General features: G+C 47.3%; 2 protein-coding genes, 1 long non-coding RNA gene and 1 other non-coding gene across 5 annotated transcripts; 1 reads left to right on the forward strand and 3 right to left on the reverse strand.

Annotated features, from left to right (window-relative positions):
• Positions 1-73,625: 73,625 nt before the first annotated feature.
• Positions 73,626-162,794, reverse strand: SYNE3 (spectrin repeat containing nuclear envelope family member 3). Of its 2 annotated transcripts, none has more exons than XM_063089465.1 (18): positions 162,731-162,794; positions 123,024-123,181; positions 118,553-118,725; positions 116,946-117,255; positions 109,495-109,656; positions 108,048-108,395; positions 104,999-105,135; positions 102,926-103,103; positions 98,065-98,247; positions 96,615-96,758; positions 95,407-95,541; positions 92,083-92,244; positions 91,782-91,954; positions 91,185-91,314; positions 89,544-89,705; positions 86,335-86,484; positions 85,202-85,240; positions 73,626-76,092 (listed from the first exon to the last, which is right to left on the reverse strand). In XM_063089465.1, exons 2-18 carry the CDS (start codon positions 123,165-123,167, stop codon positions 75,886-75,888), a joined length of 2,937 nt encoding a protein of 978 aa, XP_062945535.1. In that variant the 5' UTR covers positions 123,168-123,181; positions 162,731-162,794; the 3' UTR covers positions 73,626-75,885. The 2 variants fall into 2 exon arrangements, with proteins under 2 accessions (XP_062945535.1, XP_062945534.1); XM_063089464.1 differs by having other exon boundaries at positions 86,194-86,484.
• Positions 162,795-179,278: 16,484 nt separating this feature from the next.
• Positions 179,279-180,910, reverse strand: LOC134373269 (uncharacterized). The gene is made up of 3 exons (XR_010022956.1): positions 180,703-180,910; positions 180,070-180,126; positions 179,279-179,450 (listed from the first exon to the last, which is right to left on the reverse strand). It is a non-coding gene; the product is annotated as an uncharacterized LOC134373269 (long non-coding RNA).
• LOC134374401 (small Cajal body-specific RNA 13) lies at positions 179,734-180,008 on the reverse strand. The gene has a single exon (XR_010023250.1). It is a non-coding gene; the product is annotated as a small Cajal body-specific RNA 13 (non-coding RNA).
• Positions 180,911-181,203: 293 nt separating the features above from the next.
• GLRX5 (glutaredoxin 5) lies at positions 181,204-190,779 on the forward strand. Its single transcript, XM_063090911.1, has 2 exons — positions 181,204-181,572; positions 189,959-190,779. The coding sequence occupies exons 1-2, from the start codon at positions 181,275-181,277 to the stop codon at positions 190,135-190,137; spliced, it is 477 nt and encodes a 158-aa protein (XP_062946981.1). The 5' UTR covers positions 181,204-181,274; the 3' UTR covers positions 190,138-190,779.
• The last annotated feature ends 97,579 nt before the right edge of the window (positions 190,780-288,358 follow it).

Raw genomic sequence — 288,358 nt, forward strand, 5'->3', positions numbered from 1 at the left:
TAATAGCTCCTCCCATGCAGAGGCAGAGTTTAGTCCTTCCCCTCTTGATTCCAAGCTTGGCTGTGTGACTTGCTTTGGCTACTGGACATTAGCAAATGTGGCACAAGCAGAAGCTTAACAACCTTGTGCATTCAGATGTTGGTCTTCTTTTGTGGCACTTGGAATTCTGAGACCATGATGTGAAGAGCCCAAGCTAGCCTGCTGGAGAGGCCACAAGAAGGAATACTGAGGTGTCCCCAGCAGCAGTGGGCCAACTACTGCACACAGGGGGCCATCCCAGATCTTCCAGCCCGGCCAGGGCAGGTGCTGCCTGAGTCGGTGCCTTCCTCCCAAGCAGCATCAGGGAATCTTTGGTAAAGAGGATTGGCAGGCACCCCGCAGCCCAAGAGGACTGGGCCTCCACACAAATGTCCACCTTCTTCTTGCTTTCACAGCTTGCTATTTGAGTGTACCCAAGTGTGCTTGGTTGCTGAAAATGCCCACAGTCATAAAATAGCACACAAAAGTATATCACAGGAGGGGAATTTGTGATTGGGGAGGGATTCTCATATTTCCCAAAATTTTGGGGGAACCTCAGTTCTGGAAAAATCTTTAACCTCTCTTTCAGTCCATAGCTCCATACAAATGAATGGGTTCTGCTTTCTGTGGGATATCTTCGCCAGGAGGACCCCAGGCCTATGGAGTGATGAAGGTCAGCTACTTCTTTCCACATGCTGGGCCTGACCAAGGAGGAAAGGAATGCATACACCCTGAGAAAGGGTGGCCTTTACCAGCGAGGCCATGTGGCCAAACTTTGCTGACATCTCTCTGTTAAAGTTGATGTTCCTCCTAATCAGCAGTGATGGGAGGATTGTTTCTTAAATGCTACGAAATACAGTGACGAGTCCCAGATGAGAAGGCAGGGGTCATGCTAATTTTCTTCCATGATGTTCCCCAGCCAAAAAGGGTTTCTGACAGACCCTACCTGTGACAAGGGCCTGCTTCCTGAAGTTGCTTGACAAGCATCTGGAAACCAAGAATCCTCTGCACGCTGCTGGTAATTTCCCTTTGATTTTACATGTCCTCCAGCCCCCAGAACCATTATTTTTAAAGAAAAGCAAAAATTAGATCCTGATACCTCTCTAGAAGAGTGAAGGGAGGCCACATGCCAGCATCTGGTGCCTTGTTTGCCCCCAAAATAACTTCAAGTGAATTCGCATAATACCCTTTCGGAGGAAAAGCAGAACCACCTGCAGGGCCCAGAGAGCATAAAACACACCAAGGAATTCCACAGGAGGCCCACACGGAGGGATCAGTGCCCCTGGAGGACTCCAGTGAACTGCTGACTGGGAATGTGCATCAGCCCCGGAGCTGTGACCGCCCCTGTGACTTCAGAGCCGCACAGACCTGAGCTGGGTCCAGCAGTGCCCACGGCTATTGAACAATGCAGCGTTTCTGAGGCTCGGTTCCCACGCGGAAAATGGACTAGCTGTGAGAATTAAATGAGAACGAATGTCTGTACGTCCCACTCCTTTCCTCATGAAAGGAAACACCTCCTGGACTCAGACAAGCAGCCATAAACATCTAGTCCTTATCCAGTTCCAAGGGCATGACCACACAGCCAGCGTGGCAGCCACTGACATAAGGGACATTCTCAACATCATGGGACACACTATGGTCTATAACTAATAGGAACAGCAACTGTTTACCTGTGCCAGGGCTACACTCTTGCGCCGAATCTGCACTGCATTCCTGTTAGATGGGTGTCACTGTCTCCGTTTTGCAGATGAGGAAACTTAGCCTCCAGAAGGGGAAAGTGTAGGGGACATGTGTTGATTTTGCCTGGTAAACATCCATTCCCACTCTTTCTGATAGTAGTACCCTGACTTCTTTGGGTGGGGGTGATTGCCTCCTCTCCGTGATGGGCTGGCTGGTGGGATTACCAGTCAAGTTGCCCACCTCCTCCAGCCAAGGGGTAAGTTTGAGACCCAGCTCAGCCGATCAAAGAGTCTCTCTCAATCCCTGGAGTGTCTATCTTAAGCATAGAGACAAAAGCACTAAAGATGGCTGAAGCTGACTTGCCCTGGGAACAGGGTGGGGTAGTGTGCTGAGAAGACCCTCTTGTGGGTTTCTGCTGCCTGGACTCCTCCCCTGTCCCACCCCCATCCCCCGGCAGCCTTATCCTCCTTCAGACTCTGGTCCTTCACTTTCCCCTCATTTCTGAGACCTTTTGGGCCTGCCCTTTCTTGCATAAGTCAGCCAGATTGGTTTCTGTTGCTTGCATCCCCCAAACTCTGCCTGACACATGTTAAAAAGAAAAACTTTAGGCAAATTAAAGACTTTAATTGAGCAAAGAATGATTTGTGAATTGGGTAGCACCCAGAACCAGAGTAGGTTCAGAGTGACTCTAGGGCTGCCACGTGGTCAGCTAAGATTTATAGATAGAAAAGGAAAGGGCTGTACGGAGTATGGAAGTGAGGTATGGAAACAGCTGGATTGGTTACAGCGGGGCACTCCCCTTAGTGAAACACAGTTTGAACAGTTGGCTGCTGGGGATTAGCTGAGACTCCGCTACTTGCAGCAAGAGTAGGTTCCAGTCTGTTTGCACATCGAGTTAGGTTACAGTTCACTATGTCTGAAGAAACCTTTAGGCCAAACTTAATTTAATCCTCAGAAAGTGACTTCCCCAGGGTCATTCAGCTGATGAGTGACATAGTCAAGACAAGGACCCACGTCACCAGGCTCCCAGGCCAATCTCTTCCCAGCACACCATAAGACTGGCCTTGGGACAGTCCTTCCAGGGGAGAGCCTTCTGAGTCAAGGGAACGGCTCAGTAAAAGCTTGGCAATGGGACACACATGGCGTGGCCTCATGGTCACAGAGCCAGCGTGGAGGCCAGCGTGCTGGAGCAGAGCTGTGAAGGCATCCATGGGAGGCAGAATACAGAAGCCTGAAAGCCATGTGGGCCACACACCCTCTAGACGTTTTTAATGAAATATCTTTATTGTTACTGTCAGCAAACTATTTGCTATTCAAGCCCTTCATATTCAAGTGCATCATAGCAAAAGTGGAAGCCTCCCTAAAACAGGCTTCCTCTTTTTACTTAGTAATGGTGTGATATTGACTAATCCATGACCTTCTGCAAAAAATGGAAGCAGCATGGAGTTGAAAGAACACTAGCCTCATTTCGAGTCCTGCCCCTGCCCCATTCAGTGACCTTGGGCAAGTCACCCAAAGGTTCCCATCCTCGGTGTTTATTGGACTAGATGGGGGCTCTAGCAGAACAATAGGCTGCAGAGTTAGATAAATTCAGGTCTGTGTTCTCACCCTCTCAATTCACTTACCATGTGACCCAGGAAAATTTACTTCAAATGTGGGTCTCACTTTCTTAATCTGCAGAGTGATCACCACCGCCAAACCCATGGATCAGGGTGAGAATGAAATGTGCTGTGTGCAAGAACTGGACACGGGGTTGTTCGCTCCACTGGTGGGTCAGTGAGCAGCCAGGAGCCATCAGCCTGCAGCGGCTCTAGGTTATACCAGCCGGCTCTGAAGAATGATTTCTATATTAGCTTGTGGCAGACCCTGCCTACTCGGCAGCTATTTCCAGCCTCTTTTTTCCTTGCCCACTTCCCTCTAAGAGCTGAAAAATTCTAGACACTGATGCTTCTCCACTTACAATACGGTTGCGTCCTAATAACCCATTGTGAATTGAAAATATCATAAGTCAAAAATACCATTGTAGAAAATGCGTTTAATACACCTAACCTACCAAACATCGCAGCTGAGCCTAAGCTACCTTCGCCTTGCTCAGAACACTCACATTAGCCCACAGTTGGGCAAACTCATCTAACACAAAGACTTTTGTAATAAAGTGTTGGGTATCTCAGGTAATCTATTGAATACAGTACTGAAGTATGGTTTCTACTGAATGCATATTGCACCATCGCAAAGTTGGAAAATCGTGAGTCGAACTGTCATCCTAAGTCAGGAACCATCAGTACTCACCTTCCCAGACTCCTTTGCTGCTATCAGTGGCCACATGACCCAATTCTGACCAATGAGATGGAAGGGGAAGTGCTGCTTTCATCTCATTGGCTCCTTGGGAAGCTTCTGGGAAATATTTTTCTTCCTGAAAAAAAGGTAGGAGGCTGTGGTGAAAGCCCCCTTTTTCCTGCCTGTAGAGATTGTCATGTGGAGATGCTGCATGCAGAGCCAAGACCAAGGCTGGGCAGTCGAACAGGGGCCTGTGCTTGGAATTTAATGCTCTGTGATTGTCATCTTAGAATTTCCAACAATTTTATCTTTGAATTTGTGTTTTGCAAGTCCGATGGGACGATGGAGTATGCCTGAAGGCTCGGCTCATCAGTTCATGCATGGTCCCACCTACCACTGCCTTCCCACCTCCCCACATGGATCTCGGCTGCCTGCTCTCCACCTCTAGTGCTCCAGGCCCCACCCAATCTCCCCCTCACTACCCCTGCTCCATGACAGCTGTCACCATCCACCCTGGTTGGGGCCTGGAACTCATACCAAGAGCATGAAGGTTGTGTGCATCTTGGGGTGGGGCTTGGTGGCAGCCATCCCACCCTGAGCAGGCAGCACCATGGCTCATTCAGCAGGTGACTTGGGGAAGACAGGCCTCAGTACTAGCTGTGTCCTGTTGTAGAGTTTACAATTTCCTGGGTGGTGGGAGAAGAGGTTCTCTTGTCCGCTATTGGTTGGCGTAGAGCTGCAGGCCTGTAGGAAGGGAAGATTGACTTCCTGCCCCCAGCCAGGTCTCCGTGTGTCAGTCCCATGGTTGGCAGGAGGAGCTCAGCAGCCAGTGTGCCCAGTTGTAGGGCAGAAGCCCCAGGCACCTGTGTGCTGTCATGAGGAAGCATAACATTAAATAACAAATCAAAACACCGTGACAGATTCAGAAAGAAACTATGGAAGAAAGGAAAATGTTTTCTATTTTAGTACATATCATTTATGGTACTTTTTTTCTGCTTTTTAAACAAGAGGCCCTGTGTTTTCATTTCACTGGGCCCTGCAAATTATGTGGGTAATTCCAACTGAGACAATCAGGTTGGAGGTAGCAGAGACAAAAGATAGAAAGGAACTGAATTCTTGATTTGCTGAGCTATTAAACTATCCCTGAAAGAGAACCCCTTCAGACCTGCTTTTGGCTGAAATGATTATTATCTGCATTGTTTAAGCCACTGTCGATTAGACATCATATTACTTGTAGCCAAAAACATCCTAACACAAAGTAATTTTAGTTTTTACTCTCAGAATGATGCATTAAACCCCCATTGACCAGTTGATTGACGGCACAAGGACCAGCAGTATATGCGTTTCTCATTGACACTTTGAAAATAAGGGCCCCTCTCAGATCACTAAGCAACAGTTAGCTTCAGACCTTTTATTAATAATAATAATAATTTCATGACTCATTTTACAGTGTTACCTTTAGTGTATGGTTCTGATGTCAGTATTATTTCTGTCACTTTTCTGATGTGGAATCTGTGGCTCAGAGAGGCTAGGTAACTTGTTTAAGTTCACACAGCTCATAAGCATGGGAGAGAGAGATGAGATTCATGATGTTATTGAAGTTATTGAAGGAATATCTCTTTCTTTTACTATTTCCTCCCTTTGTCCTTAGTACCTGCTGCAATTCTCATATGCCCCTTGTGTCTCTCTGGGGGTCACTTTCTGGCTGTCCATCTTCCTTGAAATGCTCTCTGCAAAGTCTCTTCCAGGACGAGCCAGTGAGTGGGCTTCAGACCCCAGCAGGGCCTTTAGTGTGGCTCAGAGTCCTGCTTCCTGCCAAGATCATTTGCTTTTTCTCATGCCCAAAGTGAGGATCTTCCTCTGGCACACGGTTTACAGCTGTGCCCCTCTGGTCAGCATCTGGAGGGCAGAGGGCTGACCCCCACCTCTGCCAAGGCACAGCTGCAGCCAGTGCCAGACAGAGCCCCTGAGCCCATGGTCATTTTCCCTGCTGGTCTCTAGAGCTCACTTTCCTTTCCCCACATATTTTCCAGGACCTTACTTCCTGCTTGCCCAGACTCCCCTTTGCTTGTCTCTGGGCAAGTAATGTGTATTAAAGTTTAAGTCATGGTCAATGGAAACCCTCAGATTTCTCTTCACCCTCCCACCAGCCCCACTGTGGATGGCTCTCACACCCCATCACCAATGCGCCTCTCAGCAGTGTGGGGGAAGCCAGGCAGTCTTCAATGGTAATAGCCATAACTGCAGCCAATTTTCAGTAATTGGTGACATTTGCCAGGGAATTCCTGCCTGTCGCAGCAGCTCCTTGGTGCCGCCTTTGATCCCTACCAGTCTTTGTGAGACATAAAATACTGTTGTCATCTTTAATTACTCCAAGGGACAGAGTGGCCTTGACCTTGCCACCAGCTTTCCCCATCCCACACGAGGCAGCAGCAGCCATGGAGGAAGGCCGGGCCATGGGCAAGGGGAGTGAGTCCCCAGGCCCATTACTGGGGGCTGGGGCTTCTGGAAACCCAGCTGATATTATGTGCAAAGACAGGACTCCAGAGCTGAGGTTGGGGGAAATGTGTTAGAAAATACTAATGAGTGCAGGTTGCCAAGCTCCTCTTTTGTGCCAAGCACGTCTCTTCTCTTATCCTCTCAGCAACTCGTCTGCCAGGTTGTGTTATTATCTCCATTTTGCAGAGGAGGAAACTGAGGCTCAGAGATAGTCACACAGCAGGTAAAAGGCATGGCCCCTGTGTGCTGGGGGAAGTGTGTGGGGTGGTTGGGGGGAGGCTCAACCCTGGGTTGCCTGGCTCAGGTTCACGCTTCTTTCTGTATTGCACAGCTCCCTGGATCTGCAGGTGAGATGCAAGCTCCACCTTTCCTCCTTTCCTACCAGGCTCTGAGTTCCTGCAGGACAGAAGTTGGGTCTCCTTCAAAGCCGTCCCCTCCTGCAGTTCCTAGTTCAGGGCTGGGCACAGTGTAAATGCTCAGCCTAACGTTGTCAAGGCCCTGGGCTCAGTTCCTTGGTCCTCTTCTTTTATCTGTTATACTTAATACCTTGATGATCTCATTCAAACTCGGGGCTTTAATATGTCATCTATACACTGACAACTCCCACATTTATATCTCATGTATCCAACTGCCTCTTTTTTTTTTTTTTATATTATTATTTATTTATTTATTTATTTTTTTTTAAATTTTATTTTGTCGATATACATTGTAGCTGATTATTGCTCCCCATCACCAAAACCTCCCTCCCTTCTCCCTCCCCCCTCCCCCCCAACAATATCCTTTCTGTTTGCTTGTCGTATCAACTTCAAATAATTGTGGTTGTTATATCTTCTTCCCCCCCCCGGTTTGTGTGTGTGTGTGTGTGTGTGTGTGTGTGTGTGTGAATTTATATATTAAATTTTAGCTCCCACCAATAAGTGAGAACATGTGGTATTTCTCTTTCTGTGCCTGACTTGTTTCACTTAATATAATTCTCTCAAGGTCCATCCATGTTGTTGCAAATGGCAGTATTTCATTCGTTTTTATAGCTGAGTAGTATTCCATTGTGTAGATGTACCACATTTTCCGGATCCACTCATCTGATGATGGGCATTTGGGCTGGTTCCAACTCTTGGCTATTGTGAAGAGTGCTGCGATGAACATTGGGGAACAGGTATACCTTCGACTTGATGATTTCCATTCCTCTGGGTATATTCCCAACAGTGGGATGGCTGGGTCGTATGGTAGATCTATTTGCAATTGTTTAAGGAACCTCCATACCATTTTCCATAGAGGCTGCACCATTTTGCAGTCCCACCAACAATGTATGAGAGTTCCTTTTTCTCCGCAGCCTCGCCAGCATTTATCGTTCATAGTCTTTTGGATTTTAGCCATCCTAACTGGGGTTAGATGGTATCTCAATGTGGTTTTGATTTGCATTTCCCAGATGCTGAGTGATGTTGAGCATTTTTTCATATGTCTGTTGGCCATTTGTATATCTTCCTTAGAGAAATGCCTACTTAGCTCTTTTGCCCATTTTTTAATTGGGTTGCTTGTTTTCTTCTTGTAAAGTTGTTTGAGTTCCTTATATATTCTGGATATTAATCCTTTGTCAGATGTATATTTTGCAAATATTTTCTCCCACTCTGTTGGTTGTCTTTTGACTCTTTTAATTGTTTCTTTTGCTGTGCAGAAGCTTTTTAGTTTGATATAATCCCATTTGTTTATTTTTCCTTTGGTTGCCCGTGCTTTTGGGGTCGTATTCATGAAGTCTGTGCCCAGTCCTATTTCCTGAAGTGTTTCTCCTATGTTTTCTTTAAGAAGTTTTATTGTCTCAGGGTGTATATTTAAATCCTTAATCCATTTTGAGTTGATTTTAGTATACGGTGAGAGGTATGGATCTAGTTTCATTCTCCTGCATATCAATATACAGTTATCCCAGCACCACTTGCTGAAGAGGCAGTCCCTTCCCCAGTGAATAGGCTTGGTGCCTTTGTCAAAGATCAGATGGCAGTAAGTGTGTGGGTTGATTTCTGGATTCTCTATTCTATTCCATTGGTCAGTGTGTCTGTTTTTATGCCAGTACCATACTGTTTTGGTTATTATAGCTTTGTAGTATAGCTTAAAGTCAGGTAGTGTTATGCCTCCAGCTTTATTTTTTTTGCTGAGCATTGCTTTGGCTATTCGTGGTCTTTTATTGTTCCATATAAATATCTGAATAGTTTTTTCCATTTCTGAGAAAAATGTCTTTGGAATTTTGATGGGGATTGCGTTGAATTTGTATATCACTTTGGGTAGTATGGACATTTTCACTATGTTGATTCTTCCAATCCAAGAGCATGGAATATCTTTCCATCTTCTTGTATCCTCTCTAATTTCTCTCAGCAGTGGTTTGTAGTTCTCATTATAGAGATTTTTCACATCCTTGGTTAACTCAATTCCTAAGTATTTTATTTTTTTGGTGGCTATTGTAAATGGGCAGGCTTTCTTGATTTCTCCTTCTGCATGTTCACTATTGGAGAAAAGAAATGCTACTGATTTTTGTGTGTTGATTTTGTATCCTGCTACTGTGCTGAAATCATTTATCAATTCCAACAGTTTTTTTGTAGAGGTTTTAGGCTGTTCGATATATAGGATCATGTCATCTGCAAACAGGGACAGTTTGACTTCATCTTTTCCAATCTGGATGCCCTTTATTTCCTTCTCTTCTCTGATTGCTCTGGCTAGTACTTCCAACACTATGTTGAATAGGAGTGGTGAGAGTGGGCATCCTTGTCTAGTTCCTGTTCTTAAAGGAAAAGCTTTCAGCTTTTCCCCATTCAGGATGATATTGGCAGTGGGTTTCGCATATATGGCTTTAATTATGTTGAGATACTTTCCCTCTATACCTAACTTATAGAGGGTCTTTGTCATGAATGAGTGCTGAACTTTATCAAATGCTTTTTCAGCATCTATAGAGATGATCATATGGTCCTTGTGTTTGAGTTTATTAATATGGTGTATCACATTTATTGATTTGCGTATGTTGAACCAACCTTGCATCCCTGGGATGAATCCCACTTGATCGTGATGAATAATTTTTCGTATGTGTTGCTGTATTCTGTTTGCTAGTATTTTAGTGAGGATTTTTGCGTCTATATTCATCAAGGATATCGGCCTGTAGTTTTCTTTTTTGGTTATATCTTTACCTGGTTTTGGTATCAGGATGATGTTTGCTTCATAGAATGAGTTTGGGAGATTTGCGTCCGTTTCAATCTTTTGGAATAGTTTGTAAAGAATCGGTGTCAATTCCTCTTTGAATGTTTGGTAAAATTCTGCTGTGAATCCATCTGGTCCTGGGCTTTTCTTTGTTGGGACCAACTGCCTCTTAACATCTAACAGACATCTCAAATTCAACATGTCCCAAACTGACTTCCTTATTTTCCTTCAAAAATCAGCTCCTCCACAGTCTTCCCAATCTTAGTATCTATCCCTGCAATTACTCTGGTCAAAAAACTTGGGGTCATTCTTGTTTCCTTCACTTCTCTTATATTCCACCTTCAATCCACCAGGACATCCTGTTTAACCTAAAGAAAAAAAAAATCCATAATCCAACCATTTCTTCCCACCTTTATTGCCAGCATCGTCTCCAGCTGGGATTATTGCAGTCGCTTCCTGACTCGCCTCCCCCTGTCTGCTCCTGCTGACCTGCTGCAGTTGGCTCAGCCCAGTGGATGGATGGATCCTGTTAACAATTAAGATGATGTTGCTTTTCTACTCCAACCCTCCTGTGGCTCCTCATCTCCCCTCTGTGGAGGTTCACTGAGATCATTGACGTAGTGCCTCTCATCTGTGAGAGGGGACTGCTCTGGTCAGTGGAATGTGCATAGCCATAAAGTACAAGGCAGGGGGGTTCATTCTAATCAGGGGATAGGGAACGCTTCCAGGAAGAGGTGTATTGGTGCTAAGCTTTGAACCCTGAGTCTACATATCATGTTGTTTGGAAACATGCAGGTAGTAGTGCCTGCAATGCTGCACGCAGGCGAGGATGTCCACTGAGGGCTGATACCACCAAAGGGTCTGCCCCAGATCTGGAACATGTACACGTTCATACCACCAGACCTTTCCTGTACTCCTGTGTGCTGGCACTGGGCAGGTCCTCAGGACACAGCCTGGGACTTAGCATCCTCGTTGCCGGCCATTATGAAGCATCTGTTCCAGTGGCCTAGACAGACCAGAACAGCTATGCAAACGAGGAGGCTCCTCAGAGCAGCATGAGGATTACTACTCATATTTATTCTATAACAACAAATACCAGCATCTGCTTCTTCCTCATCCACTGGTGCAAGCTCAAAAGGTGCAGATCATTTTTAATATTGGCCTGAAGCAAGGAAAGTTCCCATCCAACTGCAGAAAGTCCAAAGTGGCTGAGTTCAGCTCCACCCCTTCTCCACTTTCTGGGCTCTGGGTCCCACACGTGTTAGGTGGATGATCTCATTTCTTCCTCACATGGTCCTGCAAGGTATGTGCTGTTGTCCCCACTTCACAGACCCAGGGAGGTGAAGCCACTTGCTCACAGTGCCACAGATAGTTAAGGGCAGAACCAAGACTAGAACTAGATCTCTCTGCCACCAAAGTTCCTGTTCTTGGACACTACACTGAGTCACCAGTCTGGGGGACTTGCAGAGCCATGGGGAGCTCACATGTGAGTTCTTTTTTAATGGGCCAATCTGTGGCCCAGCTCTTAGCTTCCAGGCTGGTGAGCACCAACCTGAATTGCTTGTGCCTGAGTGTTTTGTCCTTCCCCGCCCCCGCTGCACTGTGCTCCAGCTGAGGTGGGCTGGGCACACACCTAGAGACCTTTGCACTGCAGTTTGGAAAGTTATTAGACAAGAAACTTTTTTGCATCTTTTTTGTCCTCCTGCCAGAGACTTCTGTATGCATAACTCTGCAAACTGCCGTGCTATTTCCTTGTAGATGCCAAGGTGATTTCTATTCTCTCTTCCTTCTATGCCAGTTTCTTCTAAATATTTCTATGGCCATTTTCTCCTCCCTTTTTCTTTCTTTTTTTTTTTAATTTATTTTTTGTCTTTTTCATGACCGGTACTCACCCAGTGAGTGCACTGGCCATTCCTATATAGGATCCGAACCCGCGGCGGGAGTGTTGCCGCGCTCCCAGCGCCACACTCTCTCGAGTGCGCCATGGGCTCAGCCCTCTCCCTTTTTCTTTATAATTATAAATCTTTATAACTCTATTTATACCTATATTTATAGGTGTATGTAGGAGCTATTCTCCCTTCTTTATTTAAGCATTTCAAGAGGAGGCTGGGATCTGAAGCCACAAAGTGAGAATTGTCTGCTTATCCACTTAAGGCCTGGAAAATAACTCACAGTGAGCAGGGCAAGTTCAATGTGAACCTTCCACAAAACCAAAGCCCAGACCGAGGAGCACGTGGGGAGAATCAACGTGCTGGCCCTGAGGCTCACCAGCTCTGGGAATCTTCACCCCCCCCTCCCACCCTGTGCAGGGGGACTGCACAATGTGGTAGAAACCATGTGGGCTTTGGTGTTAGAAGGACAGGGGCTCAAATTCCAGCTCTTCCAGTTTCCTTGGGCAAGCTGCTTAACTGCCCTGGTTGCTGTTGCTTCGGTAAATAACAGTGATGGTGTTGTTTACCTGGCAAGGTCTTGGGAGGGTTGATGTCATGAAGCCCACAAAGGGCCCAGTGCAGAGGCGGACACACAGCTGGTACTTAACCCTTTTCGTGGGCTGTGGTTAGAGTCTGGGAAGGTCGTGTGTGTGGGTGGCGCTGGGCAAAAGCACAATGCCACAGAGATGGGGCTGCTGTTTCCTGCCTGGGGCATGTTCTCCTGCAGAGAGGCCCAGGAGAGGGCTCTGGAAGGGACACACTGAGAAGTGAGCTTTTATGGACACTCACTAACTCACACCCAATCACCGTCATGATGGAATGGCTTTCCCAGGAGCTGGTGTGACATCATGTGGATTTTGCAGATTTTTTGCTTCAGTTTTTTTCCTGCCGCCAACCTAACAGCTGGTCATTTTGCATTTCTGTGCCAGCCCCATCCTGGTAAGCAGGGAAAGGGCATGACTTTTGAGTCACTTTCTCCATGTACTAGAAACACTGTGGGTAGGGGTGAGGGAAGGCCACAGGTTGGTATGTTCAATTGAAAAATATTTTGGGGGTTCTAATAAGTACCCCACGCTGTGCTAAGCACCAGGGATATGGTAATGAACGAGATGAAGTCCCTGCCCTCCTGGAGCTTATATTCTCTTACAGAAGGTGGAATAAACATATAAGTAAACAGTTAATAAAATGTTAATAAAATGGGTAGCAATGAGTGCTATGAAGAAATACAGAGCAGGGTCTGTTTTAGACCTTGTTTAGCAGGGTCTGGTTAGGGAAGGGTGTCTGGAGAAGTGACATTTGAACAAAGACTTGAATGAGGTATGAACCATGTGAGTATTTGGGGGGAAAGCTTTTCTGGCAGAAGGAAATGAAAGACCCTGAGGGGATGTATTCGTCAGCTATTGCCACAATGATGCTGCCTAACAAACATCTCCAAACCGAGTGGCTTAAGACAACAATTATTTACTCTTGGTGATGCCTCTGTAGGTCAGCTGGTGGTTGGCTAATGGAGGGTGGGCTCAGCTGGGGTTGGCTCTGGGCTGCATATCTGTGCCCCTCATCCTCTTTGAATCAGCATGCTAGGGAGGGCGTGTTCTCAAATGGAGGCAGGAGAAAGATAGGACAAATAGAAAGAGGTGAGCCATTTTAGGGCCCAGCTTGGAACTGGCACACTGTGGTTCTACCCATAGTCCATTGACTGAAACACATCACATGGTCAAGCTTAACATCAATGGAGCTGAGAATCACACTCTACCTCTAGTGGCAGGAACACAGCGTTACATGGCAAAGGCATGGCTAGGAAGGGGAGTGGAGAATTGAGCTTTGTGTGTTGGAGCATCAGCTACAGAATTGAGCTTTGTGTGTTGAAGCATCGGCTACAGAATTGAGCTTTGTGTGTTGAAGCATCGGCTACAGAATTGAGCTTTGTGTGTTGAAGCATGGCTTGAGTGGAATGAATGAGGTGGAAGGAAGGGGAAGATGAGGTCAGGAGACACATTCTATGTATCCTCGACAAGAATTTGGACTTATTCTGGGCCGGCCCCATGGCTCACTCGGGAGAGTGCGGCGCTGGTAGCGCCGAGGCCGCGGGTTCGGATCCTATGTAGGGATGACCAGTGCGCTCACTGGCTGAGTGTGGTGTAGACCACACTGTGCTGAGGGTTGCGATCCCCTTACCGGTCAAAAAAAAAAAAAAAAAAAAAGAATTTGGACTTATTCTGAGTGGGATGGAAAGCCATCAGAGGCTGTTTTTGTTTCTTGTGTTCACAAACTCTAAAGGACACAAATGTTAAGTACGTAGCTCAGTGATACGTTTTTACAAAGTGAAAAGTTAGTTTTGCCTATTTTTAACTTTAAACTTTATATAAATGCAATTAAACAGTACATATTCCTTTGTGTCTGCTTTTATTTTATTTTTTTTTTAATTAACTTTATGTCTGTGAGATTCATTTATATCTTTACATGTAGCAGGTAGGGGTCTACCCACCATCGCTACATAGTATTCCATTTTATGACCATACCTCAATTTATTTATCTTTTCTATGGTTGATGGACATTTGGGTAGTTTCCAGTTTGGGGCTATTAAGAATAATCCTATTAAGAATATTTTGTTCATGTTTTGTTCATATATAAGCATTTCTGTTAGGTATATACATAGAAGTGTGTATATATATGTTCATAGGGTACATGTATGGTCAGCTTTAGGAAATAGCCAAAAAATGTCATTATTATACTATCCAATAATGCCATTTTTAAAAAAAGATGACCAGTAAGGGCATCCTAACCCTTGGCTTGGTGTTGTCAGCACCACGCTCAACCAGTGAGCCCACTGGCCATCCCTATACAGGATCCGAACCTGGGGCCTTGGTGTTATCAGCACCGCACTCTCCTGAGTGAGTCACAGGCCAGCCCTCAATAATGCCATTTTTGACCATATCCACTAAAGCTGAATGCGTGTGTGTGTATATATATATATATCTCATATATATAAATATAAATATAAATTTATATATTTGTATATATATAAAACAAGTTTTCTTGTCCCACTCTATGGCTTACTCTCTTAAAAGTATCTTTTGGTGAACAGAAGTTATTAATTTTAATGTAATTCAACTTATCAATCTTTTCATTTATGATTAGTGCCTTTTATATTTAATTAAATAAATCTTTACCTGCACAAAGATCATAAAGATATTCTCCTGTGTTTTCTTCTAGAAGCTTCATTGTTTTATTTTCAACAGTTAAGGACTTATATAAATAATATTTAATGAATTCATATAGATTAATAAGAAAAAGACATGGGGAGAAAAAAATGGGGACATGTGGGTCAAAGGGTACAAAGTTTCAGTTAGAGAGGGAGAATGACTTTATGAGGTCTACTGCAGAGCAGAGTGACAATAATCAACAATAATGTATAGCATATTTCAAAATAACTAAGAGTAAATTTCAAATGTCTTGCCGCAAAAAATGATAAGTAAGGTGATGGATTTGTTAATTAACTTGATTTAATCATTCTACATTGTTTACACATATCAAAAAATCACATTATGCCTCCTACATGTGTACAATTATTATTTGTCAATTAAAAGTACCAATAAAAACTTTTTTAAAGAAAAAGACAAGACAATTTTTTTCAAGAAGTAAAATTATTGAATAGGATCTTCACAAAAGAGGACATCGAAATGGCCAATAAGCACATGGAAAAGTGTTCAACATCATTAGTTATAGAAGAAATACAAATTCAAGTTATATGAGATCTCATTTCACATCCACCAGAATAACTACAATTAAACAAAATGCATAAAATACCAAGTGTTTATGAGGATGTGCAGAAAATACTAGTGGAAATACATATTAAGTACAACCACTTTGGAAACCTTTCTTTGGTTTCTGCTAAAGCTGAACATACACATATCCTATCAATATGCACTTCAGATGGGCCCAGGCAGAGGGTGATCCTACAGAATTGTTAAGAACATAGAAGTTAGGGAAAGAATAAGAACCCATTCCAGACTGGAGGAGACTGAAGGGAAATGACAACAAAGTGCAATTTGATGTTTCTCATAACCAGATTCTATCACGACAGTTTTGTTTATTCTTTTACAATCTTACTTTTTTCTTGTTTTATTGCTTTGGCTAGGACATCACCTGGGCATTTTAAGCAGAGCGGTGGTGTAGAGGATTCTTAAAGCAAATGTACTTCACAGGGCCTGGTTTTCCAAAGCCTTGTGGTTTCAAATATTGACCTTGTGGAGGACTGAAAATTTTCCTCAGGCTATAAAGTTTCTGGTGTAAGATAAAGATTTGTGGCACAGCAAGGTTGCTGGCTCAAGGACAGACTAGTTACTGATTAATATATAAAGATACTGGAAAATTGCTGGAGGGAGAAGGAATATTTGCTAAGATCAAGCTTTCGTTGGTGGATCACTTAATTGTTTAATGGGATGTCATCTGACTTGTTTCACGGAGAGTTACCAGCCTGTATTGTTAAACTATAATCCCACCTATGTCTCTTCCTGTAACTTCCTGGTCTGGAAAATAAATGCAGGAAGAGAACCCCAATTCAGGGTTAATTTCCCAAGGAAGGGATGCCTCTCACTTGAGGATTCCTGGGGAAGTTAACCACTTCAGGGCTTCTCACTGCTCAGAAGAGATGGGCTTTGAGTAATCCTTTGTGGCTCCATCATCCTGGGGAAGTGGGGTGACAAATCCATGAGGGCAAAGCAACTGGGTGGCATGATATGATTTGCTATTTTGAAAGATCTCTCTGGCTGCTGTGAGGAGAACAAATGGGGCAGGGTGGAGCAGCAAGGAGACCCTTGCAATCATCCAGGCAAGAGATGATAGTGACTTGGACCAGAGTGGAGCAGGGATGAGAGAAGTAGTCAGACTCCAGGCATATTTTGGAGGTATTGCCAACAGAATTTGCCAGTGTTGGTATAAGAGGGGGAAAATGGAGGCAGGAATGACAACATGATGTTGTTGTCTTGAACACTTAAATGAACAGTGCTGCCACTCCTGAGATGGGCAAAACCAGGGGGCTGAGGCAGGTTTGACTGTGGTGAGGTGAGCAGTGGAAATCAAGTTCAAAACTGGAGACATCCAAGAGGAGGATGTATTAATTGGGCAGTTGGCTTTGTGAATTTGAAGCTCAGAAGAGAGGACAGGGCTGGCGGTGAATACTTTAGAGTTGTCTGTGTAAAAATGGCATTTAATGCCTTGGGAATGGACAGGTTCTTGAAGAGAGTGATTGTAGGTAGAGGGGAGGAGCAGAGAGAAGGGGATCTGGAATGGACAGTTAGCTAGCTAAGTAGAAGGAAAACCAGAGAAGTGTGATGTCTGAGAAAATAAGTGAAGAAAGTTTCAAGATGGAGAAAATACAGTAATCAACTGTGTGAAATGCTGCCAAGAAGAAGATGACAAAAAATTGACCATTGAGTTTCACAAATTGGAAGTCTGAAGACTATTGAGTAAAATGAGATGGGATAAATGAATTCCCTTCATAAACTGCCGAGAGCAGGGCATGCATGGGGTCCCATGCAGGGCTCATGATCGCAGTTACTGTTACTGCCCTGTGAATAGGTCTCTTGCACGTCCTGAGTCACGCGAATGATAACCCCTTTGAAGAGTGAGGGAACAACCATCACTACTCAAAATACTGGCCACAATGGCCTCAGAACCTTGGGATTTGCTGGAGCAGAGGCACTTGGATGCTCGCCAAAAGATGCTTTGTTGTGAAGAACTACTGTGGATCACACACTGGCTGCTATCCACCAGTCTATATTTCCAGGCAAATGGGGTAGAAAAATTTAGATAAATTTTTCTGCAGAGAAAATCCCGCAGCTCCATTTTAGCCATCAAGGCTCTATTAAAACTGTTCAGCAGGGGAGGTAACTTAGGGCAAGATTCACTGAAGAAGATTACACTCCTTTTCCTAGCACATTGATGACTGATTGATTTTTTTTATTTGCTGATGCATTCATTCATGTACTCAAAACTCATGCATTCAGTAATCCTTGCAGAGTACAGGTGCACCAGTGCTACATAAATGCATAGCCACGATTTGAAGTCCTGTGTGTGTGTGTGTGTGTGTGTGTGTGTGTGTGTGTGTACATGTGTGTACGTGTGGGGGGGCATGACAGCAGGTGGAGGCCATGCAGTGAGTGAGATGAGTGCCAGGATAAGAGGCAGAGTACATGCTAGGGAACAACAGAATAAGAGAGGGGTCAGCATGCCAGTGTGGCCATGGCTTGACTGGGGCTAGGAGGAAGAGGTTAAGCCCTCCAGACCAGGGGTGGGATGGGAAAGCAAGGGGCAAAGGCAGGGAGGCACAAGGCATTTGTACAGCTTAGGGCATGAAATGAAGAGAAGCCTTGCAAGAGCCAAGCCTGGACAGGTGATGATAGCAATTGTAAGTAGTAATAGGAGCATTGGTTGACATTTATTTACTCATTGTGCAATAACATAGATTGAGTGCTTGCTGTGTGCTAGGCCATTTTAATGGAAAGAACATTTTACCTTGTAGTATTTAGGTGGAACTATTTTAATAACCGGTTTTATCAAGGTCCTGAGATGGTGACTCCAGTAAATAGACTTCCGCAATCTGGAGTGGATACCACGCCACCCAGATGGAACTGGTGAAGGAGGTGGCTGAAAAGTGATTTCGTGACCTTTGTCTGCATTTCGTGACCTATTCACTGCAGAACACCAAGGACAGGCCAGGAGATTGAAGGATTCCTAAATAAAGTGGTTCATGTGTCCTGTGAGGACTCCCCCCCCAACTCTCCCTCCCCACCCCTAAACCCAGCTCCAATCAGAGAGACACGGGCAATGCTTTTCTCTCTTCCAACGCTGGCAAGAGGCGCTCTGGGGAGACCTCAAAGTGTGTTCCGCACTTTCTCCAGGTCCAGAGACACAGTGGGCTGGTGTTGGACTTGCCCTTAAGAAATCTCAAGGGCTTTAAGAGGCTGTTTAAAGTGGCTTTGGAAACAGAGAAGGGAGTATGTGTGTGTGTTGGGGGTGATGGATGAGTGTTTAGTGATCGCATCCTATAAGCCCTGCTCATCTCATGCAGCAGTTACTGACCTTCCAGCAATTCTGTAAGGATGGTCCTATTAGTATTCCTATTTACAGATGAGGAAGCTGAGACACACGAGTGTTGAGAGGTCTTCAGCAGCTCCAGAAATTCCATATAAGACAGGCTGATGGGTCTCCCTGCGAGTGGAGGAGGCTGTAAGAGACTTGTATTAAAGCTGTTCCCATAACAAGCTGTTTTCCACTACCTGTATTTGTCTAGCTGTGTCACCCTGGGAAACATCACTCCAGCTTTTCAGATATTTACACAGGTTTGGAGAGGAAATCAAAGGCCAATTCCTAAAACCTCCCCACCTGCCAAGGGCTGCTTTGGGCTCCTCTACAACAGAAGGGGGCACACCCCCCCCCCACACCATGCCTTTTTGGCCTTGACTCCAGGAAATGACCTATAAGTTTTAAGAGACAGCTCTTATTTGTTTAACATTTTACTGGCCTCACCTACCTCCAGGGATATTTATGACGATCAATCATATGGCAAAAAAGCCCCAGCTAAGTCTTCAGCACCCACAACAAATTTGCACATCAGTCTTCATGGCTAGTGGGGAACAACTAAATCCTGTACAGCCCAATGGAGTCCTAGCTGTGCCTATGAGCTGGGCCCTTAGGCAAGTCACTACTTCCATCTTATGAACAGTTTTCCCTTCTGTAAAATGGGCATGTGATTCTTACCCGGTGGTCTCAGAAGGTATCTGTGAAGATCTAATGAGATGAGAGACAGGGCTTTATAAGCAGTAAAGTGCATGCACAGGTAAAGTCAGGGATATAATTCTAAGCCTACAAATAGCTCCCTCTCCTCCTAATATCTTACGGTGCTTCTCAGGTTGATGTGAACAGATTCTGCACTGTGTGTGGGTATGGACACAGAGCAGGAGCAAGGAGGGGTTCTCAGGACCCTCATGGCTGGCTAGCTCTCCTGTCAATGTTGCTCCCTGATCCCCAGAGTCCAGGTAGGAGATGGTGGTGGGGTGAACGTAAGCCACCCTCAGGGCAGGTCTGACTGGCAGAGTTCCATGGAGCACCTGCTGTGTGCCAGGCACCGGGACCTGTGTTCTCTCCTGTAATCCTCAAACACCCTGAGGGGTGGATGCTGTATGTGCAATGCCTTGTCCAGACTTTTGCAGCTAGTAAGTGGCAGAGCTAGGATTTAAAACCTGCTAACCTCTAGAGCCCAGGCTCCTTCCTCCACCTCACACTCTCCCGGCATCAACAGCACCTCCACTCCTGAGTCACTGTGTAAAGGACACCACTGCAGGTGGAGCACATAACAGTAGAGGACCAGAAGTATCCTGTTTAAACATCCATCAAGAGTCAGCTCCCACAGTTGTGTATTTCTCAGATAACTGACACTGCTTTTAAAAGTTACCACCTTTAATGTATTTTTGTTTTTAAAAACTTTCTAAATTGTATCTACATGGTCCTATTGCCTCAACGGAATACAGATAACCTTCAAGTTTATAATAAACTTGATTTCCAATGCAAAGATACTGCATTGAAATAATGTCAACCAAATCTGATTGCTCCATAGAAACAATGTCATAATGAGGCTGTATCCCTCACCAACAATCCAAGGACCAATTTTTAATAAGAATGAACATTAATGATCAATTTAATTAACTTTTAATTAATGTAATTAGTTTTATATCCCAAATACCTAGCACAGTGCCTGACACCTAGTAGATGTTAAACAAACTTTTGTTGAATTGAGGAAGGTATAAAGATATACTAGACAGCTTAAAGCTATAAAATAAAATCAAATCATATAAACTATAGCAATCACTAATAACATTTATTTACTAGATCCCCTAGGAGAGGGGCAGGGAGCCTGGGAACCCTGTAGTATAAAACATGCAGGGTCTAGAGAAGTTCTGTGAAACCTGGAGCTGTAGGGAAAGGTAGCCGTGGAAAAAGCATGACTAAATAATTTCAGTTTTCTATTTCTTCTTGAGTCAGTTTTAATAGGTTGCACTTTTGAAGTAATTTGTCTATTTCACCTAAATTGTTAAATTTATTGCATAAAGTTATTCATTACTATACATTAATGTTTGCAGCATCTGTAGCAACACTCCCTCTTTCATTTCTGGCATTGGTAAATTATGGTGTTGTTTTCTCTCCCTCTTTTCTTTATCAATCTAGCTGGGGATTTGTATGTTTTGTTACTCTTTTCAAAGAAACAACTTTTGACCATGTTGTTTTTGCTATTGTTTGTTATGTTTTCTTTTTGAATGAGTTGACCCCTTTAACATTAGGAAATGTTTCTCTTTTTCTCTGGCAACACATCTTGTCTTAACTCTACTTTGATATTCTTATATTCACACTAGCTTTCTTATGCTTAGTGTTTTCATGTTTCATACTTTTTCTGTCATTTTGATTTCAGATCTGTTTTCTTCAATATATTGAAAGTTCTCTCTTGTTAACAGCATAGTTAGGTCTTGCTTTAATTTTTTACTTTGTAATCCAGTCTGACAACTGCTGTCTTTTGCGTGTTTATTTTATATTTAAAGTGTGATTATTGATACAGTGATACAGTTGGAGATAAGCCTCCATTTTGTAAATATTTTCTTTTTCCCTTTTCTTCTTTGGCTCTTTATTCTTTTCCGGCCTTCTTTTGAGTTGATCAAGTACTGTTTAGTGCTCCAATTTCTCTCTCTATTGGCATTTTAGCTATATCCAGGTTTTTTTTAGTGGCAATAGGAATACTTTAGATGTTACAGTATGCAACCTTAACTTATTTCAATTTATCTTGAATTAATATTATAACATGTTATGTAAAGTGCAAGAACTACAGTGGCCCAAATCCATTCAGTCTTTTGTCCTTTGTGCTTTTCTGGTCATATATTTTATTTCTACATAAGTGGTAAGCCCTACACTATGTTATAAATTTCTTTTTGCTTTAAATGCTTAATTACCTTTTAAAGAAATTAAGAAAAAAATGGTGGTTTATAGTTAAATACGTATTTAACATTCCCTGTACTTTTCTTCCCTTCTTTAGATCTTTATTTCCATGTATGTCATTTCTCTTTAGCCTGAAGAATTTCTTTTAATGTTTCTTGTGTGAATCTGCTAAATTCTCTTAGTGTTTATTTGTCTAAAAATGTCTTTATTTCCCTGTGTTTTTGAAGAAAATTTTTACTGGACATAGAATTTTGGATTGATGGTTATTTTCTTTTGGTAAGTCTAAGGATGTAATTCCATTGTCTTCTGTCCTCTTATGTCATTCTTATTGTTTCCCTGTATTTAATGTACCTTTCTTTATTCTGGGTGCTTTAAATTTTTCTCTTTATCTTTGCTTTTCAGGCATTTGGTTATGATGTAATTTCTTCATATTTTTCCTCTTTGGAGTTTGTTTTAGTTTTGGAGGCCTGTAGTTTGTTGGAAATGTGAAAAAAATGTGGCCATTTTTTCTTCCTATATTTTTTCTGTCCCCTTATCTCCCTCTTCTTCTTATGGGAACATGGTGGAACATGTGTTAACTTGCTGGATATTGTCCCACTAATTACTGAAGCTCCTTTTATTGCTTTTGTTTTTTTAAATATTATTTTCTCTGTTTGGATACTTCCTATTGTGTTTTCCTTACATTCACTGATCATTTCTTCTGCCATGTCTGATGTGCTTTAAGCCCACCAAAAAAACGTTTACAGCTTTATAGATGTAAAATTGACATACAATACATCACACATTTAAAGTATAAACTTAGGGGAATTTTGACATATGGGGGGATACTTCAAAAAGTTCATAGAAAATATGGAATTAAAAGTAGTACAAATCTTTCCATGAACTTTCTGAAGACCCCTCATCTTCATAAAAACATCACCACAATTAAGATAATGGATTTCTCCATCAACCCAAACGTTTCCTTGTGCTGCTTTGAAATCCACTTCTCTTTCTCACCTTCCATCCCCAGGTAGCCATTGATCTGCTTTCTGTCACTATAGATTAGTCTGCATTTTTTAGCATTTTATATGATTGGGACCGTACAGTTTGTACTCTTCTTCTGGCTCCTTTCTCAGAGAGTGATAATTATGCACTTTATGTACGTTGCTGCAGGTTTCAACAGTGTGTTCCTTTTCTTTTTACTGCTGAATAGTATTCCATTACATAAATGTACCACTGTTTGTTTATCCATTCAGCTGTTGACGGACACTTGGGTTGTTTACAATTTTGGCTATTACAAATAAAACTGTTGTATTGGTCTTTGTGTGGAAATATGCTTGAATTTCTTTTGTGGAAATATGCGGGAGTGGAATGGCTGGATCATATGTAGATATGTGTTTAGCTTTTTAAGAAACCTCCAAATTGTTTTCCAAAGTGGTTTTTTACATGCCCACCACTAGTGCATGAACATTCTAGTTGTTTTATACCCTTGGCAATACTTGGGATGGTCAGTCTTTTCGAAGGAATGCAGAGCACCAGAAGTGAAAAATAAGTGGGTAAATATATTTTTTCTTTTAATAAATCCCTTTATAAGATAATTGACTGTTTAAAGTAAAAATACTAACAATATATTTGGAGGATTATAACATATACAGAAGTAAAAACATATGACAAATTAGCACAAAGGCCAGGAGAGGGGGATGAAAGTCTAGTGTTGTAAAGTTCTGCACAGTAGGTGAAGCGTGACAACGTCACTTGAAGGTGGACTGTGATAAGTTAAAATATGTACTAGAACCCTATGGCAACCACTAAAAGAAAACAGAGAGGTACAGCTAAGAAGTCAACAGGAGATAAAATAGAATCACTGAAAATACTCAATCCAAAGGCGGGACAAAAGGAGGAAAAAAGAGAACAAAGAACAAATGGGACACTATCAGCCAGCGTGACTTAGTTGACATTTGTTGAACACCTCACCCAAGGACAGCAGAATACATGACTTCTTTCCAGTGCACACAGAATATGCAGCAAGGTAGACCATATTCTGGGCAATAGCACAAGTCTCAGTAAATGTAAAAGTATTCCAATTAGACGAAGGATTTTCTGTGCTCACAATGAAGTTAAATTAGAAACCAACACCCAAAAGATACCTGGAAAACCCCACAATATTAGAAACAAAATAACACTCTTCTCAGTAATGCAGAGACCAAAGAAGAAATCAAAAGGGAAATTAGAAAGTAATTTCAAGTGAATGATGATAAAAACATGACATATCAACATTTGTAAGATGAAGCTGAAGTGGTGCTCAGAGGAAACTTTATAACACTAATTGCTATTTAAAAAGAGGAAAGTTCTCAAAGCAGTGACCTGAGCCCTCTCGTTAAGAAACAAGAAAAAGAAGAGCAAACTAAAACCCAAAGTGAGAAGAAAGAAAATAATAAAACAGAATTAGAAGTTAATGAAATTGAAAGCAAAGGGGTGTGGAGAGAGAGAATGAAACTAAGACTTTTTTTTGAGATGTTATGTTTTTTTAAAAGATACTATGTTTTGAGAAGAAATTATGTTTCCCTTTTTCCAAGGGTTGTATCACTACCAGTTTAGAGTTGCTTTCCAGTGCCTTGAAATAGTTTTTTTAAAAAAATGTTGCCCAGAGTTTTTAATTGTTAGGGTCAGGACAGTCTGATTCAAGCCACCCCACCATTGGCTGTAACCGGACGCCTGTCTTCCATAGCCATCTGTGTGCTATCTTCTGCAGCTTTCAATCCTACTTTTTATTTGCTCTTTCTGATTGTGAACCAGGAGATTAGATGACCACACTTGTGAGAATTGTGTAAAAGCTGGAGTGAATATCTCCGGCAGACTCTGATGAACATCGTCTGTGAGTTTTCATTCAAAAGCATCTGTCGTGTGCTCTGGGAGGCGTGTGATGTAAGGAAATTGAGGCAGGCCACAGAGTCTGACCTGACCTGGGTTGGAATCCTAAATCCGCTGCTTTGGAGTGTTCTGACCTTGGACAATGTACGTCACCTCTCTGGACTCAGTTTCCTCACCTGTAAAATGAGTTTGATATGAATCTCCAGATTGTTGTAGGGATTAAGGGACATAATGTATTAAAAGTGCCTAGCACAGCCCTGGCACATAACAGGTGCTCAGCACACATAACCTTCCCTCCTTTTACCCTTTCCCTCCTGTTCCAAAAAGCAGTTGTTGACCGGTACATTACCTCCACATAATTAAATTAGGATGTTTCCGGGTACTAATATAATGCTTGGGCCAATTTGCTTTTTAATTTTTCTTTAATTGTGTGTATTCTAACAAGTTATAAAGACATCAAAGATTCTATCCAGTATTGCAAATGCTCTTCCAGTACTTGTATTATATACCTGGGATCTGATGCCCGAGAGACCAAAAATAGAAGCAGTGGGATTTCGTTCAGGGGTTGGTGAAGTATGACTATTTACTCTCAGCCAGACCATGGAAGAGGTGAGGCAAAGTTGTCTGATGTCCTTTATGCACAGCTTTTGGGCAGATGTGTACATGACTCACTTGTGTGTGGTGAGGTGTTGCCTCCAATGGACCCAGCATCATCCAGCTGCTTTCTGCTGAACAGCTGTTGACTCAGCAAAGAAAACACCGACCTCCCAGCTTCCAGCCTCAGAGTCGGCCTGGGCTCACATCTGCCTCCTTCACCACCACTTCCCTGAAAATTTAAAATCAAGCAGGGCTAGGGAGTCACTGCTCCAGGGGTGTTTTCAGGAATTACCACAGACTCTGTTCAAAGTGTATAATGTTCTTAAACTGACAGGATTAGAGGATTAAAATTCTTCTATACATTCTAGAATCCAGGCTCGGAAACTCTCTTGAGAAGAAAACCGCCTGTCTGGGTGGATGAGTTAAAATGCTGTTTTATTTGGCAGGTATCTTCTAAGGCTGGCATGCCACCCAGGCACTGTCCAATCATTTGCTCATTCACTGATTCATTCATTTATTCATGCACATTTTTTCATTCAATTGTTTGTCCACTCATCAAACAAATATTTCTTGAACTCCTGTTGTGCCAGACACCAAACCAGGTACTAAGGTTGCTAAGGCAAATGTGGTTGCCCAGCTTTGCCTGTTCAGTACCCATTCTTCTGGCATTGGGAATCTACCTGATTTTGTTGTGGGGACAGCCCCATCCAGAAAATACAGCCCTGGTGGAACTGTCATCCAAGTGGCTCTGCGCATCTGTGGCCCAAGGTAGGCCAATCAAATGTTTTCTCCCCAGAATTTAAATACCAAGCAGAGTCATGAAGATGACAAAGGATTGCTGCTCATTTGTGGCCCTGGCACCTGCACAGACCTGGCACCTGCATAGACTCCATATGCCCCAGCCACTGGACTCCTAGGGCTCCCTCACCCCTTTCTGAATCCAGTCTTTGATTTTCATTCTAATTCTTTGAGCTCTCCCAAATCCTCCCAATAAATTTTGTTTTGCCTAAGTAAGCCCATGTTTGTTTCTGTTGCTAACAACCTCAGAATCCTAACATATTCTCTATCCCCCAGGAACTAACAGGTTGGCACTAGAGACAAGTAAATGCATAATTTGGTTTCAGGTGTTCTGGTTGTGATCATGTTGGGGGCTCTGGGAACCCAGAAGAGGGGCCTTGATTTCTTATCCTCAGTTCTTTTTAATCAATGAAGCCTGAAAACTACCCCAGGCATTCCTGTTATCCATTGCTGTATAACAAACCATCCTACAGCTTTGTGGCTTAAAATATCGATGCATTATTATTTCTTGTGGTTCTGTGATTTGACTAAGCTCAGCTGGTTAGTTCTTGCTTAGGGTCTTTCACACTGTTTACAGTCAGAATTCAGCTGTGGTTGGAATGGTTTGAAGGCTGGACATGCAGGATATCCAAGATGGCTCTCACAGCATGGTGACACACTGGCTGTTATCTGGGAGTGCGGATAGGGCTGTCAGTTGGAGCATTCCTACATGGCCTCTCCATGCAGGGACTTCTTATATAGCACAGTGGCTGGGTTTTGAAAGACCATTCCAAGATCAACCCAAGAAACCCAGTGGATGCTGCAAGGCTTCTTACGACTTAGCTCGAGAAGCCCAAGAATATCACTAATGCTACATTCTATTGGCCAAGCAAGTCAATAAGACCAGCCCACGTCCCAGGGAGGGAAATTAGACTCCGCGTCCTGTTGGGAGAGTGGAAGGTCATGCAACAGAAGAGCATGTGGGATGAGAGATACTGTTAATACAACGTCTCACCGCACATTCCTCCTAGGACATTTCTTGGGCTACAACATGCCAAAAATAGATGTCAGATGGTTGGTGTTTGATCCTGAGTCTCTCCTAGATGTCAGATGTGACCAATTACTTTGGAAATACCAGTCCTCAGGGTCTCCCGGCATCATCCTGAAGCTTTGTCAACAGGGTCAGGCCAAATCTCAACCCTTTAGTTTCAAGCTCTGGGTTTCCATCTTATTTCTAAACCTGAGTTGCTGTGTGACCTTGCTAAGTTGCTTCATCTCTCTGAGCCCCAATTTCCTTTTCTGTAAAGTGATTATTAGATACACCTGCCCTGCTGAGCTCCTGGGATTATTGAGAAAATCAAATGAAATACTGCAAATGAAGAAGCTTTGTAAACTGTAAAGACAAGGGCACACGCAACAGATTATGATAATGACAGCTCCATTTATAAAGGCCTAACAGGTGCCAGGCACTTTCTATACCTTACTGTCCCGATATTGCTGTAAGGGAGGTAGCATTACAAGTGAGGAAACAAGCTCAGATAAATTTCCTTTTTAAGTCACTTGCTGTACGATTTGAATCCAGGTCCGCGGGCCCCAATGCCTGAGTTGGCTTCCCTGGGAGATGCTTTTTCGTTGCTATGGAAACTGGAAGGACTTGGGGATGGGTAAGACTCCAAGAATTCTGGCTTAGGGAAGTGCTCCTTAAATGTTGGTTGAATGAAAGAACGATAAATGAACGAATGGAGAAATGAGTGAACCGCCTGGCATTTTGCGCAGGATGCTTTCTGGACTTTTCAAAACTCAGTCGCAACTCTCATTATTTGTACATTACTCGGTTTCCTTCAGTTTAAAAACGCACAGTCCAGGTAGGTGACATCGAGGTTTCCTTCAGGTTCAGATTGCCAGAAGTGGCAGACCTCCCCTCTGTCCCTACAGCACCTGTCCACACTAGGACACCCACCTCCCTTCTCCCCTGTCTCCCTCTCGCCACCTTCCTTCCTCCGTCGAGGAGATAACCAGGGACCCCTCCTGCCCAGGCCCTGCGCCCGCACTGAGAACACGCGGCGGCCCCGCTTCTCGAACGCGTCATCGCACCTGTTCACGTGTCTGTGACTCCTCGGGCCAGACCTCGCCTCTACTCCCCGGGATCCCCAGTGCCTCCAAGTGGAGCTGTGCCTGGCCCGTAGGACAGTGGCCCGTGTTTATTAGACGAATAAACAAATGCACAAATGTTCCGAGTGAACGATTTTGGAAACCACACGGAGTCCTTCCGGTTCAGTGAAAGTGAACATCTGGCTTCAGCTGGGGGTTCATTCCGCCGTGGGGTCCCGGGTCAGTTCAGTTCAGGGCCCTGTTGAGGAATGTTTGGTTTTGCCGGAGCTGGGCTGAGAGCAGCGGTGGGTGCCTTTGTCAGCGGCAGAGAGGTGCCTGGAAGCTTTTCTTGAGAAGTCCCCATGACCCTGGCGCTGGGACAAATGCACGGTGTCGCCGGGGCTGCGTCCGAGGCAGCCCGGCGTGTGGGGCGCGCTCCGCTCCCCGGGCGTGACTTTGATCGCGGGACCCCGGGCCCTGCTGGCCTCGGACCCGTGCACAGTGCGCGGTGCCCCTGGCGCGGCCACAGGCGCTGCACGCAGGCAGCCGGGGTCGGTGGCGGCGCTGGAGGTGGGTGGCGCGCGGGGACGGAGGCCCCTGAGGCCTCTTTGTTCCGGGGCTCACGCGGGGGAGGTGGCTTAGCCGCCCACACAAGTATGCAAAGCCTCCCGAGCCCCGGCCATGGAGGAAACCTGCCCGGCCACCCCCAGCCAGCGCAGAATCGCGGCTACAGCGCACCGAGGGCGGGGAGAGGGGACAGACCCGGGCTAGTCCTCTGCGGGGGGAGGGACCGCGCCCGTGTGAGCACCCCCGAGGTGTCACTCCGTACCAGCAGCCCTCTCCACACAGGCCTTGCAGCCTCTATTTCCAGGTGGGGAAATCGAGGCTCAGAGAGGCCAGAGCGCTCGTGCCGGCCTGGAGGACCCGAGCGCCGTGAAGGAACCCAGGAAATTTCATCTGAAGATATGACGTCCTGATACGAGGAGTATTTTAAAGACCCTTAGAGAACAGCAGACACTGGAAGAGGCTTTTCCCTTATCTGCGTAGAGCCTGGGCCCGGGAACGAAGGCGTCCGTCACGTCCCTGATACTACCTGTCACAGGAAGGTAGCCACACCCGGACGGACCTTTTTGCGAGTTAATATCTGTCTCTCTGGCTCACTTAAATTCCCAAGAAAACCATTCCCAGGTTGGTTCTGTCTGTCACCTCCCCCACTCACTCTCCCTTCCAACCACTTGTTGCCCCTCAAAAAAGAGTGACCTGCACTCAGCAACTCCCCCTCCCCTATGAAGAAAAGCCACGTATGCTCTGCGCCTCCCTGGGGGGCTGGGGAGTCACTCTCCTGTGATTCCCTCCACCCCCAGCACATCAGATAAAATTCGTTATCCCCTTTCTCCTATTAATCTGTCTTATTAGTTGATTTTTCAGCAAAGCTTCAGAGGCCAGAAAGGGAAGTTTTTCCCTGTGGCCCCTACACTGGAAAGCCTGAAATTCACAGGAGCACCACGATATGACCATCGAAGTGATGGAGATGGGCAGCATGGAAGATACCTCCATTTGTTTTGAAAAGTCAGGTTGCACATGCTTTTGAAGGAAGCTCTACAGGAAATAAAAAGGGTCAGGAAATAAAAAGAGTGGGCGCTTGGGATTCCAACAGTCCTGGCAGAAATCCTGGCTCCGTTTGCTATGGCTGTGTGACCTTGGGCAGGTTGTCTGACCTCTCTGTGCTTTGGTATATAGTAGTACTGACCTCACAAGCCCAGCCTGTGTACAGAGCCAGGCCCACCGGCATCTCTCAGCAGATGGTAGCTACTGATTTTGTAACTGTCACTCTGGGACTCAGGCAGAGACTGTGACATATATGGGCTTCAACCTAGCCAGGTCAGGCATCTCCCACTCTGGGCCTCAGCGTCCCTATCTGTAAAATGTCAGGAAGCAGAGGGGTTGGCCCAGAGCAGCCTTCTTACCCTCAGCACAGTTGACATTTTGGGCCAGGAAACTCTTTGTTGTGGCAGCTGCCCTGTAAATTATAGGATGTTTAGCAGCATCCTTGACCTCTACCCACTAGATGCCAGTAGCACCTCCCCTCCCAATTGTGTCAATCAAAAATGCATCCAGACCATGCCAAATATGTCCTTGAGCAGGTGAGGAGAAAGCAGCACCTACCGTATGCCTGGTGCCCTACTTGGTGCTATGGGCAGCAGGTCCCTGCACATGAGGACCTCATATTCAGATTGGAATTGTTCAATCACATGAGAAACAATCCGAATCTGCACGTATTCACCGAGCACCTTCTCCATGCCAGATCCTAGTGGGTCTGGGATATATAGCACCCCAGCTCTAATGCTCATTTGCTACATGGCTTCTTGCCTATCATATCTGTAAAATGGGAATAATTATACCTAACCCAGAAGGTTCCCGTGGAGTTTTGGTAAGGTCACACAGTTAAAGCCTCTGACACATTGTAGGTGCTCAGCTATCATCCCTCAGGATGCAGGAAGTCACCCAGGCTCTGCCAGATGGGCCTGGCCTGGACAGCCTGTAAACAGCCGGGCTCCCTGAGCCTGTGACAGGTCTGGAGACCAGCCTCCACTCCTGGGGGAGCACTTGGGGCAGGAGCCACTGGAGGAGCAGTAGGTGTTTGGGCTCTGCCACTGCAGAGGTGACAGTGCCCCCTACTGGACAGTCTGCAGAGTCCAGGGGGCCTGTCCATCTTGGCTGCACTGAGCTGCTCCAGCCTTGCTAGTTGGATAGATCGTTCCGGCCAAGGAGTCACTCACAAAGACCATCCCCGAGCTGGCCCGTTTCCCGGGTGAATCCTTTTGTGTTGGCTGGAGGAGCCATGCTCCCCACATCCTGTCAAAGACTGCCTTTCTTGGTTCAGTCGAGTTCATTCTTCCGTTTCTTTAACTTAACTTGAGCATCTTTCCTCTGGGGAACAGAAGTAGAGAGCTCTGCACAAATCAGCTGAGTTACTATTTGCAACATGCCTGCGGACTTTCTGGCTCTGGGGGAGAAGAAGGGAGCTCTGCACAGCAGGCAGAGCAACGGCCCCAAGGTTCCTGCTTCCTGGGGGTGCCAGGGCACTCAGAAGGGGTCTGTGCATGTGGACACGCTTCTCATTGGAGTCCTTCTGTCACAGAAAGGTGGAGGGTTCATCTTGCTGGAAATTGCCAACACCTTCCTTTCTGCCAATATTTAATAAGCTTGCCATGGAGCAGATATGAGCCTGGGCATCTGGAATGCAGAGAAACCTGGAGAAGGTCAAGATCTCAGATAGACTCCACTGAGGTCCCGTAGGTGGAATTTCCACTAGAACTGATGAGCCTCTGTAGTCCCTGGTGTTTCTGCAGAAGGCAGGCGTGGTGATGGGCCTGCTTATCTGCTTGCTCTGATGTGGCGATGGCCAGTTGGGAAGCGGCCTTGAATCCTCTCATGCTGTTTAATGCAACAAGCAAATGTAGTCCTTGCTCTGGGAGCTGGACTTTATCACCCAAGCAGAGCGAAAATGCTTAGATGGGCTTTTCTGACCCAAGCGGTGACCTGTGTGTGATCTCTGGTTTTCCAGGTGCAAGGGGCTGATCCACAAGACACCATCTTCTATCTGCAATTAAGCAGTGGGTTGCTAAGTTGGAAGACGGGGGAATAGAAGACATGGGATCCAGTGGTCTCAGAGGACCTCATGCCAGGTCTATAGCATCTCCCATTGGGGCCCCATTACTGACAGCAGATGATTTCCCTTGCTAGTGTCCCTCAGCACCCTTCGGCCATGCCTGTCTGTGCATAAATGACTAGGAGAGCTATCTGATAGAGCCGTGTGCAGTGCAGAGGCTAAGTGAGGCTGTCTGGATTAAAGCCTGCTTTGTCTCTCTTCAGTAACATTCACTAGTTGCACCTCTTTGTCCTCTTCTTGGTGACAGACTGGATTCTAAGCATGATCACCTGACACTTTCCTCTTGTCTCCTGCCCCAGGGAAGGGAGCGTGGGATTCCAAGCAAGAGAGAGGACTCAGTAGCATGGATGGTACATGGCAGTGGCAAATTCATGAAGATGGTCTAGGATGGCCAGCTTTGGGAGCAGTGAGAGGGTGAGGCCTGTGCTCATTCAGCTTTGGCCTCAGTTTCCTCATGTGAGAAGGGAAATAGAGATCCCTTCCCTGTCTAAGCAGGTTGGAGTAAAAATCAAGCAGCATGGGGCAGGCAAAAGTGCTGGTCCCTTGTCCCCCACACACCTGCAAGGTGCTTTTGCCCTTGGGATGACCTTCTCTGCATGATCTCAAGAGCATAAGTAACAATAAAATGTAGTGAAATAATTAAGAAGTGAAGAGTTTTGAGTAGTTATCGCCATATTTTAATATAATTTACTTAATTATAAACTTATAAATTTAATATTTATTGTGTTTAACAATCTCAAAATCCTGAACATTTAACAATGGGCTCTCATGCAATCCCTATATATCAAAAAACACCCCTATAAGAGAAAAAGGGGTCTTGGGTTTTGTTTTTGTTTTTGTTTTTTTTGTGTTTGCAGATGAATTTAACAAATTCACAAGCAGTGAATTTAAATGAAGGGACTGGGTAAAGATCTATAAACAGAGTTAGTTGGATCATGGAAACTGTTTGCTTTCCACCTGATCAGATTCTAGGATGTCAACCCAGGTCTTCACCTGCTGGGCAGCTTGCCCAGGTGACATGGCTGGGTGGATCATGTCCCACCACTGCACCCCTGAGCCAGTGGGACTCACTCCTTCATGACCTGGGGACTGGGGATTGGGGAGAAAAATAGAGTCCTGCCCTAGCCTGGGAGTCAGGAGACCTGGGGTCCAGCCCTGACCTTGTGTGGGCCCTGTCTCTGTCTGGGACTCTGCCCTCAAGGGAGGGGGTCTGTCTTGCACAGATGTAGGCAGGTAGCATGCCCTTATGATAAACAGCTGATCCTAACATCATAAGGGATAAATGGCTCAGGGCCAAAATGCGGGGTGCATGCCCTGCCTACAAGCATTCAAGTTCAAATGTTTAGATATTCTCAAGAGCTGCTGACCAGCCAGACTTGGCCAGCAAACTGCTAGTTTGAGACACTCAACTAGAGTGTTCCTGGGGCCCAATCTGCATTGACACACCCTCCTTTCATGCACAGGCTTAGACCTCAGCCTTCCCCTGCATGCCCTCCCTCACATGCATGCCCAGGACCAGGTGAAGGAAGGTTCCAGGAAGTGTTTGCTTCACTGAACAGGATGCAGAGATCAATGCCACTGCACATGTTAGCCTTGGAAGACCCAGTATCTAGGAGTATACAAGCTCAGACCATTTTCAGAGGGGAAAAAAGTCTTTGTGTTAAATGTTCAGTTCCTTTGGAGTCCAGAAGGTACAGATCAAGCTCTTCCTAGCCCCTCCAAACAGATTTCTGTCTGTGGGAAGCCCCAAATGAAGGAGCTGGCTGAAATTTTGGAGTGATAAGGTAGAAGAAAATGTGTCTTTAAACCCAGGAGGAGCCCGGATAGCCAGTGCTCCCATTGGCGGGGGTGGGGTTGGTGGATGGGGGGCACTCTGGAGCTGAGACGGTGGAGGGAGCGTAGATTCAAGTCTCCCAACCTGAACTCACAAGGGGCCTCTTCTCACTGGGTGGAAGAGCAGGAGATAAAACCACACCATTTACAGACCTTACTTCTCCTATGCAAGTGTCTGTAGATGAATTTGCAAGTTAAATGCATTTAGGTTACAACCATACAAGGCAAATGATTTTTCTCTTCCAAAGAGTGACTAATCACCTGTTAGGAGAACTTTTGAGGACTATCATACCAGCATTTTATATATGTGTGTGTAAGGAGTCTCCAGTAATCTCAGCAGTCATGTGACACTCTACATGTGGACATTCATGAACACAAAGGGTTGCCAGATGAAATACAGGACATTCAACATTTAAATTTCAGATTAACAATGGATACTTTTTAGCATAAGTATGTCTCATGCAATATTTGTGAATACTCACATTAAAAAGCTATTTATTTTTTGTCTAGATTCAAATTTGGGCATCCTATATGTTTATTTGCTAAATCTGGCAACCCCTATGTACATTCAAATACACAGCTTTGTGCATGTGCCTACACACACGCACACAAATATATGCACAGGTACACTTATGGCTGGTATGTGCAGTGCCCATAGATTCAGAAGTGCAGGTAGCCATGCACGAGTGCACACATGCATGCATGCATGTGCTAACACACATGCACACACACGACATTTTAGCTTCCTCTGTCTCTGAGCACTGTTGCGTCCCCAAGGTGCTCTCAGAGTCGAGTTTACAACCACAGGGTCTGCAATTGCTTCCTGAGGCTGAGTTCCTCCCAGATTTCTTTAAGAATCTGCAGTTGCTGGGCGGTCATTACTCTTTCCTGAAGTTCCCGTGGATTTAACAACCCTGGGCCTGGTTTTGGAGTAGGGGCTGGGGGTGCAGGGCGGCAGGCTGGCTTCCCCTCCCCGTCCAGCCGGGTCCCTCTCCCTGATGGCGGCTCTGTTACTTTCTGGCCTGTGGGCAGGCTGGTTGGTGGGCTTTCTCAGGAGCAGGCCTCTTCCCTCCAGCTCCCCAGCTGCTCATATCCTGGTTTATGGCCCCAGGGCAGTGCCTACAGGGCCTGCAGGCTGGATGTTCTGAGATTTTTATTGGCATCTCCATCAAGATGAGGGCCGTGAGGGTCCTTGAGGCCTTCCGGAGCCGCTTTATTGGAGCCGACCTTCCAGACGTGGTGGGAGCAGCGCTTTCCAGGGGAATCTGGTTTCTCTACTGGACTCGCACCCTGTTTCCTCTGTGTTTGGCTTGGCAGCTTCTTAGCCTGGCCTGTTTTGATCCTCACCTCGTGTTCGGGCTTTTGTGGCCTGTCGGTGGATGAGGTGGCGCAGGGTAGCCATTCACCACAGCCACAGGGACACAAACAGAGCTTTGTGTCAGGCAGGGCGGCAGGTGGAATGGAAAGAGTTCAGGCCCCTCCAGTGCTCAGGGGAAATGCTCTGGAGGTTGAAGACATTAAAATGCAAATAAAAGCCACTTCAAATCGTCTACACCTTGGGAACCCAAGCTTGCTCTGAGAAGACTGAATGGCTGGGTCTCAATTACTGCCAACTCCTTTGGGATCTAGAATAGGAAAGAGGCGGGCAACAGTAATAGTCTGCAAGGAGATTTAAATTTTAGAACCCCAGTGGGAGTTAAGTTCACAGTCAGCTCTGAGCAACAGATGGCCGGAATGTCCTTGATGCTGGCGGCGAGGAAGGAAATGCTTGGGGACAAAGGTCCTGTCCTGGAGGGTCCCCTCCTGTCCACAGATGGGTGTGTGTAGGTCCTTCTACATTCGGTTGGTCTTCAAATCAAATGAATAACCAGCCTATTTTTTTTTCCCTCTCTCTCTCTTTTTTTTTTTAGCATCTGGCCAGTATAGGGATCAAACCTTTGATCTTGATCTTATCAGCACCACACTCTAACCAAGTGAGCTAACCAGCCAGTACCCGGCTATTTTTAATAAAAAGATTCAAGGTTAGTGTCATGGGCTGAATTGTGTTCCCCCCAAATTCACAAGTTAACGTTCTAATGACTGGTGCTTAGAATGTGACTGTATTTGAAAATAGGGCCTTTAAAGAAATAAAGTTAAAATGAGGTCACATTGGTGGGTCCTAATTTAGTAGGACTGGTATCTGTATAAGAAGAAGAAATTTGGACACAGACATGCCCAGTGGAAGACCCTGTGAAGACACAGGGAGAGGACAGCTGTCTAACAGCCAGAAGAGAGGCCTGGGGGAAACCAGCCCTGCTGACATCTTGCTGTTGGACTTCCAGTCTCCAGAACTGTCGGAGAATAAATTTCTGTTGTTTAAGCTGCCCAGTCTGGGGTACTTTTTATGGCAGCCCTGGGAAACTAATGCAGTCAGCAACAAGAAGGAAATTATCAGGTAGAGTTTTATTTTTTATGCTTGATGGATTTGAGGGGGTGGCCTTATAATAACCTGTGGTAGTGGAGACCCGGGGACATCCAGGGCTCAGGGCTGATCACGTTACCCCTGATCAGTCCCGCACAGCTCTGTGGCGCGACCCAGCTCTCTTCACTTCTGCCTTTTATTTGCTCAGAGCTCGGGTTACCCCAAGGCTTGGGTGTAAGTTGCTTACTTGGGAGGTGGTTCCAGGAAGCACTTGAGGGAACAGGGATGGAAGGAAAACCAAAAATAGGGGAATTCATGAGGGGGTGATTTTTGTGGGCCTCAGGGGCTCAATCCGACTGGGGACCCTCTGAGAGGCCATTTAGAGCACCTCTCAGAATTGTCCCACCAAGGGCAGGAAGCTCGGGTATTTACGTATTTACATTTACCCATTTACTATGAAGAATATTACAAAAGATACAGAAGAAGAGCCTGGTGGAAGAGACGCACAGGGTGAGGTCTCCTCCATGCCCTCTCCGGGAGCACCACCCTCCAGGAGCACCACCCTCCAGGAGCACCACCCTCCAGGAGCACCACCCTCCAGGAGCCTCAGGTGTTCAGCTCCCTGGAAGCCCTTCTGAACCCTGTCCCTTTGGGTTTTTATGACGGCTTCGTTACCTGGGCATAATTGGTTAAATCATTGGCTGTTGGTAATCAACTCCTCTCTTCCCTCTCCAGAGGTTGGGAGTTGGGGCTGAAAGTCCCAACCCTCTAATCCTGCTTTGGTCTTTTCTGCTGATCAGCCCCCATATGAGGCTATCTAGGGGCTGCCAGCCACCAGTCAACTCATTAGCGTACAAAAGTCACTCATCCCTCTGGAGATTCCAAGGATTTTAGGAGCTATATGCCAGGAACCAGGGGTAGAGACCAGATATATATTTCTTATATCATGATATCATATACACTTAATCCTCGGATCTGTTGGCAAATTATTTCTCCAGCATCCCCCCTGTGCTCTCCCCCTTGGATAGGAGTCCCCTATCAGGCTGGGGACCTTCCCACTTCTGGACACACCTCCCCATCCCTCACCAGGTCTCCCCTGAGGGTGTGAAGATGTCACTTGTTTTAAGAGCACATTAACGGTGTTTTTTTTTTTTTTAAGCAGAAAGTTTTAACTTAACGAAATCCAGTTAATCACCTTTTTTCTACGTGTTTAGTACTTTCTGTATTCTGCCTAAGAAATTTTTTCCTATCTCAAGGTCACAAAGATTTTTCTTTGCCTATGTTTTCTTCTGAAAGTTTTCTTGTTTTAGCTCTTACATTTAAGTCTTTGAGTTGATGTTTGCATGTGATGACCAGTATTATTTCTGGGTCTTTTCAGTAGACAGAGCTAGGATATCTATAATATGCAAAAAACGCCTTATAAGTTCACACTGATGTTTCTAATTCAAATCGGGGCTACAGGTTTCTTGTTTCTTGTTTAACTTAACCTCTTTGTTACATCTGTATCTACCCTCTTTCACACTGAGCATCCTTATTTCCAAGGACACAAGGGATATTAGAATGAAAATATCTCATAATTCCTCATTTGTATTATCTTATTTACATACACAACAAACTCATTAATATTACTGTGACCAATTATATTCACTGGAAACTGCTAAAACATTTTTTTACATATGCTTCGCTCTTTTCCTCTTTTGTTGATGTTGCTGTTGTTGTACAATATCTCCATTGTCAGAGCATGTGGCAGTTACATCTCTCTTTATTAAGCTCTTTCGTCCTTAGTTCTGTAAGTAGGTGTGGGGCTATGGCTAATGTCTGAATCCTGCTCACAGCGCCAATGTGGAGCCACAGCTAAGCTACGGCAAGGCTAATGTCTGGAATCCTGTCTACATTGCCAATTGTCTACCTCTTAATCCTGTTCGTGACGCCAATTGTAAAGCTAGGCGACCACGCCAGTTGTTGGGCTCTTTTACCTGCCAGTAATCCTGCACCGACTGGGCTGATTGTTTGAGCTGGGGCTGGGTCTGGAGCCCACAGACCCCTCAAGCCCATTCACAGACTGGGTCACAAACCTTTCGCATACCAGGCTGGGTCACCAGATCCCTTCACGCAGGTCTGTGAGCTAGGCAACTGGCCAAGAAGTCCTTGGAGCCATAGGTTGGAAAGCATGGCCATGCAGGGCAGACGCCTGAGGCAGATGCCAGCCCACTTGCTTCACTGAAACTGTTCTCTCTACTACTCTCTCTCTCTCTCTCTCTGAAGAACACAAGAATAGCAACAAAACTAAAAAGATACATTGGCGTGCATGCACACTAACTCCACACACAAACACACACACACACACACACACACACACACACAATTTGCTTACAATGGATGTGCTACACCACACCCAACGGGACCTCGTTGCTTTGCGTTGCTTTGCCACCCATGGATTTGTCACCCCACGTCCCCTGGGTGACGGAGACGCAAAGGATTACTCAAAGCCCATCTCTTCTGAGTAGTGAGAGCCCCCAAAGCAGTTAAGTTCCCTGGAACCCTCCAGCAAGAGGGATCCCTTCCTTGGGAAATTAACCCCGAATTGGGGTTCTCTCCCTGCATTTATTTTCCAGACCAGGAAGTTACAGGAAGAGAAAAAAGGTGGGGTTATAGTTTAACAATATAGGCTGGTAACTTTCAGTGAAACAAGCCAGATGACATTCCAGTAGACAATTAAGTGATCTTATCAACACAAGCTTGATCTTAACAAACATTCCTTCTTAAAGCAATCTCTCAGTATCTTTACATAACAATCAGTAACTAGTCTGTCCTTGAGCCAGCAACCTGCTGTGCCACAAATCTTTATCTCACACCAGAGACTTATGGCCTGAGGAAAATTTCCTGTCCTTGCAACGTCAATATTTGAAACTGCAAGACTTTGGAAAACCAGGCCCTGTGAAGTACATATGCTTTATAGTATATTCCACAGGACCCGAGGTGAGGGCCCTGACCAAACTATTCTATTTTCCCAACAGCAGGTGTATATTTAATGTTAACCACAGTTCATCTGTTGATGTTGGTCCTCTGCAGCTCATCTTCTGGTAGAAGGAACCATGAGAACAATATTTTCTGATTCCTCTGTGTTGATGACAGTTTGAGTTATCTTTATACTTTTTTTCTCTTCCAGTTGATAGTAATTTCTTTACTCAGTGTATTAGTCAGCGTTCTTCAGAGAGACAGGACCAATAGGATATGTATGTAAATATATGAGAGGAGATTTATCAGGGGAATTTACTTACATGATTATGATGGCTGAGGAGTCCCATGATAGACTGTCGGCAAACCGAGGGCTGGTAGTGTGGCTCAGTCCAAGTCTGGAAGCCTCAGAACCAGGGAAACCAGTGGTGTGATTCTCAGTCTGAGGTCAAAGGCCTGAGAGCTGGGGGTGCCTCTGGTGAGAGTCCTGGAACCCAAACACTGACAAGTTTCAAGTTTGGACATGTATGGACAGGAGGGGACAGCATATTCCAGTTGCAGTGGAAATAGAGTGAGAGGTTCCTATACAGTCTGTTGGGAAAATAGAATAGTTTGGTCAGGGCCCTTGCCTCAGGTCCTGTTGGGTGTGGTTTAGCACATCCATTATAAGTAAATTGTGTGTGTGTGTGGGTGTGTGTGTAGTTAGTGCGCATGCACGCCAATGTATCTTTCTAGTTTTGTTGCTATTCTTGTGTAATTCAGAGAGAGAGATAGAGAGAGAGAGAAAAGAGGTTTAGTGAAGCAGGAAGACAGGTGTCTTCTGCCTCGGGCATCCACTTGGCACAGCCATGCTTTCCAACCTATGGCTCCAAGGACCTTTTGGCTGGTTACCTAGCTCATAGACCTGCGTGAAGGGGTCTGGTGAGCCAGCCTGGTGTGTGAGGGGTTTGGGGACCCAGCCTGCCATGTGAAGGGTTTGTGACCCAGTCTGTGAATGGGCTTGAGGGGTCTGTGGGCTCCAGACCCAGCCTTAGCTCGACAATTAGCCCAGTCAGCAGGATTACTGGCAGGTAAAAGAGCCCAACAACTAGTGTGGCCCAGTAGCTTTACAGTTGATGTCACGAATAGGATTAAGAGCTAGACAATTGGTTCTGTGAAGATTCCAGGCCTTAGCCTAGCCAGACACAGTCTATTCTTTTTTTTTTTTTTTTTTCTTTTTGGACAAGTAAGGAGCTCTTTGTTCCTAAGCTTCCAAAAGTATTTTCCCTTAAACTCTGTAATTTTAATAGACTGTGTTTTGGTGTTGTTTGTTCTTGGTTAATATTCTTAGGTAGACAGTGTGCTCTTTTAATATGTACTTTCAAATCTTTCCTTTTCTTTCAGAAATGTGTTCTTGAATTATAGTGTTTAGTATTTTTTACTTCCTTGCTTTCATTTTGTTTTTCAGGGTCTCCATTATCCATATATTGGATCTTCTTTACCTGTTTTCAATATTTGTTACATCCTCTGAAATCTTTGTCTCTTTCTTTGATTTCTATTTTTTATTTAAAAAAATTTACCTGCTTCTTATCTTCTATTTCTCTTATGGCATTTTCAATTGTGTTTTTTGCTATTGTGTTTCATCTAGTTTTTTCTTCCTTCCTTCCTTCCTTCCTTTCTTCCTTTCTTTTCTTTTCTTTCTTTTTTCTTTCTTTTTTTTTTTTTTGGTGACTGGCCAGTTTGGGGATCCATACCTGTGACCTTGGTGTTATAAGGCTGTGCTCTAACCAACTGACCTAACCAGCCAGCCCTTATCTTCATTTCTAAAATATTTTTTTGTTTGTTTCTAATTCTTGAGTTCTGTCTCATTTGTTTTTGAAATTATGCTTTCTATTTTTCTTTTGTTTCTTGTATCATATCATTGATAACTTTTAGCTTTTTTAAATAGTAGGTTTCAGTTTGATCTATTTTGTGAGCATGTCTTTCTGGTGTGCTTTCACTGTCTGAAGGGAAAATATCCTTTTTCTTATTCTCTTTTTTATTATAATAACTTAGTATAATGTTTTCCCTGATAATTTCCTATGGCTCATTTTTATGCTAATTTAATTTTCTTGAACTTTTAGGAGAAGGCTTGTTCAGATAACTCTTCTAAGTTCACAAAGCTCTTCTGTTGTTTTTTTTTTAATGTAATATTAAAAAATATGGTGTCCAGCTGTCTGAGTTTCCTGACTCTGTTCTTCTTACTCTTATCTGGTCTTTCTCTTCATAACCTTGATTGCTCCATTATTACCCAGCTTTGATTCCCTTCCAGCAGTTTCTTCTCAGTGTGGGGTCTAGTCCTGTGCTCTTTCTAACACACTGCACTAGACAGCTGGAGATGCATAGAGCTCTGGCTTTGGATTCTTCCTAGGAATTTCATAGAATCATTTCTGCAGGTGAGATACCTGCATGTGACTGACAAAGAATAAATTGAAGGCAGCTGCTTCACTGTGTGAGAAGACAACTAATCCACAATAGGGAGATAAGTTCAGCTTAGATACGGGGCTGCCCAGATTTTGACTTGGGACCTGGTAGGAAATAGATGTGTCCAAGTTTTTCCTTTGGATGTGTGTCTGTTCTGAAGTCTGGCCATATCAGACTTGAACTCCTTGGGGTTTTCCATTGACTTAGAGGTATGCTATGGTCTGAATGTTTGTATCCATCCCTGACCCCCTAAATTCACATGTTAAAATCCTTACTCCTAAGGTAATAGTATTAGAAATAGAGCCTTTGGGAGGTGATGAGGTCATGGGAACAGAGCCCTAATGAATGAGATTAGTGCCCTTATTAAAGTGGCCTGAGAGAGACCCTTTACCCCTTCTGGCATATGAGGTTACAGTGAGAAGACAGCTGTCTACAAGACATCAATCTGCTCATGCCTTGATCTTGGACTTCCAGACTCCAGAACTGTGGGAAATAAATTTCTATTGCTTATAAGCCATCCAGTGCATAGTATTTTGTTATAGTAGCCTCAACTGACTGAGACAGGGTGAAAGTTCATTGTGACTCCAAAACGTTTGCCAAGCTGATTATGATGTTTATGATTATGTTTGAGGTTATGGCTTAATTTGCTGATTAGGCAAGCATTGGTGAGCATCTGCTGTGAGCCAGACCTTGTGCTAGGGGCTGAGGATACAGTGGTGAACAAGAGAGAGTTTCTGCTTATGGAAATTTCACTTTTCTTCTTCTGTTCATAAAACTGAAACTTTATGCTCATCAGTAAGATATTTCAATATTTGTCACAAAATTTGCTGTTGGGAACAATGGCTCAGTGAGAAGCTTAACCTTGTTTAGAGTAGAATCCTAACAGGAAGACATTTGCATTTCTTCTCTCTTTTAAAATGCTCCCACACATGCAAAAAACTCAAACCAAACAAAATATGGTATTCGTGTCTCAGTTTTTGGTTTTAATTTTCTCCTTTGGGGCCCAAATCAGATTTGAGTTTCAAAGGAAGTTTATAGTGGTGGAAATGGAGTTGGGATTTTCTATTGCATGGAACTGTCCTGTTTGAAGCCCTTGTCTTGAATGGGTATTATCTTCTGCTTTCAGCCAGATGTTTTTATGATCTCTAGACTGGCCCATCACTGAGGCCTGACTTTATCAGGAAAAGTGATAAGTGAAGCCAAAGGGTCACCTTTATTGTTCAGAAGAATGCTAAAACTTCACAAGAAAAATATTTATTATCTGTTAAGTGGTTGGCAGGATTTACAGCCACTGGGGAAGATGAGAGGGTCATCAAAGTTTAGCATCACAGTTTCCCTACAATTAGGAAATCAGAAGACTCCCAAACAGGATTAGCTTATCACCTTATGTTCTCTGGGTGGTTTATGTCCCTGGAGACAGTTGGAGTCACCCAGCATTTGTTCATCTCTGTCTCTGTGCCAGGCACCAAGCTGCCTTCTATTGAGCTAAGACAGTCCCCACTTTTAAAATCAAGCTGGGGCCAGAGGTGTGGGGAGGGTGGAGAGTGAGAGGAAACTAACATGTATAGGTCTCTTTCTATGAGCCTGGCATGGGACTAGATGCTTTCACAGACAGGGCTTCCTGGGTCCTCATAGTGACCCCAGGGGGTAACAGGGGAGAGTGATTGGCTGAGGTCAAAGGTGGTGAAGACAGGACTCAACCCAGGTCTGGCTGAGTCTGTGGCTCCTCCCTAGAAAAGATCTGGGCAGGGGAAGCAGAAGCCTCATCTTAACTCTCAGCTGTCTGTACAGTGTTGGAGCAAAGGGAGTCGGAACTGTCCAGTAGTTTTCATGTGATTAAAATAAGTGTGTACACACAGCACACACACACAGCCTCTGGTGAGCCCCTGGGACTGTGGAGTTGGTCAGAAACAGTGAGGCCACCAGCAATCATGACTGCTCTCAGTTCTTCTCTCTGTTATAGAACCCAAAAGGCACGTTAACATGTGGCAAGGTAATGAATGCATAAAAGTTTTCTTTGGTCAAGATGCCAGTCATCCAGTGGGTTCAGCTCAGGCATCACCTCCTCCGAGAAGCTGCCCTGACCTCTTACTCCCCAGCACAGGGTGCCCACAGCCCAGCAACTCTGTCACAGCCCCAGCATCCTATTTGTTGGTCCCAGCCCTCATGGATCCAACATTCTTTGGTGTGAGACAGAAGGGCAAATGAAAGAATGGACCTGAGAGAGCTTTGGGAGGGTGAGATGCAACGCGATTGTCAGTTGTCATGCAAGAGAGAGGGTAGAGGGTGGTGTGAAGGGGCAAAGAGCTGGGCACGGTCTGTGGAGGGAGGGCCCCTGAGGGTGACTTTGGGGGAGACCCTGGTCTTGGGAATCTTCCAGGATTGGAGACTCTGGGGGCCACAGTGTGAACCCCATCCAAGGTCAGGATGCTCAGATGTCTCCAGGGCTATCATTTTTTCCTGCAAGAGCAATCACCCTGCAGCACATGCTCTTGGAAACTCAGGGGTGGGCCCGAGTGGAGGCGGGTTCAGGGTGAACTCAATTGATTCAGTTTCCACTATGAGTCTGGCTGCATCCAGAATAGTCTTCGCCCTTCCTCAGTTTCCTGCAGAGCTGAGGCTGTCCTGTCCAGTATGCACAAGAAGGAGTCTTTGGGAGAGAATCCTGTGTCAGGTAGAGCCAACCTGGGTGGTATGTTACCCTGCATGCTCCAATGCAGACCTGCTGGGGAAACTGAGACCTGGGAACTCACCTGCAGATACAGGGAAAAGCAGAGGGAGTCTTCTCCCTTCCCAAGGTTTTCAAAAATATTCAGGCACCTGCCTTTTTAAAAACATTTGACCAGGCATAATAGGCTGCTTCCTGAGTCTGTGGCCACTCCTCAGGCCTTGTCCTGTTTTACTCTGTGACACTCACTCATGAAAACCTTGGCTTCCAGAAGCCTTACTCCCCTGCTTGTCCTCCCAGCTCCTTAAAGGCCTTCCTCATCCTGCTCGCTCATAATAAACCTATAGGGCAGATGCTCTTGATGTCACCTCCATGGTGCAGATGGATGGGATTCCCAGGCAGGGCAAGGTTAAGTACCTCAGACCCAGTCTCACATCATGTGAGCCTGGGGCTATGATTCGATTCCAGGCAGTCTGGCTCCATGCTCTTAACCGCTGCATGTACTGTGCGCAAGTCGAGTATCTGCAACATGAGCGTAATTACACCGAAGGTGGGGGAGGCGCAGCACAGAATCATTACCTGGCACTCAGCGTGGCTTCTTTGTAGCAAAAGGCAGAGAGAGACCCTGCTGCTTTTAAAGTATCCAGGAGTTGGACTCAGTTTCCCTCCTTGTGAAAAACCGCTTCTCCCTCTACCCGCTCCTGGCCCCTTTTGTGGGCTTTTCAGAGTAGGGCTCCCTGTCCCTGCCCTGCCCCTTTCACAGCTTCTTTGGCTTCACCTCAGCCCCCATCCACTCGTGCCTGGCCCTCCTCCCACAGCAGGATGGAGTGAGACATGCTGTCTGCTCCCTCCTCCTGCCCCTGGCAATCTGCTAATGGCTCAGGCCCAGAGTTGGAATAAAACCCCAACCTAGCCATGGCCCTCCAGCCTTATCCAGAGCAAATCCTGGAGGCCTGCTGTGTGCCAGGCACTGTGCCAGGCTCTGGGCACTCACCAGTGAGCAAAACAAAGGCCTTGCCCTCCCAGGGCTTGCAATCTAGTGGGAAGACACAGAGTAACAGCAGGCAGATCTGCAGGCGAAGGGACGACATGAGCAGTGAAGAAAAACCCAGCAGATGGGGAGATCAGCTGGCTGACGGCCAGAGTTATTTGAAAAGGGGTGGTCAGGAAGGCCTCTGGACAAAGGGACGGCAGGCAGAGACCTGAGCAAGGGGAGGGTGTGAGCGTGGTGAGCTGGGGACAGAGGGCCCAGGCAGTGGCCTTTCTGCTCCCATCCCCCGGGGCTTATCCCCCGGGGCTTTGGTGTGGCTATTCACCCTCTGGGCAACACCCAAGAGCTCCATGAGGCTTGTTCCACTGTGTTAGGTAGGTTTTAGCTGAATTGACACCTCAAAGGGGCTTTCCCCGTCCTCCTTCCCACATCTCACTTTGCAAATAGAAAACCTGAGACTCCAAAGAGTGAAAAGACCAGTCTGAAGTCAGCCGGCTGCTGGGCAGTCCAGCCAGGATTTGGAATGGGCCCCAACTGAGCTCTGTGGCCCCTGGCATCCAGCAGTCACTTCCTTCCCAAGCTTGCCATTCTCCAGAGGGCTTCAGGGAGAACATGCATGACCCCAGAGCATGCTCCTGGAGGCCCACTCCCCACTTTGGCCACCCGCTCTCCCGCAAGTCCGAGACTACCATCACACAGGAGATCGCGGTACCCTTCCCTGACCACAGCCTCCCGCCTGTCTGCACGGTGGCTCTCTGGATCCCTTTGCCATGGAGTCTCCCAGGACCATGTCCCCTGCCGCTCTGGCCCTCGCCCTCTGTGCACTTGGCCTTTGCCCTCTTTCAGCACCTCTTCTGCAAACACTCAACCCTGGGTCCACCAGCCCTCTCCCCTCCTCGCTTCCTCCCTGGCTTCTGAGGGCCATTGTCGTGTGACTGATGCCACCGCACACCTGTGGTCTCCATCCCATCTGGGCCCTCTGATCCTGGGTCAGTCCCTGCCGCTCATCTTTCATCAGCGTGTTCAAGCCTCCATTGAACCACAGGTGTCTCCTTCCCTCCCAGCCTCTCCACTCTCAGGAGCAGACTTGACATCTAATTCAAGAAAAGAAATGTGGGGAGCTCCTGTGCGTGTCCCTCACATGTGGCCCCTGCAGACTTGCAGCCTATGTCCAGCAGTTGCTCCTTCCTCCCACCTGTCATAGCAGAAAAGGCATCCCTCCTCTATGCTGGGACCAATCCCTCCCTCTGTGCTCTGAATCTTTCCCCTCCTGCTCCCTTGGAAGGTCTCTCCATGGATTCCTGGCCACCCTTCCTAAAGAAGACGGTGGCACCATTATGTCTTAGTCACAAGGAGCATAATCCCTGTGTCTTGAACACTTCCTTCTCAGTTGGTCCAGGTCTGGGCGGCTTCCTCTGTGTGTATGTTTTGGCTTCCCGGCATCTGTTCCTCTTCCTTTGGGAAACTCAGCTCTCCCCAACCCTGGGCTTTATTGCTCAGATATAAGTCCATGTACCTCCCGTCCCACAATAGAAGCCTAAGGGCACTCAAGAGCACCTTAGGCCAGAGCCTCACCCTCACCACCAGGCACAGGCGATGGGTCGGTGCATGGTCTAAGGTAGACCAGTTGGACCCACTCTGCTGGGTCTCTGAGTCTTTGGCAGCATGTGTGCCCTAAGATTGGGAATCTGGCTGCAATTCATCTATTCCACCCAGTACCCAGGGAGATTACTGAGCAGCTCATGCTCCCCAAACCCTCTGAGCAGCCAGCACTGTCTATTCCAAGCCAGAAAGTTCAGCTGCCCAGGCCTTCCAATAAATTCCCTCTTGCTTAAGTCAGGCAGAGCTGGTTTCTGACTGGGGCAGGTGAAGGTGTTGCCATTAGGTCTCAGCTGCAAGGAGCACAAACCCCATTCAAGGAACTCAAGTAAAAGAGAGGATATTGAAGGACACAAGGGAAATCTTCCAGAAAGGAGGTGCGGGAAGGCCGGCTGGGCCTCATGGGAGCTGAAGAGACATCAAGGGGCGTTTTCTCAGAGGCCACATGCAGGCTCAACTGCTTCTCCCTGGTGGCTCCACCCCCTCTGCAGGCTGCTCACGGTGGCTGCTCATGGTTTCTGCCCCCTGCCGGGGCTCTGGCTGGTCCAGGGGCTGACTCGGATACACTCTACATGTCGAAAGTCTCTGCGTCACTTGGTTGAGATCCTCAAGAGACAGAAAGAATCCAAACAGCTCTGACAGGTGGTGGGTCACTTGGCCCCTTTTGGGGCTTGTGGAAGAAGATTCCATATGGAAACTTCCAGGGCAGCTGAGTCACGAGGCAAGCCATTAACTACAATGGCAAGTGGGCAGAAGTCCAGCCTGGGGCGAAGGTGACCGTTCTGGGCAGGAGGCATAAAAGGTGGGTTTGAGGCCGCCTTAACTGATGACCAGGCAAGCACTTCTGAAAAGACTCCCAGCCCGGGAGCTCCTCCGAACACATGCAGACAAGACTGTCACTGTGCCTGTCCTCGGGCAGAGAATGATTCTTTGGCCCTCTCTAGGCACCCTGGGGCTGCTCCCAGAGAGGCCTCATGATCCCTCCTCATGTCTACAACCCTCCTGGATTGAGCAGGTCTTTCTCATTTGTGGGTGATAGATTCTCAGCTCAAACTGATTAAAATAAAAAAGAGAATTTATTGGCTCATGTAAATGGACTGGGAAGCCCATGCGTGGAGCTGGCCTAGGGACTAAAATAATGTCATCGGGCCCCTCTGTCTCTCTCTGTCTGTCTCTGTGTCCCCTCTGCTTCTCTCTTTGGGAGGGCCCAGTTATTGAATTCCTCTCTGCAGCAAGGGGAGGAAGGGTCCCAGCTGCAGACACCTCCCAGTGTGTGGCGTCCCAGCTTAGGCAGCTGGGAGGTAAGAGAGGTCTTCTTCCTCCAGCCTCCACAGGTTGAATCCCAGCTTGGGCTGGTCAAATGGTTCGGCTGTGTTTCCCATGTTATCACCATTACTGAGGCCACAGAGATGGGAGGCTCTGGCTGTCCAGGCCTGATTCATGTGCTCACCCCTGTGACCAAGGGCTGAGGGGCAGCTGCACTAGAGTCACACATGCACAGAGGACAGGGAAGTTCAAGGAAGGAGAATCCTATTTCAAGAAGTTGTGGGAAGGGTGTTGGACAAATAAAAGCAGCAGATGACCTCTGCACCTCTTATCTGGGGGTGCAGGTTGGTGGGACTCCTGGGTTGTTCAGAGATGTTTAGCCCACTGCCTCACATTTCTAGTCTGTCTGTACTTCTCTGGCTCGTTCTTTTTCCATCTTATCGTCTGGCTAGTGTTCTAGTATGTTGTCTGCCTTCATGAAAGGTGGCAGAGCACAAAGTCATGTGGAAACACAAAAGCAGATGTCGCCGATTGGATTTCTCACCCAGGGCCCACGTTGCTTCCCTCTAGGTGAGGCTGGGAGTGCACATAGCTCCACACCTCTGTAGTCCTTTTTCTGATGGTGATTGAGTTTTAGATTCCATTGTACTAATTCAGCACCTACTAGGTGTCAGACGCATTCACATCTATTATCTCTCTTAGTCCCTGGATTACAGCTGAGGAACCCTAGGCTGAGAGAGGCAATCACCTGTTGTCTGAATTTCTTAGGGCTGCTGTGACAAATTACTACAAACTGGGTGGCTTAAAACAACAGAAATTTATTCTCGTACAGTTCAGGAGCCTGGAAATCCAAAATCAAGGTGTCAGCAGGGCTGGTTGCTGCTGAGGGCCTTGAAGGAGCATCTGTTCCATTCCTCCCTCCAAGCTTCTGGTGGTTTTCGGCAGTCGCTGGCACCTCTTGGCATGTGGATGCGAGACTCCAACCTCTGCTCCCATTGTCATGTGGCCATCTTCTCAGGTCCTCACTTTGTCTTCTTATAAGAACGCCAGGCATATTGGACTAAGAGCCCAGCTCATTGTAACTAATTACATCTGCAATGACCCTGTATCCAATAAGGTTACTTCTGAGGTACCAGGGGTTAGGACTCCAATCTATCTTTTTTGGAGGACACAATTCAACCCCTAAAATCGATTAAGCAGTGAACCCCGGCCTCCACCCTAGGCCTGACTGCAGAGTACGTGCCCTTCCTGCCTGAAGCTGGGGACAATGGCAGCCAGCAACTTCAGGGTGCTGCAGTGTACAGGCAATTCCTTAAATTCTTGACATTTTAAGATTTCAACAGCCCTACAGGGTATGCTTTGGGTCCACTTTATAGGTGAGAAAATTAAGGCATAGGGAGGTTAATTGCTCAAGATCAACAACTACTTAGGAGCAGAGTAGGATTTGACCTGGTTTGCCTGACTCCTTGTCCTGTTTGCTCCTGGACCCACCCTGCCAAGCCAAGGGGCCCAATATGATGTTGATTAAGTACTATGGGAATGATGGGTGGACAGAGACCACTGTCACCTGCCATGGTTGAGAAAGGGCTGGCAGAGAGAAAAAAATCTGGAAATCCTTCCTGGAGGAAGTGGCATTTTAGTTGGGCCTAGAAGGATGGGTCAGGTTTAGGGGTGCAGAGAGAGGAGGAAAGGATTTTTCAGAAAAGGCAAAGATTAAGAAGCAAGACCTAAAGCTGAGAAAGTATTCGGGGGAACAAAAGAGGTAGCTGTGTCTGGCTAATCCACAGCCCAGATTCTCACATGGATGAAAAAGGAAAGAGGCTTGCTTTAACTGGGGACTCAAATGAAGTGTCTGTGTTTACTTACCTCGGGGTCCCCCCGTTCTAGTGGAAGTCCACTTCTAGAGCTGCACTGCACTCAAGAGAGGGGCCATCCCAAGAAGGCAGTGGAAGCTCAAACACATGAGAGCAGCTGAGTGGGCTCTTTGCCTCTCTCCTTCCCACATATCCACAGCCAACCCCAGCCCAGCCCAGAAACCCGAGAGCTGAGCTGAGAAACCCTCCCTCTCCTGAAGGCCCAGTCTAGATCCCATTTAATCCATTCAAATGAAAAGGTTTCCAATACATTTATCGGTTGCCATGGGTTTGCTTTTGCATGAGGCACTCAGTCTGTCAGACATGACAATTGAATAATATTTTTATTTTTAGGCATGGGTCACAGAGTTTTTTCCTGTCTACTGCCAGGTTCGCCCCCGCATTGGAACTCCAGGGAATTGGGCCTCTGGATGCCTGGGAAATAAACTGAATGGCTTCAGCAGGAAGCTGGTGGGTGGTGTTCTGTCTGGGCTGGACACTGTGTCCTGGAGTGAGGACCTTGCTGTGGTGGGGAGTTGTTTTGTGTCTTGGCAGAGCATGGCGGCTGCAGTTGGTCTTGGCCAAGACCTGAGTGCAGTTGTGCCCATGTGGCAAGTTTGCACTTTGTGGAAGGGCAGGTGGGTGGGCTGGGCCTGCTACAGGTAGTGGGAGGATGTCCAGATGGTTGGTGACATGTGGCAATGGTGACAGGGAGCAGGTGGCTAACCAGGCAAATTGTCGGGATCAACAGAGAGCCACAGGGTGCCCAAAGGCGGTTACTGGCATTTGGTGGAGGAAGAAATGAGCTTTCAGGGTTCTAGTCCAAAGGGGAATTCAGAAATAGGACCTTCATATTAGGTGCCAGATACAAGTTGGGCAAGAACAAAGCTGGACCCCAGGCTTAGATCAGGGCTCCTCAACCTTGGCATTGCTGGCTTTTAGGGCTAAACAGTTCTTTGTCATGGGAGACCATCCTGTGCATTGTAGGACATTTAGCAGCATTCGTGGCCTCCACCCACTAGATTCCATTTACACCCCCATTCCACTTGTGATGACTAAAAATGTCTCCAGACATTGCCAAATGACCCCAGCACAAGGAAGAGAAATTGTCCCTGTTGAGGCTTAGAGGGATCTGGAGTTCTGAATGGTTTGGGATTTGGGAAGCAGTCTCAGGTGTTAGAGAGTAAACAAAGATGCATGAGTGGGACAAACGGTGACTCCGTGGGCCGGCCATGGCTCACCTGGGAGAGTGCGATGCTGATAACACCAAGGCCACAGGTTCAGATCCCTATATAGGGATGACCAGTTAGCTCTCTTGGGAGAGCGTGATGCTGACAACACCAAGTCAAGGGTTAAGATCCCCTTTCCATTCATCTTTAAAACAAACAAACAAACAAACAAACAAACAAAAATGGTGACTCCTGTGCTTGCCCGTGCTGGGTAGGGCCTTGGGCAGTAAGTGCAGAAGTCAGCTGTGGCCAATATTCCTATGGTGGTTTGAATGTTTCCCTAGAGTTCATGTGCTGGAGACTTATGTCCAATGCAACAGGGTTGAGAGGTGGGCCCTCAGGAGGTGATGAGGTCATGAGGACTCGGCCTTCATGAATGTGTTATAGGAGTGGGTTCCTGATAAAGGTTGAATTCAGCCCCCTTCCCTGGCTTTCTCACCATGTGACGTCTTCTGCCACATGATGATGCAGCAAGAAGGCCATCACCTTGATCTTGGACTTCCCAGCCCCTACGACCATGAGCCAATACATTCCTGTTATTATAAATGACCCAGTCTCCGCTATTCTGTTATAGCAGCACAAAACGGACTAAGACAATTCCCCAAAAGGAATGTATAAGAAGGAAGGATACAGTAGAGGTAGGGGGACATTGCTCAAAAACAGCAAGAGGCTGGAAGATCTGGCTTAGAAACAGCAGGAACCAAGGCAGCCTCAGTTTCTTCATCTTTATAATAGGAATCACAGTGCCTGCCTCATAGAGGCACTGCGGGGATTGAGTTAATATGCCATATGCATATGTTGTATGTACCTCGCATATGGTAAGCAGAAAGTAAGAATTAGCTGTTACAACCACGACTGTTGTTTTATTTTCATTACTTCCCCATTCGTGATCTGGCTATTGTCCTTTCTGCTTTCATATCTTGTCACTCCTTCCCTTGTCCCCAGACTCCAGCCACCCCAGGCAACTACAGGCCTCTCAAATTCTGAGCCATTTCACATTTCCACCCAGCTGAAGAAACTTCCATGGAATTTGTTTCAAGGTTCTGTGGATGTTGTCTTTAAAGTGTTTGGATGGAGAATGAACCTGTCACCTGGAAGGAGCAGGTTCCCAGCAATATTTCTCAAGAGGAGGCGATGAAGTGTTAGATGCTGGAGGGCTTTCCCTAGAAGTGATTGCTGCCACTGACCATTTGATGGGCAAGAGGACAGCTCAGAGGAAGGGGACAGGCTGGATCCCAGGTCAGAGAAGAGCACCCCAGGGTGGGCAGAATGCAGCCTTGACACACCACACAGGGACAGTCGTGATGCAGGATGGCTGCATCTCCTCTGCTTTGAGCTCAGAAGCAGGGAACCTCTAGGCCAAGGGGTGTAAGTAATGGACAGAACCGTCAAAAGAATTCCCTGAATCTTGCTGCTTTGGGAACGTGATACGGTGAAAATATGTATTTGGTCTTTGCCCCCTTCTCCTGACATGCAGCTCCTGAAATCCTTAGTGTCTCTGCATTGCTGTCTTTTCGCATGCTAATGAGCTGGCTGGTGGCTGGCAGCCCCTAGGTATCTTCAGGACTTCTGGATGGGGCTGGTCACAGAAAGACCAAGGGGGGACTTTCGGTCTCACCCCCCAACCTCCATGGAGGGGATAGGGGCTGGAGGTTAAGTGGGTCACCAGTGGCCGATGATTTAGTCACTCATGCCTATGTAATAAAGCCTCCACAAAAACCCAAGAGGCCTGGGTTCAGAGAGCTTGTGGAGAGCTGAACATGTGGAGCTTCCTGGAGGGGGGCACACCCGGGGTGGGCATGGCAGCTCTGCGCCCCATCCCCATACCTCACCCTGTGCATCTCTCCATCTGTGTCCTTGTAATATGCTCTCTAATAAACCAGTACACGTAAGTATGTGTTTCCCTGAGTTCTGTGAGCCACTCAATCAAACTAACCAAACCAAAGGAGGGGGTTATGGGAACCCCGATTTATAGCTGGTTGGTCAGAAGGTCCAGAGGCCTGGGCTTGTGACTGGCATCTGAAGTGGGGGCGGTCTTGGGGACTGAGCCCTCACCCTGTGTGAGCTGGCGCTATCTCCAGGTGGACAGTGTTAGAGCTGAATTGACTGAGAGGACACCGAGCTGGTGTCCACTGCAGAACTGCTGGCTCGCTTGCCAGTGGGGAGAAGTCCCCACACATTTGGACTTCAAGGTGGTCTTCTGTGTTGCTTGTTGCTGTGCTCTGAGAATAGAAAAACGCAGTTTGTTTGTGTTTTTCCCACTCACACGGGCAGCGATGAGGAGCAGCCAATGTGCAGGGAACAGGGGCCACCGTCACCTCTCTGCCCAGACAGAGGACTGTGCTCGGAGGGCTTTTAACAGCAGAAAGGGTAGTGGCATGGGAAAGCTGCGGACAGCTACCTGGCACTTTCCCTCACCTGAAAGCATCACAGGGAGGACAAAGTAAAAGGCTTCTTTTCAGGGCAGACTGTGGGAAGGCCGCCTTGGGGCAAGTGAGCACTAACAGCTGACTTTAGTCCAGAAGGTACAGGAACCAGGTGTCATGTTTATGTTAAGCTTGCTTCATATTGAATCTGGACTGGAGATTGTTATGCAAAGACTAGTCACTGTGGGTAATCAAATATTTATGCTCTTATTTAACAACAATTTCCATTTTAGTAAAAAAAGCAAACTTCAATCCCCTGCCACTTCTCACCTCTGCCTGGAGCAGCCCCAGCTTCAGGTGAGCCCAGAACAACACTTACCATGGGTCCCCAGGAACAGCCCCTAGACTGTCAGGAAATGTGTGGAGCCAGCCCTTGACCACAGCTGGTGCATCTGGTGACTGGCTGAGGGCTTGAGCTTTCACTACCACAATGTTAGTGTTCAGGTTCCAGCTCCACTTTGAGCTAGAGAACTTAATTTCTCTGAGCCTTAATTTCTTTGTCTCTAAAATGGCCATGAGGATCTCTGCCTTGAGGGGATGCTATGGAACTGAAATGAGATAATACGTGTGAACTGTTCCCAGTCATACGGTGCACAAGAATCAAGGGAGAGATAGTTACAATGCAGGTTCTCAGGTTCCTCCTCAGGCTTTCTGATTGAGTAAAAGTTGGGGCTCTGGGATATTCTTATAAACTTCTAGGCAATTCTCACCCAGGTATGTCAGTAAGAAACACTGATGTCTAAAAAGGGTTTAGTGTCAAGCCCATCACATAATAAATCTTCAGTACACATGATTGGTAGTTGTTGTAATTATTATTCTAATTATTATAACAATAATGGTACGTGACAAGCTATCTCAAAATTCAGTGGCTTAAAACAATAAGCATTTTATTTAGCCCATGAATATGTAGGTCAGTTGTTTAGGCTGGGCTCAGCTAGGCGGTTCTTTTGGTCTTGGCTGGGCTTATTTACAGGTCCAACATTAGCCAGCTCTCAACTGGAACAAGGCTGGCGATGGGGCCACATGTCTCATCCTCCAGCTGGTAGTTGAGGCGTGTTCTTATGGAGGGAGCAGAGGTACAGGTGCTTTCAGCCCTCTGCTTACCATCACCCTTGTTAGCATTCCATTGGTCAAAACAAGTCACATGGCTGAGTCTGGAGCCAAGGCATGGAGAATGCCTCACCCAGAGTGGTGGCTCCTGATAAAGTACATGCCAAAGGGAGGGGACAGAGGGAGGAGTGGAGATTTGGGACTATTAACACAATCAATCCATCAGTCACAAGTATCCTTTTAAGAAATAACAGAATCACACTTTCTTTGTCTACCAAATTTGCTTCAATAAGCATTCATTACATTTGTAATCAGAATAAATTTAGCTATTGCCATTTTGAAACAAAACTCGTGCTTAAAAAGCAAGAGAGAATGACTGCGAGGATTAAACAAGATTTACGTATGTCCACGCATGAAGATACGCGAACTGCCCGGAAGCCTGGTTGCATGGCGCCCAAGAACCAGGCCCCCAGCAGTCATAAGCCACCCTTCTCTAGCAGGCCTGCAATCTGCTCTGAGTCTGGCTAAGATGCTCAGACGTCACCCTGACATTAGGAGGGGATGTTGATGAAGCCCCTCTCCTTCTGTAACCTGGTGCTCACAAGGACCCCGAGTCTCAGTTCTTGCATGGTGCGTGAATCTTGCGGCAGAGCCACAGCCCTATGCATTCCCAGGGCTTCTTTCTCCCTTCCCCTTTATCCAGGCCCTGCAAGTTATGCACATGCTCTTGCCTCCCACCAGAATGATGGCTCTCTAGAGCATGGGGGCCACATTCCCCTAGCCCATCGTAAGAGTGGTCACAAAAATAAGAGCAACTGCTGTTTTCTCAGCACTTACTATATGCCAGGCACTGAGCTAAATGCTTTTTTAATGCTCACAGTGACTCTATGAGATTGTGTATTCATTTCCTGTTGATGCTATAACAAACTACCACACACTGGGGGCCTAAAATAACACAAATTTATTATCTTGCAGATGTGGAGGTCAGAAGTCCATTGATGGGGCTAAAATCAAGGTCTCAGAAGGGCTGTGTTCCCTCTGGAGGCTGGAGGTGGGAATCTGCTCCTTGCCTTTTCTTGTTTCTAGAGGCTGCATGCACCCCCTGGCTTGTGGGCCACTTCCAGCAATAGGGATAAAAGAATAATAGGTGGATGGATGAATGGACACCCACAAAGTCCCTGCCTCCTCTAGGTTCTCATCTCCAAGCATGGCTGAGACCATTGTAAAGCGTCTCTCCTTCCTAGCCCTAGAGCTGTCATTTTTTTCTACCTCCATCAGTATCAAGATGCTGTTCTCTTTCTAAACCTCTTGCAGAACCAGTCAGTCCACTCCAGTTATGAGAAAATAAGTATGTCATTTAATCACCAGTGATATCAGTCTCTTCAACAAAGAGATCAGTTCTGCTTTTACTTGTTGGTGCAATGGAGAGCATGAAATACTTAACAGCACCATAATGGGGAACAGATGGGAAAGACACTGGCTTTCAGGGCCTCTCTGTCTCTCCCACCTTCCACCAACAGCCAAAACCAGGCGGCCCTTTAGGACAATTTAAGGGCTGGATGGCCGCCAAGGGACTGCTCACCCAGGGGCTGCAGGTACCGGCCCAGCCCCATATCGCCTGCTGGGTTATTCATTGAAGAGGATCAAGTTACAATCCTCAGGAACACTGGAAATGCCACGGTGGATCTAGATGTGATATTGGGGTCAAGTCCTTGCAAGCTTTATGCATTTATCATTGTGTTTCCATGAGTGCTAATTATGTCATGGAACTTCCACCCACAAAACCCCAAAGCTTGAAACATTCACCAGGAGTAAATTTTGATTTAGTTATGTGCTCTGCAACCCTGGGCAAGTTAATAATCTCTCTGAGCCTGTGTCTTCAGCTGCCAAAAAAAAAAAAGGGAGACAAGGCAGCTGGAAGATTGTGAAGCATGAGGGGATGATGTATATAAAAGCCAATAGGCGCAGAGCGGGTGCTAACCAGTCTCAGGGCAAGGGGTTGAGTGACCAAGCTGAGAACTGTGGGTCCACTGAGAAACACTTCAAGTGCACATGGCCTGAGGATCTGCATCGCACACAGAATTTTAGAATTTTTGAACTGAAAGGAATCTTGGGGATTATTTAGACCAGTACTTGCAAAGCAATGGCCTGTGGGCCACATCCAGCCTGAAGACACACACACACACACACACACACACACACACACACACACACACTTTGCACAGGTGTTTTAAGTATTCAAATTAGTTGCCACTTTAAAATGTCTTTTTTTAAACATTAAAATCTGAAATATTGAATGACTGAGAAACTGTCAACTCAGTAACCCACATGGCAATGATTGGACAGAGCCCCAATGGTATTTTTCTTCATGGTATTTTTTATGCTTGGTCCAGTCTGCTCATATGCGTTTCCTGTCTGGGTTCTGCACACATGTGAGTTTATGGACCCAGACTGACGGTGATTCTCTTACTGTTATAGATAAAGTAACTAAGGCTAGTAACTCCCACCCCTGCCACAGGAGACATCGCCCAGAGATCATGCCGCTCTTCCCTTGATCACCACCTTGGAATCCTTCTTAACACAGTGCTCTTAGCAGCACCCAATATCAGGTCTGCACCTAATCGTCTTGGAGTTACAGATTAAAGAGACACAAAGAGTGGGATTGCTTTGTTGCTGTGTTGCAGGGTCTTGGTCTCGTAAGAGATCACAGGAGAGCAGGGTTAGAGGGCTATCAGGCCATTTTCTGGCTGTGATGTTGGGGTAGCCTTTCCACTTCTCTCAGCCTTGTTTGCCTCTTCAGTAAAATAGACACAATCAAATCTTCGACATCTATGATAAGAATCCAATGAACTTGGGCAGAAGTACCCAGCAAACTGCAAATGGTGCCTTATCACTTTATTAAGCCTGGTTTTCATTACCCATAAAGTAAAGAGCTCCCTCCCTGACTTTCCCCAACTCCAGGACAAATTCAGATTTAGACACATGTTAAAACGTAGCTTGTGGGGGAGATTCTGGCAACCACAGACTACACATTTTGTGTTTGGCCTCCTGGGCCTTTGGTCAGGGTCAATCATGCCTTTCAGCAAAAACATGATTGTAAGAAGATGTTTCTTTAATTAAATGCAATCTTTTTCTTTATAGCCCCCACATCACCAATCCCCTGCATGACCCCTAAAAGCAGGGCCTGTTGCATGCTCGAAGCTGGCCCTGGTGCTCCAAACGCCTCCTTCTCCTGACCTTGCCCATCAAATCCTCGTTAGCCTGCACAACAGTGTTTTCCTTTTCAAACCCAGTTTTAAAAAAAGAAAAGAGTCCATTCTCTTTTCCTTGCCCAGAGTAATCCTCAAATTATGTACAATATCCGGAACAGAGAAATGGCCCCAAATTTAATTTTCCGGTTTCTGAAGAGCTGACTTAATCAGACCGTGAGTCGAAGAGGGATTCCCCAGGGATGTGCCCCCAGAGGTCTGGTGGGGCTCTCAATCCAATGACCCATGGAACACAGTCACACGGCTCTACTGAGAGAGCTGTGTGTGTGTGTGGATGTGGGTCTCTGTGTGTCTGTGGCTGTGGTTTGCATGCATGGTCTTTCTGTGTGGTAAATGTCTGTATGTGTCTCTGTGTTGTCTATTTGTTGTGTGTGATGTGTAGTGTGTATGGGTGGTGTATGTGTGCATGCAGGGGGGTATGTGCATGCATACGTGCTGGTGCGTGTGATGTACCTGTGCAAGCATATGCATGTGTCTATGATGTGTGTCTGTATGTGTCTCTGGGTGTGTGTTTGATGGGTAATTATGTCTGTGTGTGTGGTTTTGTGAGTGTGCCTCTGTGTGTGGTGCATTTCATGTGTGTGTGGCATACGTGTGTATGTACACAGGCGTGTGCAATGTACGTGTGCAAGTGTGTGCATGTGTCTTTGGTGTATGTCTGTGTCTCTGTGTGTGGTGCATGTTTGATGTATGTGTGCATGCATGCAGGTGTTGATGTATGTGCGTGTGTGTCTACGGTGTATAGTACGTGTTCTGTGTCAGCGTGTGCATGTGCCTGCATAGCTCATCATCCATGCCCTGGCATCCACTAATCCTGGCTCAATCCTTGGGTTTCTGGGAACAGCCTGGTGTCTTGTTCTCTCCAAGGTCTCCTTGCTCATGGTTATGTTGGACAATGGTTTGAGGAGGGATGACACTGCTGTGTGAGAGCTCCAAGATGATTCACGTCCAAACTCCCTGTTTGACAGAGAGGGATCTGAGGAGCAGAGAAGGGATGTGACTTACCAAAAGTCACACAGCAAGTTGGTGACCAACGCTGGAACTGGAACTGATTTCTTCTGACTCCCAATCCAATGTACTTTCCCCCTGGTCCCCTTCAAGGAGGTCAGGCCAGCCTGCTGAGGAGCTGGTCATGTGGATGGACCTTGCTGTTATTCAGGGGTGAACAGCTTGTTTACATGGAGTAAGCAGGTGGGAAGTCGTGCAAGGAATGCCCTCGAGCAGGGGCTGACAAACGTTTCTGCGAAGGATCAAATAATAAACATTTTAGACCTTTGTAGGACAATAGACACAAATGAAGATATTTGTAGGTACTTATATAATCATTTAACATGTAACCATTTAAAAATTTAAAAATCACTCTTATTTTCTTGAGCTGTTCAAAAATGGGTAGCAGCTGGATTGGGCCTGCCTGTCTGCCCTTGTCCTGGAGGATGCGAGCATAGAAGCAAACAAGAGAAAATCATGTCAAGTGAAATAAGCCAGGCACAGAAAGACGAATAGCACGTGTCCTCACTCATAAGTGGGAGCTGAGCTAGAAAGAAAGAAAGACACAGCAATCGCAATAATTCCTTAAACTCCCAGAAGGAGAGAAGGAAACTGAGGACACCAGGGGTGGGAAGCGCGGAGGGGAGAGGGGAAGGGGAGGGGGAGGGGAAAGGGAAGGGGGTGGGGAGGGGAGGGGGAAGGGGAGGGGTAGAGGAGGGGAGAAGGGTGGGGGAGGGGGCTGGGTGAGGGGAAGGGGAAGGGGGTGGGGGGTGGGGATTAGGGAGAAATTGGCAAAGGACCACAAAAAAATGTTTACGTTGTGCAATGTAATGATAAAATAAAAAAACATATTAAAAATAATTTTTAAAAAGAAACAAACAAGCAGACGAATCTCAATTTACAGAACCCAAAACAGAAGCCAGCCCAGGAAGGTCAAAGCCGCAGAAAGAGAGCGGAACAGGAGCTAATAAAGACTGAGTAGTAGGTGTTCCATGGGAAGGGTGGAAGTGCTGTCACAAAGCAGCCTCGGGCGACATCGGAGTCTCAGGTGGGTGAAGATCCACTACAGAGTGTGGCCAGAGGGAGAGTATTCTCCCCAGGAGGTGCCAAGGTGAGTTAGTGGAGAGAAACACTTGGCAAGGCCATTGCTCATGGGGGCCCCATCCACGTCAGCTGGAGCCACGTCAGCCAGAAGGACCTCACCAGCAGCTTGTCCAGTCCTTCTTTGAGTGGGACCCCATTCCCTTCCCCCACTGTCTGATCCAATGCCATGGTCCACTTGCTGGATGAGAGCCCAGGCCTGAAATCCTTGACCACTGTCTCATTTGGTCACCCTGTTAGTGGCATGTGTAGGGGTGTCTTAGCTTGTTTGGGCTGCTATAGCAGAATACCATAGACTGGATGGCTTATAAACAACAGAAATTTATTTCTCACAGTTCTGGAGGCTGGGACATCCAAGATCAAGGTGCTGCCAGCAGATTCTATGACTGGTGAGGGCACATTTCCTCATTCATAGATGGTGCCTCCTCTCTATGTCCTCAAACAATGGAAGGGGTGAGGGGGCTAACTGGGTCTCTTTAATGAGGGTGCTAATTCCATTCCTGGGGGCTCCAGCCTCACAACCTAAACACCTCCAAAGACCCTGCTGCCTAATACCATCCATCACTTTGGGGGTTAGGATTTCAGCATATGAATTTGGTGTTGGGGTTGGGGGACACAAACATTCAGACCATAGCAGTGGTCCACACCCCCAAGTCCCCTACTTCTGCTACACAGACCCTCAGCTTCAGCCCATCCCCTATAGCTTTACCTGGAGTCCCCCATGACCAGTTGTCTTAGGAATAAAGAATTTGAGCCAAGTTTACATGTGGCCTTGCATGATAAGATGGAACCAGCCAGTAGTATAGTGCCGCAGGATATTATAGCTCCTCTGAAGGCTGGAGATGAAAGACAGTGGGGAAGGGAAGTCCCCCCAGGGGGCAGACTGTGAACTGCCCTGTGCTAGTCCATTATGCCTGGAAGGAGAAATGGCTGAGAGTACAGATCTACATGGCTTAGTGGGCAGTAGCCAGTGCTAGAAAGCTCCAGGAAGGCAGGGTTTGGGGTTTGTGTTTTGTTCACCGTTTTATTTATTCCTAACATAGTAGGAACCCAGTAATATTCTTTGCTTATGGATGGTCAAGGGCTTGGAAAGAATAAAATCGGCGATTATTAACAAGGAGGTTTGAGGGAGAAACAGGTGGGTAGCCCTTTCAGCATGGATCTTGGGTGTAAGGATATGTGTGTGTTCTTTGAACGCTCACCAACAGTCCATCTGTGTAGACAGGGCTCTTGATAATCAGGTGGACAAGACAGTCCAACCTGTGGACGTTATCAGCCTCTTTCTCCAGCTACCCAGGGCTTGATCATGAACAAAGGGGCATGGAGGCAGGGATGGTGACAGTTAACTTCATAATGTAGTTCATAGGCTTCAGGACATCAAGTTAAGATTGTGAATGAGCCAGAGGAAAATTAACAGAGTATAGAAATGAATATATTGCCTAATGAGACATTTCGCTAAACACTCGTTTGTATATGGGGCAGGTGCATTGGAGGGAGCTTCCTGTTTCTGCTGCTGTTTTTGTTTGGAAGTTTAGATATGGAAAGGGAGGTGTGCATGGATATAAAATATTCAGAAGTGTGGACTGTGGGGGATACCATGGATTTGCTCATTCTTCATCCATAAACTCTTTGCAAGATGCTTTCCCATTATGCAGAAAGAGGAAAGCAAAAATGACATTTCCCTGACTCATTTGCTGCCAAGTTCTGGATGTGACCAGGTTTTTCCAACTCAGATTCTCCTTCATGATACTCACCATGCAAGATGTATTAGTCCATTTCTGTTGCTTGTAACAAGATACCTGGAACTGGGTAATTTGTAAGAAAATGATATTTATTCCTTACAGTTTCTGAGGCTGGAAAGTCTAAACTCCAGGGAACACATCTGGTGAAGGTCTTCCTTGGTGGTGGCTTCTGTGACACAGGGTATCACACTGTAAGATGGCAGAAGCAGAGAGAGAGAGAGAGACTCCACATGCTCTCCTTTTAAAGCCCTCAGAGCCATGACCATGACCATCATTAATCCATTCATTAGGGCATGATTCTCAGAATCTAATCACCTCTTCAAGCTCCACCTTTCAATGACTATAATAGGATTTCCCACCCTCAACAATTACCATGGAGATCAAGCTTCTAATACATAAAACTTAGAGGACATAATTCAATCCATATCATTCCACCCCTGGCCCCCGAAGTTTATGTCCTTCTCATAGGTAAATACATTCATTCCATTCTCAAAATCTGAACTTGTTTCAACTGAAAAGTCCAAAGTTCAAAGTCCCATCTGTGGAGTCAAAACAAGTTATCTACTTCCACGATACAGTGGTGACCCAAGCATAGGGTACATATTCCCATTCCAAAAGAGAGAAATAGGCCAAAAGAAAGGGGTAAGAAGTCCTAAACAAGGGCCGAGCCCGTGGCGCACTTGGTAGAGTGCGGCGCTGGGAGCGCTGCGACGCTCCCGCCGCGGGTTCGGATCCTATATAGAACTGGCCGGTGCACTCACTGGCTGAGTGCCGGTCATGAAAAGGACAAAAAAAAAAAAAAAAAAAAAAAAAAAAAAGAAGTCCTAAACAAGTCTGAAAACCCGCAGGGCAGGCATTAAATCTCACAGCTGGCGAGTCATGTATCTTGACTCCATGTTCGATGTCCTCGGCAGGCTGGTGCGGGGGTTGGGTCCCCAAGTCCTCAGGCAACTCCGTTTCTATGGCCTTCCTGGTTTGAGGTCATGCTTCCGCTCTCACAGGCTGGCATTGCATGCTGGTAGCTCCACAAATGTGGGGTCTCCATGATGGTCCCACTCCCTCAGCTACACTAACCCCTTGGTGGGGTTTCTCTGCTACAACTCTGCTACAACCCCACGTTGAGGAAATTGGCATTGCTCTAGCAAAGGCTCTATGCGGTGAATCCACCCCTGTGACAGGTCTCTTCCCGGGCCTCCAGACTTTTTCATACATCCTTTGAAATAAGGATGGAGGCTCCCAACTTCACAGCTCTGGCATTCTGTGAGCCTGAAGTCCTCACACCATGTGGATGTCGCCAAGGCTTCCAGCTGGTATCATCTAATGCTGCAGGTCCAGCCACACCTGGGGCCGATTAAGCCACAGCTAAAGTAGCTCAAGCAATTGGGGTGCTGGTGCTGGAAGCAGCTTTCCAAGGTGGCCATGGGCAGTGGGCCAATGGAGGGCGCCTCAGGACTGTTCCCCAAGACCATTCTGTCTCCCTAGTCCTATGGGCCTATGATGGAAGAGGAAGCCTCTGAAATGTCTTCATGGTCTTTTCCCTCTTTTCTTCATAATCCCTCTTCTATATTAATCTCCTTAGCAAACTGTTGCTGGGCTGCACCATTGCATTTTTCTCCTGAAAATGCTCTCTGTTTCTCTACCACATGGCCAGGTGGAAAGTTTTCCAGTTTTTTGCCCTCTGCTTTCTTTTGAATTATAAATTCTACCTTTGTGTTCTGCCTATAACTCAGTATAGGCTGTTGCAAGCAGCCATGTGACTTTCTGAATGCTTTGCTGCTTAGAAATTTCTTCCGCCAGATACCCTGGGTCAGTACCTTGAAGTTCCACATTCCATAAAACTTTTGGGCATAAACGGAATGCAGCCAAGTTCCTTGCAAGTTCATAGCAAGTGTGATCTTTGCCCTAGTTTCCAATAAACTCCTTATTTCTATCTGAGACCTTCTTAGAATGGTCTTTACTGTCCATATTTCTATCAGCATTCTGGTCACCACCACTTAATCAGTCTCTAAGACATTCCAAACCTTCCTCATCAGCATCTAGGATTTTCTCAGCCTGTTCCTCCAAATTCTTCCAGCCTCTCTTCAACACCCTTTCTAAAGCCACTTCCACATTTTCAAGTATTTGTTGTAAGCAACACCCCACTCTTGGTATCAATTTTCTGTATTAGTCCATTTTTGTTGCTTATAACAAAATAACTGGAACTGGGTAATTGGTAAGAAAATGAAATTTATTGCTTATAGTTTCCGAAGCCGGGAGGTCCAAAGTCCAGGGAACACATCTGATGAAAGTCTTCTTTGGTGGGGGCTTTACAGCAATGCAGGGGTCTCACATGGCAGAAAATGGCGGAGCAGAGAGAGAGAGAGAGAGACTCTTATGTGCTCTCTTTTTAAAGCCCTCAGAACCATACCCATGACCACCACTATTAATCCATTCATTAGGGCATGGTCCTCAGAATATAACTATCTCTTCAAGGCCCCACCTTTCAATTACTATAATAAGATTTCCCACCCTCAACAGTTACAGTGGAAACTAAGGCTCTAATACATAAAATTTGGGGTACACAATTTAATCCACATCAAAAGGGAAGTACATGAGGAGACAGCCTGACGTTGGGTGTACGTTTGCTGCTGGACAAGGAGACCCATTAGTCAATGGCGGCAGTGGTTTCCTATTGTGGCAGCAGCTTTCTCTGTCATGGAAAAGGTAGCATGGTCCTGGGGCTGAAGCTCTTCCTGAAATCTCAGGTCAGAGTCTACTCCTTTCACAGTGCTGTGAGCCAACTAACACTCCATGGTGAATACTTTTCTCCTTAAACTAGGTAGAGTGGATTCCGTTGTCTGCAACTGAACCCTGACTGATTCTAGAATCTCCTCTTAAGAAGTCTCCCCATTACACTTATAGGTCCACAAGGGAGACCCCACACTCCTGGCAGTAGTTCCAGGGAAGTACTTTGGGGTCAAAGTAAGCATACTAGAGAACTCCAAGCTCAGATGGTTAAGGGAAGACAGTTCTTCAGAACCTGCCTAGCACGGACAGGAAGGCAGATGGGGCTGAATAAATAGCTCCCAGTCACTGAGCATTCACTACGTGCCCAGCACTGTGCAAGCTTTTTGCACACACTGTCTCACTTAACCCTCACAACCACATCCCCTTGAGGTAACTACTCAGGAATATGGAAGAACTTTCCCAAGGTCAAATGCCTTGTGGATGAGCATTGCTCAGAGCCAAACACTAATGAGTCTGACTCCAGGCCTGTTCCTGGAACAGATTCGCCACCATTTTTAAGGGAGCAAGCTAAGAGCTAAAGAGAACCCTCATATGTTTCCAAGGCCATACAAAACCATATTTAAAAAAATAAAATTTGAATTTGAAATAATGTTAGTAAAGTTAAAAAATACAGCACAAAGTTCCCATTACTCTTCACCCAGTCTCCTCTAATGTTAACATCTTACATACCCATGAGACGTTTGTCAAAACCAAGAAATTAACACCAGTACAATAGTATTCATGAATCTACAACTTTTTTTCCTCGAGATTTTTAATAATGTCATTTTACCATTCCAGGATGCAATCCAGAATACCACATTGCATCTAGCATTATTTTTTAAAATTTTTCTTTTTGTTATTCCATCACCTCATTCCAAAGGAAAAGGGACTCTATTATTTGCACTTGCTCGAGGAGGAGAAACACATACTCGCAATTCTCAGAACTCGCAAAGTCTCAGAACAATTTAGAGCAATTTCCCTTGATCTTACTGGTAGAGAAACCCTCTGTTAGACACTGGCAGCAGAAGGCCACAGCGAAGATCAAGTTGGAGCTAAGAGCAGGCACCAGGATGCATGCCAGAGTGCCACTGCAATACGAAATTCCAGCCGTGGAAGCCTTGAGCAAGTCAGGTCGCTCCTCTGAAAGCATAATTGGGGGAAGCAGGATAGAGAAAGGTCACTGCAGGAGTGGTGGCAAGACAGTGTCAGAAGAGGCTGACAAGACCAAGTAGGTGAATAACATTTTCACCAAGGGGGTTCCACGAGACGATGATGAATTTCTCCAATTCAACTTGTCACAGTTGGGTTTGGAAGCCACAGATAAAAACAGAGGTAAGATAATTATTTCCATGGGATGCCTGGTTGTAAAAAAAATCACAGTCATAAAAATGAATGAATCATCCAGCCAGGAATATGAATGAGCTCCTTAAAGATTTAGAAACAGTGTGTATGTTTAATGTTACTTTCACAGTGGGTTGGGTTTCCAAAGAGGTGCTAAATTAAAATGAGGAAGGCTAAATCTAGTTTTCTTACTGAAACAGTATTTTAACACTTAAGTTCCTGCCCCAAGGTCTGATGCCTCTGTTGTAGAAATAAACATGTACATTACGTTTAGTTAATTTAAAGGATACACGACATATCTTTACATTAAACAGATTAAAGCGTCTTAAAATCAGCTAAACAGAGTAACACCATAATCAATTCCATATAGACCTAAAGGGCAGAGTATCCCACCCAGCAGGCGACATTCTGTATTTCTTCACAGGATATGCTTTGTTTGGGGGGCAACCAATCAGAAGGTGAGGTACCTCCTTTTTGAGGGTGGTGAGGTTCACAAGGGTTCCTGTGAGGGTATCGGGCACTGCTCGAAGACTTTAGACAAAACAGATCCAGAAATGCTGGATAAAATCACTTCTTTCAATTGCAAATTCATTGTAGCAAACATCGGTCTTGCTGCAGGCTGGCATAGAAATTGACTCTGCTGTTGGTCCAGCTCACTACGTGACTTCACCATTTCACCTGTCGTTAACCAGGCCGGCCCGGGGAAACTGAGGACCTCTCCTCCCCTCCTGATAGAACAGACTTTTCCATCTTTTGCTCTCCCTCTGCAGAACTGCTTCACTAAATCAAAACCCAAAGACTGGTTTGAATGGTGTTTCACTGCAGGGCATGCGCCACTGAACTGGATCCCGACTCTAGAAGGTTCTGGACACCACTTAGATTCACATGGAGACTAAAACTGTCTTTTCCTCTTACCAGCCTCATAAGGCGTGAGGAAGGACAGACACAAGTCTTCTCAGCTGAGGCCTTCCGTTTTCTTCCAAAGACTGAGAGGATTTATTAAGATAGCAGATATGGGAAAAACTGGGAAAAGTGTTACAGGCATTATTAAAATAATGGCAGGTTTTAAGAAAATTTTCATTTGGGGTAATAAAGGATATAAGAGGCAAACCCTTTTTATTTTAAATTCTTCTAATAGAAAATAATCTAAACTGAAGTTTAGACTTCTGTGTTTCTGTAAGCAGAAGATTCTGGACATAAATTTTCCTCTTCGGGCAAGCCAGGGCCTTCGTTAGGGGCCTTCGTTAGCATGCTGTGAGTCCTGGGTTCGCCAGCCGGCTTCCCAGACCTCTCCACAAACGTGGGGATGGCGTTTCCTACCTGTGCATCTGAGAGTCATGTCCCCTTCTTGTTTGCAGTGTCTACTGCACCATGGGCTGGGAAATCAGATTCCCAAACCTAAGAGCTGTTTGTTAAGCAGTCTGTCACTGTGGGGCTTTGATCCCTGGAGTCGGGCGTGAGTGGCTGAAAAGGCCTCGTTTCACCTTGCTGGTGCATGGGTCTATTTGGGGCTCTGTCTCTCTACACAGAGTGCATTTTCGACTTTTCAAAATCCACTCAGCCTTGCCCCTCCCCACCCCCCACCCAAGATTGTGACCCAACCTGAGGTGGTCTGGGGAGATACTGGGAATGTTTCTGAAGATGTTCCCAGGTGAGGTTGATGTTCTTATTGGATTAAGTGCTGCTATTATTGCCTTGAGTTCAACCTCTGCATAAATGAGGAACTAATTCTGCCTGGAAGTCAGAATTTAAGAATAAACTGGCCTCAACCATGTCATCTTTCTCCTTATAACCTCTTCAGACAAACCCTTTACTTCCCAGAAAAAGAATTTCCAAACCACAGAATATTTCATAGACCAAAATAGAGATTTTTATTTTCAAACATAAAGCAGATATGTTTTTAAAAACATAAAACAACAAAAATGTCATCTCCTCTTTTAGAACATTGGTACTTCCAACTTGAACAAGAGGGAGGGGATGAAAACTTCAACATAACTATAAAATATAGCACTGAGAAGAAACTAGAGGGATCCTCGTGTCCCTCCTACAAAGCCGGGAAGGTTCTCGGTTGGTTTTGGACTTGATATGAACTGAGATAACACACACATGTTCCAAGACAGTCATTTGGCTCTGATATGGCTTGCCTTCCCAGAAAGCTTAATTTATTGCAAATGCATGTTTTACAATCGCAAATAATATGATAAGAGTGGATATGGTCCCTCTGAACACTGTTTACATAACAGAACATTTTTAACAATGAAATTAGCTTGCCTTTGACACCAAAAACTATACAACGTCTGCACACACGTACACACACACACGCAGACCCACACCTCACATCATTGCCTGGTTCACACCGCAGGAACCACACCCTTCCAGCCACATGAACAACTGGTCAGTGTCAGGTAGTGTAAGCAGGTCTTCAGGGTGGACCTGGCTCAGGGTAGAGCAAGTGGGAGAATCTGGCTGATGCCTGTAGGTTGGTTTCTGACAGGAGGCGGGGCTGGGGAGGGAAGACAAATGAAACCCACAAATCCATCGGGGTGGGACGCTTTGGAGTGAGAGGCCTGGTCCTTTAGACTTGAAATGGAGGCAAAAAGCACTCATTCCGCCAAAGCTGGTATTGGAAACTTGCCATTTTTCCTAACATGCACGCACACACACACACACACACACACACACACACACACACACACAGAGAGAGAGAGAGAGAGAGAGAGAGAAAGAGCAAGGGAGGGAGAAATGGGCAAATTTGGAACCCGTAGAACTAAGCCCTCCTTCATAAACTGGCTATTGGCTCTACTGAGAAAAAAAAAGGGGCATCATTTCCAAGCCAGCCTGAGAAAATGTCCAGATGAAGATCTAAGGGGTCAATTGGGTTTCCCCCTTGTGTGGAGAATGTCAGAGAGGATAACCAATGGCTCCCGTAAGAGGCATAATATGCTGAATCTCAGGGAAATGTCCTGGGCCCAGCATGGTCCTCCTAAGTCCCCAGAGATCACTCTGGGGGGTCTCTGATGTCCTAAAGCCCGAGACAGAAAGCAAGGGCTGCCAGCTGTGCCTCTGCATGGAGATGTGTGTATAGTACACACACACACACACACACACACACACACACACACACACTCATGCACACATACAGGCCACATTTGCACACATATACACCATACTCATGTGCATACACAACTTCCTCTGTCCACTTCCTCCTGCCCAACAAAACTTTTGGAACACGCACAGCCACTGGCTCTTTGTTTCTCCCATGGAAGGAATTGGAGCTGCTCAGCGGGCAGTGACCTCACAAAGCCGCCTCTGTCCTCTGCTTGCCCCTGCAAGCGGTGGCCCGTCTCTGCTTTTCCAGCGGGCAGAGGAACAGACAGAAGCCCTGCCTCCATCCCCGGCCACTCCATCCTGGCCTTGCCAGCGCCCAAAGCTGGCAGGAGTCAATTCCCCGGCGGGAGTGAACACAGGGAGAAAATCCTTCAGTCCCTGCTCTGGAATGTCGCCCGCCAACTTACTACCCAGCTGCCTAAGTAGCAGCAGCCTGTAGCCTACCAAGGAAAGAAAAGTAGCAGGGGCCAAAGCAAAGTTACATGCAGTGGCAGAAAGACCACTGGGCTTGGAGCCAGCCATCCCTGGGTTCAAGACCCAATGTACCACTGACCAACTAGCTGATTGCTTTGAGACAGGATGCTAACCCTCCCAGGGCTATGGTTTCAGTATCTGAACAGAAGATCATGACTCCATCACGTGGCTTTTAGGAGGAGTCAGGGCCGAATTGCAGACCCTGTTTTTATGTTTCCTTCCCTCCCTTTTTCCAGAACAGGAAGAGGGGCTGCAGAGGTGCTGGGAATGGATTGGCCTGGTGTCCCTGGTTGCTGAGCTCAGCAGTAAGCATTCCAGAGAGGAAGCCCAGAATCCCTGGGGGAAACTAAGTTCCCCCCATGTGATTGCTGTCTCCTGTCTTCTGACAAGGTGGTCGAGCACCCAGCTGTGAGCAGCTATGATGTTACCATGACAACCAAAAGGCAGGTGCTGGGAGAAGCTGAGTCCTGCTGACTGTTCTTTAGGGCTCTGAATGCCCTGCTGTAAGATTTGCCTTTAGACCATGAGCTTTTGTTTTCAATGCCCTTTTAAAAACAAATTCTTCATTATTCATACTGGGACAGACAGAGGCCTTTCTCTTGTATGTTGAAGCTGAGGGAGAAATGACGGCTGGCTTTACGTCCTCTGAATCTGGCCCCCTACTGGAGGAGCCTGTAGGCCCCGTCAGCTGGGTGGTGGGGGACCCCTGAGGGGTGTCCAATCATTTTCCCTTTTGAGGTCTCAGTTGTCTGCTAGAAAATGAGGAGCTGGCCTGGAAAATCTCAGAGATCCTGTCTTTCCGGGATTTGCACCCAGGAGCTCCTCATGGTCAAGAAAAAATTAAAGTAAATGTGAATTTTGGGGGGCTGAACCAAATGAAATAAAGATGTTAAAAGGCTCAGCCCTGGGTCGGCACAGCCAGGACAGAGAGGAGGAAGGGCTGTCCCTACACTGGGTAAACAAGAGCTGCTGCGACCTTGGTATTCCTAACCTGTAAAATGGGTACAAACTTGAAACAAGATAGTCTACAAAAGCCGTCCCACATACGATGGCCTGAAGAACGCAGGTATATTCCTTCAACAGAGGATTTAACATTTTATACTCCCTTTTGCCTCGCCTAAAAATCCTGCCTCATAGCTCATTTCATTACCTACTTCCTGGGGTTAGCTTGTCTCACTTAAGTAGTAGACAAAGAAAAAGTGATTTTTGATTGGGAACATCCTAATTTTAATATAATTTTTTTTTAAAAGGAGGTCAGAATGGAGAGTTTTCTGAGGGGGCTGGTGTCAGGTATAAGATGTCAAATAGGTTTTTCTCACATGACAGATGTGATGGATGGGTAGTGGCTGTCTGGAGTGGTTTTGAGGACCGTGAGGTCTGTTCAGGCTGGAGATGGAGAGTGAGAAAACTCGGCGATCAGTCATCAATGTCTGCCATGGGTGCAGTCAGGGCGGTGGTTGCCCACACCTCTCCTCCCACACTGACCTCAACTGGTGACAATCAGACCGGGTTGAAGGGAGCTGGGAGAGCCCCTGCTGGATTAGCTGAGCTCCCATTATGAGGAGTGGGCATGATCCCAGCTGGGCCAGGGACACAAGAGACTCACTTGAGATCATTGTGCTGCCCCAGTGAGAGACACTCCGATAACAGATTTCAAAGGAAGCTTCTGGCATCTCAGGATTCACAGAGCAGACAGGGACGTTGGCTCGACAGCCACCGGCACAGCCTCCCTCGGGGTCCCTCAACTCCCCTGCTCTGGGGAGTAACCACAGGCAGGAGGTGGGAAAGGGCAAGAGATTATCCTAATTTGTGGATAAATTGATCACTGCAATGTGCACTACCAACCCAGAAAATCCCCAGGGGGGAAAAGTGAATTTCTCAATTTGGTATTTCCAACCACAAAATCTTATCCTGATTACAGACTAATCATTAGATTGTGATAGTAACGGGACCAGTGATAAACTAGGCAGTGTTTAAGGACTCACATACCCACAGCCTCAGCCCTGGGCCGCCCACCAGGCCTCCAGAGCCCTCCACCAGGCCTCCAGAGCCCTCTGAGATCTGTTTGGCTCTGAGACCCAGCACAGCCCAAGCAGCTGCCTTCCAGTCCTCCTGAGGCCTGGCCAGTCTGTTTCCTCCTCTTCTACCAGATCCAGGTCCTCTCCTTGTCCTGCCCAGTGCCCTGGCCTCCCTGACCCATCTCCTCTGCCCAACATGGTTCACAGTCACCAAGGTCACCTGAGAGGCAGCCTGTCCTGAGCTTCCCATGTCTCCTCTGTGCAGCCCTTCCAGCTTCTGGGTCTGCCACCTCTGCGAGGGCAGATGGGCAATGTCAAGGCCAGTGGTCCCAATCTGGCTCGGCATCTCCTATGTCACAAACTTTTTACCTGGTCTGTGAGCTCCCTGAGGGCAGGGACAGGCCTTTATTTACCCCGAATCTTTCAGCACAAGGCCTGGCACAGAGAGGGGACTCAGAGAATGTGTGTTGCACTGGATTAAAGTGAAAAGAGGCAGAGGGTACCTGTGCTCACTGACCCAGTGGGGGCACAAGCCACAGATGCTGGGGTGCATAAGTGGCCAGAGGGAACACAGGGCCAGTGGGCATCTGCTTCTTTCTTGAAAGGCTACCGCTGGCAGGCTCCAGCCTATCCCTGCCCAGCTGCTGCAAATGTCCACATTGTCTCCCTTCCCATTTCTCCCCCCTCTCTCCCTCTGGGCATCCTAACAAAAGATTCCTCAGGCTCTTCTCCCCTCCTGACCTTCTTTAGCAGGGTTCTCAGACTTTAGGATTCCATGTTCTTCAGTCCACTATATCGGTGCAAAACCAACAGAGAGTTGGCAACTTTTATTTTATCCAATGAGAACTCAGAAACAGAATATAAACCATGAAAGAAGACATAGCCATCTCCTACCCATCCCTCTTTTCCTAAAGGCCACTGAGCAATAAGTAGGAAGGATGTAACCTCAGACCGAAGAGCTGCTGTTTAGATGAAATAAAACCCTATGTAAAGACACACTCAAGGCATCTGTTCCTTTGGTCAGTGAAAGCTTTGCCACTGGTCCTTGTCCTTGAATGAAAGCTGGAAACTACGAAGGTACAGCCTGACATTCTCTCCCCTCTTTTTCTCTTCTTCTCTCTCAGATTGCAGTAAAATATGAATAACATAAAATTTAGCATCTTAACCATTTTTTAGTGTCAAGTTCAGTGGCATTAGGTCTGACATCATCTATTGCCTTGGACTCCCTCTGCCCCACCCCTCTGTCTGTCCTTTCCAGCGGCTCCAAGTGCAGATCTCCAGAGCCTCTGCCAGGCAGCCTGAGCCATCCCCTGCAAGGCAGGGCAAGCCAATGCCATCAGCACCCACCTGGCCAGCAGGAAACAGTCGGCACAACTGTCCACATTCAGGCCTTTATCTGACCTCTGCCTGTCATTCTTCTTGGTCCCCAGCTTCCTTCCCTACATTGTCCAGGAACAAGCATCTTTGGAGCCCCAGCACTTGCTGGGAACTTCAGCCAGCTGCCTGAGGCAAACGAGGCCCCAAAGATGGGACCGGGTCCTGTCATCCAGAACCCAGGTCCTCTGCACCCAGGACAGAGGTTGGGTGTCAGAAACACACTCACTTCTGGGTATTTCATGCAAACCACAGCCAAGTTCCCACCCTGTGCTGGGCACTGGGGATGCGGAGTGACATTCATGAGCAAAGACCTCACAGTGGGATGAAAGAGGGGCTCATCCCCCAGCTGGGTGGAAAGTCCTGCTTCCCTGAGCAGCGGGAAGGTGACCCGTGTGAATGTGCTGCTGGTGGCGACCCTTCTGGGACGCATGCGGAGGCCAGCTCTGGCCCACCCCAGCCGAGCAGAGGGCAGGGTGCTGCTGGCTCACTCCATCAATCCTCAGGCTGCGGAGCCTGCAAGTGGCAGGAGTGACCTGAAGTCCCCTCCTCCCAGCATGGGCTTCAGGGTCAGACAAACCTGGCTTCAAATTCCACCTTGGCAGGGGCGACTGTCTGTGTCTGTAAGCCGCAGTTTACTCATCTCGAACACGGGGTAAAGTAATGTCAAACCCAGGGGACAGGTTGTTCTGAACTGAGTAAAACAGGCTTGCAAAGCACCAGCCAGGGGGCCAGGCACCTGCATGCACCAGACGAGGCACATCTCCATCCCATGCTCAGGAGTCCCCCGCCCTCCCCCAGCTCCCGGCACCCTGGGATGTCCTGGCCTCGGCTGCTGTCCGTCCCTGCCCTTCCCGCCTGGCATCGATTTTACCACCGTGCTCTCCTCCTCCCTTCCCCGCCCCCACATGTACACACACATCCACACCCCTGCACGGGGCCGTGACAATCACATTTCTTACCAGCAACTCTAAGACCCCTTCACTCTGGGACAGAGGAACAATGCACACATGCAGGGGACAGAGGAACAACGGACATCACTGCGACCCTTTCTCAAATGGCACTCTTGAGGGTAGCTGTTAAGGAGGCTAGACAGTGAAGTCATAAAAATAATAATTGTCTGCCCCCACTTTAAGCGAAAGAGATTACATTTGAAAGCACCAGTAAATGGGCTGTTATATCATTACAACTGTATTTATATGAAAGTAATGAAAATATCGATTCTCTATTTAAAAAAACAATTATGCAAACAAGCGGAATTTATGGCATCATTATCAAAGTTTAAAAAATATACATAGACATTCCCACGGCAGGCCACGTACTGCAGCGTTTCCCTCCCCAACACGTGGTACATGTGACGCAGTTTTCACCATGAACAGCCTTTTCTTTTTTCTTTTTTTTTTTTTGAAGTTGCTGATATGGGGGGATCATACTGCATTGAGCAGGGCACTGACTGGCTGGGGGCCAGGGTGGCTGACTGTGCTCTGGCCTCACTGTCTCTTGCTGTGTGGCCTTGGGTAAGTCACTTCCCCTCTCTGGGCCTCAGCCTTCTCACCGGTGAAATCAGAAACGTTCAAAGTCCCCTGCCACAGCTCTGGTCTTCTAGGGCTGGACAAAACAACTCGTCGGGCACGAGGGCTTGGCTGCCTGGGCCTGAGGGCTTGGTTCACTCGGCCCCTGATTTTCCAGTAAAGCAGTCACCTGCAGAGAACAGCTCTGTGGCTTGGTTTCCACATATCTGGACAGAAGTGTGCTTTCTGAGTCAGAGCCAAGAGCTTCCCCAGCAGCACTGTTTTCCTGCTTCATGATGTCCAGCTATTCTTCGTCACTAGGGACTCGGGTCCCCGTGGTGAGAGCGGTGCTGAGGCTGGGCCTGAGGCGAGGAAGGGAGGGGTCAGGGCGTGCGAGAGAGCAGTGGTGCTGGGGGCAGGACCCTCCTAGGGTCTCAGTTTCCCCTTTGTTAAAGAGCCTTTCGGCGTCTATTACACTTTACGATTCCAAAGTCTGATATAAAGGCTGAGGAAATCCCCTCTGGGTCTCTTATTTGTGGTTGAATAGAGAAAATCATTTGTAAAGAGTGGGCGCTAAGTATTTTTTAAGAAGGGAAAATTTAGTGTTGATTTAGAGAAAACTTGGTCCAGTTGTAAAGCACTTGGGGACCATTCCAGAATTCCCTGGCAAGGAAAATCTATGTTTCTGGCTTCAGGTCCAACATGGAGTCAGCCCAGTCCCTCTCCAGGTGGTGCCTGAGAGGGCTGGTTTTGGGTGGCCTGGGTCCTAGTCCTGTGTAGGGGTGCATGTAGGACATTCTTGGCCTGGTGGACCTGCCTGCCTCTAAAGTCCTTCGGACCCTTTAGACAGGCCAGGCTCCAAGGCCAATTCTCTCACCTCTGTCTTGAACCCTCACTACCCGGCCCCTACTGTAGCAGGTGCATCCTCTCTGCCCCTCAGCTTGAGTTCCAGATGAGGAAAACTCAGTCCAAGTGCAGCAGAGGTGACACATCCCTTTTCCTGGCACTTTCAGGTGGGTGCTGCACCCAGAGCATGTTTCACCATTCTCCATGGGAATCTTAAAAATAAAGTCCCTCTCCTTCCCTTTCCTCTGAACAAACACACAGAGCACGATCCCACCACTTCCTGAAGGCTCAATGTCACTGCCATGGACATTCCTCATGGCTTTGTACTGCTGGAGGCCACCATGCGGTGGGGCCTCAGGTCTCCTGCACACTGTGCCTCCATTCTGCTGTGCTTTTTAGTTCTGGGTCTGCTCTTTGTAGCTCTTTTCCTCCCTTGTCATTGTTCTGTCACTTGTCACTTTTCACCGCTATCACTGTGCCTGTCTCTGCTCATTGTCATTTCTGCTTCTAGTCCATAGCATCCAATCTTTGTGGTTTTTCAAACTAGACAAGCATTTCCATTCTCATGGCATGTAAAGCAAGAGTCGTTGGGCTCTGAAGCGAGGGCCTGTGCTGCTCCTCTATGCTGGCAGCTCAGAAGTCTTTTCACGAATGTCTAGGTTTGGGGGTTGGCTTCTGGATGAGTGGTTGCCATAAAAGGTCCTGCTCTCCAGGGCTGACCGCAGACCAAGGCAAAAATGCCACAAAATCCCACTGGAGAAGCACACTGTCATGAATTTTCCCAACTACAAATAGACATCACATATGAAATTATACATACTGAGCATTTACATACAAAGCATATAAAAAGTCTACGCGTCATCCCCTAATCACACATAGCACGCATTTAGTATAAATAGACTAAGACAACACTGTATAAAAGGTAAGTTTGTTCTGGGAACACTGACACAGTATTTATACCGATGCAGCTCGGCGGTCTCTGGCCTGCCCTTCTTTCCAGTTCCCGGGGTGGCATCCTCAGGAGGAGCCCAGGACTGATGAGGCTGGAGAAGAAAGTCACCTGCCTGTCGCCAGTGGGCTAGGTGGGCGGGGGGCCGTTGTGGCGCAGCATGAGCGTGAAGGAGCTGGCGAGGTTGTTGGCCAGGGTGCAGCTACGCTCCTCCTCCCCAACTGGGAGCAGCAGCAGCAGCAGCAGCAGCAGCAGCAGGAGCAGCTGCAGGGGCAGCGCCACGCAGCACACCTTCCGGGACAGGGAGCGCGGTCCTCGCCACCGCCGAGTGTCCGTCTGCGGGAGCAACAGGGGACGCGTGAACGGGCGTGGGGTGTGGCAGGAGCAGCCGCAGCACAGGGCTGAGTGTGTGGCCGCGCACCCCTCAGTCTGCTCATCTGTGAAATGGGGTTGATGTGAGCTTTGCCAGACACAAAGGTGACAGCGGTTTTCTCAAACCGTGCAAGGCGTGAAAGGAAAGGAAGGGAAAGGAAGTTACAGGCGCAGCAGTTGCTCTGTAAGTGCTTGTCTGGTGGGTAAGAGGGTTGGCTGTGAACCCCGAGGTCACTCAGCCTCTCCCACCTCTACCTCCTCCTCTGTAAATAGGGGGAATGACGGTGCCTACCTGGCAGAGCTGTGATGATTAGGCGCGACAGAGCTGGCACACGGGAGGTGCCCAAGAGCTGCTGTCATTAACAGTGTGCATCAGCAATATCACCAGCATCTGAACCATCGTGCTCACCACCAGCACACCATCACGGTCGTCACCGTCACCACCGTGTTCACCATTGTCACTTTTTCCTCTTCTTGTCCTTCATCTCCTCCTCCTCTCCCTGCCCCATCCCCGTCCCTTCTCCTCTCCTGCTTCCTCTTCATCCTCATGCTCATCAGCGTCACCATCAGTGTCACCTGAAGGTCGGTCTCACAAGCTCAAACGCCTAGTGAACTTCTCTGCTACAGTGCCCATGCAAGTGGCCAAAGGACAATTCCTAAATTCCAGAGGGACTGGTGGGGGTGGTTGTGGCTTCATGGATGTTCCAGCTGCTGAGGAATGCGGGCCTGAGAGCTGGTGGCTCAGGAGCGTGGACGCCCTCACGGTGCGGGGGGGGGGGGCCCAGCTCTTAGGAACTGCATGCACTGGGTTCCAATCTAGACTTTGTCACTCACTAGCTGTGTGACCTTGTGCAAGTCAACAACCTCTCTGAGCCTGTTTCCTTCTCTGCAAAACAGGGATAAAACACCTATCCCCATTTACTGGGTTGTGGTGAGGACTAAAAGCAAAGCATATTTATACCTTAATTAAAAAATATACCAGCTCTTACTACCAGTACTATTTGTAATAACAGTACTAGCACTGTTAGTAACTATCAGTACTATTAGTTACTATAAATATTACTATAGCACTATTAGTAACTATTAGTACTATTAGTTACTAGTGCTGTGACAATAGCACTAGTACTATTATTATAGGATATATCTGCTGGCTCCCCAAAGAACAAAGGTTTACCCTTCTGGGTACTAAAAGCCACAGTCCAGTGATGGTGACAGTGACAATGACCATCACAGCAGTGATGGTGGTGATGGCAGGGATGCTTGATGGTGGTGGTGATGGTAATCATGATGCTGGCGATGGTGGTAATGATCGTGGAGATGTTAATGGTGGTGATATTGGTGGCGGTGGTGATGTTGGTGGTGACAGAGGTGGTGGTGATGAAGAAGCATTGCTAGGGCTGGCCGGTGAGCTCAATTGGTTAGAGCATGGTTCGATCCCTGGACTGGCCAGGGGCCAAAAGAAAAAAAAACAAAACCGAGAAGCAGCATCGCTAAACATAGATATTCCTGGGGCTCCTCAGCTGAGTACGTCTGTGTCTCTGCCTCTCGTATCTGAGTCATCTCACCCCCTCTCTGGCTCCAACTGTCTCCTCCAGATGATAACAGCCTCAAATGTTTTCACTTGCCAAAGTCCTCAGGCACTGATTTCGTAAAAACAGACTGCTCATAATCCACACACGGATAAGCACTCTCGGCTGCATTCATTTCAGCAGTGATTCAGGAGCGGGGCTGGGGTGTAATAATTTGTTTCCCAGTGAACGGGCGTGGGTTCACGCAGGACGAGGCTCTGCCCATAGCTGCTGGGCTGGGCCGGCCCTGCCTGCCCACTCGCCTCGTGTTGGGCTGCCCCCGCCTGTGGAGGCCTAGCTTGACTCTTGGAGGTTTCATTGTGACTTTGCCTGATTTCAAATCTCCGACCCATCCAGGGAGAGGGGATGGTAGGCCCTCCCCAGCCTGGGTTTACACCACAACTAAAACCAGTAATTAATAGCCTCCCAAATGGAGGGTCTGTTCACAAGTGTCCCTTTTCTGTCTGCTCCTCCATTCTCAGAGCAAACACTTTGCTTATTCAGGTGAGGGGCTGGGGCTGGGCCTTGGCCGTGATCTTCTGGGGAAAACGTCTTAAAGGACTGCATTGTATTTGCATTAGCAATGTTGACAAGGGGTGGTCTTCTTCAAAGGACCCTTGCTGCCTGCCCAGTGGTGCTTCACCTAGAGCTCACATCTTCACGTGAGAGCCCTGAATTCTGAAATGCTCTTTAAAATAAAAGATGCATTTTAACATGGTTCTCAAATGCTTAGAACACACACACACACACACACACACACACACACACACACACACACACACACACACACACACACACACACACAGGGGCATGAACTATCTCCCAAGCAGCCAATAAGGAAACTGACAATCTCAGCTCCTCTCAGTACCAAGAGGTTTTCTGTGCCTCAGTTTCCCCACAGAAAGTACTATCTGTGTTTTACTCAGTTAGAACTATCCAAAGATACAAGGGGCTTCCTCAGGAAGTGGTAAGCTCCCATTCTTCAGGGTATGAAGGCAGAGGGTCGATGAGCACGTGGTGGTAGGGAGGAGCAGGAGATATTGTGTGGAGCAATTAATTGCTCAGTAGAGGCTGTCATCAAGAGTCCTTTAAGGTCTCCCATGAATCTGAGACTCCAGAGTTCTGACGAATTCAGGCAAGATGAGTTTATCGCAGTAGATGTCATAAACTAATCTTCTGCCACTGATGAAATGAGATGTGGGGGGGAATAAAGATTCAGAGTCCTGGGTTCTAAGCCTGGCTCTACCACTTCCTAGATGTGTGACCTAGGACAGGTCACTTAGCCTCTCTGAGCCTCAGTTCCTTCATCTGTTGGGGTATAGGGAGAATGATGCCTGTCTGCCAAAGCTATGAAGATAAATGAGGCAAGGCATGCCATGCTTAAATAGCACAGGAAGTGCTCAGTAAAGGCTCATGTCCTTTCCCGTCGAACTGATGAGTACTGGGGCAGGTGGGCAGCTCCTATAAGCCCCACAAGCTTCTCCCTCTGCCAGGGATGCAGGGATCAGGCACCATCAACCTCCCCAGCTCCATCAGAGAGGAAATCAGTGCCCTCCTTAACTGCCATCCTTGCCTCCCCAAAGGCCCTCATGTCTTCTTGCCACAGGGCCTTTGCACAGACCATCCCTTCTGTCTGGAATACACCTCCTTTCTCTAGTCCACCTGGTGAGCTCCTGCTGATCATTCTAATCTCAGCTTAAGTCACTTCCTCGGGGAGACTTTCCTTGGCCTCTACACCAAAAAAGCCCCCATTACACATTCTGTGGCACCCGATACTTTCCCTTTGGATCATTGATTAAGGTCTGTGTTACCCTTAACTACTTGGAGACGGGGTCCACAACAGTTCTGTTCATTGCTAAAGTCTCAGCAGTGCTCAATAAATATTTGCTGAATGGATGAAATAATGAATACAAGTCTTCTTCCCTTCCTGCACTCTGGCCATCTGCTCCTTCCCTGGTACCCAGAAGCTCTCTGAGACAGACATTCCTATGTCCATTTTACACAGGTAGACACTGAGGCCACGGGAGAGTAGCCATCTCAAGGTCGCACAGAGAGGCTCAACTGTCCAGCATCACTCCAAATCCCAGGCTCTTTCCACCATCCCATGGAGCACTTCTCACAAGAAACAGCAACTAAAACCACAACACAAGTCACCCTGGGCCTCTGCTACCCTTCAGCCTGGATCTGTCGAGGCTGGTCCCACTCTGACCCGATCCCCGAGTGTGGAAGTCAGGCCACACCACCACGGAGGCTTTCGCAGGACCTGGCTGGGCCTCTTTCTCCATCACAAACATGCTTCTGGTCCAGCACCAAGAATTCAAGGTGATGGACAGGCCTGGCAGAGGCCAGATGTTTTCAGACATTGCAAGATGGGCCAGCCTCGATGTGGCTCATTAAACTCTCGCCAAGTGATGTGCTCAGTCTCTGACAGTCCCTCTCATGGCCGCTGAGCACATGCTGGCTGGCCTCCTCTCCCTGGGCTTGCTCAAGAGTCCCAGGAGGGAGCACGGTCTGGGGCCCACTGTATTTCCCCATCTGCTCCAGGAAGTCTTCGGGGTGACCATGGTTTCCCAGGTGGGCCCTGTGAAGCCTGCCTTGGATGTCTTCTTCACTAGGTTCTGGGTGCCAGAGGCACTGAATTACAGCCCGAGATGCCCTCTGCATGAGAACTGGAGGCTCTGGAAACTTCCCACCCATGGGCAGGACAGCAATGGCAGGGGTGGGGCTGGGTTCATTTTATCTCCTCACTGAGGTGGCTCTGCATGGTGTGGTCGGGCCACAGAACTGTATTTTGCCAGAACCCCAGGTAGAGAGGGGCGATGAGATAACCCGACTGGCTTTCTGGAGGTGGTTTAGCTAAGCAGTGGGAAGTACCTCTGGATGTAATAGTCAAGTGACGGGTGATTTTGTCATTACTCATGTAAGGATGGTGTCCCATTCAGGAGCAGATGTATGCGCATAAGGCTCCCTTCCCAGCCCCCATCTTTCCTTGTCTTAAATCCATCCATGACAGGCTCTGAGCCTAGGACAAGAACCAAGGTCAGTGAGGGTCTAGGATGACCCAGAGGCACCCAGTTGGGGAAAGTGGTTGGTCATGATGCTTTTCACTGATGGGTGGGGTTTGGTTGGGCATGGGAAACACACTGAGATCAGCTTCAGATATGCCACATAGGAGGGGTCTGTGGGACCCCCAAGTAGATATCTAGCAGGCAGTTGGGCATTTGGGACTGAAGCTAGAAGGGAAGAGCTGGACCAGAGATGGACGAGGGACAGTGAGTGGCCTGGAGGTGTTGGACAAAGCACACACGTGGTAGGAGCTGCCAGGGAGAGCGTGAGCCACGGAGGGCAGGAGCCCCATAGGCCCCGAGGTGCCACCAATTACGAGGCATATAAGAGGGTACTTCAAAAAGTTCACGGAAAGATTTGTATTATCTTCAATTGTATTTTTCCATGAACTTTTTGAAGTCCAGGCCTTTGGCTGTGACCAGGGAAGAGACAAATAGGGGGACCTACTCCCAGAGTGGCACGTAAATGGCTGGTGTACGAAGTCGGGCTGTGTCACCTCTTCCCCAACCCCGATCTGGCCCTGTGCCACACATGAGAGAAGGGGCCAGGAGGCCATTTCCTCCTGCTAAAAAAGGAAAAGGTGGCCGTGAGTGTGAAGGCCTGGCGTGTGGGCGTCTAGTACAGTGCTTGGTGCACAGTAGGGATTTTCTGAAAATCATAGTTGTGAGAGAAAGTTATTATCTGCCATGGAAAACCTGCTACTGCTTTCTGAGCATTGCTATTGCAGTATTTCATGGAATTGAAGACGCTGCCTATAAGGGACGCCATTACCTTACTAATCACTAAGAGAGAAAAAGACGACAGCGTAGGTGGAGGCTCTGATGGGAAAGCTCCCACGAATCTGGGGCACTGAGGGGCTGCACCTTCAGTGGAAGGAGAAAGGAGGAATAAAACTGCCTCCAGGGAAGGGAGGCAAGGAGATTCGAGGTCTTGTCTCAGCACTGCAGGAAGGGAGGGAAACAGAAACTCTTCCCTGAGAATTTGAACCACAGACCAGGGCTCCCCAACGCTGGCGGTCTAAGTTTACGCAATCAGTGTGGTCCAGAGGAAACAAAACAAAACACGACCCACAAGCAGAGTTTTGATTTAAAGAAATCTCAGGCGGGTGTTGTCCTTGGTGAGAGAGGGAAGTAAACCCAAATCCTCACTGGAAGAACTAAACTGTAATAAGACAGCCAAATTCCAGAGAAGTGAAAATGTGAGAAATTATGAGTCTTAAAACCCATGAAATATGGTCAAGTAAATAAAATGCTACTCAGGTTGCTCACCCTCTGGGTCTATATACCAAGAACCCACAATATGCAATTCATGGGAGGTATCTGCTCTCTGTTCCTGCAAACTGGCACTGCTTCCACCCAGGCAAGTGGAAGCATTTCCCAATCTGTTCCTCAACTAAAACTCTGTTTCAGATCGGGCCGCACCACTTTCCTGGGCCAGTGCAGGAACTTATTTGACTCACCACCCAACTGCAACTTGAAAAGCAATCACATTTCACGCGCCTGAGCACTGCAGGCAAGCACATCCGGGGGCACTGAGCCAGCAAGTGCGTAGGTGGCTGCAAATTTAATAAATCTTAATTATTCTGTTTATACAAACAAGCAGGCTGAAGCCATTGACGTAGCTGTAGCTTTCAATGACTTGGGGCGTGCAGAGAGAAAAAAAGTGTGGAGAAATAACTGCTCATAAATAATTAGCTTTGGGGCAGGCTTTTTTCTTCCATTGGGCTAAAAATAATATATGGAATGTTTTTAAGTTGGCAAGATTACAACTTCTGAAGACAGCACCTATTTTCTACCTGTCAGGCCTGTGTATGTGCATACGTGCACGTGTGTGCATGGCCATATATGCGCTTGTGCACACCCCCACCAGTGGAAATCACCGGGACAACCAAGCCAGAGAAGCTTTCCTTCAGAAAAGTCCCCCTGCTCTCTGTACTCTCAGAAAGAAAAGCAGGGACAGTGTCTGCAGAAGGCTTCAGGTCCTCATTTACATGGCAATTGAGAACCTATTAGTGGGCCGAGCCCGTGGCGCACTTGGTAGAGAACCTACTATGTGCCCATTATTACAACAGGACCTCTGCCTACCGTTAGCTCAGGGTGACTGTAGGACTCACCAAGGGTCACACGCACTAATGGTAGAGGCTGGATTCAAACTTAGACTGTAAAGTGCTAGTTTTTAAATTGTGGTCCCCAGACCAGCAGCATCAGCATCAGCATCACCTAGGAATGTGTTAGAAATGCAGATTCCTGGGCCCCCCTAAACCTGATGAACGAGAAGCTTGTGCTTCAACAAGCTGTCCTATAAATGAGCCAGGTGGCCTTTGTACATTGGCCCCTAAGTTACTTACTTCTTCACAGCAGGCTGAGACCCATTAGCTCGAAAGCCAGCCAGCACCAAAGTCGAATTTTTACACATCCGATTGTTTTGAACAGAGACCAAGTAAGCAGACTTTTTTAGCCACTTAGAGCCTTCCCACTTTGCATAGCCCACAAAACTGCACCCAGCACCCGCTAGCCATAGGTAAGATAAACGTCGGGGGCTACAAAGACCCCAGGCAGCTGCTGGTCTTCAGAGCCCCTGACCAGAGGCTCCCGATGTCAGCAACAATGCCAAGCAATGTCAACTAGACACGGGAGCTCTCTCTGATTCCGTTCTCTCCACCCAATCAGGAGGGACAGTCTACAAAGACAGGTCACTGCTCTTTTGTTCACTAATGTATCCCAAGTGCCCAATGCAGAGCTTGGCACAGTCAGCACTCAGTAAATATTAGTGCAATGCCTGAATGAATGAACAACAGCGAGGCAGCAAATGAACAGCACAGCTGTGAACACACCTCATTCACACGTCAGTTACAGGCTGTGGGGACCTGAGCCTGCAATGACAGGCTGGTGTCACCTACTCAAAAACACTTAGTGAGCACTTACTATGTGCTAGGCACCATGGCCAGAAACCAGGGGACCTAGACGTGACTCCCACATGTACTCTGGCCTGGGGGTTGCCTACGTGGAGGTTCCCAACCAGTGAGGGGCTTAAAATGCAGGAGCTAGAGGCAGCCTGGACACCTGGTCCTGGGCCCCACATCTACCAGCAAGAGCTTCCAAGCCAGGCTGTGTGGGCTTCCTGCCCTCTCCTAATGCACTTCTCTATTCCACGAGGAGGCTCTTGGTTATTCTAAATGAGGGGGCAAAACCAGGGCTTAAGCGATCAGATCCACTTCCACTTACAACAGTTCACATGATCTTCAAAATTAGTTCATGAAGTAAATAAAATCAGCATTAATTGTTCCATTTTACAGATGGGGAAAGTGAGCCCCAAGAGACAAAGCAACTTGCTCAAGGCCACAAAGCTGGTTGATGTTGGGCCCAGAGCACAGCCTTGATCTCGTGATTGTCCTGCCCATTCTACAGGTCACCCTCTCTCCTGCAGGTGCCAAACATGACACCAGTCAAAGAGCAGGAAGAAATCCTGGTATGTGAAGCATCTGAGAAACACAAATTCCATGGAATGAGAGAACTCAAGAAACTCAAGAGCTCTATGGACCAGAACATGCTGGAGGCTTGTCATTATGGGCCAATGCTTGGCAGGAAAACAAGCGTGTTACCTTGGAAATGGTGGCACTGGGGACGTCAACTTACATTTGGCTTTTGCAGAAGTGGGGAGGCCCTCCAGGCCCCAGGGAAGCCTTCTCCAAGGCACAGTGTGGGTAGTTAAAATGTGGGCTTGGGGGGCAGAGGCCAGAGACCCCGCAGGAGCTGCTGCCTTCAAGGAACAAGTGACATCAATCTTGCCATTTATTTTTCCTCATGCTTAAAGTTGAGATAATAATGCCTCCTGGGGGTCAGTGGGAGGGTCGGATGAGATGCCCTAACCACACAGCGGGTGGCCAATACGCAGCAGAGACAGCAGCAACCATGCTGCTATTGCTGGCGCTTTGGCCTACGGACACCACGGAAGTGGCTCTGAGTACATCCACTGGGTGCAAGAGAAACCACCAGCCTGATAGAATGCAAAAGGCACAAACGACCCCCCTCTTTTGTCCCCTACTGAGCCCTGTAAATCCCTCTACACCAGGGTGGCCACGTGGTCCAGTTTGCCTGGAACGGTCCAGGTTTCCTGGGACGGTCCTGGTTTACACGTGTTGTCACTCTGTACTTGTTAGGAGCACCCTTGTTCACTGCCCAGCATGTCCTGATTTGGTAAGATAGATTCCAGGGTCACAGCGGAGCTCTCTGCACACCTCTGGCAGCCTTCCCCCAAGCCTGGGGCTTCCTGAGAGCCAGGACCCCAGGGCCCCACACCGTGCAGCCCAAAGATTCCCCATAAATCTTCCTCACAGAACCTTCCAGAAAGCCCAGGAGTCCTGCCCCAGTGTCACAGGCCCACCAACCCTCCATGCGCCCTGCCCTCTAGCCGTGTGCAGCAGACGGCAGACACCATACCTTTTGGAATCCAGTCAGCTCCCCTGGAGAACTCTGTGTCTGTTATTTTAGAAAAGAAGAGGGAAAAAAAAAAAAAAAAAAAAAAAGAGTGAAACTTAAATCCCAATGGAGCCTGTAATGGAATATTCATTTTGTCAGGGGAGTGTTTCTTTAAAACTTCTGGTCATCTGGACAGTCTGAGCCAGCAGGTGATTCGATTTAATGAGCTTTTTAACACACTTCAGACCCAGGTGGGATTCGGTCTGGGAAGGCCTTGGCTGTGCCGTGGGCAACTGGCTGGGGCTGGGCTGACACCTAGTGGCTGACACGGCTGTTTCGGGGCCAGGAAAGCCTGCAGCGCCCCAACTCCATATCCGGGGTCTGAGGGCTGAAAGGGCCCTTGGACGCTCTCACCACCCTCCTCCTTGGACTTAGGAAACTTAATCTCTGTGCCTCAGTTTCCTCATCGGTTCACAGGGAACAACATCAGTATCTCCTTTATAGGGTTGTTATGAGGACATAGCATTTAATACAGGTTTTTACTATTATTAGTTTAGTCATTATTGTTATTATCTTGTGGGAGGAGACACGGGGGCCACAAAAGGGAAGGTCCTTGCTCAAAGTCATGCAGCAAGTTAGTACAGGAGTGGGGCCAGACCCTAGGGCTCCTGCTGCCCAACCGGGTGCTGCCCCCCATCACACCTATGACACAGGGGTGCGTGGGCATGCCGGCTCTGCCCTGACCAGCTGTGTGACCTTGGGCAAGGTTTTAGCTTCTCAGAGTCCTAGCTCCCCCTCTGGAAACGGGAGATACAATTACCCTCGCAGACGTAGCTGCAAGGACTGGATGGGGTGATGTGCGCAAATCTCTCAGCGTGACAGGTGGCCAGTTACCCTGACACATTAACTGGGAGCTCACTGCTGTTGTTACTAGGACTCCAGCCTCACCAGGTGGTAGGATGGCCAAGTGACATCACACAAGTCAAACACCCAGGACCGTGTGTCTCCCTCACCTCTCTCCAAGTGGTCACTTCTGCCTGGTGTGTGGAGGCACAGGGCAGAATGGATGTGGGCCAAGCTCTGTCTCCCCAGAGTCCGGGCCCAGCCATGATCCCTTCCCTGGGGCCTGGGGCCTGCACACCCTTAGCACCTACCAGCAGGTGACTGGAGTCCTTGAGCTTGGACTTGTACAGCATCCACCGGTAGCGCAGATCTTCCAGCTCATCCGAGGTCCCTCTTGCTGGCCTGAGACGGAGGAGGTTCTCAAAGAGATGCTGACCTTCTGGTACCCGAGCCTCCAGCTCCTGGGTGAAAAGACAGAGTCATGATGCAGCTTCCAAATGGCCCAGACAGCCCCACCTGGCTACTAGGAACGGCCCAATCAAATTTCACTTGACACAGAGGCATGCAGACAGGAGGCAGACGAAACTAATAAAGTGAGAATCCCATCTCTGCAAATTCAAGCCAAGGCCCAGCAATTGCTGTCTGGAATGTTATGGAATAGCCTCCTGCAATGAAAGAGCAGCTGGACTGCTGGCCTCCTATGGTCACTTCCAACTCTGACTTCCTAGGACCAAGTCCCCCAGAGGGCTTGACATAAAAGTTCCATAATTATAAAAGCTATCACAGTTGAACATCTTTCCACTAGCATTTTTGAGATTGGCAGAGTAGTATTGGGATCAGGCAGATTTTTCTATCAAAATATAGTACTGTGTTCCCCTAGGATGGCACCTTCCATTCTAAGGACTCCTGAGAGGTGGTGTGCCGTGGGGGTAGGAGCAGGGCTCTAAGTCCTGGAGCCTGGGTTTAAATCCTGGCTTTGAATCTTGGCCGTTCCCCATCCTGCTAGCTGTGCAATATGGGACTATTTGCTTAGCTTCTAGATGTGAGCTGTGCAAGACCAGAATGTGGGCTGCACAAGAGCAAGGGGGTTTAAGTTCAGAAACTAAAAGTCATTTCTGAGATGGCTGGAGTTGGGTGGCGGTGGCAGTGGGGAATGGGAGGAATAGCCAAATATGAGGTAGGAGAGGTAGGCAGGGAAGACTTCCTGGTAATGTTCAACTATAGTATTGGAACCAGACCTTACACTGAGGACAAAATCTTAAAAACATTTTAATGGCATCAAAGGGTTAACAAAAGAGTGAGGCATATCAGGCCAAAATTTGGGAAAGGATCAGAACTCAGACCTAAGCCCAGTGTTAAAGCCTGCTTTTGCCCTTAGGATATTTGCCAATCTGGAAGAAATAGTTGTGAAAGAAAGATCCGTGCTTTTGGCAGCCTCATAGGGGTAGAGAAATGAAGGTCAAAGTCTGGGCTCTGCAGAGGTAGAGACTCTGATAAACCACCTCCCCCCACTCCCCCATAGCTGAGACTCCTAAAGCCTTCACTCTCAGAGTAAAGGTAAACCAGAAGTAAAGTTGAACCTTGTGTGGACTTGCAGCCCAGCTCCAAGTCATCTTAGTGGTCCAGGGAACCTCAAGACTTGGACTTGGATTCAGTGCTCCCAGAATGATAAAGCCCTCACTTGCCTGGTGATAGTAAACAATCCTCCCTTGAGGAAGAGATTATCCTAAATCTCAAATGAGTCTTACACGTATTTTGTCAAACACAGTGTTCAGCACACAATCAAGGCAGCCACACACACATACAAGACACCAAGAACAAGAACAGGCAGAAATAATACACAACAGAAACATTTCTAAAATGTCTTGAGATACTGGAATTATTAGATACTCTCTGTTAAAACAGCTATGTTTACTGTGTTCAAAGAATTAAAAGACAAGCTTAAAAATTTCAGCAAGGATCTGGAAGGTATTAAAAGTGAGATAGCAGATTGTTAAAAGAGCCAAACATAATTTCTAGAATTGGATAGATACCACAACAAAAGTTAAGAACTCAATAGGCATAGGTAATAGCAAATGAGAAACAGCTAAAGAGGGAATTAGTCAACTGGAAGATGGGTTGGAAAAACTATCCAGAATGCAACATGAAGATACAAAAAGATAAAAATACACAAGAGAAGGTAAGAGGCATAAAGCACACAGTGAGGAGAAATAACATGTTTAAACAACATCACAGAAGGAGAGGAGAAAGGGAACAAGGCAGAGGCAATATTTTAAGAAATAATTGTCAGAGAATTTTCCAGAAAGACCCTAGAACACAGATTCAGGAGTTCAAATAAATCCCAAGCAGGATAAATAAAAAGAAATCCAAACCCTAACACAGTGAAATGGGAGAAAAATCGGGAAAAAGAGAGGTAGGCTGGGGCCTGGTTGAGAGAGGCCTTGTGTGATAAACTCGGGGGTTTTAACTCCATGCGGACAGGTTTTCATTAGGGGAAGGATAAGGTGATATTTGTGATTCCAAAAGGTCATTCTGGCTGTGGAATGAGCCATTACCTGGATGGGGGCCTAAAGGGCAGACAGGAGACCAGCTGGGAGGTTATTAACATAATCAAGGTCAAAAATGGTAAGTTCCTCAAAACAGTGGGAGTAAAAGGGGACAGAAACAAAAAATACTGAGGAGGCAGAATCAAGGTGGGTTTGGTGACTAATTAGATATGGGAGTGAAGAAGAGGTGCTGCAGATAGATTGCAAAAGTGGCCATGACTCCTCTGTATCTGCTTTTCCAAACGACATCCATGCCCTCTGCAATATGACTTTGCAGTCCCTCCCATCAAGGAGGGGACTGCATTTTCCTTCCCCTTGAATCTGGGCTGACCTTGTGACTTTTTGTCTAACAGAAAGCAGGGGAATTAATGTTATGACAGTTCCTACTCTGGGACTCAAAAAGCCTTGCCCACTCCCACTGGCTCTCTTAGACCTTGCCTCTGCTATAAGAAGTCCAGGCTGTCCCACAGGAGGATAAGAGAGGTGGGGTTCACGTCATTGTCACCCAGTCACTCTCATCTCCAACAGCCTGCCAACTCCCAGAAGCAGAATACCCAGCTGACCCACAACTGACAGCAGACAGATAAGGGAGCCCAGCCAAGACCAGAGACCCTGCCCAGCTGACCTCAGCCTAAATCTCCAACCTTCAGTATCATGATTTAAATAAATAGTTGTTTTAAGCTACAAACTGTTGAGGTGGTTTGTTATGCAGCAGTAGCGAACTGATAAAAGAATCAAGTGATTACTGGTGATATTTTCCAAGTGGAGAAATACAGAAATAGGCTGAATGAATGAATGCCAGGAAAAGTTCTTCTAAGATATTTGAGCCAAAAAAGTTTTAAAACTATTATTTATGCACAAGTGAGAATAACTCATGAACTACGTATATGCTCCTCTTTTCGAAGAACTCCCTGGTAGAAATACATCTTTGAGTGCAAACCCTATGGGCAAGGGACCTTTCCTTGGGAACAAACCTGCAGTTTCATTCCTCTGGTCCTCAAGTCCTCGGCTGTGCCAGTTCTCGCTGAGATGATTCTAACCAGCTTGGAATTTTCCACCTGCAACCACTGCTCAAAGTTCCTCAGGAGCTGGGAAAAATCTTCTTGGTTGCCTTCTTCTTCCTGGAGCAGATTTGCCTGCAGGAATGTGCATGATCAAAGCATCAGAGGTGAAGAGGACCCACTGGCCATGTGTCCTAGGGATTCTACCCGAGGCAGAGGGGACAAGGACAGGATCCCCAAAAGGTGAGGGGAGAGGCCTGGGGGTATGAGGAATGAATCTCTACTCAATGTGGCCCATTTACAAGAGCATTTCTCAGTCTCATCTGCCTGGTCCCCAAATGGAAGCCACCATCATCCTTTACCAGGATGTCTATACGGTGGTCCCACCCTTCCACCACTCTTGTCCCCCTCCAGCTCCATGGCCAGAGTGATCTGTCTGAAATGCAAGTCGGCTCAGCTAAGTCCTTCTCATACACTGGTGGTTTCTCACACCTCCTCGACGAGGCCTGAGAACCTCAGGCCCAGCTCCGCCTGCCTCTGCAGCTGGGCTGCCTTCCCCAGCAGACACGTCCCGGCCCCTCGGACGTGTGCCCTCTCCCCCTCTGGGTCTTTCCGTGCACCGTGCCTCTCTCCTCTCCTCTCCTCCACTCCCACTCAGCCATGAGGATTCAGCTGACGTTTCATTTCTCCCAAGAGGGCTTCCCTGCCCTGGAACTGGGTCACGACCACTCTGCCGCAGGCTCCCACGGCATCGGGCCCTCTGCCAACGTGCACCATGCTTTTCATAAACCCTTCTTTAATGGCCTGTGGGTCCCACTTCCTCGCTCCCCAAACTGCTCCGAGGCCCACAGCACGAGCACATCCTGGGAGCTTGACAGAAGGCAGAATCACGGGCCCCCCAGGCCTACGGGATCAGAACCCGCATTTTAATACAAGGCCAGCTGCATGGTACAGAAGAAAAGCTCTGTGCAGGATTCTAAGTTCTCTGAGAGTCAGAAGGGTTATTCACAGCTGTATCCCAGCTCCAAGCCCAGTCACCGGAGAATAGTAACACTTAGATGTGTTTCGGATGAGTGAATGAAGGAACAAATGGGAGAATGAATAATTTGACATATTGTTTTTGAAGAACAAGGAATAACTTATTTTTCAACATGGCTGGAGCTTTTTAAAGGCAGTAATGGGAAGTAATGGATGATATAATGTAGCTAGCTTTCTTTTTTAAAAAAGAATACAGCTACAGTGCAAAAATATACCCATCTTGTGTGATTTCAGTTTGCAATATGGGACCAGAAGGAAGTTTTCAACCCTGATACTCTCCTCCCTATTGGAGCTGCTGCTAATGGCTCAGAGAGTACCTGTGTGGCCAAGAGATGCCCACGACCTTCCCTGGTGGCATGGCTTGCAGAGTCTGGGATCTCTGGGGCCCTCTGTACCATGGGCACAAGTACTCCTCAGACCACAGCAGGAGGAGGCTCAAACAAGACAGGATTTGGCCAACTCCTTAGAGCTGTGCATGGGGCCCTGGGCAAGGAGGGGGCTATGCTGGAGACCCCCCACCCCATCACTTGACTTGGGATCTGGCCCTTTTCCTGAAGCCCCACTGGACAGACCCACCTGGAGATGATGCCTGGGAATAGGATCTGTGGCGTTGATGAGAAACCCAGACTTCGGGATGTTGTTGGTGAAAAACATTTTCTTTCCTGAATCCACTTCTGTCCTCTGCAGCTGCCAGTTTCTGATGAGGCTGAGAAGACACACTCAGCCCAGTCAGTGCAGTGATGTGGTGGGGACTCACCCGATCACAGAGAAATAATAAAACTGGGGCATCAAGGGTGCGAGTAATAAAACTGGGGCATCAAGGGTGCGAGGAAACGTATGGTTTTCACCACTGATCACAGTCAGTTCCTACCCTTCAGGTGTGTCAGAATGTTCCCGAGGCACGCTCATGTCCAGTTTCTTACTTTAAACCCACATTACCATGTCACGAGGGGCGTAGAACCATAGATGCAGATGAGGAAACTGAGGCTCAAGCCAGAATGGGCCAGAGGCTAAATAACTCCCAAGCCAGGGGTGTTTCCTGGCTCCTCCTGCCCCTGTTTGAATGGCCAACTGGGCCAAAGTGCAGAGATGCCTGGAGGCACCTGGCGCCATGCCTGTGATGGGAAGGGGGTGTCATCTGAGACAAGGCCAGGGCCAGGGAGGCCCTCTCACCTCAGCAGGCTTTCCTCCAGCAGCTTCAGGGCCCTCCAGGACTCCACCAGCTCCTGCAGCTCCTCCTGGACCACAGCTGCCCCTTCCGGAGAAGACTTCTCCATCACCAGCTGGCCGCGCGCTTCGATTAGGGGCAGGTGGGCCTCCTTGGCTGGGAATTCAGCCACCAGCCTCTGAAGGACACACACACACACACACAGTAAGGTCCCAGGGTGGGGGGACGTCTGTGCTCCCCAGTGTGGGAGCTTTGGCCTGTTGAGGATGCTTTTTGGGGATGCAGGGGAGGAGATCACCATCTTACCTCGATCTCGACCTCTCGGGACTCTGCATCCCACGGGCCCGTGTCTCCCCCAAGTGACTCCAGTTTCTGCGTGGCCATGGTGATCCACTGCCTCAGCTCCAGCAGCTGGTGGCTAAAGGTACAGTGCTCCCGCACACGCTGCTGACACCCATCCACGAGGTCCTGCAGCACAGCCCAGGGGGCCCAGGGTGTCCAGAGCTCTGATCAAGACCCCAGGAGCCATCCCAACCCTGCAGGACTCCCAGATCTACCCGAGTCCCCAGAGCTCCCCATCCAGCAGGAACACCAGAGCCTGGTCCTCCCTTCTGCATGACACAAGGAGATTATCCTGGGAAGATCAACTCTGGTTTAAAATATCTCTAAGCTTATCTTACTTTTATGGAAATACCAAGTCTAGAGAGGGTAGGGGTTGAGCTCTGGTCCACTGCTGATGTGGAGTAACCTGTCATGACCACTTGGGAAAACCACGGGTCCGTATCTACTAAAATGGAACACGGGGGCACCTTACTTTAGCCATCTCATCCTGGCTGTGTACCCAATAGAAATGTGAACTTATCTTCCCCAAAGGGCATGTGTGTGTTGTTACTAGTAATAGTCCCAAACTGGAACTACCCAAGTACCCACTGAGAGTAGAACAGACAAACAGACGGTGGTACATCCACATGACGGAAGAACTGTGAATCCTACAGACTGGCAGTGAGAGGGAGCAACCTGTAACCACATGCCATGGTGCGGATGCGTTTACAGCCACCATGTGAACAGCCAGAAGCCAGACATGAGAGAAAACATTCTGTCCAATTCTATCCAAATGACGTGTAAAATCAGGTGAACTCAATCTATGCTGCTACAAGCCTGAGGCCAGGGTTACCCTGGAGGGTCAGGACTGGTGGGTATGACCGTGGGGACAGAAGGCGCTTGGGGAGGCTAGTATTGTTCTTTGCTTTAGATGGGTACTGGTAACATGAATGCATTTAATTTAAAAATATTCACTGAGCTGTACACTTAGATGTTTACTTTTCTGTATATAATTATGTTTCAATAAAAAGTTTTTCAAAATGGTCTTGTTTTTTGCTCCCTCCCTGGGTACTGTTTTCTGGGCCAATCTGTTGCTCAGCAATGAGGCTGGGGCCTTGTTCTTCTCTGTCTTCAGAAAAGGTGGGCACTGTACCCAGAAGGGGAGCCATTCGCCATCCTCCTGGTCCCCCAGCCTGGGACCCTCTGAGCACCTCCCACCACGAGCCAGTCAGACCCCAGTGCCTGCCGTGCCCAGTCTCCATTCCCACTGTGTCCCCCAGCTCAGGTCCTCACAACACTGATGGACCCCCACAGGCCCTGCCTTCCTGCACCCCACAAACACTGGCCAAAGCCAGACCCATGCTAGAGACTGGGGACACAGAGAGGGTGTACTGCATCTGTCCACGACAGACCGCCAACAGTGGCCCAAAAAGTTCCCTAAGGCTCCTCTTCTCTGAACTCGCACCAGCACTGTCCCCTCCTGGCCCCTGGGAACCAACACCAGACCAAACACCCTCAATGGCTCCCTGTTGCCCAGAGATGTGGTCTCCCACATGGATACATGCCCCAGGGGGACATAAAGATGGTCCGGCTGTGGGGCAAGGACGCATTAGAACTCATTAGTTCTAACAAACACTGAGTACCAAAATAACAAAAGAGGGGCAATTTCTCTTTAAAGAACTATGTAAACAATAAATACACAAGTACGATAGAACTGGAATATCACCATTCTGGAACTCCTAATGATGCTCGGTTAATGCTGCTGCTTCTTATAATGATTAGCCTGGCTCATCATTTGCATGCAGGTGTTAAAGCCGACTTTTGCTGCTTCTGTTGGCTTCTGTGGGTTCCCCAAGGGTGGGGACAGTGTTTCCTATTTCTCTATTCCCCCGCCTCAACCTGACACCACTAGCTGCTAGTTTATGAAATGGAATCAAATGAACTCATCCAGACCTCATGCGTCTCTTAGACCTCTTATTGGTCTCTGTAGGTGGTGGAGCATTTCCTGGAAGCTCATGGGGACATTTTGGTTGTTGCGATAAGATGGGGTGGGGGCGATACCAGCAGATACAGTTAGAGGATGGCTGCTCCCGTCCCACCCCAGGGAGGACAGTCCGACGGTGCAGAACCTCCCCATGTCCAACAAGACCTCCTCATGTCCTACCAGCATCTACAGCAGTGAAAAGCCTGATCCACATGACCTGGGCTTAGCAAACACAAAGAGGTTTTGCAGTTTAACAGACATGCTATTTCTCCAGGAATGTGCCCACTGTATGAATTGAGGGAAGACTGCCCTGTGGCTGGATCAGAATTTTATCAAGGATTGTTCACTTTTCAGAAAACTACATCACTAGAGGCACTGCTGGCATTTGTGGCTGTTATGCAAGTTCTGACCTTCTTAAGTCTTGAGTGTGGCCATCTGGAAGTACTTATATGTTGATGGACACTGTTTTATTATAATTACTTTCCTTTTATTTCTCTTTCTATTATAAAAATTTCTATTTTAGACATTTCTAAATTGTCTGTGTGGGTAACTTATATTATCTATGAATTTTAGGACTGTAAAGAGGATGTTAGGAATATGCATTATTAAAATAGGGAGTGCAGGGTAGCATAGTATGGAGACCTGCCTTAGACTGAGTTTTCTTGAGGTGTGGCTGCCAGAGACCCAGCTATGCACTCCTCGAGGCTTGTTACAAAGTCAGACCCAGGACTCCATCTCAGTCAGCGTCAGAGGACGGCCTGGAGTCTGTGCTTCAATGTGTCCTCAGGCCAACGTGGAAGGTGCCTCCAGTCCCATTCCTGCCACGCCAAGTGGGAACCAGTCCTGGGCGAACACCAGAAAGATCTCTGGCGGCCACTAGAGGGCACTGCACACGAAGCTCTGCAGCCTCCTGGACTCTGTGCACATGGCTGAATACACGGCCTACTGTGTGCTGGGCATTTGTTAGGCCACAGCAGTCTGTTCTATTCTTTTGCCTCATGGACTTTATCACTCTATGACATTCTACATTTACTAGTTTGCTTGCTGATTAATTGTCCATCTACCCAACTAGAACCTAATCCCAGGAGAGCGGAGGCCTTGGCTGTCTTGCTCAAGTTGCCTTTATGCTTCGGGCCTGAACACTGCCTGACATACAGGAGGTGCTCAATAATTGCTGCATGAACAAGGAAGAGGAGTAAAGGAGAAAGAAAAAAAAAAGAAGTTGGAAGGAATGGAGAAAGGAAAGAGGGAGAAAGGCCCCAGGAGTGTAGGAGTCCAGGGGCCAGGACTCTGTTGCAGCACGGGCCCTCCCGCCGGCCCCTTACCTCCAGAGACCTCTGCAGGGCCTGGTGGTCGGAGGAAAGCTGGTCCATTTTGCGCTGATGGTTGGGATTCCCCTGGATGAGGGGCTTCACAGCCTCCATCTGTGCCCCCAGGTCCAACACCTCCTCTTGCAGCCCCTGCAGCAGAGAAAGGAACAGGTGGGCTGTCCTTTCTGCCTCTGCATCTGGGGAGCAGACCAGGGCAGGAGGGCTCTGAGTAGGAGAGCCTGGGGTGGGAGGACTCCCCAGGACAGTGGGGATCTCCCACACCAGCAGCCACACCATATGGCTGGTCTTATGAGCCCACTCTCAGGGCTGGTGAGATTTTAAAAATCAGACAAAAATATTCTGTGACATTGTGAAAATAAACTCTGCTAAAGACCAGACAACACCTTGGGGGACAAACTCACACATGAAATCTGACTTGATGACCACCTCGCATAAAGAATCACATCCCAATTTTTGCTTTAAAGCATAAAATGTACCATTTTTAACATCTTCTAGAAAACACTCTGAATTCATCTATAAGCTGTGCTTGCGTTTTAAAAAGATAATTCTCAGGGCCGGCCTGTGGCTCACTTGGGAGAGTGTGGTACTGATAACACCAAGGCCATGGGTTCGGATCCCTGTATAGGGATGGCTGGTTAGCTCACTCGGGAGAGCGTGGTGCTGACAGCACCAAGTGAAGGGTTAAGATTCCTTTACCGGTCATCTTTAAGAGAAAAAAAAAAGTTCTCATATCACATGCATTTTAAAAACCAGCAAGCTCCTTATCCAGCCAACTATTATCAATGATAAGCCTATTTATAGTCTACATGTGTTTTAAAACATTCATTCTCAATCCCAAAATTGATCTATCTAACTGAAGGCCCCTGGACTCATTAGGAATACTTAGCAAAGCAATTTAAAAAACAAATACCAATGTTTCACATTGGAAGGGAGGAATAAACAAAAAGATAGCTTATCATTTTGTCAGGCTCAAAAATCAGCAGTTTAGGGGGTGCTAAAGATCCTGCTGAAGCCAGGAACCATCAGATAAATACTTATAAGCAGAGATTCTATTAAGACAGAAGGTCAGATCTCAAGCAAGAATCTAAGTCTCTGGCTCTAGCCAGCTGCTGCTTTACTGGTTACTGCTGGAGGAGGAGAGCCACTTTTAGGTGCAGCTGAGCACCTGAGCAAGGGTGACTCAGGCCCCACAGACCCCCTACCTGCAACCTCAAGAGATGGGCTTGTTTTCCAGGAAGGTCCCGCTGAAGCCCATTCTCAGCTTGGACCTTGACTTGGAGGTCCAAAAGTTTCCTCTGCAGGGGTTCGAAAGCAGCTCCAAAGTCTTTGTGCTGAGCAAGGAGGCTCTGCAGAGACACAGAAGGAGCAGCATGCAACTTCAGAGCTTTTCTCACAAACACTTTGTTGTAAGATCTGACCCTTGCAACCAGGCTGCTCTTTTCCTGACCAGCTCATCCTCATGCAGGTGCCGCCCCCTCCAGGAAGACTTCCCTGAGCCCTGATGGAGTTGTGTGTCTCTCCTTACAGCCACCACAATGTCCTCACATAACACTATTCTAGAGGGCTGGCAAACTACAACCCCCCAGAACCCCTGCCAAATCCCACCAGAGGCATGTTTTTTTTTTTTTTGAGGCATGTTTTTATGAATAAAGTTTTATTGGAACACAGACATGCACATTCATTTACAGCTGCTTTCCCATTACAGTGGCCAAGTTGAGTAGCTGTAACATAAACAAACACTAAAATCTTCACTCTCTGGCCCTTCACAGAGACGGTTTGCCAACCCTCATCCTAGAAGAGCACTTTGATGTCTCCCGTAATTGCCTATGTGTTTGTATCCAGTGAGCATGGAGGGTGAGGACCTCGGCTTCCTTTCTTTGTCTCCCCAGCTCCCAGAACCCTGCCAGGGCCTGCTGATGGAGGCAGCAGGGCACAGTAGGTGGGATCGTGGACGTGCAGTCAGGCAGCATGGGCTGAGTCCTGGCTCTGCCACCTGTGGACCATGAGCCACTTACTTGACCATCCTGCCTCAGTATCCTCATCTGTAAAACTGGGAAAATAAAAGTACCTCCCTCACAGTTACTTGGGTTAGATAAGATCAAGGCTATTCTGAATCTCTTAGCAAGGGTCTGACCCATGGCGGGTGCCCCATAGATCATAGCTATCATCATCATCAGATGCTCAGCAAACATTTGTCACATAGAAGAATATGCTGTTCACACATGCCAGGCTATGTCTTTGATTGAGTGTACTCATTTATGAGTGAGTCTCTAATAATACTGGCTGCCAGCTCTATGGTGGTTTGAAGTTTACAAGCTCTTTTATCTGTGTTTTCATGTTTGGCCCTCCCCCAGCTCTCTGCGGAAGACAGTTCAGTTCGACCTCAGAGTAGAGAGACGATTTGGGACAGGGTTTGGGGTAGGAGATGCAGACAGGTGGCTGGCTAGGGGACCAGTTAAAAGGATCGTTTAAGAATCCTGCTCGGTTTATACATGAGGAGCCCGAGACTGTGGGGACAATGGGATTCACCCAGGCTACACAGTGGCAAGTGGGGGAGCTGAGATCAAGACACAGAGCCACCAGCCTCCCTGGGAGGGTGGCCCCAGCCCTGCATCCAGGCTCACGTGTGGAGCTGACGCCAGTGATACTCACCTGCAGTTTGCTTTTCCGCTGCAGAAGGCTGTTGTGCAGCAGGTCTCTGTCCCTCACAGAGCTGGCCACCTGCTCCAGGAGGGCCGTGGCTCTCTCCTGGCCAAAGATGCCAACCAGCATGTCTTTCTTCAGCTGCAGCACTGCCAGCTGCTCCTTCAGGCGGGAGCTCTCCGCCAGGGCCGCCTACGACAAGAGACAAGGCTCCCGTGACCCGCAGAGCATGCCAGGCAGGACAAAGCTCGGAAACGGAGCCAGGAGCACACCTGTCCTGGGTGCAGCTGTGCGGGAAGCTGCGCCTTTGTGCCGGTGCCCAAGTAGGCAGCAAAGACAGGTAGAAACATGAGCTGGCAGGAAGGCGTCGGGGAGGCCCTGAATTTCAGGGTCGACTTTGATTCCTCTCTCACCCCCCACATCCATCTTGTTACCAAGCCTGAGTAACAATTCTGCCTCCTACCTGTCTCGGAGTTCTGTCTCCTCTCCTTGCCACTGACTGGCACACTCCCAGCCTCGCTCACCTGGACCACACAGACCTTGACATCCTGCTGCCCCCCAGAATTGACCCTCCACCTGGCAGCCGAACCCAAATCTAACAAGCTTGATCCTCTGCTCAATCAATGGTTCCCCCATCACCCACAGCAGCGGGACTCCCCCTCAGGCAATGCTTTGGCCATTTTGACAGGGACTATGGCCCATGGGAGCACGATAAGAGGGAATTCAGGAAAGCTTCCCAGAGGAGGTGACTCCTCAGTGGAATCCTGATGTGTAGGAGCTTGCCAGGTGAAGAGGGGACCTAAAGGGGACTCAGATGCTTCATATAATGGCACTGGCTCCCACACAGCCTGAACTCTACACAGCCCAGGTCCCACCTCCTCCGGGAAACCTACACATTCCCAGCCTACACTCCCTCTTTTTGCACTAAAGCCCTGCAACTCTGAACAGGCTGTGCCAAGCCTCCGTCTCCTGCTGACTTTTATAGGTAAGCAACTCTTGCTTCTCTAACTGAGGATCTAGAGTGCTGGAAGCCAGAGGTTTTGTCTTCAACTGGCCACAGTTCTTCCACTGTATACCTGGTGATGTTACTGAGGACCCACGCTCAGATTTACGACAGTGAGCGAGGCATGCAACTGGGAGAAGAAGAAAGATCCAGCCCAGGTAGGGAACTGCGAGCCCAAAAAGGCAAAGTTTTGGGCCGAGCCCGTGGCGCACTCGGGAGAGTGCAGCGCTGGGAGTGCAGCGACGCTCCTGCCGTGGGTTCGGATCCTATATAGGAATGGCCGGTGCACTCACTGGCTGAGTGCCGGTCACGAAAAAGACAAAAATAAATAAATAAAAAATAAAAATTAAAAAAAAAAAAAAGGCAAAGTTTGACAAGGTGCTGCGGGTGTTCAGGGCAGAGGTGGAAACTCCTGGTTGGGGAAATCAGGGAGGACTCCGTGGAGGAGGCGGCATTGACCACAGTCCTTGGAGCACAGAGAATGTTCCTGGAGGAGTAGCAGTATACACATGAAGGCATTTAATTTGTGATCGGCCACACAGAGATCAAGCCTCTCACTGTAGGGGAGTCACCTTCACTCCCTTTCTACTAAGTCCAGACACAATATCACTGGAGTTAAGAATTTAGGCTGGGGAGTTGCAATCACAAGTTTGGATTATGTGCTAGCTGGGAGGCCTCAGGCAGTTCTGAGCCTCGGTTTCTCCCTTTGTAAAATAGGCATAATCACATTCCAGCTCATGGGACTATTAGAGGCTTAAATGAAACGATGCCCATATGGCATTTAACACAGGGCTTGACCCACAGTGAACACACAATAAAAGACAGCACTTCTCAGCTATTATTATTTAATCAGCTGTGATGGGTTGAATTGTGTCTCCCCAAAAAGATATGCTGAAGTCTTAACAGTCCCCATCCTGGTACATCAGAATGTGATCTTACTGTGCTGTCAACAGCAAGAAAAAAAAGTGCTCAGAATGTGATCTTATTGGAAAATAGGGTTTTTACACAGTTAATTAAGTCAAAATGAGGTCATGAGGGTGGGCCTTAATCCCGCATGACTGGCGTCCTTATAAAAAGAGGAGATTTGAACACACACATGCACAGAGGGGAAATGATGTCAAGACACACAAGAGAAGTCAGCCACGGGATGACAGAGATGGGGACTGGACGATGAATCTATAAGCCAGTGAACGCCAAGGATTGCTGGCGAACACCAGCAACTGGAAGAGGCAGTGAAGGATTCTCCCCAAGAGTTTTCAGAGGGACCGTGGGCCTGCTGACACCTTGGTTTTGGACTTCGGGCCTCCAGAACTGTGAGACAATAAACTTCTGTGGTTTTAAGCCACCCAGTTTTGGTAGTCTGTTATAGCAGCTTCAAGAACTAGAACTCTAGCCACACCCAACTTTTGGGGCTCAATACTCTAGTTCTGGAGGAATCTTGCAGATCCACAGGTCACTCTGAAGCTAAATGCAGGAGCTGAGTCAAGAAAAGACAGGGCTGGCAGTTTGAGCCCTGGCCTGTGAAATCCATCCCTCTAGTCAGGCGGGTGAAGGTGATGCAGGACATGCTCTCAAACAGCAAGGGGGATCCAAACACAAACCAACCACCGTCCCGGCCCTGCCTGTTCCAGCCGCTGCTCCCGTGCAGGGAATCCTGGGCCACACTCTAGGAACAGTACTTCTCCCTACTGCTTTGCAGAGGTCCCGGTTTGCTATCAGCCCCAGTGGGAAGAACAAGATGGAAATGCAATCGTAGTTCAGTGGGGAAAGCACCTGCTGTGGAGTCACACAAACCTGGGTCAAGGCCGGGCCCTGCCACTCAACGTCTGTGTGACCTTGAGCAAGTGGCTTCCCCTCTCTGGACTTGGTTTTCTCAACTGTCGAGTGACAGTAATAAAATCAGTTCTTCCTGCCTCACAAAGCTGTTTCCAGGACCCAGTGTGAAAACAGGAATGAGAACGTTAGACAAGAGTCTGGAGCCCACTCACTGGCCCCAGCGCTGCCTCTCTTGAGCTGCGTGACCTTGAACAAGCACCTTACTTCTCCCTGGCTCTGATCCCTCATCTGCAAAGTGAGGAGGATGATGGAAGATATGAAAACAAAAATTTGTGTACATCGATATCCAATATGTATTAATTAAGACAATGGAAAACCGGAAACAACCTAAATCTCTAATTGTAGATACATTCAATCATGGCATACTCCAGAAACGGAATATTACACAGCCATTGAAAATGGTCAATTTTATTTTGACGATTTTAAGTGATGCTGAGAAAAAGACCAAATGTGTAAAATGAAAATATCAGATATACAATTCCAAATATACAAAAATTGTAATTAATTAACTAAATCTTCTGTCTATGGGTGACCATATCTTACGGAAATGTCCAGATGGATTTCATCAGATGTAAAGACTAGATTTGGGATTTTCTGACCTAAAATTGAGGTTTGTGGCATACATTAAACTCTCTTTGGGGAGCCTTGAGGAGTACCTCCAAAAGATGGACCATGATCTTCTGGAGCATGGGAGTGGGTGAAGGGGCTCCCTGGACCCTTGGAAGGAAGGGCCATGCCCTGCAGCTTAAAATCTATGAAGAGAGAAAACAAATTCTTGTTCCAACGTGAGCCCCAAGTGGAAAACCACAAGGGTAGAGGCTCCAAAATGCAGGCCCTGGTCTATGGCAGACTCAAGGGTGAGTAGGGGCTAACCCTGGTTAAGGATTCTCCCGGGGACACCAAGCTGAACAGAAAAAGTGATAGAGAAAGTGTCCCCAACACGTTAACAGTGCTCCCATGGCTTGTGGGATGTGGGTGCTTTTTGCTTCCTTCTTCACAAATCTTTGCTTTCTCCAAGCAGGTATGTCTTTTATAGTCGGAATGAAAGTTAACATAAAACAGGGGCTTACACCTGACACTTCTGTGTCTCTTCCCACTCTATGTGTCCGAGAATCTCCAGACACAAAAATCTTTATGAGCTTCAGAGTTCAACAATACTGTAAGGCGGTATTTCTAGGCAAATCAGAGCTTCCGTGTGGACGGGCATCGTGGGGACACTGTCGGCCACCCATCCCACAGCCATTCCCCCTCCTCTGTCCCCAAACCACCAGCATTTAGTTAGGGCAGCCAAGTGCCCAGTTCCAGGGTTATAAATATGGTTGGTACAAGCCGGTGAGGGTAGTCCCATCCTCCTCAGCTGATGAATGGTCCAGGATGGTCATATGACCTTGTCCAAACAATGAGGTGTAAGGGACATGTGCCAGGCTGGAAGGATCTGCCACTCTGCTGAAAGGTGGAAGTGGCGATGGAGAGAGCCTTTTGCCCTGTGCAATTCTCTCCTGCACCAGGCGGTGCTGTTCCTGGGAGCTCACGTGTTTGCAGCAGTGGAAACCATTCTGGGGCCATGAGGGGAGACATGGCTTAGACCTAGCAAGAGCCTGGGTCCTGGATGACACTGTTGAGCTGTCAGGTCAGCCCAGGGACTGCCTGAGTGGCTCTGTTTTTTGTAGCCATAGTAAAGGTAATGGCCTGATACTCTACTTTCTCACGGAACCACTGCATTTCCACCAGAGGATTGCCTAGAGCAGGGTCCAGGTAGGGAAGGGTCAGATTGGGGCCCTGGGGTTACACCAGCAGCAGCAGGCTTCACCTTCTGCCCAAGAACTGAGGATGACCTTTGTCCCTGATAACAAGCAAGGACCAACATTTTCTGGGCACTTAAGACTCACCACACAGTGTGCAATGAGCTCTACTCAGACATCTGGAAGGCCCAGAAACAGCCTTTCCCTGGAAGAGTGGCCAAAATGTTGTGCTTGGCCCAAAGTCTCCTCCAGCCACACCAGGCAGCCCTCCTGGCAGGATCACGGTTACCTCGATCTGGGGCAGGAAGGTGTGAATGGAGGAGGGCAGGTCTGGCAGGCTGGCGGTGACATCCAGGAGCCTCTGGGCCAGGGCCCTCCATAGCTGCAGATCCTGCAGAGGCCGCTGGAAACGCTGCCACAGCACCATGCCTGTGGAATTGCGCAGCCTGGCACTCTTCCCTTTCATGCTGCAAGGACCGTGGAGGGGAGACACCGAGAGAGGAGAGAAGGTGGGCTCAGTCAGGGGGGTGAGGCCTCTGCCCGGACCCCCAGGGAGCTCAGCCTGTGCTGCTCCAAGGGTGGGCTTTTTCCTGTCCCATAGAATTCTGGGAGTGTCTATGACAACAGACAAGATGTAATGGAAGAGACGATGGTTGATATGATATGAAAAGACATCGGCCATAGGCCTCGGGTCTTTGGGCTCCCTGGGACCTGTAGGCTCTCATATAAATTAGATACATAAGCGTCCTCTGGTTCTGGAGTGGGTATAAAGAGGTGGGAGTTTGGAGTCAGACAGACCAGCTGTGTGACCTTAAGTGGCTTAACATCACTGAGCCTCAGTTTCCTCACCTGGAAAATGGGCGACACAGTGCCCCCTCCTAGAGTCTCTGTAGGTATTAGATAGGTAAAAGTCGCAGGGAGACTTTTTCCAATAATGGAAGACTAGTTAATTCAGATGAGCCCTCCCAAAGAGGACAAAAAAAAAAAAAAATGCTTGAAAATTTTAAAAAATAAAATATAACAAAAATAAAATGAAATATAATAAAATATATAATAAATATATAATATAAATTATATATTTTATAATATAAAATATAAATGCGAGTCTAATACCCAAAGCTACTTTGACCCTGAGGGCATTTGCCAATCTGGAATAAATAGCTGTAAAACTGAGCTAGGCTTTTTGGCAGCCTCTCAGAGGAAAGGTTCACCAATGGCGTCGGATTCTGACAGCCGCACCCCACGTTGGGCTGGGACCTCAAAAGTCTACCCCTTAGGGTAAAAGTGCACCACAAATAAGCCAGTCCTCAGACTGGTGACCCAGCTTCATGACCAGGGAGCCAAAGCCTCGAAGATGAATTACGGAGCCCCTAGACAGGTACTGCCTGCCCCTGGCACTGAGCAGAAGCAAGCAAAACCTTTTCTTGATTAAGATATCATCATCCTAGGCCTGAGTAATGCCTATAAATAAGTTTTCCAATGTAATGTCCAGCACCCGGTCATAGCTAACCAGCACCTGATACCTCAATACGAGAGGCTAGAGGAAAAGGAAGCCCCTTGGCCCCTCGGCCCCACTGTCTGCTTTGTGCACAGGAAAATCAATGCTCCCCTCACTCCCCACCAGCATAGCATCCCACAGGGGATCCAGGCCACTGTCCCAACTTTACTAGTGCGGGGCCTGAGCACACTGTGGGTTGAGAGACACACAGCAAGGGTGGGCGCTCCCTAAGTGCATTCTGAAGGGACCCTTGCATCAGGTAGATGTGTGAGATGGGCTATAGCTGCACGGATAGCTGTGCTACATTCAAAATACCTCTGAGGCTCACATAGGGAAAACAGGTACAAATTCCAATTTACACTTGGCTCCGTTCCACAGAGGAAGGCCATTTGGTCTGCTGCTCTTTGCTGGATTAGGAAAGCGGAGGCCCTGCTGTGCCTGAGCCCATGGGCTGGGGGGCGGGGGCAGGCAGAGGCTGGTCTGAAGATGGCTCAAATGTTTGTCTCAGCATCATTGGAAGGCAAGGGAATGTGGTTTGTCTATTGAAAAGCCTTCCTTTGGGCCATTACACCTCCCAGTAAAGTCTGCACAGAAAGACTTGATGGAAATGGGGGAATAAACCACTTGGCATGGAAGAAAGCAAAGTTCAGGCTGCTTTCTGGGAGCAAAATGCAAAATAGTCAAAAGGGAACAGTGCCCAAGTCAAGTGAGACCTGTATTGGCCAGTCATTGAGAGGGGCGAGAATTACTTAAGAGCTACCAGGCTGCAAGAGAAAGCAAGCCCACCTTCTGGAGGTGGAAAGTGAGGGGTGCAGGCACACCCCTGAGTCCCGCCCGCCTGCCCCCCTCAGCCTGCCCAGGCACCTCTGATAGTCCTGGAGGGCAGCGACAACACTGTCAGAGAGTGGCTGCAGGTCATGGGGAAAGACGAGGAGCTCCTTCAGCTGGGTCTGCAGCCGGTCCACCCGAGGCTCCTCCGAGGCCAGCACTGCCCGCGCCACCTGCAGCACATGAGGACATCCCAGGGGGAGGGTGAGGCTCCTCAATGGGATAGGGGTGTGCAGGGCTGAGTGTGACCAGTGTGGGTGGGACAGGCTAGGAGAGACTGTCACCAAGGGCCGGGACCAGGAGCCCTACCCTCAAGTTCAGCCTCTACTGTCCCACATCCAACTCTGTGACCTGGAATTTTACTGTCGTCGAGCTGCAGTTTCACTCTTTATTATCACCTACCTTAAAACATTGTTGTGATGAGGACCAGCACCTAATAATCCAACAAACTAATATTTAGGGATCACTGACACCACGCGGAGAGCTCTGGGTGTTCCATTCATTTAAGCCTTGCAACAATGCTGGAAGGTTCGTCTCCGTGTCCCCACGTTATGCACAAGGAAACTCAGTCTAAGAGTTTTCTGATGGTTGCAGAGCCGTTAAATGGCAGACCTGCTATCAGAGCCAGGTCTGTTCAGCACCAAAGGAAACAATGCATCCAGTGTTTTGTGAATCCTGTTACTGTTGTCAGCAGGCCTGGGAGACATTTGTCGTCGCTGGTCCAGAATCACTTCACTTCGCTGTGTTTACACACTTTAGACACAGCCTTTTCCTGCTCTCCTGGGAAGTTCAGTTTAACCTTGGTTGGCAGGAATCCCAGCCCCTTGCTGGGCTCATGCTCAGTGGGATGCAGAGTGGGTAGTGAAACGTGCTTGGCACTTGGCATAACACAGAGCCGGCCTGGAAACCCACCTCTACCTTCTCCTGGCTGTGCAGCTTTAGGCTGTTCCCTTACTGATAAAAGGGGGCCTCTCCCACCAACCACATAGGTCGTGTGATATTGACAAGGCACTTGGTATAGAGCAGGGGCCCAGAGATGGTCCCCCGACCCCCTCAGCTCCCTCAACTCCAGGAGATGGCCTTGTGCTGCTGCCCTTTGTGATAATGCCAACCTCTGCTCACAGGGAGCTGGCGCAGCTCCAGTTAGACTTTGTGTGGGGTGACCACAGGAGAACAGGGACCAGAGTTGTAAGCTCAAGGGAGAAAGCTCAGATAGAGGGACTTTAGGGAAGCGCTAGAGCAATAGGGACCACTGTGTCGGCAGCAGGACATAGACAGAATCTGCCCAGACAGCCTTGTCCATCCTCAAAACTATTCCTGGCAATATTCAATTAGTTAGCACATGTAATGACATCTATACAAGTTTTCATAGATGAAGGCACGATTGGTTTGTATGAACTGGCAGCTTGTAAGCCCTTTGAAGAAGCTTCGCTCATCAGTGCCCAGGACAGCTGGCTGACCTGCAGGGACTTGGCTGAGGCAGGGCAGGGGAGCAGAGACTGAGCAGAACCATGGGCTCCCTCCGGGGAGAAGCCTGTCCAGACCGTGGGTGCATGATAGGAAAACTGCTCTCTACCTTTCACCTGCTCTGCCAAGCCAAAGGTGCTTGCAGCCCAAACCAGAGTGGCTGCCTGGACAACACACCTGGCCTGGTCCCTGGGCACCCACCCGCTCCAGGAGGGCTGGGTTGGAGCAGCCCAGGTGTCTGCGCCTTTCTGTATAACATATAATAAGACACATCAGCAGTAACTACGTGAATGCTAGTTCATGAACAAAGGTCTTTAGTAATAGATTCTGAAATTCCCTTTCATTGATTCCTGCTTAGTCGTGACTTGATCATAATTGAGGTAAGATGAATGGGGGGTAAGGGGCAGATGGTGGGCAAGGAGACCCTGTGGGAAAGGTTTCCTAAAATGCAGCCAGGGACAGGAAGTGTCTGCTGTTTCCCTAAAAGTCCCTGAGATAGAAAGTGGCATGGCTCTGTAGGTCCTACCCTTTCACCCCATCCCTCATATGGAACTCATGGTAACAGCCAGTAGTTTTTGAGCACTGACTTTTTGGCAGGTGCTATTCTAAGCACTTTTCCTGTTTTCACATGTTCAAAGGGAACACGTGAGGTCCCATTATCATCTCCATTTTACATATAACTGAGGTTAAAGTAATTCTCCCAGAGCTTTCTGGTTAGTGAGGAGAGGAACCAGGACTTGTACCCAGGCAGTCTGGTCCCACGTCTCCACCCTTAACCACTGTACCACACCACCTCCAGCTCATGCTGAAGTGGACGATCCTAGAGGGGAAACCATTCCCTTTGCAAGAAGATGGTCACTGCGGTGTCATCTGTCTGCTACAGGACTGAATGAAAAGAGAGCTACCTGCGAAAATATTTTTGCATATGGCCACAGATTAGAAAGGAGAGAAAAAATAGAACAATGGTGGCACGGTGGAGGTGGGATCTGGGATGATTTTTCTTTTAGGTATTTCCTCTATGGGATCGTGATATTGAGTTAACAACCAATAAAGACAGGTGCGAGGGAGGCTCATCCATCTTCATTTAAAAACTCTCTTTGTCAACAAGTGTATGTGAAGGGGGGGGTCCTCGTGTCTGGGTCTGGAGCCCACCCTGCCCTCCCCACCGTGGGCACCCGGGCCTCCCCAGGACCCACTGCATTTATTCCTCGTCATCTCTACACTGAGAGCTTTCCCTTCTGATCCGGCGTTCTCTGCTCCACACTGAGGAAGTCCACCTCTCATCCCACCCTTGGGCAGGGAAATAGCTTCCAGGCCCAAACCTGGCTGCCCAATCCATTTCTGGCCTTATTGAATCACCGACTCACCACGTGACCCAGGGCATGGGGGGGGGGAATCTCCAGGCCTCAGTTTTCTCATCCAGAAAATGGGGATAAACACCAACTTGTCAACTACCCCCTCAGGGAACTTAGATACTGAAGATCCGGGAAAACCAGAGTGAGCGTGCTTAAGGCTTAGCATGGTTCTCCCATCACACAGAGGAGATCTGAGTGGCAACAACATCCCAAGGCACAGACAGCACCTGGACTGCTCTGTGGCTTGGCCAAACACTGCTTACCGAGTAGTGTCTCCAGTGGGCCACCAGCTCGTCCTCAGTCTCAGCCTTCGCTGCAGGCTCCAGGCCTTCCTGGGCCAGCCTCTGAAGGACCTTCCTGAACTCTCCGAGCTCAGCCTCCAGCTGCCTGATCTGCTGCTCACAGGCTCCCTTGGACTTGAGCAGCCCCCGCAGCCGCCCCTCCTCTTCCTCCCAGATGACTTGCAGCTTCTCCAGAACTTTCTGCATCTCCTCCAGTTCTCTGGTGATCTTCTCCGCACCCAAAGGAGAGGTGTTTTGAATGACGCCCACGGATTGCTCCTCCAGCCTCTTCAAAGACTCCTTACCCCTGGGAAAGTCTTTGGCTATAGCCTGAAGTGTGTGTGTGTGTATGGGGGGGGCGGGGTGAGGGAGAAAAACAAGAGGAGAAAAAGAAAACATTGCCACATTTTCGGAGCAGACCTGGGAATGTCATTCGGAACACTAATTCCTAGATTCCTGGGTTAGGGCCAGAGGGGCTTTCCCCAAGGTGGACTGTCTGCCTTAAGTCATGTTGACTCGCAACAAGAGAAACTTATTCCCTCCCCAAGTGTTTTTCAAGCCATTGATTAAGTCAAGGAGAAAGTCTCTGTTGGGTGCTTCTCTGTTTTTAACACTTTTTGACATTTGTTAATCTTTCTTTTTAATAGAGAGCTAGAGCGCGCCTCAGGCTTGGAGCCTTCAGCTGGCAACACTATGACGTCAAATAGAACCAAATGGCTCCGTTTGGTTTCATCGTGTTTATTTGTGTGCTCATCTGCGAGTTACGAATGAGTACTGGTTTTCCATTTATGACGGTGTTATGTTTACTTTCTAAATAAATGTTCATCAGTTTTTAAAAAGTGAGTCAATTTAAATACAAACCTTAAAGAAGTAGTACAGGTGCTGCCCAGTTGTGGCAAAAATTACAAAGCGGTTCTTGAATTACTGGGGATGATGTGTCTACTCATTTTACTGAGGTCATGCAGCAAGTGAGAAAGGCCAGAGAAGGCTCAGCTTCTCCTGACTGCAGGCCTGATGCCTGCCCCAGAGTTTGCCACCCTCACCACCACTGACATTTGGGCTGGATAATTCTGTGTTGTGGGGCTGTCCTGTGCATTGCAGATGTTTAGCAGCAGCCCTGGCCTCCACCCACTAGATGCCAGAAGTATCATCTACCCCCAGCGGTAACAGACAAAAATGTATCCAGATGTTGCCAAGTGCTCCCCGTTTGAGACCCACTGGTCTAGACCATGATGCTGTAGTCTCGGGTTTCCAAATGCCCCACGGGCTTGGAGAAATCCATAAAGAAGCCGAGGACGCAGCATCTTGTACTAGATTCCAGGCTTCTCCCATGGCATGCAGCACTGTCCTACTAGATGAACTGTAACACAGAACCTGCCATATGTGATCGAGCGCTCCCTCAGTGGACCTCTTGGGCAGAGGGGGTTACCTGCAGTGCAGAGAGGCGGTGCGTGGTGGGCAGCTGGCAGTCCCGCCCCAGGCAGCCATTCACTTTCTCCACCAGCGCCTTCAGCCACAGCTGGAACTCGTCTACGTCTGCCTGGTACTGCTCATGCTCCCGGGCCACCTGCTCCAGCATGTCTACCCGGTCCTGTGCGAGGGGGCAGAATCAGCAGCCATGAGGATCCCTGGCCCGGGCTGACCCTGGCCTTTGAGGCCAGAAAACCTGCAGCTGGAGTGTGTGTGTGCATGCGTGCGTGCGTGCGTGCGTGTGTGTGTGTGTGTGTGTGTGTTTTGAGGTCAGGGGATGCAACAACCTTCAGCCCTTTCACTGGACACAAAGGGACCCCAGATGCCCTGTTCTACCTTATTAGCAATATGCCAAGAAACTCTTGGCTTTAGAGACCAAAGCACGTTGGCACTGGTCCCGTCAACTATACAGCTGGTTTTCTTTTCTGCTGTGTCCTAGTGATGGCTTGGGACTGGGCGTGGTAATAGCAATAACGACACAACACTACTACTACTACATAGCACTCATTTTGAGCACTCACCGAGGTGCTGGGCACTGCTCTAAGAACTTCACATCTGTGATCTCCTTGAACTCTCCTGACCACCCCATGAGATGGTACCATTATTATCCCAGTTTGACACGAGGACACTGAGGCATAGAGAGGTGAAGTGACTTGCCCAAGGTCACCTGGCTAGGAAAGTGCCAAGATTCCAGCCTGGGAGGCAAGGCTGGGCCGACAGGCATTTCTAGCTCCATTACCCAACAGTGTCTATGGGGTATGTGAATAAACAGCAGTCTGCGCCCATGTCCCCAGGAGTATGGTGATATTCACTGCATAGGTTGGAATCAACTCTATTTTCAGCCAATTCCACCAAAGGCCAAACCACACAGGGGCAAGATGATATCCTGAGGGTGGCTGACACTTGAGGAAATGACAGTATCCCTACTTGTCAGGTCTGCTGTGCTCCTAGAGACTCACACCCTTTTCAAAACACCTTTTTCAAAACACACCCTGATCACAGTGCTGTGTCCTTAAACCCCTCTGTGGCTCCCCATTGCCCCCAGGCTCAAACCCAACCCCAAATCCTCACATTCAGGGCAGGTCCCCCCAGATGAGGTTCTGTGTTCCAGAGGGCAAGACCCTGGGCTTGGGAGCCCACTGTCTGCGGCTTGAACCCTGGCCCCACCTTGGGGCATGTAATTAACCCTGCTGTGCCCAAGGCTCCCCGTGTGATGGTGTGGTTTATCACAACACCGTCTCCTTGGAGTGCAGAGAGATGAAATGAGTCAGAGCTTGCACCACCCCCAGAACAGTACCTGGCAGCTGGAAGCCTTGTTAACTGTGCCCATTGTTGACTGTCTCCTGCTCTTCTCTGTCACACCCATCTGTGGGACCCACCTGGCAGTGCTAACCACCAGTCCTCTCCTTTTTCTGAAGCTTTGCCCACTGCCCCAGACTGAATTAACAGCTTTCCCTCCGAGTTCCCAAAACACTAGGATGCAACCCTATTACAGCACTTGTCTATGGCGTTGTCACCTCTTGGGGAACCAAGAGGTGCCTATGGGCAAAGCTGCCCTTGCTGATTTCATCTTCCAGGGTCTAGCTCAGGGCAGACTCTGTGCATAATTTCAGGGGAGTGTTCAAAAAAGCCAAGGACAGGGACAGGGGAGGCTGTCATGTAATCGACACCTGTCTGTGCCCAGAATTTGACAAGCATTACATTATCTCACACTAGCAACAGTCACAAAGCCCTCCCACTCTGCAAATGTCCAACTGGAGTTGCAAGGCCAAGGAACCCTTGTAGGTTCTTACAGATGAGATTCAAAGGACAAATGGTGAACTCCACAGTTGCTGCTCTAGCACGGGGTTGGCAGATGTTTCTGTTAAGACTTTGCCTGCTGTGTGGTTTCTGTCACAACTACTCAACCACTTCTGTGTTACTTACATTGTAGCACATAACCTGTCACAGACAATGCATAAAGAATAGCTGGGTTCCAGTAAAATTTTAATTATGGACACTGACATTTGGATTTCACATCGTTTCCACACATCAAGAAACATTCAGCTTTTCACTTTCCCCCAACCATTTAAAAATGTCAAAGCCATTCTTAGCTCACTGGTCATACAAACACAGGGCGGGGGCTGGATTTGGGGTGTGGACTGTAGTCTGCTGACCTCAGCTCTTCACCAGGGGGCAAGGCCATGTCCAGGAGGCCCTGACCATCGATGAGCTAAGTCAAAAGTTGTCCATTAGGAAGAGTGGACAGGCACGTGGATTGGAAAACTGCCCTGGCTATTACACGTGCCTTCCCCTCCTGTAAGAAGCTTCTTACTAGATCTAGAAATACTAACTCATTTAAACTTTTGCAACAACCATCACAAGTAGGGGAAAATGTCCCCACTTTACAGATGGGGAAGCCAAGGCTTAAGACCAAGCCCTTCAGTGAAGAGCTGAGAAGTTCTCTCAAAACACGGGTGGTGCTGTTTGAATCTGAAAGTGGACCCAGAGACAGGTACCATCCCCTCGGGTGTCCTACCCGTGGCCCTGAGATGGTGCTGGAGCCTCGACAAGTTCCCCGGCTGGCTCTCCTCCCATGGGCCTATTTGCATCTGTCACAATCCCCCAAGCTTCCTCCATCCTTAGGAATGGCTCATGTACAAAACAAAGCAGATCAGGAATAACAAGCAGAGACCGAGTGCCGGGCCCCCAGTTGGTGGCAACGGTGATAAATGTGGTCGGAAAGTGAACTCTCCCATGAAAGTGCCAGCGGGTGGCTTGGAGCGTGTGAACAATGAGGTGCTGGCACTGGCGAGGCCCAAGAGTCAGTAAATGTCTGTGTGGTGGGGAGCAGGTGCCCAGGGCAGCGCGGCCGGGCAGGCGGGGATCCAGACGAGGCTGGTGCCAGACATAACAGCCACAGAGCGCAGGCCAGCTGTGGCCGGGCCCGCCGCGACGGAAGGTGATGGGGTGACGAATGGATCGCGCCCAACCTCCTCGTGAGACCAACAATTAACCCACCTGTGGCCAGGTGGTGTTGCCAGGAAGGTCAAAACCCAACCAATTAACGAGGGCAGTGAGGATTTATGCCTCGGCCAAGGGCAGCACAACGACTGTGGTTCATGGCCGAGATGCCAGACAAACACACCTTCCTCAAGGGCCACCTCCACAAGCTGGAGAATGAGACGCTACCATTTTCCTGGCCCTTTGGAAAACGGAATCCGTGGATTACAAACAAGCCAGACACTCGTGACAACCAGGCTGCTCTGTCTGTGCCGTGCTTCCAATGCTTTGGGTTGACAGTGTGCTCTTGGTCACCCTAGGCTTAGTCTGTCTCCCTAATCCAGAATCTCTCTCCAGAGGGTGGTCGCAAAGGCTACAGTCCAGAGGGGACCCCACAGTCCCATCCCCATCAACACCAGAGCCCTTGCAAATTTGACATGTTAGACATCAAAAATGGGTTTTTACAGGTGAAACAGGGGCCTGTTAACCAGCTTGAGGAATGTTAGAAATGGGGTCCTGTTGGTGAAAATAGAGGCACTAATACATACTACACTGCAGAGACCCCCCCCAGCCTGAGGCTGGGCCTGGACTGGGAGACACAGGACTGAGCCTTAAAAGGCCTTTGCCCTGGTGCCGGGGTAAGCGGACTGCCTTGAAAGAGCCTTTTATGCAAGGTGAGGTCTTCACCTGGTGCACAGAGCAGGTGACCAGGAGGCATCAGGGCCAAGGATCTTCAGTTCTACTGGACATGCAGAGCTCCCACCTGCTTGGGGTGAAACCAGTCTCCCCTTTTGTCCAGGGCTGGAAGGCTGGGGTATGCCCAGGAAGCTGGTGTCTCAGAGCTGTCTCGCATTTTGCTGATAAGGACCTTGGGGTGAGGAAGTCAAGCCTCTTGCCTTGGGTAAGGCAACGGTTCGCTCCTGTCAGCAGCTTCTCAGTCTCCTGAAGGTCAAGGAATCTTATGGAAACTATGGCTCCTCACCCCAGAGAAAGGCACCCTCAAACAACATTATGAAGATAACTTCAGAGGGGCCGGAGGGGCCTTCCCCTGTGCCCCCCACCCTCCACCTCTCAGTCTTCCCCACAGCCAGCTCTGGGAGAGATGAGCAGACATCTCCACGGTGTTCCACATCCCCCACCCAGGAGCTAAATGTGCCTCCTGTGAGAAAGACAGAGTTCCCAAGCCTCTGGGGTCCAGGAAGAGAAAACCAAGGTCATGAACTTCAATCAACAGCTGAAAAGTCACACTGAATCCACTGCTCCATGCAAGATCCAGTCACACACAAACACCTGCACCCCATTTTCAAGATGGGTTCAGAACTGACCAGGTCATCTTGCAACTCTAGGGTTTCCACCAGGGGGATGTCTCCCCCCTCCATCTACTTTATAAGAAGGCTGGGGGATGAAATGAAGTCAGAGACATGAAGAGGCTTAGAAAAGACAGCACTCGATGATAGGAGTTGTGATTTCTACTTTTTTTTTTTATCATGTGAGGGGAGAGTCCCCTGGAAGGACATGTGACTCTTTGAGGTGATCATTTCTGCATCTGGGCCAGAATTGGAGGTCCCCAGGACCCCTGGCATCCACCCTCCACACATGCACACATGCACTCACATGCACACACACGCACACACTAGCCACTTTCCATTTCCTCTCCTCCGCCCCCTGCACCAGGGGCTCTCTGTTGATTGGCACGAGCACCTGTTTCCTGCAAAGTCACAACAAGGAAGGCCTGGGGCCAGGCAAGCTTCCTGTTCAGGCCCAAGTGGTAGACCTGGAAAATCGCTGCTCAGCCTGCCCTTGCCACTCAGGACTTGGCAGAGCCAGACAGGGCCATCTGACTACATTGGCAAGAGCCAAACCCTGTGCCCGCCTTGCCCAGCCATTCTGGGCCCTGTGCAGCTGCCCCGGGAACCTCCTGCTGCTCCCCTCTGGGCCCTGGGGGCAGGGCAGGGGTTGCTCACCTTCAAGCTGCAAGGGTGGAGTTCTAATTCATTCAGTAAATAGTTCCCAGCAACTGCTGCGTGTCAGACACGTGGCTGTTGCTATTTATTCTCACAGCTTACGGAGAGTAGAGGTCGTCCTCTATATTGAGGAAATGCCTGCCAGTTTCCAAGAGTTTGCACGTAACTCATTCAGCCCCCACTACCTGGTTACAGGTAGGGTGAACTCCCCTGACACCACACGGCTGGGAAGCAGCAGAGCCCGGCCTTGGACCTGGGTCCTTTCTCAAGCATTCAGGGGCCAGAGTCTTGTTCCTGATGGATTCCCTGTCTCTGCTTATGATAGAACTTATTTCCCTCAAATTGTGAGCAAGAAGAACCCAGAAGACTTCCAGTTCCAGCACTACGGTGGACAGGACAACCTGAATACCTTTCTATGACAGAGAGCCCGGAATGTTGGATAAAATATAACAAGCGTTGTTTAGATGCAGACCCACATCACACTGAGATGAAGGATGCCCCATGGGCCAGAAGTACAGATGCTGTGGAAACCAGCCTGTTAAACACACACGTGTGCCTGAAGGTCTTGGTTACTAAAACCTTCGATTTAATGCTCAGGCTGGAGTAGGGGGCAAGACTTTGAGCCCAGAGGAAGCAGAGACCACTGCAAAAAGGCAGAACCCTCAAGTGGCTGCTCCTGAACCCCACTCCCACTCCCCAGCAAAGGGTGAACTAGAAGAAAATCTTTCCACAAACACAATACAAAAGGAAGCTTATGTGTTTTAGCTTGGGTTTAAAACAAAACAAATAAAACCGGTCACCTTTCAGAATATGGAGCCAGGTGCCTGTTGCACAGTCTTGGCTTGGTGCGCATTTAGAGTTCCCACTTGATTCAGGACCCCCAAGCTAATGCACTGACTTAAAAATAGGAATCACGAAGGTAAATTCCTAGGAGAGCCTTGCTAAAGGAAACACTAGGCCACTGTACAGGCAGGTCCCACCATGGGGTTCTGCCCTGCTTAGGATGAGCTCACAGCTCAAAATTACAAAGCCCCCAAGCAAACAAGCCACCGTGTCAGAAGACACAAAAGACAGTAACATCAGACCCTGGAACTTCAGCTACTCGAACAATCTGATGGAGACTGTAAAATATGTATGCTTAGAATGATTGCAAATATAATCTGTATCTGGGAGAAATGTAAAATTTTTCAGGCAAAAAGAACAAAATTGGGGAAAAAAAGGGTAGACATAATAAAGAACCAAACAGAATTTCTTTTTTCTTTTTTTTTTTTTTTGTGACTGGTAAGGGGATCGCAACCCTTGGCTTGGTGACACCCGCACCGCGCTCAGCCAGTGAGCGCACCGGCCATCCCTATATAGGATCCGAACCCGCGGCCTTGGCGCCCCCAGCGCCGCTGCGCTCCCAGCGCCACACTCAACCGAGTGAGCCACGGGGTCGGCCCCCAAATAGAAGTTCTTAAAAAATAATTGTACTTAATAACTCAATGGCTGGCCTGCAGCTCACTTGGGAGAGTGCGGTGCTGATGACACCAAGGCCACAGGTTCGGATCCCTATGTAGGGATGGCCAGTCAAGCTCACTTGGGAGAGTGTGGTGCTGACAACACCAAGTCAAGGGTTAAGACCCCCTTACCGGTCATCTTTAAAAAACAAAACAACAACAACAAAAAACTCGATGAACTGCTTCAAACGCAAGGCACGAATGAAATGAGGGAAAGCAGACAGGAGTGGGCAAGGGGCCGGGGAGGGCAAGAGGGCAGTGGGTAGAGGCCAGAGGAGCAGGACCAAAGGCGGGAGAAGAAGGGCAGGAGGGGGAAGGGAGGGAGACAGAGAAGAGACGAGAGGAGGGAAGCCATTTGGGTGAAAACAGATGTCACAGTCTAGCAGTCAGTTGGTCAATGTGCCGATATATGTATTAAGCACTGAGCAACGCTGGGCGTATGGATGGTAGATAACAGGTGGATGGATGGGAGGGGGGAAGGGTGGGTGGATGGGCAGCTGGAAGATTGGTTGATGGGTGGTTTGGTGGTGGGTGGATGGGTGGTGATGGTAGACAGCAGATAGTGAGAAGGTAGGTGGGTAAAGGGGTAGACAGCAGGGAGATGGATGAATGAATGGGTGGGTGAGGAGGTGGGTGGGCTGATGGGCAGGGAGATGAGTGGGTAAGTGGCTGAAGAGAGGATGAGGTCGGTGGGGAGGTGGAAGGATGAGTGAGTAAACATGTGGAGAGGAGGGTAGGTGGATGGGTAGATGGTTGGGTAGGTAAGTGGACGGGGTGGTGAGTGAATGGGAGATTGGTAGTTTAGTGGGGAGGTATGTGGGTGAGGAGGCAGATGGACAGGAGGGTGGGCAGGTGGATGGATGGTGGCTGGGCGAATAGATAGTTAGTGGGCAGACCAGTGGCTGGGTGGGTAGACAGGTGAATAAACGAATGCGTAGGTGAAGATGGAGCCCACCAAGCCTCACCTGGGCTTTGGCCTTCACCGCGTCATACTGGGCCTTCATCCTCTTCTGGGCATCTTCGTCCACACTGGGGTCCCCAATCCTGTTGAAGAGGGAGGCCGCCTCCTCGAGCAGCCGGTCCAGGAGCGTGGCCTGGTTGTCCACATTGTGCAGCAGCACCTGGGCATGGCTCAGCTGCCACTGCTTCTCCTTCAGGCCCAGCTGCAGCTCCACGTGGGGCTCCAGCATGACTGTCATCTTCTGGAACCAGCGGTAGAACTCGTCGCGGGCCAGCAGGTACTCGCTCCAGTGCAGCCACACCCACTCGATGCGGCTGTGGGCACAGAGGGGGCTGTAAGGGACCCAGCTCCTGGGCAGAGAGGCCATGCACTGCCCCCTCCCCAACACTGGGGCTATGTGACAGGGGCACAGTGATGCCCTTTCTAGTCTCAGAGTCACCAGGACAGCTTGTTGACACTCCAGATTCTGGGCCCTCCCTTAGTCCTACTGGATAAGACCCTCCTGTCCTGTAAACCAGCTCCAGGGTGAGGCTAAGGATCAGGGTGGCTCAGATTCCAGGTGCACTCTGAGAACCCCCAGCCTTGGCGATGCAGCTTGGGGAGCCCTTAGCTGCCAGCACCCCAAATTCAGTCCCCGAACTCCCACTATCAACGCACAAATATCCCCAATCATGACTCTCAGGCACTGGGAGTCTGAACACAGTTGCCCCAGGCCCTTACACAAGCGTGCCCACTAATATTCAGGAGAAGGCTGTCACTGGGAAGGGGTCTGATCATCTGCAGAGGACAATTGTATCTGTGAGCTTGTTACCACTCAGTGGGGACAGAAGGCTGGGGGTCCATGTGTGGAGTGCCATGAACTCACAGCATAACCCTGCCTCTTCACCCACCTCAGTTTCCCCATCTGCAACATGCAGATGGCTCTACCTCTCCAGCCAACATCAAGCCATTTTGCTTGGACTTTCAAGTGAAAGGGTTTGAAAAGCAGAAAGCATGGTGCAAAGTCCTTCCCATCTCCACTCACATTCCTGTTCTGTAGACGTGAGAGCGTGCACAGCTCCTGTTTACTGACGGCCTACTCTGTGCCAAGCACTTGCCTAGCTTTCGGCATTTGCTATCTCCTTCCATCCTCATAATGACCTTCAGGGAGCACTTAATTGTCCAAATGAGGAGCTGGAAGCTCAGAGAGGTCAAGTAACATTCCCAGGGCCACACAGGACATGACCATCAGGGCAAGGGTCAATGCTGAGTCTGTCTGAGTCTCTGTTCCCCTCCCCTGCCCCAACCACCACCCGTCTCCCTGGCGCAGGCAGAGACTCTGGGCTAAAGTGCTAGCAGGGCTGCTGGAGGATGCAGGCATGGTACGTCTGTTAGGAATTGTTGGCCAAACACGATGGCTCCCGGTGTCTATTATCATTAGGCTCAATTATAATTAGAAAGAGACAGGCAGGGCTGGCCCAAATCCTAAGAGAACATCCTGTTCCCAGGAATCCCAGGGCTGAAGAAATGTCCCTTGGGCAGAGGTCCCAGGCCAGCATGGTGGTGGGCAAGAAGTGTCAGCAGAAGCTGCTGACAAAGGCCTGGTGATGTCCCCAGCCTTGGTCACCCTACCTGTGACAGTGAGTCATATAGGTGACTGTTTCCTCCCACTGGGCCTTGATGTCCCTCAGCCGGGCCAGGATCTCGAGCTTCTGATCCTCATGGCAGCACGCCAAGAGGGCTTCAGCAGCCCGCAGCGCCAGTTCCACCTTCAGGTGCCCCTCGGGCTCCAGCTGGCAGATTCTCTGTCATGGACACACAAGCCAGTTTCCAGGGTTAGCCAAAATGCAAACAGGCACAGCCCTGGGAGGACAGTGGTGAGGCCCAAGGAGCCAGGACATGGAGGCCAGAGAAGCTGGGGTTCAGTCATAGCCCTGCACCCCTTCCTCTGTGCCCCCGGGCAACCTGCTAAGGGTCTGAGGGTGGGAGGTGGGAGCCACAGAGATGAGCAGGACCCACCTGGTGCTGTCCAATGAGAATGAGTCCCCTCGCTTCCCCCGCTGGCCCATTTCTAGCGTGTAAACTCAGACAAACTTCATTCTCTCCTTGGACTTGGATTTCTCATTCGTAAAAAAGAGGTATGAATAGTATCTACCTTTCAGATTCTTTTTTAGGATTAAATGAGAAAATGCCTATAAGGTGCATGTCACCATGTGCACAACGTGAGAATCTGCCTCTCGGGTGGACTGCGGGGAGCCGGCCTCACCCGGGCTCCAGCTAAGGCTCTGGAAGCGTCTCTGCTCCTGCAGTTTGCACCAAGGCCTCGCTACGGCAGCTTTTCCCACCAGTGACCAGGCGCAGTAGGAACACTAAGGCAGGCCCATTCCTGGGTGACTTTAACTCAAGGACACCCACGGCCTTGCCGAACTCCCTCCTCACCACAGGGCAGCCGAGATGCTCCCCAGCCTTTCTCCCTCCTGCTCTCCTGGCCTTGGGGCAGACCTGCATCCCTCTGACCTCAGCTCTTCTGGCTCCCCACCTTCCAGGCTCCCTCCCTCCCCACCTTCTCTTGTGGGCAGTTCCCCTAATAAATGCCTGCACCTTTAATTTCATCTCGGTGCCAGCTTCTTGGAGGACCAAGACTAACACACGATGTCTAGAAAACTGTAAGTCTCCAATTAATGTTAGCTATTGTTATTATTAATTGTTATTATCCCAGTTCACTGGCAGCTAAAGCTTGGTGTCTATAATCAAATATGACTGGACACCAATTCTAGGGCCACTCCCTACTACCTGCATAACCTTTGTCACGGGACTTAAATACTCTCAGCCTATGAAATGGGGAAGAGTGGTTATGCCGCCAGGGTTAGAGTCAGCAGCGTTCAGTAACTCCGGGAGAGCTGTCGCACATGGCCCGGCCCATGCCACGTTCTCAGTCACTGATTGCCCACTCTAATTAGTATCACTTACTTACCTTCAGATCTCACAGCACCATGTGCCTGAAGCTCAAGCTCAGACCCCCAGCCCGTCTCCCTGGGGACTGGCGGTCAATTTTCTCAGACTGATGTCCCAGTGGCCTGGTTGTCTCTGACCCTTCTCTGTGGATGGGGTGGGGGAGGGGCTCCTGCCATCTCAAAAGCTACCCTACTGACAGCTGTGTGACCCCAGGCAGGTCCCTCAGCTACTCTGGTCTCCCTTTCTCATCCTAAGACAGCGATCCCTGCTTTGTCTCCCTCAGAGGCATTATCGTATTAACTTTAACAATATATTAATTAAAACATGGATATAAGTTGATGTACTTTGTAAACTGTAAAGTGATTATGTAGATCCTCTCCCCATGTGTGCAAATGGACAACGGTCCCAATCCTTTTTGTTACTCCATAGGATAAAAATCAACGATGATGACGATGACGATGGTGACAATGATGATGATGATAGTGCAGAGGGACTCCCCTCCTGCATGTGTTGTCGAAGAGTAACATTAAACAGGCTCCTTCCGCAGGCTCTTTGTGTGCACACGGGCGGGTGGGGGAGCAGGCAGAGTGAAGAGTGGGGAGATTCCCCGAGAGAGGGGTGGGGACTTTTTTGGCCAAGTAGCAGGATGTGGCAGGGCCCAGCTGCAGCAAGCACCCAGACAGGGACCCTGAGCCCTTCTCGGCAGCAAGCTGCAATGTGGAAAACTAAAGCGCCACAGTGGCTAGTGTGGGCTGAAGATCCGAGGGCCACTGTGGAATGTTCTGGACTGAGTATGACTACCCACCCCCACCTGGGATATTTCATACCACTCAGGAGCAGGGCCCCACAATGTGGCTGAGGGTGAATTTCTTGCCATCCAGGGAGAGACTTAATTTGATTAAAAATAACAATAATAATAATAATAACAACTAAGGATATGATATTTTGACTCTCAGAGTTGTGAAGGAGACTTCCTATGCCCCAAGCTAGCAAGAGGGACATTGTGGTAATTCCAGTCTTACAAACGAGGTGCTGGGACCCACAGAGACCAATCTCTCTTCGCAGAGAGATTCTCTGCAGCAGTCAGAGAAACCTCCCTCCCATCTGCTGCCCAACTTAAGCTGGGGGGGAAGCCAGCCGTATAAGTCAAGAGAGCCAACAACTATGGAGAAGAAGTGAAATTCAGTCTCTCTTTGCCACACTCAGCAGGAGCCAGCCGGGCCTGGAAAGTCCCCTTGAGGACAATGGCCCCTTCTCAAAGCCTAGCGTCCTGTCCTCACTGTGTGATCTCCCCCAGGCTCCTGGACCTTTGCCCTCCTGATTCCTCATGAGGGAGACACAGGCTGGATGGGGTGATGGAGGGATGGAGGGAGAGCAGTACATACAAACTCCAAGATCCATTGCCCTTTTCAAGGGAGTGAGTTTGAAGCTTCCCTGCTAAAGGGGGTAGAGCTGGCCTGTCCCAAAGGCAGCCAGAACACCAGGCCCCATATGACCTGAAGCAGAAACCACTGCCCAGAAATACCAACCAGTGGGATGTTTGGGTGGTCCTGGGGCTAGGAGAAGCCAGAGGCCATGGCTGAGCTGGCAAAGCCAAATTTTGAGAAGTAGGTTCCACTCTCTTTTGCTGCCCTGATGATTATGCTCTTTGGCTAGTGTGAGGTTCTTTTATAGTCCAGTGCCAGCAAGGATGCGGTCCAGGAGGCTTGGCAGGGGGTGCTCAGCCAACTGGGAAAGAGGCCTTCAGCTGCAGCCACAACATTATTCCGATTTGAAGTGGCCAGTGAGGGCAAGCGTAAGGTGGGGATTGGGTGGATGGAAAAATTTCAGAAGGGAGAAGAGTCAGGAGACCAGGAAAGCTGGAGGAATGGGGCTAATCAGGGCTTTCCTTTAATCCAGCTGAGACCAGCTGCCTGCCAGCTGAGCACTGTGCTGGGTGTTGAGTTCTGGATGAAGAAGACACAGCCCAGTGCTTCCAGGCTATGGGGGAGGGAAGGCTGCAGAGAAGAGCACAAATGACTGCAAAAAGAGACCACAAAGCATTATGGAAGTTCCAGGAGGAATCAGGAGAAATCTAAGAAGTCTTTTGGAGGAGGTGGCATTGGCAACAGGCCTCAGAGATGGTACAAACAATTGAAGGAGATTTCAGCAAAGGTAGAGAAGCAAGACATACTTAAGGATGGGTGCATTTGGATTTTGGAAGCCAAGCCCCAGGAAATTCTAGGATACCCCTGACCAGGAAGGGAGCCTGAAAGCCAGCAAGGCAGCCAGCTGGCTGAGGCCAGGATTCACGTGCAGGACCAAGGGAATCTGGAAATCAGAGAGCAAAGAGAACAAGATGGTGGGACCCAGGAAAGGAGAGAGAAGCCTCCAAGACCAGCTCCTGGATGCTTGGGGATTGGGCAGGGCCCGTCGGCATGTATCCCAGTGGTCTAAAGCCACGAGAAACAACCTCCTGTCCTTGGCCAGCTCTGCCAGCGTACCCTGCACTGTGCCAAGCACATCAAGGAGTTGTTCGCCTTCATCTTCCCTCCCTCAAGCAAGGCAGCAACTATCACCTTCCCCAGGAGCAAGCAGAAGCTCAGGGAGCTCTGGAAAACTCTCCCAAGGTGCCGTAGCCCTAGCAGGGATTGGAACCCAGGCCTGCCAGCCCTGGAATCCAGGCTCTCAACCTCTGCGATTCTTGCCTCCCAGGAGTGGCGTGCTGTCCAGTCACCCTTACAGATGGCTCTGACCACAAGCCTCCCCTGCCGGCAACACAAGGGGTGAGGGGGTCCCTTCCCTGCTTTACAGATGGGAAAATGAGGTTCCATGAGGGCATAGGGCTCGCTTCTGGCCACATGGCTGCTAAATGTCAGAAATGGATTGGAACCCATATCCCTGTCACTGCAGCAAACAGGCTGATGTGCTTAACAGCTAGTGCAGGAATCACAACAGAGACCACAGAACCTGGGAGGAAGGTCCTATGGGTAGGGGGAGATGGCACTAGCTGCTCCCTTTCACCAGAAGGCAAGAGTGAAATGCTTTCTTTCTTACTGTGAAACTGGTCTAATCCACCCCTGTCATTTAACAGACAGTAAAGCTGAGGTCTGAAGAGGAGGGACGCAGCCAAGGCGGCAGGGCCCTCCACGGCCTCGCCTCTGCGTACCTCGGTCTCCCGCAGCCTGGCCTCCAGGGCCGCGCGGGGCCCCTGGGTGTTGTCATTGACCTGCAGCCGCTCCTGCACAGCCTGCATCCACTGCAGGGCATCCTCCATGCTCCTGTCGAAGCCCTCCTGGGACTGTTGAGTCATGGCACCTGCAGGGGCTAAAGGAAGGACCACATGAAACCAGGCAGACAGGCAAGAGTGCCAGGGGCTGCAGAGGGGCCCCCAAGCAGGCTGATGGGGCCGGGGGACAGACGTCCAAGACAGGCCCATGCCCCACCACCCACACACCTCCTGCTGCTTCCAATTTGGTGACATAGCCAGAGGCGAGCATGTTTGTCAAATAGACAAGGACTGGAAATGGGCAGGGAAGGAAAACAGGTCTGGCCTCTCATGGCCACGGAGCAGGGCGAGGCCCAGGGCGCAAGGCTGGCGAAGGTTCTCCCAGCCTCTCAGCTCCCTGCTCGCCTCTCCTCCCAGCTCGGGGGATGGGCCACTCTCTTCTGTCTCTTCAGGTTGAAGGCCCCCCACAAGAGGGTCTCAAAGCACACCATCTAATGCGATGTCTGAACCCATCACGAATCTTGATGTGAACAGACCAAAGCGAACCTAAGGAACACAGTTTTGGGCATTGGCCAAGCTGATGCCAGCCCTGAGTTAGCATCTCAGGCTGGGGATGGCCGAGTCAGCTGGTACTGTCCCTGCTTCTCCACCAACTTGGGTCCACAGCAGACGCCGCTACTGTTTCCTGCTGAATCACCCCCCACCCACCTCCACTCAGCATCCCCGGCAGCCACTGCTGATCTCCTGACTTAGCACCGAGAATAAAGCCACTCGCTACTCCTGCCTGGGGCGATGCCTGTCTGCTGGCACGGGTCACTCATCCAAACCCACCCCCCTAACTAGACTGCCCATTCCTCCTCGATTTACCCTGGGCTGTAGATGCAAAGTCCCAGATTTTCTTGTGCGACTTTCATAAACTCCCATTTAGCCCAAGCAACACTCCTCTGTATTCCAGTTCTGGTTGTCTGCTTACAGCAACTATAACCTGCTTTGGATTAAAGTTATTTATATCTGCATTTTATGGGAAAGGATTGTGTCTGGCTCATCCTCCAATCTCTCACAATGTCTTGCAGAGTAAGCCCAGTGTGTCGAACTAGCCCAGAAAGGGTGCAAAGTTTAATGCACCAAAAACCTCACCACACAGCACTATTTAAAGTGGCAAAATGAAACAAAACTGAAAACAACCTAAATGTCCAATGACAGGATTAGTAAAGTAAGTTACAGTACACTTGCACTTTAGGATATTGTGCAGCCAACAAAAAGTAAGCTTGCAAGGAAGAATTTTTAGGATATAATGATAGTGCTAAAAATGAGACAAAGTTAAATGTTCAGTAGTCACAATTCTACAGCTAATAAAAACTAAACGAAACATCAATAACAAAGATCTATGCCAAGAGAGAAAAAGGTTGGGAAATCTCGCCATTAGAGGGTTCACATGACTGACAGAGCCGGTGTGTGGGCAGAGTGGTCTATGCAGCTCTTAAGCACGTCCCATGTGACCCTCTCTCTCCCTGGCATGGGGCAGAGGCACAGTAACCTTAGAGGCCACTTGGCTAAGGACGACTATCTGTAGTTGGTGACAACACCACTGGAAGGTTTTTTTCCTCTAAGGCACTTTGTGAATTTTTCAGAAAGGGCAATCATTACTTTATAATGAAAACAATAGATAAAACCTTTTCGTACCATTGGCTGAACTGTTTGTGGGCCCTTTTTTCTCAGTCATGCGTTGGTTGTTCAACAAGTGTCTACTGGGAATCTGGGCACCCTCCCTGGGCCCTGTGCTGGACAGGAGGAACCTTCAAAGGAGGACCCATAATAGACAAAGAGAACACGCGACAGGCCATCAGAAGTGTGGGGAGTGTGGGCGACTCCGGGTGGGCTGCACTCTGGGAATGGGGCCCAAGATTCAGGGCTCAGTCTCCCGATGTGTTGTTTTATTTCAGAGCTGTTTTGATTTTTTCGTAGCAGCTTAATATGTTCCCTGCAGCCACTCCCTGTCTTTGAATGCTTCGTTTGAAAAGCACATTAGAATGTGCAGGCGTTTAAATTGGTTCATTATGGCTCTAATTTCCTGTCTAGCGTGTGACTTGACTGGCTTCCAAACGCCCAGCTTTTATTTTTATAAAGCAAGGAGTGGGAGGCAGAGAAACGAGTCTCCCCCGGAGTTTCAGATGACAGGACAGTGAGGGATTGTGGCTCTCATCGCCAGAAGGTAGTGAGGTTTTGGACAACCATTCTCTTTAGAAATGCCCCTGGCCTGTGGGGCATGGTGGTTTGACACCTGGAGGGACATCAGATGGAACACAAGGGGACCAGCAGGCATATATGAGGCTCTCCTCAAACCCACCTATGCGTGGGCTGGGCGTGACTGCAGGCAGAGTTCAGGAGACCTGGGCCTGGTGGCCTATTCTGTCAAACCATTTCATTTCAACTCACTGAAGCACACAGGAATTAAGCACATGCTCCAAGCCAGGCCTATTGCTGCAACCGCAACAGCGAATAAGCAGATACCATCCCTGCTCTCAAGAAGCTCTCGGGACAATGGACGAGCTGCACACTGAACATGCATGTGGCTGCTGGAGGATGAGCCCCCAGCAGGGTGAGCCAACTCTTAACCTTTCCTGCAAACCTTTCTCAGAATACAGGCTTTAAATGCCAAGAATAAAATACACAGAACTACTCTGAAAACCTAGTTACCAGATACTAAAAATCAAATTCGTGAGATACATATACACACATGCACACATGCACACATACTTCTTTATTAACACATTAAATCATGAGCTCTAACAATGGATCAATTAACTACCGTGATTTTGAAAGTGATGAGCATAAACATTTGAAGATATTTGCAGCCACTACACCACAACCTAGAAATACACGTGACCAAATCCCAGGCAATGCAAATAACAGAGGGGCACTGCTTTGTTTTTGCCTCATGTGTACTTGAAGGACATGCTGTCAGAGGTGAGTGGTAAAAAGGACATAGTTTCTTGTCCAAGTTCATGGCCCCCTGAATTTTATCCGTAGGACCCTGTCAGTCCGCAGACTCACGTAAGAGTCCTGATGTAAGCCTTTTAACAGCCAGTGGATAGGAGAGCCTGTTCCTTTAAGCAAGTTTAAAAGTTTGAAAGATGAAAAAGCAAACAAACAGCTCAACAAAAGGTCATACACAGTTGGATAAAAGACCAGGAAGGCACTCTTCCCACGCATGCCTCCCTGAAATCTCACCAGGGAACCTCATGGACTGGTCCCTTTGTGGCCAGGGGTGGAGGCGAGGCCTCAGGGGGACAGACCGATGTGACCAGGTGAGTAGGGCAGTGCCAGACACTCTCTCAGAGGCAGGGCAGCCGGCACATCCTCTATGAATGGTGGAGCAGTGTCCTTGGAGAACCCACACGATGTTCTGGCCCTCTTCCCATGCCTGTAGGCAGCAGCCAGACAGGGCTTTCTAAAACACAAATCCAGCCGGACAGCGCCCTACTTAAGAGATCGGTTGCAGCATGGTCTTCCAACTGGCCCCCCAGCCCCCAGAACCCCTCCTCACAGCCCACCCCACCGCAGATGTGCAGTTCTCAGCGAGCAGCCTCCTCTCTGACAAAGCCAAGCTCATGATCTCTTTGGGGAGCATGTCCCTCCCCAGAGCATCGTTATCTGATGTGGAGCCCAGGGCAGCTGTGCCAACCCCGTACTTTTCTGGGTGGGCTCACTATCCCTGCACCCCACGGTTCGCGAGCCAAGGTGTCAGCCCTTCACTGAAGAGATGAGTGAGCAGCCAAAATGATAGGCAGTTCTGGGTGGGAAGGGAGCAGGGGCTTGCTAAATGCCCAGGCAGGGGAATTAGGAGAAAGCCCTGGACTTGGAGTCTGGACATTTACCCTGAGCAAGAGCCTTTGCCACTCTGGGCCTCAGTTTCCCCATCTGTACACTGTAGGTGTTGAACAGAGAGTTTCTGAGGGAACTCCATGGTTGTGGGTTGAGAGGGTCCATGTTACTGAGACCCCCTACAAGCCAGGTCAAACCTGGCCCTGAGCTGAGCCTGGGGACCAGCTTCTGCTCCCAGACTGTAGCCTTGTCTGGGCCCTTTCTCTGCCCGTGGAACCCCTCCTCAGCCAGCTTTGAGCACACCTGCAGCATGACCGTCCCCTCTAAGGAAGGCCAAGGAGAGCCACCTCCCACAGCCATAACTAAACACAGCCAGTGGTCACTTTCTGAACCACTTCCAAGGGAGAATGGTCCAGGGGACATTATACATTGGCAGGGGGCACATATTTTTTATAAAGGGCAAGGTGGTAAATATTTTTAAGTTTGTGGGCCACATACAGTCTCTGTTGCATATTCTTCCTTGATTTTACAACTCTTTAAAAATGTAAGAACCACTTTTAGATCACTGGCTCTACAACAATCAACCACAAGCCAGATTTGGCCTCCAGGCTGTAGTTTTGCCAACCCCTGTTTTAGATGGTCCAAGGCTACAACCAGCAACTGCAGGAAGCCACAGCTGCCAGAAAAGCTTGCTGGCCAAGTGACCCCACAGCTACGTGTCATACGATGGGGCACGTTTCCAGGCCAGCAGGACCTAGAACTGGTCCTGATGGTTCTGGCCCCACGATTCACTAGCTAGCTGTGTGACATCTGGCCAGTCACTTAATCTCTCTGCATGTCCATCTCCTCATTGGAAAATGCGATAACACCTAGATTTGATTAATGAAAACACCACCTACCCAGCGCCTGGAGCATACCCATACTTGGAAGTGGTTCCTTTTTGCCCAAAATGCCACATGTGCCAGTAGAGTTTTTCGTTCCTTTAGGAACCTGCATCCAAACAGCAGCTCTCAAATCATCTCAAGGCTGGTGAGGGTAGAAATGGAGGTGACTGGCTGCTTGAATAATGGAGTTTTGTATCCTAATAGCTACTGAGTGCCACGTGCTGAGGATTTGGAGACAAACTGGAGGTGGCTCTGACCCCAGAGGGCTCCTGTCCAGCGAGAAGAACGGACACACGATCAGTCACAGCACAGCCAATGTGAGCTTTGAGAGAGAGCAGCATAGGGGCCTTGGGACCACCACAGGGGGGTTGTCACCTGGATCCAGGAAGGCAGGCTGGGTGGGAGGTGCTGCATGCTGAGGACACAGGAGTCGGCTCGCAGTGCACTGGGGGATGAGGGGCTGGAGCGTGGGAACGGGGGGTGTCAATGGAGGAAGCTGGGGTGGGACGAGGACAGATCAGAAGGCCTTAGGAGCCATGTCCAAGATGCTGGACTTGACCTGAGGGCAATGGGGGGCTGGCAAGTGTTTGGGTGGGGGCAACACGATTCAGGCAGATCACCCTGGCCTGGGTGGGTGGAGAGGGGGGCTCTGGAACGGTGGAGGGCTGAGATGCGCCCCGAGATGGGCGGCTGCACATGGCCAAGGACGGGAAGCTGTGGGATGAGCACAGCTGCCCGCCTCTCTGGGAGGGGAGAATTTTCATCTTAAGGTTCGTTAAATGGAGACAGTATTTTTTTTAAAAAGGAAATATGCATTTTCCAAGCATTTCCAAACATCACGACAAAAACATGTACTGAGGGGTAAAAAATAAGCTGCTTCTGTTTCCAAGCCCCTTCTGGGGATCACCCCTGAGGTGTGGCTGCAGGCGGCAGGAGAATGGGACTCCAGGTGTGTCCCTGGGCTGTCCCTGCTGAGTCAGCAGGTCAGCTGGCCACGAGCACACTGCCCCTTTCTGGTCAGATTGGCGCTGGTCTCCTGGAGGAGCCACTTAGAAAGGAAACAGTCTGGTTTTCAGCGCCTGAGTAATTATCACAAATGACAGCCGGAAGAGAAGTGATTTTTTTTCGCTTGATGGTAGAAAACTCAGTTGGGGCAGACAATGAGGCAGCCTTGAGACAGAGCATGTTCTCAGAAGATGGAACCTGGTCAATAGCCATTGGCCCGGAGACTGGCCAGTCCGCGGAGATGGGCAAGACCTGCGTCATGGCTGGAGACACAGCCTCCCCAGGAATGAACTGTGAGGATGCACTTAGGGAGAGGGCAGGGAGCTTCCAGAATCTGAGCTCCAAGCCTGAGCCATCTCCTCAAGAAAGGAGACCTCAATCAGAGTCATAGGGACAGCTTGGAGCAAACCAAGGAAGGTGAAATGTCATAAGCAAGTACCAGGTCAACAGAAGGAGATTAGAACATATGAAATGTGATATAGATGTAAAAAAAAAAAAAGATGAGGCACAGGAAGCACCTGCCCAGTAACAGGTGCTCAGAAAACGAGAGCTGTCATCACCCTCTCCAATCACAGATAAGAACACCGAGACTGGAGTGACCAGCACAGGGCACAGAGCCTTTCATGATAGCACTAAGATTTGAACTTTGTTCTGCTAGATTCCAAGGCCCATGCTTGTTTCATTGGACAACACTGCCTTTAAAATGAAGTTCTTCCACCCAGCATCAGGGCATCTGACAGAACTGCCCCTGGGAGTTCAGAAACCTTGTCACCTGTCAGGATCCGACCAGGCAGGGTAAATGCACTCTGAGTCCAGCTATGAAGAACAAGGAATGTAACGAGGGGCAAAGGAGCTGAGAAGCCAAGAGATCAGCCACTAGGCTGAAGAGACAAAGTGGGGACAGACCCAGGTTGGGAGCAGCTAAGTAGCAGGAGTTGGAGTTCCAAAGAAGACACGACATCTGCAGGAGACCCATCTAGGGTGGAGAGGCTGTTGGAGACACTTCCAGCCTTCTCCTTGCCTCGGCCCTATGGACTTACCTCTGGCCCAGCCAGAAGCCGGCACGGGGAGCCTGGACCACAAAGCCTGCAGGGGTCAACCCTTCTGTGACCCAGGCCAGAGCAGGGGACAGGCAGGAAAACATGTGACAGTCTTCAGGCCAGGGCTGCACAGGCTGTCCATCTGAGACTGTGAAGGACACCAGCTCCCTTTGCCCTGATTCCTGGCCCAAGAGCAACTGGCCAAGCTGCAATTTGATCTCAGGGGACCAGCCTTGCAGAAGAACAGGATACTGAAATTGACAAAAACACCTAATGCTGACCGCCTGCAGGGTCAGCCCCAAGGATTGCCAACTGGGGCTCAGAGTCCTGGATCCTGGGGATTGGTTGGCTTGGACTCCTTTCCTCTTCCTTCCCCTTCCTGGGCCCTGCAAACTGAGGCTGCTGGTGGAGGCCCCTACTTGGCTCTGCAGTGCCTCTGGTGAGGGGCTGACACCCCATAACAATCAGGTTAGGACAGTCCCCTGTCTTAATTCCTCCAACACCTTAACAGCAATTTAAAAAATTCTCTGTGAATTTGTAAACACTGTAATACTGATTGCCATTCAATGATTCAGAGCTCTAAGAATTCTGCTGTGGACCTAATCAAATCCTATTAGGGAACACCCCTAAAACTTGTCACCAAACCCCTCCTGAGCAAAGAAAGGGGCAAAGTCAGGTTCACAGAGTGACTGTCATGTGGCTGGCATTATTAGTCCCATTTTATGAAGATGGAAACTAAGACTCAGAGAAGTGAATAGCCTGCCAACAAGTGGCAGATCGTGTTAACAATAACAGTAATAGCCAACATTTATCTGGCTTTCTGTATGAGCCTGACTCTATTATAAAAGGTTTATAGCTGTTAACTCATTTTTTCTACAAAGATCCAGTGAAACACATATTATTATCCCTACTTTATAGCTGAGAATACTGAGGCTCAATGATCCTAGGAAAAGTCTAAAGTCAGAGGAATGCTAAGGGGCAGAGGCAGCACTTGACCCCAGGACGGCCCCAGTCCAGAGCCTTTGCTCTTAAACCCCATGGTGCTACACAGCTTCCACGGCCCTCCCTGTAGCCCCAGAACCTCACTGAGAGCTGCCACACAGTGCAGGAAGCCTGGGGCAGCCAGCACTCTGTGGACCTTCGCCAATAAGCATCCAAGTTCCAGCAAGGTGACTCCAGGGTGGAAACCTGGGCCTCAGCTCAAGAATCTAGAGTTTAAGACAATAACCTGAGCTCCCAACTGCCAGCCAGCTGCAGTCCTACTATGTCCGGTCACTCCAGCCCTGTGCCAACCCACTGACATTTTGTTCTGGAACCCAGAAGACATTGGGATTCAGACCTGAGGAAACCCCAGCTCCTATGGCAGGCCCTATAAACAATTACAGCCTCGTGCTCCTGCTTAGGCAGCCTGGCCAGGGGCCGCCCACTGCAAAGTGACCCAGAGTCCTGGCATGGTGTGAGCTCCCCTTGCGGTGACTCGCCCTGCTCTCCCGTGACTCATTCCTGCCCTGCCACACACAGTTCCCACCCTTATTCTCTCTTTCCCACTGCTCTCTCATACGCAGATGGAATTTCAGGAACCGAGCTGCAGCTGGTTTTAATACCAACGCTTTTTCCAAGTGGATTCTGGGAACACTCTCTTTTGTTTAGTTATAGTAGATGATGTTGCAGAGAGGCCATTGTCCAGAGCACCGAGAGGACGGTCCTTGGCAACTCTCATGTGGCATTAGCAGAAGGCGATTCTAAGAGTGAGGTATGTAAAAAAGAGGGAAAGGAACTCACAGGGAGTATAAATTGGCCATTTTCACATTCTCTTATTTAATCTTGCAACAACCCTCCAAGGTAGTAGAATCTAGTTAGGAATGATTACTGGGTTTTATCCCATCGTAGAAGTAACCAAACAGAGGCTTGCATAGGTTAAGGGACCGCACCAAAGCCACACAGGCTCCAGGGTGTCACAACCACCCTCTGTCCACTGGCTATAAATGGTTATACAAGAAACCCCACTTTGTAAGGGGGCTGTGAGGTAGGTCCACAAGTATGGTCACAAAGGGGACGGGTGGTGACTGCTTTCAGTACAAGGCTCGGAAAGTGATTTTAAATGAGCTGCGCTGTAACAGATAAATGGTATTTGGCAATGAAAACTGGCTGCTCTCTGGCACACCTCCTTCCCCAGATATGCCTACTATAAAACAGCATTTGCAAACACTCTTAAATTAACTAAACCAAGCTCTCCATCAACAGGCACAGCCTGGAGGATGCCAAGATGTCTACCTGGCACTGGCCTTGGCAATGCATGGTCAAATATAAGTGTCTGATGGGAGAGAAGGCACAAGGGCAATTAGGAGAGAAACAGGAATGGGTGGGGGGCGGGGGGCAGAGTGTGTGCAAAGTAACAAGTCAGTCCCCAGCTGCGGGATGAAGACTAAGACTAGATGCTGCAGAGAAGAGAGACATCCCTGGGGCGCAGCCAGGCAGGTGGCTCAAAGGAGGATGGCTTGCTCCTCGAACCAGGTGTGATAGGCTCAGGCTCAGGGAGGGCAGTCAATCAGAGGCTGTGAAAGGGAGGGCTTGCTGGGGCCCCTTCAGGGGGTCCAGAGGGGTCTCCGGCCACAGGCAGGCTGCTGGCAGGTGGACAGAGCTGGTCAGAGGGCAGACAGGGTCAGAGACCTCTGGCCACGGTGTCAGGGGACCAGAGAGGGCATGGCTGGGACATTGAGTGCCATTGGCCACAGGTGTGATATGGGCTGGCCAGTCAGCATGGTCCAGGGCATCTGGGAAAGAGAGCTTTAGGTTGGGTGGGTCGAGAAATCAATTTAGGGGTCTTGATTAAAAGTGTTTTGTAATGAAAGAAAATAGAATAGAAAATGTCACTGTGCCTCTCGTGGACTAAGGATAAATATGGTTTGGGGAGACTTTTGCTTGTTTTGTACATGTGTTGCATATGTGTAAGTGTAGTACACATTTCTCACTGAGAGCTGTGATTTAAACAAAACCAAAACCCTTTGAGGAACGATGGGCTAGGTCCGCAGTTCTCACACTTGAGCCTGCCTTGGAGTCACCTGCAGGGCTTGCTGGGCCCCACCTTCAGTTTCTGGACTGTGGGTGGGGCCTGAGAATGTGCATTTCTAATAAGTTTCTGGGCACTGTTAATGCCGGTGGTAACAGGACTTTGAGAACAACTGGATTAGAGGACGCATAAGGCTCCAGTAGGCTAGAATTTATTATTCCAACTATGGGGGGTATGTGTACTTGGCATAATCATATGCACGGGGTGGAGGGAGGTTGGAGCCAGGTGTTATCAGGTTTGAGTCGATGTGGGCCATGATGAGAAGTCTGAAAGCAATCACAACTCATCACAAGTCCCAGAAACCCCTACCTTTCTTGCCTCAGGTGCATCTGTCACTTCTGTTTCAGGACAGCCCAGCAGGCGTCCTCCTTCTGCAGAAGGACAGACTGAGCTACTGGCTACTTGGGCTGCTGACTCCGTCCCCAAATTCCACTGGTTATTTGCTGCACACAGCTTCTCTGGAGGTGCACTTAGTGGCTGCTTTTGTTTAATTCACAGACCTGAGGGTGGGGACACACATTCCTCAGAGGCCCTGTAGGTAACCAGAGGGACTTAGCTGCTTCCCCACCCAGGCAGGGCTCCCTAAACTACAGGTGCCACCAGCTCTCCAATCTCACCTCTCCCCGTGGATGGCCACCCCTTCCCCACAGACCCCGGACCTCCCATCCTCTGCACTCACCAAGCTGTCTTCTCCCGCTCCACCCCTTGTCTGGGCCTACACTACTCCCTCTAGGATACCCAGCATCCCTGGGGGCTCAGCTCAGAGGGCTCAGAGGACACCTCTTCCAGGAAGGCTTCCCTGAATGACCAATGTAGCTGTATCCTGTGCAGATGTCAATCTTCACCTAGATCCCAATGAACGAAAAATATGTGTCCCCTCATCTCTCTTGCTCCCCACTTCAACCCTCCCCACTGAGCTCAGTGCCTGCTCTGAGTAAATATGATGCATGAAACTTCTCCCATCTCAACCCTGAGGGCCAGCAGAGTCTTGTAGGGATCAGGGGAGGGGTGGGGTGAGGACAGAGCCCGCACTCAAGGGGTGCACCATACACCCCACCACCCTCTCATTCAGCCCATCTGCACAATGCTGGGGAGAAAAGAAGAAGCAGCTCTTCCCCAGCCCCAGGCCTGGGCAGTGAAAATACCACCCACGTTCCTCAGCACCCTGTAGGTGCGATCTCATGGCCCTGGTCCTGTAGGAGGGTTCTCCATATGGCCTGAGGCCTCAAGGGCTGCTTGGCCAGCCCCTCCCAGAGAAAATCTCACACAGTGAGCTGGGGCCAGCCAGGGAGTCGGGCCCCTTGTCTCTGCACCTGCCTTCGCCTTCGCCAGTGACTCATTGCGGCATACCCACAGCATGGCACTCTCTCCAGCCCCCTCTCCCAGGTCTTATCGGCCCTCGGAGTTAGAGGTGCCAAACACAGGCCTCGCCCTCTCCCCCACCTCCTCATGCCTTCTCATCAGGCAAGAATCTTCCCCACAGAGTGAGCATCCCTCAACCCACCAGACCTGCCTGGCTGGCTAGCCCAACCTTCCTGGGCATCTCCCACCAGAACCAGCTGCCTCCTGGACTGACTGCACCACAGCCCGAGGGGCAGGTCAACCACAACCATCATGCATACCTCACCACAGTCCTCCTGTAGCCCTCACACTCAAATGACACGTGGACAGACCCTTCTAAAATAAAATTATTGCCGCACAGTAATATATTCTCAGACCCCGCTCTTATCAACATGGACTTTAGAAATGACAGCCTCCTACTAGGTGAAAATGTCTTTTAATTGAAAAGCACTGCTCCCAAAGATAGGGTTTAGATTTTTGTTTGTTTGTTTTGTTACACAAAAGTTTAAAAACTTTTCATAGAACTTGCAGTCTCCAGAGAAATCTTCTTCAGTCCCCAGTTTGAGAAACCTTGGCCTGGAGGATGAAGTGGGGCTGGGGCTCCTGCCTAACTCTACAGCCCTAACTGCTCACCAGCTGCACCACACTGCTGATGTTTCTAGAAGCCACCTCACCAGCTAGTTCTGCCTGGAAAGTCCTTCTCCAACCCCACTCCAGCCCGTCCCTGCACACCCTCTTCCAGCAGACTATTCCCTGTTCTCCTTGAAACTTCAGCTCCCAGCTGCTCAGAGGGAGAAACCTTTTCAGCCTCCTCTCCCAGCACGGAAACAACCTTTCTCTTCTTTGGGTCCCAGCCGGGTCCTGTGCACGCTGCCATTCATTGCCTGTTTGCTAAGCACTTTACGTGGGCTTTCCCATGTTCTCCTCCCAATGGCCCTAGGAGGTAGGTACTGGATTGGTCCCACTTCTCAGTGAGAAAACTGGGGCAGAGCATGGCATGGCAAGGTTACTAACGATACAGCTGGCATGGGAATCAGCAGCCCCACCGCACTGTTCATATTCTACTGTTTGTGTTTCTTGGCACAAACCACAGGAGCTCCCTGAAGGAGGGCAGGGTCAGATACACCTTACTGATTGATCGGCAGGAGATCGGGGTTGCCATTACTTTATTTTTAATAGCTTTATTGGGGATATAACTGATAAGCAAGAAACTTCACATATTTAAACTGTTATAATTTGATAAGTTTTGACACATACACCTATAAAACCATCATCTCAATTAAGATAATGAACTTACCCATCAATCCCAAAAGTTTCCTGGTCCCCTTGATAATTGCTCTCTCCTGCCCACACTGTGTCCCAGCAACCACTGATCTGCTTCCTGTCACTACGGATTCGTTTGCATTTTCTAGAGTTTTGTACATAAATGGAGTGGTATGATACAGCATATACTCTTTTTTATGTGCTCTCTTTTTTTGGTCTGGTTTCTTTCCCTCGACATACTTACTGTGAGATTCATCCGTGTGGTCGCCTGTATTAATGGCTCACTCTTTTTTATTGCTGAGTGATATTTCCATAGCATCCCTGTACAACAGACTGTTTATTCATGCACTGATGAATAGTCCTTGGCTATTACAAATAAAGCTGCTACCAACACTTGAGTAGGGACATGGGCTTTCATTCCTGTTGCATAAACACCTAGGAGTGGAATGGCCAGATCGTATGGCAGATGTATATTTATGCTTTTAAGAAACTGCCAGGTTGTTTTCCAGACGTACCACTTTACGTCCCACCTGCGGTGTGTGGGAGCTCCTGTTCCTGCACATCCTCACCAATGCCCTGCATGGTCAGTCTCTTTCACTTTAGCTCCTCTAATTAGTGTGTAAGGATATCTCATTGTGGTTTTGATTTGCAGTCCCAAATGGCGAATCACCTTGCTACTTTTTATGTTCGTAGTGAAAGGACACCCTTCCTGAGCTCCCGGACTCTGTGCTAAGTACCTCCCAGGCATCTCCTCCGTTAAGGCTCCTTGGTGTGCTTAGCACTAGGCTTGTTGACAGAAGACTAAGGGAGTGACAGCTGAGTGACTGGGAGATACACGGCCAGTGGGGACCTGCTCCAATTCCAGCGGCACTGCCAGAAGACTCCTTGAACAGGGGGCTCTCTGAGAACAAAACCAAGCAACTTGACCTAAGAGCCAAGAGTGTGTAAAAACAGAAAAACAAATGGAGTCACCCAAATGTGTGTGTGGTTCTCTGAGCTCCCAAAGAGCACTTCTGGGGGACTCTAATTCTGTCCCCCAGACCTGGATTCCTGCACAACTCATGTAGCTGCCACGGGGTCTCCTAGCATCGGGGTTGAAAATCTACAACTTTTGAGTCTCTGTGGTTTGGTTCTGGTCCAGGTCCTCTGAACTCTGAGCATGTTGTTCTCATTTAAACATAAACGGCATCTGGACCCAGCCCTTGCCTCTTTCGATCACAATACCTGGAACAGACATTGACACCTAGTACGTGCTCACGAATATTTGTGAATGAAGAAATAAATCTGGAAAATATAAATAAGAATACCTATTCCCACCTGTACTTAGTAGGTACTCAAAGTGTTCCGTTTCTTTTTTTGTTTAGTTTTTGTGTTTTGTTTTGTTAATTAAAAGAAAGAAGTGTGGGCTGGCCCGTGGCTCACTCAGGGAGAGTGCGGTGCTGATAACACCAAGGCCCCGGGTTTGGATCCCATATATGGATGGCCGGTTCGCTCACTGGCTGAGTGTGGTGCTGACAACATCAAGTCAAGGGTTAAGATCCCCTTACCGGTCATCTTTTAAAAAAAAAGAAAAGAAAAGAAAAAGAAAGAAGTGTGGAACCAGGATGAGCATCTCTCTGCCCTTATCAGTCCTTGATATACACATGCTACGGTTCAGGGAAACTGAGCAAGGCAGGGATCAGAGGCAAGAGCAGACATCAGCACAGGTTCTGTTAAGTCCAACATAAGAGCTTTGCTTCAGGCCACAGGTGGCGGTGGAACAGGTTGTGGAATGGGATTAGGGAACATGGTTCCAGTGCAGGCTCTGCCACCAACTCACTCCCAAATCCCAGCCTTCTCGTTGGTAAAACAGGAGCAGTAGTTGTCACCTGACTTCCACCTCCTCTGAGATGGGTGAGCTTTACACTGGAAGGTTGTTGTGAATGGAAGGGGCACATCCAATTCACCTGCGGACTTTTTTTTGTTTTAACAGAATCACTGTTAGTAAGGGAAATATATGCAGCTGAGAAGCCCTGCCCTATTTGAATGTGAGGGACTAGAATATCATCTTCTGTTCTGGCAACCTAATGGCTAATTGTACCATGTTACCATGTTACGATACAACAGGTAATAGCCACGGGCTATAAAAACCAATTGTGGCATAGCATGTTGGCATAAATGCTACATTGTTCCAAGCTATGATTCCAACCTGTAACAGCTGGAGACCTTACTAAGAGCTGGCTCTTTGTGCCAGGCCCTTTTTCAGTTCTTTAGAAACAAATCTCCTGTCAGGTAGATGCTATTAGCCCTACACTATAGATAAGACAACAAGGCACACAGATTTTAAATAACTTTCCCCAAAGCATGCAGAACCAAGATTGAAACTCGAGTAGTCTGGCTCCTGAGGCTTCCCTTTAAACACTACACTGTACTTGCAGACAAACGTTCAGCACCCACCTAGACAGTGTGTTTGGTTGGTTAGAGAGCCAAAGGCGTGGGTAAGGTAGTAGCTGCTGCTGGGTGGTGGATGAAAGAGCTGCAAAGAGCTCCCTGTGGTGGCCTTACTGCACATCTCAACCAGATACTATGCAGATATGGCCCAGGGCAAGTGTTCGCCATTTGGTCTGGGCGTGTGGCCCTATCAGCAAAGTTGTATGTTGCCGCTGACCCCTTACACCTGCAGCCCTTGTCATGTAGTGCCAACCAGCATGCCCCACTTGGCTTTGGATTGTTAGTTCATGGGTCCATCTCTCTATTAGACTGCCACCCTTGAGGGCAGAGACGGTGCCACCTCCACTCTGTATACTAAGGCGTGGGACACAGCAGGCACAGATGAGGAGAGCAGTGCTGCTTACTGCATGAATGAGCACAACACCGACATTCTTAGCAAAGCCCAGGCCAGGGTGGGGAGTTGCTAGAACTGCCCCCAGATTAGAGACTGGCTCTAGATCTTAGGCTGCAGAGCTAGACCTCATGGGATTACGGGATACCCGAAGGAGCCAAAGAAAGATTGTGTGGAAACCTCTCTGACTCTCAGCATATCACAACTGGACCAGTTCTTAAAAATCCTCTCATTAGTAGAGAGTAGAATAATAATTACCAGAGGCCAGGAGGGGAGGGGGGGGAGGAGAAATGGTGGACTAACAGGAACAAAACTACACTATCTACCCTAAGTGAGTCATTGTGCAGGGTATGCATGCATTGAGTCAACACTCTGTTCCACACATATGTACAAGTAAATGTTAAAATTTAAAAAAAATTTTAAAATGAATCCTCTTATCTAGATGTGCCATTTTGGGGCTGGCCAGTTAGCTCAGTTGGTTAGAGCACAGTGTTAATAACACCAAGGTCAAGGGTTTGGATCCCCGTGCCGGTCAGCCACCAAAAAAAAAAAAAAGAAAAGAAAAAAGAAAAGAATGTGCCATTTTATAGATGGGGAGACTGAGACTTAGAGAAGAAAAGAGACCAACCGAAGATCTTGGAGCAACTCAGTGGCAGAGCTACGGCCAGGACCTACCTTGGTATAGAAACAAACATCCTGTGCCTCCGAGGGGACATTCCTTCAAAATGACCCACAGACAAAGAAACAATCAGTCCTCATATTTACAGACAATTAATGTTCTTTTTTTGTTCTTGTTCAGACAATTAATTTTCAATAAGAGTAGCAAGATGATTCCATGGGAAAAAGAAAATATTTTCAACATATGGAGCTAAAACAACTGGATATCCACATGCAAAAGGATGAAGGGGAACTCCTACTTCTCACCATACACAAAAGTTAGTTCAAAATAGATCAAAGACCTCACTACAAGAGCCAAAACTATAAAACTCTTGGAAGAAATACATAGGCATAAATCTTCCTGACCTTGGATAAGGTGATGGTTTCTTAGATGTGACACCAAAAGCACAAGCAACAAAAGAAAAAATAAACTGCACATCATCGAAATTAAAATCTTTTGTGCTTCAAAAAACACCATCAAGAAAGTGAAAAGACAACTCACATAATAGGAAAAAACTTTTGCAAATCACATATCTGATACAGGACTTGTATCTAGAATATCCTAAGAACTCTTACAACTCAACAATAAAGAAATAATCCAAGTATAAAATGGGCAAAGGATTTGAATAGACCTTTTTTTTCAAATAGAATATACATATAAATGGCCAATAGGCACATTGAAAAGCACAGAAATGATGTTCAACATCATTGGACATCAGGGAAATGAAAATTAAAACCAAAATGAGATAGCAATTCACACCTACTAAAATGGCTATAATCAAAAAGACAAATGATAATAAATGTTGGTGAAGATATGGAGAAATTGGAACCCTCACATGCTGCTGGTGGGAATATAAAATGGTGCGGCCACTTTGGAAAACAGCCTGGCAGTTCCTCAAATGATTAAACATAGTTACCGTATGATCCAGCAATTCCACACCTAGGTATACACCCAAGAGAAACAAAAACATATGTCCACATAAAAACTTCTACACAAAGTTCATGATAGCCCAAAAAAAAATAATAATAAAACCAAACAGCGGAAACAACCCAAATGTCCATCAACTAATGAATGGATAAATAAAATCTGTTATATCCATACAGTGGACCATTACTCGGCAACAAACAGAAATGAAGGACTGGTAGCATGCTACAATGTGTATGTACCTCGAAAACATTGTGCTAAATGAAAGAAGCCAGTCACTGAGGCCCACCTATCATATGATTCCATTTATTCCATGAAATGTGTAGAACAGGCAAATCTATAGAGACAGAAAGCAGATTAGTGGTTGCCCAGGGCTGGGGCAGAGGTGTGACTGCCGAGGACAGCCAGGTTTCTCTCAGGGTAATAAAAATGTTCTAAAAATGACTGTGGTGATGGTTGTACAACTCTGTGGATATCCTAAAAGGTACTGAATTGCACACTTTAAATGGGTGACCGTATGTTATGTGAACTATATCTCCATAAAGCTGTTTTTATAAAAAGAAACAATAGAATCTTAAAACTAGGAGAGCTATTCAAACTGACCTAGTCTAACCACACATCTCTGCTTGAATTTCCTTAAACATATACACACCGAAAGGCTCCCAAGACTCTCGCACACCTCCAGTGACAGGTGGCTCGCTCTGTCCTCCAGGCAGCCAATCTTGATATCGCATAACTTCCTTCTAGGGAGCTAAAGCCTGTACCTTACTGATGATATGAGAACGTAAGGGAGCTGAGGGACTGCTTGAGATCTTTTCCTAAATGAAGAACAGTACCTTCTGTTTACTGAACATGTATTAGGTGCCAGTCAACACGCTCCTTCCTCTCCAGGCATTCATGACCTCACCTGATCCGTAAGGCAACTTTGAAGGTGGATAGCACTGTCCCTATCTCAGAGACAAGGAAACCGAGGTTCAGAGAGGTGAAACAACTTGACTTTAAAGTCTCAGAACTGGTCACTGTTTTATTAAAAATTATAATTGACATATAATAATTGCACATATTTACAAGGTATCGTGTGATTTTGGGTACATGTATACAATGTGTAATGATCAAATCAGGTTAGTGACATATCCATCACCTCGAACATTCACCATTTCTTTGTTTTGGGAACATTCAACATTCTCTTTTCTAGGAACTGAAGACATGCAATAAATTGTTGTTATTAATTATAGTCACCCTACAGTGCTATAGAACACTAGATCTTATTCCTAGGAGGAATAGCTGTAATTTCATGTTTGGTAACCAACCTCTCACTATCCCCCTTCCCTCTTACCCTCTCCCACCTCTGGTAACCACTGTCCCACTCTCTGCTTCTATGTGGTCACCTTCCTTTGCTTCTACAGGTGAGCGAGACCTGGTCACTGTTATTGCCCAAGAGGCAGAGCTGGGCATTGAACCTGGGTTTGAACTCCAGAGCTGTAGCTGACCCAGCTGCTTTAGCCAGACAGCTTCTGAGAGCCTGACACCATTCCAGCATCCCAACTGGGCTTACAGGCATTATACCAATGACACGAAATTTTCAAATTAAACAATGGAACAAACAGAAAGCAAACTCTGCCTCCCCAAAGAGATGCTGAATGTAGCCCGATGGGAAGGCATAGACTGCCCTGGGAACAGGAGGTGTGGCCTCCAGTGGCAGCGTCACCCTGGGAAGCTGGCTGACCCTGGGCTGACTCTGGGGAAATCAAAGCTATGTGAGGCCCTCAGAAGCCTTCAAATAGCCTTGGGCACCAGGGCTCTCAAAGCAAGGGTGCAGGATTTTGAGTTTGGAATTCCTGGGAGGAACAAACCCTCCCCTGTGAGAAGCTCCTCAATTCAGTTCAGCACTTGCTGAGTTAATAATAAAATGTTTTTATACTTGAGAGGCAGGTCTTAATGTCCATTCCCATTTTACAGATGAGGACACTGAGGCTGAGAGAAGTTTCATGGCCTGCCCAAGGTTCCCGAGCTAGTAGCCGGGAGATGAGGAGCCAAGTCTAAGACCATTTGACTTCCACATCCAGATGTGCCGGCGCTGTGCTGCTCGGACCTGCAGGTTCCTCAGCTCATGCTCTCCAGAACCCGAACTCTAAATGACAGTGTTATGGGGTCAAGTGCACAGGCACACCAGAAGCTCTTGACATCTACAGAAAGGAGCAATGACTCTGATCAAGGGATCCAGGGAGGAGCTCATAAAGAAGAAACATCCTGGTTGAGACGTGAAGGGTGAGCAGGGTCTGGATCGGACAAGAAGTGGGAAAGGGCATAATAGGCAGATAGTGCAGGACTAGCAAAAGCTGGGAGGTGGGAAAGTACAGAGCCAAGTTCAGGCTGCAGCATGGGCTTGGGAATTAACAAACGGACTGAAGGAAGCAATGCCAGAGAGGCAGGCTGGAGGGACCTGAACAGACAGGATTCTCAGAGGTGTGTGGATTTTATTCTGTGGGCCATAGGGAGCCAGTGAGAGTTCATGAGCAAGGCAGTAGCATGGCCTGGTCAGTGACAGGACCCACAGACAGTCAGGGCAGCATCTACTCAACTGTCTGGAAACAACATTGGACCAAGCGAGGTCCTGGTTACATGGCATCTGCTACGGGTTGAATGTCTCTCAAAAGTTCACGTGTTAGAAACTTGATCTCCATCATAACAGTGTTAAGAGGGTGGGAAATCCTATGGTATTTGAAAGGGGGAACCTTTAAGAAGTAATTGGGTCATGAGGTCCTTGTGAACGGACTGATCCATTCATGGAGTAATGGGTAGATGGTTTAATGGGCTATCAGGGAGTGGTTCTGACGGCTTTATAAGGAGAGCATGTGAACAGATTAACTCCCTTACTCATGCCATTCTTGCCATGTGACACCTCATGTTGCCACAGGACTCTGAACAGAGCCCCCACCAAGAAGAAGAACCTCACCAGATGCACCCCCTGGACCGTGGGCTTCCCTGCCTCCATAACTATAAGAAATAAATTTTATTTTCTAATAAATTATCCAGTTTCAGGTATTCTGTAACAAGCAACAGAAAACAGACTATAATAGCAGCCTAGGTCGTAACACTAGGACATGCCTTGTAAAGTGCTATTACCCTAAGGCATCCTTTTTTATCGTAAAACAGCTGTTCAAAAAAAGGTCCAAGAGTTCAAGTGGAAGGATTTTTTCTCAGGGACTGATTAAACTTGCAATCTGGTGAATTGAGGAGAGAGGCCTCTTTTCCTCCCAACTGCCTCTTTGCCCTCAGCCTGTCCTCACAGACCCTCTTCCAGCAAAACACCCAGCAGTGCACACTTTGGCCAATGCTGTTTAGTGGGTAACAAGCCTCCTGTCTGCTCCTACCCCGCACCCCACCACGGGCTCATCTGTGATCCTATGATTGCCCTGGATGGATGTAAAGGTTACCATGGGCCTTGACCTTTGGATGCCAAAAAAGTCTCCTGTGAGTTGGGTAAAATGTCACCAAATACCAGTCACAATGTCAAGAGTTCCCATGTGTAAGGCTACCTGCTGTGTGCCAGGCACTGTGTATCCATTACCTCACTGAAGGCCCCCATCAACCGCCAAGGCAGGGGTGACCCTGCCTTACAGGTGGGAAAACTGAGGCTTGCAGGAGCCAGCTCTCCCACCCAGCTCAGACAATGCTGAGGCACTGAGTGGGAAGCCAGCCCAGGCCTGTCTGGTTCCAGCGCCTGTGCCATGCTGCAAAATGGTCAGCAAAACAAGGAAGTGAGTCAGGGAGGCAGAGGAAGGGGGTTCCTTTTTGAGTCAGAACAGGATTTCCCAGCACACCCCTGGCCAATTGCAGAGACAGGCGGGTGGGGGTGAACCGCAGTGGCTTGGGCTGGTGAGGCACCTACCCCACGCCAGCCCCTCCTGGGTGAGTGTGCCTGATAGGGGGACACGCCCGGGAGGCACGCAAGGCTTGGTGATACAGCTGATGGGCCTGGAGACACCTCCCTGATAGGTGACCTGGGAGTACAGCTTGAAATGGATCAGGCAGTGCAGACAGAGAGACACAGAACCTGCTGCGGGGGCCCAGGGCCTGGGGTGCCATGTTTGGGTCAAGCAAATCCAAGTTTGCTGTTACCCCTACCACTGAGCTTTCATGGCACTCAGACGGGCGGGTCATCTGAGGGCGTGCCCTCAGAGGACCCCCAGACGACAGCCAGGAGTGGGCCCCTCTCACCTTCCAGCCGAGAACCACACCAGCCCCAATTTCCACCCTTTCCAAATCCTGGGAGATGCTTCATTCATTGATGACAAATCTCGTTTCGACGCTTACCCTACCCTAGATTCTGTGGTCAGTGCTGAAGCCACAGCAATGAACAAATTGACAAGATCCTGCCACCCTGACAAAGCTCACGCTCTTGGGTGACCCCCTTTCCCCTTCTGGAAAGTGGGTGTGGCCTTCAGAGTATTCTTAACACCTGTGGATTCCTTCCCCCACCCCAATCTCTACAACATGGTTTTTCTCAGCACAAGACCTTCTGGAATTCACCAGTTCACAAATGTCCTGTGGAAGACTCATTAAATTTGCTTCTCAATATGTCTCTGTGGCCCAGGTGTTTTAACCTGCCTCCTCTGACAACGTGTTGGGGCCTGTGGGTGGGCTATTGAGGGCTCCATGAACCCCCCGAAACCGTGCGCAGCATTCCCACGTGTGCGTTCTTCTGGTGAGACCGCATGCACATCTCATCAGCTTCCCGAGGCTGCTGGCTCTGGGAAGATGAAGACCGAGTGCAAGCTCGAAGACCAAGTGCAAGCTCAAAGACCCAGTGCAAGCTCGCCACCAGCAACCCGGGGGGTCAACCATCACATTCTCATTGTAAACAGCCCAGACTATTCTGCGGGTGATGTCACAAACTCTCCTTAACCATTTCCTTTCTGCTAGACAGTTGTATTCCGTTTCTGTTGCTGTTGTTTTTCTCAGCCCAACATTTGCAAATTTATCATTTATTTAACAGTTGAGCACACAGTGGACCGCTTGGGCCACAAAGCAGAGCTACTGCTGGGCTTGGCCATCTATTCTCGTATTATTGTGCCCACATGGCATCTTTCTGATCAGGAGCCATTACTTTCTTAGCCCTCCGCACTTTCTCTTTAGCATCAGCAGCCTTCTTTTCAGTGCCATTTTTAAACAAAGAAACAAAATTTCTGGTCACTTGGCTGGAGCTGCCTGGCCAACAAGGAGCATCAGAGCAGAGCCAAATCTGGGGGATGGAGGGCTGCTGCTGCACAGGGCAGGGCTCGCTCCTGGTGAGTCACTGCCCTGGCCCCTGGCCCTTCACACAGAGAATCACCAAGGCCTGGCCTTGCTGGGACCCTTCCTAGCAGTGGCTGAGAGCACAGACTCAGGAGCCAGCCTGCCTGAATTCAAACTTGACTTTGCTGCTGAAATGTTCGGTGGCCCTAGCCAAGTGGATTCAATGCCTCTAACTTTACCTTCTCATCTGTAAAATGGGGATAATAATAGTATGAGCTTCTCACTGCCAATCTGGTGATTAAGTGAGTTAACATTGGTAAAGTGTTTAGAACAGTGTGGGCACAAAGTAGGTGCTACATAAGTGCTTATTAAATAAATAATGTTAGCAAATGTGAAAGTTCTACTGAGGGGGGGGAAACAAAGATGCACTATAACAGTCCAACAAACTGGAAATGGTTAAGAAAACACAGTGACATCCACTGCATGGAATATTCGGGGCCATTTACAATGAGAAATGCAATGGTTAACACCCTGGAGGAATGCTGTGGCTGAAAAGAAAAAGTGTGCTGCAAACCTTGATGCCCCCTGCTCCAGGGGTCGGCACACTTTTTCTAGAAGGGGTCAGCTAGTAAATCTTCCAGGCTTTGAGAGCGATATGGTCTGGGTCACGACTACTCAAATCTGTCGTCGCAGCATGAAAATAGACATAGACAATATGTAAATGAATGAGCATGGCTGTGTTCCACTGGAACTTTGTTTACAAAAACAGGTGGCATTTGGCCAGTGGGCCACAGTTTGCCAATTTCTGCTGTGCAAATTATGCCAAACTATGTCAAAAAAGATGAAGATTAAAAGGAACATGAAAAAAATAAGAGTTCTCTAAGAGGAGTGGAACCATCAGCACATTTCTAAAATTTCAATTTCCTTAAGAGGGTAGTAACAGGTTTTTTAAAAAAAATTAAAGGACTTTAAAGTTACATTCAAATTACAAATTAAAATATTACAGTTCTATTAGACTTTAGAATAAGTATAAGTGAGTATAAAGCCCAGCACTCCCATTGAGCTGTACAGAAAAGTGACAGACTGTGAAGTATAAACAGTCTGGGACTAAATCTGGCTTCTCCGTCGACTAGCTCTGTGACTCAGGCAGAGTTTATAAACCTTTCTTTTCCTCAGTTTCCTCATTTTACAAATGAGGATAACAATGGCGCCTACAAGCATGTAAAGAGCCTGGCACTGAGCCCGGGCACAGCAGGTCCTCAGTACTAAGAAGCTGCCCTCAGCTGCCCACCCAGGCCAGATCCGGCCGACCCTGGGTCTACAGCAGCCCCAGGAACAGAAGAACAGGAAAGCCCAGCCTGCCTTACTTTCCAGACGAGAAAAGTACCCTCCACAGTTGTCAGGTTTGGTTTACAAAACAACACAGAACCACTCGAACCTCACTTTTAATGTAATAAATGGCACCCCCGCTGTGGGAGGAATAGCCGAGGAAAGGCAGGTTCTTTGTACATGGGGTTACTCAGAGGGAGGGAGTCTTGGGCTGTACTCACTGAATTCTTGGGAGATCCATGGCCCTGTGGGGGCCTGGACCCTCGGCCAGTCAGCAGAGCCGAACCCATGCCCAGCTTCAGAGGCTCAGGCACAAGCGTGCTTTGATTCATTTCCCAGGTAATCTGCCAGCTTTGCAGGAGGCAGGAAGACCAGAGTCTTGCAGCAGAAAGGAGCATCTAAGGGCACAGGGTCAAGGGCCTTTCTGACTCAATGCCTCCACTGCTTCACGATCCCAACTCAAGAAAGCCCAAGATGCTGTGCGGGACAGTAGAAGTCCTTCTCCATCTGTCTCTGCAGCCTCAACTCCCCCACTCCACCTCCTCTGCTTGTAGCAGGAGCTACCAGTGGCGCTGCACACACCATGAGGCTCCTCCCCTCCATGCCTTTGCTCACGCTGGTTCCTCTGCCCTTCTCCGCCTGGCTACATTCACCCGTCAGCTCTGGGATCACTGCCTCTAGGAAGCCTTCCAGGATTTTTCAGGGGGTAGAGAATGGGGAACTAACACTGCTAAGTTTCTACCAGATGTCAGGCACTGTGTTAGGTGTCTGTACACATTGGCTCGCTGAGTCCTCCCACCCCCTGTTCAGAGTGGTTAAGTAACCTGCCCAATGTCACACAGTAAATAATCCTGCCTTGTTCTCCCCAAAAGACCCTTAGCAGAGCCCAAGAAGTTTTAAATTGTCTCCATTCTGCTGGGACTGCAAGGTGATGGCCATTGAGATACACAGAAAGTCCGTCTTCTGCACTAAGTCCTGCCTTATATCTGAGACCTTCGGAGCACCCCTGAGACCCTCTCCTTAGAGCCTTCACCTCCTGGAGTCCAAGGTGGATCGTTAACAGGCTGTGCAGATTATAATTAGTACCTGCCTGTTCCTGTCAGGGCTTCAAGACGCCAGGTTTATGATGTGTCTGTGTGAAGCCAAGGGCACGCAGCCTGGGGACTGACTTTTACTCCTCTGCTCGCTGTGGGTCCCAACATGAAGGGGTTACCTGCAGAGGCGAATGTCTCCCTTGTAGACTCAGAGGTGCCTTCAAAACTCCTGGGACCTTAGCGCTAGCAGCCACCTACACCCAGGCAGCAGGGAGAAGCTGCCCTCTGGGACTCTGGGTAGCAGCCTGTTTCCTAAGCACAGGTCACTTGGGCCCCACCAGACTCAGGGGGAGGAGGCTGCCTTCATCTCTCCCGGACGGGGCCTGTGTCTGGAGCTGAGCTCCCCATCAGACCCAGAGGACAACCCCCCACTGTTGTGTGCAGCGCTTGGAAGCTGACCAAGCGCCTCTCATCCTCATTATCCCCGTGATCCGCTCCCTGACAACCCGCACACAGTGGCTGGAGGGAGTTACAATGTGTTTCCCACTGGTGGAAGCTGGGTTCTCCCCAGCAGCGCCTTAGCAGAGCCCACAGTCCCTTCCCGCTGCTGCCATGGCTCCAAGGTCACCCACGTAGCTGGAGAAGAGGGAAGGTCAGCATACGGGCCCTGGTCTTCGTTGCTGGTGGGGAGGGGAACACACACACGGGGCTTCCCACACCAGGCACAAACCCCATCTGACTTTGTAACATGTTTTCCCCCACCTCTCAAACAATGCTGGCTTTAATGGATTGCCTTGATGGTCCACATGAAGGGCAAATGCCACCGTGCCCAAGCCGACCACACTAAACAATAGAACAGTCACCACCCAAGGGACGATACATTCTTTCACTGCCTCCACTCACAGGGCACGACATGTGCTGGGCCTGAGCGACTTCTCCTCCCTGGAGCGGGTGCCTCCACCCCCAGCCTCCAACCAATTTTAGGGGCTCCAGTGACCTGCCTTCTCCTTTGTATTTTCTTCAGAGCACACCCACCTTCTGATAGGTTCTTGTTTATTTATTTGCTTGCTTGTTGAATCTAGATGATTCTAGATCCTTCTAGAATGCAAGTTCCATCAGAGCAAAGACCTGTCCGTTTCTCCTGTCCCACTGCCTAGGACAGTGCCTGGCACACAGGAGGCCCTGGGCGAGGAGCTGGTGAATGAATGAATGAATGAATGAATCTCTGCCTATGTGTTCAGCTCTGCTCACTCTTCCAAGACACCTTCGTGGGGCCTGCAGGTGTCACGTACAGCAGAGAAAACACTAAGCTGAGACCTCCCCTTGAGGAGCTACATGTAAGGGGAGAAAGATGCATAAACAAATAAGCGCGATTAGGAGTTGAGTGGGGCCACAGCAGGGTGGGAGAAACTGTTCACAGGAGAGATGGTCAAGGGAGGAGTCACAGAGCAGGTGAACTGAGCTGAAAGGACAGCGGAGGAGGTGGCCCAGGGAGGGAAGGCACGTGGGAGAGGGAACAGGACGTGCAACACAGCAGAGCATGAGTTCGCATCTGAGTTATCTGTCCCCAGCGTGGAGGAAATGAGGGTGGGGACCCTCCGGCCTCGGCCTCGTCCATTCATCAACAGCACTTACTAAACACTCTGGTTTGAGCTGGCAGGGACTGGCCCCAAGGACAATGGTGGTTTCTGCCTTCACAGACTCTTGGCGGACAGACACATGGACTATTGGGGAGCAGCAAAAGGGCTCTGGGAGTACTAGGGAGGGGCAATGAAGTCTGAGGGAGCACTAAGGCTCAGGGAGAAGAGGCCCCCCTTACACCATCCGCGGATGACCTGACTGCCCAACTCCACAGTCAGAGTGGCTTGACTCTGACCTTGGATAGCTAGTTTGTCCTGGTTTGCTGGATGCTTTTCCAGGTTTAGCCCTGAAAGTCCCGAGCCCCAGGAAACCCCTCAGTCTCAGGCAAACCTGGGACAGTTGGTCACAACTACTTCCACTTTCATGTCCCCTCTCTGACTGTCCTGACACCCTCTTGCCTCCCATGACCCCTCTCTGACTGTCCTGACACCCTCTTGCCCACCCCAACCTCTCAGCCACTCACGGTAGGGGCTGGCTTCCAGCAGCCTGTGTTCTCAGAACTGGCCCGGGTCACAAGCAGTGAGCAGCGTTTCCTCCAGGAACTGAGAGGGAGACTTGCCCACACTGCAGACAGGACAGCAGCCCAAAGCCGGGGTGCGCTCCCTTCTCTTATGAACAGTCTTCAGAGGAGTGCAGGGGCGCAGAACCCCCGGCTCAGCCCTCTCCCCTGGCTGGCTGGTTGTCACAACTGTCGCAGGCTCCCATCTATTAGCTGTTTCCCTTGTCTGAGCTTTATCTCCCGAGGCCTCCACAATCTAAGGACAGGCTTCCTCCCCAGCCTCCCCTTGTGCATTCAGAGTGAGGCCCATTGCTGCTGCCCCACAAACAAATGTGCTGAACTGAAGAAACAAGCCACAAATTATGACATTTCCAGCTTTGTTTTACAGCAGGCAAAACTCCCTAAGAACTCACCTCTAGTATTTGTTTTGTAAGATGCTGAGGATTCCATTCCTCACAAGCACTACCCCAGAATCCTACCTTTCAGAACCTTCTAGAGCCTTCCCCATGAACTTTGTAGAAGTTCTCTCTCAAGATGACTCAGAAAAACATAAAATCTTCCCCAGACTCTTTCTAGACAGGGGGTTCTAAACTAGAGCTCCATGTAGAGCAACCAGTTTTCCTCAAAGATGTTCACAGAAAACTCTCAACCTGGTGCCACCCCAAACTGCTGGAGGTCAGTGAGGTCCCCCACATGTTGCTGGTCTCCCCAAGAATTTGAGGCACAGCAAGGAGTTATAAGAGCCCAGGCTCTAACAAGAAAGATGCTAACAATTACTATTAGCTGGCCAGCACGAGGATCCGAACCCTTGACCTTGGTGTTACAAGGTGGTGCTGTAACCAAGTGGGCTAACCAGCCAGCCTAGCTAATGATTATATTAATCCCATTAGCAAGCATCTAGATAAACTAGGCTTAATCTCCCCTCAGGTCCCTGCAAGGGCATTGCCTGCAAAGACCTGGGTGTCTTGAATCACACGGTCTTCTATTGCTACCGTTTATTATTAGCCTGTGCCCATGGATGAGCTTCTTTACATCTCTAGGCCGTCTCTATAAAGTGCATCCTCTACTGTGCAGGACTATTGGATAATGGGATAAGGCATAGCCGTCTACCTTTGTAGACCCTGTTGAATTCATGATAGAGGTGACAGAGTAATAGCGAACCTTCACGGGGGCATACTATGTGCCAAGTCTTAAAAGGCTTATTTCATTCAGGCAGTGGGTCCTGCTATAATTACTCTTTACAGATGAAAGAGGCTCAGAGAGGCTAAGCCATCTGCCTAAGGTCCCAGAGCCAGTATATATATATGACACATTTCCTCTGCTCTTAACTATTAGACCATTAATACTTGCTGAATGAATGAACAGATTAATTAATACTAGGTTCTATTTTAACCATCAGACACAAGATCGAGACCTGTTTCAGATCTACACTTTCAAGAACTGAAATTATTAGTAGAGTGACTAGCTCAGTCTGCAAGGTCCTCTCTCCCCTGCAGAGAGGGCTCCCAGACAGGGGACTGCAAACCACAGCCCACTGCCTGTTTCCACACATGCTCGAGTCAAGAATGGCTTTTCACATTTTTAAATCACCAAAAAAATAAAAAATAAAGATATTTCATGACACATGAAAATTATGTGAAATTCAAATCCCAGTATCAAGAAATTAAGTTTGATTAGGACACAACTGACGTCCATTCATTTATATAGCATCTGTGACTGCTTTCTCAATAGGATGGAAAGCCAAAAATATTTACTATCTGGCCCTTTATAGAAAGCGTTTGTCAACTCCTGTTCTAAAAGCTCCAGAGGTCAGTGGTATGTATCAGTGACCTACCCCCCACGTATCAACACAGCATTCCTCCTGGTCTGGTAGCTTAGAAGATTCTATACTATTCCTTTCAGCAAACTGTTATGCAATCCCCTGACATCTTGAATGGGCTGATAAGGCAAAGCTTTCTAAACACTGAGAGTTGTGTGTTCATCAGGATTCCCTCTGGAATTTCCTCTACTTACAGTCATTGAGGGGCCCTTTGCTATTACGCTGAGGTCTCCCCCGCTGTCAGGGGTGTGCTGCTGGAACTACCTCCCCACGCCCTCCGAGACAGTCTCTGAATCATTGCTAGATCGTGAGGACTGGCTTCCACACTCCCAGGTGCACACAGTGTGAATCACTCCATCAGTCAAAAGACAACAGGAGCCTCGCACACTCACAGAAGAAAGGCTCACTGGACACATGGCAGTAAAAGCTGGCCAGGGCCAGGCAGGGTCTGTCCACATCAAGTTCTGTTCCTGTTTCCTTTCTGGAGAATTGAAGACCTGGACATGGGGTTGGGAACCACCTCCACTTGAGAAGTCCAGGCTTGGCAGGCAGCAGGGCCTATCCTGGGACTTTGTGGTTTGCCTGTGTGTCAATGAGGGAGCCGGGCTCCTGTGGACACTGAGTCCTGGAATGTTGCATTTCCTGAGTTCATGCAGCAATGTTGACTCCAGGAAAATAACGCTGAGAGCAGGACCAGTTGCTTCTCGGGCTTTGGTTACACACAGCCACCCTGGCTCTTTGCAGGATGCAAGCGGCTGGTGCCGACTGTCCTGTGTTATTGGGTGATCTCACTAGGCAGCCCGACGTGAGAGTCCCCTGGATCCGTCAGGCTCTCAGGCCTGGAAGGGCCCTCAGAGGTCACCCACTTTGGCCATGTTTATGCATCACAGTCATGATTTTGGCTATATTTGCAGACTTATCTGCATATTATTATTTTTTTTCTAACTAGTTTTCTTTCATTTGACCTATTTAAACTTCAAGTTATTTATTGATTGATTCATTCATTGGCAGCTGACCAGTACCGGGATCGAACCCTGGACCCTGGTGTTATCAGTACCATGCTCTAAACAACTGAGCTAATCAGCCAGTCTTAAATTTACTTTAAAAGGAAACTTTTTATCTTCGCCATAAATAGAAAACCAGGGTCAAGATCAATTGCCATATATAGAACATCATAAGAAATAAACGTAATGAATATAAACAGTGTTTATTTAACTCTGTCTGAATACTGTTGCTAAATTTGCACCTGAAGCCTGCTCATTATTAGAGAGAGAGGCATGTGTTCCAGTGCTGTTAAGAATAGATTAGCACCTCACTGAAATGTTCTCCTAGACAAAACCCAGTGGTTCTCAACCATCCCTGTGCATCAGAATCACCTGGGGAGTTTTTAAAAGGTACAGGTAAGCAGCTCCACTTCCAGAGCTTTCTAGTTCAATTAATCCAGGGTGGAGCCCAGGTGATTATGTGAACATCATATAATCAGGAGGATTAAAAGAAAAAGCAAAAAGTAAGTTGGAGAGGGACTGACTGTCATTCAGTGCCCTGAGCTTGTGCCACCAAATATATCCTGACAGTTACTAGTAGCCCCTGGCCCAAACTCTCAGAGATCTGACCTGGTTCAAGCCCCCGCACTGTACTGAGGATTAGCCCAAAGCTCAAGGCTGGGAATAAGACAACAGGCTGATGTTGAGTCTTTTTTTTCTATAGTCAATACTACAAAAGAAAAAGTCACATTGGCCATTTGAGGATGGCTGGTCTCCTAGGAAGGCAATGAGTGATCGAGATATGTGGTCTGTGCCCTGTGTACCTTCTGAAGGGTGATGCTGTCTTTTCACATGGGCATGAGCTTGGCTGGGTGGACTCCAGCCCATCATGTCTCTCTGACCTGCCAGGGCATGGGTCTGGGTCAAAAACACCTGCACCAAGGGCTGATTCACCAGCAGCTGTGCCCAACTCTACTTGCTGCAAGCGCTGGGGGCAGAGGTAGGTGCAAGTGCTGAGCTTCATTCCCAGTGACCCACATTATTGGCTAAGTCACCTCCCTAGCTAGGGAGCTCCCAAGGAAAAGGGGGAAAGCTTGGAGAGGCTAGAAAGAGAATAGATGGGACCCGCAAGACCACACACCTATGCGTGCTGGGGATTCCACATCTGTTATCTCATCTGATCCTCACAGCCACTCTGCAGGCAAGATGTGGCTAGCCCCATGCTACAGGCCAGTTAGCCCGGCCCATGAAGGTTCTGTGACTTGTCGAGGTCACACTGCAGGTGGGTGAACCAGGGTCCCAGCCTAGTTCTGTCTGATTCAACCTCAGGCCCAGGAGCAGAGAGAAACTCCACCAGAATAGAAAGTCTAACTGTTCTTTGCATAGGAAGACAGCTGGTACTGGTGACACCTTGCTCTGTTGGGTAAACTAACAACACCAATGACCTCTTACCTCCACGACGTTTGCAGTTCGCAATGCACACTCACTCCTACCCAGCAAAGCAAGAAGTGAGGACCAGGTGTTCCTACTTTACAGAGGAGGGAATCAAGGCCCCAAAAGACTGTGGCCTTGAGCGAAATTAAAGGGTCTTTTCTGGGACCCCCAAATCCCCACCCAGCTCCCTGAGCTTCCCTCCCTCTAAGCCACCACCTCCTAAGATGTGTCTAAAGCACCCATCTCATCCACCAGAATCCTCCCACAGGGCAGGGATGTGTCTCTGACATCTTCCCACGTGTGTCCATCTCAGGCAGTGTCAGTACATGGAAGGAACGCGGTTGCCCAGATCCCAGCCACAAACATGTGCCTCTGGCTTCCAAACCAAAGTGGGCTCCAGCTAAGAGCTGCATGACTAACCCCGCTGCTTCCTGTAGAGGACAAATACAGGAACTTACAGGGCCATCCTCTCACCTCCTCAAAGGAGCACATTAACAAGCAAAGACTGTGCTGAGGGGTGCCTGGGCCAGACCCCCTCCCTGGGCATTTCTGGGTTTTATCCAAAGGGAAGTGAGGACAAGAGATGCCTCAACACATGATTTTTTAAAAAATCTGTTTTCTAAAATTATTTCTGAGCAAAGTTGAGTTTGAAATCAGCAAACAGATAAATTGGCAAATTATGTAAGCCAGGCTCTCTCGCTGCCTGGTGCTAGATAAACACCAGTTTAGCCTGGCAACCCCATCTGGCGCGCATCCAACCTACAACCACTGGCTTGTGGTCACCAAGTTCTCAACAGCTAGAGAACAAGTCACAGATGGGGTTCCCTGGGACCAAGGGAAAAGAGGGTGTGGTCAGAAGAGACAGGGCGGGTACTCCAGGGTGGGCCCCAATTCTGGAAACCCTTTGGCATTCCTGGACCATGTGACACTGGCCACACAGAAAGGATTTCCTTTGAGAAATGGTCTGGCAATCACAGAGCCATTGGGAGTTGCGGAGAAAGAACTAGACCTGGTTAGGAGGCTGAATTCTAGGTCCAACCTGCCACTTTTAGACGCTGCACACCAGCATGGAAGGGCCAGTGTGGCCTGATGCTTGCCTGCTGGAGCTCTGAGGTCAGCTAAGATGAGTTCAATTCCCAACTCAACTGCTAACTGAGGTAGTCGAGAGCAGATTATTTAACTTCTCTGTCAAATAAGAATAATATCAGCACATTTCACCAGCTGTTGCGAGGGTGAGAGAGAAAAGTCAGGGAGCACTTGGGACAACGCTGGCATTCAGCAAGTGCTGAATAGATACTAGCGGTTATGACAAACCATGCAAAAACTTTAGATGGCACCCAGTCCACCCCATCAGTGTATCCATTCATTCATTTATTTGTTTGTTCATTCATTTATTTCATCAGTGTGTATTGAGCAGCTATGAGGCTGGGCTCTGGGGACAGACACAAATCCCTGCCCTTGTGTTTATATTCTAGAGGGAACAGATGATAAACTCAACTGCAAATAAATAACTCAGATCATTTCAGGTAGCAATAAGTGCTAGGAGACAATAAAACAGGGTGACCTGCCCTGCCTGTTCCAATTAAGAGTGTTGTGAGCATCTGCTCCCCTAAAGTTTATAAGATCCTACTTTAAAGTATAAAGCCTTTTAATTAGATAATAATAGTAATAATAACCACCTCTCTCTGGGCTGGGAGCGGGGACGTGAGGATAAATAGGAGGTCACGGTCTAGTGGAGAATCAGACTTGAAAACTGTTGTTTAAATATCAATGGCAAAGTGCAGTGGGAACAGAAAATAGAAGTGGCCAATCCCATTGGAGGTGGCTGAGGGAGGCTTCTAGGAGGAGGTGATGTCCAGCCAGGTGTTGGTGGGGAGGAGCAGGGAAAAGGACAGCTGGGCAGAGGTAAGAGCCTAAGCACAGAAAAAGAAGTGAGAAAGGTCAGGATGAGTTTGGAGCTTCATGGGACCGGGATGTAGCCCCGGATGTAGAGAGCTGGGCAGGCTGGGGCCTTGAGACTTAATCCTCAGGGCAAGGTAGATAAGGAGGGAGTCACTGCTTAAGTGATTTGCCTTCCTGGGGTGAGTGGGCAGATAGCAGAGGCAAGACTCAGGTCCCCAAACACCTATTGTGAGGCTATGGTCTTTGCATGAGAAAACATCTGGACTTAAAGGCACCGTAGAGACCTTCTCATTTTAACCTCCCATTTTAAAGAGCAGGAAACTGAGGCTCTCCCAGGTAAAGGCCAAATGCAGGCTCCTCCCATCATTAATAGGCACCCAGTGAGTCAGCCTGCTGTATTATTTCAGCAAATGTCACTTGGGAGGGGCTCAGCCCTTTTCAGATCTCAAATAAAACTCTTTGCTTAATTAGAGTCCAGCCAGAGTTGATGTCCACCTCATTCCGTGCACGCCTTAGTGATGACCGTGTGGGCCCAGCCCTGAAAACCAGCCTTCCCGTTTTCATCACGCTATACCACGAGCTGTGCTACACCACGAGCACCAGTGAAACAGACTTTTAGGGAAGGTGGATGGAAGGGAAGGGGCACTGGCCTGAGAGTCAGGATATTCTGTCTCAGCCCCGAGGTACCTGCAAGACTTGAGCCAGTCATTTCTGTTTGTGGAGACTCAGTTTCCCTATATGTACAATGATAAGCTCAGAGGAAATCATCTCTAAGGCTGGTTCTGGCATTCTCTTATTTCTTTACTGCAGCTGTCACTTCTAAATACTTCTTGAACACCCGCACACAGTCTCTCTGGGCACATACATTAAGGGTTTGTTTCCTACTCTCTGAAGGGTACCTTCCCTGTGTAAAATTCTCTCTTCTTGAGTCCTCGCATAAGCATTGCCCTACAGGAAGGTACCACTCGCCCCATTACACAGATGGGGATCAGATTCACAGTGCTGCAAATGGCCCTGAGACACAAGGGCTGTGCATCAGTAAACCACCACCTGGAGCCAGCAGTCCTGGGACACCTGTCCCTTTGCGCCCTGTTAGCAGTGACAGGCACCTCTGCAGAGGGAAGGCCGGAAGAACCCCTTTGATGTGGGCAGAGAAGGTGGCCAAGAAGCAAAGTGTGCACCAAAAGCACCAGGACCAAAAATGGGATGGATTCCCCCAACTCTCGGGGTACCACGGCCCATGAGGCAGAGAGCGCAAGCTCCCCTGTAAGGAGGGAAGCATGGCTGTTAGAGCTGTCAGCCTTTAATCCTCTCTGCCACCTGACAGCTGGAGAACACCACCCAATTATCCTCGACAAGGGCATCTCCCCATGCCTGCCCAGGCTGGGCCGGGCCACCTGGAGTTCCAGTTTCCGAGGAGTGAATAATGAGTTCACAGCAGAGCACCCCGGAAGCAAAGGTAGCTCATCTTTTCAGGTCTCCCTCTGGAGGAAAATCCTGTCCACCCCTTACCTGCCATGTGATTTAGGGCAAGGCCTTTAACCTCTCTGAACCTGTCTCCCCAACTGAAAAATGAGAATAACCATATCCACGGCACTAAATTGTTTGGGGGATGCATATGCTAAGCATGCCCTGCAAAAAGTAGGATGAGTAAGGGCAGATGTCCTAAGAGGACTTCTCGTAGGAAAGACGATTCTAAGTTATAGAGCTTATATATTTCCGTTGATGAGTTCGAGAAGTGTGAGGTCAAATTGCACGTTGTAGCTCTCCTCTGACTTTTCATAATTAAAATGAACAAATCAGTTTAATCTCAGGTATACCACCGACTGTCTCCCTTCCTGCCCTAAGGAGGAGGCTCGTGGACCAGAAGTCACGCTGGTGTCAGGTGGGTAACTCACAAGAGTCACACAGGCCTGCCAGCTCAGTGCCAACTGTCTTCCCTCTGCATGTGCCAATGTCGACATTGGCCACAGCACTTCCTTCAGTTGTAAAACCAGCAGATTGGTCCAGCAGAGGTTCCTCCCAGCTCACACATGTCAGGATTTTATGATTTGGAAGCATAAATCATTAGACCAGGACTTTAAAAAATCGTGTTGATAATCTAAGATCAGAGAATGTTAATATCATCTTCTGTTGTATGATTTAGGAAAGAAGGAGATTATGTTTTCCTAATAAAGAGAAGTCATGTGTCATACAACAGTCTTTCAGTTTGTTTCATTTCTTAAATCCACCCAGATTAACATTTGAATCCAAAGGAAGAGTCTGATTTTCTAAAAGAGCATTCTGCAAATGTTCCATATCACCTTTTAATTTTATTTGTATTACATAAGATTTCATTTATATAATGGAATATATATATATAAGTATATATGTGGGTACTTCAAAAAGTTCATGGAAAAAAAGAATTAAAAGATAACATGAATCTTTCTATGTGTGTCTTGTGTGTGCCTGTGCATACACACAGTTGGCCCTCAGTATCTGTGGATTCCACATCTGTGGATTCAACCAACCAGGGATGGAAAATATTGGGGGGGAAAAAAGGAAGGTGGAGTCTGCACTGAACATGTACAGACTTTTATTGTCATTATTCCCTAAACAATACAGTTTAACGACTATATATATAGCATCTATATTGTATTAGGTATTACGAGTAATCTAGAAATGACTTAAAGTATACAGGGGGATGTGCACAGGTTATATGCAAATACTGTGCCATTTTATATCAGGGATTTGAGCATCCAATTTTGGTACCATGGAACCAATCCTCCGTGAATACCCAGGGACAACTAAATATATATCTGTGCGTGCGTGTGTGCGTGTGTGTGTGTGTATCTCCTATTTGTAAATGACAAAAAAATATTTAAAAATCACACCATGAGCCCACCACTGAAGTGAAGAAACAACATAGTGGATCCCGCCGAGACTGAAACAGGTTTTTCCCTGATCATCTACCTCCTTCCCCCTAAGATAACCACGCAGATTTTGCATTATCATTCCCTTGCCTTTTCTTTTTTAAACCTGCTTAAAATTGTGAAACAGAATTACGTATAGAGGCATGTATAAAACATACATGTACTTAACAAATAATTACAAAGTGACTTCCTTTGTGTTGCCCCCCCATGACTCTCCCAATCTTCTCTCATCGCACCCCCCCACCCCCCATGGTGATATTTGACTTTCCTTTAAGGTAATCACCTTCTTGCTTTTGGCCATCATTTTACTTCTCAGGTGTGCATCACTAAACAACTCATTGTTCGTGTGCTTATGGTTTGAGCTTTATCATTTCCTTAGCAGCTCTCTGCTGCAACTTTCAAGGCATTTCGTAGATGCTAGGATTCTCTACATGCAACGTGCAGCCTAGAAATCCAGGCGAGAGGCCCAGGCCGCACCCTGTTGTTACGATCACAGTAGGAGGATTAGTGACAATCAAAACCACGATCCTACTTATGGTGTGCCCTGCCATGCTGGGCATTCTGCTGAGCGTTATCCCCAGTTCTCCCTTGTATATTTCCAGCCACCCCCAAAGAGAAGAAGTGTTATCACTATTTTAGAGATGACAGAATTGAGGCTCCAGTTTCCGGGACTTGTCCCCATCCTCAGGAACAACATCACTACATCTTTTTTTTTTTTTTTAGATTTCATTAGTTTTATTTCTATAACCTTTAAATCATCCCTCACAAATTAGATTTTGTCACAACTGGATTTAATAAAAGCGGAGGAATCAAGTTCACTATTTTCTGAAATAATGACACAAAAAAGGGACGGTAACAATGACTTAGAAAAGATTGTTCATAAAAGGCCATCAGAAAAATCCCCAAACAAAACCTAAATAATCAATAATTAAGTTTAATGGTAATTGGTAAAGGATTTTAATACAATGAACTGGTATTAAGTTTCATAAGGGATAAATGAATGAACTTAGCATCATTTTACAATATAGCTATGGGAATATTCCTTAGAAAAACTGAAAAGAATTCGGTAAGAAAATGACAGCAAACGCAGCAGCCAATATTCTCAGACTTCCTAATTAACAAAGTGTGTACAATTTTAGTCTAGAAAAATAAGGCAATTTTATAATATTAAGCTTTTAGATTGAAAGGCACCCCCTTTGACAGGTATAGAGATACTAAGAAATAGTCCCTAAAAATCTCACTAAATAGTTCACAAAGAGAAAAACATGCCATTAGTTTCTAAATGTGGTGGTCACAGTGGCACACCCTCAGCTGCTGGCAAGAGACTGGCATCACTAAGTCTCGAAGCAAAGATTCTTGGGGGATGGGGGTAGAGCAGGCAGACACTTTCTTACTTCTATCTGCTCCTCCTAGGTTCCTCTCTTGGTGGCCCAGTTGGGTTGTTTTTAGATAGTACAGGGACAAAAAAGGTTCAGAATCCATTTTTTTTCCCAGCAAGTGCCAATAACTTAATGATCACCGGGATCATACCTGGCCAGTACTGTTTTCCCAGCTATTAATGTACGTCATTGTTCTTGGATTGTCTAAGACAGGTTGTGTGATATAAAGAGTATCAAGTCAAAAATCCGAGTTCAAATCCTAGCTTCCCCTTGTCCGGCCACTGGACACCAGTCTCCTCGTCTGTACATGACCAGCAATGGCAGCCTTGTCTGCTGCCATGACCACAGGAGGTGAGAGACAGGAAATGCTTCCTAAGACCCAGAGACACATCCAAGTCCCTCTGCAACCTTCTCTTGAATCTCTTTCCCTCCCTGCAGTCAAGAACCAGCTTTCAGTGCCAGAAGGACCCTGAGGGAGATGTTCCAGGACTCCCATCATTTGATAGACATGGAGAAATCAGGGCTGAGAGACAAGGGGCAGAGCAAAGGGGAACCCAGGTATCCCAACCAGGCTCCTTCCCCCCAAACTGTGGCAACTGCTTGCCTGTGCTTGTCTGAAACCATACAAAATGCTGTTCATGAAATAGTTGATCTAATGCTTGTGACACCCTACACTATAGGTGCTATGGTTATCCACTTTTCATGGGGAAGGACACTGAAGATCTGAGAGGTAAAGTGATTTTCTCAAGTTCACTCAACTAGGAAAGGGGTAAGGTAGGACTGGACCAGGTCAATTGACTTGGTCACCGTCATTCCTAATAGCTGGGCAACTCACTGGGGATCCCACAGGCTCCAGGGTGCTTTGGAGGCTGTGCAAGACCTGCCCAGTCTTGCCTCCCGGAGCAGCCAAGCCAGGATTTTCCAGCAGCCCCTGCCCCAGATTTCTGCATCTCAAGGCAAAGGGGCTGCCCAGGCATAGCCAAGTCTGAAACTGCTAGAGAACATGCAAAGTACCCAGGCTGGAAGGTTGTTCCCATGGAGACAGAAAGAGCTCAAACTCTCCCTGCCAGGTACCTGCAGGGGGCCAGATGCCAGCCTGCACTCTGAGGCAGAATCCTGAGCCTGGATTCTCACCACTCCCCTCTGTGCCACCTCGGGACCCCCAAGCAAGAGAGGAGTTCCAGATACAGGACTTCCCAGCCCACTCCCTGGTCAGCCACCCCCAGAGGGGCCTCTCCAGTTGAAAACAACGCCGGAAGCCAGCAAGCTTGGCACAGCTGTGGCTGTCAGCCGGCCAGTGTTGTCCTGCCTGAGGAATGTGCAGACCCACATGTGTTAGTGTGTCCCGCTGGGGCAGTTACAGGAAACTGAGCGAAACAGCCCATTGGCACCGATGTACCCCTCCCACCTCCCAGATCCTGACCCTTGCGGGCTGTAGGCTGCCCAGCAGCGCAGGAGGCGAGGCCAGGCCCTTCAAGAGTCAGGTTCTGTTCCCGTCTGTGCAGCTCTGGGCAAATCACTCCTCTCTGAGCCTGTTTCCTTTCCTCTTGGTGGATGAAGGAGGATGTCCCACCAAACTCAGAAGGGCAGTAATTTTGTGACATGCTCCCTTTTCTGAAAGGACAGCCACTTATCCCCACAGTCTCCTTCTGCCCTCACTCATGTGGGATGGGGCATGCCCCCCTCAACACATCAGGATACCCCACCATCAGCAGCCCTTGGGGATAGAGGACCCTCACACTGAGGTTAACCCTTCAGAGGTGACAGAGGAGACCAGGAGCCTGAGAAAGGGTCCCAGGGCAGCCTTGAGTCAGAATTTCAGGACCAAAGTGATAAAATAATAATATTCATTATCACCCCGCCCTAGGCTGGAGTCTCCTGTCTTCCAGTTTTGAAGCAGAGCTCAGCTGGGCTGTATGGGACGCTGCTCCCGGGTTGATCACTGGGCCACATCAATGTCTCCTGTTTGGGATCAAGATCTGAAGACCCCAAAGAAACCCAACATCCACCTGAAGCTTCCTCTGGCCCCGCAAGTGATCTGTGACCTCACTCACCCCCTCCTTTAGATATGTGGGGATGAGGCTCAGAGAGGCTGAGCCGCTCGCCCCAGGCTGCACAGCCAAGAGGTGTCCGAAAGAAACCAAGCAGAGTGGGGCTCCCCTCCCCTCCGCCCGCGTCCGGCTCTGCCAGGCACTCCCGAGCGAGCTCGGGGTCGCCAGGAGAGGGTGTTCCGTCCCCCGTTTACCGCCGAGGCCGGGGGACCCGCCGCGCGCGCGCGAGCCGCGGTGACAGGTCTGCGCGTCCCTGGGGGAGGCGGAGGCAGGACGCGGGGAGGCGCCCGGCCCGCCAGGGACGCCTGCCCAGGGCTTTCGGGCTCCTTCGTAGGGGCCGAACCTCCAGGGGTCGAGAAAAGGCTCGGGGCTTTCGCAGCCAGCAGGGAACGGCTGCATTTAAACTAAAAATACCCGCCCGCCGCCCGCCCGCAGCTGTCACGCCGGCCTCCGCCCCCGCGCCGGGCGCGCCTCCCCGGGTCCCCTCGACTTTCGGCGACCCTGATCCCGGGGACGTGTCGCGGTGAGCCGGGGGCCGAGGCCCCGACCCTCCCGGCCACCCGGCCGCCCGGCCCCGCGGCCCCGCGCCACTTACCCGAGCGAGCAGCAGCGCGGCGCCGCGGGCAGCCGAGGCCGAGCCTCCTTCCCTCCTCCCCGCGTCCCGGGCGGCTCCGGGGCGGGGCCGGGCCGGGGCGGGGCCGTGACACCCGCCCCCGTCCACGCCGGGAGCCGCCCGGTGGCCCCGCCACGCCGGCCCCGCGGGAGAGGGACGCGCCCGGCTCCGCGCGCGCTCGGCGGAGGCCCTCGGTGCCAGCCCCGGCCCGGCGGGCGCCCTGCGCGGCCCTGGGGACCAGGGGGCCGAGGACGAGCCACACCGCTGCCGGTCGCAGACCCTGCCACCCCACGGTCCCAGAGCCACAAGGGATATGAATCCCACCCAGAGTGGGAACCTCCCACACTCCCGGGGCCCAAGAGTGTGCCTCCCTCCCGACCCCTGCGCTGTCCCCAATCCCAGCTCAGCAGACACATCCTCCCCTCCGTCCGCCAACCCCTGCTCCGGCGGCTCCGACCCTTTAACCTTCTGGCATCAGAATGTCTAAATCTTATCAGCCTCTGTGCCTTTGCACTTGGAGCGGCCTGGGCCCCGCGGGCCTGCTCCACACGCTCCCGCCCAGCTCCCCCGCTGATGGCTGGAAGCCTCCGAGCCCAGGTCCCTCTCCCCGCTGCGCCCAGGCCGGGCAGTCAGTGGCCTTCCCTGGGCATCCCGCCGAGCTTTGAACAGTCCTGGGGCCCATCCCTTATCTTTTTCACGGTAATTCCATATTTGCATGATTGGTTGCGCCTCCTCTGGATGCGGATGAGGGTCCCTAATGAGGGATATAACTTGTATCACTGGGTACCGACCGGGTGGACTGCAGTCTTCACAGCATGGATGTGGCTAGGAGGAGACTCCTGGAGTTTAGTAAATGGCCTAACTCCAGTGCTTCGGGAAGGGTATTTCCCTCTTTTGTTTTTTAGCAGGGCTCATTTGTTGTTGAATAAATCAGTATAAAAGTCAGAGTCCTAAGAGGTTAAATTGTAAAACGGGACGAGTATGTATGTGTGTGTCTTTTCCAAATTGAGGGAGAGGTAGAAGAATTAGCCGAAACCCAGGATTAACACTGGGATAGATCTAGTTTGAATTAAAATGCCTGGGTGTCAGCCACGCCTCCTTAGTTAGGTCCTATTTAAGTCATAATTATTTACAGTCTGGAGATACACACAAAGGGCCTCTCCCATCCTCACCCTTGACTGGTTCCAGGTGTCCTATTATGTGTCTCATTACCATCCTGACTCTATCAGAGGCACTGCCGCAGGCTGTGCGATTACAACAGCCAAGCTGAAGGCACAGCCAGTGATTAACAATTATTATTCAGTAATATTCCCATTTGGGTACTGCTTTTTACTTTTCAGAATGCTTTCAAATGTATCCCCTCACTAAATCCCTGCAAAGATCCTCCAGGGAGTTAGGAAAAGCTTACTTAGTTTTGTCTTAGGAGGGAAACCAAGGCACAAAGAGGTCAGGTGATTTTCACGAGGCTAGAGATGGCCCCACCAGTGCTGCTGAAAGGGTGGAACAGGTGATGGGAAGGAAGTCAGTGTCCTGCAGGTGTTTTGGTGCAGTTGGGAGTTAAGAGATCAGGCTCTGGTGCTGAATTGCCCCAATTTGCAACTTTCTGCTGCTTACTCATCTTTGGTTTCCTTTTCTGTTAAATGGATCTAATAATAGCAACCTATCTTGTATGGTTTTGTGCCTGGCATTGTGAGCACCCAACTCATGCAAGCTGTTATATTATGGCTCTGGGTACAGTGTGATCGCTAGTTTCTGGCATGCAGTGATTCAGTCTTTCATCAAACATTTCCTGAGCGTATACTATGTGCTAGTGTGGGAATATGGAGAATGAAGCACAGACTGCTACTCCCAAGGAAGTCACAGTGCAGTGATTCTGTGTCGAGACAAGGTAATGTGGTGCAGAGAGATGAACTGTCCCTTCCTCTGCTGACGCAGCACAGAGCACCAGTCTCAGCAATGGAGGGGCTCAAATTCTAGGCCCAGGCTTTGCTCTTATTTTACTGAGTGAACCTTAGCAAGCCGTGAAACCTCTTAGAGCTTTGTTTTTCTCATGTATTAGGGAACAGCAATGATATTTCATAAGTGAAAATATACGTGGTAAAATATTTTACAAACTGCAAAATAAATACTATGCAGATATTAGTAGTTTTTTTGTTATTATTATTCTCTTTGGCTTGATAGGGCTTGCTGCTTTTCAGAACACTCTCCCATTGCTTTTTTTTAAAGCTTGACACATAAACGTCCCATCAGAAGCAGGACCTTTTTCTTTTTTCTGTAGAAAATCCAGAAAAAGACCTTATTTTTTTTATCCAATGGCAGTCTTTTTCCACTCCAATATAGTCCACATGCTAGGAAAAAAAGTTGAGTGAGCAATTCGGGAGAAAGGGGGAGTCTGCAGCTAGGAAGACTACAGAACCTCAACTCATCTCCAGCACTAACGGCTGCTGCAAAAAGGAGTGGAAATGAAAGCCTATCTGGAAAGAAAATTCTGGCAAAGGATTGGGGGGAGAGTCCCTCTGTCATCTTGGAACTGAGCACAGGAAACCCCACCCTGAAGCCTCCTTTTCAGAAGCGCCTGGGAGGGAACCACGAGGAGGGCACTAAAATTCTGCAGTTAGGAAATTCTGACTCACTCGGCCATGGGGGCTGTTCACGTGACCTACAAAACATTTCCCCCAAAGTGAAGTTTTTACTGCTCTTTCCCCACGCTGCTTCTCTGCAGCCAGCATCTCCACCACCGCTCATGGGGAAGCAGGAACCAATTTAATAAGCCCAGGGAAATTATTTGGGTCTGTTTCACATTAGCAGTTAGTTAGCCAGCTTCAACAGCAATCCGTGCAATTCTTATTTTATAAACATGATTTTTTTAGTTGTTTGTATGTTCAGTCTCCACAGAAAGATGAGAAGAAAAGCTGGAATGGCTTTTCTGGCTTCGTACAGCCCCTCATTGTACGAATGGATAAACTGAGGCAAGAGGGTGGCAAGGAGGGGCTCTGCGCAGGGTCCCAGAGTAGTAATTATGTTCTGAAAATTTGTCCCTATCTCTCCTTCTCTAGCCTGGCATCCCCCTTAGTGGCAAATGAAATAAGTGCTGTTGGCTAAATACAGATGAAAAACTCACGTTGGGGTGCCCATTTCTGAGTGCGTCATCAGAGAAGTCCTAGCCTGGGCATGGAAAGCTGGTTCTCATCCAGCTCTTCTCTCAGTTTTTTCTCCTTCTTCTTTCCTTGTTTTCTATTTGCCAGTTCTCCAAGTGTTTTCTCACTCAGGTCCTAGGGTGAGCAGATCCATCACCTCCGTTAACTTCTCTGGGTAGGCTGCCTTCCCCACAGGCAGCTGCCGTGCAGGGATTGGGCAGGGGCACCCCTGCTGGGTGGCAATGAGTGATCTCAGCACCCGGCATGGGACCTGAAGTAATTCAGGATATTCCTACAGGCACCTATAATCGTGTGTAGAAGAATGAAACTAGACCCACACCTCTCCCCATATACAAATATCAACTCAAAATGGATTAAAGGCTTAAATATAAAACCTAAAATTATTAAACTTCTAGAAGAAAACACAGAGGAAACACTCCAGGACAAAAGACTAGGCGAAGGTTTCATGAATAAGACCTCAAAAGCACAGGCAACAAAAGCAAAAATGGACAAATGGGACTATATCAAACTAAAGAGCTTCTGCACAGCAAAGGAAACAATTAACAGAATGAAGAGACAACCTGCAGAGTGGGAGAAAATATTCGCAAACTACACATTCGACAAGGGATTAATATCTAGAATATATAACAAACTCTAACAACTCAATAGTAAAAAAAAAGCAAATAACCCAATTTAAAAGTGGGCAAAGAAACTGACTAGACATTTCTCAAAAGAAGACATACAAATAGCCAACAGGTATATGAAAAAATGCTCGACGTCACTAATCATCAGGGAAATGTAAATCAAAACCACAGTGACATATCATCTCACCCCAGTTAGAATGGCTATCATCAAAAAGATAGAAAATAACAAATGTTGGTGAGCATGTGGAAAAAGGGGAACCTTCCTTGTACCTTGTTGGTGGGACTGTAAATTAGAACAGCCATTGTGGAAAACAATATGGAAATTTCTTTAAGAACTATTGATAGAATTGCCATATGACCTAGTGTAGTGGATTGAATTGTGTCCCCCCAAAGCTCCCTGAAGCTTGAATTGTGTCCCCCAAGTTTTATGTATTAGAAACTTAGCCCCTACTGTGACTGTTAAGAGGGTGGGAAATCCTATTAGGGTAATTGAAAGGGAGCCTTGAAGAGGTGATTGGGTTATAGGACCCTGCGGTAGTGAATGGATTAAAAATGGTGGTCAGGGCATGGTTCCGAAGGCTTTAAAAAAGTGAGTATGACTCTCTTGCTCGCTCTGCTCTCTCTTCTTCCACCATCTTGCAATGTGAGACCCCTGGGTCACTGTTGCCACCACCAGATGGACTTTGGACTTCCCAGCCTCAGAAACTGTAAGCAATAAATTTCATTTTCTTTATAAATCACCCAGTTCCAAGTATTTTGTTATGAGCCACACAAAATGGACTAGTACACCCAGCAATCCCACTTCTGGGTATATACTCAAAGGAATGGAAAGCATCATGTTGAAGGGATAACTGTGCTTCCATGTTTATAGCAGCTCTATCAACAATTGCCAGGATATGCAACCAACCTAAATGTCCATGGACAGATGATTGGATAAAGAAAATGTGGTATAGACACACAATGGAATATTACTCAGCCATAAAAAATAACGAAATTCTGCCATTCTCAGCAGCATGGATGAGCTTAGAGAAAATTATGTTAAGTGAAATAAGTCAGGCACAGAGAGAGAAACACTGCATGTTCTCACTCATATGTGGAAGCTAAAAAAAGAGAACAAAACAAAACACACATAATAATGACAAGTGAACTGTTAAATGGAGAGGAAAGAACTATGGTTACTAGAGAGGAGGGGAGGGGAACAGTGAAAGGCTGGTTAATGGACACACAATTATAGCCAGTTAGGAAAAATAAGCCCTGCTGGTGTACAGTCGACCCAGGAGTCTACAATTAACAGCGATTTACCGCATGTTACCCAAGGACTAGAAGAGAGGAGATCAAATGTACACGTCACAGAGGAATCACTGGGTTTTGCAAGGACGGATATGCTGATTGCCCTGAATGGGCCATCGCACATTGTATACTTGTTTTGACATATCACTCTGTACCCCATAAAAATGTATAATCAAGATGTTTCAATAAAATTTTTTTTAAAAAAAACAATTTTTAAAGATAAAAATTATGCTGCCTTTATAAAACAAATATAAAGTGTGTAGGAAGCAGGGACTGGATCTTAGGACAACTGAGTTCTAACCCTTGTTAATGCTGTTAATTAGCTGTGCAACTTTGGGCCACTTCTGAGTTTAGTGAATCTGTGCAGTGAGAGAATTGGAAAAGATGTCTAAATTATTTCCTCAACTTCAAAAAAATATGAGAATCTTGATTGCGTGAGACAACATCATTAACATGACCCAAACACTGCTACTGTTATACACCAAGGAATAAGTATTAATATGAACAAAAATGTTAAAGTACAATTGATAAACTTAATTTCTAAAAAATAAAATCCTTCTACATGAGGCATGCTATGTTTCTCCCATCAGTGGGCAACCCAATCGACTCTTTCTGCTTCTCTTGGGATCTCCTTGAGTGTCTTTTTAATTCAATGTTTTATTTGAGATAACTGTAAATTCATATGCAGTTGTAAGAAATTATACAGAAAGGTCCCCTGTACCCTTCACCTAATTTCCTCCAATGGCAGCGTCTTGCAAAACAATAGTACAACATCCCAACTAGGATATTGACACTGATGTCATCAAGACACAAAACATTTCCGTCACCACAAGGGCCCCTAACGGTATGCTTCCCTCCTGTCCTCATCGCCTCCTTAAAACCTGGTGACCACTAGTCTGTTCTCATTTCTATAATTTTGTCATCTCAGTAATGTTATATAAATGGAATTGTCCAGAATGTGAACTCTTAAAATTGGCTTTTTTCACTCAGCATAGTTCTCTGGAAATTCAACCAGGTTGCTGCCTTGTCTAGAGCTGATACCTCTTCATTGCTGAGTAGAGTTCCCTGGTATGGATGTACCACAGCAGTTTAACCATTCCCTTGTTGAAGGACATCTGGGTTCTTCCTAGTTTGGGCTATTATGAATAAAGCTGCTATAAACATTTTGTACAGATGTTTATGTCAGCGTAAGTCTTCACATTTCAAGCTTTAACTTTATTTAGTTATAGTACCCATACACAATCCCACACCACCATACTTTTCCTATTTATTCCTAGTGACGAACACACCCCAAGGATGTTCACATGTCCAGCAATTGCCCAGTACTGGGCCCTGAGTTGCGGAAATCCAACAAAAGCAAATTATACGGTTCTTGCCATCAAGGAATTTACAGTCTATTGGGAAACAACATCAAGACACATGAAACCATGAAATAACAAAGCATAACAACTGCATGTCATCCAATGCTGGACTGCATAGTGCAGAATTGACTTGAATGATGGAGGATAAGAATATTTAGCATTTATTAAGGGCTTGCTATGTGCCTAGCACTGTTCTAAGCCTTTAACTATATTACTCATTGAATCCTCATCACCACCCCTTCGGGAAACTACTGTATCATTCCATTTTACAAATGAGGAAATAAAAAAGGTGATAACTTGCCCATCAATCATGTGACAGCAATCACGTGACTCACCTAGGGTACAACCTAGGCAGTCTGACCCCAGGGCCCACACTATTAATCCCTACAATTCTGTTTGTCTGGTAGCAATAGTGGAGGACCATTTTCTGATGAGGATTAAATTCTAATCTGTTTCTTAAGTTATATTTCCACAGAGAGCTATGTTGAACCCACAATATTAACGTGTTCTTTCTGGGTCAAGGTTATTGATGAGAAGTCAAAATACTTCTCAAAGAAACAGCACCAGCTTTAGTAAGAGGTAAGAAGTCTGTGTGTGACGTATCAGGACAGCACCAGCCTGAAGGCTGCTGTGTGTGCACGGAGATGGGGGAAGCGGAGGGTGGGGAGGGGTGTGTGTAAGCAGCAGGGCTAAAGCCTGAGTTATGTCAATTGTCTGCATGTGCAGTAAGAAAAACATCAGAGTTCCCTGCTTTATGGCATAAAACACACAGGGCCAGCTGAACCCATTTCAGATAACAAATGTGGTTTTGTATTCTCTGAATTGCTGCATACCAGGAAAGTCCCATCCATGCTCAGCTACTTCCTCAGTTGCTAAACACATGAGATGCACCATCTCTTAGCACTGATAGCTGCTCACCCCTTGAGCTTCAGCATTTTGTTTTAAACAACATACTACGAACCTGGCTTGTTTGTTTTTGTTTTGAAATCTAAATGCAACTTTCATAATGTCAGTGTTTCCAGCCCTGGGGTGGGTTGGCAGAGCAAAGAGATCACTGGATCAAAGTCTCTGAGCAAACAACTGGACCCAACATGCTCAGTTCAGCCAGCTGAGCTGGGGCAAACCCTCCTATCTCCTCATGTCTCCACATCTGTAAAATAGGGCCACTTCTTCCTCCGTCTTCCCTGTAAGAGCTGTTGTGAGGATCACACAGAATAATTACAATGAATGTGCTATGAACTTGAAATTCTGTGCAAATGTGTGCTATTATGGTAGATTAAATTCCCCACTTACTGTGTTTTCAAACGAAACTTCACAACAGAAACCAATTCAGGAAGAGGCTTTAAGAAAGACTTCTTCACTAAGGAGGAAGAAGAATCTTTCATTTTTTTTGCTCCCTGGTGACATGTTTTTGCAGTTTGCTGAAGTGTTCTCTCCTTGCTTTGGGCAGGCTTGGCTGTTCTGAACGTGTGATAACGTTAGAAGCACTGTGTGATAGGCAGAGTGCCCAGGAAGCGGGAGGAGGCCTCCGAGCCCAGCCTTGGCAGACACGCACAGGCGTGGTCTTGGTGCATGAATGAGGACAGTAGAACCCGTGCAGAGGCACTTGTGTTATCCCACCCATCCCAGACAAGTAGGTGGTGCTCTGCTCTTTGGGGAAGCCCACACTTGGAGCCCAGCTTATTCCTTTATCCGAGTGGCACAGACTTGTACATGCCAAATAGGTCCATGGGTCTGTGTAAAACCCAACGCTCTTAATGACAATTTTTTGATGGGCCAGGACACTTCCCCAACAGAGAAAGCTGAGTTTTGCTGAGTTAGCTTAGTTCCACAAAACCTTAGAATCTTGGTGCAAACCACTGGCACCAAACACATGCAGAAAAAATGCTTTCCAAACGGATGGCCCCAAGTTCTTGCAACTGTAGTAGCTGCAGCACCTGCCTGAGATTAAAAAACTTTAATCCTAAACATCTTCTTTGAAGTTGTAGAGTTGGTATGCAGAGAGAAACAGCAAGTTCCACTAAATGCACTTCCTGGTTAACTCAAAAGCCATATTCTGCAGACAGAAGCAACCTCATAAATAGGCAGAAGAGAAGGTGGCAGTCACATCCTTGTGTCCTGGGGTATTTCAAAGTTATCTGCTAGCATCACAACAATGGGATTAGTTCACCAGCTTCAGCAATCAAGGCTCTTTCATCATCCAAATGGAAATGTTTATTAGTTTGTGTCACTGACACATCTGGGCAAAATGACTGGACCCTATCTGCTTGGTTCACAAACTATAGAGATGGCCTACAACGAAGGCTCACACACAAAAATCACAGCCAGAAAACATGCAATACAGTCACTGGCCCAACTCCTTCATGTTCTAGAGTCCCTGAAGGTGAAGTGACATGCCCAAGGTCAGGAAATGCCCTGATTGCTTCAGTAATCTGAATAATCTCCCCTCTATTTCAAATATAACCTGAGGATTTAAATGTCGCTCAGGTACCTTGAGAGTCTGAATGTCCAAAAATAATTTATGACCTTACCTTTTCAATCCTTCCTCTTCCTCCCCTATGTTCCCTGAATCTACAAGTAGGAGCTAAGCAGAAACCTGGCCTAAGCCTGAATCCCTCCTCGTCTTTTCAGCCCCCTCCCCACACCCAGCCAGTACCAGATGCTGTCAATCCAGCCTTCAAGTATTTCTTGCGTAGGCACCCTTCTGCCGCACCACTCCAGACATCCCAGACAACACTCTCCTAACCAGCCTCCCTCTGTAAGCTCAGCCACTTCCAACCCATCCTCAACATTCCTGCCAGGATGATCTCTCAAGAGCTGTTCAGCTTACAATCCCTCTGGGACCTTCTCTCACCCTAAGGACGAGATCCTAAGGCCCTCACCATGCAACCTCAGCTCAGCTACAGCCACTTCTGCATTCCTGATGAAGCCACTCAGCACTCCCCCAGAGCTCGCCAGGGGCCTCTGTGCCTTTGCGCTTGGGGTTTCCTCTTCCTGGAATGTCCCTCCCTTTTATAGAGAAGCTCTTTACCCTTTTTTCAAGACTCAGTTCAAGTGCCACCCACTCTACTAAGCTTTCTCTGATTCCTGAGGCAGATTTCAGTGTTCCCAGAGCCAACCCGCGCCCCTATACTCTCTCTAGTACTTAGCAACATCCTCACATCTATCGCTATCATAAGAATGTGAAGTCCTTGGACTCTAACATAAAATGAATAGTCATATATTAACATTGATTCATAATTGCAACAAATGTACTACACTCATGTAACACATCCCTAATAAGAGACACTGTGTATGTGGGTAGGGGAGGGCATGGGAACTGTCTGTACTTCCTGCTCAATTTCTCTGCAAAACTAAAACTACTATACAAATAAATATACACACACACACACACATATATATATAAAATCTTTTTTTAAAAAAAGTGAGGTCCTTGGGATTTGGGAGTGACTTGCTCCATTCTGCATCCTGCCTAGCACAGAGCTTCTGGATGCTTCATCATTGAATGTTTCTTCACCTCCTATGGCATCTATGGCCAATTTTATGAGTTTCACCCAATTTGGGATTTACTGAAATACTGCCCTGTATTGTTCACCATGTTGTGTTCTTTACTCAAGAATTATGTATCGAGCATATACTAAGTGCCAGGGGTGCTGTTAAGGCACGGGGTTACAAAAATAAATATTGCCAGACTAGAAGCTGATGGTCTAGTTGGGGGGAGGGAGGCTTAATAGTAAATAATTATGATACATGCACTCCCTGAAGGGGTTTTTGTCCGCAGTAGCAGTGAAAGAGGGCTGGGCAGTAGGACAAGTGAAGTGGTTATGTTCTTTGATGCCTCTGACTGCGCAACCTGGATTGAACGGTACATCAGCATTTGCAGAAGTGCTTTATGGACGACCCTCTCGGCTCTAACTCTGCTCTCTCATCAAGCCCAACATTTGGTTTACAGTTAGAAAAACTTAACTTTATGCCAGTATCATTCAATCCCTCACCACCTAACTAAATTTAGTATTTCTAAGGTGTTTACCATGGACTAATATGAGAAACATAGCAGAGTTAGAATAAATTGCTTTATCTGGCAAAAAATGGGGGAAGAAAGTATTCCCTTGAAGCTTATTTTTTAACATAACTCCTTTAAGCTGTGTGTGTGTGTGCACGCTTGCAAGTGTGTAATTTTTGTTGGCAATCTAAAGTAAACTGAAAGTTTCTCTTACTTCTTATCCAGGGCATGGGGAACATAATTTCTTATTCTTGGTGACTTGGAAGTATTATACAAGGCTCTAATGCACAAGGTATAGTCATGTGTGAAGGCTGGTTTGCCCCTTCTTACATCAAATGCTCCTGAATCTGCTTAAAAAAAAAAAATTGAGAATGTCTGTTTATTTTTTAATCTCCTAATGACTTCTCTGTTATTGCTTCTTCCTGCTTTTCCTCTGAACCTTTTAAATTTACCGCTTCTGATCTATTGTAGCTATATTAGAAAGCTAAGCAAGTAGCCATTTGCTAAAATAAGAATGGGCCTTGGGTGAGGACTGAGAAACCCTTCCTAGAATAGGGCAAATTGATTAATTCCTAGACACTGTATATAACTACAGGAACAGCCTTATTGGCTCTTGGCTGCCCCAGCTTCCTGAGTATAATAGACTAGTGCCCCCTACCTGCCTTGCTGGGTAGGACAGTGACTCATTTTAAATACCTCTTTTCTCAAAAACCAGAATGATTTTAAAAGATGACATGTTATTTTTGAACACATGCAAAAATTCCTTCAAGTAAGAGGGTACTATTGTCCCTCTCCCCAGACAGCAAAGAGTGTGTGTTAATGGTCACAGAGCTGCAGCCACATGGTATGAAGAGAGATGAACCAATGGGAATATCACATCAACTGGACTGACATGTCCCTTTAGGCTGCACTGACATAGCTATGATATGAAAATGCCAGATCACCATATACTTGGAGAGGAAAGAAGGTGTGCCAATATGGCACCTTCTCCTCAAGACTTTTAATACAAAATTCTTTTGGTCACCCCATTTTGCAAGTGAGGCCTACGCAAAAGAAAGCTCTCTCCTTTAAAAAAAAATATGTATATATATATATGTGTGTGTGTTCGTGTGTGTGTGTATATATATATATATAACTGGTGTTATTAGTTTGTTTCTGTTGCTGATAACAGAACATCTGAAACTGGCAATTTATAAAGAAATGAAATTTATCTCTTAATAGTTTCAGAGGCTGGGAACTGTAAAGCCCAGGGAACACATCTGGTGAGGGCCTTTTTCTGTATGGGAACTCTACAGGGTCCCATGGAGACCAAGGTGTCACAGGGCGAGAATGGGCTGAACAACAGAGAGCTAAACTCCTCACTGGCTCTCTTTATAAAGCCATCAGAACCATGCCCATGACCACCCATTAAACCATCAGCCCAATACTTCATGAATGAATCAGTGTGGATCGACCCAATCACTACTTAAAGGTCCTATATTAGGACCTTTTGTGTTGCTTATAACAAAATACAAAGAACTGGGTGATTTATACAGATATTGAAATCTATTGCTTACAGTTTCTGAGGCTGGGAAGCCCAAAGTCCATCTGATGGCGGCAACAGTGACCCAGGGGTCTCACATTGCAAGATGGTGGAAGTGGAGAGAGCAGAGAAAGACAGACTCTCCTCTTCTTCTAAAGCCCTCAGAACCACGCCCCTGACCACTATTTTTAATCCGTTCACTAGTGCAGGGTCCTACAACCCAATCACTTCTTCAAGGCCCCACCTTACAATTACCATAATTGTAATAAGATATCCCACCCTCTTAACAGTCACAGGGAGGGCTAAATTCCTAATACATAAAACTTGGGGGACACAATTCAAGCTTCAGAGAGTTTTGGGGGGACATAGCTCAATCCACTACAGGCCTCATCTTTAAAATACCATAATTGGATTTCCCACCTTAACACTGTTATAATGGGGGTCAAGTTTCCAATACATGAACTTTTAGGGGCCACATTTGACCCTAACAATTGGTTTATACTAGTCTTTTATTATAACTTTGAAACTCTTGCTTACTGAAATTTGATATCAATTCACTAGGCTATACTTTCAAAAAATATAAAGTTTAGAATTAACAACTGGGATTTTTGGTCCATAAAAGCAGAAAAAATTTTTAAATCTTCCAATTTTCTATTGCAAAGAAAAATGAACAGTTAACATATTATCCAATTTCTAACCCAAATGCCCCTCACTCCCTGCCCAGTGAAACTGGGGTGAATTTCTCTTTCTTTGATAGATGAATTGTTGAAGAAGGCTGGAGCAATGGATTCCCATGATAGCAAGATTTAAATTTGAAGGCATGAAATTATTAAGGCTCAAATGTTGAATGAAGCACAAAGTGAAATTCTGACTCACCATAAAGAGTATTTATGGCTTTGGCAGTACATCTTCGCAATAATTCAAAAGAAAATAAACTTCCTAAATGTTCTTCTGGCTACAAACTCAGGATCAAAGGAAGACATAAACTCCTGCCAAGAGATAAATCTCCGTTACAGGTTTGTAAAACCTGCAGTGAGCGGCTCCTTGCTTTTTATATTCCGTGGTCCAGACACCTTTTAAGAAGTCTTTACAATGTATTAATTTGAGTTACAGAAACTATCTGCTGGTAAAAAAAAAAAGAAACACATAATACAAAACATTAAAATTGTTTATTAAATAGGCAGTTCAAGAAAGGTAACAATTCTTTTTTTAGGTGCTGGCCAGTACTGGGATCCAAACCTTTGACCTTGGTGTTATAACACTGACCTCTAAACAACTGAGCTAACTGGCCAGCCCATCAACAAGTCTTTAATATTTAATCAAAAGGCTTAACAAATTTTATGATTGCCACTTAATTATTATTATTATTTTTTGGTTGGCTGGCCAGTACAGGGATTGAACCCTGGACCTTGGTGTTAGCACCACGCTCTAACCAACTGAGCTAACCAGCCAGCCCCCCACTTAATTCTTTTTATTAATTTTTTGGTTTTTTGGCAGCTGGCTGGTTTGGGGATCTAAACCCCTGACCTTGGTGTTATCAGCACCATGCTCTGAGTGAACTAATGGGCCAGCCGAATTAGCACTTAATTCTTAATACTACCTTACAGGAATATGATTTGGGTTCTCTTCCATGAGCAAAATAAGGTTCTCAATAGAACTAAGTCCAACATGTGTATGGTCTGAAGGTAAATAGCCAAGGAGTTCAGTCAGTGTGAGACAGCAAGAGCACAGCTTTCAGGAGTAAAAAGCTATATGGTTTAGATTTTTTTTCATTGGAATTTGGATTGAGAGTATTGTCATTTTAATTTTGTAAAGCATTAAAATCACCTCTGTATCCAATACATTCACATGGAGAGTCAGCAAAGATAATTCAGATATTTAGTTTTCTGTAGGACTTGCTAGTGATAATGCTATGATTCAGCAGAAAAATAAAAATTGCTTATGAAGGCAACAAAATTCACAGAGGAACACAAAGTGCTAAACTAGCAACAGATGTTACAAATAAATATGAGAACATAATTTGGAGAATGAAATGTCTGAGAACTGTTTTTTTTTTTTTTTTTTTTTTAAAGATGACCGGTAAGGGGATCTCAACCCTTGGCTTGGTGTTGTCAGCACCATGCTCAGCCAGTGAGCCAACCGGCCATCCCTATATAGGATACGAACCCGTGGCCTTGGTGTTATCAGCACCGCACTCTCCCAATTGAGCCACGGGCTGGCCCTGAGAACTGTTATTGTAGGTTAATGTAAGGTTCAAATGAATTCTTAAAAACAAAAGCTGCTTGAAGAACAAAAATATACAATGTGGTCTGGCTGGTTAGTTCAGTTGGTTAGAGCACTGTGTTGATAACACCAAAGTCAAGGGTTTGGATCCCTAACTGGCCAGCTGCCAAAAAAAAAAAAAAAAAAGTACAATGTATATGCAAGAAGATATTTTTTTGAGGTAAATATTTAGAAGCAGAGGAATAGAGTACAAATAGATTCCTTACAACTCTGCAGCCCTTATATAAAGAAATCTTGAAATATGCATAACCTTTAAAAACATCACAAATTTTTAAAAATTCAGGAAAGGGATACTAGGAAGTGTGGAAAAATCCAAAGAGAATCAAAAAGAACTCACAAGTGTTTAGTGACGTTTAAGACTGGAACCCTGTACTATATACCCCTACACTCCAAATTTCAGGACAGAATCAGGTTGTTATGGCATCCAGACTTCTCATAAATGCTCCCGTCTCCCATGGTTTGTTCTAGACTGACCTAACCTGATTTACAGCACTCTATCCTTCTTCATTGACAGTCACTCTGAGGGCAAATGAGGAGAGAAGGACCTGCATGACACAGTGGAACTGGCCTTAATGAGGCCTGCATTCCTGTCTCTAGGCTGTCACCAAGTGGGCAACAGTGATTAGCAAAGCTCAGGCCACTGCCATGGTCAGTGCAGTGTTAATAAAACCAGCTGTCGTGTCAGATAGAGGTAGTCAAAACTAATGTGCATTTCTATCTCTGCACTAGGAACTAGAAAAATTTTCTTGGAGGGCTGGGCTTTGCTTTGGTTTCTCACACACTAGTTTTGGTGTCGTCAGGAAATCAAGTTAATTCCAGGGTTGCAGTGACACTCTAAAATTACTGGAAAATTGCTAAATGCATGACAGAGAAAAGTTTCAGGTTCCAGCTCAGGATGATGGAACCCTGGGTCTCAAATGATATTTTAGTTCAGGAATGTTTGTAGACTGGGTCCCTTGACCCAGGCAGTCACTTGTCGCTTAAGAAGACACTTGCAGAATGCTCTGGATAGCTCTGACAGACACTTGTATTCTTATGCACATGTTCTTATGCACATGACATGGTTACTTAGTTTGGGTTTTAATTACATTTTATGACCAAAATCCAAAGAATTCTCATTAAGTTTGTGTGTACGTCCCACCCCCACCTCCCCACTACTGTCCACAGGGAGAGATCACAAACTGATACACATCATTTATTTACTTAGGTGTTTAAAACAGCCAAAAAGATTTGAGCAAGAGTGGAGATTTTTTTTTTTCTTAAAAGATGACCGGTAAGGGGATCTTAACCCTTGACTTGGTGTTGTCAGCACCACGCTCACCCAGTGAGCAACCGGCCATCCCTATATGGGATCCGAACCCATGGCCTTGGTGTTATCAGCACCACACGCTCCCGAGTGAGCCACGGGCCCGCCCAAGAGTGGAGATTTTTGACAACCGATTAAGAAGTATAATTAACCACATTTTCATTATAAGATTTCTAAAGAAAAATCTCAAAACAAAAATGCCAAATCATATATAAATGTTAGAAGCTTTCGCAGAAGTATTTTGAACATTGTTTTCTGCTTCTTAAGATCATTGATGTTTGATGCTAATACTCCAAAAGCAATATTAAATCAAAAACAGAAAGGAATCTACTCAACACATACAACATTTCACTGTATTTTTGGTTGCATTTTATTAAAAATTCAAATTTAGACATACTGCTTCAATTTCTTTGATTTAGAAAAATGACTTATTTTCCTGTCCTTAGTCATGCTTTCAATGCCATCCCTCTTAGCTCCTTGAAAGAGCACCGACATGCTTTCCCAAATCCTTAGCATTTCATGTGTGTTCATAGTCTATGAAACACAGCAACTCTACTACAATTTTGAAAAACATAGGCTTTGTAATCTTTCTGCTCAAGGATTACTCTTAATCTTTAATGACAGCTGTATTCTCAACTTAATAAAACATTCCACTATTAAAAAAGATAAATGTGCTTCCAAAGCCACCATTAAACTCTAGGTTAGGAATTTGATACTCCCCGTTACTGTTCTGTTTCGGATCCTCAGAACATAAGTTTGCAAATTCTTCTCCCTCTCCCAGTCAACACAAAAGCAGAATTAGACAGTATAGAGTAGGCAATAAACAAATTAGGTTTTCAGGAACAAATCACCAATATTTATTTATTTGGTATGGTGATCCAAACCCTTGACCGTGGTGTTACAACACCAGACTCTAACCAACTAAGCTAACTGGCCAGCTCTCCAATATTTATTTAAAAAACAAACAAAAAACTTACTACAATGTAAGCATTAGTAAAATTTATGTGATGTTGGCAGGAATTTAATATATTCTCTATGGTTTAAGGGTACCAGATGCTGGACTTTCAAAACAGCAGTTATGCTTCAGAATAATAGCATTTTGTTTATATTTCTGTTCATGATGCTTCTTCCTCTGATTCACCTGGAATCTATGAATCTGAAAAACAAAAAGATTCTTTAAGGACCTAATCAATGTTGGGTCCCACATTACAAAATTAGCAAGCATCAATAACATTGACGGGGATGAAAATACAAAACAGAAGTAATGTCCTGAGTTTACTCACAGTTTTCTAGGCTCAAGTTTCATGTTGAATGATTATTTGGAAGACTCACTAGCTGACATGCACAGATTTTCTGATTTTAAATTTGAGCACCCCCAAAGCATAAACAGGTCACCTCCAGCCACAATTTAAAAAATACTCAAGTTTTTTAAAACAGTCATTTGTAGCAGTACTTAGTGTCCAACAGAAACCACTCCATCTGCTAAACAATATCTCGACTGCAAAGCTTCTCTTACTGTTGGTGGATAGACAATGACATGGTACAGTCATTATCACCGTGGCAACAGTACCCAGGAAATATCAGAGGAAAATTGCACATGGAACCGCTGGCTCTTGAGCAGGCATGCCTCAGCTTCCTCCAGAGTATGCTTTTTCTGCAAGTCTGGTGTGCTCTAGGGTACCACCAACCCAGTGCAGGTCCAAGACTACAGATCCTACTGCGGTTCCACTGAGTCATACTCTTTTGAATTCATTGGTTCGAATATGAACACCTACCACGTTCCAAGCACTGTTCTAGGCACTGAGGATACAGCAGTGAATAAAGTCGAGTGTCTGGGAGGGAAATCAATAAACAAGCTAGTAAATATATACTAAGCAATGATTAGTACTATGGAAAAAAGAGAAAGCAATGGGCCCACATATGTTTTCTTTCTCTTCTCTGTGCCCGCACATTGCTTTGCATCTGCTTCTGATTTTTCACGCCAAGTACAAGCTTTGGGCACCAGGTCGCCCTGGAGATACCGCGCTGGCACCGCGCCTACTACCCAGCGGCTGCTCCGAACGAACTTAATTTCCCATCTCAGTTCTCCATTCAACAAGCCTTTCCTGGGTCTAGGCCCGGGGGCTTAAGTGGGTTGGAAGGCTAAGGAGGGCCGAACCTCAGAGAAGATCACACAGGCAAGAGCGCTCCACAGACTTTTAAAATAAAAGTTGTTCTAGGGAAACAATCGTGAGCCAGAAGCCCCAGGGCCTCAGCTCCCACGTGGGCGACGGGGCCCGGGGGATCCTGTACACAAGGCGCCGCGAGCCTGGGTGCTGGAACCTCGGGCAGGCCCGGCCGGACTCCGCTCCCCGCCACGACGCACCGCATTCGGCCGCGGCCCTCCGGAGGCAGCTGGCGACGCTCACCTAAGCCGAGAGGGGCGGACGCGGGCCTGCCCTAAGCCCGCTAGCTCCTGGGACACGGGGCCTGGCAATAGCGTTGCCGCGGCAACTCGACGGCCGCTGACCCCGGAACCGGAACCTCTATCTGGAAGTGACCCTTTCCCGGCGTTCCGCGGAACGGCCGAAATCCCGCCCAGCGCCTTTGCCAGTCATCATGTAGTATCCCAACCGGCCGGGTCAGCTCTCTGGAGGACAGTCGTCTTCCCGCTCATTTTGCTTCTCGTTGCCCAGCAGCGTGACCCTGATGGACAGCCACTTTCTCCAATCAACTGACAAAGCGGTTGCCCACGGCCAATAGTAAGGCAGTAGGATAAGGCTCGTGTACAAGGACCACCTCCCACCTGTCGGGGCGGGGCGAGCAACTCGATTGGTATTATCGAGTCGTTGCCGGCCAGTGTTGTCCAATCACGGAGAACAGTTCGGAGCTGGCCCAATGAGCGTCTCCGGGGGGCGGGCCGGGCCGCCGCGGGCTAGGGGAAGGCTCGGGTAGCCAGCCGAGATCCCGGGCCGTCGAGGGTTCCGGCGAGCTTGCGGGCATGAGCTGGGCCCGGGGCCGAGCGGTGGCGGCTCTGCTCCGCTGGGGGCGCGGCGCGGGCGGCGGCGGCCTGCGGGGTCCCGGCGTGCGGGTGGCGGGCTCGGGCGCGGGCGGCGGCAGCGGCTCGTCGGAGCGGCTGGACGCTCTGGTGAAGAAGGACAAGGTGGTGGTCTTCCTCAAGGGGACGCCAGAGCAGCCCCAGTGCGGCTTCAGCAACGCCGTGGTGCAGATCCTGCGGCTGCACGGCGTCCGCGACTACGCGGCCTACAACGTGCTGGACGACCCCGAGCTCCGACAAGGTCAGGCCCGCCGCCGGCTGCTGGGCCGGCCATGGGGTCTTCCGCACCCGGGCCCAGGAGGGGCGCTGCACGAGGCTGCGGGGTTCCCCTTGCGGGGCTGGGGTCGGGTGGTCCCCGCGCCGGGCTGGTGGGGCGGGGGGTCTGTATGTATCAGGGGCTCTCGGGGGGCTCCAGTGGGTTCAGGGTGCAGAGGACTGTGTTCTGGATAGAAAGACCCGGAGTAGGGCGTGACTGACTTGAACTGGGTCTTGAGAATCTGGGGCTCTGGTATAGTTGCCAACTTGGGCAGTGGGGTTAGCCCTAGAGGTTCATTGATCCCCGCTTTGAGATGGAATTGGCATTTCTGGGTGAGTTGTCTCTGGCTGGGTTCGAGGAAGGTGGTCAGCAGCCAGGGAAGTGGGCCAAAGAGGGAACCCACAGTAAGTACTCGCTACGAGGTAGGCACTTTTGGGGACACTTTGAGAGGGTTGGAAGCCATTGGCCGGTTTCGTGGATAGGGGACTGGTGCTGTCGATGGAGGGAGGGCCTAGGTTGCCCTTGTCTGAGCCTAGTGAAGTCAGAGGCTGGCCTCTCAGGGGTCTAGGCTCTGAGTACTAGGGACCACTCTCTGTGACTGCTACAAGGAGGGGGTTGGCACTACTGTCGGGCTGGTCTTAGCTGGGATCTGGTGGTGTGTGGGGGAAGGCATGACATTTGGTTTTAGATTCTCAAGCACAGGGGGATGGATAGGGGCTTGGAGAGGTGTATGGGGAGAGAAAAGCAGCAGTGATTCCTGGGCCCCAGGCTAATTCGCTGCCTTGAGCCTGAGCCCGAGGGGCCAGGGGCCAGATGCAGCAGGGTCTGTGGCTTTTCACCAGCCCATAGGGGAAGAAGGAGGGCCTTCACAGCGGAGTGTCTTTTATGCCCCGCATTGTGCCAGGTACTCCACATGGGTTCTCCCATTTTATCTGAGTGGCAGAGGAGGAAGAGGCCAGGCACATGGGTAAGGGTTGTCGGAGTGGGTGGAGAAATGGAAAGGCTGTGTCCGTTCCCTCCTGGGGAACCCTGCATCCCAGTTAGAGACTTTCAATCACCAGAACCTAGTGCTTTTTAGGCACAGTGTGCTAAAAAGAGGCGTCAGGTTCTATGTCAGGATGGACTGTTATTCTACAACTGAAATTACTAATCATAGTCATTTTTAACATTGATGGAAAAGGCTGGCGTTGTGGAAAGGGTTGGAATCCTTTTCTGTGGCCAATCAACTGTACAACCTTAGACAACTCACTTAATTTCGTTTTACTTTTCTATAAAATGATGATGAGACCCAACTTGGCAAAGCTTTTGTGAGGAAGAAAAAGTGAAAATTGTAGAAAGTACATGTCACCTTATATGGCATAGAAAGCACCCAGTAAATGGTAGCTGTTTTGTTATTAATACATTATGGTTTTCAAAGTATTTTTTCCCAGATTATCTAATCCCTACAAAAACTGTTGGTGATAGCCTATCCTGCATTTGCTATCTGTGGTGGTTTGGGCGGGGGGAACCTAGGAGGTGTGTTAGGCAAGTAGAGAAGGCAGGTTAACATTACCATGTATATATGATATTGCCGTTATGCTCACGATCCTTTTGTCGTCCTGGTCAACTAGAATGCCGCCATTTGCTAGACTCTGGGTTTTATCATGCACAGGGAGATCTGTGGTCTTCATTCAGAGGCAGCTTCTCCGCCTGAAAGATAAGATAAAAGTAACTTCTGCAGTCTTTCAACTGGGACCTTGCAGCAGGTCCCTGCAGATTGTCAATATGGCATTAGTAAAAGTTGTATTGTTAATGTCTTTTTAGTATAAAGTTTTGAGAGCTGTTGGTTTGTGAATTTATGTTTCCCTCTTTAATATGACGGGAGAAGTAACGTAGCGGAATATGGCTAATAAATTAAAAGTATGAGCAGAAATAAGAATGGCAGCTGATAGCATTTATGTTTCTGTCTTCCGTCCTACAGTCTGGCTTCTGATATTATGTTCTTAAATGTTCAAACAACAGCAACAGGAATTTAATCCTTACGTTTCTTGGCCATTGAGTTTTATAACATTACTATTTTGGTTAATAAATGCATTGCATATACAAGGGTACTTCAAAAAGTTCATGGAAAGAGTCGTGTTATCTTTTAATTCTATTTTTCCATGAACTTTTTGAAATACCTTTGTATATTAAACATAGCATACATCTCTTTTGTTGCTTAGAAAAGTAAAGCTTAGTGTTAAGTGTAAACATTCAGACTGGGGTGGGGTGGTGTAAGCGTGTTTTCGCGGTGGGGATTAGTTTAGCCAGTGTAAGACTAAAACGTTGAGAGTCTTTATCTCTTTGCTCTCTACACCTTTGAGTTTATCGGGAGAGATCGACACTCTGTCCGATGCTTGCTTTTGCCAGCCAGAGTATGTGCACTTTTCCCAGACCCATGGTCACTTCTAGTAACAGGAGCGGTGCTCCTGCAAAATTGGCCTTTCCTTTTCTCTTGTGCCAGAAAAGGCTGGGCTTCACAAAGTTCTCAAGCCCTAGGAAGACACTGTTTTCTAGTTTGGGGCTCTGGGCTCCAGGGAGTGTGATGCAGAGAGGTCCTGAGACTGTGACCCAAGGAACAAAGGTGTCTGAGAGGGAACATTGCGCTCTGGCCTTTCTCGAGGCCTTCTTGTCCTTCTCTTTTATCTGGAGTACACACGTGAAGGCAGCCACAGAGGGTCAGGTCCTGGTGGACTGACATCACCGTTTACTAATCCTGGTCCTAACAAAGAAATCCTTCATATTTAGTTATTAAAGTAACATGCTCATGGAGGAAACTTGGATAACACTGAAAAGTATACAGAAAATGAAAGTCACTTGTAATTCCATGTAAATCATTATTGACATTTGGATCTAGTTCCTAACAGTTTTTTCAAAGACATAATTGAGATTGTGCCTGTCTATACATCGTGTTTTGCCCTCCAGAGAGCCGGAAACATGTCTTATTAAACTGCCTGTGATGCTCTGTGTACTGTTTGTGCAAAGCAAGCTTTCAGTGAGTGTTTTAATGAATAAGTAAATGCTTCTTTCTTTATCATCATATTGCAAACTCTCTTCTATGCCCTTTTTTTTGTTTTGTTTTTCCTGGTGGCTGGCTGGTACAGGGATCCGAATCCTTTGACCTTGGTGTTATAACACCGTACTAACCGATCTCTTCCATGCTCTTAACAACATTATAAAACTCTTTTAAATTTCTTTTTTTTTTATTGATTTATAATTGATTATACATATTTTGGGGGTTCAACATTGACATGTTGATCAAATCAATATTATTAGCATATGTATTACTACAAATCAGACTTATTCTTTATGCCCCTTATCCAGTCTTTCCCCATCCCCCACTCCCTCCCCTCCCCACCTCTGATAAAACTCTTTTAAATTTCTGCTTATTTAGATCACCATTGCATTCTTTGCATTGGGAACAATGTCTGATGGAATAAGGACTCAAGTATTTGTTGAATAAATAATCATTATCCTATTGTTGAATGTTTATTAAGCATTTGAAAATATGCTCAACATTTCCAGTATCAGGGAATTTGAGACAATAGTAAAACACCTGTCACACTGGCAGACATTAAAAATTGGATAACGAGTTAACGAGTTGTATGTATGTGCTTGTGTGGTGGACATGTCATATGCTGCAGGTGGGGGTATAAAATGGTACCAGTGTTTTGGAGGAGTAACTGTCAGTACGCAGACAAATTCATGGTGAGCAAAGCCTGAGACCCAGCTGCTTCACTCCTAGGTATGTATTTGAGAGCTAGGGAACAGCAAAGGACCAGGGGTAAATACTTCAGGTGTTGTGGGCTGTATGGGCTTGACCACATCTATTCAACTCTGCTATTATAGCATGAAATCAGACTTAGACTATACATAGATGAATGAGCATGGTTGAGTTCCAGTAAAACTTTATTTATAAAAACAGGAGATAGACTGGATTTGGCCTAAAAGCCATAGTTTGCCATCTCCTAGTCTAGAGAGACTGACTCCTGCACATGTGTGTTTGGATACATATGTAAGGATGTTCGTTGCAGCATTGCTTTTAGTAATGAAAAACTGATAAGGGATCTTGGTCTATTAGTAGCAGAGTGGATAAACAAACTGTATTTTAATCATATGATGGAAAACTAAATTGTGATTAAAATGAATTAGATCTAGATGTATTTAACATGGCTAAATCTCAGAAATACAATGTTTAATCAAAAAGCAAGTTGCAAAAAAGTAATTATGGCATAATGCCATTTGTGTGTATAAATGTTAAAGGTGTAAAACAGGCCTGCATACTGCCGATGCAAGTTGCAGGCTGGAGACTACCCCTGGTGAGGGACTCGGGTGGCATGTGGTTAAGAGCCTGGGCTTTTTGGACTCCTAGGAAATCCTGGTTCCACCACATCCTAACACTGACTTTGGTTAAGTTAGTCAACCTCTCGGGGCCTTAGTTTCTTCATCTGTAAAATAAAGATAATTATACCTATCTTGTAGGATTTTTGTAAAGATTAAATAAGATTATTTATGTAAAACACTTAAAGAGTAAGAAACTCAGTAACGCTTACCTCAGTAAATGGTGTTTTTATTACTACTGGGCACATTCAATTGTGTTTTTCCTGCATTCTTTCTCTGCTTTCTCTGTGCTTTTTCTGCTGCATATATTTCTCAGAAAAGCATTACTGTGAAGGGTAGGGCAAAGGACATTGACATAGAGAAGATGTCCACATTGTACTTGGGCACTGTGCTGGTAGCTTAATTCATTTCACCAGTTATATCTCATTTAATATTCATAATAAATCTGTGAGGTGTAGTGTTATTCCCACTTTACAAATGACGAAACTGAGGCAAAGAGATGAACAGATTTATTGCAGGCTACATTTGCAAGCTTGCAAGCCAGGTCTGCTGACCTATGAGCCAGTGCCATGTCCACCCTGCCACCGTGCTTTGCTGTCCTCTAGCAAGGGCCTACTAATTTCCGTGCTTTCAGCCCAAATGATCTCGTGTAGTCCTAATGCGGTTCTTTAAAATGTGACTCCAGGAGGTGATGTGACTTGCCCAAGGTTACAGAGCCTACTAGTAAGTGGCAGAGTTGGAATTAATCTGCATCAGACTCTGAAGCTCTTTTAGTGAAATTCTACCAGGAAAAAGAAAACTATGATTATGGTGCTCCTATAATTTAGTATCCAAACCAGGAGCAAAGTCCAGTGTTCTTAAAGGTGATGAATTTTGAAAAGAACCTTTTGAAAATTCTAGAAGGGAATCTTCAAATACATTTTCACTACTCCTCTTTCTGGCTTGATGCTTTGGAATATTATTATTATTATTATTACTTTTGGTGGAGCAGTAGATGTGTGTAAACTGATTTTGTAAGATAGGCTCCTAATTCCCAGATCCTAGTGTTACTCTGCTGTTTAACTTTACGATGAACATTTTCTGTCCCAAATTGAATCACTGTTCACCATATATGAAATATGATTATCATTAAAATCCATTCTTAGGAATGATTTTCTAATTTTCAAGAGTTACTCCCTGGTTCTGAGTTATTTCAAGTGATATCTGTCAGAACTGTCACTGTATATTGCAGTTTTCATGTGAGAGAAATTAACCATGTTTAAATAATTACTTGTGAGTCCACAGGATTCATTTTCATTTTCAACTTGATACAGTAGTCTCACTTCGCTCTATAGGAAGCAATCAGATATTTCCTTAAATATTTAAACTCCTAACTGGATTTCTTAAAAATGCAAAATCACATAGTTTTTAAGAAGAACGCAAAAGCCAAGCTATGCTCTGACATCAGCTACCTGGAACACCTGTTAATCTAAAATTGAAGAAGCAGGTAAGTTTAATTTTGATAAACTGTCAGCTAGTAAGCACCTTGGACACTGTCAAGAAAATGCCATATTCACTCTTGAGGGGGAGTTCTGAATTCTTGAAATGTGAGTTATTAGGCAAGATAGCCATGGGCAGAGTGGTTTGGAGGGAGGTAGTCTCACCTGCATGTGTGTGTTGGGTGTTTGGGATGTTCCGGAATCCTAGCTAGTCTGAAAGCACACTTGTTTTGGTAGTTTCGGTGGTAAGCATTCTGGTGGTATGCCCCTATCTTACAGTCAGGACGTAAGGCCTGCGACAACATGAAGTGTAAAGAACGAGACAAGCCTCACGCTTTGATTGAGTGTGGCACTATAGAAACGATCAATGAAAAGCAATTCATTCTTTTACTCAGCAAAGATTTTACTTTAAAAAAAAAATGAATCTCAGGATTAAATGTGGTTTTGGGTTGCCCTCAGGGAGCAAATTTATTTTCATTTTTGTTGTGTTTCAAAAATTGTAGGCACCTACCAAAAGAAATTGGAAAAATTTATAGTCATGGGAAGCTTAACACAATGTATTACTAACTGAAAAACAAAAAGGTAAAATATCATGGACACAGATGGTTCATTTGTTTAAAAGGTATTTAAGAAAGTGTAGGAGAATTAAAAGAAGCTCATGTTTACTTTGAACAGTTCTTAATTCCCACGACCTGCCCTCACTCATCATAAAGGTAAAAGATTTGTAAATGACATGTTCTAAAATAAGTTCTGATAGACTGGATTTGAGGTTAGATTAAAAACACACACACACACAACTTATATGCTAAATAATTGTTTTTGTTTACATAGCACCAAACATCAGAATGATGAAAAACTTGAATTCATTAGGGTATTCTAGCATATCTACATATTAGTATTATAAAGACATTCTGATGATTAGTGGGATTCACCCTTTATTGGTAATCCCCAAACCTGTAGCTGATTTTTTTTTACGGACATCCAGAATAGCTGAGAAGTGTGCTTTTTGAGGCTTATAGCATTGTAACCATGTCTTAATTTGTGAAGTCTGGAGAAGAAAGATAAAGCCTTTGGCTCAGGCGTTTTCTCTAGGGCTGTCATTTAGAGTGAAGTCACTGTTATTTTTAAGAAGGCAGTAATTTAAGAGAAAAATACACTGTATCTTGGTACTGTTGCTTGTGATATAACTCAAATTGGTAATTTTATTTGGAAAGTAAATACTTGATAATAAATGATAGGGTATGAAGAACAAGTTTTTGTGGTTTTGTTCTACATAAAAATCACCACTTGACCAATTTTTTAATTTGCATGATATTGTATTTTGCTTGAAGAATCTGTTGACTTTCCTGTTTGTATTCTCATTTTGACCATTTAAAAATATCTTTATGTAAACATAAAAATATTACATATATGTTATCTATAGTGATTAGTTATTACCTGGCATGCTTTTGACTATTTGTTTTTAACATAACCAACGCAGACATTTTATTGGCTGAATATGTTTTTGAAAGTACATTTATCTCAACATACAAGTAGAAAAGGAGGGGGAATCATGAGGAGGAATGTTAAAAAAGCATAATCTTTTCTGTCTCAAGAGTGAAGCCACATTTCTTTTCTACTGTTTTGTTAATAACCATCATTCTTGTGGCCCAGAATTGAAAAGAACAATCTCATGGCTGCACAGAACATGCCTCATCTCTTCTGTGTCCTCCTCAAAGCCATTCACACGTAGGACTGATCCACATGCACGCTGGCTGGTTTCTTGTCTGCTGTGAGCTCTTGAGAGCAGATAGCGGGTCTCACCCCCCTCAGCCCGGCCCTGCGCCTGTCCCAGGACTCACACTTTGTTGAGCTTTGGGCCTTTCCTTCAGTAGATTTGTCAGTCACTTTGGGTTCTGTGCTGAGCCAAATCACCTGCCCCATGGCGAGCCCATAGGGGTGGCTGAATAGGATGGAGGCTTATGGTCCACAGCCATAGGACAGGGATTTTTCTCTGGGTAAAAGTAATTATTAACCATAAAAAAATCAACTACTCACCCTCTTGGGCATGAGTAACTGGTGGCATGAACCAAGCTAGACAGCCATGAAAAGTGCACAGGTGGGGATTGCCTAATTTGACAGTGAGTTACCATGATGGACCCAGGTTAAGTGAGGTTGCAAACATGACTGGCAGCTGCGTGAATTACAGCTTTGTGAATCATTCGCCACTTTCATCAACCAGTCTGGTTTTCTGCCATTAACTCCGTGATGATGTGTTAGGCATTTTAGTGAGAACCTTACCTAATTCTCACAAAAATGTTGTGAGATGAAGCTGGAAACAAAGGATGCGAGGTTTGTAACTGGACGCGTTAGAGTTTCAGTACCGGTCCATTTGACTGGAAAGCGTATATGCTCTTGGTAGCAGACATGTTGCTCTCCAAGAGTGGGAGGAGCAAGGGAGGGACACTGGGTTTTCTGCTAGGGGTGGGTAAATTCATAATTGGAAGGTTCAGTTTTGACCATTTACATAACACTCAAATGTTCTTTCTCCGTAGGCATTAAAGACTATTCCAACTGGCCCACCATCCCACAAGTGTACCTCAATGGCGAGTTTGTGGGGGGTTGTGACATTCTTCTGCAGATGCACCAGAATGGGGACCTGGTGGAAGAACTCAAAAAGCTGGGGATCCACTCCACCCTTTTAGATGAAAAGAAAGACCAAGACTCCAAATGAGGGCACCCGGGTCCTCACTGTGCAGAGAGGGAGCCGATGACGTCAGAGATGCACTGCCGGAAAAGCCTTACTGATTTGGGGCTCACTATTAAAAAAGGCAACTGCTTGCACTGACTCTTTTGGTTGTTAACAGTCGGTGATTTTAGTTTGTCTGGTGTTTGGGCTAAGAATATTCTATTGTGATCTTAATTGCAACCACTGCACTGTAATAATTCGATGTTGTATAATGATATTGCTGTAAGCAAAATTCGTTCTTATATTGTCATTCTTTGCCTGATTCAGGAGTTAAATAGGAGCTTTTGAATCATTATTATTCATGACTCCCATGCAAATGTGTCAGTCTGCAAAGATAATATTATAGCCCCCTAATTTTTTGTAACTTTTTCTGTTTAAGAAAATGACAAGCAAAGAAGAAAATGTGACAACTGGGGTGTTGTTTTTTTAAAATAAACTGCCAACAAAGGGATACCACGGATGCATGAGTTGTTAATTTTGAAGAGCATACATCCGTAAGAAATTTTAGTGCCTGCGACCTTTTGTTTTTGGGAATTAAGAGTGATTCTCTTTCCACTGAATGTTTGTATAAAAAACAAAAAAAGAGTGGTTCTCATACTCTTCTATTAAATTTGCTATAAGAATTGCTATCGAGCTGTGCTCCAGTTTCTGCAGGGGAAGTAGATGTTGTGAATGCTGAGTGGCTGGTCTGGGTAGAGGTGTGGGTGAACTCGGGTGGGCAAGAATGGAAGAGGAGGCTCCTCCTGCCTATCTTTGCAGGTCTGTGCTCACCAACTGCACTGCAGTTAGATAGGGAGAAGTGATCAATGGTCCACTGAGGTATGGGGTTTAATGAGTATTTTATTTCTTAAAAAATGGGGCCTTTATAAAAAAAGGAGATAGTTGGAAACATGGCAGAGATTCTTCTTTATAAGACTTTCTCTGTGGCATGTTGGAGCTGGAAGTCCTCCACAGTGGTTCATGGGAAGAAAGCCCATCCTATCATGGTATGTCTTTAGCTCCCCAGAAGCCTTAAATCATCTCCAGGGGCTTAAACAGAGTGTTTGTTGAGAAGTACATCTCTGTGGTGGCAGAGGTAGGAAGAAGGATGCATTTTCTAATGAAAAGGGAAAAAAGGGCAGAAGGCCGGCTTCTCTCTCCAGAGCCATTCTAGAGGCTTGTTCTGTCAGTTGTTTTAGTCTACATGAGTTCCCCTTGAGAAAACTCTGAAAGCAGACTCCCTGAGTGAGATAAAGCTGGAACCAGGATGGGATTGTTCTCTGTGGGCAGGTGTGCTGGGTGGTCTCGTAGCTCCTGCTCCTGCTGCTACCCTCCCCCAGAGGTTTTGGGATTCCCAAAGGAAAGGGAAGGAAAGCGCTCCACCCCCTCCTTACTTGGGACTGTCCAGTCAAATTAGAAGACTGTCCCTTGTTAATCACTGACCTTCACCATGGGCTTTGGGGAAAAGAAAAGCAGATTATTTTCAGGAGAAGGTTTTTTATTACATTAATCATGCACTACATCTCACTGATAACTTTTGTGTCTGCTCTGAGCCAAGGGCTTATGTAGAATCTTAAAGGAGTTTAGAACTCATCTGCTTGAACAAGGCCATATGCTCCAGATCTTGCCTGTGCTGCCAGCCAGAGTGGTGACCTTGCCCTTTGGAAAGAATACCATTAACAAATCATTTTATACTGTCACTGGATGAATACCAGGCCAGGCTGTAGGTCACACTCATGAGTCTGCAGAATTGTCCCTCGCTTTCCAATCTGGTGTGTAGTGTTACTTTTCCACAATTTTGCTTGTTTTGGCTTTTCCTTAGATCTGCTTATATACCCTTAGGGTCCATCTGAAAAATGAAATGATGAAAACTTCTTAGCAAGGAAACATCAGTGTAAGAAACCTCTAGAATATTATTAGAGATAGGAGAGGGCTGCCAGTGAATCATTTGACTCCTATGCTATGAATCATAGTGAGATCATATCAAAGTCACCAGAGAACTTAAAAGTTTAAGTAATCACTGAGCTCTACAAGAAATGTAGATGTTCTTTCCAGAAGTTAATTTTTTTTTCTATATGCTTAATAAGTCTTTACTAAGTGGAAAATTGAAGATGCTATCTCCTGGAAGTTTGAATAATTTTGATGGTCTGCCTAATTAGAATTCACTCTGAGAACTGGAATGTGACACAAGTTCCTTGTTCCTCAGAGTGACTCTGGGGAGAACAGCATACTTTATTGTAGAGAGAGCATGGGAAAGTGTCAATTCCACCTGTCCAAGTTACCTCTGTTTCTGTCGATCTGGTATGGTAGCATATCCATGTCCTAATCCTCAGGATTTGTGAATATGTTACCTGGGACTTTGTAGATGTGTTTAAGTTCAGAATCTTGAGATGAGGTTATCCAGGATCGTCCAGGTGGGCCCAGTGTAATCACAAGTGGCCTTATGAGAGGGAGGACTGTAAGATAACAAATTGGTGGGGTTTATTTATTTTTGATGGCTGGCGAGTGCAGAGATCCGAACCCTTGACCTTGGTGTTACAACACTGTGCTCTGACCAGCTGAGCAAACTGGCCAGCCCTTGGTGGTGTTTTAAGCCACTGTGTTTGTAGTAATATGTTATAGCAGTCACGGGAATCAAAAACAACTGGTTACCTGGATTTATATGTAGACACCACTTGATATGAGCAGACAAGGGTAAGGAGACAATTATTGCACATTTAGATTTCTAATTTCTCCTCACAAAAGATCTGCAAATGTGGGATATTGTCTTCTTGCAGATGACACAGAGACCCAACGGGGTCAGGCTACTTGTCCAAGGTCACCAGCTAGTAAGTGGCAGGGCTGGAATTTGAGCCACGACCTCCATGTTGTACTGCACTTCAGAGGCCCAGTCCAGCCCAGCGAGCGCTTCCTCGGCCTGCAGCTCGGTGAGGCCCTGGCGAGGGTGTCCAGGAGTGCTCCCCCTGCAGCCCAGGAGGAAGAACTCCTCTCACCATGGAATTTGATCTTCAGTCCCTACTGACAGCCAGGGAGGCTGGGGCTTTTGGAAGTTCCCCTGGCCATCCACTGTCAAGTATGTGAGGGGGTAGAGGGTCTCACTTCTGAGATCAGTGGCAGGGGAGCAGGCCTATTTGGGCGGAAATAAATGGACAGTCACTGCAAACACTGTCCAGGAGAAAGCACCTTGGACATGTGGCTGGGCCCAAGATCCCTCTGGACTTCACTTGGTGACATTCCAAACAACAGGAAGTAAACAAAGAGCTTTACAGATGAGCTCTTATACTCTGCTGGGCGTCCCTGCACTTCCGCCTGACCTCAGCCACAGCCCTGGGACGGGGATCTATTTCTACACCTACTCAGCCACCTGTTGTCCTGAGTTCCTGAGTCCTTACTTCCTGACAGTGTCCCTCTTATCCAGTCCAGCCCTCACCTCTGCCCCTCCTTCCTCTGTCTACTGCCGCCCTTCCTTTGTCATGTTTGCCCTCCCGCCTCCTGGTTGTTGGCTAATGGTGCTAAAAACTAATAAAGGAAAACAGCAGCTCTTCTGCCTTTCACCTTTCAACCCGTGGTCCTGCTCTATGTAGGCAACCAATTTCCATTTCTTAAGATGTTTCTTCTGCTATTTGCCTCCGTATTTCATCTTTTTTTTTTTTTTTTTTTTTTGGTGGCTGGCCTGTATAGAGATCCAAACCCTTGATATTGGTGTTACCAACATCACACTCTAACCAAGTGAACTAACCAGCCAGCCCCGTATTTCTTACTATGCTTAATATGCTTATATTGCTATTTCTTTTTTCTTTTTTTTTTTTAAAGATGACTAGTAAAGGGATCTTAACCCTTGACTTGGTGTTGTCAGCACCACGCTCTGCCAAGTGAGCTAACCGGCCATCACTATATGGGATCCGAACCCTTGGCCTTGGCGTTATCAGCACCACACTCTCCTGAGTGAGCCACGGTCCGGCCGTTATATTACTATTTCTTTGCTCATCAATTTCAGACTCTAGCTAATCTTGTTGCCATTTTGGTAGATAGGATTCAATGCTCTTATCACCAACCCACCCTACTTCCCCCATTCCCCGTACAATTGTAACAATAGTCAGTGTTCACAACATTAGTATGACTATACATATATTTTTCATTAACTCAAGTACTTACTCCTGTCTTACGTAACTTTTTCCTCCCCTTATTAATGATTGTCTTTTTCTATCATATTTTTATTCATTCCTTTACTTCCATCTTAGTTGAGGGAGGAAGCCAAAGTAAATGTAGGTGCTCAATCACCATGTTTAGCTGCGTTTATCTCTTTTTAAACAAATTTTCCTCAAAATTTGTTCAAATTATACAAATAATTTGTGTTCATTTAGAAAACAGAAGTAGAAAGAGGGAAGAAAATAGACCAATAATCCCACTCACTGATGATAAATACTTTTCATAAGGAACATTTCCTTCTAGTTGTTCTGAGATTAGTTTTACATATTTGAAATCAGGCTGTAAAGATAATTTTGTGTTCTGATTTTCCCATTTATAATATTACAATATAAGCATTGTATAAAATGTTCCATGTTATGAAATTTTTGGAAATGTTTTTCATGGCCGTGAGAAGAATTGATCCTATGTTGCCCAAAAGTTTGCTTACTTATCCAACTATTGTTTAACCTGCAGGCTGTTTTCAATTAGTTCAATACCATGCTGACCATCTTTGTGCAAAAAGCTATGTTGTCTTATATTATTTTAAAATTTTTAAATGGGAGAAATTTCACTTATTTTGCCAAAGGATGATGTAGTTGGTTGAAGATTGTTTGTCCCCAAGATATGTTCACGTCCTAATCCCTGGAACCTATGAATGTGAATTTATTTGGCAAAAGGGCCTTTGCAGATGTAATTAAATTAAGGATCTTGAAGTGGGGAGATTATCCTGGATTATCTGGGTGGCACCCAAGTCCAGTGACGAAATGTCCTTATAAGCAACAGAAAAGAAAACACAGACACACAGGGGAGAAGGCCATGTGAAGGCGGAGGCAGAGACTGGAGTGATGTGGCTACAGGCCAGGGACGTCAACAGCCACCAGAAGCTGGAAGGGCAAAGAACAGATTGTCCCTTGCCAACACCTTGATTTTGGATTTCTGGTGTCCAAAACTCAGAGAATAAATTTCTGTGGTTTTAAGTCATCGAGTTTGCTGTACTTTGTTATGGCAGCCCCAGGAAACTAATACAGGTAGATTCCAAAAAATGGTGCTGTCGATCAGAGATAATGAGTATTTGCAGGCTGACAAATTAAGTCCAGAAAAGCAGTTTCCACGCCCACTCCCATCCTGACACAGTCACTTTCATTTTGGTGTCTTTCTTTCACATCCTATCTTTAGGTTTTATTGAGCGCCTGCTACGTCACAGCATTTGGAGCTTTGTGAAGCTGGGGGGTCGATGTTGTTCCCTCATGTCCTCTAGGTGTTTAGGCTCATACCTGACATGTGGTCGACACTCATTAGTTACTGGCTGAGTGGACAGGTGAGAGGCAACATGGCTTGTCACAGGCTGGTGAGGACAAGACTGAGCACACAGAAAGCTCTAGCGTGATAGCAGAGTCTGCTTGGGTGCCAGGGAGGCACAGAGGGGGGTTCTCCTGGGGCTCGGGGTCACTGAGAGGTGACACCTGTGCTGAGTCTGAGAAGACAATGGCCCTAGGGCCTACCAGGCAGCACCAGACAGTGTTCCTTGGTAGGTCATCTTTGTTGCCACCTCTAAGTCCCATCAAGGCCAGACTCTGGTGTTGTAGGAAGATGTTGGTGTGCAGGTGACAGAAGTGCTCAGCAGTGACTGCACTGGCAGGACCTGCACCTTGGCATCAAGCCAGGCCCCTGAGTGTGTGGCAGGCCTTGAGTGTATACTGTATACAGGCATGTGTGTATACAGGTGGTGCTTCTTTCACCTGGAGGCTCTGCTGAGCTGCAGGCAGCCATGGGATCCTCATACACCAGCACCACCCTTAGACCCCCTACCCAGAGCCCCTCCTCTGGACCCACACTGGCCCCTCCAGATGCTCCCCACAGGCCATACCCACCTGGAGCCCTTGCTCTCTCCTCTCAGATGGTGCTACAGGTAACTGGGATCCTGGAACTCCGTGTCCCAGTGCCCAGGATCTGCTTCCAGGGTCCTTCACATTCTAACCCAGTCGGTGTTCCTGAGGGAGGACAGCACCTCCCCCCCTGTGTATGGACCCGAAGGGTGTGGGTGCTGTTGCGGCCAGAGCCTGAACACAGAGCTCAGTTGTCTGCGCAGTCAGCTCTGGGTGCTGGGTGGAGTTGCTGGATGGAGAAGGGGGTGGGCCACGGCTGGTGGCCTCGTTCTGTGCTCTGTCCCCATTGCACCTGTTAGAGGTGGCCTGCATGGCACCTTGCACTTCAGCATTCAGCAAGCCATTCAGGGGTTCTAGATTTAGCCAGCGCCTTCCTGCCAGACAGGGCTCATCTCTGTCTCATCTGGGTTTTCCCGTCAGGCTCTGAGGGACAGGATGATCATTAATTACTTGGTATAATGACCACCCAGGCTTCGTCCCAGACAGGGAGGGCATTTGGGGCACAGAAAGCAGCCTGCAGCAAGGCCAGAGGAGGGGGCTGTTGCATTTGTGTTTGGTGTGTAGGGTGCAAAGATTGAGGAGGGTGGGAGAGGCAGGGGTTGAAAGGAATAAAATTCAGCACCAGTTAAAGGATGAGACACAAACACAAGGCAGCTTGCCGGAGAATGTTTTTTTATTCAGCGGGCACATCTGCTTTTATAGGGTTAGAAGAGAGCTGATAGGTTTGCTGAGGACACAGGGCGTTCGGGGATTGGATGGATTGTGTTGCTAAGGGGCCAGGAGCAGGGAGCCTGTGCTGATTGGCCTGCGATTCGCGCCGGCAGGAAGGTGTTGTGGCGCCGGTGGGAAGGAGAAGGCGGAAGAGAAGGGTAGCCAGCGCCATGATGGGGCGCGGCCGAAAGGGTTCTCCTACGACCTAATAGGGGTGAGCTGTGGGACAGAGGCTGGGAAGGGTCGCAGGGCAGTCCTTCTTGCCATGCTCGGCTGTCCACTTTGCATTGAGAATGGAAGGGAGCAGAGGGGTGTCCTGGGTCGAGACCCCAATGTGAGTTGAGAAAGCCCACCTGGAAGTCAGCGCAGCCATTCCATGAACCCAGAACAGTCAGGGGAGCTGAGAAAGCCGTAATGAGGGACCGCGCTGACAGTAGTCACAGGCCTGCAGGGTCGGCACCCACCTGCTGTCCCTCCAGCGCTGCCAGAGCCCCAGCCCTCCTCCCTGGTCCTGCCAGGGCTCCACATGGTCCCACCAGTGTCCGTCACTGCAGGGCCTGCGGGGACCTGTGCTGGGCTTCCCTCTCTCAGACCGCCACGGTCCTGTGGTTCTGTGCAGACTGAGGGAATGTGCCTGCTCACCCTGGGCCTGTGTGAGGACGCAACCTGGCTGTCTCCTGCCCACTTTGCATGTTGTTTTTGCTTCATGCCTTGGGATTCCTCTTGCTGCTTCTGCAGAGAGTGTTTGGAGGAGCAGCCCAGTTTGGATTTAAGACCAGCTAGAAGGAGTCCATAGAGGGGAGGGGAATCTGGTGGCTCGGAGCATCCCGGGTTGGGCCATGACCTTCCTTCTAGCTCTGCTATTGGGTGTGTGTTCTCCTGTGGTTCTGTGCCAAGAACAGATCCCACCACTGTGATGGCTGCCTGGGAGCTCTGGGCAGAGGAATGGACAGCACAGGGCTGGCTACCTGTAGCTTTGTGCAGCTAGCTTCAACTTGAACGTGTGCATCTGCGGGATTGAGCAGGCAGATGGACATGGGGCTGGAGCACTGGATTTGGTGTCTATCACGCTAACTGGTCTCTCCTGTCTCCCACAAGCCAGTGGTGCGGGCTTCTGTAACGGCATCTGCCACCTTCCATCGTGACGTAGAAATGAGAACCTTTGAGCTAGGTGTTTGGGAATAGGCAGTAAAGGGTTAACTTAACAGGCTAAGAGTGCTCAAAACCCTGCTCATTTCAAAGAAAGGATCTTTCAGACCTTTTTGACCTGGCCTTTGACCTGCTCCTGGGAGATAACCTCTGAGCCCTTGGAACGCCTGCCTGGTCTGAGCGCTTTTGTATGCCCAAAGCTCTGGGATTGCGTATCCCTTGGCCCTGGGGGTGTGGGAGGTGGTGTTTAGAGACCGAGTAGCTAAGCTCAGTCACGTGGGTGCTGTGTGCTCGCGTGACTGACCGCTGATAACAACCTTGGTCAACAGCGTGGGATTCCCTGGCTGGCAACAGTTTGCACGTGTTGTCACGCATTGTCGCTGGAAGAATGACACGCTGTCTGTGTGACTGCACTGAGGTGAGCAACCAGAAGCTCATGCCTGGTCTCTCAGGGACTCTGCCCTATGCACCCTTTACCTTTGCCTTTTTTTTATCTAAAAAAAAAAAATCTCTTTCCTTTGACTATAGTAAACCATATAACAGCTTTTCTGAGTCCTGTGCATCCTTCCAGTGAATCATCAAGTCTGTGGTGTTCTTGGGGACCCCTGACACAGAAGGAGAATCTCCAGGTGCTGGGCTTGGAAGCTTCAACACTTTTCTGTAAGAGTGACCATTTCTTGGTGGCATCTTACAAATTCCCTCTTCCATTACCAGGCAGACTTCATGACCCATAGTCTCTTCTGTGGTGCCCTTTAGCATAGCTGGGTCGAGACTGGAACATTAAGGTAAATTACTTTCTAAAGACTCGGGCACGACCACAGGGAAATAAACACATGGAGTGGAGGATCTGGCTTACAAGACAGAGCTTATTCGGCTTGGACTTGCTGCCCACCACGACGTCCTTCCTTCCGTCTTGGCTCAGGCCCCTTTTTCACTCCCACCCACAGAAGCTCACAGCTGTATCTCTGCTCCTTCCAAGCTCCAAGCTAAGAGAAAAACAGTTCTAAGTCCTCTCTTCCACCTACCTGGAGCCAATCACTGAGCTGGGATTTCTTGTCTGGGCTCTAGCATCCTCCCTGGGACAGTATCCTGGGAAAGACCTATGACCTCCTTGTCACTTGGTAATGCCAACCATTATTCACACACAGTAGGAGGAGCTGTGGAGGGATTGCTTCGGGCAAGCTGCTTCTCTTCTCTGTCTGTCAAAGTCACCTGGCTCTTCATCTATTCATTGGAAGACTTTAACTCAAGGGTTTACTGATATTAGCAGAATCGGCCAATAGAATACTAGCTTAAAGTGGGAACCTGGGCTGAACCCGACTGAGAACTAAGAACTAAAATGAACTATAATAGCTAGCTGAATTCCGACTCAAATAGAATCACTTTGTTTCTGAATATAAGGCGAGCCACTTTTTCCCTTTTTTTCCCAAAGAGAGGACTTGAAAAAAACTGATAGTTTAAATAAAAATAATTTATGGATGTGGATGATACAGTCAAATATATTAAACATATGGTATGCCAACTATCTTAAATATATTTTAACATACATTTAAAATGTTACCAGTAGGAATATTGAGGAACAGAGGAGATGAGCAACTTGTCCAGGGACACACAGCTGAATAAGCCAAAGAGCCAGAATATGAGCCTGTGCAGTTGGCTTCTGGGCCCATGATCCTAACCACTGCACTGTTAACTTAGTTACATGAAATTTACTATAAAATATCTATTTACGAATATTGTTTTTCTAATAACTTACGAAACAGTTATTAAAACGCTCAACCTGCATTTTCAACATCAATGTCTTTCTCATGATTAGGGTGCTTTTTCAGCGCTGTAACAAGTTTTCAAGAGCCGTGCTTCTCAAACTTTATTGTGCATACGAGTCACCCAGGGATGGAGTTAAAATGCAGATTCCTGCTGTGCATTTCTTTTTCTCTTTTTAAAAATTTTAATTGATACATTGTAATTATACATACTTACATACAATCTGATGTTTTGATACATATGTAGTTAATGCATCCATCACCTCATGCGTTTATCATTTCTTTGTAGGGAAAGCATTCAAAAGCCTCTCCTCTAGCTGTTATGTGATATAAAAACTTAACTTTGCAATTGTGCCTTTCTGACAAGCTCCAGGGGGGTGGTGCTGCTGCTGCCATTGTCACACCATGGCATGGGATTCGAGGTCTGGGAGCACATTTCTTTGATTCTTACTGAAGTTGATGAGATCAAGCAGTTTTGCATCTGTGTATGTCCACTTGCATGAGGATTTTATCTTAAGCATATTAGAACACTTGACTTTTTCTCTTTTTCTGTAGGAGTTTAACCACGATATAATTACCTATCAGCTTGCTTTGTAGGGTGATCTTGAAAGGCCTGTTTACAATGACTTTCAACATTGATTGCATTCAGTTTAAATACTTTTGGCCAAAGTAGCTTGTCTTGAGGTTGTTCCAGGCTGTGGCTTCCCCAGAAAAAGCATACTTATTTAAACTAATTTTTTTTTTTTTTAAAGTTTATTTATTTATTTTTGTCTTTTTCATGACCGGCACTCAGCCAGTGAGTGCACCGGCCATTCCTATATAGGATCCGAACCCGCGGCGGGAGCGTCGCTGCGCTCCCAGTGCCGCACTCTCCCGAGTGCGCCATGGGCTCGGCCTTAAACTAAAGTAATTGAAAGAGTGCAATGTAGTGTGGTAATCTGGAAAATTTCAACTATAAGGGTACCTTTTTTGAGATATAATTTTGGGAAAAATTAGGTCTTTTGCTTCTGGAATTCAGCTGCCCCAGCCACGGTGGTTTCTTCCTTTCTTTGTCAAATTTGTACCCAGCCTCTGCTCTGGTTATTCCTTCTCCTTGGAAATTCTTCCTTCCTTCATGGCCACCTTCTTCTCATGGTTCAGGTCTTAATTCAAAGAGGCCTTTTCTACTGCCCTGGCTGGGGAGCAAACCCTTTCTCATCCTACCAGAACCCCAGCCAATATCATCTTTATTCTTTGTCTTCTTCATGACATTTGTGAATACCTAAAACGAGCCTGCATATGAATGTTTACATGCATACATGTATGCACGTGCATGTATGTTACACACAGGCCTGCTTGTACACGTGTGTGAAGCTACCCTTTGCCAGAATGCAAACTTTAAAAGGGCAAAACCATGTCTATCTTATTTTATTAGGTGCTCAATACATATTTATTGAATAATTAACAAACGCTCATTTCTTAGTCTGCTTTAGCTGCTATGACAAAATACCATAAACCGGGTTGGCTTGTAAGCAACAGTTTATTCTCACAGTTTTGGATGCTGGGAAGTCCAAGATCAAGGCACCAGCAGATTCAGTATCTGGAGAGGACCCTCTTCTCATAGATGGCACATCTTGCTGTGTCCTCATATGGTGGAAGGGGTGAGGGCTCTCCGGGGCCCATTTTCTAAGGGCACTAATCTCATTCATGAGGTTCCATCCTTATAACCTGATTGCGTTCCAAAGGCCTCACCTCCTGATAACATCACCTTGGGGGTTAGGATTTCAACAGAAGAATTTTGGGGCGGGGGTGGCACAAACATTCAGACCATAGAAGCTTGTTTTTGTGTTTTTTTGTTGTTGCCTGGCCAGTACAGGGAACGAACCCTGGATCTTGGTGTTAGCACCACGCTCTAACCAATGGAGCCAACTGGCCAGTCCCAGTTTTGTCTTAAATGCTAAATGCATCAAACCCTTACATAGGGTTGTATGTCAAATTTGACTCCAAACAGTAAAACATCAAACTAGCATTTCATGCGTCTCTGAGATGCTGTCTTCTGGATGCTTTTGTTCTGTCACAGAGAGGGTCACACCACAGGAAACCAGCAGATGGCAGTGTTTCTCTGGGAATGAGCCCCTCGGCGTGCAAGCAGCTCCGTCGGGGCTCCCTTGCTCTTCGTGGCTCAGTCAAGCTGAGAGGCATTCTCAACCATCCCTAAAGAATCTTCTACGTGAAAAGGAAATTAGGCAGATTTATATATGTCCCCAGGTAGAGCCCCAATTCCCCCACATTCCACATTTTTGTCCCACAGAATCCCTCCCAGGCACTTTGGAAATTCAGGGAGTGCATTTTGCCACCAGTCAGCACAATCATCTCAGAAACGCCTTGCCTGTCTCAAGTCTGTTTCTTGCCCTGGAAATGCCTCCTTTAACAGGCCACAGTCCGGTGGTTCACAGCCCCCTAGTCCCAGCCATGTCTCCAGGGGCCCTGTACTCTTCCATCTCAACCCAACCACGGGTGGTTACTTGTCTCTCCACAAGAACGTATACCCTCTTCTTCCCTGTCGGCACTCCAGTGCCTAGCACAGTGCCCAGCACATAGTAGGTGCTCAATAAATACCAATTTTAGTGAGTGAAGCCCCTGTACTGTGCTTCCTTAAATGAGGGCCACTCTTTCAGTCATGTCTTTATTTACTCAGAATCATGGCGATTTGTGAATCAAAGGATGATCTCACTAATTTAGTAAAGTGTTGGGTGGGAAGCCAATTGGAATTGGTGATAAACTGACTTGGAGAAGTGGAAAAAAATTCCGGTTCTTTATAAGAACCTAGGGTGATTGAAATATCTGTTGAACATGGAAGGAAGGGCATTGAGGTGGGGTTGGTAGAGGCAGTGCACTGTCTAGAGGGTGGAGAGAACACAGGGCTGAGACTCAGAAGGGCTGGCTTCCAGTCCAGGACCATGCTGTGCAGCCTCCGGGGAATCACTTTCCCTCTCTGGGCCTCAGTTGCCCCAATCATACATAAATGGTTGGGCTGCATGAGTTGCTGGCCCTTGCCATGTCTGATGTTCTGTAGGATTATGACCCTGAATAATCATCAGATGGCTGATCAGTAATTGTACTGGCAGACTAAAATCTTTAAAGCCACACATTCTATTCAGGTAAATAGATGGAACATATCCTGGGCAATTTCAGTCTCCAGCTCACTTTTTCAGTGCATCCTCCAAAGTAAAACCCACCTACATCAGGTGGCATAGCTCCTAATCTTAAGTGAATGTACCTGTGCTCTATAGTTGTGCTCACTTGACTCCAATAACACGTTTCTGAAAAGTTGGGCTGAGATTGGGTTGCATTCAAAATGCCCTAGAACCGTGGTCTCCTTAAAGATGCTTGTGCTGGGTGCCCTCGCAGAATGAGGAGCCGCCTCCAATGGTTGCTTTGCCAGTCTGGATTTTCAGGTGTCTGATTTGCCCAGAGCAAGACCCACCTATACCAGGTGTATTAGCACAGTGGGTATTAGTGGCAGGTCATTGCATTCTAGACTGGCGATTGTCAAAGGGCCAGATAGTAAATATTTCCGGCCTGATAGGTCATATTGTTTCAGTCGCAGCTACTCAACTCTGCCATTGTAGCATGAAGAAACCATACATGGTTGTGAACAGTGGTTGTGGCTGTGTTCCAAGCAGGCTTTTTTTCCTAACTGACACTGAAATTTGAACTTTATAGTTTTCACATGATATGAAACACTATTTTATTTTGTTCTTTTTTTGTTCCAACTATTTAAAACATGAAACTATTCTGAGCTCACTGGGTCATTCAGAAACAGGCATAGGCTGGATTTGTCATGTGGGATGTAGGTTCAGACCCTATTTAGACTTCCAGAGCTGGGAGGGCCTTTCTGGACAGTGGTGCGGGGACTGGCCAGTGGGGTGGGCCATGGGTCAAGGGTAGGGCCTGGATCTCCTGGAGGTGGCTGGAGGATAAAGGAGCAGCTTGGCTTACGTTTCAGTGTGAGCAGAAGCAACTGTGTGCCATGTCATCATGTGGATTAGTTCTAGAACATCGTGGCAGGGAGAGGTGGTATAGTGACTCCAACAGGGGCGTCTCCATGTTGGAGGGACCCATAATTCCTTCTAGAACCTATCCAAGCTGACTGCCCCTGGTGGGAGCAGCAGTAACTGCTGCATTCAGGTTTCTGCTGGGGGCTCCTCAGAAGTCCTGGGGACACACCTGGGTTGCTCATCCCCACGTGGCATCAATAAGGGGGCCTGGGGCCTGGTGAGAAGGGACATTTATGTGAATGCCCCATTGTTTGTAAGAATCACATGGTTATTTGTGTACCATAGATTTAAGGAGGGTGCAGTTGGGACACAGAATGGGACCTTATTTGGGGATTAGGGTCTTTGCAGACATAATTAGTTCAGATGAGGTCATACTGGATTAGGGTGGGCCCTAAATCTAATGTGATTGGTGTCCTTATAAGGAGAAGAGAAGAGACAGACAGAGATGAAAACTGGGTGGGGACAAGGTGGAGACTGAAATGAGGCAGCTACAAGCCAAGGGATGCCAGCGATTGCCACCACCACCAGAGCGAGGACAGAGGCAAGGGAGGCTCCCCCCTGGAGCCTCCAGAGGGAATGTGGTCCTCCTGAAGCCCTGACTTCTAGTTTCCAGAACTGTGGGAGAACACATTTCAGTTGCTGAAGCCACCCCACTTGTGGTGCTGTGTTACAGTGGCCCTAGGACACTGACAGGGGAGGAGGAGTCAGGCCTGGGAGGAGTGGGTATGGATAGAGAAGGGGCGTGCCTCAGCCCTGGGCTCTCCAGAGTTAGGAAGGAGAGGAGACTAAGGAGAGATCAGCAAGCAGGAAGGAACCAGCGTCCTTTCCTGAGGCCCAGGAAAGAGTGTTTCCAGCAGAGGAGAGTGATCAACTGGGTTCTATGCCGCCTAGTGATCAGGGTGGTGAGACCTGAGACCAGGCCATTGGATTTAGCAGTGTGGAAGTCACTGGGGACCTGGGCCCAACCAGTGTGGGTGGAGGGGTGGGGTGGAGGCCTTGTGCTGCTGTGACGTCAGGTGTGGCTTCCTCCTAGAAGTCTTCTCTGATCCCTTATACAAAACTCACTGTCTCCCTCCTCTGAAATCCTGGGCACTCTGCATTGGGCTTCACTGTATATGCAACATCACCACTACTAGAGCATAAGGACCTTTGGGGGCACCACTGCACAATGGTCAGGAGGAGGGGCTCGGGGGCTGGCGAGCCTGGGTTCAAGTCCTGGAGTTCTTACTTACTAGCTGAGTGACCTCAGGCAAAGTCCATCAGGGCCTCAAGTCTCCTTAATGACACAAATAGGGTCATAATACCTGTTGTGAGGACCGAGGACATAACACATAAAGGTGTCCAGCACTGAGTACTTCATAGATTCTGTTTTCCTTCATTCAAACATCAAATGGGTGTTAGTCCTGCATAGGTACTCAGTAAATAATGAATGAATGAAAGAATAAAAAGACAATCATAGCTAATCATCACTTTTATTTGGTGACCCAGTTCTTAATAATACACCGATTTTATGAACTGGGGCTCAGAGAAGGAAGTGACATGTCTAAGGTCCTCCAGGTAGTTCCAAACCTAGCGGGGTCCCTGTCTGCAGGCAGCCACACACACAGTGTTAGTGCTGCTGGGAACCCAAAGAGGATGCCCTGGGGCTGAGCGTGGCTGAGGAAGGTGCTCTGGACATCCCATGGGCAGGGGGTGGTGGGGGACAGCCCCTCCGAGTCCTTGGAGATGGCTATGGAAATCCGCTGGCCAGCTACAAAGGCCTGGTCCGGGGACTCCCAGAGACGTTCGTAAGTTTGCAGGAGGACTCAGATGCCCAGCTGTCAGGAGAGCAAAGGCAGAGACACCGGCTGCCTTCCACCTCAGTTTGCAAAGTGAATGCCTGGAAACATCTGCTTTGGGGAGAAAGGTGGCGGGAGCTGTCCCTGCAGGGGCGGCTAGCTGAGAAGAACACTGTAGTCCAGCTTTTGTGGGCTTGTGGTGCATTTGTGGGTTTGAATCGGTGGTATCATTGTCCTCAGAAAGGACAGTTCTGGGGGAGCAGTCTGAGCCCCAACGTCCACACTCCCCACTGCCCTGGATGGGGGTGGAGAGTCATGGGCCTCTCTGGCTGCAGAGACAGCGTTACAGGAGTGTGGGTTTGGGATCAGGCAGTACCCGGTTTGGCATTCACCTCCTACTCACTGGGAGACCCCAGCACACCCACCTATTCCTTCTGAGCCTCAGGATTTCTCATCTGTAAAAACGGGATAAGAGTAAAATCTAAGAAGGTATTTATGAGTTTTAAATAAAATAATGCACGTAACATGCCCAGAACAAAACCTGGTACATCAGAAGCTCTTAATAAATACTGTCTATTGTATTACCATCATTATTATTAAATGTGAACAACTATCTAGAGCTGGTACGGGGAATCAAACCCTTGACCTTGGTGTTACAAGTCCACACTCTAACCGACCTAGCTAATTGGCCAGCCCCAGGAATTGCTTTTTTGTTTAATCTGGGGCCTTTAACGAGTGCTGCTATATCAGAAAAAGTGAGACAGGGAGTCCCTGACACCTTTGCGCACAGCCCCACCTGTCTAGTCTGGGTCTAGATGTCTGTCTTCATTTATTCATTCATTCATGAAAACATTTTTGAATACATACTCTGTGCCGGACACTGTGCTAGGTGCCAGGGAAATGACAAGACTAGGACTGGCTCCTCCTAGTGGAAACCAGATCTCAATCAGATCACCCCACTGATGTTAGACAGGCACTGCAGGAAAGGGAGGCTGTTTTATGAAAGGAGACCTGGGCGTGTGGCAGTCAAGTAAGGCTTCCAGGAGGAAGTGACGTGGCAGGTGAAATCTGAAGGACACTTGAGATGGATGAGCAGAAGGGACTTTGGTTATGAGTCATGTTTTTTCCCTCTTTGAATGTCACATGATTTTTAAAAATTGTATGTTGACCATTTTGTATAAAAGACCCGTAGAAGCTATGGACAATGTTATTTTATACCAAAAAGTCTTCCTCTTTCCCAGCAACTAAACTGGCTTGTGACGGGGATGGAGTTTAGCTGGGTTCGGTCCCCCGCTGGTTAACGCCTGTCCTTTGAGCATGGCGCTCCTGGACTTTCACCTGAGAACCTGGAGGTTCTCTATTTCCTCAACTCTGTGAATGGCTCTGCCCTCTCTGGACCTTTAGCTCATCTTGTGCTTTGCTGATTCTACAGCTTTCTAATGTCCTTGAAATATAAGTTTTGTAACCTTCCCGATTTTATTTTCTAGTTGTTGCAGCAGGAACCCAGGCTGCTGTGACTCACCGCTTCTCACATTCTGTGCAGAAGCGGAAGTTGGGAGAAGCATTCTGTTGTGTTCACTGCTGTTTTCCAAGCACCTAGGAGAATATTCGGCACATAGTAGATACTCAAAAATCCTTGTTGAATTGAATTGAATCTGACACATCTAGGGCTTTGAATAGAAAACTCAGATTTTAGTTTATTCTAGCTCTGCGGACCATAGAACTCTTATGTAACACCTCTGAGGCTCACTTTTGCCACCCATAATATAGGGGTAATAATATCCACCTGCAGGTTGTAGAAAGAATTAAACAAGAGCTTGTATATAATATACTTAGCATAGTGCTTTGCACATAGGAGGTTCTGAGTACATAGAATACCTGAGATGTTACTTATCCTACTAATCCTGCTCTGCCACGTATTCAGGTTATTGGAGTGGCTTTTATCACTTTTAGTGATGGCAATGGTTATGGAGACAGATGAGGGGATTGAGCAGTATTTGGAAGGTGGAATTGGAGATGCTGGTATAAGGGAGAAGCAGGAGCTGAGTATAAAGCCCAAGTTTCTGCACGTGGCCTGGGAGCTGGTGTACCCTGAGCCAGTCGTGGGTAGGTTCCAGAGTTTTCTGTTGTCTAGGGCTTCCTTCACTTGATGACAAAGACCACTAATAGTATAAAATGGTATGAGCAATGGGGTGGTGACACCATTTGTGTGGGTGGAATAGGGGAAAGAAAGTGGGAGGGATAAGCCCTGCCATCTTTTTTAGCCTGACATGAAACCCGTCGCATACGCAGACTGTGAGAGCCAAGTGCTGTCAGGTGCTGTCAGGAGTCATTCATCAGTACTAGCCACGTGAGAGGGCTTGGACGCATGCACAGTCTCTAATTGCCGCTGGTGTGTGGGAGAGATTGTTATTAGCATAGAGGTCATAGGGGTCTTTGAGTCATCCTGCCGTTTGAATCGAATAACTGACCCAACAGTTTGAGGTTCCCTAAACTCTAGTTATAGACAGCAGGGAGAAGCAGCAGCTTGGAATTTTACCATTTGTGGCTCAGCCTCAGGTTTGGGGTAATAAAACTTCTTGCTGAATTTATGCAGGGCTTCTTGGTCCTGGGCTTTAAAAAGCGTGTGTGTGTGTGTGTGTGTGAGTGTGTGTGTGTGTGTGTGTGTGTGTGTGTGTGTGTGAGTGTGAAATGATTTTTAGTTGGGGGGTTATTTATTAAATAGCAGCATTTTCCAAATAATACAGATGTCTTCTAATCAATCATTTTTGATAGAGATCACAGTTGTGCCAGCAGTAAGATAGGTTTTCTTAGCAATCTGTGACAATCACTAATTCCCATGGCATTTCCCTGGGGATTGGGGCTTCTGGAGACATCAGGGGAATGCACAGAGTCTAGGATCTGGCTAAAACAAACCTGCATTGATTAACCTTCTCAAACTGTTTATATAGATACAAGGGTAGGCATAGGCATAGATTTAGGTATGCAAGTAGACATAGATACAGATTTATCTAAATTAACAATCCTTGGAGATTCTTTGTCATTTCCGAATCTTGGCTTTCTTATCTTTAAAGTGGGGTTAAAACAGTCTCTGCCTTATGGAGTGACTGTGAGGATTCAATGAGATACTATAATTTAAAATTCCTGGCTGAGTGTCTTCCATCTTTCATGTTCTCTTTTCTTCTTCAAACTTTTCTTGGTGATCTTTCCAGCTTCCTCTTCCTGATGAACTTTAAAATCATTTTGTCAACAGATTCTCTTTTTAACTTTTGCTCACCTATGCACATTCGAGACATTGAAAAATAGCTGCTATTTCAGCCTGTCCCCAGCCCTGCAAAACACAGGCTCCTTTTGGCAGGAAACACTTCCTCTCCTCCTTCTCAGAGCCAGTGGTCAGTGACCTCACCTCTCTGCTGGCACCTGGCAGAGGTGGGAGAATTGCTGAGGACTCGGGGAGGTTTGCTAATCTCTCCACCAGCCTCACCTTGGCAGCCTGGTGAGTTACTGATAGTTAACGCTGATCTGATAGGGACGCTGATGCTAACCCTAATCCTGATTTTATCAGTTATTACAACAGCAACACAATTACTATTTTTAAGTGTTTGTTCTAGGTCAGGAACTGTGCCAAGCATTTTATATACTTTATCTCATTTAAGGTAGTCAATGTAGTGCAAGGATTAGAAACTGTAAGGGTAAATATTTTTGGCTTTGCCAGCCATATGTTCTCTATGGCAACTACTCAGCTCTGCTTTTGTAATGCAAATGCAGCCACAAACAATATGTAGACAAACGGACATGGCTGTGCTCAAATAAAACTTTATTTATGAAAACATGCAATGGATTGGATTTGGCCTGCAGGCCATGGTTTGTCAACCCTGGTATAGTAGACTGGTTCAGAGGACAGACTCTTGAGCCAGACTGAATTGAATCCAGTCTCTGCCACTTTTTATCTCTGAAGCCTTAGGTAGATTATTTAACCCTTTTGTGGTTAAGTAAAGAAATAGATGTTATTTAACCCACATAATGACTCTATCATTTAGCTCTCACTACCCACATACTCTGGATTAGGAGAGTAGGATTAGGAGACTAGCTACGGCTCAGGGAGAGTAAACATGGCAGTTAGAATTATATTCAGCTGCTTTTTAAAAAAAATTACCCACAGTTTATTTTTCTCTTGTGTACAAAAGTCCAGGGCTTGTACAGCTGCTCCCCAAAGCTCTGTCTGCTCTCTGATCCCCAGTCTCTGGGGTGTAACCCTGCTTCTCATGGTCCAAGGTGGTGGCTACAGCTCTCACCATCACATTCACTATTCAGCAGGAGAAGGGCGGGATGTGCACAGAAGGATGCACCTGTTCCTCTTAAAAGGACTTCATGGAGATCACACACAACACTCTGCCCTTGCTGGCCACTTTGTAGGTTCACAGGCACACCTAGAGGCAAGGGAGTCTGGGAATGGATAGGTTTTTTAGGCAAGTAGCAGCCTCTACTGTAATGAATTGCAGAGCTAGGATTTGCCCCCAAACCCACTGATTGCAAAGCCCTCATTCCCGTTGCTTCTCGCCTTTACTTCTCCTGTAAGGTTTTTGTGGGAAGATCACGGGCTGAGAGTCAAATCTATGCTTTGCCTCTCACCGGCTGAGTCATCATGGTCAAGTCTCAAGCTCTTTGTGCCTCAGCAAAGGCAGAGGTAATTCATGCTTCCCTCTGGGCTGCTGTAGGATTGCAGGAAACGGTGAACGTCAGGAGCCCGGGGTTGGGGGATACCCTTTTCCTACTCTTTTACTGAGCACCCACTCTGTGCCTGGTAGCCACTGGGATAGAGAGACAAAAAATGGGTCACAAATGTGAACTGCTAAGGGACACATGAAGAGGAGCCATTATCTGGATATTCCTACATTTGATTTTTCTCTCCTCCTCCCACAGACGAGCAGCAAGCCCATTTGGCCTCTCAGAGAGCTGCCCTTGTGCAGATCCTTCTTCATGAGCCAGTGCCAAGGCCCGGGCCAGTCACAGAGCCTATCCAGCGGTGGCTGCAGGAGGGCAGGAGTGAGGCTAAGCGAGGAGTCTCTTGGCAGCCCCAGCTGGCATTTGCCCCCCAACCCTCACCTGCACACTGTGGTGAGGGGAAGGCGAGGGGCAGGGGAGCTCTGCACTGGCAATGGCAGGGTGGGGGTGGCACCTGGAGCCCAGCCCCCATCCCAGCGGCTCCTGCATTAGATGGCAGGGTGAACCAAGAACACATACAGTGACATCCTCTAGAAAGGGGCAAAGGCAGTGCATTAGTCTGTATTCTGTGGCTTATAACAGAATACCTGAAACAGGATAGTGTATAAAGAAATAAGATTTAGGGGCCGGCCTGTGGCTCACTCGGGAGAGTGCAGTGCTGATAACACCAAGGCCACAGGTTCGGATCCCATATAGGGATGGCCGGTTTGCTCACTGGGTGAGCGTGGTGCTGACAACACCAAATCAAGGGTTAAGATCCCCTTACCGGTCATCTTTTAAAAAAAAAAAAAAGAAATAAGATTTATTCCTTACAGTTTTGGAGGCTGGGTAGTCCCAGGTCCAGGAAACACATCTGGTGAGGGCCTTTTTCTTGGTGGGGAGGCTCTGCTGGGTCCCGTGGCGACCAGGGCATCACAGAGTGAGAATGGCATGAGCAAGAGAGTTCATGTACTCACTCGCTCTCCTTATAAATCCGTCAGAGCCACTCCCTGGCAACCCATTAAGCCACTAGCCCATTACTCCATCAACAGATTGATCCGTTCATGGGGGCACAGTCCCCATGATCCAATAACCTCTTAAAGGCCCCACCTTTCAAATACCACAGTCAGACTTCCTGCGCTCTTAACACTTTTGCAGTGGGAATGAAGCTTCGATGAGTTTTGAGGGGACGTTCAGCCCACAGCAGGCAGGGAGGGCTTTTCTCTTTGCTCAGGCTTTAATGCGTCTGTATTGGTGCAGGATCCAAACCATGGAGACAGAAAAGCACATGTCCTGGGTTCCCTGACGCTTAGGCCCCAGTACAACTTCAAGGGGTGAAATTCTTCTGTCTTTGTTAACACATCATGGTAAATGTAGACCCTGTTTGTTCTTCAAGGACACAATCCCATTGAACCGGCCAGGGTAGGGGTTGTGGGTCTGATGATCTGTTGCAGCTGTTCAACTCTGCCCACAGGAAAAGCCACCACAGACAAAGGATGAACAAATTGCAGTGGCCGTGTGCCTATAAAACTTTATTTTTGGACACTGGAATTGGAATTTTAGATAATTTTCATGGAATATTATCCTTAAAAGCAGGGTTTTTTTTTTCTTTTTTTAAAAATTAATATTATTAATTTTTACATACTATGATGTTGTTGTGGAGCAGTGGGGGGGGGAAGGAGAAGGAAATGGGATGGAAGAAGGAGGAAGGAGGAGGGGGATTGAGGCCTTTGGCACCTCCCTCACTCCCATAGGGGAGACCAGTGGGCTTCCAGCAGTGGCTTGGTCATTGTCAGGCTGGGTGCAGATGTTGGGGGGGGGTGGCAAAAGCCCTTGCTCCCCACCACTCCAGCTCAGGAACCCAGGGTGCTTCCTGTAGCAGCTCCATGGTTTTCACTGGGCTGTTTGAACGTGTCAGGGGGGCATGGCTGAGCCCCTCAACCCCCCACCATCCTGGCTCAGGAGGACCCAGGGTGCTTCCTGAGGCAGCTCGGTGGTCATTGCTGGGGTAGTTGTGAGTGTTGGGGGGTGTGTGGCCAAGGCCCGAGGTCCCCACTCTGGGGACTTGTTGGGGGTGCTGGTGGGCATGGCTGAGGCCCTTGGCCTACCCCTCTTTCTGGCTTGGTAGCCCAGGGGACTTCCAGTCCTTCTAGGTGTTACAGGTGTTCTTTGGTGAAATGAGAACTAGTTAATATCAAACTTTGTCTCTGGTTGTGGGTACTTTGTTTTATCTTTGAGTTCTGTGTTGGATTATTTGCTGTTTCCACCACTTAAACTCCATGCAGGAACTAATTTGTTGTCCTGTGGGGACCAGCACTTGAGCTCTGTGGTTGAGCTAAATTGCTGCTTTGCTGCTGATTCCCTAGGGAAGGCTTTTTGTGCAGCTCAGGTTTTAATGGTTGATTTTATAGGTACTTCCAGCTCTTGAGAGATCCGGTGCACCTGGGTTGTGTAGAAACTCTGGTCTGGGCCTGAGTCTTTTCAGCAAACTGCCCTCCATGCAGTTCTATATTCCTGACCAGTTTCCTCTGAGTGGTCCTGAGCTGACTGGGGGGCAGATCAGCTGTCCTTGCTGTGCCCCAGTGTTCCCCCAGTGGGCCCTTCTCCCCCACCTCCTGCTCCAAACACTTCCCATGGGACGAGCAATGCTTCAATCCCTTGTGATAACTCACCAGCCTCTGAATGGCTCCTTTTTTTCAGTTGTTGTGGTTCCTCCCTCCTATGTGAGTCTATGGGAACCCTATTAGTGGTCTTGCTGTCCTGGGGGCCACCAAGGCCTCTTCTCCCCTGCAGCCTCCAAGCAACGTCATCTGAAGGGCACAGCTGTGGCTTTTGCCAGCTCCTGCTCCGTGCACTCAGCAGCTCCAGCCTGGAAGTAGCTGGAGCTTGAAATGGTCAGAACAGTTTTTTCTTTCTCTCATTGTAGCTTCTCCCACCTTCATGAACTCCGTAGGTCTCTCCTCCTCTTCCCCTGTGCTCTAGCGGCCCCCGCTTGGCTGTCATTGCTTTTTAATAGTCGTAAGTTGGTTGATTTCCAAGAGAGTGACGCTGGAGACCATCTATTCTGCCATCTTGACCAGAAGTCTCAAAACAGGTTTTTTTAACCATTAAAAATATGGAAACCATTCTCAGCTCGTGGGCTATACATACACAGGCTGCGAGCCGGTTGGGCCTGGAGGCTGTAGTTTGCACTGGTTTAGACCCGTAGTAACAATGACTCAGATCTGTACATGATCCCTGAACACTTAGAGGTCTCAGCTCCCCACTGCATCCTCCTGGGCCTGTGCTGTGTGCCACTGGCCTGGCCGTCTTCTCACACCCCTTTCTCTGCTGGCTGTGAGGCTGCATGTCCTGGGGCTCCCTGCCTCCCTGACTTCTCCTTCTCAGCCTCCATCAGGGGCTTCTTCCTCCACCTGTGACACTCCCCTGCCTACCACTCTCAAGCGGTCACTCAGGAGGCAGGATGGAGTGACAGCTCCTTCCCAGGCCCTCAAGGCCTTACAGGGTCTGGCCCTGCTGTCCTCTGTCTCCCCTTCTCTTTCTCAGCACTGGCCTCACTGGCCTTATTTCACAGGACAGACCCTCTTGCACCTCTAGGCCTCCCACGGGCTGGCCCCTTGGCTTTGGGCACTGATCCTGACCTTGCCTGGAGTCTAACTCCTGTCTGCCTTCAGATTGCAGCTCAGGTCTTCATTATATATCCTCAAAGCTCCCCGTAACTTCTCCTTCCTGCAACCAATATCCCTGTAAATATTTGTTTACTACCTGACTCCCCACAAGAATAGGGACCCCCTTGAGGTCAGGAACATGTCTGTCTTGCTCATTGCTACAGGTGGTGCGTGGCACACGGTGGGGCACATGGTGGAGCACATGGGGGCAGCTGCAAGAAATACTCTTTCGTTGGTGTGCTCTCCTTTGCTCCTTCGTTCTCCCACTCCCTCTCCCCGGGTCATTTCACTCACTCCCAGCTCTCAATAGAAACTCTGAAGAGGTTTTCACACTTCAGCATGCATAAAAACACATGGATAACTGGTTCCAGTGCAGATTCTTTAGACCCACTCCCATCAGTTAAGGTTCACCAGGACCATTGCAAACCTCAGGTGTGTGTTTTACTCACTAGCTACCCTAACACCTCCCCCCAACCATTCAAAACCAAGAAATGCTAATGTTCAGCATTTGTGGAGCACACATTGAGAAATGCTCATCTATAATAAGCTGATGTTTATTAAGCATCACAAATGAATGAATGAATGTGAGATCCAAACACCCTTCATCCAAAGAGAAGGACCTATATGCCTCAGTGGAAATATGACCCTTAGTTCCCCTGAAAACTCCAATGGAGTGGCTGGGCAGCTATATTCACTACTCATTCATTGATTAAACAAATTCTGTACATATTAAGCACTTAGTAAGGACCAGACATTGTGCTAGGCGTGGAAATGCAATGGTGCATAAAAATAGACATGGTCCCAGCCTTTATGCAATCTATGTACTATGGAGAGAAACAATAGTAAGAATCAAATATTCAATTAGAAACTGTGATCAGTACCATGGTAAAAATCACAGAGAATGGTGAGATGAGGCTGCTAGTCATTTCCTTCCACACTCTCAGACCCATTGCCTGCCTTTCTCTGTTGTGGTAGCTCACCTCCAGGGAGAGCCACCGTCAATTTCTCTCCTGCTTATGCACACATGACACTTCCCCCTTGAAAGGTCACATATATTTCTCCATCCTGTTGAATCTGGGCTAGCCTGTGACTGCCTTGATCAATAGAATAGAGTGGAAGAGATGTTGAAGGCTAGATCATAAACAATCTTGTATCCTCTTCCTGGTTCTTTTAAAATGCTTGCTCTTGGGCCACTCCTCAGAATGCAGCCATTGCGCCAGAAGAGGCCCAAGGCACAAGGAGAGGCTACGTGGTTGACAACCCCAACGCTGAGTCAGCATCAGCTGCCAACCGTGGAGGGGACCGTCCTGGATATCCATTGCTGTGGAGACTCTGGATGACCACAGCCTAGCTGCCACCTGACTGCAACCATATGAGAGATCCCAACTGAGTCCAGACAACCCATAGAACCGTGAGGGATAATAAATTTTTAATTTATGCCTAAATTTTGGGTTCATTTGTTACACAATGGATATGCAGAAAAGAAATTAATACTAGGAAATGAGGTGCTGCTGTATTTGGGATCAGGTGGTGGGTGAGAGCTGAAAGGATTTCAGGACTGTCAGTCAAGGTTGCAAGCACAGTGAAGAAATTGTTATTGGAGACTGGAAGAAAAGAGATGCGATTTATATACTGGCAGATAATTAGTGAGATGGTTACCTGTGTCACCTTGGAATGCAAAAATGGTACCTAATGAACTGGTGGATCTTGCTAAGGAGGTTTCGAGCTGGAATGTTAAAGTTGCCAACTGGCTTCTTTTAGCTGCGTATGATAAAGTATGGATATAGAGAGGTGAGCTTTGAGGAAAAAAAGGATCTGTTAAGTTTTCAAACAGTATTTAGAGAAAATATAGAGAGCTCAGGACAGTGCTTCCAAAAGGCAAAAGGTTTTCAAAGTAAGAAATGGCTTCATGGCAAAGATCCAATCCAGGGAGAAGCCAGTAAAACATGACATGTAAGGGTAAAATAAAGTCTGGGTGCACCTGCAGTACCCTTTTTAAGATCTCAGAAAGATTTTAAGATGTACTTTATAGACCATCTCTGCTAGATAAGAGGACTTTTAAAGATCTTAGGGGGTACATTTATTACCATCTTTGCTAGATAATAGGGCCTTAAAGGATCTTAGAAGTGTTGTCCCACAACAGTTTCACAGGCAGCCCAAAATAGAGAAGAGAACATCTTAGAAAGTAGCATGAATTTGTAATTTGATAATAGGAAACCTATACAAATTTTAAAGAAATTGTATCAGCTTAGGCTAAAGGGACAGAGACAGTTCAAAATGACAAGAGACCTTTTGGCCCTCTACATAGTATAGGCAGGAGGCAGACTGTTAAAGCTATTTGACTGCACACCTGAGATGTTAATTATGGAAAAGGAAGGATGACCCCAAGAACAGAGCCAAGAGCCCAGAGTCATGGGGAAGCACGTCCAGGGAGCAGAACTGGACTTGAATAAAAGAACAAGCTGCATTTCAGATTATTATGAACCAGGGACTCCCATGTACCTCCTGTTCTTTCCACCCCTTATTTCCTCCCTACACCCCTTCTTGAACGGGAGTGTTATTTTATCTTTTGCCTATCTCACCATTGCATATTGGGAGTGTGTATTAGTTCATTTGTGTTGCTTATAACAAAATACCTGGAACTAGGTAATTTGTAAGAGAGCAAAATTTATCGCTTAAAGTTTTGGAGGCTGGGAAGTCCAAAGTCCAAGGGACACATCAGGCAAAGGCCATTTTGGTGGTGACAATGACACAGGGGTCTCACATGGCAGAATGGCAGAGCAGATTGAGAGAGATTAACCTTCTCATTCACTCTCCTTTTAAAGCCACCAGAGCTACTCCCATTACTCCAAGAATAGATCAATCCATTCACAAGGGTACAGTCCTCACAACCCAATCACCTCTTCAAGGCCCCACCTTTCAATTATCATAATAGGATTTCCCACCCTCAACAGTTACAGTGGGGATTAAGCTTCAATGACTTTGGGGGCCTTTCAATCTACTGCAGAGTGGGAATATGAGGGGAGACATCATTGTCTCTTTAATTTTTAGGTCCTTAGATTGGGTGGAACTGTATGGGAGGAGTTGTACTTGAGTAGCCTCATTTACACTTGGACATGATTTATGTTATGGGGTCCAGACCTTGAGCCTGAGCCTGATCCCATAGAGGAAAGAAAGTTTGGATGTCTTAGGAGAGGGTATATTAGTCCATTTCTGTTGCTTATAACAAAATACCTAAACCTGGGTAATGTATAAAGAAATAGAATTTACTTCTCACAGTTTCAGAGGCTGAGAAGCCCAAAGTCCAGGGAACACATCTACTGAGGGCCTTTTCTTGGTGAAACTCTACAGTGAGGCAGGGTATCCTGGTGGCAAAATGGCAGAAGCAGGGAGAGAGAGCTTCTCACATGCTTTCCTTTTAAAGCCCTCAGAAACATGCCCATGACCATCATTAAACCATCAATTTATTCATCCATTTACTAGGGCATGGTCCTCATAATCTAATCACCTCTTCAAGGCCCCACCCTTCAATTACCATAATAAGGTTTCCCACTCTCTTATCACTGTCACAGTAGGGGTTAAATTTCTCATACATGGACTTTGGGGAACACAATCCAATCCACAGCATTCTGCCCCTGGCCCCCAAAGTTCATGTCCTCACAGGTAAATATATTCATTCCATCCCCAATGTCTTAACTTGTTTCAGCTCAAAAGTCTGAAGTCTCAAGATCGCATCCATGAAATCAAAACAAGTTATCTACAATGGTGGGACAAACGTAGGATACATATTGCCATTCAAAAAGGGAGAAATATGCCAAAAGAAAGGGATAACATGTCCTAAACAAGCTGGAAATCTAGCAGGGCAGGCATTAAATCTTAAAGCTATCGAATCACGGGCTGGCCCATGGCTCACTTGGGAGAGCGTGGTGCTGACAACACCAAGTCAAGGGTTAAGATCCCCAACCGGTCATCTTTTTAAAAAATAAAATAAAAGCTGTCGAATCATGTACCTGGACTCCGTGTTTGATATCCTCCGCACACTGGTGTGGGGGTTGGGCCTCCAAGTCCTTGGGCAGCTCCACTCCTATGGCTTTCCTGTTCTCAGTCCCTGCTTCAGCTCTCACAGTCTCACAGGCTGGTGTTGCATCTGGTAGCTCTACAATTCTGAGGTCTCCATGGCAGTCCCACTTTCATGGCTCCACTAGGCATGGCCCTGATGGGGATTTTCTGCTGCAGTTCCGACCCCACGTTTCCTCTTGGCATTGCTCTAGTGAAGGCTGCCTGCAGTGACTGCCTCTGCAACAGATCTCTTCCTGGGTCACCAGGCTTTTCCATATATCCTTTGAAATTGGGTTGGAGGTCCCAGGCTTCCACAGCTCTGGCATTCTGCAAGCCTGCAGACCTAACTCCATGTAGACACTACCAAGACTTCCAGCTTGTATTTTCCAAAGCTGTGTGTCGAGCCACACCTGGGACCATTTTAGCCACAGCTGAAGCAGCTGAAGCAGCTGGAACAGCTGAGGTGTTGGTGCTTGAAGCAACTTCCAAAGGTGGCCCTGGGCAGCGAGCTAGCAGAGGGGCCTCAGTCCTGTTCCCCAAGACCATTCTCTCTCACTAGGTGTTTGGGCCTGTGATGGGAGGGGTGGCCTAGAAGACTTATGAAATGCCTTTGGGGCCTTTCTCTCATTGTCTTGGCTATTAGCACCTGGCTGCCTCATAGCCAAGCTAATGTGTTTAGCAACTAGTCCCTTCTCTGCACCCTTGCATTTTTCTCCTGAAAATACTCTCATTCTCTACCACATGCCCAGGCTGCAAATTTTCGAAATCTTTAAGCTCTGTTTCCTTTTTAATTATAAATTCTGCCTTTACATCATGCCTTTTCTGCTGTAACTCAGCATAGGGTGTTACAAATCCACACAGCTTCCTGAATGCTTTGCTGCTTAGAAATTACTTCCACCAAATACTCTGGTTCAGCACTTTTACGTTCTGCATTCCATAAAACTTTTGGGAATGAATAGAATGCAGCCAAGTGCCCTGCAAGTTCATAGCAAGGGCAATCTTTTCCCCAGTTTCCAATAAGTCCCTTCTCATTTACACCTGAGATCTCAGAATGGCCTTTACTGTCCGTATGTCTATGAGCATTCTGCTCACCACCATTTAACCAGTCTCTAAGAAGTTCGAAACTTTCTCTCATCTTTAGTTTTCTTCTGAGTCTGCCAAACTCCTCCAAACTTTTCCCAACACCCAGTCCAAAAACCACTTCCACATATTCAGCTATTTGTTATAATACAACACCCCATTTCTGGTACTAATTTTCTGCATTAGCCCATTTCTGTTGCTTAGAACAAAATACCTGAAACTGGATAATGCATAAATAAATGGAATTTAGTTCTTACAGTTTTGGAGGCTGAGAAGTCCAAAGTCCAGGGAACACATCTGGTGAGGGCCTTTCCTTGGTGGCAACTCTACACAGATATGGGGTATCACATGGCAAAATGGCAGAAACAGAGAGAGAGAGCTTCTCACATGCTTTCCTTTTAAAACCCTCAGAAACATGCCCATGAACACCATTAAACCATCAACTTATTAATCTATTTACTAGGGCATGGTCCTCACAATTTAATCGTCTCTTCAAGGCCCCACCCTTCAATTACCATAATAGGGTTTTCTACCCTCTTAACACTGTCATAGCAGGGTTTAAGGTTCTAATACAGGGACTTTAGGAGACACAATTCAATCCACAGCAGAGGATGAATACATTTTGCATGTGAAAGGGAGGTAAATTGTTGTGGTTAGAAGCTGGATGATGTTAGCTTCTCTCCAAAGATGGCCACCATTAATTATTTTTCTCCCTGTATGCACATACTATTTTCCCATTGAAAAGTGCAGTCTGTTCTTCTAACTCCTTGAGTCCAACTTGTGCCTTGACCAATAGATACAACAGAGATTATGTCCAAGGTTAGGTCATAAGAAGCTTTATTGCTGCTGCCTTTGTCTCCTTGAGAGCTTTCTCTTGGTATACTCCTTTTGGGAACTCAGCCGTCATGCTATGAGACAGCCCCAAATCCTTGGAAAGGCCATATGTAGGCCTTTTGGTTGCCAGTTCCAGATGAGCTCCCAGCTGACAGCCAGCATCACTGGCAGCCCTGCAAGTATGCCGTCTTGGACATCTCTCTCAGCTGAGCCTTCTGATGACTGCATCCCAGCTACCATATGACTGAGACCACATTAGCGAGCCCAAGTGAGAACTTTCTAGCTGAGCCCAATCAACCCACAGAACCATAAGTGATAATAATAAATTTTTCAAGCCACTAGTTATTAGGGTGGTTTGATGCAGCAATAGATAACTGGATCATCAGTTCTGCTTGGAATCATGTGGAACTACATTTCCTGGGCTCCCTTGCCATCTGAGCTTTTGGTAGTTTGGACCAATGGGAGACACTGGTGGGAGACTCAAATTTGGGAGGAAGGAAGAAACCAGGGTATTTTCTTTCCCTCTCTCTCAGCTTTGGCTGTCATCTCCTGCAATTGCTGCATCTCTTCCTTGGCTCCATCGCTTGACAGAGCGATCCTCTGTATTAGTCTGTTTCTGTTGTTGATAACAAAATACTCAGAACTAGGTGACTTATAAGAAAATAAATGTATTGCTTACAGTTTCAGAGGCTGGGAAGTCCAAAGTCCAGGGAACATACCTGGTGAAGGCTTTCCTTGGTGGTGACTTCAGTGATGACAGGGTATCACATTGTGAAAATGGTGGAGCAGAGAGAGACACTAACCTCCTCATTCACTCTCCTTTTATAGCCCTCCAAGCCATGCCCATGACCACCATTTTTAATACACTCACTAAGGCATGGTCCCATGATCTAATCACCTCTTCAAGGTCCCACCTTTCAATGACCATAATAGGACTTCCCATCCTCAGCAATTACACTGGGGAATAAGTTTTGGGGGGACATTCAACCCAAGGCACCCTCTCTCTGTGGTTCCCACCCTCATTGGGCAGCCCTCATTGTATTCTAGCTCTTGTCATCCTGCTCCAGCTTCTGGATTCTGGTAAATGTCTATTATTCTTCAAGCCCCTGGTGTGGTGGCAGCTCACTGTCACTGCTACTCCATCCCATTAGTCTTCTCAGCATTTGCATCACCAGTGTAACCAATTCCTAGTAGAGATGATCCCTAACTTATGATGGTCCCACTCTATGACTTTTTGACTTTACAATGGTATGAAAGCAGTATGCATTTAGTGCCCATACAGCCATCCTGTTTTTCACTTTCAGTACAGTGTTCCATAAATTACATGAGATATTCAACACTTCATTGTAAAATAGGCTTTGGGTTAGATGATTGTACCTGAACATAGACTAATGCAAGTGTTCTGAGCATGTCTAAGGTAGGCTAGGCTAAGCTATGATGTTCAGTAGGTTAGTTGTATTAAATGCATTTCAACTTAATGATATTTTCAGCTGACAGTGGATTTATCAAGATGTAATCCCATCGTAAGTCAAGGAGCATCTGTGTTTAAATTTCTTCTTTTTGAGACACCTAGAGTGGTCTCTTTTTCTTAACTGGACCTTGAGTGATAGCGTGTAAGAGGATAACATGATCTAGTCTAGCAGGTCAAGAAAGGCTTCTGTGAAGAAGGGATGTATGAGCTGAGATCTGATAAATGAGTAGGATTTCTAGGCATAGCAGATAAGCAAGTGCAAATGGTCCAGGAAAAATGCAGATTGACATATTTAAAGTACTGCAGGGGGTGGGGGGCAGGAAGGGCAATGTGGCTGTGCCTCAAAGAAAACAAGAGGGAGAATGTCATGAGATAAGGCTGGAGAAGTTTGCAGGGCCAGTTCAGGGCCTCTCAATCCTCAGGGCATGTTAAAATTGCCTGGAGATTTAAAAAACAATATCAATGTTCCAGCTTCATCCCAGGCTAACTGAATCAGAATTTGGGATTGGGCCAGCATGATTATTACATGCATTCGGGATTGAGATCCACTGGGCCAGACCATGCAAGGCCTTGGAAGCCATGGTCTTTATCCTGATCAGTAGGAAGATGCAGAGGGTGGTGGGCTCTGGCTCTTTGGCTGTAGAGTGGGGAAGTAATTAGAGCAGCCAAGATTGGCGGTAGGAAAACCTATAGGTGGATCCTACTGCAGCTCAGGGAGAACTGATGTGCTCTTGGCTGGTTGATGATGGGAATGGACAAAAGCAGGTGGTTCAGTACTTGCTGGGCTAGTTTTTCTGGAATGACCTCACTTAGTTCCTCATGTCCCACCACCTTGCTCTGTGTTGTCCCGCTCCCACTTGGTTCCCTCCAGCTGGGCTCTGCCCTTCTGTCCATCTTCCCTAGATAGTCTCCTGCTAATGACCCTGCCCTGGGATCCACCACGCTTTCTCCTGGGTAGAGAGATGCAGCCATTCCATATCCCTGCAGGGAGCCAACTTTGGCAGAACCTAGGATCCCAAACTCCTTAAAGTACCCCCAATTTTAAAATTGTTTGGTTGTATTTGGCAGCTTTCATCAGGAATTTGAAGTACATGAAATTAGATAATCTTTGGCCAGAGACCCTCGGAGCTGAAATCCCTTGGAGATGGCCTCTTCCAAACCCTGAATTTCATAATCAGGGAAGATACATCAGTTCTGAAGAGTTCAAGACACAGACCCAGCTAAGAACTTCTGCTTCCACATGCTTTAATTTCCTTCACATCTTGCCATCCTAGTGATTTAAGACCATGAATTTGCAAACGTTCTGCCCCACGTTTATCCTCAAGCTCTGGAGACCTCACCCCAACTCCAAGGGCCACCATTACATAATAATGTCCCAAGGATAATCTTTTTGTAAACTTAAACAATGCATTTTAATTCCCTCTTTAAACCCAGTTTCCTCTTGCTGATCCCTGCAGAGGAGCCAGAAGGCTTATTGCCCCAAGGCAGGAGAGGCTGTGCAAAACCTGGTTTTGAAAACTTTGAGAGAGAGGATGTGCTAGGATTCCTTTACCTCCCATGTTAGCATATCAAGGACAAAGCGTAGAGGCTCTTAGAGATCCCAGCAATCTATATAAGAGGGGCCAGGCCACCACTGAGAATGGAGTCAGGGAGGATTTGGAGAAGTAAAAGAAAGCAAGCAGCCAGTCCCTTGGGGGTATGGAGAGTTGTGGGAGTGAGAAAGAAGGAGGTATGGGAGGTTGAAAGAACAAGGATCCAGAAGCCTGCTTTCTGGTTTTCTTCCTGGGCCCACAGCTGGAAGATAGGGGAGGGTGTTGGAGCAGTGAGGGTATCTTCAGGGCAAAGAGGGGCTGTAGACTGTCTCTGGAGTCCACCTTCAGAAAGGTTCCAGGAGGTTCAGCTGAGGGGGAGACCCTGAGTTTTAGCTTTCTCCTGAGTGGTGCAGTTTGAACAGACCAGCAGAGAATATGACCTGGGCAAGGCAAGATGGCACTGAGGCTGGCAGGATGGTGACCACAGGCAATCCAGGAGCAATCCTGGATCACAAATTACCCTGGCCACCAGAGGCTTCAGTATTAGAGGTGAACTTGGAAATCCACGAATGCCAGGGGCACATCCTAGGACAGGTCAGGGTCTCTACCCTCCCAGCACCTTGGGAATGTATATGCTCCTTTCTCCCCACTCACATGACATCACCTTAGTGACAGGGCAGGTGGCAGGGGGCAGGAAGAGGCCAGCTGAGAGAATAGGTACGTAGGTAAGACAGAGATGCTATTTGAAGGCTTAGATCTAGGAATATTTTAAACAGGATCCGAATAATATTTTTGCCCCCTAACCAACAGGTGGGAGCTGGGGAGAAAGACTAGATTTATCCCACATGTTGACCTTAAAAAGAAACTGACACCTACTATAGGTAATAAGGAGTTTACCTGGGTGTATAAAGATATTGCAATCCCAGAAGATACACACAGCCGAGTTGCCTTAGAATGTCCTTCCAAGGAGGTCAGCAGAATTCAGCATTTTGTAATCACACAAAGGGGGCGAATCAAAGGGGAAAGAATAGAACAGCCCCCTTCCCAATCATTAAGTCAGTTTTTCTATTGGTTGTACATGGCATACAGATTTGGGATTGTTACTAGGTTACATCCTACATGCAAGGATCTGGGTTAAGGGTAAGGGTTACAAGAAGCATTCTAGGTTGTTCTCACTTCTGGTGCCAGTCTGTCTGCTTCTAAGTAAAAATGGTCTTACAATAACATTTTCTAGGACATGGGACGTGACTGACTCATCCCAGATTTCCCAAGGCACTGCAATTCAGCTGACCTGGCCAGAGAAGATTTTTTAGTTATCATGCATTAAATAAGTAAAAGCATTTTTTTTTCCTGCACACCTTGATCATAGAACAAATTAAATATGTGACCCTAATACAATAGTTTCCATTTATTGGGCATCTGCTTTCTGCTGGAGTCTGCACTAATCTTTGATAGGGCAGTGCAGTGGCTGACAAGCAGACACTGGCTTAAGTGCAGTTGTTACTGGAACTATCCATCATGATGGTGTTTGAATCTGGCTGACAACTCTGCACAGTAGATATTGTCATCTACTGTTACTGACGAGGAAAATACACATATGTTCCAACTGACTTTTAATCAGTGGCAAAGTCAGAGTTAAAAATATTTATTTACCTTGTTTATTTCCAACTCAAGGATACATCATTATTTTATGTACCATGAAGAAAGAAAACCAGCTAGCAATTGACTAATGGCATAGTATTTCCTTAGCATTTAGAATTTTTATTGTTAATTTATTATAAAGAGCTCTTTTAAACTCATTCAGACATGGACTTTGATCATTTGTTATTCTTTTGCATACATAGAAAAGAAAATATAAGTGAAATAAACAGGTTAATTATTTCTAAAATTTCTTCACATTCAGACTCTAATTCTTTTAAATCACCTCTCAACTCAGAGTTCTAGATATCCTCTGTGCAATCAAGTGTGTTTGTGATGTGACATATTTTCTAAAAAAACTTTATATTTTGGAATAATGTCAAAGTTGAAGTTGCCAAGATAGTACAAATATTTTCTTTATACTCTTCAGCCAGATCCCCAAATATTTACGTTGTATCACATTCCACTTTCTCATTATCTGTGTGTATGTATGTCTATGTACATTATTTTTTTCTGAATCACTTGAGAGGAAGTTGTAGATATGATGTACCTTTACCCCTAAATGCTTCTGCATGTATTTCCAAAAAAGAGAACATTTTCTAATTTTAACCGTGGAACGACTAAACCCAGGAAATTAATATTGATGTACTACTAAGTACTATATAACCTACAGACGTTATTCAAACTTCGTCATTTTATCAATAATGTCCTTTACAATTAAGAAAGTATATTCTTTATGGTCCAGAATCCAAGTTATTATGTTTCTTTAGACTCTTCTTTTTCTTTTTTCTTTAGACTCTTTTAATCTGGAACAGTTCTTCAGTCTTTCTTTGTCTTTTATGATCTTGATAGTTCTGAAGAGCAAAGACTAGTCATTTTGTACAATGTCCCTCTATTTGCATTTGTCTGGTATATCTTCATGATTGGATTCAGGCTTTGTATTTTGTCATGCTTACCATAGAGGTGATTATATGGTCTTCTCAGCACATTCTGTCAGGAGACACATGATGTCAACTTGTTCCATGTGGGTGAGGTTAACTTTGATTACTTGGCTAAGGTGATGTCTGCCAGGTTTTGCTGCTATCAAGTAACTATTTTTTCCTTTGTATTTAATAACTATCTTGTGTGCAGATACTAGGAGACTATGTAAATATCCTGTTTCTCATCAAACCTTCACACCCTAGTTTTATCTTTTATTGATAAGTCTTACCTGAATTCATTGTCACTATGATGGTGGTCAAATGGTGAGAGATAATGTATTAGTTTCCTATTGCTACTATAACAAATTAACACAAACTTAGTGGCCTACAATAACACAAACTTATTACCTTAGAGTTCTGAAGGTCAGAAGTCCAAAATCAGTCTCACTGGGCTAAAACTAAAGTGTCAGTGGGCTGTTCCTTTTGGCAGCCCTAGTGGAGAATCTGTTTCCTTGTCATTTCTGGTTCTAGAGACTGCCCACATTCCTGGACGTTGGCAACTGCACTCTGTGTTGGGTGTGCAGAGATGAGACACACAGCCCCTGCCAATGACGGAGTTTGTCTTGCAGTGGAAGAGACAGAAAAGAAAGTCAAGTAATTTGGTAAAGGGGAGAGAAGTGGGAAGAATAAAAATTTAATTTCCTTATTAGGCTAGGGTGAAGGGATTGCTCAGCTGGGAGGGGCTCTACCAATGTCGATCCAGGCAGGTGGGCAGAGTCAGGGTAGCCCCAGAGAGGCCAGTGTTCAAACCCCACAGTCTGGCTGCAGAGCCCCACGCTTAACCACTGTATCAAAGCACCATCCTGCTTGGTGGAGCCAATGTAGAGGGGATTCTTGCAAATATATAAAGGGACCTCTATGGTTTCTCCCAACCCTGAGAATCTTCTGCAATTCTGCCTCCTCTTGCTAAAAACAGCTCAAATTAATTACTAATAAATAATAACACAAATACTCCTAGTATGTTAATCCAACATCAATCATTCTGCTGCCTGTAGAAATCTCTGCTAATCTCCTGAACTATTGGTTTGTTTTGTGTTTCTATCTGTGTCTGGCTACTACAAGGGCTACTGCGAGGCTAATGTTGCATATCCTGCTCAGCGCCAGTTGTCTAGCTCTTAATCCTGTTCGTGATGCCAATTGTAAAGCTAGGTGACCACGCTAGTTGTCGTAGCTCTTTTACCTGCTGGTAATCCTGCACCGACTGGGCAGATGGTTGAGCTAGGGCTGGGTCTGGAGCTCCCAGACCCCTCAAGCTTGTTCACAGACTGGGTCACAAACCCTTCATACACCAGGCTGGGTCACCAGACCCCTTCACGCAGGTCTATAAGCTAGGTAACCAGCCACACCATCCTTGGAAGCTGCAGGTCTGGAAAAACATGGCTGCACAGGGTGGGTGCCCAAGGCAATAAAGCACCAGCCAAAGAGGCACTGCCTTGAAGGCGCACTTACTCCACCCACACACAATGCCTATGGAACTACCCCGAACCGGCTCTGAGGTGAGGGGAGCCTGACCAAATTGTTCCATTTTCCCAACAGTCTGTGTATGTATATTTATTTGTGATGCTCAAGTTAATGTCGTTCACCCAGTCTTGCTTTGGGTCCGGCATGGTGACAGGCGCTGGGGACAAGACATTGTCTCAGCTCTCAATAAGCCCTCAGTCTCATAAATGCTTTTCTCTTCTCAGCCTTGGGAACCAGATTGCCCCTAGCTCAAACCCTTCCTCTACGGTGCTCTTCTGCCTGAGCCTTAGCTCCTTTGACTTTAAAATAGGGGTGATAATACCCAGCCTCGTAGCTTGTAATGAGGACCGAATGAAATAGGTCTTCTAAAGAGCTATCCGGGGGCCTACAGTAGACTTTCCTCCCCTTCCACCCAGTTCTCATCCCCCCCAGCCCCATCCCAGCTGCCAGTTTCCTATAGAGTGCTGGGACCTCCCTGATATTTGGTCTGGGATTAGCTCTCGGCAGGCTGGGCCTCACTGCCCTGTTCCTCATCAGAGTTTTAGAAACCCGTCTCTCATGCTTATCTTATGTTTTCACTGGCCTCCCTCTGAGGGTCCTTCCAGCACATCCCACTCTCCTTCTCCCACCACAACTGAACAGACAGAGCCTGGGAAGCAAGCAAGAATGAGTGTCTCTTTCATACAGAATATTCAATCAATCAGTCAATCAATCAGAAAAACCCACACCACAGAAATGCATATAACCCAACATCCTAGGCCTCACCAGCGCATAACTACAAAATAAGGTCAGACTCTGTTTCCCTCCCCCCACTTCTTATGGATGAGCCCTGGTCTCGGAGTGCCCTTGGCACCCTGCCTGAGGAGTCCTACCTACCTTGTGGGCCAGGAACAGGCCCTTCTCCCCCCATCCCTGTCCCCTCTGCCTGCTGCTGCCAGTAGCTCTCAGAAGAATCCCTCTCTGCTGGGAAGGTCTCCCTCACAGCTCACCTCCCGTGACACCCCAGATCGCCTCAAGAATGGGCATGGATCTTCCAAGGTGGAGGCAGGACAGGAATTCCTGGTATCTCAATTGAATCCCACCTGAGGTCTTAAATAGGACTTTAAGTAGGACTTGAAGACGTGGACTTAGAGAAAAAACACAGAGTATTAGAACTGCTACTAGAAAGTCTGTTCTTAGAGATCCTCGGTGTGGATCTGACTTCAGAGTCTGCTAAAGGGCTGTATTAGTCCGTTTCTCTTGCTTATAACAAAATGCCTGAAACTGGGTAATTTGTAAGAAAATGATACTTATTGCTTACAGTTTCAGAGACTGGGAAGTCCACAGTCCAGGGAACAAATCTGGTGAGGGTCTTCTTTGGTGGTGGCTTTACAGCAATGCAGGGGTCTCACATGGCAGAAAATGGAAGAGCAGAGAGAGAGAGAGATGCTCATGTGCTCTTCTTTCCAAGCCCTCAGAACCCACCCCTGACCACCATTATCAAGCCATTTACTACTGCACGGCCCCACAATCTAATCACCTCTTCAAGGCCCCATCTTTCAATGACCATAATAGGACTTCCCACCCTCTTAACAGTCACAGTGGGGATTAAGCTTTAATGAGGTTGGTGGGGCACCCAGTCTCCAGCAAGGGCTAACTCTCCGAAGGCTCTTTGTGGGCTCCTTCCCAGCACTGGGCCTCTGGCATCTTAAACATCCCACCCCTGGGCCCTGAGTGGTTTTCCTCCCAGTCCAGAGCCCCCTCATCCTCCCCAGCAATATCCACTTCCTTCGGGGAATGCCTGTCCCTGCCTTCAGGATGGGGTCTGTCTCCATAGCCCCAGGAGCCCCTTTGAATTTTCCAAGTCTGGGTAATTTAGTCAATACCAATTTCATGCATGGCTACATTTAAAATCAGATTTAGCAAAAAATATTTTTCCTCTGTCATCACAGAGTATACTTCTGCTTACACACCCAGGTTAGATACTACCCGGAGCCTTTCTCTAGGCAGCTGCATCTGGGCTATTCCCCATCAGGTGCTCCCAGGAATGGTGGCCACAGCTCATTTTAGGTTCAAGCCCAGAGGCCCACTGTATGGCTCTCTTCCCAGAGCAGGGACCGGCTGCCCAAAGGCAGGGCACAGCCTCCAGTCCAGAACGCTGACACTTTCCAAGTTTTGACAGGATGGTGTGGCCTGCTGTAAAGATTCTCTTGAAGACCAGTTTCCTCTGGACACCCCATTACATTTGCGGGGTGTCCAGTGTGTATCAGGCACTTGCAGGGGAATGCAGAAATGATAACACCATGGGGTCCGATTATTGATCTTGGGGTGGTGGATCGCATGGTGCCTTCAGTGTCTATCTCACTTCACCCACATAGCACCTGTGGCTTATGTCATATCACCATCCCATTTTACAGATCTCACAGTGACTGGGATGTAGGGCCCTAGACACAGTCTCAAGCTGCTTCCTCTTCTTCTGAACTCCTCTTATCTACCCACGAGGAGTTTTACAACCCACTCCTAATATGGGAAGGTGTGAGGAAAGCAGAGGTGTGAATATATACATACTCGTTCCTCGACATTTCAGGGCCCACAGTGTGCCAGGCTCCAGGCTATGTGACTAGGGTATCAGAGTAAATAAAACACACCCGCCTCTTGCCAAGCTCAGTGGAAGTCAGACAGTGAGGGGCAAAGACAGTAAAGTGAGGGGAGGCTGGCTGGTCAGCTCAGGCAGTTAGAGTGTGGTGCTGATAACAGCAAGGTCCAGGGTTCAATCCCTGCAGCTGGCCAGCTGCTAAAATAAATGAACAAATGAATGGATAAACACATAAATGAATAGAGAGCCAGGAAGTGGTCTGGTGGGCTGTGAGGGGGCATGGTCAGGGGTGAAGTGGTCAGCCCTGAGGTGACTGGTCTAATTGAAGACACGGGGCCAAGAGCATAACAGAGGCACAAACCAACAGCACGGGGTATTTGGAGCCTTTGTCTTCATTGTTTCTGAAGTCCATCCGCTGAGATTCCACTTGGGTACTTCTCAGCGGAAATCTGTTTTCACAAATGACACCTCAAAGTAGAACCAGGAGGGAACGGTGGTCTGCAGCCTGCCGCTTACAGGGCTAAGACCACCTGCTCCAGTGATGGTTTCAAAGGTCGAGTGAACGAGCTCCAGATTGAGAGTGACCGCATCAGCCTCCCCAACTCTTCAGCAGGTGTTGGGCTTCCTCTGGGAGGGGCTGCAGAGGTTTGTCACCTCTCCCATCCATGGCTAAGGTCATTGGGATTGGAGGCCGGCTTAGTATTCCACCCAGAACCCACCGCAGGGTAGATGGTTGGAGAGGTTTAAAGTCTGTGGTACATGAATTGCTGGCTGTTTTCTCAAGGCAATCTAAATGTTGGTAGATTGAAATCCTCAACTATCCAGTCTGCTAATGAGGCCTAAATCACCTCTGAGAAACCAATAATTTTTCTGTGATAGCAGCCCCAGGACTGAACCCCAAGTCAAATAAACCCACATGTAACCTAACAGAGTTTGACACCTGATCCATTCTTCCAAGTCAAGTGAAAATCTTTGGTGGAGCGCCCCCCACAGGCTGAGTGAGGTGCTGACTCTGTATCAGGTTGCTGAATAAGGAAATAGGGCTGGTTTGTCGAACCCATGGAAGTCAGGGTGGTACAAACCCAACATGTCCTTACTTTTCTTCAAACACACCCCTCAACTGTGCTCACGTGAATCTCCTTATTCCTCTTCCAACGGCCTCTCAGCAAACCTCACAGCTTACCAATCTCTTTCTGTTACTATAACATCCAGCCTGATCAAATTTAAAATTTCACTCTCATACGCAGCTTACTGCTCGCTTAGGCCCAGGATACTTCTAGTGAGGCAGGGTGTGGTCTGCTCTGTAAACTCTACACGGTAAATCCAGAGGCGTCCTGGCACTCCAGAATGAGGACTAGTCTTGGACTAGGAAGCTCAGCCTGGCAACCTATCAGCTGTGTTACTTTGTGGAAGTAACTCAGCCTCTCTGAGCCTCTACCCTTCCCCTGTGAATGAGGGAAAGTAGTATTTGCTCTGTCCTGGAGTCTGCAAATTTCATGTGTCAGTTGTTATTGGGATGACACAGGAGAGGCATCTGTTCCCTTCTCACCAAGGCTTGTCTCCTCAGCTGACAAGCACCCCAGTCTTCACACTGTCCCTGCTCACTGCCCAGGCTGGGTGGCACAGTGGTCATAACCATCGACTGTGGAGTCAGTCTGCTTTGATCCACGTCCCAGCTGTGCCATGGCCCTGTGATCTTGGACAAATCACTTAACTGCTCTGTGTCTCAGTTTTCTCATCTGCAAAGTGGGGATATGAGTTGTGCTCCTCTCATGGGGCCGTTGGGAGAACTAAATGAGTTTTTATGTATTACATGCTGGAGCAGTGCCAGAAATATGGCGGGAACTAGGAAGATTCTACCCTTTGTTATTATCAAAACTGGGGAGGTCAAGATGGTGGAATAGATGGCCCCCAGTGTGACTCTCTTCCACAATCAACCAATTTACAACTATTAAAAAGCAACGACAGCCAAGCTGGGGCTACTAGAGCTCAGGGGAAGAGGAGGAGAGACCTACAGAGTACATGAAGTCAGGAGAAGCCACAGTGAGAGAAAGAAAGGATGGCTTCCACCATTTCAAATCCTGGCTGCTTCAAGGCTGGCCCTGGTGAGCACATGGAGCAGTTGGTGGCAAAAGCCACTGCTGTGCCCTTGGTATGAAGTTGCTTGGAGGCTGCAGGGGAGAAGAAGGCTTTGGCAGGCTTCAGAACAGCTAGACCACTAACAGGGTTCCTGTGGACCCACATAGGAGCGAGGGGCCAAATACAACTGAAAAAAGGAACCACTCAGAGGCCAGTCAGTCATTGCAAGGGACCGGTGCATGGCCCATCCCATGTGAAGTGTTTGGAGTGTGGTGGGTAGGGGAGACAGGCCACTGGGGGAACGTTGGGGCACAGCAAGGACAGCTGATGTGCCCCCCAATCAGCACAGGGCCACTCAGTGGAGACTGGTCAGTAATATAGAACTGCAGGGGGTGCAGTTTGCTGAAAAGACTCAGGCCCAGACCAGAGTTTTCACACAACCCAGGAGTACCGGACCTCACAAGACCTGGAAATACTTACAAGGTCAGCCATTAAAACCTGAACCACACAAAAAGCCTTCCCCAAAGAATCAGCAGGAAAGCAATAATTTAGCTGAACCACATAGCTCAAGTGCTGGTCTCCAAAGGAAGTCTCCCCATTTTAGAAGTAAGCAAAAGACAACAAATCAGTTCCAGAACAGAGTTTGAGTGATGGGGGTAGCTAATAATCCAACACAGAAGTAAAAGAAAAAACTTAAAAAGCACAGAATAGAGACAAAATTTTGATATTAACCAGTAAAGGTCTCACACCACCACACCTATAAAACCTAGACGTACTGGAAGCCCCCAGGGCTCCCAAGCTAGGATGGGAAGAGAGCCGAGGGCCTCGCTACGCCCCTCCAACATCCACATCTGGCCCAGTGATGACCACCAGGCTGCTGCTGGAAGCACCCCAGGCTCCTGAACAGGGGGTGGTGGGCCACAGGGCCTCATCCACGCCCCCCATAATGTCTGCAACCATCCCAGTGACAACCACTGAGCCACCACTGGAAGTGCCCGTGGCTCCCAAGTCAGGCTTGGGGGGACTGAGGACCTCAACCACGCACCCCCAACATCTGCATCCAGTGTAGCCATGACCATCAGGCCGCCACCAGAAGCCCCCCTGGGCTCTTCTGCTGGAATGAGGCAGGTGCCAGGGTCTTGACCACGCCCCCCTCCCCCCATCCTCTTCCCCCTCCACCCTAACTGCTCTGCAACATCTTAGAATGTAAAAAAAAATGATAATAATAAATAAATAAATTTTAAAAAAACCAAAAGAACTCGGACTTCTACCAACAAGGTTTGAATGAGTGCCGAATAACTGCCGGGCCCCGTGTTAGGCACTAGGCCTTCCATATGAATGTGATGAAGTTTCTGGCCTGGCAGAGCCGACAGTCTAGGGAGGGTGCAGGTAAGAGCACCGGGCAATGGTGATACAGTGTAGCAAGTGCTACACAGGGCAGGTGATAGGGAAGCACATAGAAGGGCCTCTAACCCAGACTGAGGGATCCCACCTGGAGGAGGTGACACTAAGTGGAAGCCATAAAAGATGAGTAGGAGTCAGCCAGGAGACTGGAGGCAAAGGGAGAGGGTGTGCAGAGGGAAGACCCTCCAGGAGGCAGAATGAGCGCTATGGTGGGTGAGGGGCGGACAGTGGGGGGATGAAACTGAAGGTGGGAACGAAGATGGTTCTGGCTGCAGTGTGAGCACAGACGACAGGGGGAGAGCACCTGAGTGGTCCAGACCTGAGATGACAGTGGTGTTGCTGGGGCAGGTGGGCAGCTGTGAGAGGTCTGTGAGGAAGAGGTGCTGGCCATGTGGGTGAGTGGATCTGGCACTGGGGATGGGTCAGGGAGAGGAAGGAGGTGACAGTGTGGGCGAGGTGGGGGCAAGGACACGGGCGGCAAAGGCAGTGCTTCTGGCTAAGCTGAGGGTAGCTGGCATCCCGTCATTCACCTACTGAGCCTGGGACCTCGGGCTGAGCAGACGCAGGAGGAGGAGGTGGAGAGAGGCGGTGAGCTTGGTGTGGGATATGCTTGAGGTGCCAGGGGGCCATTCTAGTAGAGCTGTCCAGCAGGCAGGTGACACTGAGTTGGCTGACATCAGCACATAGAGGACAACCAAAGTCACCGAATGGGAAGAGTGTGGGGGAGGTAAGAGGAGAAGCGTCCCAGGACAGAGCAAAGAGGACCGTGAGCATTCAAGGAAATGGGCAGAGTCCACAGGGTCCCTCATTCCTGGGGTATCTGAATGTTCACAGAGGGCAAGGCTTTAAGCAAAAGGAGCGAATCCTCAACAGGGGACCAGGGGTCAGGTAAACAGGAGAGGAACGACCTGCGGTGGGGAGGGAGAGCGGGGAAGCTGGACTTTAAAGCTCGCTTAACATCCCACCAAAGTGGCTGGCCCATCCCCAGGGCCACTGATGTCCATGGGGATCTGCTTGAGGCGGGCCCTGGAGGTCTGGATGAATTGCAGAAGAGCGCCAGTCACAGAAGCCCCAGAAAGCAGCAGCGGGGCCGCTTCCCACACCCACGTATGCTCTGCTCTCCTTCAATTAGTGGCGCTAATTGACATCTAAGCAGACATCTGTTTAGATTTGTCTCACAACAGAGCTCGCCTTCTGAATTTTTCATGGGTGTTGCAGCTCTCACTGTGGTAAAAAAGATTGCTAAGAGCCGTGTGCTAGAGCTGGCCCGAAGCAGCTTGTGAGAGCTGGTGGTTACACTTTCAGGGATCGTGCAAACTGGTTGTTAAAAGAGTCATTCTGAAAAATTAAGTCACATACATTTACAATTAAATTACCTATTTTAAAAGCAAAGTCATAGATATCAAAAATGTATTGCTTCATAGTTATTGCACTTTATTTCATTATTACCAATGCTCTTGAGGTTATTTACTTTGATTGTGTCTATGTGGTGGAAATTCTATGCAGCAGTGTGTTACTGCTTGCATCTCCTCCCAGCTCCATGTTTAGTTGATGTCATGTTGGTTGGTAGCTTGAAATCAACTATGGTGGGAATATTTACACCACAAAAATTGGTTAACTCTACAAATCAGGGCCCTTGCCTCTTCCCTACCCTGGAAGAACGTTGTTAAACATTTACCAGAACCACCGTGTATAAAGATTTGCTGGGAGAAAGAAATGTAGCATATCTCCCTAGGCTTTCTGTACAAATGTTAAAAAGGAAACATTTATTTAAGATGGTCTCCAATTACTGCTTATAAATATTAAAACAATGAAAGACTTAAAGAATTATTAGTATCTAGACAGCATCTTGTGCCTTTTCATGACTTTAAACATTATTGATATCTTCTTAAACTTGTTCTGGGTTTCTCTCTGTTGAATAAACTAACCTAATCTAAATCTCGGGTTCTTAACCATTTTTATGCCATGGACTCCTGTGGCAGTCTGGTGAAACCTATGGCCTCTTTGCAGAATTAAGGTTTTACATGCATAATATAAAATGCATTGAATTAAAAAGAAACCAATTATACTGAAATAAGATTATTTTAAAATTATTTTTAAAATGTGCTTTTTATTAGCATATTAAATAATTGAGCTCTAGCAGTAGAATCTAATAACCCCCATAATTTCAAATTAGAGATCAGTGTATATGATATTTTGAGATATCTGCAACAGCTGTAATGTGACGTGAAAACACCTGTGATTTCTACTGGTGACAAATTGACAGGTATTAAAAATACTACTGTAGCTTGTTGTCTATAATCTTAATTGAAGGAAACGCTAAATTTCAATGAGAGTTGCAAGGAAATAAATGTAATTTTTTTCCCATTTAAGTTCACAGGCCACCCTGAAGTCCGTCCACGGACCCTCCAGGGTCCAAGCAAGCCAAGTTAAAACCCTCGCATCTGAACTCCTGTAGAACTTCAAAAGTTTTCTCAAGTGTATTGAGATTCTGAGCAGTTTGGTGTCAAAAGCCCTTATGGTGCTCATTTGGTAATCCAAAGCATTAAGTGGGTTTGTTTCTGAAAGCCTTGATCTCAGCCGATAGCACTCAGGAATGCTGGATAATCCGTGGAACAGTCTATTTCTTTGTAAGGCAACTGTAGCAGCCTGTGTTAGATGTAGCATGGTGGGACTGAAGTCATGCATTCCACGTCCAGAATGCGTGTTGAGAAGTCCTTCCAGACCCCTCTGCTTTCACTTCCCAAGCATGATAGCCGTGAAATGACACGATAAAGGCAGCTTCACAAGAGGTTGGGGCCTCATTGATTTGGGCCCCTGAATGACCACATGGAGCAGAGTTTCCCGCTGACCATGCTGCATAGGGAGCAAGTAAAAGAGTGACCTTTGCTATGGTGAGCTGCTTATGGAGACAGTGACTTATTGTGGGTGCAACTAGGTGATCCGGAGTTACAGACCTTCCTCCATGAAGCCTTCCAGATGGACGTGGTCCACAGTCATCTTTCCTCCCTGAACACTTTGTCATTAAGTGGTGGACACACGGCATACTCTGCCTTAATTTGACATTTTTGTTTGTTGCAGGGAGCCTGAATTCTGCATTCCTCCTGCTTTCAGAAAGGGGAAGGAATGTCTACCCCACTCCCGGAGGGTATTGCAGGGGAGGATCACTTTCCAGGCTCCCTGTCTCTCGCTCACTCCTGGAGGAAGTGGAAGAGGGGCTTCTTGGATTGGTGAGTTTGGGAGGAGCAGCTGAGCACGTGCAGCCAGTCTGCTCCCCTCCCTGTCCAGGGCAGCAGGACCTGCGCTCTGCCAAGTCCACCATGTGCCCATGTTCCCTGAAGAAGGAGGAGCCTGCGGATAGTGGGCAGTGGTAAGTTCAGTACAGGGATGTAGACAGTGTTTGGCTGTATCAGTAATCAAGCTGTGCTTGGTCTCCTTTTGTCTGTCTCCTGTTTCCTGTTTCTCAGTTGGTTCTGAAGGCAAGAGAGGAAAACAGTATTATCATTTAGTGCCCCTGACCCTCAAAATGTCTTTTCTCCACTCCCACCTGCACCCATATCACACACTGAGCTTCTTGAAGGCAAGGGCCATTTCTTACTCATCTCTGCCCTCCTGAGATCTTGCCCAGTGGCCTGGCATTTAAAGTTTAAGGATATCACAGAGTTTACTGAAGTGTGATGATGTCACAGAAGGTTGGAAGTCATTCAACCCGTGCTCCCTTAGAGAATGCTAATGCCGATGAGGACACACAGAGGGTGGACAGGGGCCTCAAATCCCCTCAGCACAAGGAGGGAGCACTTGCTAACATTTACAGGTGTCTACCTTTTCTCTCCAAAGCCAGGATTCATAGGGTCACTTCTTGCCAGGTCGGCTGGAGGGCCAGAGGAGAGGATGCTACTCTGGAAGGCATCCAGCTCCATTGTGAAAAGCTTTGATTGATAAAGAGTTCATCTTGGGTCTGAGCAGAAACCTGCCTTTCTCCCTGTCCTTTGGTCCTGACTCTTCCTTCTGGAACCACATGGAACAGATCTAATCTCTATCCACAGGAGGCTCCCTTAAATCAGCCAAGTCAGCTTGTGAGTCCTAACCAAGCTGTTTCTTGTCTCACACTTTGGTACAGAGTTGAGCTCACATCAGTCCTTTAACATGGCCTTTTAAAAATAGGAGTGTTCTCCAGAAAGTTCATGGAAACACAGAATTAAAAGATAATACAAATATTTACACAAACTTTTTGAAATACCCTTGTACATCTTTCAGCAAATACTTATTGATTACTGGAAGTCCAAGGAATATAGTGGTAGAAAGACAACATTCAGGCTTTGGAATTCGACACTTCTGCAAATATTCAGGGGACCAATCCTGGGCCAGGCTCTGTGCCAGTGGTGGGGATGCTTTTGGGTTGACCCTGTCTCGAAGCACTGTGAGGTCTGATGAGAAAGGAACACTGATCTTTGTCGGCCGGTGTTATGGCAGGGCCCAGTTTGGCTTAACTTCCCCATTAGACATGCACTGAACACTGAGCAGCCATCGCCTTGCTGCACGCACAGAGATGGTGATGAAGTCCCCTTCCCCTTTTGCAGGACAGGGGTGTAAAGGGTGTAATTTCAAGCTCCATGGAAGTATACAGAAGGAAGACTGAATGCTAAGGCAAAGATAGCCAACTTAACTCAGCAATACGTGTTGAGGCCTGCTAAGCAACAGGATGCAACTCTATCCCTAGGAACACCAGCATTCGTTCATTTACAAACATTAGGTTAGGACCCAGTCAAGAGAAAAACACAGTGAGTCTACTTCCATGCCAAATGAGAGAGTTGTTAGAAGAGACATGCAAATACACTCTGGTGCCGGGTTGAGAAAGGGAGTTGGCCCCTGAAGCTGGAAGAATCAAAAAGCCTCCTGGAGGAAGTGGCATTGGCTAAGGGTCTGAAAGGACTGTGACAGGCAGAGACAGGGAGTGACTCAGGCCCTGTAGGAAATAGAATCACCTATGTATCCAATGTTTTGTTTTATTTGTACAGCAGAATTCCCCTACCTTTTAACGTCAACACTGGAAATTGACTTGGGAATTATGTATTCCACAAACATCCTTCAAGCAGAAACAATGTGCCCCGTGCTGGGACAGCTGCTGGGGATGTACTGAAACACCTGCACCACGTCATAAGGTCACAGGCTAGTGGAAGGGACACGTGGAACAGAATTCTCAGGGTGATAAGAGTCACAAAATCAGCTGAATGTGCACCTGCACCATCTTACCACCCGTTACAGTGCATGCCCTTCTCTGCTTAACGAAGACCAGATAGTGCTCACGCTCTGGACCCTGCCCCCTGACCTTTTCAAGGACTTCTCTCATACAACTATTCTGCATCCCCCTGAACAATTAACTTCTCCACTCACCGGTCAATTCCATCAGGTTAGAAACCTGCTCTGCTATTAGAGAAAGCAAAGAAATCCTCCCGTGATGCTGCCTCCTCCTTCAGCCACTGTCTTGCTCCTCTGCTCCGGCTCGCAGCTGCACTTCTTGAGTGGCCTGTGTCTCCCTGCAGAGTTCCAATCTGTCTTTAGCTGCCACCATTCCTCTGAGCCTGCACTTGACAATGGCAGCAGTGACCTCCATATTTCCAATTCCAATAATAATTTCTCTGTCTTCGTAATATTCCATGTCTCAGCAGCATTCCACACTTTCCTGATTTCCCCTTACCTTGCTGTTGGGTCCTGTCACCCTCCATGGACGGCTCCTCCTCCTCTGCTTTACTTCCATGGTGGAGTTTTCTGAGACTCAGTCCTGGGTCTGTTCTCTTCCCAACACTCTCCTGGTCAGTCTATCCAGCCCCATGGCGTTACGTCCCCTCTATGTGCCAGGACCTCCCTGATCTCTATCTCCTGCCCTCTCCTTTGAATTTGACATGTACCCCCAATGGTGTAAGTGACAGCTGCACATGGAAACCTAATGACGACTCAAATTCCACAAGTCCCAAACAGAACTTCCAGTTCTCACTGCCACCTCCGGGCCAGCTCCTCCTTCATCCTCTGCAGCCACCATCACCTCCCAGTGGCCGAAGCCCCAAACTTGGAAGTCATTCTCGATTCCTCTCTTTCCCTTCCCCACCTCTCACGTCCATGCCCTTTGCGAGTACTATCGACTCTCCCTCTCAGAGGTCCCTAAGCAACTCCTCTGGCCCATGCCAAGCCCGTGTCCTCTCTCTGGCTGGGTGACTACCAGCCTCCTAGCTGTCTGCCTCTTGCTACTCTTATTCTGTCTCTCATCTCATCTCCACCCAGCTTCCAGAGTGGTCTTTTAAAAATGTAGATCAGATCATGGCACACACCCCCCATTAAAACCTTCCAGGGGTTTCCCACCACTCCTACACATATTTCACCCCATTCCCTGGTGTATGTGAAGTCCTCCATGGCCGAGCCTGGCTTACCTCTGTACCCTCATCATGCACTCTCCTCCTTGCCCTATTCCCTGGAGTGCATATAGTGACAGCCTCCTTCCTCTTCCTCCAGCCTGTCACCTTTTCCTGCCTCTGCCCGTGTCCTGGCATGTCCACATGGCCTGCTTCCTCTCTATGCTCACTGTCACCACCACGTTTTGAGTCTTTGTGTTCTCTGTATACTGGTTAATCCTCTTTGCTATTTTTCCTTGGCTAGTTTATTTGTACACCTGTCCCTCTCCACTAGAATGCGATTTCCAGGCGAACACAGAGCTTGCCAATTTGTTCCCAATGAAATACCCAACATCTTGAACAGTGCTGGCCCGCAGTGGACATTCAATAAGTAGATGCTGAATGAAAACATGGGAGGCATGCTGAATGCCCTTGCAGACACAGCTCTGGGTGTCCCTGTGGTGGGCTGTCTGCACACGTGGCTGCAATCTCCCTTGCACCTGTATCCATGACCATGAGTACACTTTTTCTGCACTAATTCTGGGTGTGGCCAAAGGGACAGTAGAAAATGCAGCTTGAGAAGTTTTGTTACCAGCGTCCAGGTCCCGCTGCTCTTTGCTCAGAAACAAAAGACCCCTCAGTCCCAAATGTTGGTGCAAGGCAGGAGGCTTATCATCAGACATATGAGGGGACAGACTGGATCTGTCTCCCTGCTCTAGGGTTTCAGGTGGGAGTTTTAAAGAGGAGATGAGGGAATGGAACGTGAGAAATGAAAGCAGGAGGAGGGGCCAGGTGCAGTCTTGCCAAGATGCCATCTGGTTTCTGCTCCTGTCCTTGCTGTTATCTCAGGGTCCTGCTGGAGGGGTGGAAGCAGCATAGCTTTACCGATATCTTCCTCAGTTTCCATTGGATAGCACGTGCAAGTCTGCAGCTCCGGGCTGACTGGAGAACGACTTTACATTCATGTAAATTATGTCATCTTGCCCCATAACCAAGGTTCAAATATTAAATGACCATGGGAAAGGATGGAACCCAGAGAAATGCATACTAAGAAGAAAAAACTGTGTCCTTTAAAAATCTTTTAGAGCCCATGAAGTTTTAGGTCCCAACATGGCTTCGGTCCTGCTCACTCCAACAGTTTTATCCATGGTGTTCTCCAAGATCGTACTGAGAATGTGCTGAGCTGGCCATGGGAGGATGCGAGGCCATGTAGGGGAGAACCTGGCCAGCAACTGGACAACTACTGGAAACATGAGTGACGTCATCTGTGTTAGTCTGAATTTTCCAAAATGCAGAACCCCAAACAGAATTTACTATGTGTAAGGATTTTATTAGAGGGAATGCCTGTGCAAGAGAAAACAACCACAATGTGAGTCTGACCCCGAGGAAGGAGAGATAGTAGGAAGGTTGGGAGAAACTGTCCTAGGCTGCTGCGCAGACTAAGAAAGCCTTGGCAAAGCCACCATGGAGTCCCCACGCTGAAGCCAACCATCAGAGCGCTGGGCCTGCCTTAGTGTCCATGCAGGGAGGAGCCATTGGTGGAGAGTGGCCCTTGGGCAACACAGCCTCAGTGGGAACGTGGTGATGGGTTTCAGGGCACAGCAGCGAGGGCCTTGGTGAATTAAAGTCCCTGGAGTTAGAGGTCTGGTAGATACTTTCGCCTGGCTGCCTCCCCATCCTAGGTCATCCTGTCACCAGCACATTGAAGGTTGACCCCAGCTGACAGCAAATATATGAGAAAGATCAGCCAAGCCACCAAGACCAGAGGAGCTGCCTGGCCAACTCATAGAACCCTGAGCTACGTACAATGTTTAAGCCGTTATGTTTTGGAATGCTTGCCGTGTGTTTCATAGCACAGGCTAACTCATAGGCCTCTATGATGATTTCCTAAGGATAGGTACCAGGGGTGAGAGGAGGGATTACTGCGTATTTAGAAAACACTTAGTACATACTGCCCAATCGTTTTTCAGAAAGGCTGCATTCATTTACATATCCCCACTGGCAATATAGGAGGCTGCTCATTTCACCATATCCTCACCAGAACTGGGCATTACTGTTCTGAGAAGTATTTGCCAGCTTGATATGTGAAAAACAGGGCATTGTTCTGATTCGAATCGCATCTCTTTTTTTTTTTTTACATTAATTACATTTTTAATTGACACATCTTGATTGTACATATTTATGGGGTACAGAATTATATTCCAATGCATGTATACAACGTGTGATCAAATCAGGGTAATTAGCATGTGCATCAGCACAAAAATTTATTGTTTCTTTGTGATGAGAACATTTGTCTCTTCTAGCCATTTGAGAATATACAATAAATAGTTTATTATAGACACCTAGCACTACTGTAGGCCATTGGAACTTTTGTCTAGCTGTAATTTTGTATCTGTTAACCCACCTCTCCCTATTCCCACCTCCCGCTCGATTTGCATTTCTTTGGCTGTTGCAGAGATTGATCCTTTTTCTTATATTTATTGGTCATTGGTGAGTTGTCTCTTCTTATCCTTTTTGAAACCAAAGTTGGAGGAATGATTCCTGTCTCTCGTGTCCCTCTTTTGGGGAGTGGGAGCGGAGAAGGGCATTTCGTGGTTTTGTCAGTGTTCAAGGCAGTCTCTTCACTCCTGCAGCAATTATCAGCTGATTATCTCCCTGATGTGTTCTTTCAGTCCTTCCCTGGTTAACCCCTGTGGCTGAGGGCTGCCTAATGACATCTTTATAGCCCGATGCTGGTCTGCTTCATTAAGTCCCAGCATTGTTCTATCTGCCAGCGGTGGGGACTCCCCGCTAATCAGCCCGGAGTGGGGAGTGTGGCAAGGTGGTTGCAGCTGAGGGGCGAGCTGCTGGGATCACAAGGAGGTCCTGTGGTTTCCCTATCATGTGCAGTTGTGGGAACCAAAGCTCCGAGGAGGAAGGCACTAAGGCTGAGGTGCCTCATGTGGCAGCCAGGAGCACATGGCCAGCGAGGACTAGAAACGTGGCGGGGCCGAGTGCAGACAGGCTGTGAGTGTCAAACACACACCGGAGTTCAAAGAGCTTAGTGCAAAAAAAGTGTGATATCTTATCGATGTTTCAAGTATATTGATTACATGTTGAAATGATAGTATTTTGGATACATTGGGCTGAACAAGATAAATCTCAGCTGTTTCTTTTTCCTTTTTTACTGCGGGTACTAAAAACTTTAAATGACGTGTGGCTTGTATTATATTTCAAACAGATGGTGCTGGTCTAAGTTCTAATGGGGAATTAATGGCAGCGGAATGAGAGTGTGTATGTGTGTGTGTGTGCCTGAGTGTATATGTGTTAGCATGCATGCATGTGAGTATATGTGTATTTGTGTATGTGTGTGTGTGAATATAAATATGTGAATGTGTGTGTTTGCATGACTGTGTGTGTATGTGTACATGTGTGAGTACGTGTGTGTGTGTGTGTGTGTGTATGTCTGCATGTGCATATGAGTGTGGATGTGGGATGTGTGCATGTGTGTACGTGTATATATGTATGAGTGTGCATGCGTATGTTTGTGAGTGTGTCTGTGAGAGTGTGTGTTTGTATAAGTGGGGTATGTGTATGGGTGGGGAGCAGGAAAGTCGACCTGAGCAAAGTCACAGTCAGTGACTAGATCAAAGCCCAGGATGTTTTAACATCACTACCTCATGCTGTAGTCCCTATTATGTGCCAGGTGCACTACCTGCACAATCTCATTAAATTCGCAGGAAACACAATGATCTCATAACTGCCATCCTGCCTCACAGGATCACAGGGGCTAAGTGACTCGTCAAAGTCACACACTGAAGGATGGGAACAGAAAGCAATGGTGCTCCAAGCCACCGTCCCGACTGCAGACCTAGGCCATGCATTGAAGATATTCTTAGCCACTCCATATGCCAGTCCTCATGCAGAGGCCAGGGGTTGGGGGCTGGGAGGGATGATTTCAAAATGATTCTCCATGTTGCTGGGACCTTGGTACCAGGCCAGAGCACAACCAGCCACCAGCCACTCATGTTCTGTCCTCATAATCACACCACTCAGGGCTGGACCTTGCACCTGGCCTCAAACTGCAGGGAGTCAAGGAAGCCGCAAGTTATTCTTGTCTGTTCTTTCCACATATGCAGAAATAAATACTTGCATGTTAAATAAAAACAAAACCCATAGTATATGTGGCTTGGATGCTGGCTCTGCCTCTTGGCAGCTATGTGACTGGTGGCTTAGTCTCCCCACGGGGATAGTGGGGCAGTGACATTGCCTGTGTTGGGAGTAAGTGGAGCAGAGCATATATGTGCAACACGTGACACTTGCTGTTACTGTCCTCTTTAGTCTGTTTCTGTTTAAAGTTTTCTAGCTGCTCAGATTTAATAATTCTCTTTGCAGTGATTTCCTGGACAAGTCTAAATATGTGACGAGCAAGCCAATGAAGTCTTTTAGAATAATAATTTATCGACAGGAGCTACCCTTTGCCAGTCTGCATAACGCTCCTCACATGTGTTATCTTGTTTGGCCTTTGCAACAACACAGTGTATCTGCATGTGTGTGTGTGCACGTGTGTGTGTTGGGGGGTGCGGATAAGGAGACGGATTTGCATCAGGTTCCAGCAGTAACCCAGATGGAAGCCCAGTGTGTTCTAATTTCTCCACTTGGTACTCTGAGCACCTTGTATCAAGACCAGTAGAATTTTGGACAGAGCTGTGGAAAGGATCTTGGAAATCATTAAGAAAGAAGTTGCAGATGAAGATGATAACAGAACATGTGGCAGATTTTAAAGAACTTGAGTCCCTTGTCCTAATGAATATTATCCTGGGACCTGAAGGAGATTGCAAACAATGCTAGACGGAGAAAAAGAGGCAGCCAAGGGATATGCTTTGGAGGTGGACTCAGCCAGATTTGCTAAGGGAGTCAATATTGCAGGTGCAGTGGAGAGAAGAGAGGAAGTGAGGATATCTCCTAAATCTTTTTCTTTTTTTTTTCTTTTTGGTGGCTGTCCAGTACAAGGATTGAACCCTGGACCTTCAGTGTTATCAGCACCATGCTCTAACCGACTAAGCTATCTGGCCAACCCCTAAACTTTGACTTAAACAGTTAGGTAGATGGTGGTGCCACTTAGTAATATGGGGAAAGACTTGGGAGGAGCAGGTTTTGTGTGTGTGTATGTGTGTGTGTGTGTGTGTGTGTGTGCAGGGGCTGAAGAAACAAGTGATCAGTTTGAGAAGTGATCTACTGTTGGATGCCCCAGTAGACATGCCAAGGATGCCGAGTTGGGCAAATACATCCAGGGGTTTGTTGGTGAGTCAGGATTGGAGATTTCAAATTTGGAGTAATTGGATATAATGGTCCCATATTCTGTCTCTAAAATGCATCCCCCCACCCCAAATTAACATCCTTAAAATGGGAACAGCTTTGCAATCACTGCCAGCCAGGTGGCAGTGGAACACAGCTGTCCCTGCCTGTGCCTGGGTTTCAGGGTCTTCATAGAAGGTCCCAATGGGGGCCGGCCCGTGGCTCACTCAGGAGAGTGTGGTGCTGATAACACCAAGGCCACGGGTTCGGATCCCATATAGGGATGACCGGTTGGCTCATTGGGTGAGCGTGGTGCTGACAACACCAAGTCAAGGGTTAAGATCCCCTTACCGGTCATCTTTAAAAAAAAAAAAAAAAAAAAAAAAAAAGAAGGTCCCAATGACCACAGTGGATATTCTTTTAAGAAATTCTGCCACACCAATGCTCATAGAGCATTGGAGGATGATATTGTGTAGAAAACACAGACACAGACTATTCTGAATTGAAAAGCTATTCCAAAAAGCTGGGCTTTGGATACCAAGAGGTTTTAGGAGCCCCTTAGCCCATTTATTTTGTTTATTTACTACTGTTAATGTGTGAGTGATAGTCATATATGATAAATACTCATGTCGGAAAAAGTCTAAAGAGCTCTCTCAATGCATACAAAATAAAAACTCTAAGTGATAAAAAAACATTATGACATACAGGTAATTTAATTGCCAGCATTTTAGAATGATCCTTAGTGGTACATAAAATGGTGCTCCTTACAATCGACTCAATGAGTCAATACAATTATAGATTCAATGAAATTTTATATTTAAAGCCACAGGCCTAGATCATAATCGCTAATATTAACTAGCACTTACTACATGCTAGATAGTGTTCTGAGCACTTTCTGTGTATTAACTTATTTAGTCTTTATCGTATCTTGTTGAAGCCCTGCCTGTAACTGTGCTCAGAAGCAGCATGTTGAAGTCCTTTTACAAGCTGCAACTGTGACTCTACCTGAGGGCTTTTCCTGGCCCATATTCAGGGAAGTCTGGGCCTGTTGGTGAGTAAATGCCCCAGGAACAGCCCCAGCCTCTAGAAGACCAGCGTTGGAGGATAAATGCACCAGCTGCCCCACCAGGACTGGATGGGACAATCCTTAGGTGTGCGATGCATTGTCCCTAGGTGTCAGGTGGAATTGGGCCTCAATTGCCCACAGTGGAATAGGCTTGCTAACGCATCCTGTATTGGCCTGTCCTGTCCTTCCCTCTCTCACTCCCCCACACCCCATGCACTCAAACCTCACCTCCGGGGAAGCAGCCTCAGATGATTGGCAGACAACTTCTCAAGGTGGGACCCAGAGGCACCAAGAACTCCATAACTCACTGGAACCCATCGTGGGAAGCTGAGATCCCAGTCCCTGCCCTTCTTGGCCTGTCTACCATGAGGCCCCCAGACAGAGGACGTAGACAGGCCGGAGAAGAGTGCCCAGCACTTGCTCTTGGGAAATTCCAATGCTGAGAGGTCAGGCTGGGTAGACGGAGCCAACAGTGGAGCCCACAGAGGAGCAGCAAGGAAACCTGTTGCTGGAGCAGAAAAGAATCCTAAGAGAAGAATGCATTTGCAAGGAAGGGTCAACCATTGGGACCCTAGGAGACGTGGAGGGAGAGGAAGACAGATGTGCCCATTCATCCGGTGATATGAGGCAAAGGTGAGCTCCTGAGCACAGTATCAGGGGAGTGAAGGGCAAGAGATGACTGGAGTGGTTCACAAAGGGAATGGGTGGGGAGGGAGCAGAGGCAGTTTCTATGGGAGCTCACTTGAGAAGCTTCCTTACGAAAGGAAGCAAAGAAATGAGATGGGAGGGACCAGGAGAGGGCGCTTGGTTTGTTGGTTTTAAGGAGAGACCAGAGCAGCGAGTGTGCACGTGCTAACAGGAGTGACCCAGCAGAGGAGGAAAGTGAAGAACTGGGGGAGAGAGGGAATAATGGCACAAGGGTGCAATTGGAGGCGGTGGCCCTGGCTAGGATCTGGGACACGTCGTCTACAAGAGCAGTGGCAGAGAGAGCAGGCGCCCCCAGGGGTGGATGCCAGCCGTGTAGAGGCGGCAAGAAGCAGCTGTCTGGAGTGGAGCCGGGGCGGCAGGCTTAGTGGGTGGCTGTGGAAACATCCACCTACCCTTCATGATTCCTTGTTCAAGAGTGGGGCCCAATTACCCTCTCCACAAGTGTGGGCTGGCTTAGTGACTCGCCATCTAATGCACAGTGACTCTGGGCCACTGGAGAGCCTGGGCTCAAGAAGGCTGCAGCTTCCTCCCAGCGCTCTTGCATGGTTCACTGCTCAGAAAAGCAGCCCATGGAGAGCCACGTGCTGAGTGACCGAGGGGTGGCTGGCCTGGAAGTGCCTGCAGCCCCGGCCAAGCCTTCAGATGAGCAGCCCCAGCCAAGCCCTCAGATGAGCAGAGGCCCGAGCCAGAAGTGTCAGCGCCACCCATCTGGGACCCTGGACTCTCAGGAATGTGAGAGGGTAAGTGTTGGCTGTTTTAGGCGGTGAAGATCAGGTCATGTGTCACTCAGTAGTAGACAACTAAGGCAGCCGTCAGTTTTTCAGGTTTTCACTACTGTGGGGTAAGAGGTGGAAGGGTTTAGGGATCAGCGGGAGGTCGGGCTCCTCCGGGAAGCATCAGGAAGGACAGGGGGTGGAGGTCAGGGAGCGGGGAACCTGCAGTGGAGATGCCAGGGGAGTTGTGCTGGGAGGTGGCGTGGCTCTCGAACGCAGCTGTGTGCCCTGGGCCAGGCGCTTTACCTTCTGGAGTCCAGGTAAAATGCAGACAGGGTTTCTGTACGTGGCATTCCCCAGCCTTTGTCGGGAATCAGGGTCCCCCTCCTTTTACCACTAAGGAGCAGTGTCAGGGCAGATCAAAGAGGACACACAGGAGGGCAGGGTGCTGGGAGCAGAGGTGAGATGTCCGTGTGACTGTGGACCCGCTGGGGGGTCCTCCCTTGCCTGACCTGCTCGGCTGCACTCAGGTGTGCAGCTGTCGTTTGGGCTCTTTCTTGGCCTCCTTTCCTCTCTCTTCTCCCTTTAGCTGGTGTGGTGAAAGGTTCCTGGAACACAAACCACTTACACACACCCCACAACACCACACACACACACACACACACACCCCACAACACACACACACCATAACACACACACACACACAGCACACACACACACACCACAACACACACACCACAACACTACACACACACACACACACACACACACCACAACACACACACCACAACACTACACACACCACACACACCACAACACACACACACCACAACACACCACACACACACATACACACCACACACACACCACACACACACATACACACACCACAACACCACACATACTACACACACACCACAACACTACACACACACACCACAACACACACACACACCACAACACACACACACACACACCACACACATCACACACACAGCACACACACCACACACACACATACACACACCACAACACCACACACACTACACACATACCAGAACACACACACACACACCACAACATACACACACACTCCTCAAAATACCATACATACTACACACACCATAATCCCCCAACACCACACACACACTACACAACACCACATATGCACCCCACATATACACCCACACTACATATAACACACAATACCACACACCACACATATACACACTGTACACACCACACACACCATATAACACCACACCATAATAGACCACACGCACCGTACCACACACCATCACACAACACACAGCACACACACCACAACACCACACACACACCACACAACACCACATACAATCCCCACATACAGACCCACACCACATACAGCACACAATACCATACACCACATACTCACTCCACATACACACCCACACCACACAGCACACAACATCACACACTGCACACACCACAACCCCCCCCACAAAACCACCTATACACCCCACATACACACCCACACCACATACACCACACAGTACCACACACACTGCACACACCACCCAATACCACACACACACCACATACAAGGGTACTTCAAAAAGTTCATGGAAGGGGCTGGCCCATGGCTCACTCGGGAGAGTGTGGTGCTGAGAACACCACGGCCACAGGTTCGGATTCCATATAGGGATGGCTGGTTGCTCACTGGCTGAGCGTGGTGCTGACAACACCAAGTCAAGGGTTAAGATCCCCTTACCAGTCATCTTTAAAAAAAAAAAAAAAAAAGAAAAGTTTATGGAAAAATTTATATTATGTTTCAATTCTATTTTTCCCCAAGCTTTTCTAAGTACCCTTATACATGCCCACACACACACACCACACACACTGCACAACACCACACATACCACACCACCATGCACACCACGTACACAGTACACGAAGGCCAATATGAAAGGGAGGTGAGGCCCAGGGAGATGTGGCAGGGACAGGGCATGTGGGCCTGTCCCTTCTGTGGAGAGCAGGAATCCTGACTCTCTCACCCCTGGCCTAGTCCAGCCCTTAAGTCAAGGTGCCACTTTAAGGTTCATCCATGTTATAGCCTATGTCAGAATTTCGTTCCTTTTTAAGGCTGAATAATATCCCCTTGTATGTACAGAGCACATTTTGTTACCCTTTCATCCGTCAGTGGACACTGGGCTGCTTCCACCTCTTGGCTATTGTGAATAATGCTGCTATGAACATGAGTGTGCAGATATCTCCCTGAGATCCTGCTTAAGATTCTTTTGAGTATATATTTAGAAGTGAAATTGCTGGATCCTACGATAATTCTATTTTTAATTTTTTGAGGATCTGCCAAACTGTTTTCCACAGTGGCTGCACCAGTTTACATTCGCACCAGCAGTGCACAGGGTTCCAATTTCTCCATATTCTCATCGACACATGTTGTTCTGGTTATTCAACAGTAACCATCCTAACAGGCGTGAGCTTACATCTCATTGTGGCTTTGATTTGGATTTCCCTAATGATTAGAGAGATTGAGCATCTTTTCATATGCTCGTTGGCCATTTGTATATCATCTTTAGAGAAATGTGGCTTCAAGTTCTTTGCCCATTTTTAAATTGAGGTATTTGTTTTTTGTTAGTGAGGTTTTTATATTTTTTAGATGGTTAAAAAAGCAAAATAAAAATAAATTTTGTGACTGGTGAAAATTATGTGCAATTCAAATTTTAATATTTATAAATAAAATTTTATTGGAACACAGCCATGCTCATTTATTTATATTTTGTCTGTGGCTGCCTTTGCACTACAACAGCAGAGTCAAGTAGATGCAGCAGAGACAGTATGTTCTGCAAAGCCTAAATACTTTATTCTCTCACTTTTTGCAGAAAAAGTTTGTTACCCTTGTGCTAGAATGTAAAGGGTGTATTGTTTTCCATATGAAAGGTAAGATTGTTTTTTCCATTTGTGTGAAGAATGTCATTGGTATTTTGATGGGGATTGCATTGAATCTATAGATTGCTTTGAGTAGTATAGACATTTTCATAATGTTAATTCTTCCAATGCAAGAGCACAGAATATCTTTCTCTTTTTGTGTTTTCTTTAATTTCTTTCAGTAGTGGTTTGTAATTCTCATTGTAGAGGTCTTTCACTTCCTTGGTTAAATTGATCCCTAGGTATCATATTTTTTTGGTGACAGTTGTAAATGGGCTTACTTTCTTTATTTCTCTTTCTGTTAATTCATTACTTGAGTATATAAATGCTACTGATTTGGGGGGCATTTATTTTGTATCCTGCAACGTTACTGAAGTTATTAACCATCTCTAGGAGTTTTTTGATAGAGTCTTTAGGTTTTTCTGTATATAGTATCATGTCATCTGCAAATAGGGAAAGTTTGATTTCATCTTCTCCAATCTGGATTTCCTTTATTTCTTTCTATTGCCTGATTGCTCTAGCTAGTACCTCCAGTACTATACTATGTTGAATAGAAGTGATGAGAGTGGGCATCCTTCTCTTGTTCCTGTCCTTAAGGGGAAGGTCTTCAAGTTTTCCCCATTCAGAGTAATACTGGTGGTGGGCTTGTCATAAATGGCTTTTATTGTGTTAAGATATTTTCCTTCTATACTTAATTTGTTGAGAGTCTTTATCATGAAGGAATGTTGAATTTCATCAAATGCTTTTTCAGCATCTATTGAGGTAATCATATGGTCTTTGTCCTTGAGCTTGTTGATATGATGTATCACATTTATTGACTTTTGTACCCTGAATAGCTAAAGCAATCCTGAACAAGAAAAAAAATAAATAAATAAAGCCAGAGGCATAACTCTGCCTGACTTCAAACTATACTACAAAGCTGTTGTAACCAAAACAGCATGGTACTGGTATAAAAATAGACATTCAGACCAGTGGAGTAGAATACAGAACCCAGAAATCACTCCTCAGGCTTATAGCCATCTGATATTAGATAAAGGCAACAAAAATCTACATTGGGGAAAAGACTGCCTCTTCAACAAGTGATGCTGGGAAAACCAGATATCCATATGCAGAAGAATGAAACTAGATATGCATCTCTCACCATACACTAAAATCAACTCAAAATGGATTAAAGACCTAGGTATAAGACCTGAAACTGTAAAATTACTAAGGGAAAATATAGGTGAAACACTTCAGCAGTTAGGTCTAGGTACAGGCTTTATAAACATGAGCCCGAAAGCACAAGCAGCAGAAGAAAAAATAAACAAATGGGACTATATCAAACTAAAAAGTTTCTGCACAGCAAAAGAAACAATCAACAAGGTGGAAAGACAACCTAGAGAGTCGGAGAAATTTTTTGCTAACTATGCATCCAACAAGGGACTAATGTCCAGAATATACATAGAACTCAAGCAATTATACAGTAAAAAAATAAATGACCCAATTAAAAAATGGGCAAAGAAGATGAATAGCCATTTTTCAAAGGAAGGCATACAAATGGCCAACAGATACATGAAAAAATGCTCAACATCACTAGTCATCAGGGAAATGCAAATTAAAACTACACTGAGATACCACCTCACTCCAGTTAGACTGGCTATAATAACAAATGCTGGCGAGGGTGTGGAGAGAAGGGAACACTACTGCACTGTTGGTGGGACTGTAAATTAGTACAACCACTTTGGAAAACAACTTGGAGGTTTCTCAAACAACTACACATAGATCTTTCATATGATCCAGCAATCCCTCTTCTGGGCATATATCCAGAGGAATGGAAATCATCATGTCGAAGAGATACCTGCACTCCCATGTTTATTGCAGCTCTGTTTACAATAGCCAAGATATGGAACCAACCTAAATGTCCATCAATAGATGATTGGATAAGGAAACTGTAGCATATATACACTGTGGAATACTACTGTGCCATAAACAAGAATGAAATACTCCCATTTGCAACAACATGGATGAACCTGGAGAAACTTATGTTGAGTGAAACAAGCAAAGCACAGAGGGATAAATACCTCATGTCCTCACTCACATGTGGGAGCTCAGAGAGAAAGAAGGAAGGAAAGAAAGACCACAGTGGTGCATGGACTTGCAGAGGGAGGGAACATTCCTAGGGCTACAAATTGGAGTTGAGAGGAGAGGGGGATGGGGAGGGAGGTTGGAGGATAATTGGAAGGGGACGAAGGGTACAAAAGTAATTTCTGGTAATGGGTATGTCCCCAATATGAATCTGGCCCCCACATCATGGGCAGGAGGAGGGACAATCAGCTTTGTATCTCATGAATATTCGTAATAATAATTTTTAAAAAAGAATGTAAAGGGTCTAGAGAAAGCCTGCAAGGCCCAAAGGGAGGGTGTGGTTGCCTCCTGGAGACAGTGGGGGGCAGCAGAGAGCTGATCTGGTGGAGGGTCCATACTGGTCTAGCAGCCCAGAACCCCAGACTATCTGGAACCCACATCCCACCCAGGCACCAGGGCTCACTGGCCTGGAAGGGTTGTGTGAAGCTGAGCTGGGAGAGAGTACAATCCTCCCAGGCCTCTCTGCCTACCTGTCTGCCTTCCACTCTCTTCTACATGTGGATGCCAGACTGATCTTCCTAACACCCAATCTGGCCTGTCCCTCGCTTAACACTCCTCACTGGCTCTCTCTGCCCTCCTTGGAAATCAAGTCCAAGCTCCTTTAGTCTGGTTCCTAAGGCCCTGTCTCTCTCTGCCTTTGTTTCTTGTTTCCTTCTGCCTGGGGTAGCTCAGAACCTCTTGCTCCAACCATACAAACAGCATGCTCTCTGTGCCCTTATGTCACTTTCTGGTCTACAGGCCTTTGCACATGCTCTCAGATGGCCTGCTCTCCCTCTTAACCCTCTCCCCTCCACCTCTTTCACCCAGATAATGTCCCCTATCCTTCAAGGTTCAGCATGAGCTCCGCCTCCTCCAGGATGCCTTCCCTGACCTCCTACTTCCACTCCAGACACTGCAAGGTTCCTCTTATAGCTCCTTTATTATTTTTTTTTTATTTTTATTTTTTTTTTTGTCGGTTTTTCGTGACCGGCACTCAGCCAGTGAGTGCACCGGTCATTCCTATATAGGATCCGAACCCGCGGCGGGAGCGTCGCCGCGCTCCCAAGCGCAGCACTCTACCGAGTGCGCCACGGGCTCGGCCCTATAGCTCCTTTAATTCTCAGTGTTAACCCCTCTCCTAGTACCTCAAATATTGCCATGGACCCTGAGGGCAGGATCAGGGCCTAGTTGTTTTTGGGTCTCCAAAACCTAAAGGTCCCAGCAAATAGCAGGCACTTAGCAAATGTTTGTTATAAATGAATGAGTGACAAATGAATAAATAAAGACCCATTAAGGAAGGAGTCTGAAAGCTTCAGATCCAAAAGGTGCTTTAGTAATGTCCAGGTGACATTTTCCATGTGAGGTTGAGCCTGAGTAAAGAATGGATGCTGGACAATTTTGTCTGCATTGACGTCCGTCCCCTCCAGATTTGTAGAGCTGAACTGGTTAGGAAGAGTTCATTCTGCTTCTGAAAAATTTTGCAGTGAGGTTGACAGCTCGAGACCCTCCCCACCCCACTTTGCACATTTGGCACCTGAGTTGGACCAGATCCCTGGGGACCCTGGGGCTCACACTTTACACAGTCCTCTGGAGCTGAGCAATGTGGTAATGTTCTGTAACAGTCTGTGGACACCCACTCCCCTGCTCGGGAGGCAGAATAAGCTAGTGGGTCTTTTCTCTTTCTTGTCCCTTCTTGGGCTGGAGTCTACCAGCCTGGGGTGGATCAGAACTGGAGTGGTCGTCAGATGACATGAATCTGAGGCTGAGACCTGCTGGGCAGGAGCTGTGTGACTATGGGGAATCCCTTGCCCTCTCTGAGCCTCGGCTGCTTCATCTGTGAAGCGAGAGCGAAGACTTCACTTCTGCTACCTCCTGGGGCTGCTGGAAGTCCAGATGAAGATCAACCTGTGAGGTTTTTCTCCAGCTTGGACGGTGGCATAGGCTACTGGGCAGGGCCACTTGGGACACAGCCACCACATGAGTAAACCTCTTCATCTGCCGTCCAGAGCCAATTCAAGGAGAACCTTTAAAATTGCAGCCTGCCTCTCAGGCCGTGCCTTTACCTCTGAATCTTCTGAGTGCCGCCCACATGGTGCAGGTCAGAGATAGCAAACTCATTTCAGAATTAGCTGGAGGAATTACTTGCTGTACAAACAGACTCTTCTTGTCAGATGCAATTTGTAAATATCATTTACACGAGGAAGTCGATTAACATTACTCCTGTTGATTCAGGCCTCTCCCACCTCCTTGCATACCCCGACCCTCACCCCCCTTCCCAGCAGGATGTCACTCTTTATAAGATGCCTGTGACTTTAGGACCAATACTTTGAGAATTCCCCTTTCCTCTGTTAATTATACATGATCTGGGTTTCGTAGAAGTCTTATAAAGTTTCTTGCTGTTGAGCTATTTTCCCTTAGAAAGAACTGAAATGTTATTTATTGCTTTATTCTTTGATTCATTGACTCATTCATTTATTCAACAAATGGATGCAATCTACCCATTTCTTTCAAGTTTGTGCTTAAATCTTCTGCATAAGGTTTCCTCCAACCAGCTATTTGATGCTGCAGCCTGGTTTCCCCCCAACACTTTCTGATCTCCTTTTTCCTGCTCCCCCTTTTTTCCCTAGCCCTTAACAATTTTCAACATAGAAAATAATGTATGTATTTACTATACTTATTGTTTGTTTTCTGTCTCCCTGGCTCAAAGTTAAGCCCCATGAGGACAGGGGTCTTTGACTACTTCATTCACGCATGTACCCAAATGCCTGGGACAGTATACCTGGCAAACAAGTGATCAATGAATATTTTTTAATAAATGAATGACAAGCTGCAGAATTGTTGAAAAAGACCTCAGCATTCAATTTAAGACAGAAAAGCCAATGAAACCAGCCAATAAAAGGAAGGAAAAAAACCTGAAGTTTATTGAGTGTTCCCTATAGGCCAAGTCCTTTATATAAGGGATCTATGTCATTTAATCATAATGGCCCTACAGATTAAGAGGTTGTTCTATTTTCTTTCTTTCTTTTTTTTTATTGAATCGTAATTGATTACACATATTTTGGGGATTCAATGTTGACATATGTTGATCAAATCAATATTACTAGTATGTATATTGTTACAAATTGTACTTATTCTTTATGCCTCTTGTCCAATCTCTCCCTATCCCCCTCCCTGCTCCCACCACTGATAACCCTAGATTTGTTCTCTCCTTCTGAAAGAGTCATGGTTACTCTGTTGATTTGCTGCCTAGATGACATGTCCAATGCTGAGAGCTGTGGTCAGTTTCCCCACTATTATCGTAGAGCAGATGCTTCTTCTGGAATGGGCTTTGTGGAGAGAGACATCCTCTTCTTTTCTTTGGTCTCTTCTGGTGACTCTCCTTGTGTCAGTGCACTCCAGTGGCTGGTGGACCATCTGTGTGGTGGTTGTGGCATCTAGCCACTTTTGTGGCAGCCGTGGTTACTGTGGTGGCTGTGGTGGGCCACCCACACAGAGGTGATGTTTTTGGCATGCTCCTTGGCACCGGCAGTGTGCCTGGTTGTGGGCAGAGGGGTCTGGTCCCTGGCTCGATGTCCTGGGCCCCTGGGCAGGGCCCTGAGACACTGGCAGTGTGCCTGGTTGTAGATGGGGGGGTCCAGTCCCTGGCTTATTGTCTGGACCCCTGGGAAGGCTCCCGTGGTGCTGGCAGTGTGCCTGGTTGTGGGCAGAAGGTCCAGTCCCCAGCTCATTGTCCCAGGCCCCCAGGAGGGCACCCAAGGTGCTGGCGGTGTGCCTGGTTGTGGTCAGGGAGCTCCAGTCCTCAGCTCCATGCCCCAGGCCCCTGGGCAGGCCCCAGGGCACTGGTGGTGTGCCTGGATGTGGGAGGTGGTCCTGTCCCTGGCTCCATATCTCATGTCCCCTGGCAGGCCCCAAGGCACTGGTGGTATGCCTGGGCCAGAATTAATTTTTCGTCCTTTGCTTGCTTCTAAAACAGGGGAACTTCCTGTGGGAACCAGTGCTTGAGCTCTGTGGTTGAGCTGATTTGCTGCTTTACTGCTGTTTTCTGAGGGAAGGGTTTTTGTGCAGCTCAGGGTTTAATGGTTGACCTTGTAGGTACTTCTGGCTCTCCAGAGACCCAGTGCACCTGGGTTGTATAGAAACTCTGATCTGGGCCTGAGTTTTTTCATCAAACTGCACCCCATGCAATTCTATATTCATGACCAGTCTCCTCTGAGTGGTCCTACGCTGATTGGGGGACAGATCGGCTGTCCTTGCTGTGTCCCAGTGTTCTCCCAGTGGACCTGTCTCCCCCACTGCCTGTGCTCCAAAAACTTCCCATGGGACAGGCTGTGCACTGGTCCCTTGCGATTACTCATTGGCCTCTGAATGGCTCCCCTTTTTCAGTTGTTCTGGCTCCTCGCTCCTGCATGGATCCATGGGAATTCTATTAGTGGTCTTGCTGTCCTGGGGACCACCAACGCCCTCTTCTCCCCTGCCACCTCCAAGCAACTCCATTTGAAGGGCACAGCTGCACTTTCTGCTGGCTCCTGCTCCATGTGCTCAGCATCTCCAGGCTTAAAGTGGCTGTGGCCCAAAAAGCTCCGAGTAGTTTTTTCTTTCTCTCACCGTGGTTTCTCCCACCTTCATGAAACTCTGTAGGTTTCTCCTCCTCTTCCCCTGAGCTCCAGCAGCCCCAGCTTGGCTGTTGTTACATTTTTATAGTAGTAAATTGGTTGATTTGTGGGAGAGATTGACTCTGGGGACTGTCTATTCTGCCATCTTGACCATAACTCCCGAGGTTGTTCTATTTCCACACGAGAAAATGGCTGCCCAGAGAGGTTAGGCCATTTGCCCAATGTCACAGAGCTGGTGAGAGGTGAATCCAGATTGCAAACTGAGGGCTAAATTTAAAGCCCCTTGCACTGCAGCATGCATGGGAGAAAGAACAAATGCGCTGAAACTTCAGGGAAGACTTCCTGGAGGAGATGTCATTCTCCATCACCACCTTGAAGACAGGGCTGGGTCTGGACACACAAGGATGAGGTGCAGGAGTTCTTATTTGCAATGGAGAAAAGGGTGAGCTGCCAGCCTAGAGAGGGGCTTGTTCAGGGAAGGAGCTGCGGGGCCCAGGCTGCGTGGGAAGCACCGTCATGGTCAAGAAGGCTGGAAAAGCAGAGTGGGGTCAGGCACCAGTTGAGACTCAGGTTCCAAGCTGACACTTTCATTTCCAGTTTGCAAAGCTATAACATATGCTATTGAAAGATGTGTCATACTCTGGAAAGTCCTTAAAATAGGCAGAAATCAGCATTCCTCTGCTTCACAACCCCTTAAATGAGGCAGATCCAAGAGATACTGAAACAAAATAGAATTACCTTTGAGTCTTATGGGCCAAGGAGGTTATAAAAAGCCCATTCTGCTCAAAGTCCAGCTGTTGCCAAACATTTTCTAAAAACTAAGGAGGGCCTACTATAGGCTTGACATTTTGCTTCTATTATGTACGTACATAAAGTACTCTGAGGCAGACAGCATGATGGCCATTTTAGAAATGAGGAAATTGAGGCTCTAAGTGATTAAGTTTCTTTTCCAAAGTAACAGCCTGGTGGGAATAGAGGTAAATTCCCAAGTGTGAGCTCATTTGCCTTGATGCCTCTTTTGCCCTTGAAAAAGTGTGTGCCACAGCCTCAAAAATGCTGCTTTAGAAGCAGCTAACAGCATGTCTACTGTGAAGAATAATTCATTTTAGATCACTGTGCCTCATCCTTTCAGGGAAGTGTCGAAAATGGTCCCCAGGAGCTCAACATGATTGGTTCAGCTAGAAACCTCCTGTGGAGCTGAGCAGATGCAGGGGGCTGGGGCTCTGTGCTCTTGTCAGCCTTCTCATTTGGCGGCCACAGTCTGGGAGAGCTCAGGCCGGGGGAAGCATCACTTACAGGACCAGAAACGTGCATCCACATGGCTCTGCCAAAGCCAGAGAGCCTTCTCATTACTCATTCATCCAACTCAGAGCAAGGTGCAGGGCTAGGTTCTAGGAATACAAAGATGAATTAAGACACACAGTCCCTACCCTCAAGGAATTCCCAGCATAGAAGAAAAAACAGACAAGTAATAAGGCAAGAGTAGCACAGCTTCATCCAAGTGGGGGGCAGCACCTGGAGATATTCCAAGGTGAGAAAGAAAAATTTTGGACAATTAAAAGCTTTGAAAGTGCTGCCCAATATCCCTGGTTCTGACCCATTATTTCAAATGGCCCAACCATGTAGCAGGATGATCTGTATTCCATTTCCAAGCCCCATTTGGGGAACAGTATTATGTTCCTGAACCAATTTATTTCTGTCCACTACATGGGGGTTTTCCATTACAAACATATCATCTCCCTGAGGTGTGTACAAATGGTTTTGGGGTGATCTAGTTCCAAGAGCCTCCTAAGCACAGACATTTCCACAGTGATGTTGCTAATTGTTATGTTTGAGGGGTTGATTAAGTAACATCTCCTTCTCTGCTTAAGTTCAGCAGGTGGAGACTAACATATCACCTGTGAACACTTGGTTGGAGAATGTATTGTTTAGTTTTTTTTGCTGCATGACAGACAATCCCTCAAATGTCAGTGGTTTATGACAACAACAAAATATATATATATATATATATTTCCTACTCATTGGTCTGTATTCACTGGGGCAGCTGTGCTCCAGGCTGCAGGTAGGGTTCAACTCGGCTCTAAGTGTCTCTGATTCTGGGCCCAGAGGATAGGTGGGCATGCTGTTCTCACAGCAGGTGGCAGAAGTTCACGAGGGCCAGGCAGGAATGTGTGATAACTCTTACACTCTCAGCCTGGAACCGGCACTTTCTCCCACATTCCATTGGCCAAAGCAAATCATGTGGCTCAGCATCAGAGGGGCAGGTTTACCCACCGTGGACCATTCCAAGGTCAGGGAGGGGAAAACAGTAAAAAAATTCATACGCTCTCCCAGGTGGAGCATGGTAAACCAAAGAGACCCTGGACCCTTTAGCAGAAAGTCTCACCCACAGCTAGACCCCTGTAAACTGAACACCCAAGGAAGGGCAGCCCAGAGTGCACACTACCTGTAGAAACCTGTGTCTGTGAGGAGAAGGAGAAAGGAGACAATGAGCTGTGCACGCCCACCTCCCTGTGCACCAGTCAGAATCCGTGCACGCCCACCTCCCTGTGCACCAGTCAGAATCCGTGCACGCCCACCTCCCTGTGCACCAGTCAGAATCCGTGATGCGGTAAAGGAGGGGTTGGCAGGAGGCCAATTGTGCGACCCTAACTGATGTCCCCCAAAATGGAAATGTGGAGAGCAGAAGGAAGCTTCCCTCCTGACACACCCATGAGCGTGTGACACATCTTGGCACTTGGTCTTCCACAGTTGACCGGTGTAGACACACACCCTCCTTGAAAGGGCGGCACCCCAGAGGCTGATTCTTGTTTCGAATAGAATGAGGGTTGTGTTCATTTATTCACGTAAGATCCATCTGTTGAATATCTGTTATGTGCCAGCACTGTCAGAAGTGCTTACGATCTTAGTAGCCCTTGGTAGGCCATAGGCTGTCTTGCCTGGGGTGGCCCTGTCACTCACCATAGTCAAGTGACACCCTCACCCCATGTTAGAAACTGTCTTTTGCCTTAGGAATTTTGAAAGCCTTTAAGATGATTTTACTTTTATTTATTTATTTTTACTTTTAATTTTTTTTTAAATTGACAAAAATGATAGATTGATGGGGTACAACATGATGTTTCGAAATATGTGTACGTTGTGGAATGGCTGAATCAAGCAAGTTAACACCTGCTTTACTTCACATATTCTTTTGTGGCGAGAACACTTAAAATCTACTCTCAGCAATTTTCAAGTACACGATACATTGTTATTAACTACAGTCACCACTTTGTGCAATAGATCTCTTGAACATATTCTTTCTGTCTAGCTAAAATTTTGTATCCTTTGACCAACATCTCCCCCGTCCCCCTCATTTTACTTTTTCAATGATTTGTATGAGTGATTCGTTATGGTTGTCTATGATGTCTCAGCAGTCCCTGTGCATAGGTGAATTCTTGTTTTTAACTCTCCCCTCCTGTCTAGGTAAACCCACTCGGGGTCTGTCTGCTTGCCCGGACAGTCCAATCGTCGAGATCTTTTCTCTCTCTCCTCTTTAGCTGTCAATTTCTTAATATTTCCGTTCCATTGTCTTTTTCCTTTTCAAACTGGAAGTGTGACTTGTGGAAGTGCCTAGAAACCTGTATTAGTTTCCTAGGACTGCTGTAGCAAGTTACCACAGACCAGGTGGCTTAAAACAACAGAAATGTTTTCTCTCACAGTTCAGGTGGCAGAAATCAAGGTGTTGGCAGGGCCGCCCCCTCTCTGAAGGGTCTAGGAAGGATCTCCTTTGCCTCTGGTGGTCCTTGGGCATCCCTGGTGCTCTTTGGCTTGTAGCTGCGTTCTTCTAATCTCTGCCTCTGTTGCCACACGGCTTATTTCTCTCTGGTTGTGTCTCTATCTCCTGTCCTCTTATTATGAGAATACTAGCCTTTGAATTTAGGGCCCACCCTAATCCAATATGATTTCATTTTAGCTAATTGCATCTGCAAAGATCCTATTTCCAAAATAGGTCACATCCCAACGTCCTAATAGACATAAATTTGGGGGGAACACTATTCAACTCACGACAACCTCCTTAATTTGATTTTCTGCTTGGTCAGTTCTGTCTTTAGTGCCTCAGATGTGGATTTCATTTTTGCAATTGCATCCCTGTTTTCTTGCAGGCTTTTATTGCCTTAACCATCCCTTGTCATCTCAGCCTGCTGTCCTGGAGTCTCAGACTGTCACCCCAAACCTCCTTGATTCTATTCCACAGAGACCATGTCTTCTTCTGAGACACTTTGCAGATGATTTTTAACACTTTTCTTCTGCCTAATGGAGAAAATAACTTTCAGGGCAATTCCCTTCTCCTGAGGCTTTCTGTGAGGTTACATTTCTCTATGGCTACAGTATTTTTCATGGGTCCTAGAATGTTCTTTCCTCTCTATTGACTCATTCTTTAATGTTACATCTGCTCATAGCAGGCTGTGTGGATTGCCTTTGGTTGAGTCCTGGGAGAGGTGACACTCAGGGAGGGGTAGCTGTAGCTAACTCCTAGCTCAATTCCAATACCCAGCCAGCATTCATCAGTTTAGCTCTGCTGAGCTGGGTGAGACCTTCTCGTGTCCTCTCAGTTATACAGGGAGAACCATCTGCATTTAGAATAGTGGCTCCCGTTCAGACCAGTCTGATCAGAATTACCCAGGGAGCTTTCACAAATGCAGATGCCTGGGCCTCATGCCTGACGAGCCTGAGTTAGGAAGTCTGGGGAGGGTCCGACAATCTGTTCTTAACCATTCCCCTGAGGTCTCTTATACACAGCCAGGTTTGGGACCCACTTCGCCTTGATGACTTTTTTCACGTGTGTTTTCCCCATAGGACTGTGAGCTCCAGAATGCTAGCAAATACTTACAGAGCACTTTCCTGTGTGCCAGACACTGTCTAAGCACTTCACGTATACCGTATTTGCTTCTCACATCAACCCTATGAAGTAGATACTATAATTATCCCCATTTTACAGATGAGGAAATTGAGGTGAAGAGAGGTCACATAGCTAGTAAGAAGTGCAGCCAGAATCTGAGTCTCTCTCTCTATGATAGCAGAGACCGTGCTTGATTTCAGGGAGGCCTGAGTCCCTGAGTGGCACACAGCATGTACTCGAATTATTGTTATGTAAATGATGCCCACCTCCCTCCCCTAGAAGAGGCCTGGTTAACCTTTGTCAGTCTTGTAGGGTAAGGTTGGTGGTCAGGACATCTTCAGCTTAAAATGCTGCTGACTTGAGCTAAGAGTGGAGGGAATACAAAGGGGACACTTGGCGGGGACAGGTGGAGAATGAGCCAACGTGTCATATCCCAGGAGGACCCAAGGAGGTTGCTGAGAGCCCCACAGTTGCAGAACCAGGGGAAACAGAAACGATGGACAGTGGGTTAACAGGGATGTCCTGTGAGCTGGTTGGCCAATGTCTGGGGACCAGAACAGCCTAAGGTTGGTTCTGTGTGCTTCCCTGGGCAGCGTGTGTGACAGCTGCTTTAACCTTGATGACCAGGGCTGAACAGGACGAGTGTGTGACTTTGGAACAAGTGTCTCAAACTTTCCAAGTTGTTGTTTCATCAACTGAAAAATGGGGTGAATAATATCTATTTGTTCCTACTTTATCTCATTGTCAAGGGCTTTGATTGCTTTTTGATGAACGATGCCGAGAAATTTTTGTCTTCACAGCAGTCAGCAGGGCGTTCCCAGTGGGGGAGACCTGCCTTCGTGGAGCAGGGGCATGGGTGCGCCAACTGTGGCATGCGAGGACGCTGGGTCTCCAGCACTGCACATGGGCAGGGGAGGAGGGGAAGGTTTCCCTGCAGCTCAGGATGTGAAACAGGAGGAGGAAGAGGGAAAAGGGTGGAGCCTGCGAGAGCAGACAGCAGGTGCCCGGCCACCTGACCCTCCGCGGCACCCCGTCTCCTTCAACAGCAGCACACTTCGGTGACTTCTGGAAATGCTGGAGATAGTGGGAGTTTCATGGAACGTGAACCTGGGGCTGGGCTATGAGGGAGGAAGCAGGACGTAGAGTGGGCTGGGAGAGGAGGAGGAGGGAGAAGTCAGGGCCACGGTCAAACGCATCCTCTGAAAATGTGGGGAAGGGGTGGACTTTCACAGTGATGTGGAATTGGGCTTTGCGCCAGATTTAGCAAGATTTTGAGGGATAGGAGGGCCCTACTGATGACAAGATTATACTCAAGGGCTATATAAAGTGTTCCCTATGTACAAGCTGAACTTCTGTAATTACAAGGTTTAAGTCCATTACGGTCAGTCTAAGGCAGTGGTTCTTAAACTTGGCTGCAATTGAAATCATCTGGACCCAGAGGTGCTTTTAAGAATTCCAGTGCCCAGGTTATACCACATGCCAGTTTAATCTGAATCACTGTGGGTGGGGCCCAGGTGTAGGTATTTTATGAAATCCCCCTGGTGAGGCCAATATATAGTCAATCCTGAGAACCAATGATCTAAGGAGGGGCCTGACAAACTTTTTCTGACAGGAGCAAAGTAGTAACTATTTTAGGCTTTACAGACCAGCCAGTCTCTGTCATAACTACTCAACTGTTGTTGTACAAGAAAGCAGACATAGATGCTGTGGGTTGATTGAATTGTGTCCCCCAAAGTCCATACATTAGAAGCTTAATTCCTACTGTAACTGTTGAGGGTGGGAAAACCTATTATGGTAATTGAAAAGTGGGGCCTTGAAGAGGTGATTAAGTTGATGGTTTAATGGTGGTTGGGGGTGTGGTTCTGAGGGCTTTAAAAGGAGAGCAAGTGAGAGTCCCTCACTGCCGTTTTCTGCCATGGGAGACCTCTTCATCACTGTAAAGCCACCACCAAAGAAGACCCTCACCAGCTGTGTTCCCTGGACTTTGGACTTCCCAGCCTTGGAAACTGTAAGCAATAGATTTCATTTTCTTACAAATTACCCAGTTCCAGGTATTTTGTTATAAGTAACAGAAATGGACTAATACAATAGATGATATGTAAATGAATTGGTGTGACGGTGTTCCTATAAAACTTTATTTACAAAAACAGGCAGAGGGCCAAATTTGGCTCATAATTGTAGTTTGCCAGTCCCTGGACTAATGCACGGTACAGAATAAGACATTTAAGAATAAAGGGAAATAGAGACTCTCCCAAGAGGCAGAGGGCATGATGGTTAAGAACTGGGTGATAAGAACCTGACTTGGAGTCCCAGCTTGGTCACAAATGGCTTGTATGACTTGGGCAAGTTTCTTAACTTCTCTGTGCCTCCATTTCCTTATCAGTAAAATGATGATAACAGAAGGACCTATTCTATAAGGTTGTTTGAGGATTAAATGAGAGGTAATGAATATAAGAAGCTAGGCATTGCTGGCCAGGCACATGGACAAATTCTTAATAGTGTTTGTTGGTTTTACATTTATGCAATTATTGTCATTCTTAGAAAGGAAGAGGACCATGTAGCTGTTACCAGGCCCTTCAGATATATGCTCTTTGAGTAGATGCTGATTTGGTTTTAAGTGCCGGCAGCTAAAGCAACAAGGGAGAGGCATTTAAGGGAGATGACTTTTGTTTTCTGACAATTCAAGTTAATTTAATTACCAAGGAGTAATTAGCATGTTAATCTAGGTCTCTCTCTGTCTCTCTGTCTCTCTGTCTCTCTGTCTCTCTGTCTCTCTGTCTCTCTGTCTCTCTGTCTCTCTGTCTCTCTGTCTCTGTCTGTCTCTCTCTCTCTCTCTCTCTCTCTCTCTCTCTCTCTCTCGTCTTTTATTTCCAGAATGCCCACAAACAATGACCTATGGTTTTAAAAAAAACCAAACAAACTCAGAAACAGAACAAAATCTCCTGCAAAGCCAGAGAACTGCAGGCCCACGCCCACCCCCCAGACCCCTCCAGGAAGGTGGGATCCTGGGCTTTATTGATACAGTCCTGTGAGATTACCTTTTAGTCATCTGTCAAAATGTCCACATGATCTCCAGGGGTCCCCTGCTTGGTTTTCATTATTTATTTATTTATTTTTTTACTGTCATTATGGTGTAAGCAATGACCATTTGTTTCCTTAAAAGACCCTCCCTGCAGAGAGCAAGGCCTGGGCTACAAAGCCCTCAGTTATACAAGGAGGGAGTCACCATTGCTGGGTTCTGTGACTTGGGAAAATATCTTGGTACCAAAGGTGACCTTTTCTCCCCTTCACCCTGAAGTGATAGGTTCATTCGCTTGCCCTCTCTCAAGGGCGTAGGTCAATCTGAACAACCTCACCAGTGGAGCGTCAGCAATATCTCACCTTCCAGGTGGTTCCAAAACAGTTGCATCATTACTGGTGCTATTTTTGCTGTTGCCCAATATTTCTGTTTCCTCTGTGGTCTGCAGGGACGGGCATCACTTCCCAGTGACACACGGGCATCGCGGAGTTCCAGGGAGCATGTTGTGTTCTTGTAGCTCACCCCACCCTTCCTGCCTTTCTATCCTTAAACTTTCTCCCTGTGGCCCAAGTCCTATCTGTTCTTGGAGACAGAATTCAAACATCTCTCCAACAGGAAGTGAACATCCTCTTGTGGGCCTCCCTCACCTTTTGTCTGACTTTCTTGGTGGGCAAAGAATGCTCTTCCTACTGTGGTATAGGAGTTTCTTCAAGGGCAGAAGAATCAGGCCATCTTCCTCTTGTGGGAGAAGTTGTCAGAGCAGAAATAGCACATGGTGCAGGGAGGAGAGTATGTCCTTTGGAATCGGGGTTTGAACTCTGGCCAGGTGACTTAATAAATCAGGTTGGACAAAGGACCAGACCCGTCTGAGCAGAGTTTCTTTCTCTGTCAACTGAGTATCATAATCCTGATGTCAGAGTTGGGATTCCTCCAGGCAGGAGGCAGTGAGAAACTCCATGTTAGGTGCCGGGCACAGAGGCAGGGAGAGTGGGTACACCAAGATTTGTTGATTCCTCTATTTCCCCCCGTTTGACAGAGTGATGCCACTCATGGAAATGTTCATGGGTGGAAGAGGAAACATTTTGGTCCATTCAGGCTGCTAGAACAAAATAGACTGGTGACTTATAAACAACAGAAATTTATTTCTCACAGTTCTGGAGGCTGGGAAGTCCAAGGCTCCTGTGTCTGGTGAGGACCTGCTTTCTGTTCCATGGATGACCATCTTCTCCCTGTGTCCTCACATGCTGGGAAGGGTGAGGGGTCTCTCTTGGGCCTCTTTTATAAGAGCACTGATCCCTTTCATGAGGGTGGAACCTAGTCACCTAATCACCCCCCAAAAGGCCCCACTTCCTAATACTATTGTCTTGGGGGGTAGGATTTCAACATATGAATTTGTGTGGGGTAGGGGGGCGCACAAACATTCAGACCATAGCAGGAAGGAAAGGAGAGGAGGAAGGCGGGGAGCAGGAAGGAAGGAAAGGACTGAAGTGGTGAGAAGGGATGAGAAGGTGGGGAGTGCTAGAAGCAGAGAGGTGGGTGATCCAGGCAGTTTCTGCATCCAGGCAGTTTCTGCAGTTGGACCATGGAGACCTGGGCCTTCACTAGGCTAAAATTTAGGCCAGGCCTGGCCTGCAGGGCTCAGCAGGGCTGGCAGCTCAGGTGAGGCTGGAGATGTGGTGAGGACAGGGCTGGCCAGAGCAGGGGGATTGCTCAGTAGATAGGAGGCTGGGTTCTGAGCTGTTCTGGGCTGAGTTCAGTCAGACAGGAAGTTCTGGAGAGAGGACAGAGGTTGGCCTGCTCTGGTGGCTTTGATGGAAGAGCCCTTGTGGTCAGAAGGACCAGGTATGTTACACCAGGACAGTTCCCCAGAGACAGGACTGTGTTCTTTAGGGTCCAAGAGTCCATTTACCACAGTCATTTGTTAAGCATTTATTAAGTGCCTACAGTTTATTGTGCTAGGTGCTAAGGATGTAATTGTGAACATAACATTGATCCCATACTTGAAGGAGCTTCCAGGCTAGTGGTGAGTTGTGCACACCAGCAAGTGAACAGTCTGTTCCAGTTGAGATTAACGAGTTCTGTGCTGGAGCTGAATGGGGGAACAGAGGGGACCCCTAACCTAGCCTTAGAGGTCAAGCAAGGCTTCAAGGAAGAGGTTACATCTAAGCTGAGTCTTTTGCTTAGCAAGGAGGGTGGGATCGGTATTTCATTTGGAAAATGCAGCAAATAGCTGCATGTCAAGGCATGAGAGAGAGGGTGGTGTCTGCAGCTGGGATATGCCCTGGTTAGGATGCTGGGGGAGGCTGGGGGTGGAGGACGCGTGGATGCAGGCTGAGCCTTAGCGTTTGATCTTAAAGGCATGGAAGATCCAGTGACAGGTGGGGTTTGATCAGGGGAACACCTTGGTCTGTTTCACCTTCTAGAAGCCTCACGGTGGGATGTAGAGAGTGGTCAGAAGCATTCCTGGGCCTGGGGACCAGAGTGGAGGTGATGGGGTACTACTGCATGAGGGTTCTTAGAGTAGAATGGGAAGAATGTAGAGAAGTGATGCTGGGGACACAGGTGGGCTGGCCTTGGGGACACAATGGGTGTGAATGTAAGGAAGAGAGAGATGAGCTCAGGAAACACGGTGGCTGCAGCATGGCACTGGGGCGCCTGGAGAGAGGATGGCAAGGGACAGCTCTAGACAGAGCCCCCAGGAGGTCATTAGTAATGTTGGGCCAAGACACCCTGCTGGCCCAAACTAGAAGGGTGACAGTGTGGATGAGAGGAGGTGCCGTTTTCCTAAAATATTAGGGGAAAATCTCCCAGTCTAGGCTAGAGCCCTCCTCCTGCAATAGGAATTGATGCCCAGGCCCTTGGCATCCCGGCCATGCACACATGACCCAGGCTCCTGCCCCTTGAGCCAGTTTGTGAAAAAACAGGGACATCCGGTTGAAGGAGGTGGCAGCAGTGGCCACCCCATTGGATCTCCAGGTCAGCAGTGGCAGGAGCCGGTGTCCAGTGCTGGTGACTGCGTCTCCACCCAGCCGGGGGTAGTGTGGGGTACCAGTCCTGGCTGTAGCTACCAAGCCTGCTCCTCTAAATCCCCCCAAGAATGGGACCCCCCCAACATCTTTCTTAAATTTAAGAAAAATTGTAGTAAACTACAGATAGCATAAAATTTACCATCTTAACTACTTTGAAGTGTGTAGTCCAGTGGCATTAAGTACATTTACACTGTTGTGCAATTGTCACCACCACCTGTCTCCAGAAGTTTTTTATCTTCACGAGATGAAACTCTGTGCCCATTAGACACTGACTCCCCTTTCCTCCTACCTCCCTGCCCCTGGTAACCACCATTCTACTGTCTCTGGGAATTTGACTATTCTAGGAACCTCATATAAGTAGAATTATACAGTGTTTGTTTTTTTGTGACTGGCTTATTTCACTTATCATAATGTCTTCAGGGTTGATCTATGTTGTAGCGTGTATCAGAATTTTCTTTTTTGAAAGCTAAATAATTTACATGTGTGTATACGCCACATTTTGCTGACCCATTCATCCGCCAGTGGACACTTAGATGCTTCCATGTTTTAGCTTTTGTGAATTATGCTGCTGTGAATGTGGGTGTGCAAATATCTGTTCTAATCCCTGCTTTCAACTTCTGAGGATATACCCAGAGGTGAAATTGCTGGATCATATGGTAATTCCATTACTAACGTTTTGAGGACCACCATACTGTTTTCCACACTGGCTACACCATTTTGTGGAGATGTGATTCTTCCTGGGGCTCTGAGTAGGTCTGAGCCTGGATGGAGGCAGGTGCAGGGCCAGGTCCTAAGAATTACTCTAGGAACCAAAATCATCGCTTCACCTGAGTCCTCTTTCAGGGACTGTTGTCCTGGGTGGAGAAGAAACTCATAGCCTAGAGTCGAATCTTGCCTCTCGGACTATTCTTCTGGGATCCATGCAGTAGCTTGGACAGAGACACTCCCCACTTCCTCCTCCAACCTCCCTTTCCAAATTTAAGCATCACCTCCTTCCCATTAGTTCCCATGGAAACATTATTGGCCTCTCCTCATTAGCACTGCACATTAAAAATGGCTAAAGCCTGCCCCAGAGGAACAGTTAGAAAATTCTTTGGTTACTTCCTTACTTATTCTTCTCTCATTAAGGAAAATCTTCTTGGAGCCTGTGAGCCCTGACTTAGGAATGAAGATGTCCTGGTGTAGAGCTAGAGCTAGGGTCTGGGGCTCCTAGACACCTCGAGCCCGTTCACAAACCCTTCACATGCAGATCTATGAGCTAGGTAACTGGCAAAAAGGTCCTTGGAGCCTTGGTTGAAGAAGGAATAGTCTTTATTCAGCACACACGTCTAGGAGTTAGGCAGTACAAAAAGAAACTCAGAAACTCTACTGCTACTGGCAAGGTCCAAAGAAAAACTGAGCAGCTTCCAGCAGAGTAAACATGCTCTATTTTTAGACTCGAGCTCTGCTGGCCAGCTTCTGCTTCACAAACTCAAGAACACGCAATAGTAACAAAACTAAGAAGATACATTGGTGCACTAACTCCACCCACAGACAACTCCTTTACAGGAAATGTGCTGCTTGACCCCCAACCAGACCTGAGCAGAGGGAGCCTGACTAAATTATCCTATTTTCCCCACACCTGGTACAATCCTGGCTTTCTTTAACTCTCAGGGTGACCTGGGTGAGGCCCTGCCCTCCCTGACCTCAGTTTCCTCATTTGTAAAATGAAGGCTGCTGTAGAGCAGGGACTCCCAACCTCTTCCCCAAAGATACTCTTTGTTTTCTGTCCTTAGAGACCACATTTTTGAAAGATGTTGTCTGTCAGATAGAGCTTATTTAATGATGTTAGGTTTTCCATGTTTTATTAAGGACATCCATAACTTCCAACTAGGGCTTCTGATCACAGTATGAGAAAATAAAGCTGATGTCATTTCATGCAAGAGCTGGTGCAGCCTCATCTTGGTCGGAAATGCAATATTCCCTTTGCCATTTAAAAGTATTAAATAGTTCTCAGATCCCCGTTCCTACTCCTGGGGAACCCAGGCTCAATACTACAGGTCATATAGCAAGACTAGGGCACCTGGATCTAAGAAACAGCCCTGTAATTCTGTGAAATGGAAAGAGTATAAATTTTGGGGTCAGAAATCTGAGTTTTTAATTTTATTTCAAGTCAATTAACCTGGTCTGACCTTGGCAATGTGAAAATGTCCACAAATTCTCTGAAAATCCTCCCTTCTAAAGGGAGAGCTCAGTTCCCATCCCCTTAAGCATGGACTGTACTTGGTGACCCGACAGACAGAAGGTGGTGGACATGCTGATGTTAGTCTTCCCACACGAGAGCACAAAAAGCAGCTTCCTTCTGGCTGTCTGGGGTCACTCACTCTGCAGGAAGTTGGTGCCATGTTGTAAGGACACCCAAGCTGCCTGGGGAGGGACCCCTCCCGGTGAGGAACTGAGGTCTCCTGCCGACAGCCATGTGAGTGGACCATCTTGGAAGATGTATTAACTTTCTATTGTTGCTGTAACAAATTACTGCAAACCTAGCAGCTTAAAACATCACAAATTATTCTTAAAGTTCTGTAGGTTAAAGGCACAGCATGGGTCTCACTGGGCTCAAACTGAAGTGTCAGCAGGGCTGTGTTCCTTTCTGGAGTCTCTAGGGGAGAATCTGTTTCCCTACCTTTTCCAGCTTCTAGAAGATGCCCACATTCCTTGGATTGGGCCCCTTTCCTCCATCTTCAAAACCAACAACACTGCATTTTTCTGACCCTGCTTCCATTACCACTCCTCTTCCTCTGGCCTTCCTCTTCTGCTTTCCACTTCTGTCTTTAAAGACCCTGTGAGTACACTGGGCTTAAGTGGATAATCCAGGATAATGTCCCTATATGCTGGTTCGCAGCCTTAATTCTATCTGCAACATTAATCCTCCTTTGCCATGCAACCTAACATGTTCACAGGTTTCAAGGATTAGGTTGTAGACATGTTCCTGGGCAATTATTCTGCCTGGCCCTGAAGTGGATCCTCTAGGCCTGGTCAAGCCTTTGAATGACCACAGCCTCTGCCAACATCTTCACTGAAAAGCTCATGAGAACCTCTGAGTCAGAAGTACCCAGAAAAGCTTCTTCTCCCTCTTTCTTTCTTTCTTTCTTTTTTTTTTTTTTTTTTTCGTGGCTGGCTGGTATAGGGAGCTGAGCCCTTTTACAACTTTTTTTTTTTGTCTTTTTTTGTGACCGGCCGCACCGCGCTCAGCCAGTGAGCGCACAGGCCATCCCTATATAGGATCCGAACCCGCGGGCGGGAGCACTACTGCACTCCCATCGCTGCACTCTCCTGAGCGCGCCACGGGGTCGGCGGGAGCTGAGCCCTTTGACCTTGGTATTATAACACCATGCTCTAGCCAACTGAGCCAACAGGCTCGCTCTTCTCCTTAATTTCTGACCCACAAAAATTGTGAGATAACACACGTTTGTTGTTTTAAGTCACTAAATTTTGCAGTACAGCATTCCCCCCTTATCCAGTTTTGCTTCCTATGGTTTCAGTTACCTGCAGTCAACTGTGGTCTGAAAATATTACATAGAAAATGTCACCTCTCCCAGGGTGACAGAGACACAAAGGATTACTCAAAGCCTATTTCTCCAGAGCAGTGAGAGGCCCAGAAGGGGTTAATCCCAGGAGCAATTCCTTCCAGAGAGAAGGTTTCCTAGGAATAACACCAAATCAGGTTTTTTTTCAGTTTTATTGTCCAGGCAAGAAAGTTACAGAAAAGGAACACAGTGATTACAAAAAGAACAATGAGATAATCGTCATGGCAACACTTAGTTCCCCAAGAAACGCAAAGAAACAGCTGAAGATGAGATGAAGAACATCCCCCAACCATCAACCTTGAAGCCTTTAGCTCACGTACTTTCCCATCACTAGATTTAGCTGCACCAAGGATGACTGCCCTTAGAGCAAGCACTTTTGCTGTGTTACAATTTTTTTAACCTATAACAGAGACTTTAGTCCTGGGAAAGTTTTCTGTTCTTCCCAAGCTTAGCATTTCTATGTGCAATTCTAAAAAGTTAGGCTATACCTTAAACTACAGGGCTTTGGCCCTGCTAAAACTAAGGGCTGTCGCCCTACTAAGCTACAACCTATGTTGAGGGCTTTGGCCCTTCTAAAGTCTAAGGACTGTGGTCCCACTAAGCTATAAGTTAGGCCCTGTGAAATACATGTGCTTATTAAGGTTAATATCCTCCACAAGAAAATTCTGGAAATAAGCAATTCATAAGTTTTAAATTGTGTGCCATTCTGAGTAGCACGATGAAATCTCGCACCATCTCACTCTGTCCTGCCCAAGATGTGAATCATCCCTTTGTCCAGCATATCCCTGCTGTATACACTGCTCAGCTGATAGTTGTGTAGCAGCTGTCTCGGTCATCGGACTGACTGACAGTATCACAGTCTTTGTGTTCAAGTGATGTTTATTTTACTTAGTAATGGCCTCAAACCAGAGTTTGATGTAGGCATATTGTTATAATTGTTCTATTTGATTATTCGTTATTGCTGTTAATCTTACTGTACCTAATTTATCAGTAAAACTTTATCATAGGTATGTAGGTATAGGAAATAATATGGTGTATAGAGAGTTCAGTTCTGTCTGCTGTTTCAGGCACCGACTGGGGGTCTTGGAACGTATCCCCCTGGGTAAGGTGGGACTATTGTGATTAGTTATGCAGCAATAGATTCAAATACAGGCACATTAATTAGTCTTTTTCAGCCTCTCTCATTTATAAAATGGGGATTGTTCCTACCTTGCAGAAATATTGTAATGATTAAGACAACATTTGGAAAATACCTGTCATATAGCAGATGCTCTATAAATGCTTTTTTTTTTTTTTTAAGTCTCCCTCTTCCTTTTGCATAGGGCAGCCCCCAGCAATGCCATAAACTAAAGGGTAGGGTTAAGCCACCCACCAATCTTCAACAGTGTGTTTGTCATGTAAATTTAGTGTCAAGACAAGTATTCAGACCCGACTGCCAACCAGAGGGCCTCCCCTAAACCTCTTCTCCACAGAAATTCTGGTCAGTGTTGCCCTGGAGGAACTTCTGGGACTCTTTGAAGCTACAGAGCACAGTGACTGAAAACCACTGATAGAGTCCACTTAGAATATCCTCATGACAGGGGCGTGTGTCATGCACACCACTTGAGTGTGACCCTCAGAGGTGTGGGGGGATGTGGGTGTGCCTTAACAGGTGAAAGAAGATGGAGAAGAGACATCTGCTTTGGCACTTTGTTACCTGGGGATCCCCATCAGTGACTCAGTAGACATAGCTACCCACAGTGATTTAAATGACTTTGGTTTCGTTTGACAATTTAAGCTATAAATGCATTACCAGGAGTAAAAATGTTTAGAATATTAAGTGTGATTATGAATAAAAAATGGTTTCTTCATCCCCCAAAAGTGGTTGTAAATTGAGGGGAGGCATGTCAGAAATGGAGTGAGCATGTGGGTGTGGATTTGTCCGCATGAAAAAATAAACGTGCCATCTTCAGTAACTGTAAAAAAAAAAAAAAAAAAAAAAAAAAAAAAGTGGCCCCTGGTGGTCTTATTTGCTTACTGAAAATGCACAATGTGCAGCCAGATCCTGCTCCCGTGAAGGGACACAGTGAGAAAACAGAAGCAGAACCCAGAAACACTGGGCTGCAATTGGAGGGGGGACCTGAGGATTGGGGACAGAGGAAGGAGCCGGAGTGATCCTAGATGGCAGACTCAGCGCATTGAGAAATGCTCTGAGATTAGCCAACAGAGGGAAGGGACATGCAGGAGGCATACAGGGATGGAGGGGAGGGAGGCAGTACAGAAACTGCCACGTGGTGCATTTGCACAGAGGGAGCTCTGGATGGTTCTTCAGAGTCATCCTGAGTCGAGCAAGGGCTGGGCCTTGCTGCCCCTCCCTGCCTCTCTGCCCTCGGCCCCGCTGCCCGCATTGACCGTGGTCAGGCTGCTGCTGGGCAGAGTGCATGGTGTGAAGACAGGCAGTTCCCTTTGGTGGAGCACAGCTCCTGGGGAGGGGCTTGCAGTGAGCTCCTGGAGGCTGTGGATGAGAGCTCAGTCTAGGAGGATTCTGGTAACGCCCTGCAGCATCCACTCCAGGAGGCTGGAGTATGGGGACCAGGGAAGAGCTTGTGGCTGAGGTGCCTGTGCACTGGGATCAGAAGAGAAGATGTGGGAAGGGACAATAGGCAGAGGACTGGAAGAGCAGGAAAGGGCTGTGTTCTGGCAAGTCCCTTGGGATGTCTGGAGGGAGTGCAGGAGAGTCCTGGGCATTGATTCCAAAGCTCCTATGTGTAAACATGAGAAGAGCCACCCCCAGGTCACAATTAGAAGACCTGCATGGACTGGGTCAGAATGGCAGGGTCAGAGTGTCCTGAGTTCCAAAACAGAACCTGGGGTTTAATTTGGAGCAGATGTAAGAGGGGGCATTTTGGGGTACAGCAAAGAAAAGGCTGTGTGGTCTCTGTCCCCATGGATCTTGGGCACCATAATGAAAATGAAGATCACAGTCTGACAATTCCTGAGGGCTTGCCACATCAGAGGCTGTGCTGGGCGTTTACAGGCACTGCTGCATGCTCAGCATAGCCCAAGGAGGAGCAGAGTGGGTACTGTGCCACTCTCTCCTTCCAGTGAGGAAACACGGAGCTTTGGGAGGATTAAGTCAATTCCCACAAAGATAACCAGAATTCACACCAAGGCCTGCTAGACTCCAGAGGTCCTGCTCTTAACTCCCCGCTGTGCTGCCTCTGGAAGAGGCTTATACACACTAGTGTGTGTCTGACCCCTTCTCGCTCACTCCCGGCTCCTAACTTGAGCCAAGCCACCATCACCCTGGCTGGATTGTTACAAAACCCCATTAATAGACTCTCTGCATCCGCCTTGCCGCATCCATCTACTCTTTAAACAGTAGCTAGTCATCTTTTAAAATTCAAGTCAGATCGCAACCCAACTCTGTTGAAAAGATTCCAGACACTCTGATCATGCTCAGAGAAAAAGCCAAAGAGCTTCCTGTGATCCCCAAGGCCTTGCCCCCATACCCACCCCTCTTCCCCTCCTGCTGCCTTCCTCTAGCTCATGCTGGCCCCTGCTGATCCTTGAACAAGTCAAGCAGTGCCTGTCTCAGGGCCTTTGCACATGTGGTTCCCTTTGCTTGGAATGCCTACCTGCCCTTTGCTTGGAATGCCTACCTGCCCCACGCCATATCTGTCTGGCTAGCTCACTCTGCTCCTTTAGGTCTTTGCCCAAATGCAGCCTTTTCTTAGTGTGACCTCGTGGACCTCTGATGTGAAATTGCAGCCACTTCCGTCCCATCCTTCACTTGTCTCCACAGCACCTAGTGACATGGACGCATTGTATATTTTCCCTCTGTGTGTGGGGCTTGTCCCTCTACTCCACCAGATTGTCAGCTCCATGAAGCCAGGGGGATTGTGTCTGTTTTGTTCGCTGCTATATCTCCAGTACCTAGAACAGGGTCTAATTTATAATAAGTATTCAATAAAAAGTGTGTTGATGATGACTGGATGCAGCTGTAGAAAGAGGCCGACAGGGTCCTTGTTGAGCCTTTTCCTTTCATAATACCAGCCAACGGGCACAGTCATTGTTCTGAAATAGGCCACCTCTAAAGATCACTCAGTTGCTAGGTGACAGGGTCAGTCTGGGCACAGGGGTGCCTCTTCTCACCCTTCTTTGGGGTCTCTGTTCTCTCTGGAATTAGCCACCCCTCTCTGTGTCCCAGGCAGAGGCCTCTTCTCTGAATCCCTGGGTTGTGTATTTCATCTCTGTCCTCATCCAGGGCCAGGGGATGCTCTGACTTCTGGTTGCTTTGACCGGTAGCCAAGGTTTGTTCTGCTGCTGCTGGTGTTCAGGGGAGAACCAATAAAAACTGGGCCTTGGAAGAGTTATGTTGAATCCCTGGGTTGTGTATTTCATCTCTGTCCTCATCCAGGGCCAGGGGATGCTCTGACTTCTGGTTGCTTTGACCAGTAGCCAAGGTTTGTTCTGCTGCTGCTGGTGTTCAGGGGAGAACCAATAAAAACTGGGCCTTGGAAGAGTTATGTTCCCAGTAGGCTGTTTGTTTCTTACTGATGGTCATCCTCACAGTTTGCCAATGGCACAGCCTCAGTGGGCTCCTGTCACCGGTGGGCAGATTCCTTGGCCATTGCCACTGGTGATTCTGAGTCTCCCAACAGAGCCAGGCAAGGTCTTCTCCTCCCTGGTCAGCCTCAGCCTGGGTCTTTCTAGAACACTTGAGGAACCTGGCCTGGAGAGGCATCATGATCATATAAATGAGAGAGGGCTCTGGTGATTGTCTGCTGAAGGCAGAGGGGGAAGGGGTGGGGACCAGTCACCTCACTAGCCAGGCAGGCTCAGTCCCATTCCTGCAGGAGTCTGGGCAGCAGCTCTTCTCTTCCTTGCACCTCAAGACATGCTCCTGGTGGTGCTGCGTGTAGCACCCACATGCTCATGCTTTCAATTCTTTTTCCAATTCAAAGATGTTCTGGGAGCATCATACTTGATTATCTTATATTTTATTTTTATTTTAACTTCTCAATAAACATTGTAGTTGATTTTCTTGTCCCTTTACCTGTTCCTCTTTCCTCCCTCCTTCTCTCCCCTCCCCCCTCAGCCACATCTTATCTGTTCACTTGTCTTAACAAGTTCAAGGAATTGTTGTATTTGTTGTGTCTTCCCCCCCACCATTTATTTGTCTATTTATTTATTTATATATTTTTAGCCCCCACAAATAAGTGAGAACATGTGGTATTTCTCTTTCGTGCCTGACTTATTTCACTTAATATAATTTTCTCTAAGTCCATCCATGTTGTTGCTAATGGTAGTATTTCATTCTTTTTTATAGCAGAGTAGTATTCCATTGTGTAGATATACCATAGTTTCCTTATCCACTCAACTGATGATGGACATTTGGGCTGGTTCTAACTCTTGGCTATTGTAAATAGTGCTGCAATAAACACAGGAGTACAGGTATCCCTTCAGCATGATGATTTCCATTCCACTGGGTATATTTCTAGCAGTGGAATAGCTGAGTCATATGGTAGATCTATCTGTAATCGTTTGAGCGACCTCCATACCATTTTCCATAAATGCACCATTTTGCAGTCCCACCAACAGTATAGGAGGGTTCCTTTTTCTCTGCAACCTCACCAGCATTTATCATTCTCAGTCTTTTGGATGTTAGCCATCCTAACTGGAGTGAGATGGTATCTCAAAGTGGTTTTAATTTTCATTTCCCAAATGTCAAGTGATGTTGAGCATTTTTTCATGTGTCTGTTGGCCATTCTTCCTTTGAGAAATGCCTATTCAGCTCCTTTACCCATTTTTTAATTGGGTTGTTTCTTTTTTTGCTGTAAAGTTGTTTGAGTTCCTTGCATATTCTGGATATTAATCCTTTGTCAGATGTATATTTTGCAAATATTTTCTCCCACTCTGGTTGTCTTTTCATTCTGTTGATTGTTTCTTTTGCTGTGCAGAAGCCTTTTTAGTTTGATATATTCCCATTTGTTTATTTTTCCTTTGGTTGCCTATGCTTTTGTGGTCATATTCATGAATTCTGTACCCACTCCTACTTCCTGAAGTGTTTCCCCTATGTTTTCTTTAAGGAGTTTTATTGTTTCAGGATGTATATTTAATTCTTTAATCCATTTTGAGTTGATTTTCGTGTATGGTGAGGAGTACGGGTCTAGTTTCATTCTCCTGCATATGAATATCCAGTTTTCCCAGCACCATTTGGTGAAGAAGCAGTCTCTTCCCCACTCTGTAGACTTGGTGCCTTTGTCAAAGATCAGATGGCTGTAGGTATATCGGTTGGTTTCTGGGCTCTCTATTCTATTTTGATCCATGTGTCTGTTTTTATGCCAGTACCATGCTGTTTCGGTTATTATAGCTTTGTAATATAGTTTAAACTCAGGTAGTGTTGTGCCTCCAGCTTTATTTATTTATTTTTGCTCTGGATTGTGTTAGCTATTCATGGTCTTTTGTTCTATATAAATGTCTGGATAGTTTTTTTCCATTTCGGAGAAAAATGTCATTGGAATTTTGATGGGGATTGCATTGAATCTGTAGATCACTTTGGGTAGTATGTACATTTTCACAATGTTAATTCTTTTGATCCAAGAGCATGGGATATCTTTCTATCTTCTTGTGTATATTACTTAGCACTGCTCTGTCTTCACCATTCAAAGAAGTGCCTAATTTCATCAATGCTGGGTTTAAAGCCTACAGCAACCTATGGAAGCAGGCACTGTTACTATCCCTGTCATCTCTCCCAGGGCAATGGAGACACAAAGGATTACTCAAAACCTATTCTTCTGAGCAGTGAGAGGCCCCGAAGGGGTTAATTTCCAGGAACCCTCAAGAGAGAGGCATTCCTCCTCAGAAAATAACACTGAACTAGGGTCTTTTATCAGTATTTATTCTCCAGGCCAGAAAGTCACAGGAAAGGAACATAGGTGATTACAAAAGAACAGTAAGATAATTGTCATGGCAACAATCATTAGGTTTGGCTGCACCAAGGACATCTGCCCTTAGAGCCAGCAATTTTGCTGTGTTACAATTCTTTATCTACAACAGAGACTTTAGCCCAGGGAAAGTTTCCTGTCTTTTGCAAGCTTAACATTTCTATGTATAATTTTTAGAAGTTAGGCTATACCTGAAACTACAGGGCTTTGGAAGCTAGGCCCTGTGAAATAAATTTGCTTTATTAATGTTAGTATACTCCACATACCCCCATTTTACAGGCCATACAAAGGAAATTAACAATAATTCCATAGCATCTCTTAGTATCCACTTCATATCCAAGTTTCCCCAAATGAAGGGCCAAGAGGATTCGACTCAAAGGTCCTCTCCATTGTATCCATTGTCGTCCCATAGCATATCACTTCCCTCATTGTCCCTGGACTTTGCTGTTTATTAAATCAATATGCTCTTGTCTTTTGTCATTGGTATTGTCTACATTCTAGTGGGGAAAGAGAAACAGAAAACAGTTAAGAAAACAGCCAAGTGGTGGCTACAGTGATGGAGATCAACCTAGGGTGCTTTAGGAGAATGGAGATGGGAAGCTAATCCAGCCTAGGGTAGGCAAAGACAGCTCCTCAGGGAAGGGATAGTTGAGCTGGAAACTAAATGATGAGAAGTAATGATATAGGAGAGAGATGGCAGGGAGGCCATTCCAGGCATGAGGGGACAGGAAGAACAAAGCCAAGGAGATGGGACACATCATAAGGACATGTGGAAAAATTCAAGTGGTTTGGTGTTGCTGGAGTGTGAAGTGCAAAGCAGGGAGCAGTGAGAGATGGGGCTGCAGAAGTAGGCAGGACCAGATTATAAAGGGCCTTAAATGTAGGTTTAAGGAGGTTGGGTTTTATCCTCCAGATGATGGAGAGCTGTTGAAGTGTGTTAGATAGGCGTGGGTGATGATTTATGTTTGGTGTCACTCTGGTTGCAATTTGGGGGCATAATCATATAATTCATTTACTCAAACATTTATTGAGTGCCTTCTATGTGCCAGACACTATTGAGATGTTGGGAAAATATCAGTGAACAGAACAGCCTAAAATTGCCTTCACAAAACATAAAATTGAGTAGAAGGAAGCAGACAGCAAACATATAAATGTAAAGCTGGTGAGAGGATGAGAGTGTTATAGAGAAAAACAGGACAAGAAATAGTCCAGTGGTGGTGGGGTAGGTGGGGTGTCTATTTTAAATAAAAGTAGTCAGGGCAAGCCTTATAGCAGAGGCACCTGAGTGAGGCAGGCTAGGGTAAGAGCCAGGCAACTATCTAGGGGAAGAGGGTTCCAGGCCAAGGCAGCAGCACATGCAAAGGCCCTGAGGTGAAAATAAGCTTGCCATGTTTGGGGCATTGCCAGGAGGTCATTGGATAAAGCATAGGGAGCATAGGGAAAAGCAACGAGGATCGACGTGAGCAAGGTAAAAGCAGGGGACAGGTCATGTAGGGCCCGTAGGCCATCGTAATGACATTGGCTTTTAGTTTAAGTTAGATGGGAAGCCTTTCAGCAGATAAATGACATGGTTAGGATATAACTTGTTATAAGAGCACCACTCTGGCTTCTGTGCATAGGTTAAATAGAAGGCATCGTAATGACATTGGCTTTTAGTTTAAGTTAGATGGGAAGCCCTTGAGCAGATAAATGACATGGTTAGGATATAACTTGTTTTAAGAGCACCACTCTGGCTTCTGTGCGTAGGTTAAATCGAAGGGTGCAAGGTGAGATGCAGGGGAACAAGTTAGCAGACATCGCACTTCCAGGTGCAGTTGAGGAGGCCTGGACTCAGACGGGTAAGGAGGGAAATGTGGAGAAGGAGTTGGGGATTCTGGATCTACTTTGAAGGCAGAAATCACAAGACTTGGTGTTGGATTTGGATGAAGATGTAATGGAAAGAGAGGCGTCAAGGCTGACTCCAGGATTTTCATCTTGAGCAACCGGGATTGGGAAGGTGTAAGGGGAACAGGTTGGGGGAAAGGACCATCAGAAGCTCAGCTTCGAACATGTTCACTTTGAGATGCTCACTAGACATCTAAGAAAATGTGGAAGAGGCAGTGAAGTGAGGGTCTGGAGTTAAGAGGAATGTCCAGGCTGGAGACCTTGGCCATTGACAGTGTTTAGAGCCTTGAGCTTGATGAGATTACCGAAGACGCCAGTGTAGGCAGAGAAGAGTCTGAGCCTGACCCCTAGGGCACTCTGATGTGCAGCAGTCAGGGAGACGGGGAAGAAACTAGCAAAGAAAGCTGAGAAGAAGCAACCGGCAAAGTAGGAAAATCGGGAGCATGTGGGTCCCTGACGCTGAGAGTGTTTCAAGGACAGCATGATCAACTGGGTCAAATGCTGCTGAAGGTCAAGTAGCATAAGGGCTGAAAATTGACTGCTGGTCTTGGGGACATTGACAGAAGTTTGAGAGGGGCAGTAGAGTGGCGGAGAGAATCAGAGGAGCAGAATCAGAAGACTGCTGAGTGCCACCTCTTCACCCAGGTTTAGTGGCACAGAGCAACGGTGATCATTCTGTTTTCCACCCTGGTTTCTGTGAGTCAAGGGCTCGGCCACACAGTTCTGGTTTGGGGTCTGCCATGCAGTGTCATGCAGGTCATGGTGGCTGGAGCTGGAGCAGCTGGGGCTGACCAGGTACATCATGAAGTTTCAGGGTCTCTGTCAGTGTCTCAAATTGGGCTCCTTTGGGCTTCCTTGTAGCATGGTGGCTCAGGACAGACTGCGGAAGAGGGGGTATTCCAGTGAGCGAGGCAGAGCGGGGTGGCCTTTTTCCCTACTCTGTTGGTCAAAGTATTCTCAAAAGTCCACCCAGTTTGATGTGAGGGACGTAGACCACACCTCTCCATGAGAAGAATGTCAGAGAATTGGCAGACATGTTTTAAAACCTGCCCGCGAACTCTACCAAGGAGTTTTGCAATAAAAAGGAACAAAAAAAATGAGGCCACAGATGGAGACAAGTGTGAGGTTGTTTTCTTTTTTCAAGATGGGAGGAAATCACTCCATGTTTATCATGGATGTAGATGATGTATGTATCATGGATGTATACATGACTTATGCATCACATATCATGTATATCATGGGTGGAAAGGGTCCTGGACCACGGTCAGGAGCCCTGAGGCTTCTCACTTATAAGCTGGAGACCACAAGAGGATATGGGGGCTGAAAAGATGCTTAGAGAACATTTAGTCCCACATCTTTCTTAAAGATAGGGAAACTGAGGCCCAAGCAGATTATGACTTGCCCAGAATCATGGAGGGAGTGAGAGGCAGAGCCAGGATGAGCTTCCGGGCGCTGAAACTTCTGGGCCAGTGGCCCATGCATAGAGCTTCCATCCTCCTACCACAGTGGGTTTCTGCGAGGCCCTCCTGCAGGGCCTGGGAAGTGAACCAGGTGCATTGCAAACATAAGGCTTTATTATTAGAAAGCCTATCCCCACGAGGTGGATCCTTCTCTTGGAAGGAGGATGTGGCCAACATGTAGCAGGTGGTGTGGTCTTGTGCCTTGCTTGACATGAAAAATGTGACCCTGGGAGCAGCAGAGAGGCAGGTGCAGAAAAATTTTAATTTCCTAATAGCGCTGGATGGTAGGAGCCCTGGGCAAGCATGGTGAGTTTTGAATTTAAATAGAAAAGAGAGAGGAGCCAAAAGAGGAATTCTAGGGCATTTGAAAGGCGAGCCCAGTGCCAAGTAAACTTCCAGAGAATGCCAATTATAGAAGAAGGGAAGAGGGAGGAGCAGAAATGAAGGTTGGTGCTGAGCCTAGATAGATGTCAGTCATCCCAGGATGAGGCCGTGATGGTGAGAGAGGAAGCTGGGTGCAAAGGGGCCTCAGCACAAACCGTGCCCCATGTGCCAGCAGGTCTCATCTATGTCCCCACAACCCCATGAGCTGGGTTTTATTGATGCTATTTTAGAGATGAGGTAACTGAGCCTCGAAGATTTTAAAGCCTCACTGTTAAAAGTGTGATCCATAGCTCAGGGAAGGGTAGGTGTCTTTGGTGGCCTGCGAATGCCCAGTGAGATAGGTCTTGTTCTAGAAGGATCACCCAGGAACTTTAGAGAAATGCAGAATCTCAGGTCTCTTACTGAATCATTTTAACAAGACCCCCAAGGTAATCCCTGTGCACATTAGAGTCGAGAATGCTTCACTGAATGACTTCCCTTAGTTTACCCAGCTGGAAAGGCACCACACCACGATGGGACCAAGGTCTGTCTGACTCCAAAGCGAGAGTTCTTTCCGTGTATGTGGTTTTGCACCTCAAAAAGCCACCAGATGGAACTTTTAAAAAATATTAATCTGATCATCACCTCCCTGCTTAAAATTATTCTGTGGATTCTCATGACCTTCAAACCAAGCCCAACCACTCCAGAATGGCATTCAGGGTCACAGAGAGCGTAAATGACTTATCCAAAATCTAATTCAGGTGTAATAGATGTCTTTGTGAGCTGACAAAATTTAATAAACATGAGCCTTCATTTTTGGAGCTCCTTCAATGTACCATGTGGTGGCATGTTAACTCAGTGACTCCACATGATGACCCCGTACAGTTGCATTGATAACATTTTGCAGATGAGAAAACTGAGGCTTGGAGGAGCTGAGATATCCTAGGTATCTAGCTAGTAAGTAGCAGAGCAGGAATTTGAACCCAGGTTGCAATGGTTAATTTTATGTGTCCACTTGACTGGGCTAAGGGGGGCCCTGAGAGCTGGTAAATATTATTTCTGGGTGTGTCTGTGAGGGTGTTTCTGGATGAGATTAGCATTTGAATCAGCAGACTGAGTAAAGATCTGCCCTCACCAATGTGGGTCAGCATCATCCAAACCATTGGGCCCAGATTGAACAAAGAGGCAGAGGAAAAGTGAATTCTTTCTCTCTTTTTGAGCTGGAACATCCGTCTTCTCCTGCCCTTGGCTATTAGAGATCCTGGTTCTTGGGGCTTTGGACCAAGAACCTACACTAGTGGTTTTCCCCCACCCTACTCTGGTTGTCAGGCTTTTAGCCTCAGACAGAATTATACCAACAACATTCCTGGTTCTCCAGCTTGCAGACAGCAGATTGTACTCATGGAACCACAGACTGGCCCTGGCTCAGACCATCTCTTCCAAGAGAGAAAGTCAGCCAAAAATGCATGCTGAGGGATTGCCTTGGAAGAGCCTGCAGGGAGAAAGTGGATCCAGCCTGATTATGGGGCTGGCTTTTGCAGTGTGGGTACCATTTGTAGTGTGTCAGTCCTACACACGTGCACATATACACACACTTATACACACACACACCCAAACATGCCTTCATATTTGTTTATAATTTGTGTGCCCCAGAGAGAAACATTTTTTAGCAACTGCTCTGGTTGTTTCTGACTTTTTCTGGAAGAGTCAGGACAAAGAAATTCCCAATACACCCTAAATCTCATTTTTGGTGTGCACCAGGAATACGCACGCTTTCCTGTTTGGGTGTAGTCAGTCACTATTTACAGACTTCTGTATTTTCTTTTAAAAGAAGAAAACTAAAATCATAGAATCACAATGGTGTTCAGTCATTTATGATTACTGTTGATCCCTGTGTGCCAAGTACTGTGCTGGCCTGAATGGGAAATGCAAAAGTATACAAGGCAAGGTCCAGTTCCTGTGGCCCTAGAGCAAGGGGTTGACAAACTATAGCCCTTGGGTCAAATTTGGCCCACCACCTGTTTTTGTAAATAAAGTTTTATTGGAACACGGCCACATTCATTCATTTACATATTGTCTATGGTTGCTTTTGTGCTCTAATGGCAAAGTTGAGTAGTTGCTACAGAGACTCTATGGCCCAAATTGCCTAAAATATTTACTATCTGATTCCTTACAGAAAAAGCTTACATAACTCAGGCCTAGAGGACTGTGTTAGAGAGAAACGCACACACCCCAAAGGAAAATTACCTTTGCCAGGGAGCCTGTGCTAGGTGCCTGTGAACTTTGTGAATAGTAAGTGCCTTCAGAGTGCAGAGGAGGGGTATGTGTGGACTGTGGTAATCAGGGAAGACTGTTTGGTGGAGGCAGGGTCTGGGTCTTGAAGTACAAGCAGGAATGTAGGACAGGGTAGTGGTGGGATGGACGGGGGTGCTCCAGGTGTGGGCTTTGTGGTGAATAAAAGAGGTGAGTATGGAACATGGGTGGTGAGTATTTGTGACTTGGAGCCAATCAGCATCCCCTCATCCCACTGCCACTTACAGCCCCAATTTCCTTTGCAAGACCCCACAACTTGCTTCTGATGGGGGTGACTTCTTCCCTGCTTCTGAGTGCCCATGACTCAGCCCTGGCCAATCAGAGCCTCAGTTCCTCCTCTGATAACAGTGTTTGGCTCAGGGATAAGCACATGACTCAGTCTGGCTGTAGAGCCAAAAAAGCCCCCATCCCAGACTTGTTTTGGTCATCGGGGAAGCCAATTATCCCCTGCCCCACCTGCTGGTTATGAACAAAAGACAACATGACTAAGGCAGCCACCTTGAAATCATGAAAGTAGAACCTCCGAGAAGGAAGCTAGAGATGGAAGCCGGCATGGCAAAGGCAGAGCTAAGCAGGGAAAGAATCAGAGTCCTGGCAACACGACTGATCCCTGAATCCAGCTGGGCCTGAAGCACTTACCCCTGGACTTTCAGTTACATGAACAAACATATTTTCATTTTTGCTTACGGCCACTGAGTTTGAGCTTTTTTGCTTGCAAGCAGAAGAGCTGAAATGAATCCAGCATATTCAGAGGCCCTAGCTTTTTTCTTGTGCTGAGGGTAGCCAGCTCTGCAATGAGAACCTGAAGTACTGGGAAGATGGAGTGACCCCTTCTGGGAGCTATTTTGATGAAGCTCCCAGTTTGGGTGGAGTTTTGAGGCCCGTTTGAGATTGGATGAAAGGCCTCCCTGGGATAAACAGGAAACAGGCATAGGGTGAGTGTGGGTGGACAGGCCCCAGGCTAACTTCTGATGGAATTTGCTTGAGGTGGCAATGCACAGTGGTTAGAGCACAGTCTGTAGCATCTTGTGCCTGGGTTTGAATCCTGGTTCTCAGGCTGTACCTCTTGCCTGCTAAGCTATGTCAGCGTCCCCACAAGTCTGCTTATGGGGGGAGAAGACAGTGCTCACATAGACTGGAACTGCTCTGTTCCCCACAAGAGTTAGAAACTTTGCATTGTTTTAATAAATTAATAAACTAGCCTTCTGGTTTCTTCCTTCACTCCAGTGGGCTAGGCTAATGGACATCTCCTGAGAGCTGGAAAAATCTAGTTTCTAAGCATGCAAAGTTGAAAGTTAGACTCTAGTCTATAAAAGTTGACCAGAGGCCTCTTGGGAGACAGGCGATGGGCCTGGGAGCTCACCATCGCTTTCCAGGCTTCCATGCTTAGTTTCTTGTTCGGCATTTATTGATTGCCTACTATGGCATTTTCCATGCTTGGGCTCTTCTAATTGTCCTGTCCTCTCTGTGGCAGGGCTCCCGGGTGACGGTGCTGCAGTGCAGGAGAGGTAGAAGGAAGAACCAGCTGTGCATATGACCCGGAATAGCCCTCCTCTGTAGGTCACTGAGCCTCACTTTTGAGTGGCCAGTCTTCCACTTTGAAGATCAGTAGCTCTGAAATGTGCTGAAAAGCAAGTGGGAGGGTTAAATACAGCAGCAGCCTTTGGGCTGGGTTTCTGAAGTTGCTGGCCAGACCAAGCCCTGCTGGGGCTGCAGCTCATCAATTGTTCTGTGCATCGACTGGTTCGGCTCCTCCCGATCCCATTACCTGTGCGTGAAAGACAGCGGTGGAGGGAGCCACGTCAGGGTTGGTAATGAGCCCTGACTCTGGATAGTGTCAGAGACATCTGCTTTGCGTCATCGAGGCTGTTGGCACCTGATGGGTGAGCTTCAGGCTCCCTGTCCCAGCCAAGCTCACATGAGGACAGCAGGGTCTTAGTGGGACTCCTCAGAAGCCAGCAATCTAGATCCTAAGACATTGTGAGCAAATCTCAAACTAAAAAATATGATCACTTTAAGGCTCATAATATATAGTACCAATGTGCTTTCCAAAGAACGTGTCCTAGTGTTCACATGCAAGTGCAAGTGTCCCCTGGTTGGTTTTTAGGTACCTGCTGCCTGAGGAACTGTTCTGAAAACAGTGGCGTCCCAACAGACCCAGGGAAATTCCTACTTTCCACCAACCTCTAGAAACAGTCCAGATGAAGAGAAGGGAGGTGAGACTGACCCTTTTGTTAAAAATAGATAAGTGGCCTCTTTGGCTTCAGGTCTCCAAGGTGAGGGGAGGGAAGCATCCAGTGTGTAGCGTGTCAATCGCAGTTAGGGCTGGTGGAAAGTGTCACAGCGGACCTTTCTGGAAAAGCCATAGTGAGGACATTCTTGACTGCAGGGAGCAGATGGATCTATTTCAGATGGGATTGTGCAATTTACTGACCATCCAGGTAGGATCCTTCTTTGGTATCAATCAATATGTAGAATACTCGGTTCTACAGAGTTCCATGTAAATACCAGGTAATGGCATGTGGTGTCAGTGCTGGGCTGACTTGGGCTGACCTGGCTCTGGGCCGTGCTCTTGAACAACAACAGGCCGTGGGTCCTGGCAGTCATGAGGGGCTCCAGAGCTGAGGCCCAGACAGACAGGTGGGGAGGGTTCTGATAGGCACTGTACCTACCTACTCAGGCTGCCATAACAAAATACCACAGACCAGGGGGCTCAAACAACAGAAGATTATTTCCTCACAGTTCTGGAGGCTGACAAGTCCAAGATCAAGTTCTGGTAGGGTTTGGTTCCCGGTGAGGGTTCTCTTCCTGGCTTGCAGACAGCCACTCACTATGTCCTCACATGGTCTTTCCTCTGTACGTGTTCGTGGAAAGAGTGTGCTGTCTGGTGTCTCTTCCTCTTATAATGACACTAATACTATTGGATTAGGGTCCCACCCTTATGACTTCATTTAACTTTCATTACCTCCATGAAGGTGCTACATACAAATACAGTCTCATTGGAGGTGGGGGGACTTTAACATATAAATGTTGGGGGGATACAAACATTCAATTCTTAATAGGCATTTAACAGACATCCTGGTCAGGTGATCATAAGCTGGGTGTCAAAAGAGAAAGATTAAGTAGGTATTATTAGTGCAGATGAGCCAAAGATGAAGTCTGGAGACATCATTCAATCATTTCATTAATTCATTTAGTAAATATCCACCAGGTACGTATGTGAGTTTGGGCTAGTTTGTGATGATGTAAAAATGAAAGGCTTCCTCTCTGTCCTCAAGGCCCCTACCAGTCTAGCAGAGAAGACAGAGAGAAGCCAATTGTCTTCCCTGACATGGGCAGGCATCATACAATCCATAGCAGGCTCGAATAGAACAAAAAGGCAAAGGCAGGGAGAGCTTGCTCTCTGTGCTGACTGCTGAGCTGCAGCATTGGTCTGCTGCTGCCTGTGCCTGTTTATCTATCCGTCACCTGTCTGTTATCTTCCTGTCTGTGATCTACCTATAATCTATCACCTATCTCTCTATTATCATTCATCTGTCCTCTGTCTGTCTCATCTCTAATCTATCTTCTCGTATCTACCTGTCAGTGATCTATCTACCCTGTCATCTGTCACCTCTCTCTCTATATCTGTCTGTCCTATTGGTTCTGTTTCTCTGGAGAACTCTAGGTAATACAGATGATGGGCTGAACTTCTCACTGGGGATCCCAGATGTCAGCGAGCAGCGGTCTCCTCTCTGGCATGTTCATTGTCTCCAGAGATGAATCTTTTCACTTCCATCCTGGGTGGGGGGGCCTGTGGACCTGCCAGTGGGGAACAGGGCAGAGGTTCCGACCATTGAGGACGCAGTTTCACTTCGCACACACCCCCCCATTCTCAGCCAGGAGCCCCCGTTCCCTCCCCTGCACCTGGCTTAACCAGGACTGGACAGGTGTGGTTTCTCCACACAGTGCCCCTAAGTTTCCTGAGAGGTGGAGGGAGGGGTGTGGTCTG

This window comes from Cynocephalus volans, chromosome 3 (genome assembly GCF_027409185.1).
Source record: "Cynocephalus volans isolate mCynVol1 chromosome 3, mCynVol1.pri, whole genome shotgun sequence".
Lineage (NCBI taxonomy): Eukaryota > Metazoa > Chordata > Mammalia > Dermoptera > Cynocephalidae > Cynocephalus > Cynocephalus volans.

Bases quoted from the DNA above. Each gene is read 5' to 3' on its own strand.
- SYNE3 (XM_063089464.1), bottom strand. From the start codon at position 123,167: ATGACTCAACAGTCCCAGGAGGGCTTCGACAGGAGCATGGAGGATGCC. The intron at 118,726-123,023 runs GTACGCAGAGGC...TGTCCATGACAG, and splicing joins CCAGGCTGCGGGAGACCGAG to AGAATCTGCCAGCTGGAGCC. The intron at 105,136-108,047 runs GTAAGCAGTGTT...CATGTGCTGCAG, and splicing joins CCCACTGGAGACACTACTCG to GTGGCGCGGGCAGTGCTGGC.
- GLRX5 (XM_063090911.1), top strand. From the start codon at position 181,275: ATGAGCTGGGCCCGGGGCCGAGCGGTGGCGGCTCTGCTCCGCTGGGGG. The intron at 181,573-189,958 runs GTCAGGCCCGCC...CTTTCTCCGTAG, and splicing joins CGACCCCGAGCTCCGACAAG to GCATTAAAGACTATTCCAAC.